General features: G+C 39.1%; 1 protein-coding gene and 1 pseudogene across 5 annotated transcripts; one reads left to right on the top strand and one right to left on the bottom strand.

The window, feature by feature from the left end:
- Positions 1 to 57,863: 57,863 nt before the first annotated feature.
- LOC100429052 (uncharacterized) lies at positions 57,864 to 65,920 on the bottom strand (annotated as a pseudogene).
- CCDC85A (coiled-coil domain containing 85A) lies at positions 65,798 to 262,432 on the top strand. 5 transcript variants are annotated; one of them, XM_028831645.2, is made up of 7 exons: positions 65,798 to 66,895; positions 74,431 to 75,394; positions 220,671 to 220,747; positions 248,506 to 248,640; positions 251,975 to 252,094; positions 256,042 to 256,140; positions 260,520 to 262,428. In XM_028831645.2, exons 1-7 carry the CDS (start codon positions 66,629 to 66,631, stop codon positions 260,607 to 260,609), a joined length of 1,752 nt encoding a protein of 583 aa, XP_028687478.1. In that variant the 5' UTR covers positions 65,798 to 66,628; the 3' UTR covers positions 260,610 to 262,428. The 5 variants fall into 5 exon arrangements, with proteins under 5 accessions (XP_028687478.1, XP_002808088.2, XP_028687482.1 ...); XM_002808042.4 differs by lacking the exon at positions 256,042 to 256,140 and having other exon boundaries at positions 260,520 to 262,432; XM_028831649.2 differs by lacking the exons at positions 248,506 to 248,640; positions 251,975 to 252,094; positions 256,042 to 256,140 and having other exon boundaries at positions 260,520 to 262,432.
- The last annotated feature ends 25,926 nt before the right edge of the window (positions 262,433 to 288,358 follow it).

Raw genomic sequence — 288,358 nt, 5'->3', positions numbered from 1 at the left:
TCCTGGAACATTGGAAATGCATGTCACTAGGGGAATTTTAAAGTATCAGACATAGAGGGGGCATTCCAGGGATAGACCTTCTGAGCTTTGTGGCCTGGATTTAAGCAGAGGCAGGAACCCTGCACCACCACATGAAAAGCCTTAATGCAAACACTCTCTGCTGTGCTGGATGTTGGGATCACTGATGGAATAGGGAGAAGATGGGAGATTAGGGAGTGTCCTAGGAGAATTTAGTAGCCTCCTTGATTCTGACTCAACAAAACTTACTATCATAAATAACCATCCTGGCTGGATACAGTGGCTCATACCTGTAATCCTAGCATTTTGGGAGCCTGAGGCAGGAGGATTGCTTGAGGCCAGGAGTTCAAGACCAGCCTGGGCTACATAGAAAGACCCAAATCTCTACAAAAAGTAAAATAAATAAATATATAAATAACCATCCTATATATGGAACTTCTGTATCTGACTCCAGGGGCACTTTCATTTCTTTTTTCTTGTTAGTGTAGTGAGGCAGGCTTGCACCTTTTTGGAAGGGGTTCTTCACATTTCCCCATACATCCAAATCCCCCTATCTCCTGGCCCTCCCCTCAGTGCCTCCTTAGAAGAGAGAGTGCTGCTTCCTCTGACCTTGTTGGATCGGGGGGTCTCCAAGCCAGGCTACTGGTGGGCTTACGGCTACATGTTAGGGGACCCTCGAGGCTGTGCCACACGAAGGTTTCTCCTGGGGATCATCTGTCCATGTACTTACAGGTAGAAAAACAGAAGGCAGCGCTAGGCTGTTGAAGAGAGGACAATCAATGATGGGCCTTCTGCAGTTCTGAGTTAAATAAATAAGTAAAATCACTCCCAAATAATATTCAGTTAAGATTCATGAGAAGCAAGGTAAATGGCCTATACAAATACCTAACTGAGGAGAGAAAGAAACCATGATAATGATTTTGCCAGCCCAAAGGGAAGTGGAAGCAGAGTTAGAAGGAAATGATTGACTTACAATTACACTGACTAGGGATCCTGGGGTTTGTGACTGCTGAAAATTACTCAAGTAGCCCTAGAGCAGCAATAAAACCCCCAAAGCCCAATGCTCCAAAGTGATTGGCTACATATAGTCAATTCTAGGTCACTCAGGAGGATGTGGGGCATGTGGAAGGGGCAGTGGGATGCTGGCCAGCTCAGGAGGTTCTGGGCAAAGCTGCAGGTAGGTGGAGCTGTTTCAAGGACACCACCCAGGACCGTGAAAAGCGGTGTGGAGAGACAGGAGATCAGTCAGAAAGAGAAGAATTTTCATGCACAAGTCATAGAGAAAATTTGAGTGCCCAATCCTCCCAGCTTCTGAGGGCTCCAGAATGGTGTAGCAGAGCCCAGCAGATAGGACAGATAAATAAATGACCCTCGGCTTAGACCTACAGTTCCTTCACCTCTGCATTCTGAATCTGGGAGAGACTTCCAGAATGAACTTAAGAAAATGCAGTTGTTTTCCTTGAATGACAACCTCAGAAGGCTGGGGCTGCACCTGCAGACAGACTGTAACAGACCCGCCAACTGGGGATGTATCCAACCTTCATGGGACCTGCTTTTATTTCTAGTTAGTTTTTACTAGTAGCACTGTTAGCAGTAAGGGCGGTAATCAATCAGAGATCAGAGTGGGGCAGGGAAGGTCAAGAGAGGCCCTCTATTGGTCGAAGGTAGAACAAGGCTGGTGTACATCTGAAGATAATCCTTAACTCCCATTAGCCCCAACAATTCCATCAAAATTTTTATCAGGTCCTAAACAAGGAGGTAAATTAATAAACCTGTTTTCTGTTTATTTTCCCAGTCCACATAGTAAGTAATTAATATACATGAAATAAATGCCTGAAAGCTATAAAGTGAGGCTTTACAGTTATGTTTTTCCAAGGGTCATGCATTGTATTTCCTCTGAAGTCAGCACACAATGGTAAAAGGGAGACTTACTGAACTAACTGCTTTGCAGGTGCTCCTGTGAATTCAGATTCTTCCCTCCATGGCATGACCAGTGAACATCCATTAAGTTATGTCAATCAGGCCAGAAAAGTACCCGTCTTCCTTTTCTTATAATAAGGGGGCCACATTATTTTAGCCTTCTAAGGTGAGCCTCTGGACTTCCAGACAGAGGCTGAGCAAAGCTTGTCATTTGACAACAGCTCCAGTACAAACAGTGAAATGATAACAAGAATTTGAAGGCGCAGTATGAGATGCACAAATGGCACCTGGAATTATAAAGGGCTTAAAAATTAAAACTAGTTCAGCATCTTCCCTTGCCTCTTCTCTTTCTCAGAGCACTATAGAAAGCAAAACCCCCACAGATGCCGCTCTGCCACACAGTGTTAGCAAGTAAAGTGCAGAGCAGGTCACAGTATTTCTAATTCAGATTAATGACCCCATTCAGCACTGTCTCCTTAGCAGGAAATTAGAAAGTGTAGGAAGGAGCAAATAGTGATTCATAATATGTGACTCTGAGTATTGGCAGTTGTGCTAGTTAAAAGCTAAGATATTGTTTTGATACAAAATAATTGAGTCTGACTTACTTATGGAATAAAGTGTTCCCCATACTAAGAGATTCTTTTCTATAAAGTTACATACCCATATGTTTGAAAGACAGGAGAACTGACCTTTGCCCATTTTGTTTGCTGAATCTCTGTTAGAAATAGTAATTTGGGGTAATAGGCTGGTAGGGTCTCGTATTTTTCTGGTACTTTGCTGTTGATTCTCTATCTTTTTTTTTTTTGGCCCCTCAACATCTCTCCCTGCCAGGGCTTAGTCCTGGTCTTCCATTCTCCACTCTGCACACTTATGTTTCAGGGAACTTATTTAATTTAGGGGCTTCATTTGCCTCCTGTTTGCCTCCAGCCATGACCTTTTCCCCATGTCTTGCCATCTCACACTCTCCAACACACACATGCACACACACACACACACACACACACACTCTTCAATTAGATTCATTTAGACTTATATATGAAACTCAACTCATTGTTGCTTCATGTATATTTCACTGCTTCTCTGAAAACCTGTTCACGGCCACGCATATCCATTCTTCTTTCCTTTGCCTTCCATATCTTTTTTTTTGTTGTTGCTGTTGTTTTAGATGGAGTCTCTCTCTGTTCCCAGGTTGGAGTGCAGTGGTGTGATCTCCGCTCACTGTAACCTCCACCTTCCAGGTTCAAATGATTCTCCTGCCCTACAGGCACAGGCCACTATGCCCGGCTAATTTTTTGTATTTTCGGTACAGATGGGGGTTTTGCTAGCTTGGCCAGGCTGGTCTCGAATTCCTGAACTCAGGTGATCTGCCTGCCTCTGCCTCCCAAAGTGCTGGGATCATAGGTGTGAGCCACCGCGCCCGGCCTGCCTTCCATATCTCATCTGTCACCAAGAGCTGCCCCTTCCTTTCTGGATTCAGCCATTCTTGTTCATTTCCTCACTCAATATATAAGCTTGGCTTAGTCTTTTGTTTAAGAGAGAGAAACAATTTCTTTGAATAAGAACCATGACAAGCCCAGTCTTTGGGCCTGTCCAATAAACTTTAACCTATGAGGATGCAGTCTTTGTTGTATGCTATAGGGATGTGTTCACTCACAGATCATACACCTAAACAGTGTTGATAGGAATTGAGAAAAGTTGGATGAGCTATAGAAATAAGAGCATCTGAGATGTTATTCCCAGCCCCAAATCTCAATTGGAATCTCCTGGGGAGTTTTTAAAAAATTCAGATTACAGCCAGGCGTGGTGGCTCACACCTGTAATCCCACCACTTTGGGAGGTTGAAGTGGGTGGATCACCTGAAGTCGAGTTTGAGACCAGCCTGGCCAACATGGTGAAACCCCATCTCTACTAAAAATACAAAAAACTAGCCTGGTGTGGTGGCGGATGCCTGTAATCCCAGCTACTCAGGAGGCTGAGGGAGGAGAATTGCTTGAACTCGCGAGGTGGAGGTTGCAGTGAGCTGAGATGGCGCCATTGCACTCCAGCCTGGGCAACAAGAGCGAAACTCTGTCTCAAAAGAAAAAAACAAATGTAGATTACTCTTAAATCTCAATCTCACCTCCCAGGAGGTGTCTTGCACACTCTCCTGCTACCAGTCTCCTTGCTTTTCGTGGAATGCAATGAGCACTTTTCCACCCCAGGGTCTTTGCACTCGCTAATTCCTCTTTGTACTTCCCTTCACCCAGATATCTGCATTGGCTTGCTCCATTACCCTGTTTAGATCTCTGCTCCTCAGAGAGGTAATCACACTATCTAAAACAGCATCCTTCCATCTGCTCACTTTTATTCCGTCTTTCTGTAGATCACTTGTTATATTACACATTTATAATTTTTTGGCCTATCGCCCCTCCTGAATAGTGAGTTATGTGAGGGCCGACGTTTTGTCCTGTTGGGTTACTGCTTTATTCTCAGAGCTAGAAAGATGCTTCCCACATAGTAGGCACTCAAGCAGTGTCTGTTGAATCAGTGAATGACAGATGGATCAGAGATGCTCAGTTAATCGGGGAAGTCTGGTTCCAAAACAGTGGTTCTTAAAGCCTGGCCCTTGGACCAGTAGCTTTAGCATTGCCAGAGACATTGTTGGACATGCACATTCTTGGGCTTCACCCCAGACCAGCTAAATCAGAAGCTGGGAGGCAGCTGTGTGTGCTTCAGCAAGCCTCCAGGTAACTCTGGTGCTTGCTAAAGCTTGAGAACCAATGCTCTAGATTGTTGTTTTGGTGCCATGTTATCTTTTCCACCTATTCCTATTTGTCAAGACCATACAGAATATCTTATGGCACTCATATTTGACATTCACAATGATCTTAGACTATCCTTTGATTGTTTCAGGGAGCTGGCTTGTCCTGTGGTCCTCAGGCATCCAGGGATAACTCAGAATACATTTGTTGGTTAGTTGATTTTGCTATATGCCTTAAATATTCCTTTTTTTTTTTTTTTCTTGGTTTAAGTACCATAAGGAGAAAGGTTATGCTCTTCCACTGACAGTTAGTACAAGTATATATTTTATTAGGATAGAGACGAGACATTGATTAAAAATACTTGTAGGTTGGTTAATTTTGACGGGTTGTTTTATTATGTGTTAAGAATGTAGTAAAGTAGTAAGAGCATGGGCAGAGGAGTCAGATTTGGGCTGGACCAGCTTTTAATTGGGCATAATACCTGCCTTAAAGGGTTGATAGCACTGGTGCTCAATAGGCACCCAAAGTAGATGTTAATAACAGTAATACATAGGCATTTTTAAAACATAAAAAACATTTATTGTGTTGGTGCATGCTTGAGTGTAGTTATTAAAGCAGAAAGATGACAGTGGAAAGTATATTTTAGGACAGTAGTTCTCACAAAGTAGTGTTCAGACTAGCAGGCTCAGCATCACCTGGAAATTGTTAGAAATGCAAATTCCCAGACTCCACTCAGATCTACTGAAACAGAATGTAACAGCGGATTTAGCAATCTATGGTTTAACAAACGCTCCAGGTGATTCGGATGCATGCTCAAGTTGGGGAAGCCCTGCTTTAAAATAATGTACTCACATTCTCCACACCACACACCCCTTGTATATGGTGTGCTTATTTTGGGAAACAATCTATTAACAGATGAGAGGACCGTGGTAGCCAACAACTAGATAATTCCTGCTGAGGGATAAGTCAATAGGGTCCAAGTCATTTGAATTTGGGAAACAGACTCAATTCCTGGTTTCTGTATAAACTCATTCAGTGGACTAGCTTTCTGACAAGTCTTTGAAAAATGAGGCCCCTGGTAACAGCCCTCTCCCTCAAATATTTCCCTGGCCTGCAGCAATTAAACAGCTGAGCAGGAAACTGGACCTGAAGTTCTGTTAACCCTTTGTCAGCTAAAGCACAGGAGTAATTTGTCTTGCTGGAGATATTTTATTTTCAACCTCTTTCTGTCCCACCACACTACAAAGGAAAACTGCCTCCTGAAACATCTCCTGGTGGAGCTGCGAGCTTCCCTGTCTGTGTGATTGAAAACAGCAAGGTCAGAGATCAACAGAGGTGAAAGGTCATTACAAACTAAATGCAGCTGCTGAATCTCCTTGTGCTTCTCCTTGGTGTCATGAAGACAAATAGCATTAAAAAAAATTCTCCCAATGAAGCAGCTCTCATTTTCTCCTTTCTCATCCCCCTCCAAACATTTCTTAATGAACTGCAAGTCCATCATCTATGAGCCTGATGGTTTTAAAGCTGAGCATTACCCAGCTAGAAACGATCAGAACTGAGTGGGTTAAGCCACTTTCTGATTGCTTTGGTCCTTGTGTTGGTAAGTTGGGGCTTTTGTCAGCCCAAGTCCTTATTGTTACTATCTATGAAAATATCAAATCCATGGTAAAGTCAAGCCAGTTCTTCAGTGCCAGGCAAGACTGAGTTGCTGAACAAACACTCCCTGTTTATTGATAATTTTGGTGTCTTTTCCTTTGTCTTTTCCATACATTCATTTTTTTCCTTATTGTCCACATGTGCTTTGTAGATTTTTGGTGCAAATGTTGAATTCTAGGCCAGCATCTCCCATCATCTATTCAGGGGTTTCTCAGGGAACTCAAGCTAATTTGAATGTGAGTTTACACAAAAAGCAGTTGGGTTTATATCTTATTTAATCCACATCTGTTAGAATCCAGTAACTCTTGCCTAGGCGCAGTGGCTCACGCCTGTAATCCTAGCACTTTGGAAGGCCCAGGTGGGCAGATCACTTAACGTCAGGAATTCGAGAACAGCCAGGCCAAAATGGAGAAACCCTGTCTCTACTAAAAATACAAAAATTAGCCAGGTGTGGTGGCATGTGCCTGTCATCCCAGCTACTCCGAGGCTGAGACAGGAGAATCGCTTGAACCCAGGGGGAGGTTGCAGTGAGCCGAGATTGTGCTACTGTACTTGAGCCTGGGCAACAGAGTAAAACTGTGTCTCAAAAAAAATCAAAGAACCTAGTAACTCTTTATTGAGGAAGAACAGTTTCTGTTTCTAAAGTGGACAAGTTTTGAATTTAGAAAATAGAATAGGCACCAACCAAAAGTGTCCAAGCAAATACTTCTTTAATAAGAATCCCCTGCATTCAAACCCAAACTAATTTTGATGAGGTCTGTGTGGTATTTAGCAAAATGCTTTGCTCACAGTAGATACTGAACACATTTTTTGATTCAATGTTACTTACAAATGTAAGTTTTAGCCACCAAAAGCATAAAAACTGGAATGACAATATAAGACATCTCATTTATAGTAAAATGAGAATTAATCAAATTTGAATTTGTACTTCGTTGGTTCAGACGACGGAAGAAAGTGATGCAGGGCAGGTGAGCCCCAAAATGGGCTTAGCCCATGAGGGTTCTTGGCATTTCCCAGGAAACAAATTCAAGGGCAAGCCAGAGGTAGAAGAAAATAGCTTTATTGAAGCAGCAGTGTTACAGCTCTAGCAGTGTGATAGCTCCATGACTGCTCCTGTAGAGCAGGCCTACCTAGCTGGCAGAGGGTAGCAGCTCAGGGCCATTCTACAGTCATATTTATACCTACTTTTAATTACATGCAGATTAAGGGGCAGTTTATGCACAGATTTCTAGGCAAAGTGTTGTAACTTCTGGGTCTCAGGTCATTGCCATGGAAAGGGGCAGGAACTCCCAGTTGGCATGGCAATGGTAACCTGACATGGCACACTGGTGGGCCTATCTTACAGAAAGTTGCTTCTGCCCCATGTATGTTTTAGCTAGTCCTCAATTTGGTCTGATGTCTGAGCCCCACCTCTGGAGTTGAATTTCCACCTCCTAGCTCAAAAGCATTGCATTCCTGGTTTCAAGTGAATAATCCTATGTAGAGCAGTCAAAATAGGTCCACTGCTCCCACATAGTAAATGTTTGATGGATATGACTTTCCTTTTCCTCTGCCCCTCAGGTAAATGGTGGTGTGGAGGAAAGGTTTCAGAATTATCTGAAAAAGATTTCAAATCCATTTGTGCACTGAGCTTTATATATAGACAGATTAAACACTGTCTCTTACAGGGAGTTTCTACTATGGGTTTCCCAAATAAAAGTATACTATTGTGGTAAGTAAAATACACATTTGTCTATAACCATTACAACATTCATTGTAGTTTTTTGCTATCTTATGTTTTCTCAACCACTGTCTGAGAAATTTTTTATCTTTTATTTTAGGTTCAGGGTTACATGTGCAGGTTTGTTACACAGGTAAACTCATGTCATTGGGGTTTGTTGTACAGATTATTTTGTCACCCAGTTACCAAGCCTAGTACTCAATACTTATTTTTTTTTATCCTCTCCCCGCTTTTACCCTCACCCTCAACTAGGCCCCCTTGTCTGCTGTTCTCTCTGTGTCTGTGAGTTCTCATCACTTAGCTCCCACTTATAAGTGAGAACATATGATATTTAATTTTCTGTTCCTTTGTTAGTTTGCCAAGGATAACAGTCTCCAGCTCCATTCACATTCCCACAAAAAACATGATTTTGTCTTTTTTATGGCTGCATAGTATTCCATGATGTATATGTACCACATTTTCTTTATCCAATCTGTCACTGATGGGCATTTAGGTTGATCCCATGCGTTTGTTATTGTGAATACTGCTGCAGTGAACATCATGGGCATGTGTCTTTATGGCAGAATGATTTATATTTCTTTGGGTATATACCCAGTAATGGGATTGTTGGGCCAAATTTTTTGAGTAGAAGAGGTTTCCTCCTATTGAAAAGCAGGAGGAATAGCTATTCTATAGCTTTGCCTAAGGCAGGGCTTCCCAGGTATAGTCTGAAACCCTGGTGTTTTCTTTTTAAAATGCAGATTACCCCACTCCATCTCTGACTCTTTGGATTAGAATCTCTTAGGTGGGGACCTAGTAATCTGCTTTTTAAAACACATTTTCTCATGTCAATTTTCTTGTGCATTGAAGTTTGAGAACTATTGGCTTAAGGGAATTAGAAAATACCTTCACACAATCAGGAGTACTCTCCAGATGGATGAAGCTTTGTTTTTTCAGGTTTTACTTGAAGATGGAATATCTCTTACCTTTTTAAATCTATACTGTCCAGAAACTTGCTAGAATATCTATCAATCATGCCAGATAGTCTAGTGACAGTTTTAAAGCATTGTAGTCCTGCTGGAACTCTAAAACCAAAGAGAAATGGTTTTGGATCACCTACAGATGTGGCTTAGTCATATAACTATTTGCCTTCACTTGTGTACACTGAAATACCATGCAAAATTAAATTACAGCGGGGGAGGGAAGCCTTACCGCAGATCTGAAATCATTAGCAACTCCTGGGAGCGTTCACCTGATTTGTGTATATTTACATATAATCTTCAGTAAAATTAGGAAACCCTTACCACCGTCTGTGTTGCTATAGCAAAGTGCAGGGGCAGCAAATATCTGTTTTATGTTTTGACACTCCTGACTCTAGCAGCTAGACGTTTCTAATCAATTCCAACAATCCTTCCCTTTGAGCCAGAATATTTATGTGTCAGAAGCCTGTGCTCTAGGCAGCTGTTACTGGATGGGATGACTGGAAGATGAAATATATTTGCTATGTTTGGGGTGGTAAAGAGGATGGGCTTTGCCGTCAGATGGCTTAGAAGGTTCAAATCCCAGTCTTACTCCTTATGAGTTATGGGATATAGAGCGAGAGTACCTTCTTGAGCTCATTACCAGATCCTTCCAAGCTGTACCAAGAAAAACAACTAGAATTTTTTTTGGAGTCTTTTATTGCCAGGAATCCTAAACAATTTACGTGCATTATTTTTGTCTTTCTCAACAATCTTATGAGGGGCCTTATGAGTTCTACAAGCAAGCAAGGAGGAATTTACCGCAAAGTGCATCCTTGCTGCAGCCCCTTCTCTGGGATTGTGGCTTTTATAGGCTACATTTATTGAGGGCTTCATGAATGCAAGAGATCATTTGAATCACTTTATGAGGAGTAACCCATTTAATCTTCACAAGAATTCTAAGAGGTAGGCGTTTTCCAGTTTATATATGAGGTGCCTGAAGCTCAAAAAAAGGTTAAGTAACTCATAAGGGGTGGAGTTAGACCAGTGCTGCTCAAAATGAGGTCCTGGGCCAGCAGCAGCAGCACCAGGAATTTAGGAAAAATGCAAATTTTCAGGCTCCTCTCCTGACCTTCTGAGTCAGAACTGTGGGTGGGGCCCAGAAATCCTGTGTTTTAACAAGCCCTCCAGGTGATTTTGAGGTACATTAAACTTTCAGAACCAGAAGCTTTCAGACAAAGGAGATTGGCAGGACAAAGAGAAGTACAAGGAGTGAGATTGTGACCTGAGGATGTTCGAAAACAGCTCATCCCTGGGAAGGACATATGAGTGAGTGCCTTTTTTAGGAACTTTCTGCTTCATTTCTGTATTTCCTTCCAGTATCTGTCCTGGAATTCTGTATGTACTCTTTCCTGTTAATGAGGAAAATTGGTTGATTTTTTTTTCCTTTACTTTGTGTTACACGTTCCAGTAGAATAAACAAGAAGCAACAACCGAATCTCCTTTCAAATCCACACTGTCCTTAATTTATATGGCAACGTGAGTTCCTGCATTTCACTTCATGCAGGTTCTTTGTCTTCTCCTAGTCCTTCAATTCAGTTCGGCACATTCTGACCATCTAGGAGGGTTTTGCACTCTATCTGCTGTATGAATTCGGAAGTGCCTTGTTAGAGGACTGTGGCATGTAATAAAAATCACAACAAAACGATGAATGTGGACAAAGCCCAGGTCTGAGGACTGCTTAGTCACTGCTTCATTGAATCCTGGTAACGATCTTATGCGGTAACTTATTATTGGCCCCAGTGCAAATGAGGATGCTTATCAAGCCCCACTAATGCTTACCAACCCTCCATTTTGAAAGTGACCTAATCTGCTGAGTGAGCTGCAGGGCCAGGATCCAACACCAGGTATGTCAGATGCCACTGCCGGCTGTCTTAGTAATGTGCTTTATGTGACAGAGGAAGAAGGAGTGACGGAAATCTGAGGCCACTGACATCACTAAGGAGGTGAAGGCAGAATCTGCTGCTTAGGGTTTTTGGAGAGAAACCGGAGGCTAGGAGTTAGAGCCTCGCCTTGGTTATTTCATCTTGATTTTCCTTCAGCTCTGGCACAAGATCAAGAACCCAGAAAGGCTCTTAAACTGTTCCATGGGACTGGATTCCGATGGACTGCTGTTGTTTCGCTTTCAGAAGGACAGAGACAAGATTTTCTTTTAAGATGCTACACTGTTCCAAGTGCTAAGGAGGAGACTTTTTAGTACTCATAGAGACAGGAGAGGAATTAGCAGCCCTGTGCTGACTTGAAAATCAGATTTTAAGTCCCAGTGTCCCTGTGGGGTGTTCTGGGGGCTGCCCACCTCATAACGCCGTGGTGAGGCTTGGGGATGACAGAGGAATCATCCCGAAAAACCGCTTGTGTTTTCCAAGGTGTAATTTGCCTTTCTCGGGGGAGGCGTAAAGAAGGAAAACATTTATTTATGATTCTAGAAACTGGGGGTTACCTGCAACTGCCGCCTTCCTGACATCTAACAGATTTGTTCTGCCTCTGCAAACATAAGCTAGTAACATATAAATACCCAGCCCAAACAAGTTACAAAAAAACAAGACAACACCCAGCCCAGCATTGACCTGTATCTTGGGAATATGCACAGACTTTCTCTAGTTTTGGCCATTGGGGCCCTCCATAGTTTGCGTTTCATTCTCCAGCTCCAGCTCCCTTTGCAGCAGCACCTTAGCTTCCTATGTTCACTGCAGACTTTTTTTTTTTTTTTTTTTTTTAAATACGGAGTGTTGGTCTGTCGCCCAGGCTGGAGCGCAGTGGCGCGATCGCGGCTCACTGCAAGCTCCGCCTCCCGGGTTCACGCCATTCTCCTGCCTCACGTCCGGCTAATTTTTTGTGTTGTTAGTAGAGACGGGGTGTCACCGTGTTAGCCAGGATGGTCTCAATCTCCTGACCTCGTGATCTGCCCGCCTCGGCCTCCCAAAGTACTGGGATTACATGCGTGAGCCACCGCGCCCGGCCCAGACTTCCCTTTTCTAACAATCAGTTTTGGACCCTTGTCTCCAGATCTTAGTTTTCCTGGGCATGCTTGTGAGATTTGCTTTGCGCCCACGCACCATCTGTAGTAGGGGATGTCCCTGCACTCTACCACTCTGACAGGGGAGTAACCCTTTCCAGAGGAGGAGGGAGTCAATTGCCTAGTGTGACAGAAATTTCCCAGCTCCTAAAATCTGAGTGGTGGATCTCAAACTCCAGAGTACCTAAGAATCACCTGGGGCCTTTGTTAAAATACAGATGATTGTCAGGTCCTGCTGGCCCCTAATCCTGATTCAGTAGGTCTAAGAGCCCAGGATTGAAAATTCTAACAAGCAGCTGGGGAGTCCATATGTTTCACTTTGAGAATTAGTGATTTGGTTGTGGTATGAGAGTGTTAGTGTCACATCCAGCCTTTGGACGGCAGGAGTCATGGGCAGGGGTGGGTGGGTGGTTACGTCAATGTCCAAACTCAGAGAGTCAGGCACAGGTGCGGGAACAGTCTCAGCGGGAACACATTCTTCTTCCTTTCTTCCATCCCTTTCCCTCCTCCTTCCCTTCCAAAAGAAATTTTTTAAAGGACCTCTTACAAGGAACTTTGCTATGCTGGTTGGAGGTGAGGGGGTCTGGAGAGTTCCAAGCTGATCCTCTTTTCCCCTTTATCCTTGACGAAGTTTCTAAGGCAGATCCATGGACACTGTTGAGTTTCTTCAGGAGTAGTTTGAAAATTAACTTGATCTGACTCCCATTTTACAGATGAAGAAACTGAGGCTCGGAGAAGGGACTGATGAGAAGCTGGCCAGAGGCGTACCTGGGCGATCACCCTGGCCTCCTCATTCTCAGGCCTTCGAGATTTTCCCAACTAGATTCTGTCAATAGCATGTTCAACACGAGGTCCATAGATGTTCTGGGGGAGAAAGGGGTGAGCTGTGTAACCAAGAAAGTTTGGGTATCACTAGATGAAGCCCAGGTAAGCAGGTTTCTTCACTGCAGGACTGCACAGACCTTGGAGATTCTAATGTGAACTCTAACTCTTCAGTAAAAGTCATGGAGGCAGAGGTTTCCAAACTCATTTAATAACAGACACTTTTCCCCACTTTTTAACATAATAGCATCCCAACAGACACTATTGTTGTAAGGAAAATCGTTTGAGGATTGTACACTCTGCTTCCCCGAAACAAGCCAAAGAGAGTTCATAGTCACCGAAGATGAGAATTCATAGGTTTTGAATTTATGTAGGCTTCTCTGGACTGGCCACCTCTGACACCCAGACACCCAGATGGCCACACCTAGGATCTAGATGGACTGACCAGTTCCCCAGAAGGAAGTTGCAGGCCAGAAACAATTGTGGGCCCACTGAGCAGGCTGGCAGAGTCGGTGTCAGCCCCACTCCACCTTGGATGCAGAGGTTCTGTTCTCATGGTTGCTGAGCTTCAGGGACACCACTGAGTGTGTCAGGGAGGCACAATCAGCTTGGTATTCAGTTGAAGACACTGAGGATTGCTCTTGTCAAGGATGGAACAAGGGAGGAGGCAGTTACTGTGGATCACTTACCCGCCACCTGCTATTGGAGCAGACACATTACAGGGAACTTGACAGAGCCAGGAGGTGCTGGGGCCTTTGTCAGGGTATAGTCTTGAGTTCAGAAGGCAAGCAGGATCTGAGTAGCTGGTCAACTTTGCCTTGTTTTCTGCTCATTTTTTAAACTGTGGCTGTGATTTGTGCACCTTCACAGCCCTTCCTTAGAAGTCTACTTAAAAGTGAGCATTGTAGGTTCTGCTTCTAGGTAAACCAGAGACTTGGTAGCAAGATGGGGATGGAAAAAAGGCAGGGGAAAAGTCAGAGTCTTGGAAAATAGGAAGGTTAGGTCAAACCAACAGTGGTTGGGTCCCTTTCTTACAGACCTGGTTCTGAGGCAGAACATGCAGCAAGTGTACCCAGGGTGGGCATGAGCTGAACTACCATGAAATGAAAGAGGGTGCTTCTTCTGGCTGGGGACAATGACTGCAGGGCAATGTGTCCTTGAAGGCACTGGCTAGGGGGAGGATGAACAGCCTCACGGTCCAGATTAACCTTTATGGTGGACAATGAGCCAGCCAAAGAGGCTCCCATGTCTTGCTGAATAACCATACATGGAAGAAAACTTGGTTTTGGGTTTGATTTTATTTTAATCATTAATTTGTTGTCTGATTAAAAAATAAGTGCATGTCCATTTATTTGTGAAAAGTACTAGAGTGTGTTGTTAGGAGCAAGGTATTTGGAGATTGAGTCTGAGCCCAGAGCTCATAAACTGTGTGACTTTGCACAAGTCATTTACTGTTTCCTCTTCTGTAAAATGGAGAAAAATAATCATAGCTACCCCCAAGTGGTTGTTCTGAGGATTTAATGAGAGAACTTATGTAATGTCCTTAGTGCCTGAATGTAGTAAGCACTTAGATTTTAGCTATTATTATCATAACCATTATAATCTCATCAACCTAGATGATCTATTAATGCTTTCATATATTCCCTTTTAAACTTTCAATTATGCATTTATATTTTAAAATAGGCAGTATCATATTAGGTATATGCAATTTTGTGTCCTACTTCTTTTCAATTAATACTGTATCCTATGTGTGGAGTTTCTAATGGAGCACAGGTAAGAGCATTGGTTTAGGAATAAGCAGACCTCAGTTAGAATTTAACTTTACCACTTACATACCCAGGTGTGTGGCTTTGGGAAAGGCTACTTAACCCTTCTGAGACTCAGTTTCTCAACTGAGTTGGTGTGATAATTGCTACTTACAAGGCTGCGAGGAGAATTAATAAGAAGGAAAGTTAAAGATCTAGGTCGAGACCTGGCAAGTTGTAAGTACTGAAAAATTGTTGGTTCCCTTGTCATAGGAAAAGTATAGTAATATTTCTGAGCTTCTAGAGTTAGAGTCTGTTGTATGTCTCTAATGACTGAAAAATCTTAACATTTCCGTGGATAGATCAGTGTCATGTTGGAGTGTTCATTTTATGCGTGACAGACAAGTATGTTAAATGTTCTCTTGTACTGTGCCCTAGCTCTTGGCCAGCTTGCAGCCGAATAAACTTACAGATCACTGGACTTTGAGTCATGAAGTTTCTTTAGGCTTTTTTTTTTTTTTTTTTTTTTCTTGGCTCACTGCAACCTCTGCCTCCTGGGTTCAAGTGATTCTCATGCCTCACCCTCCCGAGTAGCTGGGATTACCAGTGCATGCCACCATGCCCAGCTAGTTTTTGCATTTTTTAGTACAGATGAGGTTTCACCCTGTTGGCCAGGCTGGTCTCGAACTCCTGACCTCAGGTGATCCACCCGCCTCAGCCTCCCAAAGTGTAGGGATTACAGATATGAGCCACCATGCCCGGCCTTCTCTGAGCTTTTTCCTCACACATTTTCTGTGATTCCTGAGAGTAAGATCAAAGTACGTCAGTTAGAGACATGGTATGAACACAGCTACCCAGGGATTGGTGCTGGAACAATGCCCTACCCACCACCCAGTGGTGCTTCGACCTAAGGATTTATCAGGACTCTTCCTGCAAGGAGCTGGTAGTTATCTCCTGAACCACATAGCAGAGATGTCTAAATATTATTGTTAGTTCACAATTGCCTTAGTCAGTTAAGGCTGTTAAGTAACCAGAGACTGGTGGCTTATAAGCAACAGAAACTTATTTCTCACAGTTCTGGAGGCTGGGAATCCAGAATCAGGGTGCCAACACGGTCAGGTTGTAGTGAGGACCCTCTTCCAGGTTGCAGACAGCCATCTTCTCACTGCATCCTCAGGATGGAGTGCAGTGGCGCAATCTTGGTTCACTGCAAGCTCCGCCTCCTGGGTTCACACCATTCTTCTGCCTCAACCTCCCAAATAGCTGGGACTACAGGCACCCGCCACCATGCCCAGCTAAATTTTTGTATTTTTAGTAGAGACAGGGTTTCACCATGTTAGCCAGGATGGTCTCGATCTCTTGACCTCGTGATCCTCCTGCTTCGGCCTCCCAAAGTGCTGGGATTACAGGCGTGAAACATGGTGCCCAACCCTTTACATAGTTCTTTATGATGGGCACCATCGGCTTTCCACTGTGACTTTCATTGGCATTTCCTTCACTGCTAGTAAGGCTGAGCATACCTTCATTGCAATGGCAATTTTGACTACTTTTTTTGTGAATTGTCAATTCATAGCCTTTGCTCATTCTTCCATTGGGTTGTCTTTTTAAAGGTAATTTTGTTAGGACCACTTGTGTATTATAGATACTTTTTTTTTCTGTAGGGATTCATTTGACTCAAAAACTTATTTAAACATTAAAAAGAATAGTTGAGAACAAACACAGTATACAATGAACTATTTGGACTTTATACTGCTTATTAATTAAAACTTTAAGGACATGATTAATGTTATGGACTAAATGTTTGTGTCCCTCCAAAACTCTTATGTGGAAACTTAACTTTCAGGAGCCCCAGGGGTTTCAGGGATGTTACCCAAGGGGCCACCAAGTGAGACAGAGCTGAGCTCCCATGTCTGTGTCTGCCCCTCTATATTCATAACCTCCAGCTCTCAGCTGTCAATAGAACCACTCACTTTTATCCATTTTATGTATTGGAATTTAACATACAATTTATCTGAGGAAAGTCGTGGTGCTTAAAATCAAATTTGAATACCATTGCTTTAGGGAATGATGCCTTAGCAGGGATAATTCTGATATGAATATTACACACATTATATTTTGAGGGAGTTCAATAGCCATATGTAAGAAACATGATAAGAATGATCCTGATTCCTACTTTCTTGTTACTAATGCCAGAAATTTCTCAGACCTATTAATCTGGGCAGAGGCATTTTAATCTGTGTAGTGGGCTGTTATTATAACTATAGTTGTGTTTGTCCAGCATGCCCCTTCATCTTCCTTCTCCTAGTCATACAACCCCTATTTCAGCAAGGAGCCCATCCCATGTGTTTTAGGGTAGATATATGACCCAAGGCTAACTAATTAGAATACATAGTCCACCTGGCTATAGTAAAGGTTTCAGAGATGATACATGATTAAGTCAGGTCAACCAGAGCCTGCCCTGAGATTTTTATTGGAATTATTGGGAAAACGGATCCTCTTATTTCACTAGAACCACAAGCTGTAAGGATTACGTAAACCTAGAGCTGCTGGTGGTTCTCTTTGCCATCACATAAGGAGAGTGTACCTTAAAATGAAGCCGAGACCAGAAAGGCAGAGCTGAGAAATTCAGGGATTTCTGAAGACACCGTTAAGTCCCTGGTTCCAGCTATTCCTGGAGTTAGTTTGCACCTTCAACTTCTCATTTATGTAAATCCCTTTTGTGTTTGTGTTGAGTTTCTGTCTCTTATAGCTGAGAGCCACAGCCTGCTCTCTGCATGATTCTTGCTGGTGGATATCCTAATCCAGGTTATTGGGGAAAGAGAAAAAAATGAGGCCCTTCATGGGGAAGCAAACAATACTGAGAGGGGCTGCAGAATTGTGTAGGCAGTTGGAAGATACTGGACCCCCAGTGAGGGCCAGTCAGTTTAGAACATGAAAGAGAGGGGAGGTGAGATCAAAACGGCTATATTTCCCATGGTTCCCCTGAGATGTGAATACCTGTCCTTTGAATTCCTCACTCCTGGGGTTCTAAACCCTTGGGAGTATTTTGCCTTCATTTCCATGCATATCACTGAAGGCCCTTCTCACAGCGTGTTATCAGAAAACCTTGCACGAGTCAGTGTTCTGGACTGTGAGCAACAACTCATGCGGGGAGTGGAGAAGGGCAGGCCCACGAAATGGATTGGAGGGGCAGGAGGGTAAGCTGACAAGAGGGTGCTCTGTCGGTGTTACCTGAGGCAGGACTGATTGCAGGAGAGCAATGGAGCTTAGAGGAAACTGCAAATGCAAACACTGTGATGATATTCTTGGATCCATCGGAGACAACTTCCAGGGGAAGCAGAAGATCCAAGGAAGCAATGTCACAAAAAGGCAGATGTCTCTGCATTGTGATCCATGCCAGGGTCTCAGACCTTGCTAGTTGATTACATCATCCCTGTGATAAAGCAGTCAAGCAAATGTGTAGTCACCAGAATTCAGCATTTAAATGTTATTGCTATTTCTAAGGCTTACAGGTTGATGTAGATTCCATTCTGACTTGTGCACCCTGCATTTATTAAAACAATGGAGTCTGTCTGGTCTCCCCAACTCTGTCCTTCTATCCTTTTGTGTTTGTTTTATTTTTTCAAGAGGGCAATATTATGAACCCAGTTCACACACATCAGCTAGAAATTTTCCTTCACCTACTGCCATTTTGCAGTCTCAAGTGAAAGCGATGGTAATCAAGTTATGGGCTGGAAATGCGATTCCTCTGTGGGTAACCAGGATGTTCCTGAGTTGCTGCTTCAGAGAGGGGCCAGGCTGGGGCATACATCATCTGAACAGTGGGCCAGGTCTGGCAGCTGGTTCTTCACTGAAGCTATCACTTATTGCCATGGTTCCCAGTGGCAGCGTCAATAAGATCTCAGGGAAGGATAAATGGGAATGTAATAAATGTTGCAGCTGAAATAAATGCAAATGGAAAATCTGCGGGATCATCTGCCCAGGAGCAGCAGGTGAAAGCAAAGATAGAAACTCGATGCTTTCAATTAATAGACTGGCTAGTTGTCGGAGGGTAATTCCATTGTTAGAAACTGCCTGTTGTCACAATCCTGATACAGTAATGACTTCTTTTATTCCCTATAAAGCTGAAGATGTCAAACTAAAAATATCCATAGCATAAATCATGCCTTTTTCAGCTTTTGACAGCCACTGTCTCAAACTCAATTAGTCATTGTGCACAAGGAAAGCCGAGATCATCACAGATTCACACATGCTTAATGGATAAAGCATGACTGGGGAGAGATTTCCTCTGTTTAATTTCTGCTGTTCAGTGTTCACTGGTAGATCACATGGCTATTAAAATAAATAGGGCAGTAGAAGTTTCTTTTGGGCAGGGTTAAGCAGATGTTCTTTATTTAAAAAGATTGAATGCATTTTATCCTAGAGAGAGAAAATTTGGGAGGCACAGGAAATGAAAGAGGCTTCAGAGGGTATAAAGAGTGTTTAATTAGAAAGCTTGTCTCATCGCTTGGATGCAGACCCTTCCCATTGGGATACCTATCTCTGAACTTCAGAATATGAGCACCAGAACAAAACCAGACCTCTAGAGGACCAAAGGGCTGACTCAGATGCTTCTGGGGAAAATGCTGAGCAAGAGACAAGAATTGTTTTGACTGATACTGGAAGACTGGAATTGCCTGGACTTCTTTAGCAATTTCCTACACAGTGATGTCTCCACTACCTGTGTCTCTTGGAGTTCCAATGATCATCATTTAAAAAAATACCAAAAGATGGGGGTTTGTGTGTGGGGGGGGGCGGGGGGGGGCGGTTTCTTAATCGTGTACCGCTGGTTGGGTCTAGACTAGAGTTGTGAATACAATTCAAGTCTGGGAAGCAGTTTTAAAAAGCACTTTTTTTTTTTTTAAACAGCTCAAACTATTTACCTAAATCTTTCTAATTGCTTTGCTTGTCTGTGCTTGTCTGTGTTAGCATTGTCAACTTTTTTTTTTTTTTTTGAGATGGAATCTCATTCAGTCACCCAGGCTGGAGTGCAGTGGTGCGATTTCAGCTCCCTGCAACCTCCATCTCTCGGGTTCAAGCAATTCTTGTGCCTTAGCCTCCCAAGTAGCTGGGATCACAGACGTGCACCACCACGCCCAGCTAATTTTTGTATTTTTAGTAGAGACAGAGTTTCACCATGATATTTAGGCTGGTCTCGAATTTCTGACCTCAGGTGATCTGCCCACCTTGGCCTCCCAAAGTGCTGGGATTACAGGTGTGAGCTACCATGCCTGGCTTTTTTTTTTTTTTTTTCTTTTGAGACAGAGTTTTGTTCTTGTTGTCCAGGCTAGAATGCAGTGGTGTGATCCTGGCTCACTGCAACCTCTGCCTCTCAGGTTCAAGCTATTCTCCTGCCTCAGCCTCCTGAGTAGCTGGGATTACAGGTGCCTGCCACCGCGCCCAGCTATGTTTTTGTATTTTTTATGTTTTTAGTTTCATCATGTTATCCAGGCTGGTCTCGAACTCCTGACCTCAGGTGATCCACCTACCTTGGCCTCCCAAAGTGCAGGGATTGCAGGCATGATCCACCATGCCCAGCCTTGTTTTTAAATTTTAAAATTAAATTTAAAACTTTTAAAATTAAAAATTGTAAATTTTAAATTTGAAACCATGGGGACTATTTTTAAACATAGTCAAGGGCAATGTTGTATAGAAAGAGGTTCTTAGGATCACAGCGATCTTCCTCATAGGTTTATGAAAATGTTTTGAGGAGTCCAAATATCCTAGGAGGTGGTTAAGGCCAGGGATTACTCCTATTTTAGTCTGCAAAAACTGAGGCTCATGGGGCTGAACCCGTTAGTACCAACTTCTAGATCTCCTAAATCTCAGGCCCGCCAAGATTGCCCAGCTAGATACCTGGGGAGTAGATTAGGTGTGGGGTCAAGGCTAAGGCTGAATGCCTTCCTGTCATTAGCACTGGAAGTCTTACGACCTGGGAAACCCCTCAATCATAGGCAAACTGGGACAGTGGGTCACCCTATTGCAAGATCGCAGTTGGCCTATCTCAGATGTCACGTACATCTCTAGATCCTTTCTCTTCTGTAATCTTTTTTTTTTTTTTTTTTTTTTTTTTGAGATGGAGTCTTGCTCTGTCATCCAGGCTGGAGTGCAGTGGCACGATTTCAGCTCACTGCAAGCTCCGCCTCCCGGGTTCACGCCATTCTCCTGCCTCAGCCTCCTGAGTAGCTGGCACCACAGGTGCCCGCCACCGCGGCTGGCTAATTTTTTTTTAAAAATATTTTTAGTAGAGACAGTGTTTCTCCGTGGTCCTGATCTCCTGACCTTGTGATCCACCCGTCTCGGCCTCCCAAAGTGCTGGAATTGCAGGCCTGAGCCACCGCGCCCGGCCTCTCTTCTGTAATCTTGTGTTTGGAAGCTGGCTCTTACCCATGTGTTACCAGTTAAACTCCTAAAAGTTCAGATTTGAGATTTCTGAGTGAATTTGGGTTATATTTTTCTGACAGGTCTGACAATCCTCTTGGGTGCTTTATCTCTGGGGAAAAAAAAAAAACCTGCCTCAGCCACTGAAGTCACCCTGATGCCTCTCTATGGGCCCAACAGGCTCATTTGATTCACAAACTTGTGTAGATGAATCTGAGAGATGAATATCTGTTGTTCACTCTGGCTTGGAGCATATGAGATGCCATATGACAATCTTTTCTTCTAAAGAATGGGGATAATAATTATCAACTTCATAGAGTTGTTTTAAGTATTAAAAAAGGTAATATAAGAAAGGTGTTTAGAACAGGGACAAGCACATAGTAAATATTCAATAAATATTAGGAAAAAGAAAAACTTAAATAGTGCTATAGAAATATAGGCTGTTGACTGAATTGTCATTATCATTGTGTTTGGCAAATTCTCATGATAGAAGATTTTTCAGTCTGTGGAGAAAACATAAGTTAAAATTAAAGTCATTCAGAGTAAGTGAAGACTTCCCCAAGGAAACCCAACCTCAGAGTCAGATGGCATAGTTCCCCCACAATTAAAACATGCATTCTCATACGCTTGGGAAGCCACTAAGCTGTGCCTGTAAACCAGCCAAACTTCAGAGCTCCGGCTTTGTGTAGTGGCCTGTGGGTGAGGATTCTACCACCAGAGGGAGTTGAAGACCCAATTCAAACTGGATTAAGCAACTAGGAAATTAAATTTCTCGTGTAACTGGAAGTTTAGAAGATCATGCAACTGATCTTCAGAGTTAATTCAGCCCAGTGTCTTCAGAGTATAATCCCAAACTCATTGAAGTGCTCGACCATTCAAGATCTCAGCTGTGAGAAATGAGGCGATCAGAACCAGATGTTAATCCTTTCTCCCAGCAGAGATCAGGGAGCTAGGAAAGGTGGGGATAGGGGCTGTGGAGGCCTGTCTCTTATTTGGAGAAGCCAGGGTACCCAAACTCAGAAGTGTATGGAATCTAGCATCAGTGGGGAAGGAAGGTCACCATAGTAAGCAGGGCTTGAGGTAGATTTCAGGAGTGGGAGTATAAAGGTGATAGAACTCAACATGTGAGATGAGAGCAGTCAAGGACAAGTTATGAGATTTGAGATGGGGACTACTGTTTGGGCTGGGTGCTGCATATTTGTGCATTCCCTCAGTGGACTGTAGATGAAGGGTGTGCCGGTAATATTTAAAGAACAAGGGTGGATTCACCCGAGAAACAGTTCAGGGCAGGGCTTTCCTTGCAGTAGGGAAAAAGAACGCATTCAGGTAAAGATTGGAGGGTGATTCTTTCTTGCTCCAAGGATATCAGGTGGCTACTTCTTTCCCAGGAACGCTGCACGTGGGCTAAGGGCAGCAAGACCAGTCCTGGACCCTATATAGGTAGGACTGGAGTTCCTAACTCACTGCCAGGCTTGAAGCAGGGGCTAGTTCTTCATGAGAGACTGGCAAGATATTTGCTCACCTTCTTACTTTTCTGAGAAGGTAAATTCAAATTTGTTAGGGCTCATAATTCCCAATGCTAGAGTCCTTTCCCATTTCAGTTACTGGCTTCTTTGCTTACCAGTGTACCAGCATTAATTTACCTGTAACATGGGCCACGTTCTGCTCATCATGGCAAAGGAAGCCAGCAGAGACACAGCACGTGGACTGAAACAATGGTTATAAGTCACTGAGTTCTATTCTGTCCAAAATACTTAAAAGTAGACGGGCAAACTTCATTGAGTATAGAATGTTTGGAAATTGCCTTTCCAAGAAAGGAAAAAGTTTCTTGAATGTAAGGATTATCAAGGAAGTGGATGCTACGGGGGAGGAATTGTCAGAAAGAAGGCATCGAGACGGGTTTTGTCATGTAGGCCGGACAGTGATCCTGGGAGTCTTTTCCAGAAAATGGTTTTCTACATGTTTTTAAAAATAGCAATGTAAATGAATCAACTTGATCATCCATAAGCTCAAACCTTCATTATTTTGAAGGGTACCACTCAGGCTAACACATGGTAGTCTGACATGTTTGTATAAAAATATTCTAATTACTTTTTTATATATTATTTTAGAATCTAATTTAAATTTAAATTTTTAAACTTTGTATTAGACATGCACCAAAAATATGCATCTATTTTTCTAAAATTTAGAAAATTTTTTAAAATTTAAACTAATTTGGGAGTTATACCAGATTTTTCTAAATTTTAATTTAAATTTTAAATTAAAGGTTTAAATTTTTAAAAAATCGATGCATATTTTAGGTGCCCAATATACATTTTTGCTTATTTATCTGTTTTTGATAAACAAATATTCCCACATTCTCTTCAGTCTGCATTGATTTTCTGGGCTGGTTGCACTGAGTTTGTAGTCAGAAAGTAATTGAAAGTTGTAACGGGGTGCCATCTACTGGGGAAATAGAACAATAGATTAAAAAGCAGAATTGATAGGCGTTCCCACTGCAAAAAAGAATGTGATGAATATGATGTAAAAGAAAACATGAAAAACGATGGGAAGTTTACATTTTGCATAAGACTAGAAAAGTTTTATTTGAACTCAAATATACTTCTTTGATATACTACTTTGACATTAGCGCAGACACTAGATATCAAAAGAAACCCTCCGTTTATACTTAAAATCCTAAAACTTTTAAATGGCTGAGACCTTTGAGATCATCCAGTTCAACACCCTCATGTTACAGATGAGAAACGGGCTCAGAGAGGAGAAGGGGTTCATCAACTCTCTCCAGTTAGGTAATGTGGACATTTATGTTCTCTCCTCACCAAGATGGTCCTCACTCAGATGAAGTAACCATTTGGCAAAACATTATGATACAAAGGTCACCAAGAAATTATCCAGGGCCAAACACAACATGTCTCTGGCTGACTAGACAGACTGTTAGAAAGCCACATAATTAGTGTTGCTCCTTTGCATGGGAAGTGATGCTTATTCGTTTGTACTGTAAGTCCCCACAGATACCTTCACACCAATAGGATTTTCTCTGATTAGTTGCTATTTACCTGCTTATTTAGAAAGTAACCAGCAGAACTGCTGCTTTAGATCTAATTCTTTTTTGTTGTTGAGATGGAGCCTCCCTCTGTCGCCCAGGCTGGAGTGCAGTGGTGCGATCTCGGCTCACTGCAGCCTCCGCCTCCCAGGTTGAAGCGATTCTCCAGCCTCAGCCTCCTGAGTAGCTGGGACTACAGGTGTGTGCCACCACATCCAGTTAATTTTTTGTATTTTTTAGTAGAGACGGGGTTTCACTGTGTTAGCCAGGAAGGTCTCGATCTCCTGACCTCATGATCCACTCGCCTGGGCCTCCCAAAGTGATGGAATTACAGGCATGAGCCACCAGCCCTGGCCTAGGTCTAATTCTAACAAAGAGAAGGTGATGAGTGGGAAGAATATTATGAGAATTGACCATGGCATCCCAAGGCAGTAATATCCAGGGAAGAAAGTGGGACTGGTGAGGACTGGTGGGGCATAGACCTGGGTTCTAGCATTCAGAGCAAAGCGGGCACTTAGAGGGAAGAGTGTGCAGGAAGCATGGGGAGCTCTCAAAACCTCAGTGCTCTGACTCCACAATTGCAAATACACCCAATAAGGAGTGATATGGTTTGGATCTGTGTCCCTGCCAAACCTCAGGTTGAAATGTAATCCCAGTGTTGGAGGTGGGGCTTGGTGGGAGGAGTTTGAATCAGGGAGTCGTATCTCTCATGAATGACTTAGTGCCATCCCCTTGGTGATAAGTGAATTCAACTGAGATCTAGTTGTTTAGAAGTGTGAGCCTGGGTGACAGAGTGAGACTCTGTCTCAATAAATAATAAAATAAATAAAAAGTGTGTGGCACCTTCCACTGTCTCTCTTGCTCCTGCTCTCACCCTGTGATATGTTGGCTTCTCCTTTGCCTTCTACCATAAATGTGAGCTCCCCGAGGCCTCCCCAGCAGCCAAGCATCTGCCATGCTTCCTGTTCCGTCTGCAGAACTGTGAGCCAATGAAACCTCTTTTCTTTGTAAATTACCCAGTCTCCTGTGTTCCTTTATAGCAATGCAAGAATGGCCTAACACAAGGAGTAATTAGATGGGTGCTTAGGGAAGCCAGGGTGGCTACATAGGTTTCTCTCTGATGAACTCTGATTTCCAGTGAATACTTAGAAAAGAAACAGGAAGGAGTGCTTGGCCAGAGATAAGAGGAAGGCTTATGAGAACAGTATTATATAGCCTCTCATTTCCATGAGCTTGTAAGAAATGCTCAGGGCAACAAAACTCAGAAAATTATTTTTAGAGTAATCCTCACAAGAGGGGGTGGGGAACAGGCCTGCTTCCTTGGAGCGATTCTTGCTTGCTGACCGATAATATAAATGAGCTCCTCTACTTCTGTTCATCTTCATTTTTTGCAACAAAGAATGATTTTTGAATTGAAAGCATAGAACATATGTTGATAAACGCGAATGGAAGTTCAGACTGAAAAAAAGCCATGTCAACTAGTAACAGCTACACATTAGAATGCTTCCTACGTTCAATATTTTACCTATATTATCTCATTTAATCTATACAGCAACTTTACGGTTTTGGGCACTATCTTATTTAGATATTAGGAACCTTAGACAGAGAAAGGTGAAAGTATTTGTTTACGTTCCCTGTAATGAGGGGAAAGGAAGGCGGCACACAATTTATTCTCAGGCCATCTGATCTGGAGCTTGAGAGCCAAGCTGCTCAATTACTGGGTCTCCAGAGTTCCTATAGGAGGTTGGTCCTCCTGGTGCAGATACAGTACACCCCAGCCTGTGCGAGAACTTGCACTGTGAGCCATGGCAAGGGGCTGCAAATCCAGGAATGGGAAAATATGTTTCTCTTTTGAAAGTTTTCCTAAAAGAGAAAGCGAGAGCGAGCGAGCGAGAGAGCATAAAGCAAATTCTACACACTGCAAGTTAGTGAGCTTGGTGTAGATGTTGGGTGAAATCCTAAGATAATAGGGTAACAGTCCTAAGACTTAAAAGGTTATTGTATAATAAACACCTGGGAAAGGAAGCAACCAATCCAAGCACCAGTGAGGGTTCGTAACTATGCCATCATTTACTCATTCAGAAAATGCTGATGGCCTACTCTGTGCCTGCTGCTGTGGTGGGCATCCTGGGATAATAAACAGGGCCTCCCCTCAACGTAATCTCAACCAGTGGAGGGAAGACGAGGTGACTAATGATTGCAATGCTGTGGAAACATCAGATAGGTATGGGTTCGTTAGTAGAGATAATGTGCCCCAGGGAGGCACACAAACTAGACTAGCGAGAAAGGAAGCAGAGAAGGTATCCCAAGGGTTGGGCTCCTTTTCCTTTCATTAAAAAGGTTTTTTACTCCGTCTCTACTAAAAAAACACAAAAAACTAGCCGGGTGAGGTGGCGGGCGCCTGTAGTCCCAGCTACTCGGGAGGCTGAGGCAGGAGAATGGCGTAAACCCGGGAGGCGGAGCTTGCAGTGAGCTGAGATCTGGCCACTACACTCTAGCCTGGGCGACAGAGACAGACTCCGTCTCAAAAAAAAAAAAAAAAAAAAAAAAAAGTTTTTTTTAAAATTCACTTTGTTAAAATTTTAGGCTGAACTATATGAACCATATGCAATTGCCATTTTTTAGGCCACAAATGGGCAAATATTGGCAATTTTATATGATCCAATCTAATCCAAAGTTTTCAAAGTCCAACAACACAACAGCACTACAAACAGGTTTTAATATGAAACGGGCAGGACGTCCCTGCTTCGCATCTTCCCACCTCAGACTCCTCCCCGAAGGCTGCCACTCTCAACTCTTCTAGGTTGCTGTTTTAAGCTATTTCCTTGGCTACATATTGCCAAATAATATATGTTACTGTCATTTCTTGATTTTCCATTTTAACTCTCTAGTGAACTTCTGCTCTGAGGATGAGGATTTAATGCTTATGCTACCACTATCATAAATGCCTGCATTCTCTGCCCTATCTTACTTTACTACATTATAATTTCTAGTGAGATCACACTTCATATTTGCATCATTAATGTCAGAAGGGAACTCCTGATATTTTCTTCCTTGAGGTGGGGTTTCTGCTAAACATTTCTGTGATCTCTCTGCGCCTTTCCTGATTAATTCATTTGCTTCTCTCTAGGGAAGGAAGAGTGGCTTAATCTGGTCAGTGAATTTGGATCAGGCCTTTTTCATTCTGCCTCTGGAAGCTGTTTAACAGCAAGGGGAGAGTGTTCCTTGCTGCTCCATCTGGGCTGTGAAGGTCCAGCCTTGCCTTGGCTTGGGCAGGGAGTTTAGGGAGGAGTGGGAATCTGCTTAATTCTGAGATTCAAGACTCATTTGGTTCTCATACCTAAACTACATTAGCCAGATATGCCTTTTACTTTTTAATAGACAACAGAAATTTATTTCTCACAGGTCTAGAGGTTGGGAAGTCCAAAATCAAGGCGCTGGCAGATTTGGAGTTCTGGTGAGGGTCCACTTCCTAACAGACAGCCATCTTCTCACTCTAACCTCACATGGTGGAAGCTAGTGAAGCCTTTATCACTAGAGGGAAATAAGGGTGAGGTTTTGTCCTTCATCTAAATTTTCTGGTTTATACAAGCCAATTTGTTTAAAACTTGGGTGAGAAATAAGAAAGTGATTTACCAGGTTCCTTGGAAGGACCTGACAGTTATAATTACATACTTTTAAATTTACCCCTCTTTTCCTGTAGTGTTCTTTGTTTTTTTCTAGAGCTATGAACTGTTTCTGTTTATTTGAATAGCCCATCTGTAAACTCCTGAAGGCTGAAAACACCCCTCTATAAGGTCAAGTAATCTCTTGCACTCCCCAACGCCAATTCCCCCACCTGCCACCTTTGAGATGAACCTTTTGGAATCCTCCTACATTGCTTCCAATCAGTTCTGACCCTTCTCTGGGCCTGAAGCCTGGCTGTTACCCTCACCGTCATCCTGGGAATTTGGTTCACTTCTGTGTTTTGTCCCTGGCTTCTTGGATTACATGACTTCCTGTTTCTTGTCTATATTCTACCCTCACACTTGACTAATGATTTTGCTAAGTATAGAATTCTGTGTTCAACAGAATTTCCCTCAGAACCTTGAAGGAACTGTTTTCCAGAAGCCCCGTGAGTGTTATGAAATTTCACAATGATGGGCATTTTGCAGGACATCTGGTAGGTCCTTTCTATTTTAGAAACACATTCTTCTAAGTTCTGAGAAATTTTTTGCATAATTTCTTTTATAATAGTTTCCCTGCATGTTCTCTCATCTCATTTTCCACACCACCCCCTCCTTCCCTGGAACCCTTGCCATCCTGATGTTTGACCATTTGGGTCAATCCTCCAATTTTCTTGATCTTTTTGCTCTCTTATTTCCCACCTTTTTGTCATTTTGTTTTACTTTCTATGAGATTTCCAATACTTTACCTTTCGATGCATACCATTTGATTCAATTTCCTTGTTTTCAGTTGACCGTCTCACCTCTCCCTCATCTGTGCCTTTGGTCCCTGAATCCAGAGCCCAAGTCCTGAGCCCAGAGTCTGAGGCCTGGCTTCTGCAGAAAAGCAAAAACAAAAATGAACAAACAAAAAAACTACCTGTCCCTGGCTGAGGCAGTGGGGTGAGGGTGGAATGCATAATCTATCTCCATGGGTTTAGAAGGGGTATTTAACTCCATCTCATGTACACTTTCAACCCACACTTCTATTTTCAGCCTCACCCCACACCCTGGCCTTCAGAAGTAACTAATGCTCCTAATTTTGGAAACTTTCTGGAGCTTTTTGCAGTGCCATTAGGCCTCCCTCTTGTCATCCCCCACAGGCTTTAGCTCTCCCAGGTCTGTTAGGTGTTAGGTCACTGTGTTACTTACATATCTTCTTTCCAGCTTCCAAAATGGTGTTGACATTTTCCCTTTGCTGTATTTGTAGTCTCTTCTTCTCTATTACTTGTACATGTTGGATTATGCCTTTTAAAATTTTTAAATCACCATTTTATTGAGATTTTCAAGAGACATAAATGAATGGTTTAATTAATATTCCATATTTAAAGAGAATGATCTCTCTCTCACCTTCTCTCCGTCATTTTTAGTAAGAACTTTATTAAGATATAATTCATATATCATACAATTCACCCATTTACAATGTACAATTTGTTTTTTGTTTATTCACGTAGTTGTGCAATCATCATCACAAGTTTAGAAAATTTTTGTCAACTCCAAAAGAAACCTGATTCAATGGCTATCATTGCCCATTTCTCCCCACTTTCTCCAGCCCTAGGTAACCACCAATCTACGTTCTGTCTCTGTGGACTTGCCTAATCTAGGCATCTTATATAAATGGAATCATATAGTATGTATAATACGTGGTCCTTTATGGCTGGCTTTTCTCACTTAGCATAAAGTTTTTAAGGTTCATCAATGATGTATCATGTATCACTATTTCATTTCTTTCCTTTTTTTTAAGAGATAGGGCTTAGCTCTGTCACCTAGGCTGGAATGCTGTGGCACAATCATAGCTCACTGTAACTTTGAACTCCTCGGCCCAAGCAATCCTCCCACCTCACCCTTCCGAATATCTGGCATAGGACATCCGCTATTTTTTTTGATAGAGATAGGGTTTTGCAATATTGCCCAGGCTGGTCTCAAACTCCTGGCCTCAAGCAAGCCTCCTGCCTTGGCCTTTGAAAGTGCTGAGATTACAGGTATGAGCCACTGCACCGAGTCCCCCATTTCTTTGATTAATAAATAATATTCTACCATCTAGACATATTATTATTTATTCATCCATTGATAGATATTTGGGTTGCTTTTACTTTTAGGCTATTATGAATAATGTTGCTATAAACACTTGTGTACATGTGTGAGTGTAGACATATACTTTCACTTCTCATGAGTATGTACCTAGGACTGGAACTGCTGGGTAATTTTATATTTAATCTTTCAGGAACTGCCAGACTGTTTTCCAAAGTGAGATTTGATATTCCCAACAGCAGTGTGTGAGGATTCCAGATACTCCACATCTTTACCAACGCTTGTTATTGTCTGTCTTTTTGATATAGACATCCTAGTGGGTATGAAGTAATATCCTATTTGTGGTTTTCACTTGCATTTTCCTGGTTGATAATGATATTGAGCATCTTTTTACAAGCCTGTTGTTCATTTGTATGTCTTCTTTGGGAAAATATTCAAATTCTGTGCTCATTTTTGAATTGGGTTACTTATCTTTTTATTACAATTTGTAAATATTTTCTCCCATTCTGTGTGTTGTCTTTTCACTTTCATAATGGTATCCTCTGCAACACAAAAGATGTCCAGTTTATTTTTTTATTGCTTCTGCTTTTGGTCTCGTAGAATAATTTGGAAAGTGTTCTCTTCTATTCTTTGGAACAGTTGGTATTAATGCTTCAAATGTTTCATAGAATTCACCAGTGAAGACATCTGGTCTTGAGCTTTTCTTTGTGGGCAGTGTTAAAATGACTAAGTCCATCTCCTTATTTATTTATTGTAAAAGTCTATTTAGATTTTCTATTTCTTTTTGAGTTGATTTTAGTAGTTTGTGTCTTTCTAGGAATTTTTCCATTTCATCTTCCTCCATCTTCATGTTTGATTTTTCTTGGACAAGAGAAGAAAAATCACAGGTCAAGAAAATCTGGTGGTGTGTCTGGGTTTCAGACTGCTATATGAGATTGTGCAAGTTGGAGTGTATTTGAACTGTGTACCTGCACAGGTACACAACCTATGCAGATAAGCATGGTGGTCTTAAATAGAACTATTAAGTGTATTGATTTTGGAGCCAGACCATCTGGGTTTGAATCCTACCTCCCCACTACCTAGAGGTGTGTCCTTGGTTAAGTTACTTAATCTCCTTAAACTTCAATTTCCATCTATATAAGCCATAGTACCTTCTTCAGGGTTTTTCTTTTTCTTTTTGTTTTTGAGGATTAAATAACATAATACACATACAGTACCAAATTCAATAAATGTTACCTCTTATTAGGTATCCTTGTGGCCTTACTATAAACTTAATGAGGTTAGAAATGGGCTTTTTTCACCTTTAAAATTGTTGTATCTTTTGTACCTAACAAGTGTCCTGGTACTTAATAGGAGTCCAGAATTGTTTGTTTGATGTTTTCATGTCAAAAAACTAGATGTGAGGGCAAACAGCTTCTTCAGGATACTGGGTGATAATGAATGTTAAATGGAACAGTTAGAGGTGTACCGAAGCTACTTTGGCCCTTGTTGGGTTTAACAGAGTCATAAATGGCTTGAATAAAGCCATGCAGCCTATACCTATAAAATTCACACTTGACCTAAAACTAAGGAGGGAGAACAAAATGTAGGTATGTGTGTATTAGTGTCTTTATATTCCTTCCTATACTTGGGTCCTAATATAACAACTGCATAAGTAAGTAACAGAAATATGTGGATTAGCAGCAATATAAAAAAAATCCTAGGAGTTCTAACCAACAATAGACTCATTCTGAGTAAGTAGTTTAGAAGCAATTAAAATCTAAAGCTATGTTCATTATGTATAAAACAAAGGAGGGGACAGGCACACAAAACAGATGTGTGGTGGCTTCACTTGTTTTTAGCTTTTTTTTGGAATATGTCGCTCTAACTTTTTATAAACTGGATCTAGACCCTCAAATAACAGGCAGTAAACACTGAAACAGTCTCTTTTGTGTGAATAATGTTTTATTATTATGAGCTAAAAATGCTCTTAGTAGATAGGTTGGTTTATGCTAGGTACAGCGCCTCATGATGACTGACATAAAGATATACTCTCTGACCACTGAAAGGGAGTGAATGGCCTTCCTTATAAGCATGAGTATCAGTCAGGCTCCTCAGATTTCACACGTGGTTATCAATCCTGTTCCTCGCTCCATTTAGCTGAAACATAGAATATGAGTACCTTTCAGTACTCATTTGTACCCAGTTACTTTCTTTTTTTTTTTTTTTTTTTTTTTGAGACGGAGTCTCGCTCTGTCGCCCAGGCTGGAGTGCAGTGGCCGGATCTCAGCTCACTGCAAGCTCCGCCTCCCGGGTTCACGCCATTCTCCTGCCTCAGCCTCCCGAGTAGCTGGGACTACAGGCGCCCGCCACCTCGCCCGGCTAGTTTTTTGTAGTTTTAGTAGAGACGGGGTTTCACTGTGTTCACCAGGATGGTCTCGATCTCCTGACCTCGTGATCCACCCGTCTCGGCCTCCCAAAGTGCTGGGATTACAGGCTTGAGCCACCGCGCCCGGCCCCCAGTTACTTTCAAAACTGGAGTTGAGAAAAACAATATTAGCAAAAAACAACCAGAAGACTGTGTAATCCAAGCTTTTCCGACCCATGGTCCATGGGCCACATGTGGCCCAGTATAACTTTAAATGTAGCCCAACACAAATTCATAAACTTTCTTACAACATGAGCTTTTTTGTGATTTTTTGAAAGCTCATCAGTTATTGTTAGTGTTAGTGTATTTTATGTGTCGCCAAAGACAATTGTTCCAGTGTGGCCCAGGGAAGCCAAAAGATTGGACACCCCTGATAATCTATCCACCCACATTCTAAAATGCATCCCTAAATTAATCCTATTGTAGAATCAGACTTGGAATGCATCATAGGCTGGCCCACATAAAATTGTTTTTATTGGAATACTTGGACATGAGGGCATCAAATTGTATTGAAGACTGTTCTAAGAAGCATCCTTATAAAATATGTCTTTGGTTTTACACTATTCAAACTATTTTCACTAAAACACAGTTTCCTAGAATAATTGTTTGAATTAAGCTTGGAAGGAAAGATCTTCCTAAGCAAAAATGGTAGAGGATGTGGGATTGGGGTGGCACAAGAAAAGTTCAGAAGTGAAAAACCACAGTGTATATTTGCAAAATGATGGTTATCTCAGTTTACATGGAATGAGGCATACGATTAGGACTGGATAATAGGATAGAACCTGATTGTGGGGCCAAAGAATAAATATTATTTGGGAATGAATGGAAGATCACTCATTCATAAAAATATGTTTTGAGTGCTTACTATTTGACAGGTGCTGGATGTGGAGTGGCAAATAAGATGGACACACAAGCCTTGACCTCCTGGAGTGACTATGATCAAGATTATGATCAATGAGACAGACAGTAATCCAGGAAGCAAACAAATAAGTGTTTAATTAAAAAGAATAGGGTGCTAGAAAAGAACAGAGTGACAGCAGTCTTCTTGAGAAAGAATAGACTCATCTCTAAGGAGGTGACATTGAAATGGAGATCTGGAGGATGAGAGGTGGTGACCAGATGAAGGTGGGTAGGGAAGAACATTGCATGAAAAGAGAACAGTAGTTGTAAGGCCCTGGAAGGGGAAGGGTCTGATGCCTGAAGGAAACGAGAAAGACCAGTGAGGCTGGAGTATAGTGAGTTTGGAGGGACGCAGTGAGAGAAGTTGAAGCCATCCAACCACCTAAAGCCAGAGTATTGGGAATTTATTCTAAGTGCAGTGAGGAGCTTTTTACGCATTTTAAACAGGGTGTGCCTGTGTGTGACTGATAAGCTCCAATGATAATTCAGAATAGAGTTTTGAGTAGGGAATATTTTAAAAAGTAGACAGAACTAGAAAGAAGTTAAGGCTGGGCAGACTTATTGCAACAGTTTCAGACAGGTATTGGCAAACATTTTCCGTGAGGGGCCGGATAGCACATATTTTAGGCTTTGAGTGCCAAACAGTCTGGCTTAACCACTCAACTTTGCTGTTGTAGTGTGAAAGCAGCCATAAACAATACAGAAATGAATGAGTATGGTTGTGTTCCAGCAACATTTTATTTACCCAAAACAGGTGGTGGGTCATGTTTGGCTCTCAGGCCGTAGTTTGCTAGTCCCCATTCTGGGTATTAAAGACATGCCAGTGCACGTGCTTGTGAAAAAAGGTGAGGCCAAGAAAGACTTAGGGAGAAGAATTGCCAGGCTTTGGGACTACATGCAGGGCCTGAGAAAGAAGACATCAGGACAAGATTTGAAGTCTGGGTAACAGGGAGAACAGTGTATTTTTGAGAATTTTAAAGAAGTTAGGAAGAGAAGCTGGTTTCGGGGGCAAATAATGCATTTGCTTTTAGTGTCTACATAGTTTATACCAAATTTTCAGCTGAATTTGGCCAGTGTAGAAACATCCATAAGGCTGGCAGTTGGCAATAACATTCAAAGCTCATATAGGCTGTGAGAAATCTGGACCTGGGATCCCTCATCTCTATTCGAAGGCCAGGGGTGATTCATTTGATCTGCCCCAAAAGAGGACTCCAAGATGCCTGCTCCTTTCTCGTTTAATGAGCACCCTCCTAAGCTGCAGATTCAGCTAAGAAAGGCTCTTTTCTCCAAAACACTTTGAAAGTTTCATTCTCTGTGCAGAGATGCATTTGTGTTTGAGAAAATGTGGTAAACCCTTGCGGATGTCACAGAGAGGTCAGTAACGCCTCCAGCTCTCTGCTGTGAACAACCATCACCAGATACCACACGTGATTTGAATGCCTGTCTCCAGCAATAAAGACTGTCTCCTGGAGTGGATTTTTCGTTTTTGGGTCACTCTTAGTTTTAGCACATGTGTGTTTTAAAATATATTGCCATCCATCACACTGATACATTTTGCATTTTTTTATTATTCACATTCTAAAAAATTTACTAGTTTAATGAAAGATGAAAAGAATGCCTGAAAAATATCCTGAAACTAACATAGGGCAAGATGAAAATTGGAGCTTAGTTTTGCTTTGGATGGCAGCACAGTTCTTGCAGAAGAGTTCTGTGCTTTGGATGTTATGGGTAGGTTTGGTGAATTAGGGGCAATTGTCCTGTGGTCTTCACTGCAGCCTTGGGGTTATGTGTCTGGAGTTGAGTAGGAGAAAGACATGGTTTGGCTAACACCAGGCTTCCTGTGCCTCTTGGAATGGTAGTCTGGCATAGTGAGATCTAGCATGGGAATCCTTTTGGAAATCTCTTGCCCCCTTTTCTTCAAAAGTCTGTTCATGGTGCTCACTGTACCCTGTATTCCAATTCAGGTGGCCGACCACAGTGATTTCCCCTACTGGTGATATCGGAGCCAAGTTCTGTCTTTTCCTTCTTGCCCCTTCTTTTGGGGGAAATTGCTGTTCTCCCTCCAACCCTATTCATATGGTCTTAATGAGGACTATCGTCCTTTTACACATTTCTAGTTTCCTGGACACCGTGATGGCTTGGTCCAGAGATGGCCTATGAGCTCTTCCCTGTGAGTTTTTAAGTTCAGTTTGCGGTCGTGGTGCCATGTCCACATAGAATGAGGAACATCCCAGGGAGAACAGAATGAAGATGAGGCAGAGAGCACCCATAGGGGGCACAAGTCTCCATTTCCCCTAAAATCTTCGGTGCTGCCCTCCCTGTCCTGCTCGGGGTTTGGGTGACAAACTCTTTCTCTGATTTTATGGAGCTACCCCAGAATCTCGCCAACCAATCTTCCTTTTGCTTAAGCCAGTTTAGAGTTGGGGTTCTTTTATTTGCCATTTTATAAGGAGTGGAATAGGAATGGCAACAGAGGATCGTAACAGATTATTCTCCTTCTGAAATCACACCACAGAAACAGTGGCTGGTTCTGTTCGCTCTGTATGAGCATAGGAGCAGAAGCACCACCTTCATGCAGTTCCTCAGAGTTAGTCTCAAGACTTGCAGAATTTTCGACAGGGGCTGCCCCTGAGGGCATAGATAATCAGAACCCTTGAGGAGGCAGGTGTCATGATGAGAAATCACTTTTTGTAGCCCTACCAATAGACAGCCAAGGGGGAATAAATGGGAAAAATGATCTGATCTCCCCAGAAAGTGTCTTAGGTCTGGCTTTGTTCTGGGAAGGAGACTCTATTTAACTATCTTGGTTCTCCTTCAAATGGCCCCAGCCTGTTGGCCCATCTTTACTGTTCTCTACAGAGACAGGACTAATAAACCTTCCTTGGACATGACTTCTGTTTTCTTGCCTCTGTCTTCAACCTCAGTGTCCCTCCTCCCCACACTTTAACACCTTTTGAAATACTACATCTACTTCAAGGTTTATTGAAGATGCTGCTTCCTACCTGAAGCCTACCTTTATTGGCTCCGGCTAAAATTAACCTTTGCACCTGTCATTAAAATAGAGTTTTTATAATTCCCTTAGAATTTATGCACTACTTCTCCCAATGCTCACAGGTATATCATTTTATTTTCATGTTAGCTTATAAAACATCAGGTCAGAAGATTGGCCTATATAATTTCTAAACTCCCTTGCACTAACTCTGTAATTCTAACCCTAATATGAACTGTTTACAAACTTACAGTATAAATAAAGGCATATATTTTTATTTTTAAAATGACGGTCTTAGGACCTCTTATCCTTTATTGTCAGGAGTTTAGTATGTCCTTCTTTCTTGAGATCCTCTCTTCCTGAGCTGCCCCACAACTCCAGGGAGGCGCTGTCCAAAAGGACTTTCTGCCATGATGATAGGCACATGTGGCTAGTGAGCACTTAAAATGTGGTTAGTGGCTAGGAACTGGACTTTTAATTTTATTTAATTGAGACTTAAATAGTCACGTGTGCGTGTTTGGCTATGGCTACTATATTGGATAGCACAGCCCTAGGAGCTTCCACAGTCCAACAAAGACTTTGCTCCAACCTTTACCCCTTCCTGAGGCATCAGTGGGGTAAGTGACAACAATAGCTGATGCTTCCTATCACCAAAGGATGTTGCTGGTGGAAGTGCAGTGCTGGTCCCCTGCTGGGAAGGGAAGGTGATAGAATCCTGCTCTTCCTACTGCAACTCTTGGGGAGTATGATCCTACTCTCTTAGGTTAATCTTGGTCTTGCTGCTTATGCTTGGGCTCTGAGGCTGGAAGTCTTATCATTCATCTTTTCCCACACACAATTACCACCCCAGACTTCTGCAGCAACTCAGTGTCGGGGTCAGAACTGATTCTACTGTCCACCATCTCATGGGCCCAGAATCACTGCCTCCATTCTGTCTAGGTATCCATCAATAGGAGTCAGATGGGTTTTCCTTCCGAACCCCCCAAAACACGAAAGATCTGCCTTTGTTTGAATTCCTCCAGAAATAGACCCCTAGGCGAGAATTAAACTGTAAGTAGTTTATTTGGGAGGTGATCCCAGGAAACATCAGCATGGGAGTTGAGAAGTAAAATAGAAAAGTGAAGGAAACCAATAAAGGATAATGAGTCAAACGAGTTACTACTGCGCAGCTGAAGCTCAGCCCTCCTGGGGAACTCTAGGAGGGAGTATAGAACATGTTTTAGTATTACCCTGAGAGGCAAATAAGATAGGATCTATTTACCACATCCCAATCTCTCGTGGTCCGAGGGCTTCTCCTGATCTCCTGAAAGCGTTAAGTCTCTAGCACTTTCAGCTTGCACTGGGGGCAGTCAAGTATGCCTCACTGGCAGAGGAAAGCCAGTAGGCAGAGTTACAGGCATTTGCAGCAAGAAGTCACTGGAGTAGAGAGGTGAGCCAGGGAGTGATGATGCCTGTTCAAGGGTCCTGGACACTCATATATCCTTTTATAAAATCGGCTGCCTTGATTGGTTCTGGGATTCTCACACCTCCCCATTCTAGGGACAGCATCCTTGGAAGTTTCTTATGAGTAGAATCTCCTACAGTTATTAAATCTGGGATGGGCGTCCTTTATGGTTAGCGTATTCAACTCGGTTTGCCTGTTTAGTCATATATTGGCCATCCAATGTACCAAAGACATCAAACACAACTTGTATGTGATCTAAAAACACAATAAAATCAAATGGAAATCACCTCCTCCACAGGTCCTAACAGTAGCACCTTCTCTGTATAAAAAAAGGCAGCTTGGGATATAAAGACATCTTAAAATTTTAGATTTTAAATACATACATTTTCATAAACTCTTGCTTCCCCCAGTATCGGCAGAAATAAGCTGTATTATGTTGTTACAGATGAACAGAATATACGTGCACAGAGTGAGAAAACAGGTTTTTAAAGTAAAGGAAGTGAACAATGGAATCTGTTCTTAAATACAGGCAGGTGGATTTTAGCGATGTGGAAGTCTCTCTGTAGGTGAACTTGGTGTTCTTTCACGGTAAAAGCATTTGGCTTAGTTTGTATTTTAGAAAGATCTTTGGTGACAGTATCTCCTCTCCTTCTTGAAGCTTGAAATAGAAGGGATTTTTAGCCTTACATTTAATCACAAACTTAATTGGGTCTATATGCAAAGATTTACAATCATTCCAGATTATGCAGAGTATCAATAATAGAGTAGCTACCCGGCAATGTGTTGTTTCTCATTGAACATTCAGTGCATGATATGAAGATTTATCTTGTAAATATCACTGGGTATAGCCTTGTAAATTCAAAGATACGTTATCTAAAGTTCAGCTTTGAATATGGAGCAAATGAAGGAAGAATGAATTTTTAAATGAAAAGATCAAAAAGGATAATTAATATTTCATAATCTTAATTAACTTTTCCATGCACACTGATTTTGTATGTTATTTGGGGTGTAAGATGTGATTAGTGCTTTCATAACCAAATCAGATAATCTGGTCACAAAGTTGAACGTTAAAGGTAATGCGAACATCTTGTTTGGCTTGAGAAAAGAGCCATCAAGTTCCTCAATTAGCTCTGTGCTTATTCTGGGGAAGTTGCTACACAAGTGAATAAGATTGTAAGCATTTAGAATAAGAGGCAAGTTGTTAAGCATGCTGAGTTGGTTTCTACTGGTGAGAGATGTGTGAGTTGCTGGAATTTTGAGAAAGGAGAAACCCCACACTAGGGAACATGGGTTAAATCAAGTTGTCCAGTATACTTACAAACATGATAGGATTTAACAGATCTCTCAGAGCAGTAGAGTTGGCTAGTGCTTCCATGTTGGTAGACACCTGGCTCTTGAAGCCAGCTAGAGTTATGTCTGCATATCTACCTACTGGCCCTGGAGAGGTAAATGGTGCATATCAACCAGGGATAGATGAAATTGGCCAGGACCTTTGATCATGATTTACTTTCCCTTTGGCCTCATCTTTCCATCTTCAAGCCCTTGGCTCCAAGACTTTGACCAGGACCCTACTTCTGACTCTGGTTCTACTTCTGACCAACCCCTTCAGAACTAGCACACTTACTCCTGATAATCTAGGATGTCAACTCTTTCTCTTCTTTCACTTCCCTTGCTCCAGTGACTCCTCCTGCTCAGGCTGAGAATTCCCAACTTTTTTCTATTGACTTTGTTAATCTCCAGCTGGCTCAGTCTCTGACTTCCTTGAGGTTGAGGTGGCATTTTGGGGAGAAAAGGGAAGGAGAGATTCAGATAATTAACCCCTGGGAGGTGACTAGAACTTCAAGTTCTGCACTTGCTTCAGAGCATGCTGGGTTCATAAAGGCAAAATGAGAGCCAATGTAGGACCATGGAGAGGTGGTCAAGAGCAAGAGACCCAGTCCTAATTTATATGCAGAGATTGAATTTTGTATAACTTAGGACATGCTAGGTTTTGCTATAATAACACACAGCCCCCGAATCAGTGTTATAACAAAATGAAAGTTTACTTCTTATACATACAAAGTATCCAGTGTGGTATGGGGTGATAATCTGCTCCAGTGTCCCTCAGGGACCCATGCTAACCAAGGCTAGCATTTTAGGATTTGTATCATGTAGGTCATGTGCACTTAACACTCCACAACAGGAGAAATAAGATTGGAGAGTCCAGCATGGGCTTTTCATTGCCTCGGTGCAAAGGTGATACACTTCTGGCCACATTTTACTGGCTAGAACTAGTCAGATGATCCTGTAACTTTAAGGGGTTTAAATGTAGGAGAGGGAGTACAGTATTTGGGGAGAATTACTGCCCCTACCACAAGATCTGTGGGTAAGGATCCCACCCAAAGGAGAGGAACAGGGATGCTGACATACAGGCCAGGAGTTTGGGGAAGCAAGTCCAGAGGAACCCATCCAAAAGAGGGGTGGGGGAAGGAATCAGGAGAGCCTGGGCCTGGCACAAAGGAGCTCCAGGGAGCCCACAGCTAGCTGACTTCTCATTCCTAACCACTAGAATGGCCTGGAGCAGGGACTGACATGCAGAATCTGAAAGCCACCTTCAAGGATCATTGTTTCACATTATTATGAAGGGAGTTTAATAATAACAAATGCTTAAATGTATAGAGAATGCATTGAAAAACCATATGATTCATGCATAATGTTTTGAATTAGTCAGTCATCCCAGGAGGAAATGTGCCATGTTCTGGTTTCATCACCTTATTGGGAGAGTTACCTATACTTCTGAATCATATACTTTGTGTATAAAATGGAGCTAATCTTTGATAAATTGTGGCTACTGTTTTTTACATTAAGTAGTTATAGTCAGGACATCATGTATTCTTCTCTATAAACCTAGAAGATTATTATTATTACTAGCAACCCCACTTTACAAATGAGACCACCACTGACTTCCAGAGAGGACAGTGTTGCATAGCTAGTAAGAGGCTGAGCTGGGATTTAGACATAGGTCTCAGATGAATCCACTATCTCATATTTGATTGCTAGAGCTAAATAGAATATATAACATATCTGATACTTCCTAGGAGCTCAATAATGTTGATTCTTCTTCCTCTTCTTTTCCCTTTTTCTTTCTTCCTCTCCTCTCTGGAACTCCAGCCAAATAACTCATCACCTGTTGGGGATTCCTTCAGGGACTTGAGAAGTGATAGTAAACGACTCAGACAATGATTTCTCCAGGTGAGCATGGGAGTGAGAGCTGGTGATGGAGAGACTGGACATGTGCTCTTACCAGTCTTGCTTCTGGCTCTGTGCCCATGTGGAGGCTGGCAGAGGCAGGGGAAAGAGGGGACCAAAAAGAGTCACATGCCTACTTGCCTTCCCCAAAATACGAAGAAGAGGGCTAGCCTTCACCCGCTTTTTTCCCTTTTTGCAATATTTCTGTCTTTAGTGCTGTTGCAGGTGTTTATTAATATTTGGATAAAGTGAGTAACTTGGTCATACAAATGTTACTTTTTCTTAAACAGGGAAAGCTCTACCAATTTCCAGCTCTTCTAAAAAATGAAGTCATTTTCATCCCCATTCTTAAAAATATGTGGATTTTCACACAAAATAAGCTGTTTCATCGGCCAGATTCTGTGTTTCTCCTATTCTGGAAACAAGGTGTCATAGGGCAGTGGGGTTGAAGGTAAAGGGTATGGAAGGGAGGGTGTGATTGTTTATCTTGAAAACAAGACTGTGTGTGTATGTGTGTGCATGTGTTTTAATTTAGAGGAAAATAAGTGATATCTCTTTATGACACCCAGCATGGTTTGAGGATATTTATTTTATTTTATGTCATTCTATAAATAAACTGGATGACTGCCAAGGAAAAAATACTCTGAGACATGATTCCTAGTATCTACTCTAGTGAGCTACTCTGAAAACTCCGGTCTGCCACTTGGTGTGAGTTTCAGGTTCTTAAAGGGTAGTTTGAGTCTTCATGCATGGGAAGCTTATGACTTTGGCTTCTTCATCTATTTCTACTTAGAAAAAAAACTTTTGACAGAATCTCAGAATGATTTAGAATCTGTCTGTAATCAAATGCTAATAAATATATCCATTAACGAGATGTGCTGCTGATTTGCTTATTGCTTACCCTGTGATGTGTTATAGGCTATTTGCTTGGTAATTTTAATGATAATGATGATTCACTACCACTAGTCCATCAAGGTCAAATTATCTCTTAGCTAAAAGTTTAAGTTTACTCTCCTGACTTAACTGAGCAAGGCAGATGTAGCCCTAAGAGGTGCATATCTTGGGGTAGGAAACACACCAATTTGTTTCTTTTTAGACTTTTTGCCTCAAAGGTGGTTTTGGAGTCTCATGTTTTTTCTGTTGTAAAGTGTTGCCATTGGGGACAAGAACATTATAAATCAGAATGGTAAGACTTTGATTCAAGATGCTGAGTCACCAAAGGGAAGACAGTATGTCACATCCCTGGCTTCTCAAGGATTTAGAAAATCATTCTCCTCTATCTGCTTTGCATATAATGGGGCAGGTCAGCATACAGAGTATGCAACTCTTTGGTGAATATGCAATGATTGTCCCCATAGCTAATCTGATAGATCAACAGAAGATCGCAGTGGACCTTGTTATAAGAAAATAGAGGAAGTAGCCAGGCAAGGTGGCTGATACCTGTATCCCCAGCACTTTGGGAGGCCGAGGTGGGTAGATCACTTGAGGCCAGGAGTTTGAGACCAGCCTGGCCAACAAGGCGAAACCCCATCTCTACTAAAAATACAAAAATTAGCTGGTGTGGTGGCACATGCCTGTAATCCCAGCTATGCAGGAGGCTGAGGCAGGAGAATTGCTTGAATTTAGGAGGTGGAGGTTGCAGTGAGCCGAGATAGCACCACTGCATGCCTGGGTGACAGAACAAGATTCTGTCTCAAAAGTTAAAAAAAAAAAAAAAGAAAAAAAAAAGAAAAAGGAAAGAAAGAAATAGAGGAAGAATAATGGAACTCTGCAGGAATTGGTTCACCTACTGAATTTCCTTTTAGCTTTAAGGAAAAATCTTTCTCTCCTTCCTCCAAACACTTATGCTCCTATTGTCAAAACCATTCACTTGGCAGTGGCACTTGTCACACTCTGCTTGTATTGTGAGTAAAAGTTTTAGGCGTGAAAGTCTAATATCTCAACTAGATAAGAGAGTTCCTCAAGGCGAGAGGCCGGGCTTTCCACTTCTTTGTGTCCTTGAATCTTCTAGCTTTGAAGTCAATACATAGTGGTGCATAATATACCATTTATTATTATAAATTATGAATTATTGTTATGAATTATTATTCAAATCATTGCTACAGCTCATTATTCATACTTGATGAAAATTCAGTCAAAGTTAAAAGTATGTTGCTTTCTTTCTTATGTATCTGTGTAGAATCAAAACAAGTTTATGTTGACTCATGACCCAAAGTTCTTATGTAGGGAACTTTCTTTAAACAAGATTTATATTCGAAATTCAGTTTGTTAAATTGAGTGAGTATTTACTGAGTTTCTATCATGTGAAGTGTTATAGGGTATAAAAAAAGAAATAAGATAGTATACAAGCACTCAATAAGCTTTTAGTCTAATACAGGAATTGGGAATGGATTTCAACTTAAACATCTCTATCAATTGTTAGTAGCTGCTTAGAATGCTGATAAGAATTATTAGATTCAGTAGGAAAGAGCAGTATGATCAATTAGTAAACTCTACTATTTACTTAGGAGTGGAGAATGATATCATGAGTGCCACAGATTTGAAGAATAAATTCAAAGTCTAGATAGTAGAAGATTATTTTTAGTAGAATCCAATCAATTAATAACTTAATCAGATTTGTTTGGTACAAAGTAAGTAAGTACCAAACAAATATATAAATTACATGAAAAAAAAAATATATATATATGAAAAAAAACTATGCCCAGTCTGCCATAACAAAATACCATAGACTGGATGGCTTAAACAACAGAAATTTATTTTCTCATAATTCTGGAGGCTAGAAGTCCAAGATCAAGGTTCTAGCTGATTTGGCTTTTGGTGAGGGCTCTTTTTCTGGCTTGTTGACAGCTGCCTTCTTGCTATGTGTTTACATAAATGACCTCTTTTGCTTGTGCATGTGGAGAGCTAGTCAGTTCTCTGGTATCTTTTCTTATAAGGTCACTAATCCTATTGGATCAAAATCCCACCCCTGTGACCTCATTTAACCTTAATTCCTTAGAGGTCCTATCTCCAAATACAACCATGTTGGGAGTTAGGGCTTCAACATATGGATTTGGGGGGATATAAACATTCATTTCATAGCAATGTGTGATACAAAGGATAGCTTCATGTCTCCTATTTGAATAAGAGGATATCACAGAAGTTATAGATCCAGATAGGGTTATCATTTTTTAAAAAGCAAGACATCAGAATTAATCATTAATTTTAAAAATAATAGCTGCATTTAAAGACATCTAGTCTTACAGGTTGTTCATTGTAGATCAAGTAATCTACATAATGTGTTTTTAAAAATTAGATCTTATGGGCTTTAAAAGTCTTATCTGAAATTCCTTGTGGAACAAAGTTTCATCAAAGCCACTCCAAAAGGCCTACGTAAAAATAACCATTCTTACTGCACTCCATGCAAGTAATCAGGCCAAGTATAAGACTAAAGTTTATTCATAATTAGTTTTTACCAAAAATGAGGACTGGAGAAAACAATTTTGCTCCAAAGCTTATCATACATTTGTCGTTAAATCCTAGTCTCATTAATCATTTTTAAGCTTTTTGCCTATATTTTAGACTAACTCTGCTTATTCCTGTGAATCAAGTGGTAATCTTCTGCAGCTTGGGGGAAAAAAAAGAGGGCTGGACGGGTAATGTAAAAATGTGAATCGATTTGCTAGTTCTGGGCAATTATCTTGCAAATTATGCCATGTAATGAAAGTGAATAAGGTGCCCATAACCTGGAGGTTTCTTTGGGAAAACAAAACCAAGGAACTTCATAGCCCCCCAAGGGGGAATTCTATATGTTGGCAAGGAAAATTTTCGATGGAAATTACCTACCACACCACACTTGTGGGAACTGCTCTTCTCACTCTACTATTTGCAATAGAATTATACATGGTATCACCTTCTAACTGAAATATTGGACAGAGAGTTTCCATTGCTGTCATGTTTTGCCTAATTAGTATCCTTATAGTAGGGATAACAGTTACAAAAAGAAAGCATGAAAGTTTTACTGCCACTGAGTCTGCTAGGACTTTTTACTGGGTTTAGTGATGCAGTTTTAAATGAAACATGCTGCTTTTGGATTAACACCTCTAATAAAGTAGAGGAAAATCTACAGGTATTTAAAAATCAACTCAAAATTATTAACAGGCTCAGAGAAAATGCTGGCTTCAGCCCCAGGTGGCTACAATCCCTCTTTAATGAATTCTAGTCTTTATGGAATTGGTTTAACCCCTTTATTAAGCCCTCTCTTACTTATATGTCTTGTATTGATATTTGGACCCTATATACTCAATACTATATCTCAAATTATTTCTTCTTGCCTAGAAGCAATCAAACTCCAAATGGTGCTGTAAACTGAACCACACATCGACACGCCATTCTTCCCAGGACCCTTAGATCAACCCCAGGAGGAGCCCTAGCTGCTGTTCCCCATTTGAAGCCCCTTTTCAGCAGGAAGTAGCCAGAAAGAGTCGTCGCCCCAAACCCTCTGACAGCAGTTAGTGTGGTATCTCCACAGGGGGGACTGTTGTAGGAATTATTAAGAAATAATTTTAGGCAGATAGAGAGGAAAAGGGGTCCTTGGGAAGTTTTCTTTTTTTTTTTTTTTCAGACGGAGTCTTGCTCTGCCGCCCAGGCTGGAGTGCAGTGGCCGGATCTCAGCTCACTGCAAGCTCCGCCTCCCGGGTTTAGGCCATTCTCCTGCCTCAGCCTCCCGAGTAGCTGGGACTACAGGCACCCGTTACCTCGCCCAGCTAGTTTTTTTTTTTTGTATTTTTTAGTAGAGACGGGGTTTCACCGTGTTAGCCAGGATGATCTCGATCTCCTGACCTCGTGAGCCGCCCGTCTCAGCCTCCCAAAGTGCTGGGATTACAGGCTTGAGCCACCGCTCCCGGCCTAGTTTTCATTTTTTAAAGCATCTCCAGAAACGTTTTTTTGTGAAGCTCCAGCTCTTAGAGCCAGGCTGGCAACCTTTGATATGCAAATGCCAACCATTAGAAACTGGGTCTACCAAAACATGGAGAGTCCCTCCGCCTTCTTGCCCTTTCCCCACATGCTCCTGGCAACATGGCCCCCACCTATCCCCATGTGTGTAGAACATCATGGTGCCCTGTATTTGCATATTAAAAGGCTAGGGTGGGAGGGCCAGCTTTTTTGTAGGCTACATGAATGACATACCTAGTCAAACCAATCCCTTGAGGTCTATGGAAATCAGACATTGCCTTCTCCAGCCTCTGCATATATACCTGGCTGGTGTCCACCATACTTGGGGACCTCCTCTTTGGACTTTGGAGCACCCCCCCGCCCCCGCCCCCGTCTCTGTATGGGGAAGCCTCTTCTGCCTTCTCTCTTTAAATTTTAAAAGAAAATTTAAAAGTTTTCTTTCTTGCCTATTAAACTCTCCGCTCCTTAAAACTAACTAACTAACTAACTAACTAACTAACTAACTAACTAACTAACTAAAAATTAGACCAGGCTAGATGCTATGGCTCATGCTTATAATCCCAGCACTTTGGGAGGCTGAGACAAGTGGATCACTTGAGCTCAGGAGTTTGAGACCAGCCGCAATATGGGGAAAACGCGTCTCTACAAAAGATACAAAAATTAGCTGGGCATGGTAGTGTGTGCCTGTGGTCCCAGCTGCTTGGGAGGTTGAGTTGTGAGGATGGCTTGAGTCTGTGGGCAGAGGTTACAGTAACTCCAGATCACACCATTGCACTCCCGCCTGGGCGACAGAGCCAGACCCTGTTTAAAAAAAAAAAAAATTACATCAAGCCAGTAGTTCAAAATAATGAGTGTTAGATGCATATTCAAACAAAAAAAGTATACTCTTCTAAATATTAGTGACAACTTAAAATAATAATGATACATTAAAAAATACTATCTTCCAAGTGATGTTAACTGCAAACTTTTGGCCTTGGAATTGTTGTCTTATATGTACTGATGGAAGAATATGCTATATTTACTTACCAACAAGCCTCATTTTTGTGTTGATGTGTGTTTAACAGACTGAAAAATTTCACATTTGTTCTCATTGCTACATCCATTACAGTGGAATTTTAAAATGTGATTTCTTAAGATAACATTTGCTCTTGGTGAAATTTAAATCTGGAGCCAGGCTAGATTTTGTTTTTGGTGTTAGAGTTTTAAATTTTCCCCTAAGAAAATCTATTTATTAAAGTGATAAGATACTAGAGTTATTACTCCTAGAAAAATAGAAAATATATCAGTGCTTGCATTTCAAACTTATCCAGCTCTTGTTTATCTTGCCAGACCTCCAGGGATTTATATTTCAGAGTGAAAAAAATTAAATAACATTTATTTTTTATTATTAAAGTAAAAGCCAACCTGGGCTTTAACATAACTCTTAGCTTTAAATGGCTCATAATATCTTGTCATTTCTCTTTTATTCTGACATGACTGAACTGTAGAACACCCATATTGATAAAATGGAATCCCTTGATTTTAATAACAAACAATCTTTATAAGATGTTCAGTGAATTATTGGTTAAGGTCTAGAAAATTATAGAGAATATTTGTTAATCCTATTCCTACCTCAAAATGACTTTCTCTTTACTTTTTTACTGTAGGGATGATGCAGTGGCTAAAAGTGATACAGTGAAGTGTGACTGGGTAATGACTGAAATGTACACATGAAAAAGATTTGAGAATCCTGTAAATAGGGAAGCATATCATTTCAAGAATTTAGCATGGAGGCTGGTGTAGCAGCTCACGCCTACAATCCCAATGCTTTAGGAGCCTGATGTGGGAGAATTACTTGAGGTCAGGAGTTCATGACCAGCCTGGACAACATAGCAAGACGCCATTTCTAGTAAAAAGAAAAATTAGCCAGGTATGGTGGCATGCACCTCAGTACTTGCCAATCAGGATGCTGAACTGGGAAGATAGCTTGAGCCCAGGAGTTTGAAGTTCAGTGAGCTATGATTGTGCCACTGCACTCCAGCCTAGGTGACAGAGTGAGACCCTGTCTCTAAAAAATAAAGAAATTAAAAAAAAACTTTAGCATGGAAATAATTTTTTTCATGCCTTGGAGACATAATATAATAGATGGAATTATAATCTGAAATATTTACTGTTTTTATTATAATATTTTTCCAATTAAGTACATATCAACAATAGATCAGAACCACCTATATTCATTGCATATATTAACTTAGAGATAACTATTAACATTTTAGTGTATTTCTTTCCTGTCATCAAAATTAGGATTATATGGCATATTTTAGAATGCTATATTTGTGTAGTAATATATCATAAACATTTAATTTTACTTTTATGTATTAATGAAATAAAATTCTATCCTATAGATGTACCATACTTTAACAAATCTTTATTACATTTATGTTACTTGCAATTATATTGCAAATGTTATGAACATTTATGCTACTTGCAATTTTCTGTTATGTCAAGTAATATTGCCTCAAACCATTTGATATACGTGATTGTACATAAATTATTTTTCTTATGATAAATTCCTAAAAGTGGAAGTCCTGGGTTAAAGGCTATAATATTTTTGTGAATCTTAATAAACATTGTTTTTCAGAAAGATGTGCTATTTTATATTCCTATCAATTTGAAAGTGCTTCTTTCTTCATACCTTTGCTAACACAGAATGTTACAATTTTTTATGCTTGTCAATTTGATAGAAAAAAAATTATGTATTATTGTTGACTATTTACAGACTTAGCTTTGGGCTTAGATCAGAACACAGTATATAGAAGGATGTCTTCCCAACCTGTCTTATTAGTCTAAAGGTTAATTTTATTTTATTTTTGAGATGGAATCTCACTCTGTCACCCAGGATGGCGTGCAGTGGCACGATCTTGGCTCACTGCAACCTCTGCCTCCTGGGTTCAAGCGATTCTCCTGTCTCAGCCTCCCAAGTAGCTGGGATTACAGATGCCTGCCAAGATGCCTGGCTAATTTTTTTTTTTATTTGTATTTTTAGTAGAGATGGGGTCTCACCATGTTGGCCAGGCTGGTCTTGAACTCCTGACCTCAGATGATCCTCCTGCCTCGGCCTCCCAAAGTGTTGGGATTACAGGCGTGAACCACCACACCCGGTCTAAAGACTAATTTTAAACTGATGCCTTTCCATTAATCCATTCCAAATGTTTTTGGAGTGCTTCCTCAAAAAACCAAAAAATTTAGAATGTAAAATTGTGTATTTGCTAAGTTAGTAATATTCCTCAGTAGATACCACATTAGCACTATGGTCTATGCAAGGATTCTCTTGTATGTTATTATTTCCCCTTCTTTCATTCTGATTCCCACTCCTTTTCCCTTCTCTTCCCATAAGCAGCTATTTCAGCGTGTTTCACATATATATTTGAATATGCATGCTTCCTTGAACAATAGTGTTTTGTGTTTTTATCTTACATATGTCGTATTATTCACAAATCTTGTTTTATCTTAAATTTTCTACTACTAAACACTACATTTAAAAAAATTAAACTCTATTCACATTGTGAGCATGTTTAGATTTTTATTCCTAATTGCTGCAAAAAATTCTATAGTGTATGTCTGAGGTCCAAAGAAGAAGCAAAATATTTGTGCTCAGTTTTGGGAAGATTAATGATCATTTATATATTGTTGTTTCTTGAATAAAGGATATCATGATTAGTTATATGGTTACATATGTCTACCATGGATCTATAAGCTTCTGAGAGGGATGCAAGTACTTTTAGGGAAGCTTAATTGGTAGCACTCTCTTAGGACAGCAACACTCCTGGGAGAAATAAGATTATTCTGTCTATTGTTAACATTCATTCAGTGTGGAGTGTGCAGCATGCCATTGACTTTGGGTAGGGGACAATATTGGTGTCACACACTGTAGCATGCCTCTCTCACTCTGCCATGGGGTTCTGTAGCCAGAAACATAACACCAACTCTCATATCTTGTATCTTTGACATCATGCATAATGTCCTGTGCATAGAAAGATGCACTCAAATAATATTTGCTGAAGGAATGAATGAAATCATTCTAAGATTAATCTTAGAGCAGGGTATCCAATGTTTTGGCTTCCCTGGGTCACATTGGAAGAAGAATTGTCTTGGGCCATGCATAAAATACACTAATGATAGCTGCTGAGCTAAAAAAAAAAAAAAAAAAAAAGCAAAAAACTCAAAATGTTTTAGGAAAGTTTATAAAATTGTTTTGGGCCTACAAAGAACTTAAACAAATTTACGAGAAAAAAACAACCCCATCAAAAAGTGGGCAAAGGATATACGAACAGGCACTTCTCAGAAGAAGACATCTATGCAGCCAACAGACACATGAAAAAATGCTCATCATCACTGGTCTTCAGAGAAATGCAAATCAAAACCACAATAAGATACCATCTAGCGCCAGCAAGAATGGCAATCATTAAAAAGTCAGGAAACAACATATGCTGGAAAGGATGTGGAGAAATAGGAATGCTTTTACACTGTTGGTGGGAGTGTAAATTGGTTCAACCATTTTGTGGAAGACAGTGTGGCAGTTCCTCAAGGATCTAGAACTAGAATTACCATTTGACTCAGCAATCCCATTACTGAGTATATATTCAAAGGATTATAAATCATGCTACTATAAAGACACATGCACATGTATGTTTATTGCAGCAATATTCACAATAGCCAAGACTTGGAGCCAACCCAAATGTCCATCAATGATAGACTGGATAAAAAAATGTGGCACATATATACCATTGAATACTATGCAGCCATAAAAAAGGATGAGCTTATGTCCTTTGGAGGGACATGGATGTAGCTGGAAACCATCATTCTCAGCCAACTATCACAAGGACAGAAAACCAAACACCGCATGTTCTCACTCATAGGTGGGAATTGAACAATCAGTTCACTTGGACACAGGGCAGGCAACATCACACACCGGGGCCTGTCGGGGGGTGGGGAGCTGGGGGAGGGATAGAATTAGGAGAAATACCTAATGTAAATGATGAGTTGATGGGTGCAGCAAACCAACATGGCACGTGTATACCTATGTATCAAACCTGCATGTTCTGCACATATACCCTAGAACTTAAAGTTTAATAAAATAAATAAATACATAAATAAATGTAATCACAAAAAAATGGTTTTGGACCACATTCAAAGCCATCCTGGGCTGCGTGTGGCCCATGGGCCATGGGTTGGACAAGCATGTTTTAGAGCAGTAAGATAGGATGATAGAGATTCCAGTTACCCAAGAAGTGAAGGATTTCAGAAGAAACAGCTGTTCATGGTACACAATTCATTCATGTTTGCTTCTCCTTTCCTTCCTGAACACTTGGAATACTATACTTGCTAGCTCTTTTGCAATTATGTGAAACTGACTAGTTGAAGCCAATGAAATAGGCATGGAACTGACATGTGTCATTTTCATGTCCAGGCATTTAAGAGCTAGTGTGCCACCTCCAAGCTCTGTTTCCCCTTTCTCTGGCTAGGAGGTCACATGTTCCAGATTGTGCAGCTACAGGATGGCAGAACCTTAGACAGATTTCCACCCTGGGACTATTGGGAGGAACCACCCCTCTCCCTTTCTCTGCCAATCTGTATTGGGAAAAGGTTTGGAAGTACTGGCGAGGGTATTATATTTCAAGAAACGTGACCAAGAAAGCCTTTAGGGAGATGTTTGAGACCTTAAAAGCTGAAGGAAGTGATGAGGTAAGATACCTGGGGCAGGAGTATTCTAAGCAGAGGAAGCAGTAAGTACTGTCCCATCAGTAAGACCTGAGGAAGGACTAAGCTTGTTATGTCAAAAGAGACAAAGTCAATGTGTTTGAGGCAGAGTGAACAAGGGCAAAGGTAATAGAGATAAGGTCAGGCAGGTACTGGGGTATGGGAGAAGAGGTAGTGCAAAGCCTTTTAGGACATCATGTGAACTTTAGCTTTCATTCTGAGTGAGATGGAGGACATTGTTGAGTTTTGCATATTGGAATGATATGATCTCATTTATATTTTACCTATGCTGAGAACAGGCTGGCGGGTGGCAAAGAAGCAGGGTGTGTAGCTAGAAGGCTACAATAATCAGGAAAAAACTGTGGTGGCTTGCATAGGGTGATACCAGTAGAAAGGGTATGAAGCAATCAAAACCTGGATGTATTATGAAGGTAGAGACAATAGAATTACAGATGACATGATGAAGGGTATAAGAGAAAGAGTCAAGGGTGACTTCGTGGTGTTCGGTCCGTGCAACAGGGAGAATGTAGTTGATATTTGCTGAGATGGAAAGACAGCAGGGAGAACAAGTTTGGGAGACTATTTAGGAGCCTAGGTTTGGGTGGGTTAGGTTTGAGATACACACTGGACATGCAAATATGTTGATGAAGGGGGATTATGCTTAGGTTACCTTGGCAAGGAAACTGGATTGGTGAGAATAATGGGTAATGGCATGCCTTATTTGGATACTGAGGTCCAGGTTCTCTAATACTAAGGGTATTTGGGGGTCTTGTCCACAATTTCTGTTGGACAAGCTGGCCTGAAATTCGGTTTCCCAATCATTATGGTTAGGCTGAGTTTCTACAAGGCTAGCTGTTGATTTGGCAGGAAGAACATCTGCCTATGACAGCTATCCTATCCATTTGGCAGTCAAAAGGCCAGAATTCCACACTCTTTGTGTGAAAAATCACCTAACACTACTAATCTCAAAGCTTCTGCCTTCTTGGGTCTGTGATTCATTTCCAGGTTTTCAGATCTCAGGGATGAGCATTGAAAATATATATTTTAAGGCAAGGAAATTTATGCTTATTTTTCTAGCATAAAAAATTGCATTTCCACATCAGAGTCATGTTTGGTTTCTAAACCTGTTACCATAGCAGGAACTCTATTCCCCCAGACTTTCCTGGCTGCATTGTTTATATTTCTTGGCCAACAATATCTGAGCCTTTTTTTTTTTACCCACTTGGAACTGCTATTTATTCCAACCCTTCACTTTGTGAAACATTTGTACATTGTACATGTGAAACTTATATGGGAAATTTTATATGCCTCCCCTCCACCTCTCCTTTTTTTTTTTTTTGGAGAAATAATAAAAGTAGGTTTTGTTTGTTTGCTTTCTGATGCCAGACCTATACCACTCATGTCCAGGCACTGCACATTCCTCTCCTAATTGCTGAACTTGAGAGCACCCTGTCTGTGGCTGGTAAACAGTGATTCATTCTGTGTGCTACACTTCTGCACAAGTGTCATTTCTGGGATGCAGTGCACACTGAATGCTTTCTCAGTTGTTATTTCTGTTTATCTCCCTGTTCATTTACATCATTCCTTGCATTGTGGACTCATGTTAGTTTGTCTTTTCCCTGTTTTTCCTTTTTGATTGTATTTGTTCTCTTATTCCTCATTCAGGGGAAATTGAATGTGTTGCACAGACCCACTGGTCCAGGGAAATCTGTGCTGCTTCCACTGAAAGGAATGGTTCAGTATTATACCCCTTACCTATGTAAGTCCCTTAAATCAGATGCTTGTCTGAGGAGCCACAGGTAAAAATTTAAAAGGTAGCTGCATTCTAACAATTTGTAAAGTGAAATAACATTTGTTGGGAGTAGCTCTAGGTAGTATATGGAGGCCAAAACCATGATCAGTCCGGAATTTCTGATGGGACTGAAGGAGGATACAATGAATTGAATGAGCCACAAAGGCTGGGCTCTAAGGTACCTGATTCTAGAGAGGAGAGGAAGCCATTTTTTAAAGCAATGTAGATAGTAGGCAGGGCCACTGTTTGTGATTGCGTAGATTGAGCTCTACTCTAGGGTATCTAGCCTAGGGGCAGGTGGGGGCTGGAGTACAGCTGTGGCTCTCCATGCATCCTACTTATGATGGTTAATTTTATGTGTTAACTTGACTGGGTTACAGTAAATGCCCAGATACTTGGTTAAATATTATTCTGGGTGTGTCTGTGAAGGTGTTTCTGAATAAGATTAACATTTGAAGGTTGAGTAAAGCAGGTTGTCCTCCTTAAAATGGGTATGCCTCATCCAATCCATTGAAGACCTGACTAGAACAAAAAAAGGCAGAGGAAGGGAGAATTTGTGGTCTGAGTGTCCCCAAATTGGGACACTGGTCTTCTGCTTTTGTATTTGCACTGGAACTTACACCGTTGACTCTTCTGGTTCTCAGGTCTTAAGATTCTGACTAGAATTATACGCTTGACTTTCTTGATCTTCAGCTTGCTGACCGCAAATTTTGGGTCTTCTCAGCCTCTGTAATTGCATGAGTCAATTCCTTATAATACATCTCTCTCTCTGTTTCTCTGTCTGTCTGTCTCTCCCTCTCTCTCCATGTGTGTGTCCTATTGCTTGTGTTTCTCAGGAGAACCCAGACTAATACACTACTTGAGACACCACCTGAGGAAGGGGTGCTTTTTGCCAATTCACACAAAGCTTCCTTATGGACTACCTACGCCTGTAGTAGTAATTGGGGAGTTTGGTGTGCAGAGATGGGGAAGGGGGCCAATGACTACACCTTAAAATATTATGTCCCTCTTTACTTTCATGTAGTGTAGGGTTTGGCTGTGGTTTAAAGTTCTAGGTCTTAGCATGAGTCATGTAAAATGGGTGGTTCTTGGAACTCCAGAGTAATAGAAGCAATTAAGGGTTTTAGTCCCTCTGTTAGATTAGTAGTGAATCCTTGGAATACCTTTGCTGGTTGGAGAAAGACATAGCAAAATAGGGATGAGTGACATCCATAAAGAAATACTCACACATTGCATTTTGGTGTGGCAATTTGTACTTTTCAAAATGTGTTCCTTTTACTGTTTTGATACAAAGAGTTATGACTGACACTTATTTTCATTCTCGTTTTAAAGGTGTGAAAACAGAGCTGCAGAGGTGACACTTGGATGTCCCCCTGGCCAGGTGGTGACTAGAGGTCAGATCTCTTCTCTAGTTGAGTGGTTGTCCAGGTTCCTGGGCTCTTTCCACCCTGACCTACAGGCCTGACAGAGCCATCAAAACATGCGAGCCCTCTTTCTAAACATCTCACTTCTTGGAAAAAACAGAATGGTAAGCTCTGGAGCATACTTTCTTACAGAAGCAGCACTGGAGATCCTGGCTGGTATAGATTTTAATTTTTTTTTCCTGAGAAAATGGGCATGTAATTATATATTTTAACCATGTGTTTTACTCTCCCTGTCCAAGGTCTTTTCTAATTGCTGTAACGGCAAGAATCCACACATTAAAAATGTACACACACATATCTCTGGATAAACATAGGCACACTAATAACTATGAACACATATGGACCATTTTGTTCATCAGTTTTCTTAAAAAACACTCAAACTGCACAAACTCAGGGCACTGTGATATCAAACAGATTCCTGCAATAGAGGCTAAATGTGAGGTAACGTTTTCAGTAAATGACATATGGCCCCTTGCTAAGAATTATCATTGACATTCATCCACAACGGGTGGTGAAGGAGCAGCAGTGATATTACGAGGTGCTAGAGAATTCCTTTTGCCCTAGGGAGAAGATGAAAGTCAATGAACCAGAGAACCAATGATTTGTTTCTGTTTTGCTTTCAGCTGCTATCCAAATTGGTTTCACAATTTCTTGCACTTTTACATAACGCAGATTAAAGTAACACAGCCACACTTCCAACTCTGGAAATACCACCTCTGAGGAATGGTAAATTATACTTATGAGCATTAATAACAGGATCCTAAACCATCTTCTAAAGTTTTGTGATTCACCCACCATCTTAGGAAGGTTGGCTGAAGTTCTAGGCAAAGAATGTTTAAGAGAAAATGGCAGAAGCGGATCTCAGTCAACTCTTCAGGTTTATCTTTACTTGACCTGTCACTGCTTCCCAACTTTCCAGTTCTAGTTCACAGGGCTGCACTCTGTGAGAACCAGAAGTTTAATGAACACTCCCTTGCTCCGATGAGCTTATACTCTCCTTGAGGAGCTGAGATGCTTGCCAATGACAAGAGTGCTTTGTTTCCCCAGTCAAATTATCCTTGCATGTGATTGAGGTTTGGACAAGTTCATAGTAGAATTTCCCCCAAGCTAAGAAATTTCCTAAATTTTAAGGAATTTTTCTCTAGTTCACCAAGTCTCCATGGTACTGGCTTAGGTCAGCGCTTGCTAAACTCTGATGTGCTTACAAATCATCTGGAGATCTTGTCAAAAGGAAGATTCCATTCAGTAGTTCCAGGGTGGGGACAGACACTCTGAATTTATAACATGTCTTTAGTGAAGCTGATGCTGCCAGTCCACGGAACACAGGCTGCATAGTAAGGACCCAGAGTAAAGATCGCTTCTCAGGTACTCCATTTCTTTCCTGCTCTTTTATTTGATGCCACCTCCATGTGGCTAGGGTCCCTGCTCCCTACTGTTGCCATTTCTAGCTTCATTCTCCAACTATTGCTAAAACAGGTTTTAAAGTTGGTTTCCTCTCACTCAAGCCTGTGTCAAGTTCATTTAGCCAACCTTAGGTGGTCTAGCTTCTGAGAGAATGAGTTCTTTTGTAACCTTCTAGAGGATGTGTGTTGCTTTTAGGTTCTAAGGAACTTAGAATGAGTCTTCTAGAAAGCTGAAGTCCTTGGCTGCCCTGAATATTCCCCCCCAAAGATTGTGGTGGCCTTTGTCTCTCCTTCCTTGGGAATGTTTACTCACCGTGTATAGGAGATAACAGTAGCCCTAACATCTCATTCATAGATTCTGATGGGTAGACAAATGGCATAAATGCAAATAGGATTCATAGGATACTCCCAGGGACCCCAAAGACCCAGAAATTAATGTGTGAATTATTGTTGCTGCCATGACTCCCACTGCAAAGAGAACAAATAAAGATTGTGTGAGGGAGGCAGGTACAGGGGTCCCACATGTTCTACTGACTGCATCAGAAATAGCCTTCAGTTACACATTCCCAGGGTCTCACTCCTGACCAATGGAATCAGAGTTCCTGAGGGGAATTTGTACTGGGATAAAGCACAGCATGGCCAGGAGCTCAGTAGGTGCTGATTAGCAAATACTTAAAACCTGCAATCCATCTATTCAATAAGAGTTACTGGGGACCTAGTACAGGTCAGGCATAACACCAACACAGCTCTTCCCCTCATGCCTTCCACAGCTGAAAGTAGAATATGAACAAACAGAATAGAAAATAACTGCAAATCATAAGTGGCATGAAGGAAACAGACAAGGTGATGAACTCAAGATGAAGCAGGTACTGTAGATAAGTCGGTCAGTGATAGTATATCTGGGGCAATGCCCTTGTGACTGAGATGTGAAGGTGTAGGAATTATCCAGCAGCATAGTAGTGCTTAGGCACAGAGCATCGTACGTGAACATCCCCAAGTGGGAAAGAGCATGTTTTGGGAACTTCTGTAGATGCGACCAGAGAAACAGGAATCAAGTTATGACTCCCTTCTATGAAAATTATCCTCCAATCAGGACTTCTTTCCCGGGTGACAAAAACACAGGGACTCCTTTTCTGTCACTGTCAGAACCTGTTCTTATTCTTGGCTTGCTCCACTCTGAATGGCTAAAACTTGGATCTCACTGCATATGCCACTGTGGACCCCGTTTGCCACTCCTTGAAGGCTGCCATGGAGGTCAGGGTCCTGAGAGCCACCTATAGTCCTCAAAGCACTCCTGCCTTTTCTGATGAAGGTGATCATCAGGATGCCACTCAACGTTAGCTGCATCTGTCTGGCCTGAGCCTCAGATTCCTATTCCGCAAAATGGAATAATAATGTCTGTTCCATAGATGGTTCCAAAAGATGATGTGCCTCATCCATGATAGTTCTTGTCCAGTCACAATACGGCCATGGCCCCTTGGAAGGTTTCATTCTGAAAGGCAATGAATGTACCTCAACTTTTGGGTTATCATTTATAACTTCTGATTATATGGGGGGCATTTGAAGCAAATGCCCTAGGGGTGATACTGATTGTGTCAGGGCCTGAACTGTTTGAGAAATAGGCAAGAGCAGACTCCCTAATCAAACTCGCACATCCTCAAGGCAGCTGATTTCTGTGTTAGGAGAAAAGCAATCTTTTTGAGCAAATGTGTGAAGAGGCATTTTCACTTCTGAGGCTCTTCATTAAGTCTATTTCAGGAATCTTAGCAAAGGAACTGAAAAACTCCAGATCCTATGGGGGTGGGATTGCCCTGGGACAAGCAGAAGCTGGCCAGGTCTGCCAAGAGTTTGCCTTGCAAGCCAGACCTGTTAGGCAGCCCCTGCTTTTCAGCATTTTCTTCCCTTCGATATTCTTGGAGTTATGGCTTCTCAAAAACACAAGTGACCAGGCGACCAGGCAATGGCTGTGTGGGTTGTTTGTGATCTGCAGGTCTTCCATATGGAGGTCTCTTCAGGAAGCAGCCTTTCCTTTGTGCTTTCCCTGTGTGCACACAAGAATACGGGCACCCCAGAGACTGAGTTTCAGATCCATCTGAACAACCTTTACTGTGCTCCTATGGTAAACACTTTAGTTCCCAGGTGCATGCAGCAGAGAATTCATTCATGAATAAGACAGATCCCTGCCCTCTAAAAAGAAAATCAATAAGTATCCACCAGGTATAAAGTAAGAAAGACTGTGATAACTATACTAATACAGATAAAAACATAGTGCTTTGTTATAAATGGTGCTATATTAGTTTATTATTATGGTCACAAGCTTTGTGGCTTAAAACAACAGAAATTTATTCTCTCATATGTAGCCTAAAGTCTGAAATGAGTCTTATGAGGCAACAATCAGGGTGTCAGAAGGGCTAGGTTTTCTCTGGAGGCTCCAGGGAGAGTCCATTCCTTGACTCTTCCAGTATCTAGTGGCAGCTAGCATTCCCTGACTTGCAGCCACATCTCTCCAATCATAGACTCTGTGGTTCTTGGCTTCTCTTCTTCTTTGTGAAATCTCCTGCTTATAAAGAAATATGCAATTGCATTTTGGGCCCACCTGGATAAGGAAACATGCAATTGCATTTTGAGCGTATCTGGATAAGCTAAGGGAATCTTACCATTTTAAGATACTTAAAGTAATCACACCTACTAAGTCCTTTTTTGCTATACATGATAACAACCACAGGTTCTAAGGATGAGTTGGTGGTGGATACCTTTTGGATGGAGGGCATTATTCAGTCCACTACAGGTGCCACCCTCATTTTGCCACTCACCCCCCAAATAGTCTCCAGCTGTGCTGGCCAATATGGCAGCCACTAGTCACATGTAGCTACTGAGCACTTGAAAGGTGTCTGGTCTGAATTGAGATGTGTTGTAAGTGCAAGCTACACACTCCATTTTGAAGTGTTAATAAAAAAGTATAAATTTCTCGATAATGTGTATGTTGATTACATGTTGAAATAACATTTTAGATATGTTAGGTTAAATAAAATATATTATTAAAATTAGTATCACTTTTTTTTTACTTTTTAAATGCAACTACTAGACAATCTAAAATTACATGCGTGGCTTGCATTTGTGACTTGTATTATATTTCTACAGGGTGGTGTTCTATACTATCCACAACAGTAATTCTCAAATTGCTGCAATTAGAATCACATGGAGAGTTTTGAAATACCTAGTGTCCAGACTGTACCCCAGACAAACTAAATCTAGTGAGGGGTCTCTGAAACTCCCCAGGTAATTCCAATATGCAGCCAAGATTGACAGTTCATACAGTAGAGACCTGGAGGAAGGTTAATAGTAGTGATAGCATTACTGGTCCAGGGATTATTACACAGGGATATGCCAATTTTCTTTACAAACAACAAAAGATAGAGGCTCCTAAAGTACCCTCTGCTTTAGGCTTTTCTCTCATGCTTCAACCTACCCACAGAGTGTAGCTGTGATTCTAGGGTTGGGGAGGGGGCAGAACAGCTGTTTCCATGAGGCAAAAGACACCTGACATCTTAACAATCTGAGAGGCAGGCTGGCTGGACCTCTCTTCTTTGGGTACTCCTGGTGGTTAGATAAACCTTTCCCTGGCCATTTCTGCCATAGTACCTGGGGGAACAAAATAGGATAAAGGGCAGCAAGCTCCTAAATGTTCAGTTTGTAGGGCTGGATAAGGCAAAGCACTTTGGGAGTAGGTCACAGTGTAAGCATCTTTGGGGGCATCCATCAATAACATCACCACTGGAGGTTTCTGTTTTTTTGGGGGCATTCTCAGCTACTTACTAGTTCCACACAATGGCTGTGTTCTCTGGATCTCAACTCAGAATTAGGTAACAAAGCTAAAATCGAATGTACTTCTATTGAGTTTTGAGGTATTGCCTGGGAAATTGGTTCTTGATGGAGCAAGATAGGGCGTTTCAGTGGCTGGCTGTGTTATTTGATGCAACACAGAAAAATGAGATAAACCTCAGCCTTGTTCGTATATATGATTACTTATGTCTGGCATCAACAGCAAATAAACTCATTGCCTGAAGTGCATTTTTGCAGAGAAGCTAACTTGTTAAAGCATCATATTATCCTACACTTAAACAATTTTGAAATATTAAAAAAAATTCTGAACTACATATCACTCTTCTAACTTCCAAAATAGCATATACTAAACAGTAATTATATTTTCAAAAGGAAGAGGTCTTTTGTGTGTGTTTGGATGGTGACCCAACCTAAACAAGGATATTTTAAAAAACCGGAATGAAGGCCCTTGGAAAACTTGTTCTCTTCTCCCTTCTTTCTTTCCTCCTTCCCTCCTGTATTTATTGAATATTAACTCTGTGTTAGGAAATAGACTTTGTCTCCAGGGAGCTTAGGAGCTAAAAGAGGAAAAAGACATGGTCTTAGTCCATTTGTTCTGCTAAAGGTAAATACCTTAGACTGGATACTTTATAAATATTAGAAATGTATGTCTCATATTTCTGGGGGCTGGGAAGTCCAAGATCAAGAGTCCAGCAGATTCAGTGTCTGGCGAAGGCTCACTCTCTGCTTCACAGATGGCGCCTCTTACTGTGTCCTCACATGGTGGAAAGGCAAAAGGGGCAAAAAGGGACAAATGCTGTGTCCCCATCTGGTAGAAGAGAAGGGTGGGCAAAAAGGGACAAACTTGCTCTCTCAAGTCCTTTTATAAGGGCACTAATCCCATCCATGAGGTCAGAGCCCTCATAGCCTAATCACCTTCCCAAGGCCCCCTCTTAATGCCATCCCCTTAAGGTTTAAGTTTCAACATAGGAATCTTGGAGGGACACATGTTCAAGCCAAAGCAGACACCAAAGTAAACGAGAGACAGAAAACATTATAGCGTCTATAATTGAAGACGAGACTCTTCTCCCCCTCCCCCTCTCCCTTCCTCTCTTTTCTGCCTTATTAAAAATGCCAGCAGTAACTTGCAAAGATACACACACATAGGGTTAAAAAGAAGAAATTGTGAGGGAGAAATTTGAAAGTGAGAAAATGATGGAAGTCAGGTTAGTTGACAAATTACATTCATTAAATTTTCTCTAAATTACTGAAGGTGGGCCACAAATTTAGATCTAACTTCCTAGAAGCCAGCGCAAAGAGGAATACATAACCAACTGCAAAACTCAGTGTCCATAGGATTAAAACTATGGACCACGGGTGTTAGGTGCAGTCTTTATAAGGCATTATGGGGTGTCATAAGCAATGTCCTCAGTAACATCCCTAATGGCACCAAGGAGTTCTGTAGAGCATGACAAAAATCTGTACGGTTTGGAGAAAGCAGAAAACAGATAATATTAAATCCTGGCTGGAGCTAAACCCTTTGTTGGGATTGGACTGGATTAGTCTGAGCCTCTGCTTATATTTTCCTACAATTCAGCATTCTATTTTAGGTACTGCACTAGAGGTATGCACTGGAGGTTATGGGAGTGGAGAGGGACACTCACCTTTGCCTCTGCCAGGGAAATGTGGGCTGATGCCAGCAATCTGGAGTAGATGATGCCTTTTGAAGGATCTGGTCAGAAGTTATTCAGAAGGAAAAGGCAAGGAAGGCACTCTATGCATGAGAAAAGAGCATCAGTGTGGCACAGAGGTACACTGAATGCTGACAGGGAGCTACAGGCAGTTTGGAACTGAAAAAGTATGAAATATGAGGCAAAGTATGGTAGAAGGTGGAGCTGAAAAAGTAGGTAAGCGTCAGACTGTGTCCATCTTATATGCTCTGCTAAGAAATGTAGCTTCACTCCAGAGAAAGGTACTGAGATGCCCCAAAGGGATTTAGGCAAGGGATTGTATATGCTAACTATTGCATTAATAATGCTGCACAATAAATCTCCCCAGAAGTAAGCAGCTTAAACAATAGTCTTGTTTTCTCACATGCAGATCTGTGAGTCTGTGAGCATGGCTCTGCTTCACGCCGCAGGTCTTCAGGTTGGCTGGTGTGGCTGAGTGTATGGCTCAGACTGAAGGAACGGCAGCTACCCAAGGTTAGCTCTTCTCCTGGTGAAGTGTGGAAAGTACAGACGGGTGAGTGGGCAGACAGATGCCTTTTGAGACCTCTTCAGAGAAGGGGTACATCATCAGGTGCACACACATGTGTTAGTACAGCAAGTCATATGCTTGCAATACGATTCCCAATCCCAGTGAGGAGGGGAGAAAAACTGTTCTCTGTAGCGAAGGACTACAAGCCACATGGTGGAGGGGGATGTTAATTATTATTATTATTATTTTTTTTTTGACACGGAGTCTCGCTATGTCACCCAGGCTGGAGTGCAGTGGCACGATCTAGGCTCACTGCAAGCTCTGCCTCCCGGGTTCACGCCATTCTTCCATCTCAGCCTCCCGAGTAGCTGGGACTATAGGTGCCTGACACCACACCCGGCTATTTTTTTTGTATTTTTTAGTAGAGATGGGTTTCACCATGTTATCCAGGATGGTCTAGATCTCCTAACCTCGTGATCCGCCTGCCTTGGCCTCCCAAAATGCTGGGATTACAGGCATGAGCCACCACACCCAGCCGATGTTAATTCATTTTATAGGGAGGTTGTGAAAAATTATCAGCAATAATTCAATCTATCTTGGGGTAAAGCAGCTAGACTTGACTTTTTATGACTAGAGATGATTCACTTCGGAAGTTGTGTGGAAAGCAGATCTGAGAGAGGTGATGCTGTAGTCAGAGGGACCAGTAAGGGGGTTTAGGTGAGACTTAGTGAGAACCTAGGCTGGGCAACAGTGAGCTGGGATGAAATAGAGTTGACTCAAAAAAATCATATGACATAAAACCATCAGGACTAAAGACTTAGGGTCATTTATGGCTGGTTTTCAGAAACCTCCATTTAACTTACTCGGAGTTCAGATTGCATAAGAAACTGCTAAGGTTTGCATAAGAAACTGTTAGTTGCCTACCTAATATCCATTTTATTTTTTTCTTATTAAAACAACCCAGATTTTACTTGTGACATTAATATACCCAACTTTAACAAATGTCCTAGCTTCCCTTGTAGCTGGGAGGTGATCATATGGTAAGCTCTGCCTATTAGAACATAAACAAAATTAACTGGGTCAATTACCAGGAAAACTTTTTTTTTTTTTTTTTTTTTCCCCTGAGACGGGGTCTCACTCTGTTGTCCAGACTGGAGCGCAGTGGCACGATCTATTGGCCGGCTGCTCTCAAACTCCTGACCTCAAATGATCCACTCACCTCGGTCGCCCAAAGTGCTGGGATTACAGGCATGAGCCACCACCCCCGGCCACCAGGAAAACTTTTTAAAGGGGCATGTACTCCTTTGCAGTTGTTATTACCTTCTTCCTGCCTTACATGTAGCTGGATGGCTAGAATTCCAACAGCCATGTTATGGACATGAGGCAATCATGCCAAAGGGGACTGAGCAGAGAGAAGGAACCTAAGATTTTTACCACCTCATGAAGACACCATACCAGCCCTCAGCTGCCTCTCTTTAGAATACCACGTAGGTGAAAAAAAATAAGTGATTTTTTTAAAGTGACTGTTTTTTGAGTTTCTGTTTCTAGCAGTCAAGTGAAGCTCCTGACACCATATATGACCTTAGCAACATGAAGCAACATTATTCATTCATGCAGAAAATTACTATTCTGAATCAATGACCAAAATTAGAAACATCAAAACCTTAAGATGATGTAGCTCAACCGTAAGCCACTGCTAGTGTATATAATTTGCAGAGAGTTTTTTTTTTTTTTTCTTTCCTTCTTCCTTGTCCTCCCAACACAAGTCTAATTTCTCCTCTCAGCCATCTATCTCTCATGTCCATTAGGTGCTAACTGATCAGAGGGAGTTAGGAGAGAAGGGGCTGGCTGTTTGATTTTAGAATAGGGCTCTTGAAGAACCCGTGATAGAGGAATACACAGAAGTCCTGGTTCCTATTTCTAGACAAGAGGCTGCCCAGTGTAGTATGTAATATCAGTAATAATAAGGTTGCATTTCTGTAGGGTTGCTCGATCAAGCACTTCACGTATATCATATCATTAGCTGCCCTAGGGCCAGTAAGGTCGGATGATTTGTTCAAGGACAAGAACTAACATGTAACAGAGATAGGACTTATCTTTTTCTGACCTTCACTTTCCTTTTCTGTGACAAAATCGGTCTTAGGAACTGTGTTGAGCAGAGCCTTCTGTGGGCATGAGAGCCGCTTGGAGGTGTCAAAGAAAAATTGTATCCAATATAGTTAGACAGACAAGGGGGATTTATTCAAGACTACTGCAATAGGGAAGAGAGAGAGGGAGGCAGAGTCAACTCCACCGAAACAGGAGGGGAGCTAGTAGAAGAGTAGTGGAGGAGATTAGGGTGGGAAGTTGGTCAGTGTAATGAGGCCATTTGTGTTTCCTAGTTGGAACTTATTAGTTAGGCTCCTGCTTTCCACAAACACTGGGAGATAGGGACCCTCTTTTCCCTCATGATTATATTTCAAAGGGATGCCTCACAGATCCCTGAGAAAGATCCCCAGGCTGTGAAACCCAGCAAGAGGCTAAGAGATTTACATATCACAGGGTCAGAGGAAACATTCATCAATGGAAGTTTGCTGAAGTAAATGCTCTGAGAAAAGGAAGGTCAGGGGCCTACACTTAGGAAGAAACCTGTCTAAAGCTTAGTCAAGCTGAGGGGAATGTTAAGGGCCTTCTTGGTCACAGTAAGCAGTACCACCTCTCCTTGCCTCTCCTGGGAGCCAGGTCTCAGTGTCCCCAATAGAGGACACACACTGACCGGCGGGTGAAGGGACTGATTTCGATTCTCATCCTACCAGATAGAGATTATTCTCTCTGCACCCGGGTTAACTGAAACCCGGTGGGGTAGATCCCTGCCATTTTCTGGCCCTGTCCCCCGCTGGAAATAACATGCCAGTCAAGGGCATCCACCTCTTTAGGCAAAAGCATGTTTTCAGCCCAGAGAGGATTCCACCCAACTTTACAAGAGGATAGCCCAAAGATAGAAGCCAGGGACTCAGACTTCCTCCTTCCAGAAATAACCATCATAAAAAAGCCGACCCAGTAAACGCCTGGCAGCCTGCGGCATAGAAGAAAATGGAAATCTCCTTGGCTGGCATTTCAGCTTGCCTGAGGGGGCTTGCTTTGCTCCGAGGGGAGGTGACTGTGCTGACCTTAAAATCCAGGTTTCAGGAAGCAGGAGATGAAGGTATTTTATTTTCGCCTAAAGGCTTTGATATTTTTCAAATAAAATTTTAAAAGATCCAGTACCTTCTCCTGAAGCTTCTTCATAGAGTAGTGAGTTTTTAGAAAAGACAAAGGGCTAGGGGGTGGGGCGAGGGTGGGAGGTGAGGATGGGTAGTCCCTAAAGAGCAGTGCCCTGAAGCCTCTTTTTCCCCTTTTCAGACCATTTGGATTTTCTCAAGCTACCCCTTCCCCCAACCCTCGTTTTTGCCATTTGCTGCTTCTCCCATTCTCCAAAGTGCAAACAACTGGTTATCCCTCAGGTCCTGCTACCCTATCTTTCCTGATGCCCTATCCCTCCAAATACCAAGCACCTCGCATTTGGGTCAGCAGCTGTTTCCCCCGCCTGGTGACAAGCTCGGTCACCAGGACAGAGGACAGAGGAGGGAGCTTCTTCCGCCACACGGTGGCGCGCGCGAGCCTCCCAAAGCCCGGGCGGCCACAGCTCCGCACTTTCTCCCCATTCCAGCCCCACCCGCACCCGGGAGCAGAAGGAGCCGCGCCTCCAGCCCTCCCGGGCTGGACAGCGGGGAGCGCACCTCGGGGGCCCGGACAGCGGTCGAGTGGCAGCTGCGTCCAGCCCATGCGGGAGCTGCTGCGGGTTACGGGTGGCCCCAGCTCCAGGCTCCTCCTCCAGCCGGTCCCCCACCCTCCACCCCTTCTCGACTCAGCTCTGCAAATCGAAGGCTTCCCGGAGCAGCCTAGGAGCGGCCGCGGGCGCAGCGAAGGCGACAGGAGGAGCGCAGCAGCCTTTGGGCAGCCACCGCAGCGTCGCTAGAGTAGCCGGGGAGGCGCCGCGGAGCCGGGCGCGCCCTCCACGCTAGGAGAGGGGAGAAGCCGGGGGCTGCGGCTGGGCAAGGGGGAGGAAAGTGCGTGTGCGTGCGCGCCTGTGTGCAAGGCAGAGAGTGCGGGGGGCGACAGTCTCGGCTTAGGGCGGAGGAGAGGGCAGGGGAACGGGGGTGCAGCTCCCCCGCCGTCCCCGAGGTTTTCCCGCGGCTGCCCCGGGCTTCCCAGCGCCCCTCACCATGGACTTGCTCGGAGTTGGGACGGGCCTCAGTAGCAGCGAGCGGCTGGCTGCCGGGCCCTGGGGGAGCGCGGGCGCGCGCGCGGGGATGGCGAGGTAGGATGGCCACCCAGCGCGACCCCCGCCGCCCCAACCCAGCGGCCCCTGGGCGGTGCCGCTGACTCGCCGGAGCGCACAGGGGTGTGGGCGGAGGCGGCCCCGCCGCGCCCGCGCCTTCGGGAGTCGCCTCGCCTCTTCCACCCACTTGCACCTGCCACCGCGCGGATACCATGTCGAAGGCGGCCGGAGGCGCGGCGGCGGCGGCGGCGGCGGAAAGTTGTTCCCCAGCCGCGGCCGGCTCGACCACAGCCGCGCCCGTGGAGGACCTGTCCAAAGTGTCAGACGAGGAGCTGCTGCAGTGGAGCAAGGAGGAGCTGATCCGCAGCCTGCGGCGCGCCGAGGCGGAGAAGGTGAGCGCGATGCTGGACCACAGCAACCTCATCCGCGAGGTGAACCGCCGCCTGCAGCTGCACCTCGGCGAGATCCGCGGCCTCAAGGTGAGCGCGGGCCAGGTGGGGAGGCGCGGCGCGGCTGGGAGCGGGGTGCCCCGGGGAGGCGGGGCCAGGCAAACTTTCCCTCCCTCCCTCAACAGGTGATCCTTCCCTTCTCCCGGTCGGCACCCCCTGCCCCCAGTCCCTGTGAAACTTTTCCAAACTTTGGAGGCGTCTGCTCCCCTCTTCTCCCCAACACGGGGCGCGCCAGTGTCTGGCTGTTCGCGGTGCACTGCGGCGGGAGGCGCGGACGCGGAGGACACTGGAAAGCAGGCAGGGAGGTGAAGGGCACACCGACCTTTGATTTCTTAGGGAGGTTGGAAAATCAGTGCTTGGGGAGCCGGGTTTCAGTCAGTCAGGGGGAAAGGCCAGGGAGGGGGTGAGTCCAGGAGATCTTCGCCTTGGAGGGTCGGGGATGCGGCTGCTCTGGGCCAGCAGCTCTTGGGCGGGCAGAGGGCGAGGAAAGGGCGCCACTGCCAGGGAGAGCGGCTGGCGGGGTGCCCGGGAGAAGCAGCGGGCGCCACCCTCAGAGCTGTCTTGTGTCACCGGGTACATAGGAGTTCAAGCTCTGCCTTCACGCTTCTACCGACTCCTGTGCTTTCCCTCTCCCAGAGTTTGGAAGGCGTCGCCTGGAGTTGCCTTACTCCCCTTCCCATTTAACCCTAGGTTGACTGGGGGAAAGGGGAGGAGCAAAGAGACTCAGTGTGGAAGGAGCAGGGTTTTGACAGGGTACCCCAGGTGTTGGTCAGTGACCTTTCTTTTTGAGCCAGCCCCCCTGCCACCCTCTTCTAGGAAAAGAGGGGAAACGGCCCCCGTCCCCCCAAGCTCACTAACTTTCTTTTCTCCTTGGAGAGGGCCAGGTCTGGAGCAGTGTGCCTGCCCAGCTGCAGTACACGGGTGGCCGGGAACCGCCCTGCTGGGGAGCACCGCAAACTTCCTCTCCTTCCAGCTAGCGCTGGTGCCTCCTGGTATTCCTTCCTCTCATTGTTCTGCTTTGTTTATAGGAAGCCAGACACAAACGAGATCAGTGCAGGGACTTCAGGGAGCAAATTCCCGAAGGCACAGGCTGTTCTTTTCCCCTTTCCACTCCCATCCCCACATGTCAGGCAGTAGATGCTGTTCCTGAATTGCCTCAGTGCTCCAGCTCTGGGTTCCGGGGCAAGGAAGAGTGGGAAGGGTAGAATGCCCAAGGCTCACCTACGTGGTGGGCCCAGTTCAGGTGGAGATGGCCTTCTCCTGAGGCCGGAACTCATTGTCATATAGTCCCTAGAGTGGGTGCAGGTAGGAATATTCCTCCAGTCAGAAAAATCCCAAGGCTTGCTCTCTCTTTTGGTTTAATTCATTACTAACAGAGTATTTATTAAGTGCCAGGCTCTTTGGGGAATAGAGGCAGGCTAATGTAGTAGGAAGATGATCTCAGAGGTGAGTGAATTCTAGAAACCTCATTTGCCAGGAGGGTGAGCTTGGGTAATTACTTTCTCAGATCCTCATTTTATTCACCAATACAATGCAATGATAACTATTTCTGAGGGTGTTATGACAAGTTATGATTATGTGGGGGAAGGTTTAATACTTGACTATAAAATGGTAGTTACTGTCATCAGGAAAGGACTTACAAATCTATGGCTGTGTGTCTCCAAGATTTTGGTTTCTTAGGCAGAGCTGGACAAGGGGACATTAGTTTGTCACCCTCTAATTTGAGCTTCTTCCATGGTCTGAACCATCGTGTGATTTAGAAGAGTCGGAAGAGTTACTATTAAATGTTTTAATAGTATGGAGCACCAAAATAATAGCTCAGAAACACTTGAAATTTCCTTTAGTTTGTGTGGATTGACTGTGTGTGAGGGTCTATGTGTGGGTAGGGGAGGGGGGTGGTAGAGTGGGTTGGTAGAGTGCCTGGGCTTCATTCCAGTAGCTTCATGTAGAGAAGTGGCTATTAGGTCAGCTAAGGGCACTTACACCCAAGTAGGAAAGTCTCCTCGTGATCTAGATTCATGACCTGGCATTAAAAGACTTTCCAGTCTACTTCCTTATCAAGTTCAGAAATGATGGGGGCAGGTTGCTTTCTGATGCAGCCTCTACTCTTCTCATGTCATCCCTGTGCTGCTGCAAGGAGCAGACTCCCAGGCTTCTGACTCAGCCCTGAATGTGCTGTGGTTTTACTCTTCGGAGAGGCCAGCCTTCTCCCTTCCCTGTTTTATTTTGGCTTAGAGCTTCCTTGGACACCATAGTAATCCATAAATGTGGTTGACTGAATAAATGATAGGTACGTTTATTTATTTTGGCCTAACTGGAAGAAAAGAAGAACTGTTTTTTGTTGTTGTTGTTGTTGTTGTTGTTATGGAGGGGGGTGCATCTGAGGGCTTGGTACTCTCTGAGAACTACATATGTGGGGGAATTAAGACCGTGATACTTTTTCTTATTTATGCCTCTTTTTATGAGCTGACTTTGAAATTGCATCTACATATTTGTAAGGCTACTAGGTGTTATTGTAGCTGTGGACACAGGAGATGACAGCATCAGTTCTTTACTTCTCAGGGGCCTGTGGCTGGGTCCTAGCACTGATTGACTTGTTTGTGTTTAAATATTTGGGAGGCAGGGCAGTGTAGGGGCCCCGAGAAGTGGAAAGATAAAGGATTTGGATTCTGACAATTTGGGCAGCTTTGGCAAACTGTTAAACTCTCTGTCCCTTGGTTTCCTCATCTGCTCGTGGAGATTTTAATTCCACATGAGGTTTTATGAGGATGAAATATACCCTAGATGAAGAAACCCCAGTGAGGTTAGATAGTTTTCTCAAGGTCAGACAGACATAAAGTGTTCAAAATCGGCCTGCATTCCTTTTCTTTTGGCTAGTTGACATTCTTTGCTTAGGATGTATGGTCCTGGAAGGGGTGGAGAAGGGAGATTCTAGTTAGGGTTATGTTGTAAGGAACTGGATTCCTGAGAACCATGTCTTCCGACTGCTGAGCATATACCAACACTTCAGGCTGCTCTGACCCAGTATCCCGGTTGGGGGCCAATTTGGGGATGAATCTCTGTAGATTTGTTTTCTGCATTGCATTAATTTCCCTCATTGGTTCCTAACCCAACCACCCACCTGCCCACCACCTTGCTCTGCAATGAAGCAAAATAACAAATTAAAACAATTATTTAACTGTAGATACAGTACTTGATAGTCTTCAGGCATAAGATTGAAATATTGGTTGGTGTGCTATGAAGTGGACTTAAAGTTTTTAAAGTCCACTTAGACACTTGGATAATATCTGGTGGCCTATGGCAATGTTAAAAGGACACCTAGTGTTCTGCAAAAGAAAGCCCAAGTCTTAATGAGGCAGGTTTGAAGAAGCTGGATCACAAGGTTATTATCAAGCTGGCTGCTTAGCTGTTCATCAGAAGGCAAAGGAAATAGCTCAGAACTGAATAGTAAATAATATTCTCAAGAAAACTAATAATAGAAAGAAGGAACTGTGATATAGAAAAGGAAGTGGGCCGGTACCCGCTCCTATCTCCTCCATCTGGAGTGCTGAGAAGTGTATGTTTCACTCCTTTTGGAAAAGGCATTAGCTCCGTGAAGCCCTGCGTAGCACCAGTCCTGTTTACTTTCCAGCTCTAGAGAAATCAGAAATAGCTGTAGGATAGTCAAAGGGAATTATTTTCATATGAAAATTTATTTAGATGAAAGAGAACATGACTTGAACTTTCTATCAAATACCAGGATTAAACTAAATGTTGAATAATTTTTGGAGCTTAGAAAGATTAATTTTGTGTATTATTGTTTTCTCCAAATATCCACAGCTTCTGATTTCCTCGAAAGCATCAATATCAAGGGATAGTTTATTCTCTTAGTACTGTAGACTCTGACAGTAGCTAGTGCTTGCTGAAAAGAATAGGAAATTCTTCTCAATAGCTATAGCTGTAGCCTGTTTTGGCCAGAGGCCTGGGGCTTTATATGGCTGATCAGTCCATAAACACATATTGAGTGTCCACTGTATGCAAAACACCATGCCAGATATGTTGCATATTCAAAGACTTTTGGAATAGACCCTGCCCTCCAGAAGCTAAGATGTCCACATTAGAAAGGAGAAAAAAATGGGTGCCCAGTGATTGTTCTAGCTAGAGTGTGATACAGGCCTTAAACAGTGAGTGGGAAAGTTACTTCATTCATTCATCCGTGGGTACTGTTCTGTGCCAGGGGAAACTTCGCGGAGGAATCTCTCCTTTTAGGTTCATATGGGGTAGAAGATGACATTTTCTAGTTGGAATGCACAGACATAATCGTAGTTCATAATTAGCTGACAGCTAAAGGTGGAAGGGCAGGGGAAAGCCTTTCAGGCCTGGCTGAGGGGTGTATTCATTTTTCCTGGCAAAGGAAAGGTGATGGAGATTGATAAACAGGAGAGGCAAAACATGCAGGGGTACTTTTGGTGTTTTTTCTTGTTTTTTTTGTTTTTGTTCTTGTTTTTGAGACAAGGTCTCACTCTGTTGCCCAGGCTGTAGTGTATCGTGATCTTGGCTCACTGCAACCTCCTCCTCCCAGGTTCAAGTGATTCTCCTGCCTCAGGTTCCTGGGTACCTGGGATTACAGGCACATGCCACCATGCCTAGCTAATTTTTGTATTTTTGGTAGAGACAGGTTTCACCACGTTGGCCAGATTGGTCTTGAACTCCTGACCTCAAGTGATCCACCCGCCTCGGCCTCCCAAAGTGTTGGAATTACAGATATGAGCCATTGCGCCCAGCTGGTGTTGTTTTTTGTTTGTTTGTTTTAAATTTCAACTTTTATTTTAGATTTGGGGAGTACATGTGCGTGTTTGTTACCTGAGTACACTGTGTGATGCTGAGGTTTGGGTATGATTCATCCCATCACCCAGGTACTGAGCATAGTATCCAATAGTTTTTAGACCTTTACCTCCCTTCCTACCCCCCAGTCGCCCCCAGTTTCTGTTGTTGCCATCTTTAGCAGGGAGTATTTTTGAAGGTCAGTCTGATTGCGGAGTGCTTGTGTCGGAGTGGGTGAGGGGAAGGAGTGGATGGGGCAAACGAAGGCAGGGAGGCTGCCTGGGAGGCTATTGGCAAAGGTCAGGCCTGAAATCAGAAAGTGGCAATGAGAAGCAAAAAGGAAAGGTGGGAATTAGAAACAAAGAAACAGAATTGTTGGTGATGCCAAGAGTTAGAACTGGAGTTAGAAACTAAGCTGCATAAGCTTCTTCCTAAGACCCACAAATTCACTCCCATGACTGTCAGGAAGTGGAGGATGTGGTTGACAGGTGTTTTCTAATTTGTTTTTTAGTCTATGTTAGGGGCATTTGTTGAGTCTATGTTGAGTCTAAGTGAATGCAGTCCCCTTTCTGAGTACCTCTAGTTCTGGATTGGTTCGCAAGACCAAAGATTTCCAGGCTTTTTGAAGCAGTGAAATCTTAGGTAGCAGCCCTGTATCTGCCCCTGTTTCATCCTTACCAAACTACAGTGCTTCAAGGAACTGCTGGCCCCATGACTGTATGCATAAATGGAAAATAGGTGGCAACTCCACTAGTCATTTTAAAAATTCCTTGGCTTCAGGTATCTACACTGGGAGTGCTGTGTTCTTGATACACCGAAGTAAATAGATGAGGTCTCAGTTCTTGTGATTCTAGAGAAGATGTAGTCTATAATGAATGATCACACTCACACATTTGTGCTTACAAGTTGTAGTAAGTCGAGGGATGATGGTAGACCATAGATTGGGGGTGGACCTTCTATAGAACGGTATCTATGGGGAAGTGACTTATAAAATGAGACCTGATGGTTTTCTAGAAGGCTGGGGAGAACATTCCAAGTGAAAGAGGGGAAGGCCTTGCCCTTTGAGGACCTGAAACACACCCTCAGTGCATGATGAGGAGGGGTGTTCCCACCCTCTCCACTGCTACCACACATCCAAACCACCATCATCTCCCTCTACCTGGACCAGCCCAGGAGCCTCCTTGTTGATCTTGCAGCTTCCACTTTATCCTGACCCTCCCTTCTTTCCTCCCCTACCCCAGCCAGTCTGTTTTCCACACAACTATGGAGGCTCTTTACAAAAGGAATCATGTAATGTTACTCCTCTATCCTTAGCTACCTAACAACCCAAAGCCTTTACCGTCACTGACCATGGCCTGCATATTCTAGGCTCTGATGCCTCTCAGACCCCCTTTCCCATGTCTGTTGACTTGCTCTCTGTTCTTTAGGCATGGTGACCTCCCTGTACTTGAGCTCTTGCTCTCATGCTGGTCTCAGGGCTTTTATACTTACCCTCTCCCTGCCTGGGATCATCTTCACGCAAATGTTGGCTCCTTCATTCCACCCAGGTCTCTGCTCAAATGTTTCCCTTCTCTGTAGAGGTATCTTCTCTTGAAAAAGAGTGTTCTTTAACCTGCTTCAATTTTCTTTCCAGAACTTTTCACTGCATGACGTTATGTTCTATACGTGTTTTTTTGCCAGTCTTTCCCACCACAATAAAAGCTGTACGATATCAAGGTCTTTGCTGTGTCCACTGATATATCCCTACCACCTGGACTGGTACCCGGTACAGTAATAAATGCTTACTGAATATTTGTGAATAAAGAAATGAATCATCATTCACGCGGGGGAAGTAGGCTGAGTCAATGCATCTGGGGCCTTGTGTGACTTTGACTTAAAGGATTTTGCATTGTATCCTAAGGGCCATGAGATTAAAAGATTTCAAACATGGGAATGACAAGATGAGCTAAATTTTGGAGGTAGAGCTCCAAAGCCTTATTTGGTTTTGAAATGGAAGGTTGAAGGAGAAGGAGATGCCAAGGATGACCCCAGATTCATATAAAGAACAGTGGAACAGAAAGAGGTGGCATTTGCTGAGAGGTGCAGTTTGGGGTCTCTTAATTTAAGACTCAGGTTGCTTGAGATAAATGAGAGATGCCAGGGAGATGTTCAGGTAGGTGTGGCAAGTAGGGGTTGGATGTGCAGGGCTGAAATGCCACTAGAGGGCAATTGTGCCTTTCCCTACCAGGGGAATTGGGGCTGCATATTCCATGTCAGGGCTGAAGATCTAAGCAGTGCTTGCTGTTTACTCTGTTGAAAGGTCTGTTGTCTCAAGGCTTTTAAGCATTTCATAGGTCACAAGCAGTTATTTTTCCTTCTTGAGGGTGGGGCCGGGGAGCCTTGTTTTTCTTCTAGTGACTGATTTCTTGTTAATGAGCTGGTTGCTCCCTAACTACTGACTGGGTGACCTTGGACAAGTGAAGCTTTGTGAGGTCCGGTTTCCTCTTCTGTATAAGAGCCATAATAATTATTATCCCCTAAATGTGTGGGTAAAAATTAGATGACATAATGCAAGTAAAGTATTGTGCAGGGATAGAACTGATACTTAAGTTAGTTTCATTTTTATGGACAGCTACAAATCTTCAGTTTCCTCCTACTCCCTTACCTCCTCCGCTAACCTCACAGATAATTCAGCAGTTGCAGGCTCTCCCTTTCCAGGAAGTCTGAGCCTGCTGACACCTCAGATGCGTGCTTCCCTTGAATGGTTGTGTCTGTCTTTTCAGGATATCAACCAGAAACTCCAGGAGGACAACCAGGAACTGAGGGACCTCTGCTGTTTCCTGGATGATGACCGGCAGAAAGGCAAGAGGGTGTCCCGGGAGTGGCAGAGACTGGGTCGCTACACTGCCGGGGTGATGCACAAGGAAGTGGCCTTATACCTGCAGAAGCTGAAGGAGCTGGAGGTGAAGCAGGAGGAAGTGGTGAAGGAGAACATGGAGCTCAAGGAGCTCTGTGTGCTTCTAGATGAGGAGAAGGGTGCAGGCTGCGCGGGCAGCCGCTGCTCCATCGACAGCCAGGCCAGCCTGTGCCAACTCACAGCCTCCACCACACCCTACGTGCGGGATGTGGGTGACGGCAGCAGCACCTCCAGCACTGGCAGCACTGACAGCCCGGACCACCACAAGCACCACGCGAGCAGTGGCAGCCCGGAGCACCTGCAGAAGCCCCGGAGCGAGGGCAGCCCAGAGCACTCCAAGCACAGGAGCGCCAGCCCCGAGCATCCACAGAAACCCAGGGCCTGTGGGACCCCAGATCACCCCAAAGCACTCAAAGGACCTAGCCCGGAGCACCACAAACCCTTGTGCAAGGGCAGCCCCGAACAGCAAAGGCACCCGCATCCAGGGAGCAGCCCCGAAACACTGCCTAAGCACGTGCTGAGTGGGAGCCCGGAACACTTCCAGAAGCACCGGTCAGGGAGCAGCCCTGAACACGCCAGGCACAGTGGAGGGAGCCCAGAGCATCTTCAGAAACACGCCCTCGGGGGGAGCCTAGAGCATCTTCCCAGAGCCAGGGGCACCAGCCCGGAGCACCTCAAACAACATTATGGAGGGAGCCCTGATCACAAACACGGAGGAGGCGGTGGAGGAGGTGGAGGCAGTGGCGGAGGCAGCAGGGAGGGCACCCTCAGACGGCAGGCGCAGGAGGACGGGTCACCCCATCACCGGAATGTCTACAGTGGCATGAACGGTGGGTCAGTACGTGCTGGGGTGCTGCTTGGGCTGGGGAACTCAGTAGACAGTTATGAATGATGATGGGCTTTCCAGCCATGTAAGAAAGTGCAGGTGCTAGGTAGGGAGTGGGTTTGGAGAAGGAGCAAATGTGGGACCCAAAATCATGATGTGGGGTTCTTCCCCTCCATCTGTTTTTATTCTATACAGTTATCAGTCAGTGTGAAGAAGGTTGGGGATGAGGGGTTATGGGAGGGAGAGGAACGGTAATTCCTTAGGACCCTGAGTTGTCAAGGGGAAATCTGTGGGTATTGGAGATGAAAAATAGAACCATTTTAAGAGTCTTTCATCTTAAACCTGAGCATTCTCTTAGTGGTGTGCTGTTTCCTGCTAGAGCTTGTCTGTGGAATGGTTGCCAAAAGGATTTTGTATCCAGTTAATAGGTTATGTACAAGAAGAAATGAATATTTCTATGAAAAACCAATAACATTAAAAAAGAAGTATGATGTTCCTAAACAGGCTTGATGCTGGTTTGCCCAAATGGCTACAAATATGCCTGACTTTACCTTGAGGATTTTTCCCATTGTATTGGGGGCCTGAATCTGTGACACTTCTTTGCATCTAAAATGCATCAGCTGATTCCCTTTCTACTCACTCAAAATCCACCAACACTGTCATCAAACTCCCTTATACATATTCCAAATAATATGCTCTCTTACATTGCAAGAGACATCTTTTCTGATTGTTTGAAAGTATCTTTTTAAAATGTACAGATGTGTTTGGACACTCTTGGTTTCTAAAGCCTAACGTCCGCCACATTTGCTGAGGCAGTGTTAAACCTGAGCTTTTAAACCTTTTCGAAGAGTTTTAATTTTCTGCGTCTTGGATCTGAAACCACTTTGAACTTAAGAGAGAAAAATCATTTCTTAAAGAATAAAAAACAAAAACCACTCCACAATCCTTTTATGTTACCTGTGGTTGAGTTGGAGCTAAAACAATTGATTTTATAAACTGTGGGGTTTTGTTTTCATTGAAAATATCTGAGGGTTTTTGCTTTGTTTGAAAGGTGCTCGGGAGTCTTCAGCCAACTCCAAGCAGTAGTGGAGGAGGCTGCCAGTTTTAGCAGTGACAAGAAGGGGTACTTTTCAATATTGTATTTGGGGATTTACCTGTTGGATTCCTATTTTATCTTAATCCTTTTTTCATAGTGCTGAAAATTGACTCCTGAAACTTGACTTCAAATGCATGCAATATTCTTTTAAGCACAGGTGGAAATAAAAAGGTTGGGAAAGATGGGCGGTTACTGCTTTCTCTGTTGTTGGGAGGTGGAGGCCCAGAGAAGCCAATTCACCTGTTGTGTTGAGGCTTCCTGGCTGGTGCCTTTCCAAGGTTGAACCTTCACTCACTCTTTCCAAGAGCTGTGGAGATGCTGCCCCCATCCCTACCCCATTGTTGTAGGCAGTCTTGGCTGCCCAATTCTGTACAAGAGATGGAAGTCATTTAAAAAGAAGGTTTGGTTGTGTTACTATCATGAGATTGGTCATTGGCCATGAAGCTTGTCTTTGGAGGGGGCATAATGGAGTAATGGGAAGGTAAAGTTAATGATTTTTCCATTTCTTGATTACTTCTTAATGAGCTTGAGAAGTAAGTATATGCACCATTATAAGGAAACTTTGTCTCTTAAACTAGAAAGAAAATATTAGGGACAAGTGGATCACTTAAAAAACAATTTCTCTTTACAAAAGGGCTTCTTTATATAAAGAACTCTAGTTTAATCACCATATAATTTGACTTCTAAGAAAAGTTTTTACATGCAGCTTTTAAACAATGCCTTGCATTGTAAGTAAGGTGTATCTCCTGGTAAAGATGACATTACATCGTAGCTTATTGCCTGGATACAGATAAACTTAGTGGGGCAGGTAAATGTTTCTTAAAATTTAACAATTTAATTTAGTTAAAACTGATGTAATAGAATGATACTGAAGTTCAAATCTTATGTCTACTTCGAGTTTTCTCATTCTTAAGTGACCAATCTTGTGCTGACAGTTGATATCCTCAGAGTATATTTGCAGTGCATTTGCATTGTATTTTAATTTCAGTAATTAATTGGAAAATGAAGTGGCACAATGAGATGTTTATGGATCATCAGCCTATAAACATGGGCATTGGTAAACTTGTATTTATCCTGCCATTACAAATTAATTTTTGATATGGATGGTAAGACATGCTTTTTCACATTTTTAAATCCTCACACAATTTGTTTGAATCATTGGTGTATAAATAGATAGGAAGCAGTATCAAGGTTAATTCAGAATTGCAGATTTGCTGACTCATTTCCAGAGTCATTCTGTTTGGGGTTAGTGTGAAATATGAGTGTTTTGGATGAGCACTTGCATGTTTTTAGATGAACAAAAAGCACGTGAAAACAAATGGGAAGTGTGTGTGCATTATGGCAGACTGAAACAGAAATGAAATATACATTGGCAGGGTGTTGTCCTACCTGTAAAGATATGCATTCCTTCCCAAAACACACACATATGCACACTGAGAGAACATCAGTGAAAAAGATGACTGTTTTCGTTGACTATGCCTTGAGCATTTATAAATCTTCTTGTGGTTATAATTACAAACTCGGTGGATAAAAGAGTTGAACTCATTTAAGAGTTTCTTTTGGGAATGCAAAGATAAATTTTAGGTATTTTTCCTCTCTTAAAAGCATCTTAAGTCTCTGTAATAATTTCTTAATTAGTAGGTGTTTAGAAAACAAAAAAAGCAAAAACAAAAGAAATATTTAAACCTCCAAACTAAACAAAATTCTCAAAAATGCATTTAATTCTTTAGAAGTTATTGTTCAATGATTTCTTTCTAGTTTGTGTAGAGTTCCATTTTCAAATAGGAAGTAGATTCAACACGTATCACATCTAGGCATTAAGGCATTTGTCTATTCATTCATGTTGCTTGCTTATTTCATATTTGTAAATTAAGTAATCGAGTAATCACTGCTATTTATAAGTGTTCATAAACTGACCGCCTCAACTATTGAGAATGGGGGTTTCACTTACTTAATACCATTGACACCCAAGGTTGAATGGAATTTTCTTAGGTGAAAGTGTTTCCTTCCACAACGAAATGAAGTAGTTTTGCTTCCAGATACTAGCTGGCAGGACTTTGCTTTTTAACAGGTAACTATTTAGCTCGGGTCATGGATGTCTTGGATGATTTAGGCTCTTCTAGCAATAGCTGTGTTTGTTATTGGCCTTCAAGACAAAGAAGATTGTGATGATCAGAGATCCTTACAAGTAGTTCACCCACTGGACATAATGAATGCAGAAGAGAAAAATAGTAAAAATAGTTTGATATTAATTCTAGAAGCACATATTGCTGGTGACCGGCAAATGAGAAGGAATAAATAGACAAAGAAATGGTACTCTTCATTATCTTCTTTCTTCTTCATCTTCTAAAAAAAAAAAAAGGAATTGTTTATTCATCCTGGTGGGTCTGATTGCCTTTGCCTTGTCAGAGCAAGTTTCAGTGAGAGTAACATTATGCCCTCCTTAAACATCACTCCAGCCAGTGAGAGCAAGCATGAGGAAGTCATTCACCTGCATTAAACTAGGTCCATTTAGAGCTACTTTGGTCTTGCTGAATGGAGTGTCAGGGTTGTAAGTCTTCCTCCTGAAAGCTTCCTATTGATTCTTTTCTTGTTTTGTGAGGGTATCTCTCGAGATGGAAAGAGCAGGCTGCTTCTCCCAACAATTCTTCTAGTTCAGGGTTTCTTTACAGTTACACTGTTATTATTTTGGGCCAGATAATTCTTTGTTGTGAGATGCTGCCTTATGCATTTCAGGAGGTTCAGCAGCATCCTTGGGCTTTACTTCTGAGCATTCCCCTAGTTGTGATAATAAAAAATGTCTCTAGACTCTGCCAAATGTTCCACAGTTGGGGGGCGTGGTAGGCAAGATTGCCCCTGGTTGAAAACCATTGCTTTAGAGCAGTGGTTTTCAATCTAGCTGCAGATTAAAATCACTGTGATAGCTTTGAAAAAATACTGGGGGCTGAGCCCTGCACTGCACTCTGAGATGCAAATTGAGTTGGTCTGGCACTGGACTTGGGCACTTTGCAAAAAGAGCTCCTCAGGTGATTCTAATGAGTGGACCAGTTGGAAACCATTGTCCTCAATGAGTGATTTTGCTTAAGATGGGTTGGTGTGAGTGAAGGTTTCAAATACTCAGGCTTCCTGGGAAGAAGAAAACTTCTCCTTTTCCTTTGCTTAACTCCAGGACTGAGAAGGACTGATGCTGTTACTATAAAACTTCTTTCCATTCTAGACTAAAGTTATCTAATAGCATACTATTTTGGGATATGAGTTGAAAATTTGTGTTTTTGATGGGTGGAGTTGTTAGGCTAATTTGAGGGAAACTCTGGCATATGAGTAGGCTCATGACTGCTTTATTTTTTAAAGCTTTCACATCCAGATAGAAAAAGAAGCACATGAGTTTCTAACCTATTTACGGTAGAGGTCGGTGACACCTGTAGATCATGCACTGCCTGCAATGCTAATGGGTATTTCCCACAAGAGAATATTGCGTTTCAAATCTCCCAATTTATAGGTTTCACCCTGAGTTTTAAGACTGCTCCTTATCCTCCATTGAGGTTATTAATGAGTAAACAAAAAATGTTGATAACACAAAGTGGCCTTGTCTACGAGGGGTCAGATAACCTGTGTGTGGAAGACCCCAGCAGTATTTCTCTGAAGCGGGATTGTCATTGAATTAAGTAGTGTGTACTATAGCATGAATAATTACTCTCATAAATCTTTTATTTTGCCTAAGAAAAAAGTCAGAACATCACTTGTGAATGAATTTGGACGATAGAAATTGAATGTCTCCTGGGAGAAAAATTTTAGCAGTTACAATTATGGAATACTAGAACTGGTTTTAATTGAGGTCCTCTGTGTGTATTTTCTATTGTGTGAACTGACAGATGGTTAAAGAAATAAATAATGGTTTTTGTTCTTCAAGCTTCAATACTGTAATTTGGTAACCTTATGTACAGTTTGATAAGACATCGACTTAAGTTTTTGATAAAGTTGATTTATTGTACCATACTTGTATATGCAAAGCATATTACATTTATCATAAGGATACATTTTGACTTAATACCATAGAAAGCTTAATATTGAAAATGTAGTTTGTTAAGAAAATTGCAATATATATCCGAGGAAGACTATTGGAAAACCTAGATGGCTTAGAAAGGTATTTCCTAGTACAATGTAAGGTTTTCAACTCCACTGACAATGATGTAATGCTATAAACGTAATTTAAATCTGGAGGGTCATTTTCATCTTTTTCCTACGGAGATTGCCTGTCTATCAACATTGTGTATGTATGTATATTCACATGTTTATATACATTTCAGTAACTTTAATATTGCGTCTGCACAATGCCAAACATTCAGTTGGCTTCTATTTGGTCAAACTAATGTTCAAGTGCCTTTGGCATCCTGTCACATAAGCTAGTTGCTGCCATAAAGTAAACCAAGAATTTCTTTCAACTGATTATAATCCTGTCCTTTAGACTCAGTTGAAACCAATGAAATGTTTATATCTTCTGGCATCAACTTTTCAAAAGATACTGTAGAAAAAAATATGACCTTTGAATTAGTGATGCATTTATCATTTCAACTGAAATTGGTTAGAACGAAGGATGGGGAAGTGAAAAGCTATGGTGAGTTATTCCATTTCATCGGGTCACAGCTTTTCACAAGTGTCAAATGAATCAGACACGTGAATACAAATGCATAAGTACATGAATAAATGAATGCAATACAAATACAAAACATGTAAGGCTATACAGTTAAGTCATAGTAATGACAGATTATTCTGGAGGCATAGATATAGGGATCTTAGTCGATCTCCACTGGTCAGAACTAAGAGTATAAAGTCAAAGTTTGCCAAAGCTTTAAGAAAATAATAAGTATAATGTTTTACTTGTGTAGCAACTTTGAGTCAGTGTATCTGTGAGTGGAGTAAGTTTTCCAGGCTGAAATTTATCACCTTAGGCTCTACGACTTACTTTTGATGGTTAGAGATAGAACTGTGGATTCCTTCATTTAATGGCCCTGTGTGAGTATTTTTTTAAAAAAACTCCTAAAAATAGATTTCCAGTCACTTCTAGTACTGCCATGATGTCAGCTGCACTCCTTGCTGACCTCAGCAGGCCTGACTGTAGCTCCTTTTCTCGTTGTTTCTAAATTCTTTTCTGCTGTTTCCGATGGCTGGTCATAGCTTGGGAATGCAGATAACTGCTCTGCTTAGAAATGTGTTTAAAATAAGGATAAATAACCATGAGGTGTCCTTCTAAGAGTAAACTACATGAGCTTCAGCGCATAGTCCATGTGCCGTAAGTATTTTAGCTTTACAAAGTTCACTTTTTTTTTTTTTTTTTTTTTTTTGAGACGGAGTCTCGCTCTGTGGCCAGGCTGGAGTGCAGTGGTGTGATCTCGGCTCACTGCAACCTCCGACTCCCTGGTTCAAGTGATTCTCCTGCCTCAGCCTCCTGAGTAGCTAGGATTACAGGCATGTGCCACCACGCCAGGCTAATTTTTGTATTTTTAGTAGAGACGGAGTTTCTACGGATATCTGTTTCTACACTTATCTGTTAAACTACAGATAAGTGAGGCACTATGTTTCTATAATATTATCAACTCAAATATTTGCTTCTTGGATACTTTGGTATAACCAAGTTGCCCTTGATAGTACTTTAATACATAATATTAATGGTGAGCATTGAGCATATTTGGAAAAAATATTTATTTTGAATTTGATTTTGGGACATATTAAGAATAGTTACCTGTTCTGAAATGGGCTGATTTTCAAGAGAGCTAGGAAGTTTGAGATTCAATATCAAGAGTAGACCATGGGACACTTGAGGATACAGACAGAAAATCTCAGCTCTAATTTATAAGTCTGTAATCTGCAAAAGAGTGAGGTTCAAGTTACTGCTGCTCCTGACATAAATTGCTTTCTCTTTAGAGTGCTGTTCAAGTGTTTCCAGTAGAAAGAACCTCTGCTCTTTCTTAGACAGAGGAGCCTTTAGCAGCAGAGAGGCAGAAGAGGTGTTTTTGAAAAGGGAAAATGGCAGAGGAGTAGCAGGTTACATTGTCATCCTTATGAAGGCAATACTGGTTTGTTGTTCCAAAGATAAAAGGCAATAACTGGGTTATTCACAGATGGCTGTTCATTTAGCATTTTTACATAATACAAATTATGTGTATTATGGAATTTTTATCTCAAATCATTATGGAAGAATACAAGAAGTCTTGGGACTTTGTCCTGGCTCTTGATCAAAATTAGGCACATATTCAATTGCCAGATAAGTTAAACTTCAGGAATTATATCTAATAGTTTTATTTTTTATTTAAAAATTTTTCAGAACCTTAGTTATTTAGGCCTTCTATAGGCTTTTCTATGAGACAGGAGATATCTAAGGGAAAAAGAGTGGATTTGGTAGTTGCTCAAAAACTATATTTCAATTATTTCATCTCTCTCCACACACACACACACACACACACACACGGACGCACACACAGCATTTAGTGTTCTTGTATGTATATTTAAGAATGTTAAATGCATTACATTTAAAGATATTGAATGGCTTTTTTAATACCTCATTCACCTTCATTTTCAGCCATATGAAGGAAAGTAAATCCTTTAAAAATTTTAAAACCTGGCAAACAAAATATTTATAGCACCAGTATTGCCTGCTGGTATGGTTGAGGGATAGAACATTTAGATTAACTTTGGAAGGCCAGGCATTTGAAAGTGGTTTCTGATACTCACTGGGTGAGTTGGCTTTTCTAGTGAAATCTAGTCAAATATAGTCATCATTGGATTAAACTCAGAATTTTGCCTTCTGGTCTTGATTATAAAGAAAAGTGAAAAGTCTTCTCTTCTTTCTTCTAATTATTGAGGGACTTTTTGACTTTTAGGGAAACCCCTGATCTAGACTGTATATAGCTATAACTTCCTAAGTGTCTATAATTGCTAGTTCTTAAAAAATGTTAAAAAGCGTGAATTGCTTTTTGGGGGCATGGTGTGTGTTTTCTTATCAGTAGAAAAGAAACCCAATTGGTAGTGAATATGTACATGTGTATATATATGCATATATTAATATATATAGTTATTAATTCAGTTAAATGAGAATAGATGTATATATTAATGCTAAAGAATAGGAAGAAATGAGGGCAATATAGCTGTATTTAGTTTAGAACATCATGGAATCATAGAACTTAAAGCCATAAAGTATACTCTATGTTAGAGCTGTGATGTACTCAACCCACTCATGTTCTGAATGAAATGGGTGACTTCCAAAGAAGGTTAGTGAATTGTCCAAGGCCAGATATCAGTTAGTAGTGGACTAGAAAGAATCAAGCTGACTCCCAGGGTACGGAGTCAATTGTCTAAAGAAGACGTTTATTCTTCTACACATAGAGGCCACTTGAGGTAGAGGTAATGTTAATGATAGAGACCCTAAATGGAATAAGGAACCAGTTTTTCTCAATTCTTATTGGAAATCCCAGAAAATTAGACACATGCAGTGATGAGAGTGTGAGATAAATGAGTATCACTAGCCTCTGGCTTAGAAAGTATCAGAGAAGACCTGATGATCTATTAGGTGAGCTCAGATCTATTGCCTGGAAACCTCTGATTAAGCCAGATGGGACACACAGTTCACAGCTGGATGGACAACTACCAAAATGCATTTTTAATAGAAGGAGTATTCCTATTCCTAACCTGGGAGTTCAACAACCTTAGTATCCTTTTTCCTCCCACACAGACCCTCCTCACCCCAAGGCCATATTCCTTCCAGATAAACATTCTTGAGAAGATGGTCTGACCTTAGTCTGGTCGTTACATAGCCACTTGCATTCACAGCCAAAGTGCTGTGTCTGGGGAAGTATTGGTTTCTGGAATGCAAGAAACAGAAGGGAAAGAGACCAGGAGCAAAGGGATGGGCCAGATGGCAACACCAAATGCTCTCAAGGAGTTGCGTTTTTTAATAACTCAGCTTACTGCAAACAAAACTAATTAAGCCAGTTATTCTGATTTATGCTACTATAGGCAGAAGCAAAGTACACTTACATTCCTCTTTTGATGGTATTTAAAAGGTCAAAATACCTGAGTTGCAGATTTTTGTTCATAGCAGTCTGGTCTGTTGAACCACTCTTGAGAATTCAAATTAACCAAGCTCATTAATTCAGCATCTCCTCTGTTTCCCTAGACAGCAAGTGCCAATTCACCCATCCACCCAAACAGAATAATAAGACCCTGAAAAGCAAGTCATTAGTCATATCTGTGGATGATGGATTAGATGTGATTTAACAGGAAAGTGAGGTAAGACTCAACTTATAGTAAGGAAGAGAGAGTGAAAGTAACAGACAAAGGCAATTGTGAGACATCAGTTTTTGAGGGGGATGCTGTGAAGAATTTAAAGGAATCTGTTTGGCTGTGCATGTTGTTAATGGTCTTATGTTGATTGGCAGGGCAGTCCTCTTCACTGTTATAAAAGCTGACCAGAATTTCTCTGGTTATGGAGTCATTGGAGAAAGTGGCTGAATTTAGCAGCTTATTTTACATATGAGGACACTTATGAAGAGAGTACATTTATAATTATGATCAATTTGAGGTCTAGGAATAAACATTATCCAGGTGGTTTGCCATGAATAGCTCCCCCAGTATAGTGACTTTCATGAGAAACAGTTTGGAATCAAGCTTTTCAAAATCTGTGGAAGAACAGGCTTGAAAATTGTGGTTTTTTTTTTTTTTTTTTTTTTCTGTATCTCTTTAGCACCTAAATGGAGATTGAGTTCAAGTTTTCAGTCCCTTATTCTAAAACTATGTGCCATGTGGTTTTCATCTTTAATTTCTTTGGCTTTTTTCCCATTGCAGTCTCAAAATTGCCCACTTTGGAGCTTATTGGCCTAGCACATAAATCTGTCTTTAGTGGAACCATTTTTGGCAGAGTCTGTACAGCCAGGTATATAAAACGCATTCATTTGAAAAAGGGAGCTAAGCTGGTTTGATTATTTCTATTCGCAAAGCATATGTAGTTATTTTTACATTTCGAGTATCCCTGTGGACTTTCACCCATATGTTAAGGTAATATATGGTTACCTTAAATTGACATATGGCATCTAAGCTTTATTTACAGTTTTACAGCAATGAAAAACAATTTTATAAACCTCCTTTAGATACATTCTATTTTAATTATGAATAAAAATGACATTTATTGAAAATGTGTTTAAAACACTTTAAAATAATTGACTTAAATTCCCATGGGGTTTAAAAAGAATAGTGTGATACACCAACTTCCTAAAGGGCTTGATGATGGCATGCCTACCCAGCTGGAGTTTTAGATTCAGAACTGGCTTTGCCACTTTTTTGCTGTGTAGCCTTTAGTACACCATCAACCTCTGTGGGCAAAATAATTTATCCATCAAGCAAGGGGCTTAGCATAGAGATTTTTCTGAGTCAGTAGTACCAGAATTTAGATTTCACAGGTAAATAAAACCTGAGAATAAACCTGGAATTGCTAGCTTTTTACTTCATTAGGTGTAGATGGTAAAAATAATCATCTGCTAACATCCTAATTTCATGGAAGAAGATCCTTCAAACACTTACAGTGAAAAATTACATACATTTACTAAAGGGCAATCTTTTTCTCCAAAGAAATAGTGATAACATTGTATTCTTTTTTTTTTTTTTTTTTTTGAGACGGAGTCTCGCTCTGTCGCCCAGGCTGGAGTGCAGTGGCCAGATCTCAGCTCACTGCAAGCTCCGCCTCCCGGGTTTACGCCATTCTCCTGCCTCAGCCTCCCGGGTAGCTGGGACTACAGGCTCCCGCCGCCTCGCCCGGCTAGTTTTTTGTATTTTTTAGTAGAGACGGGGTTTCACCGTGTTAGCCAGGATGGTCTCGATCTCCTGACCTCGTGATCCTTACATGACTATTCATTGTTTTGGAATAATAACGACATATAATGAAGTGTTCCGATTCAACACTGCAACGAAGTCCATTTATAGTGCTGAACACGTTTTAAGACCTTATTTTTTAAATCCCATCCATTATAGAAAGTCTGATTTCACACAGGTTTGTATGTTAATAAACATGGAAGCCACAGTGTTAACTCAGTTTTATTTAGGCAGGTTCTGGGTGAGGAAGCCGGAAACCACAGTCCATGCTGCTTCCAGCTTCTTGCCCTTCCTCTTACAAGGAAAGTAAGAAAGGGGATTAATCTACCTGTATGTCTAGTTGGCTTGGACTGGCGACTTTTCTCCCTACCTGCTACTCACCTGACTTCCTCCAGGAGTTGTGCACCTGGGCCTGGACTTCTGACATGGAGCAATGAGGATATGTTTGTTCTGACAGGAATTCTGTGTGTAGGTGAGAAGTTCACCATGCATGGCATGACATAAAGAACCATCGTTCTACATTCTCTCTGCACTCCTGTGCCTGGTCAGAAACCTGTCAGGATTGCAGCAATTCATCTAGCAATATCAGAATAAACTGCATCCTCTTTGAAGCACCACAGTGATGAGTCTGAACACTTCTCAGCAAACAGGGAGCTAAAGAGGCTATAGTAGAGGTGACTTGGGATTTGTAATTGGTATACTTCCAAAATCTGTGGATAGTAGCTTTCTTTTGCTTGGTCAGGTCTCAGATGGCAGACTACAAATGGACTGGCCATATGCATGACATGTGCATTCTACGTGTAGTCCCTTACATAGTTCTCCACGTTGCTTAGTAGGATAGTGCTCTGGAAAATCAGAAGGATTTCCCTTTCTACTCCATTGTAGACCTGATTTTCTCAGGCCTCTTTGCTGTCTTTGTACTACATGGGAGAGTGTGGCTTATCAACTAAAGTTTGGAAGAGAGTAATCTAATGGTGAAACAGTGGCACCAGGCTCTTCGTGTGTTTTAGTTATGTCCCATTTAAATGGGTTTTGATGATTTTTTCCTGGAACCTTTAGGCAAAAGACCAGACATTTTCTCCTTTCTTAGGCACTTTACTTGTATTACTTTACAGCTGACATTTGAACTAGTTTGGAGTAAGGCTCTTCAGTGAAATGGGGAGGGTAGCATTAACTGAAGGGAAGGGCAAAATCTATGGCAATTTCATTATAAATCATTGCCTTGACTAATTAGGCAGCCATGCATGCTAAATAATGTCAGGGATAATAGAGATTTATTACAACAAATTAAAGGCTAATCAGAGTGTGTCCTGAGATAAACAACGTAGTAAAAGAAACGTAAGTGGCAATAAGGGGAAGCATGAGCTGATAAGACTCATGGATGTGAGTAGTAGTAGGAAACCAAATTCTGCTCATATTTCATTTGCTTTGTGTAAATCTCTGTACTGTTCCATGTGTAGATGAGCGATTGAGAATAAACACATACTCATTTATTCAACAAATATTTATTGTGTATTCCATGGGGGTACAGCGTGGTAGTAGGTATTATGTGAGGTGTTTCACGGTCAGACACATCCATGGAAGGAGGTAAGTAACAATAAAGATGTGTGGTTAAGCAAGAAAATGGACAGAATTAGCAATTGGTGCTGTGAGCCTGGAAGATCGGTCACTGGCTGCTATTGTCAGGGATGGCTTCTCCAAGGTTGGTTGTGGGGTTGATTGTTAAGGAATGGTTGAATTTAGATAGGCTGGCAGGAGCGGTGAGGAAGTCTGGGAGAGAAAGTATAGAGGTGGAAGTGAGAAAATTGTGTTAAAGGAATAGTGAGGAGTTGAGTAGGTCTGTGCTTAGGTCTTTGTTAGGTGGTGGCAGGTAATTTTGGAAAGTAAGTCAAGGCCAGATCACTTAGGGCATGAAATACAATCCAAGAATGTTTTCTAATAGCAACATTAGTTTCTCACGCAGATAGGAATATAAAATGTTTGTCATTCTTTGAACCTTGTGATTAAGTGGACAAGGAAGGCTAGTTCCTTAGCGTTAAAAAAATCTTGTTGGGATTTTAAATTGAACTCCAAGTTGAATAGTTTGTTTTTAAAATTTCTTTTCAATGTCTTGGTTCATTTTGTGTTGCAATTACAGAATACCACAGACTGGGTAATTAATAATGAACAGACATTTATTTGGCTTATGATTCTGGAGGCTGGTAAGTCCATGAGCATGACATCTAGCCAGTGCCTCTGTGCCACATCATCCCATGATGGGAGGCAAGAGGGCAAGAGGGCACAAGAGAGCAAGCAAGCAAGAGGGAGCCAAACTTGTTTTTATAACAGGCCCACTATCTTGATAACTAACCCACCTCTATGATCACAATATTAATCCATTCATGAAGGCAGAGCCCTCATGACCTAATCATCTCTTATTAGGCCCCATCTCCCAACACTGCTACATTGAGGATTACGTTTCTAACACGTAAACTTTGGGGAACACACTCAAACCATAGCATTAAGCGTTCCTGAACAAAGAGGTTTTACAATGATCAGTGCTTGAGGGCTTTATATACCCAGATTTGTACCATGATTTAATCGCTTTTTACTTATTTTATTTTTCTAGTAAAGGTTATGCTGAATTACTGGAGAATTTGTACAACGAAGGAGTCATCAGTTAAGAAAATCTATCTTCTGACTAATATCTTCTGAGTCAAAATGAAGATGTAATTTTTTTGGGGGGAAAATAGTACCTAGTTGCCTGGGAGGCAGAAATATTCTAAATATTCTGCTAAGTGAAAATCAATAAACTAATTCTGTTTAAACAATAAAGGTAGAAAAATAATCTTGCAACCTTGTGGACCCTTTGGCTAGTCTGGTATAGTAAAATTAATTTAACTTTTACATTTCATTTACTTTGATGTTTTTCCACTTTAGTATTTTGACCTCATTTTAGCTTGTTGTGTTCTATCTTAAATCTCAGATTGTTTCCAGACTGTGCTCCTTTGAGCCCTAGAAGGTCTGTGGAGCCTCCTTGGGGCTGTTGGGAGTGCATAGGGAAGAGTAGGCAGACTCTGCCACCCCACTGATCCCTTGCACAGCTCCAGCTTCAACTGGAGCAAACTCTACGTTTGGGTGGTTTGTTTGTTCCCATTTCTGCTTAAGCTCTTAATTGAACAAAGCTGACTTTACAAAACTGACTTGAAAACCTCTGGTGTTACCCACGGTGACACCAAAAGAAGCAAACATTTTGGACACATCATGCAGATTTCTAGTCCAGTAAATGGACGGTCCCACATAACATCCATAAATGGATGGTCCCACATATTTTTTGATTCTCCTTGTCACCTGATTTCAGCTGCAATGATAGGTGTGTTGTGAAAAACATACAATCAAGTTAATTTACAGGCATAGGGCTTTTGTTTTTCAGAGACAGATATATAAATTGGTATATCTTTGAAAATTTTCACCTTCAGTTTCTCCTCCTTCATGTCCACCATCTGTTCATTATTTCATTATGCCTTCTGGGGCTGTAAAGGAAACAAAATATAAATTATTTAAAGGAAACCAAGGTTTTGCAATTTTCTTTTTTTTTTTGAGACGGAGTCTTGCTCTGTCACCCAGGCTGGAGTGCAGTGGCCGGATCTCAGCTCACTGCAAGCTCCGCCTCCCGGGTCTACGCCATTCTCCTGCCTCAGCCTCCCGAGTAGCTGGGACTACAGGCGCCCGCCACCTCGCCCGGCTAGTTTTTTTGTATTTTTTAGTAGAGACGGGGTTTCACCGTGTTAGCCGGGATCGTCTCTCGATCTCCTGGCCTCGTGATCCGCCCGTCTCGGCCTCCCAAAGTGCTGGGATTACAGGCTTGAGCCACCGCGCCCGGCCTGCAATTTTCAACCTATAGCTGCTGAGGTGCTGATAATATTGAATGCTCACTATAAGAAACAATAAACTTCTACTAAGAAACATAATATTTATATTTGAATCCACCAACTCAGCCTTTTCCTTTTTGAATCTCCATTATTCACTCTGGAACCCTTTGGACATAATTCATGTTTTATTGGCTTAATTAGAAAAAGGTGATTTTTATTGTGACATCAGTAGATTGCCATTCAGAAACGGTGAGTTCAAGTTTAGGTTTCTTAGTCGCATGTCTGCTTTCAATTCTGAGTTCTTATAAGAATATGTTATATTCTTTCTTAAGGACTGGTTTTTATAGTATTCAAGATACCAAATTTCATTAGCCCAGAAGAAACTAAACTAAATTTCTAATTTTATCTATACAATGAAGTTTTGTGTTAGCACAGTCTCTCCCTATCACCCCAGTGCACACACACATCCAGATATACACATCAACTGACATTGACTTTGGTAACTCACTGAAGATATAGTTCCACTGCAGTAGAGTATTTTGAAGTAGTGGTATAGGTTACAACATATGATCCTTTATTCTCTGTAGTCACATCTCCTGGAATCCTGTGTTGATGTAAATGAAGAAGTGCCTGGTTTGGTGAGCAGGATCTTGAGATAATTGATTGGGCACATGGTGAACCACTTGCCTGCCATAGGGTCGAAGAATGTCTTAAACCCAGCTTGACTCAGAGAGAGAAGCTTTCACAGTGACTTTATAAGCTTCAGAATAATTTTTTTTCAAGCTTTCCCTTCCTTTTCCTCCTCTAGGCTCACCCAACACATGTGATAAAGGGCAGGCACAGCAAAAGGAACATTATTAGAAGAGCTGGCAGCCTGGGATTTGTCTCAGGATGTTTCATCTCATTGTCTTGTAAATTCTTAGCATATCATGGTCTTTAGCATTCATTTATAAATACCGTATAAAACAAAATTTCCTTGGCACCCCATATCAGACCTCAAAAACTCTTCATTTGTAATTCAGCTAAGGGGAAGCAGACAGTCTTCATCTTTCTCAAGGATATCTCTGTGCATACCAGGGTCTGGTCTAACTCAAGCAGCCCAAAAGGAAAGCAAAGAATCTTTTTGGTCATGGTGTCAAATCTGGCCATTCTGAGCCACCCTGCTCTGAAGGCGTGGTGATATCTTTGAATTTGCTGCTTGAGTACATATCCAAGTCTTTTTAATATTCAATCTTGATATGGTAATTTATATCATAGTCACTAGTACAGATGGCTGTGGTACAGTGATTTCACAGAAAGTAAATAGAATGCTAATTTGTTGAATACAACCTATTTGAAAGTAAACACTCCTTCCTCAGTCTCATGTGACTTCTTTTCTGTGATCCTTATAAAGAAAATTAAAACAAACAGACAAACAAATAGAACCGTAGTCACTTACAAGAAGATTAATTTAGGCCTCGGTGATATTTGGGGAAAATTGCAGACATGCAAATAGAAGTCTCTTCCTTTTTTTCCCCCCTTTTCTTTTAGCACTAAATGTTGACTTGTATGCAAAACCTTCTACTGAATTGTTCACAGAGAATGACCTTTTTTGTTGGTTGTTTAATACTTTTGGGCACAGGCTTTAATGAACTAGTTGTACAGATAGGTCTGCATTGGTAGTAGGAACTTCTGAGAATTTGTAGTTTCTGTTTTACAGAGTTAAACATTTACATTAGTTTAAGACTGAAGGAGACCTAAGTTAGGTCGTGATTTTGACTTTATGGAGATGCCAAAATACAGTGTAAGGGAAGGTAAGATCAATCATTTGTTGAGATGGTTATTTCTTCATTCATTTATTTATATATTTATATTTTGTTGAGTTATTGTTATGTATGTGGTTCACTTTTTATTCAACAGTGGAATTCGTGCTTTATAGGTCATAGATTCCAGGCATGCCATTTAAGCTTATATTTATGACTTCCAAACTTAACTGGCCCTTAATGTCTGTTGCCATCATCATGACTTTAAGGTGTTAGCAAATGGACCTTAAAACCCATTAAAGATACAGAACTAGAGCAAATCCTGGAATGTTTTTGGAAATATCTCACTCCTCACTAGAGCTGATTCTTGCCTAACATTATCTAAAGGAAAACAACAACAAAAGCCTGTGTGGTGCAGAGTAGTAATGGCAAGGTGGTCTGAACCACTGACTGTATGCTCGTTGGAAGTAGCTGTCTGTGAAGGCACATATCTGCCTCCAGATAATCTACATACTACATGAGGAGTTGCAACTGTGGTCCAAGGGCCAAACGCCATCACAGTCAGGTTTTATTTGTCCCAAATGATGTTTGGACAATTGGAAAATTCATAGACAAATCTAAGTATCTGTTTTCTCTTAGTAAACTGGAAGGTCGCCTAACACTGGCCGTGCATCGGTACCTGGCAACAGTCAGTGGAAACAGCACAGTGGCTGCCTCTTTAGTGGGAGGTGTTCTGGTTTTCTGTTGCTATGTAACAAACCATCTCAACACTTAGTGTAATGAAACATCAGCCTTTCATTATGTTTATAGATTCTGTGGCTCAGGAATTTGGACAAGGCATAGTAGGTATGGTTTGTTTCTATTCCACAATGTCTCGGGCTTCTGCTGAGGAGACTTACATTCTGGGGTCTGGGACCATCCGGAGATAACTTTATTCATGTATCATATACCTGAGCTGGGATGACTTGTAGTTCCTTGAGCATCCCCCGAATTTTGATGCAGATTCCAGAATTTCCGTGTATTCTTTTAATGTGTCTTCTGCAACATGGCACCTCAAGATAGTTAGGGCTCCTTCAATGTGGTTCTGTGATCCAAGGGCAAGTGCTCTAGCAGAACAAGGTAAAAGCCACCTGACATTTTGTGACCTAGTCTCAGAAGTCATACTGTGCTACCGTCTTGTACTGTATTGGTTGAAGTAGTCCCACCAAGATGCAAGCAGAGTGGTCATAGATACTTCTTCTTGATGAGCTAAGTGACAAGGAGTTGCAACTGTGTTTTAAAACCACTGATGTGGGGGACAAGCATGCTTTCATTTGCTGTAGTCTTCACCACTCCCTATTACATTGCATCCATGCTTCTTTACCAACTTCTGTTATCTGACCGTTGTCAAGAGCATTTGAGTTAGAGATAACTGTTCTTCCTTGGTTCTTCCAAATTTAGATAAACTCTAAATTCTAGTTAGGGTTTGTTTTTGTCAGTGTTCATGAGGAAGATAAATCTGAATGTTCCCTTTGGGGAAAAGAGTGGGAGGCAGCATGGACTTACAGTGCAAACTTCCTGTAGGAAGCTGAATATGATTTTTGGCTGAAGAAGGTAAATCCACTGAAGTATGAGTCATGCTCATTTTGGTCATGTCTTGTATTTGCACTTGCAGAAATATATTCTCCTATTTATATTATTATTTTCTTATTTATTGTTCTTGGTTATGCACATTTCTTCCTGCATTTCTTTATTCTGGGGAGTATGGGTCAAGCCATTTGCTTGACTATTATTTTTAAAACATCCTGTGGGTGTTATCACTATCATTGTAACTAATGGAATCTTATTTAGTAGTGCTACACTACTAGGGATGTTAGAAATAAAGCAATCAGAGGTTTTTTTTTAATTAAGGAAAAATAACTAAAACTAAAAATATTCCTTTTCCTTTTTACCAAACTCTGTTCTTTGAGAGAAGGCATCACAATTTTCCTGGTTGGAATACTGCGTGTTATCCCAGACTCTTCCTTATCCATCATCCTAGAATGTCAACAAATTTGGGCAACTTATTCTCCAAAATATTGCTTCTGTGTGTCCCCTATCCCCTGTTACTCAGACGTACACAGTCAGCCTAGATCACATAATTTTTCACTTGGAACTTCCAGTGTTGGGGCACCTACCTTGATGTTCTCCTCATCTCTAATATCTACCCCATTCCAAACTGTTCTCTATTTTAGAGCAACCTTCCTAAAACCTCCCAGTTCATGCTGTTTCTCTGGTAACAAGCCAGCAGTGCTATCTTTGTACCTCTGCATAAAACTCAATGTCTTTTGTACATGACACAGGAGGGCCTACAATATCTGGACTCAGCTCAGTTCATAGACCTTATATCCAAATTGCTCCCATATCCTCTAACACATTCACACCCCAAGTTGCTCTGCTCATACCTGGCTGCTTGCTTCTGAGTACTTGCCAGGTACGCTTGGCCAAATTCTGCACTAGAAGCCTCTGCTGGTATTCTGTCATTTTCATTGTGTGGTAAAGGCCTCATCTTTTGAGTTTTTGCGGATTCCATAGCATTTATCCCAGTATAATAGTTTGTTTACTGTGTGTCTTCCCAATTCTAATTCAGATTTTTTTTGAGAGTAGAAGCCATCTTTTGTCTATGTATCACAATGCTTGGCTTGGCATAAGTAGGGCTCTTGGTAAATGTTTATGGAATAGCTGACTGACTGAAGCCCACGAACCCATTCCAAAATTACTGTTGCTGAATGGCAGTGTTCAGAGTATATATAATGGGAGAGAGGACCCTTTGGCTTCATAGTTGACAGGGAGAATGCATCACTTCTCATGCTTTCCACACTGAAAGAGAAATAAATATATATTTGGGAGGAAAGCTATCAAACGGCTTTATCTAAAATTTTTGTATCTTGATTATATATTTGTGTGTATTTCGAAAGTGGAAAGTCTTAAATACAATCCTCATTGGTAAATGTCAAGAATAACCTTCCTTTGTGTGTACCTGCACTGGTGACACATTTCTTAGTGCCCTCAGTGTGCAGGCAGAATTTTCACAAAACTTCTTTCAGAAGTCACCTGGTATAGTGAGAGGGACATGAGCTTTGGAGGCACACACACTCTGTACAGATCTTGTTTCCAGTTTCTTCCTAAGCTTCATGTCATTGGGGACACCTTATGTCACTTCTCAAAGCCTCACCTTATTTATAAAGTGTGGGTAGCAGTTAATAGTGGCTGTTGATAAATGTTAGGTCCCTTACTTCCTCCAAAGAGGAAATAATCATCTGCCTAATTTATATTTGTTTGACAATTAGCCATCTCTTTTTTCTCTCAGCTCCCTATTTTTTCATTGAAATCTCAGCAACTTAGAAGTGAATAAACCTCATATGCAAGGTAATTATTATTAACTATGTATAAAGGAGATATAACATCCCAGAATCAAAGAAATGAGAAGTGAAGAGCTCTCAACTTACTATAGTCTTGGTTAGGGCTTCATACTTCTATGTCAGCTCTGACAGCTTTCAAATGATCACCTTGGTCACTATTATTTATGAAAGAAGAAATATGCACTTAAGCTGTCAGTGTGTCCAGAATTTCACAGTTTCAAGCTCACTTAGTCCTTCGACCCCTTTTGCCTGCTATTAGGGTATTAGGTCGATACCTCAAGTTAATCTGTGTTATCTCACACCTTATAAATACAGGTTCAGAATGACTTGGGTGGCAAGGTGGTACTGCAGCTATTGTGATCCACAATCTTGTTTGATGAAGAGTTTAGATTTGTGTGTAGCTTGGAGCAGGTTCTTTACCAAGTCAAAGATAAAATTACCTATGTTTCAAACAAAAAGAGTTGTTCTAAGAGGTTGTTCTGCATTTTTCTAGAAAGCTGGGAGAAAAGGGGAGATAAATGACTTTTGCTTGAATCCCCAGGCTCTAGGATCTAGGCCAAACAGAGATTGAACTGCCTCTTAAAATTTTTATTATTGTGCACTTTAGGAACCCCTCGAACAGAGACTAATATGCTTTTAATGACTGGATATTAAAGAATATTTATTTCAAGTATAAAAATTTGCTGTTTAAGTGATTTTCTTTTCTCCCTGCCTCAACTCAGGCATAGAAGGAGCAAAGTCTAATAACTGAAAATAGAACAACCAAAACTACCCCCCTGTCATAAATATGACATGATTATAGATGGCACAGCTTTGGTAGGATAACCCTGTATAGTGAATTGTAATTTGGGGAAGGAAGGTATGCAGTCAGCAGCAGGATATGGCAGGTGAGTAGAGGGCCAAGATATGGCAGCAGACGTGTTCAGTGAGGCTGGAGAGACACTGGGGACCAGGTTTGGCTGATAGTAGGTGGTGACCTTGAACACTCTACTGAGACAAGACTGCCTGGATAAGTACAGCCTTCTAAGGAAAAAGTTGACATTAGTATATATAATATGTTAAGAGTATGAGATCTGGGGCCAGACCAGGTTTGAATCCTAGCTTATCCACTTGCTACTATATGACATTGGACAAATTATATAACCTCTTGGGGCCTCAGTGCTCTCATTTGTAAGAAGAGGATGCTAATAATTCCTACCTCAGGGGTATTAAGTGAGTATGAAGAGAGTCAATAGTCAATGTATGTAAAGCATTTAGATTGATATCCGTGCACAGTAAGTGCTGCATAAAAAATGTCTACTTTGAATTATTAGGATTTTCCATTGATTACCCCACCACTTGGACACTGTAGATGAAGATCAGTGGTCACATATTTGAAAGACTTTGCCAGGATGCTAATAATCTAGTGATTGATTTTGCAGTGTACGTTTAGGTATCTCATTAATTTCTTGAGTTAATTTTTATAAAAGATATAAGGTCAGTATCTACAATAATTGTGGGGTTTTTTTGGATGGGGGAGGAGTACAGATGGACATACAGTTATCCCATTACCATTTGTTGAAAGGACTTTATTGAATTGACTTTACTTCTTTGTTAAAGATCAATTGACTGTATTTATGTGGGTCTGTTTCTGAGCTCTGTATCCTATTTCATTGACATATGTGTTTGTTCTTTCACCAATTCCACACTGTCTTGATTACTGTAGTTTGAAGTAATTATAGAAATTGGGTTGTGTGATTTCTCCAAATTTGTTCTTCGGTATTGTGTTGGCTATTCTGGATCTTTCATCTGCCCACTTAAACTTTAGAATCAGTTTGTTGATATCTGTAAAACAGTTTGCTGGGATTTTGGTTGGAATTCCATTGAACCTACAGATCAAGTTGGGAAGAATTGATATCTTAACTGTATTGAGTCTTCCAATCCATGAACATAGAATGTCTCATCTCTCAGTTTATTTAGGTCATCTTTGATTTCTTTCATCAGAGTTTTGTAGTTTAGCACATATAGACCAATTTTATTGGGTTTATACCTAAGTATTTTATATCTTATTTGGTGCTATCATAAATGATTTTTTTTTTTACATTTCAAATTCCAATTGTTTGTTGCTGGTATATAGAAAGGCAATAGACTTTTGTATGTTAACCTTGTATCCTCTGACCTATTATACTCACTCACTAGTTTCAGTTCCAAAAGGTTTTCTTCTTCTTGTTGTTGGCTTATTTTTTGTCAGTTCTTTGAAATTTTCTACATAGGTAATCACATCATCTGGCAGTAAAGATAGTGTTATTTCTTGCTTTCCAGTTTTATACTATTTATTTGCTTTTTTGGTCTTCTTGTACTAGTAAGACTTTCAATATGGTGTTGAATAGGAATGGTAGGAGAGGACATTCTTGTCTTGTTCTGAATCTTAGGGGGAAGGCATCCAGTTTTTCACTGCTAAATGTGATGTTAACTGTAGATTTTTAAAAAAAACAAGTTGAGGAAGTTCCCTTCTATTTCTAGTTTGCTGATAGTTTTTTTTTTTTAAATCAAACTGGATGTTGGATTTTGTTAAATGCTTTTTCTATGTCTATTGATATCATGGTTTTTCTTCTTTAGACTGTATTATCTTTGAACTTCATCACTTTTTAAAATAAACCAATCTTGTGTTTGAAGGTTCATTAATCTTGCGCAGATAGTTGTGCTTTGTATATTTTTGTATTGCTTTATAGCATGGGTTGGTAAATTATGGTGAGTAGGCCAGGTCTAGCCTGTTGCCTGTTTTTACATGACTTGTAAGCTGATAATGGTTTTTACATTTTTAAGTGGTTGGAAAAGATCTAAAGAAAAATAATATTTTGTGACGTGAAAATTATGACATTTAAACTTCATTGTCCATAAATAAAGTGTAGCTGGAACACAGCCATGTGCATTGATTTATTTATTCCCTGTTGCTACATTTGCACTGCAGTGGCTGAGTTGAATATCTGCAACAGAGATCATAGACTTTCAAAGCCTAAAATATTTATTTACTGTCTGGCTCTTTATGGAAAAAATTTGCTGACCTCTGCTATATAGTATCCCATTGGATGAATAATCCACAAAATGTGTAGTTTTGGCAATTGTGATAAAAGCTATCATGAAGATTTTCCCATATGCATACTTGTGCATCTAAGCATGTATACCCTGAAGTGGCATTGCAGGGTCATAGCAATGTGTCTGTCTTCAGCTTTAATAGATAATGCCACATGTTCCAGAGTGGATATTCCAAATTACATTCTCACTAGCTGTGACTGAAACTCCTTATTGTTCTATGTGCTCACCAACAACGACTGTCGTACAACTTAAAATTTTTTGCCAATATGATGAGTGTAATCTAGTATTTCATTTAGGTTTTCATTTGTTCCTTCCTGATCACCAATGAAACCTATTACATATTTGAATGTTTATCCACATTAATTCTTTTTCTTCTTCTAAAATACCAATTATGTATGTTTGTTGTCTTTTTTTCTTAACCTCCCATTTTGATGACTGTATCCTGTCTACCTTGTTTTTGATTTTGAGTTTAGTTGTATGCATTTCATTTATTTCTCCTTCTAATATGTTTTTTATTTCAGTAATATTTTCATTTTTCTATTTTTTTATCTGAACTTTGCCACATTATTTTTATCTTTTTTTTTTTGAAACTTATTTCTCCTTTTATGAGCTTTTCTAGCTAAAATACGACATAGGTCGTGGAGAACTATTTACCTGAAATATTTTCCTGTTGCATTGTGTTTTTCTTTTTGCTATGTTCTTCATCTTTTGCTCATGGGGCCAAGGGAATGTGAACTCAGGCAATCTGAAGTTTCAGTTTTGGCTTTAGTTCAAGGCAACCAAATAGTTGCATTTTGTTTGCCCTGTGGGTTTGTGTTGCCTTAGCATTTAGCCTTTAACAGGTGATGTCATGCACAGCAAAGTTGCCAATGTCAAAGGCTGACTTTGTAATCTCATGGTCTTGCTGATTTTCCTCTGTCAGACTCGCCTCTCAAAGGTTAGGTTAGAGGTAATACAAATAAGAATGTAAAAAAAGGTTTAAGTTTTAGCTATCTCTCCCATGATATTCTGTGACTTTTTCTGTGTCTTTTTATTGCCACCAGAGATAGTCCCTGTGATTATCACCTAGTCCTCTTGTCCCCAGACATACACTTCTTGGTCTCCCTTATCATTGGATGGGCCACCTCCCTGGAGGCCTAATCTGTGTTGAGCTTTTAGGTACATCTATTTCCCCTGATGTCGGAGCAGGAGTATGTAGTAACAGCACCTTCCATTGTTTAGGTGTGCTTCACAGTTTGCATTTTGTAGTTGTCACTGTGTAAGTTTCTTCTATCTTTAATTTTTTGGTTTATTTTTTATTGGTTTTGAAGGAGGGGAATTTGCGTAGCCATTTTTAACAGGAAGTCATGACATACTTGTTTGGTGCTTTAAAATGAATGTTGTGTTAGGAAGACAAAGTAAGTAGATAATTAATTCATTTCACTTTTTTATCCATATATATTGATGTCATGTAAAAAGAGCCAGCATTGGTAAGGTGCGATTTTTTTCTAAAGGCATAAATTTCTGGAATGAAAGGAAAATTCTTTTTCTATATGCAATAAAAGCAAAGTGCCCAAAATACTGGTTTTCTTTCAAAAAGCTTGATGTAGTATGTCTTCATTATGTAGGAATTAAAGCATATGATGTAGTTGTTATATTAATTGTACATGAAAATCATGACAAACATTCGAATATACATCTCTGAATGTGATTTGCCAGCCTTTTTGTTAGTCATAATTCTCTCTTTCTTAATTAGGTTTGCCTGATTATTGGTTTCTTAAAATATGTGCATATTTTAATGATCATAGGGAAGTCAGTTTATGGAAAAGCATCATTAAATTTGTTTTACAGACTCTGAGTTGCTCCTGCTGAGGTTTGGCGACATATGGTACCTTGTCTGAGACAACATCTTGTGTGAAAAATCATGCTCAGAAACCAAAACAAAAACAACAGGAAATAGGAATAAACTACAGCAACATAAAATTTCCCTCAGTGAAAATGCTCTTAAGTAATTTCAGCAAATCTATCATACCTTGTGACTGCAGATAAATAGTGCTAAATATCCTCTTTTTACTTATGAGAAAGAAGAGTTTAAAACAAACTGGGAACTGTAGAACTATATATGTAAAAGAAAGAATAGTTACGTAGTTCTCTAATTTTTAAAAATAAAAACCTTTTAATTATGCCAGTAGTAATAGGTGTACGTTGTAGCAAATTAGAAAAAACACATAAAATTCAAGAAGATGAATACACCGTCTTCCAACCACGCAGACATAACCATTGTTAGTAGCCTGTTGTACATTTTTCATATTCATTTCTATATACGCATGTTTTATAAACCAACATAAAATGATATCCTACATGCTGTTTTGTAGTCCACTTTTAAGTTAATAATCACTAATTTTATAATAAATTTACATCTTACTTATTACTGGTCCATATTTAAAATTTAACATTAGTCCCCCAACTATCCTTTAGAGCTTGTTTGACCAGTCAGGATTCTATCCCAGACTACCCTATCATCATCTAGTGGTGATTTCCCTGAAATTTCTTTCAGCTGGTACAATTCCTACATTTTTCCCTGTGGCACCAACGTATTGAAGAGGCTGGGCAAGGAGAGACTGGGCAAAATTTACAGATTTTTGACATTAAATTTTCCTAAGGTAGTATTTAACCTTTTGAGCAATTAAAGACACTTCTTGAAAGGTTTAGACATAAAATATATTACTGAAATGAGAAAATAATTTTATGCATCTATAAAGATATGCTAATTATTCATTACTTACATGTTTAGTCTGTGAGATGTCTTCCAAACTGTGAAGCTCTGAATTCTCCAAGCTCTTCCTCTATTTTTTATTGAATGAACTGAAATGATCATGGGTATTAGAGATTGGTTGTTGAATTTTATATATACTATTTTTTTGTCTTCACACCGACATGCATCTGTGCATGCACACACACGTTTTCTTTTCCTGGGCCCCTTAAGCCCACTACCAAAAGTAGTAGTATAGAATGCCTGCAGTGTGCTATGTGTTGCGTTAGATGCCATACGAGATGCAAAGATGAATAATACAGTATTTTCCTTCAGGAACCCCTGCAGTATAATTGTGGAGAAACAATCTACCAGAAATATGAAGAAATAAATGCCAACTTAGAGGACACTCTCAGAACAATAAACAAGACAGCATTAAAAATAGTCCATGATCTTGCATTTTAAAGTCAGTTGTATTGAGTTACCGTTGACATATAATGAAAATTGCAACCATTTTAAGTGTCTAGGCTCATTTTGAACCCCTGTTCTGCTGTAATGGCAAACTGCTTGTAAAGTTTCCTACAAATCCCATCTTTCCTTTGCCTTCCAACTATTCAATATATTATGTGCTTGCCAATTTCCTCTGTTTGGAATGCCCTCCTTCCCACTTGCTTTGCAAATTTCACCCCTGGATGCTTACTCTCCCCCATGCTTTTAGAGATCCATGTGTATTATACCTTTTACCAAAGAAAGTGAGTGTACAATGTTCTTCCACTTCACTTGAATAATATCTTAACTTCACTTTGTCCCCTATTACCAAACATTTTCATTTTTTTTTCTATTTCATCCATTTTATAATATAGTTTTCCATTGACCATTATATATCAGGCTTACTGCCAGACCTTGGAGCAGATAAAACTTAGACCTTGTCCTTGCTTTCACGAGGCTAAAATATAGTAGAAATGACAGAGTCAGAAACAGTGACAGTACAGTGTGGTAAATATAATAGAGATAAGTGCAGTGATCTGTGGGAACAAGGAGTAGGAGGTGACCAACCATATGGGGAAGAGGGAGAGCTTCACTAAGGTGACAACTTGAGTTAAATCTAGAGACAAATGTGATTGGCCAGGTAGAGAAGACAAGATCATTGGTGTAGAGGGAACAGTATGCATGTATGGTGGTCAGAAGTCAAGCTATATTTAGGGACTTCTGAGAAGTTAGTGTTCTTGGAACATCCTTTCGTGCATATGAGTATATTTGTCAGTACAGGCACAAATATTCCCTTCCATAATCTCTTTTGATTTTGCCTTCTACTTAATCTTAAACTCCTTCACTCCAGTGTACTATTATCTTCTTTCCTTAAAAGGCTGTTAAATCAGGTATACTACACATGCTGAATAGATAATTTAGGATTTTTTGAATGAAATCATGCTTATGTTATATAAGGACAAAATACTAAACTATTAACATCAGAGAACAAGATGTGATTATTTATAGAAATTCAGTAAGCTGTCATTAAACTTTTGAAAACAGTTTACCTTTATAATAACGATTCTGAAGAAAGACAATTGTACTTTCAAAGAATGAGGGCAGAAAACCACAGACAGGGAGTGGTTCTTTGTTCTCCAGAAACTTTATCACTCAGTATTCCTTAAATTGCAGACAGTTTAGCAGGTCAGACATTTCTGAGAAAGGAAGCTTTGTACTTCATTATTTCTTCTCAGTAGTGAAATGACATTCCGGCAGATCAGACATCAGAAATGTCAGTGTGCTTAATGATAGGACAAAGCCACAAATGCATTGTCTAAAAGCTAAGTAAGGTCGGCTTAACCTACAAAATACTGATAAAAGTTAATCTCCATTGATATCCTCTTTGATACATTCTCTTTTGTTTCCTCATTACCAAAAATAGCACATAATAAAATGGTCCATAAATCTAGAGGAAAAAATATGCAGGTGGTCAAGGATGTAGGGTCTCTTGATTGGCTCTTAAATGGTCTCTCCACTCTCATGAAAGCCTCCAGCCCTGCTCCCTGTCAGTACCACATTTGACCCACTGGATTGGACAACATCCTGTTTTTGAAATAAATTCTGATTTTGTAAAAATGTCTGTGTTGAAGGTCCTAATTTTCTTGGCATTTTATGTGGTTATTTGCTTTTCTGACTTCGTTTCCTAGTATACCAGTCGCAAACACTAGCTTATGAATAAGAGATTAGCCATGTAGAAATGTCTTAAGTGGGTTTGGGTTCATAGATGGCTACTCAAGAATAGAATCAGCCTGTGTACAAGGCTTCTCTTGGAATTTAAAATCATCAACTGCCAAGCATTTTGGTCCTATCATGAAATTTTATACCATATATACACTTACTATGTAGTAGATGTGCACTTAACCAGCTTCTATTTAACCTACTTAACAGATTAACTGATACTTTCTGTTTTTTTCTGTAAAGCATACTGTCTGATTCTTGTAGAACTCATAATACTTGCAGCTAGAAGGAGATACTCTCTATTACGTTTGCACACTTGTCTCCTGAGTTGAATTTTGCTTACTAAGAGTTAACTGTGTATATTCCCAAACCTATTTATATCAATTGCAGTTATTATTGTAATTTTGTAATATAATGAAATAATATATAGCTGATGAACTATAATTGTAACACACGAGTTACTTTTATATGAAAAGTAAATCAAATACTAAGGAAATATTCAGTAAAGGTAATTCATTTCATAATTGCTATCAAATTAGAGATATGAAAGAAAATGGTAAAGTTTATGAAAACAGAATCATAAAAATCTAGAATGAATTTGTTAGGTTATAAATTTCTCCCCCCACATTTAAATTTTTAAGTGTTTTTAATTTCTTACTACATGTGTTACCTTGTTTTCTGCTGCTGTAATAGAATACAACAAAAATTTATTTCTTATACTTCTGGAGGCTAGGAAGTCCAAGAGCATGGCACTGGTATCTGGCAAGGGTCATTCCATGGTAGAAGGGTGGAAAGTGGAAGCAAGTGCACAAGACAGAGGAAACTGGGCCAAACTGCCCCCTTTTATAATTAACCCACTGTCATGATAATATTCTTAATCCATTCATGAGGACAGTGCCCTCAAAAATCTAACTATTTCTTTAAAGCCCCATCTCTTTACACTGTTGCTTTGGGGGTTAAGTTCCCAACACATGAACTGTGGGGGACATATTCTAACCGTATCACTATGCTTTAAAGAATAAAGCAAAACTAGAAAATCTAGGTGATGCATTTTGCATTGGTTTATGTGAGTATTACAGTGTAGACACTGAGAAAAAGTCTTTGCTTATATATATCATTTTAAAAATGATTCCCAATTTAAAATTTTTCAATTGACATTGTACATATTTAAGGCACATAGCATAATATTTTGATATACATAAAAATGACTTCCAACTTTAAAAATTAATGGAATAACTCATTATGCTATATCTTAGACAAAAGACTTAGAACACATCTGAAATACAAAAGCTTCCTATTTTTATGTGCCAGTCATGCAAAGAGGAATATTCCCTGTTAGACCTACTGGGGCTGGAATTTGTCACTTTTATAGAAGAATGAATTTCTGGACCTAGTCAGGGAAGGAGATGTACAGGCCCTCCAGCTATTAGGGAACCCATCATGGGTAATTGAGCCATGGAGAATTAATGTCTTCATAAATCTGTTTTCTTGGCATAGAATATTCAGGGGCATATCAGACACATTTTCCCACCCGTTGATAGCAAATATATTCCAAGTCTCCAATATGAGATGTGACTGGGAAGTGAAGAGACAGATGTAACCAATATACCAGAATTTATATATCCAAATGAATTTTCTTTCTCAAAATAATGACAGTAGGAGGTTCAGTAATTATTCCAAAGATGCTATCTCTACTCAAAATCATTTTGGAACTCATTTGAAATTGCTTTCAAAGACAATTTGCATGCTTCCTGGGAATGCCAGCTGAATTGCTTCAGATACATTCCTGATTTTAAACCAATGATAGTTTTACCTATTTTGATTTACCATGTTGATTCCAGATAATTACCTACCTACACATAAGTGCCAAGGTTTTCCATTGGTAGGATATGAAAAAGCATGTATTTAAGACCTTAAAGACAGTGGTCCACAAAGGGAATTTCAGAAAAGCCTTGTGCAATGGTGGCATCACTGAAATAAATATAAACTATTTAATGAGGTGAATGCTTCGAAGAAAAGAGTGTTCATTTGGATGTATAAATTTTTATTTGTTCAAAAGTTGAATCAGTCATATTTTTCTAGAGAGAGGGGTCAGCAAACATTTTCTGTAAAGGGCTAGATAATGTTTTAGACTTTCTGTACTGTGTATGTCTCTGTCACAACTGTTTAACTCTGCACACAACAGCAGATATAGACAGTACATAAATGAATGTGTGTGACCTGCTCCAGTAAAACTTTATATACAAACACAGCCACCAGGTTGAATTTGGCCTCTATGGTCCATTGTTCGTCAACTATTGCTCTACAAAATGGAGTCCTGAAAAACAAATGATCCTCAATAATTCTATCTCACTTTCATCCACTAAAAATATAGATTCAAATCGTTGCTTTCATGTTTGATACAATAATCACCATTTTACAGGACAGTTACTTGTGTCAAAGAAAAGAAACATTTCCTGACCAAACTAAAATGTAATTACAACCTGATATGCTTAGCCTGTAGCCTAAGGCATAATAAGTCTAAAGGAGAATTTACTTCTGTATTTAATCGGCTAAAAGTGCTCACTACCTCTGTATTATTGTGACCATCAATGTTGTTGCCCCAAAGCCTGGCCATACAAATACCTGGAATGGCTACATTGGAGATTTGAAAAGATATGAGGAATCAGGTCTTTCCATTTCTCTAAATAATGCTCTATGATCTACTTCAACTGTCTGATGGCACCTTTAGGCTGCTGACTGGCTTTCTCTACTTCCCTCTTTCCTTCTCCTTTTCTTTTTCTTTGCTTAATATCTTTGTTAAGATATAATTCACATATCATAAAATCTACCCATTTAAAGTGTACAGTCCAATGGCTTTAGTATATATTCAAAGTTGTACAACTATCACCACAAGTGACTTTAGAACATTTTTATCTCCCCAAAATATTATTTGCATTTAACGCCATGCCCATTAGTAGTTATTTCCCATCTTCCCTCACAATCTTTCTTTCTGTATCAATTTTTTTTTATTATGGACATTTCATATAAGTGGGAGAAGATGCTATATGGTCTTTCGTGACTGTCTTCACTCATTTAATATGTTGTTTTCAAGGTTTATCCGTCTATAGCATATATCAGTACCTCATTTCTTTTCACTGGGCACTAATATATTGTATGCATATACTGCATTTGAAAAAATCCATTCATTGATTGATGAACATTTAGGTTGCTTTCACTTTTGGCTGTTATAAATATTGCTATTGCAGATATGAACATTTATATACAAATGTTTTCATATTTCTTAGATAAATACCTAGGAGTGGAATGTCAACATTTGGCAGCCACATGATCTTTGTTTAACATTTTGAGAAACTGCCAGTTGTTTTCCAAAGTGGCTGTACCATTTTACATTCCCATCAGCAGTGTATGAGGGTCCCACTTTCTCCACACCCTCACCAATAGTTGCTATTGTTTGCCTTTTTATTGTAACCTTCATAGTGGATATGAAGTGGTATCTCATTGTAGTTTTGATTTGTATTTCCTTGATTAATGATGTTGAGCATCCTTTCATGTGTTATTGATTGTATATTCTTTGGAGAAATGTCTATTCAAGTCTTTTCCCATTTTTAATTGGTTTATCTTTTTATTATTGAGTTGTAAATGTTCTTTATGTATGTTTTAGATATAAGTCCCTTATCAGATATGTGATGTGCAAATAGTTGTTTCTCCTTCTGTAGGTTGTCTTTTCATTTTCTTACAAGCATAAAAGCTTTTAATTTTGATGAAGTCTATTTTTTTCTTTTATTGCCTTGCTTTTAAAGTCATAGCTAAGAAACCATTGCTTCACCTAAGTTTATGAAGATACAAGCCTATTATTTCTTCTAAGATATTTATAGTTTTTAGTTATTATAGTTGTGTCTACAATCCATTTTTGTTAATTTTTTTTTTCATGAAGTGCAAATTCATTTGTTTGTGTGTGGATATCCAGTTGTTCTGGCACCATTTGTTGAAAATACTATTTACTCCTGATTGAATGCTGAGGCAGGTGGATCACGAGGTCAGGAGTTCGAGATCAGCCTGGCCAATATGGTGAAACCCCATCTGTACTAAAAGTATAAAAAAAACTAGCTGAGCGTGGTGGTGCGTGCCTGTAATCCCAGCTACTTGGGAGGCTGAGGCAGGAGAATCACTTGAACCCAGGAGGCGGAGCTTGCAGTGAGCCGAGACTGCACCACTGCATTCCATCCTGTGCAATAGAGGGAGACTCCGTCTCAAAAAAAAATTATTAACCGTAAATGTAGGAGTTTATTTCCGACTCTTTATTCCTTTGCACTGACCTATATGCCTCTCCTTATGCCAGTACCAGAGTGTCTTTATTACTGTACCTGTGTAGTAAGTTTGGAAATCAGGAAATATAAGTCTTTTAACTGTTTCCCCCACACCAAGGTTATTTTGGTTATTCTGGGTCTTTTGAATTTCCATATGTATTTTAGTGTAGGCTTGTCATTGTGTGCAAAAATGGCAGTTGGGATTTTGAAAGGGATTGCATTGAATCTATAGATGAATTTGAAGAGTATTGCCATCCTAACAATATTAAATCTTCTGACTTGTTAACATGGGATGTCCATCTTGATACTTGCTTCCTCCTCTGCATTATTTTCTCTCCTTGATCCTGCTCTTGTCTCAAGGCTGCATAGAGTAAATCTCATGCTTTTTGTATGTAAAAATCCTTCTCTTATATAAAGATGCTTATCATATTTCCAGCTAACTCTTCTCTTCTGGTTAAACAATGAGGAGAATTGATATATTTTCCAGACATTTCATTTTCCTGCTCAATACATTGGAATATATGGAGAGGAACTCAGTGCCGCTCTTAAAATGTGTCGCATAGAACTGAACACAGTTCTCCAAGTGTGATATCACTGCAAGCTACAATGGGATTATCACCTCTTGCATTCAGGGCATGTGTAATGAACTGTAGTTAAAACTCTAAGCTTTGGAGTCAAATGGACTTGAGTTAAAATTCCAAGCCAGCCATTTACTTGCTCTGTGAGAAATTTACTTGACGTGCCTTAATTTCCTCATCCATAAAATAAATGTAATAAACCTTGGCGTGTCTCTGAGTAATAGATGTTATGAGGGCAAGGACTGTATTTGTTTTTCTTTGCTTACCATTGGGTACCCAGTTCTTAGTACAGTGCCTGGATCATTGTAGATACTCATTGAATATATTTTGAATGGATGAGCGGGTGGATACCTGTCCCGATAACTAAGACTGAAAGCACTTACCACAATGTCCAGCACTTAGTAAGCATTTAGTCATTTTCTAAAAGGCTTTTTAGCAACTATGTCATACTTTTTTTCCCTATTAAACCTCCTTTCAACTAAAACTGCATGATTTTTTGCAAGTGAATCTTTTAAATTGTATTTTCCCAATTATTGCATTTTAGCTTCATTACATTTAGTGTTGTTAACCTTGGTATTATGAATTTCATCTCTTCCTTGTGTTTTGTTACATCTTTATCTTTATGTCTCCCAAATGTAGTAATGGCAACCATTCCCCAGCCCTCCCACTCTTTCCATCCACTTCATAGGATTAAGGAATTTAATGGGCATGCTAGTCACACCTTTAAAATATCTCTCTTATATTTCTGCCACAGTTTGGAAATCTGAGTTCCTAGCACAAGTAGAAGGCTCTTAGGATGGACTAGATCTGCAACTTTGGAATTTTGTAACTGAGTATTGATGGCTTTTTCTTTGTTCTAGAAATACTGAGAGGGGATTATTCCTGAGTAATTTCAATAGGCAAATTTTAACACCTTTTATTCTGAGAAAGGGGTAAAAGCTAGTGAAAACAATTCAATAACTAACAATAATTTTAGCTAATGTGGAAAGAGTGACATTGTTTTGTTTTTGTCTTTAGTAACTTGAGTAGCTGCATAGAATCCTCCTTTATTGTTAGTCAGGCTTCTGAAATTCAAGAACCAATGGCTTGTTGTTTCTCGTGTAAAAACCCACTGATTTGATATGAGTTCTATTTCTTCACATTGTTTTTTGTTCCATTTATTTATTTTTAAAAGTGTCATTCTGTAATCAAGATATCCTGTTTCTATATGTTTTCTATACAACTGAGAATGTTAATCAAGGTCTCAGATCGTATTGTAGCTGAAGTGTGTTGCTTGGCAACAGAGGGAAGGATACATGTTTTCAGATTTTAAAAATAATTCAAGGTTTTATGCTTTTTTATTAAATGATTTTATTAGTTGTGGAAAAATAGCCTGGAGGGGAAGAGAAATGGACCATGGCAGCAATATCTTTCTTATGTTTGTCTTTTAAGAAATGTTCTAAGCAGGAATTGGTTTTTGTCCTTTCGGGCTACGTAGATAGCATGTCTGGATCTCAGGTTTATGCTCCGAAGACTTGTCCAGTCTACCTGTGTGTGTGGAGGAATATTCTTTTACTTTTCACTGTTCTCTTCTGAAATATTATAGCCCACAAACCCTCTTTCTCCAGGAAGCCTTCCTGGAATTATTCATAGCCATTGTTCGACACATGGAACCATCCCCGTGTGTGTGTGTGTGTGTGTGTGTGTGTGTGTGTGTGTATTTTAATAGCTGTGTGTTTATGGTGGTTACCTGTTGGTCCAGTCTTCTTTCCTGTCAGAGTTCACAGCCTCTGAGGCCAGTTTCACAAGGCCCTGTGAGTTTGTTAATGGTCTGATTGCCCTTGTCCAGTGACGCTCACCTAGATTTTAAGAGTTGTGAAAGGTTCTGTAATTTGGACACCAGTGCTCTCTGTATAGTACTTACTGCTCTGTTGTGAGCCTATACTGACTTATAAGACAGATCAGTCCTATTTCACAATCGCAGAAATGACTTGAGTTGTTGAAAGATTGAAATGCTTTTTCCAAGGACATAGCACAGAGTAGAGCTGAAGACTAATGTTTCCTCATTGGGCATCAGAGAATAACTCTTAACAGAACTTCCTTTGTGAAGTCAGCCAGTCCAGCATTATTTTCTGGCTGTGTCACATACAAGCTCTGTGATATGGGCAAGTCTCTTAACTTCACTGTGCCCTAATTTCCTTATCTGTAAATTGAAGATAATAATAGTACCCATCTTATAAGGTTGTTCTCAGGATTAAATGAGATAATACTAGTTGGCACAGAGTAAGAGTACGATAAATATTTGCTTTTATTATTGCTGGTATTAGCATTTTCATGCAATAAAAGTCTACACATTGTCTTTCTTCCTCCACTTCCTCCCGTTTATTTTTTATTTTATTTTGTTTTTTTTTTGAGACGGAGTCTTACTCTGTCGCCCAGGCTGGAGTGCAGTGGCACGATCTCTGCTCACTGCAAGCTCCGCCTCCTGGGTTCATGCCATTCTTCTGCCTCAGCCTCCCAAGTAGCTGGGACTACAGGTGCCCGCCACCACGCCTGGCTAATTTTTTTGTATTTTTAGTAGAGATGAGGTTTCACCATGTTAGCCAGGATGGTCTCGATCTCCTGACCTAGTGATCCGCCCACCTCAGCCTCCCAAAGTGCTGGGATTGCAGGCATGAGCCACCATGCCTGGCCCTTTCTCCCCTTTATTTCCACTATACCTGACCATATTAAATTTCAAAGTCAAGTTGAGATATATTTTTATCTACCTTCTAAAATTCCATTAATTGGACAATAATACGTTTAAATAACAAGACTTCTCATTAAGGTTTTCCAAATATACAGTTGCAATACAGGAACTGGATACCTGTGATTGCAAGATCTTCTGAAGATCCTTTGAACTTCTGCCTGCTTTTGAATCTCTTTTATGAAAAACCAAGCCACCAACAGGATTTTTTTACCATAGTCTGTGATTGCTGTGACATGGGTGCTTTTCCCAGCAGAGTTTAGGATCTAGTCTCTTTGGCAATTTTGTTTTCCTTGGATGGGTATATCCAAAGTTTCATTTGTCATTTTATTTCCAGTGTGTTTCCCCCTTACCTTATTAGCTTATGAGGAGCTTAATTGTATGTGATTAAGACACAGACTTATGTCTGTAAATTTGTACTATTTACTGTGCATTTTGTTTTTTCCTTTGATTGGCTGAGTTTTTTGGACATGTGTAATGTTTTCTTTGGTTTTTATAAAGGACTTTAAAGAAGTATTTTTAAGGCAAGATGAGTAACATTGTTGCTTGTAATTCTGGAAAAAAGCTGTGGGTCAGTGATTGCCCACCATTTTAGACTTTAGTTCTTCAAGGTTTTGTAAGACTGGTACTGGTAGCAAGCCTGAGCTACAGGGAAGAAGAGAGAAAAAGATGACTGAAAAGGAAAGGAGAGAAAGAGAGAAAAAGGAAAGGCATACTTGGTGGTTATCATGGACGTCTGGTTTCTATTTTTTTTTTTTTATTTTTGGTCTATTTGTCTTTAAAGGTAATAGAACCATACTGAAGTATAGTCAGAGCAGCCGGATCTATATCTAGATATATTTTTCTGAATGAAACGTGAAAATGATCAATTTTTCAAAACAATATGGAGTACAAATTAGTCACAAAGAGCCTACACTGTGTTTTGTCTGAGGCAAAGATGAATCAGCTCCAACAAATGGGTTTTCACCAGGGAATTAATATGACTTTCATCTTGAACTAATTTTGCTTTAGCATAAGCAGGATATAGATGAATTTTGCCTGTGACATTTCACTGGGAAAATTTGTTTCTTTATGCAGTTGTCAGAGAATCTTAGTGAGGCTGATACAAATATTAATGATGTCAGTAAAATCATGCTTGAGTAAGTATTGCTGGGACAATTTTGGGCAGGGGGCAATTCATTGTCAGAATCAGCAGTGAAAGGTATTTGGCAACATCAAGCCCAGCATATTCAGTAGTCTTTGTATCTCATGTTTTACTTGCATTTTCTGTGTTTTGAATGTTTTCTTGAAGCTGGATGAAACTTGCACACTTACTTACACTAATGGAACTAAACCCTTCTTTGCTTATGATATTGGTAACTGATGACTGATAATTTAGGAACATAGACTTACTCTAGGGACAGATGCCTTGGGCAGATGATGTAATTCCTGAACACAGGCAGTAAAAGTACAAGCAGTTATTTTTTTGTGTTCCCTACTCTCTTAATTAGTCATTGAAAACATCATAAAAGAGATAATGACTCATTCCCTTTTATAGTCAATCCCAGGAGTTCATATTTATTTTCCTGCTATTAGAAATACTGCTGCTAAACTGCAGAGCACAGGTTATTTTCCAGTGGTTTGAAGCTCTATGTTGGAAATGTGGTTTTAAAAATGTAAATTGAACGCTCTTCCTCACATCTGCCCATGGCTGACCCTCCTTGTCATTGAGGTCTCAGCTCACATGTTACCTCCTCCGAGAGTCCTCTCGTGATCATCCATTTAAAAAAATGTGTGTTCTGACCTTTGTTTGATTATTATTTTCAAAACAACAAAATGTCTCATTTGAAAATTTATTTCATTTTTTTTTTACGTTTACTTGTTTATCGTCTGAGCCCCCGTGAGTACAGGTACGGTGTGTGTCATTTGGCTCTTGACCTTTGCTCTGGCACTGGCCCTCTGGAAGGGTCTAGTAGGTGAATGCTGGAGGAAATTAGAAGAACGAATTATTTCGGGTTCAGAGTCTACTTTTGTCTTATTCTTTTGCTACTGAGGGTCTGCTTGGGTGCTTAAATGAGCTGCAAAGTATGATCCACATAAGCTCTGCTTGTATGTTTCTCACATCTTAGTATTGCTTTAAAAAATGCAGTACACTTGGCCTACATAGTCTGGAATATTTCCCTTATACTAAAAGGCATAAGATTCAGGAGCAAGCTGAAGGCATAAAAAATTAGTTACTTGAATTCTACTTTGTCTTTATGAAATTTTGACTCTCTAGGATCTGATGATAAGATATTCTAGTAGCTCATTCAACTAGCATGACACCAGAGTCTCTCATGGAAGAATTTGAAGAATAAAATCATCTTAATTGCTTTCATGGTAAAACACCTTATGCTAATCATAGTGTCCCTAGCCTGAGATGGAAAGAAAAACAAGTTGGTAGCAGGATAAGGTACTGCAGCCTTTTATAGAGAGTCTCTCAGGAGCCTGGCTCTTGTACTACCTCCGCAGTCTAGTAGTGTCCCTTATAGAAATCAGTGAAACAGCTGGAGTCAGGCAGACTCAACTCACCATAATTAAGTCTATGGGTTCTGAATCCAGGTAATTCCGTTTTGTGGAAAAGAGACACATTCTTAAAAGGAAATAACTACATAGGCAATATAGGAGGCTTTATAAAATATTAGAATTGTCTATAGACTCATGACTCTTGGCTTCAATCTAAGAATGAGTCAGTTGGGTAAAAGAACTTAGCCTGGACAGTATTTTTTTTTTTTTTTTTTACTGTAGACCGAGGTTTTTTAATGGGGTGCCTAAAACCTTAGGGAGTTCATGGCTTTAGAGGGGTCTCTCTATAATGTAATCAGCTCTAATATTTGATGCTGCATGTGTTAGTGTACATTATTTTTCCAGGAAAAAGACCCTGAGCTTCATCAGGGATGTTTGTAGTTACTGTTTTCACTTCTCACTACCTGTTCTTGTCTCATCCTACTCCAGTAGCTCTTCAGTTCCCCCTACTTTACTGAGATAGCTCCATGGTGATCCAGAGGGTACAACTCTCCTATTCAACCACCCACAGCATTGGACAGGGATGGCTGTTCTCTCCTTGTAACGCTTTGTCTCTTGGTGTTCATAATGTCACACTTCCTTTGCCTACTTTGGTGGTTTTTTGTCTTGGACTTGGTATTACTCCTCTGCTTGACTTCTCAATGTTGGAAGGTCCCAGGGCTATCTTATGTGCATCTTTCTTTTCTTCCTGCATTTTACATAATTTCATCTGGTCCCATGGCTTTAAATTCTAACTTAATACAGATGACTTCCAAATCTGTACCTGTAGCCATGACTTTTCCATAAGACTTTGAATGAACACCTGATACCTATTCAGCATCACTACTGGGATATCTAATTGGCATCTGAAATGTAACATGCCCAGAACCAGACTCTGAATTTCTTCCCCTTAGCTACTTTCCCCCTGAGACTGCTGATGTTAGAAAATGGTACCACTCAATTGTTCAAGCCAAATATCTCCTAGTTGCCTTTGATTCCTTGCATTTTGTTATGGTTTGGTTCTGTGTCCCCACACAAATCTCACTTTGAATTGTAATAATTCCCATGTATCAAGGTCAGGACCAGATGGAGATAACTGAATCATGGAGGCGGTTTCCTCCATGCTGTTCTTGTGATAATGAGCCTCATGAGATCTGATGCTTTTATAAGCCTCTGGCATTTCCCCTGCTGGCGTTCATTCTGTCTCCTGCCACCCTGTGAAGAGGTGTCTTCCACCATGATTGAAAGTTTCCTGAGGCCTCTAGCCACATGGAACTGTGAGTCAATTAAACCTCTTGTTATAAATTACCCAGTCTCCACTATTTTTTCATAGCAGCATGAGAATGATCTAATACACATCCCCTCACCACTCCACATCCAGGTCATTCCCATATTTCTCCATCTTTATTATAACTACCCTACTCCAAGGCATCACCATTGTTCTTGCCTGCACAATTTCATTTAGTTTCTAGTCTCCCAACTGCCCCTCTTTTGTCTCTGTATAACAAATCACATTGGATCACTCACTACCTTGATTAAAACTTAATGGGGTGACATAATAATACCATAATTTCCTTACCTTCCCCTAGAGGGTTCTGCCTTGCCTGCAGTGCTCCAGCCTACATTGTCCCATTTCTTTTTCCCAAACCCACTGAGCCTTCCCCCATAAGGCCTGTCTTCATTAGGCAGTGTTTCTGCCTGGGAACCTCTTTGTTCACCTCTGCAATTCTGTCTCTTACTGTCATTCCGATCTAAGCTTAACTCTCACTTCTTCAGAAAGCACCAGCCCGTCCAGCTCCTGGTAGACCTGGGCTACTGACTGGTTGGTGCATATTGACAGTACTTTCCCAGATAGGCAAGGAAATTGAGACTGACAGGGTTAAGTCAAATTATATAACAGGGGACTGAGGGGCCAGGACTGGAACACTGTCTTTCTTACTCTAGAGCTTGTTCCATAATGATGAGACTACATACCTTCCTTGTCTCATCCTTTGAAGAATAGCAGAGGGAATACATGCTAAACATTTGTGTTGAAGAATCATGGCATGTTCAAATTAGACAGTAAATATTAGGCTGGCTTTGCAGGGCTAAAAGGTCTCCGTTGTAACTACCCAACTCCATTATTATAGTGAAAATAAATGGTAGTCAATATATAAATGAATGGGTATGACTGTATTCCAATAAAATTTATGTACAATGAAATTGGAGTTTTATATATTTTACATCATAAAATATTTTGTAAAATTTCACCATTCTTAGCCTGTGGGCTGTACAAAAACAAGCAACAGGTTGGATTTAGCCCACGGGCTGTTGTTTGGTGACTCCCGCTGTAAAAGATTTTATAGTAATACTCACATGTTATATTAGTAAATCTGAGAATGGCCTCCATAACCAACCCCTGAATTGCAGCTTCTGAAGGCTCCTTGAGGGAAAGGCCTTGTATTTCTCTTCCCTTTCTTTCACTGATGCTTACTTAAATCGATCCCATTTTGTTGAGTCCTATTTTGCAGTCTGAGTCGATAAAAGATGTTCCCTAATTTCTGTCAAAAAGGGGGGAAAGTTGGTTGATGCATAATCAAATTGGAAATGTAAGTGCTGGGTTGTTTCTCAAGCATAATTTTCAAATTTCTTGAAGGATAAAATTTGTCTAAAAGCTCAGTCATGAGGAAACCTGTAAAGTACTCTCTACACTAAAAGGCTAGCTAGACCATCTTTTATTTCTTGGTATTATTCCTCAGTATTTAAAATAGAGGGTATCTGTCCATGTAGTTAACATCCAGTGCTGTATCACTGCTTTCATTAGGGAGTGAAACCATGAGCTCATAGTCCTTTACTTTCTTCTCCTCATGATCTCTGGCTGCTTCTCTTTTGACAGGCATCTTAATCATGCGATGTATCATGGCTGCAGTGCTAACTTTGTTTTTGTCTTTTCATTGGGCTTCTGGAGGGCAAGGTCTCTTTGGAGGGCAGGATCTGCTCAGCAGCTCTTAGCATGGTACCTTGTCCGGAGCAGAACCTGAGTGAATAGCCCTTGAACTGGCTTCTCTCAAGCTTGCCTAGCTTTTCATTTCTCAGCAGCTGCTCTTGTCACTTCCAAATGTCTTGGCTGCAATTATCTTTATAATTAAAAAAATTAAACCACCACATATTTTCATTGTCTCTTGTATTTCATTCTTATTCCCATATCGATTCATCTTGCAACTCCTCAGTCTTTTTCTCCAATGTACCTGTTTCACCTCAGTCACTCATTATTATTTTTTTTTTTTTTCGTCTCTGGCTTTCATTTCCCTTTCAAATGTGCATGTTCTCCAGAGCCCCCTTAGATGTTTCCTAAAGTTATTCAGAATCGATTTAGTTGTTCTTACTCCTTGATTATGTATTCATCTTCCTTTACCTGAGTGTTTACACATTCTTTTCTTGTCCTGCCTGTTTGCTGATTTTAGGGAAGACACTATGTTTTAATTATTTGTTGAATAATAATTACCACATTATGAAAGGTTGAATAGTTTTTATCATCTCTTCTGATAGAGATAGCTTCTTAGTAGATGTTCCATATACCTATAAGCCTGAGTACAAATGAGTTCATCTCGGGTTGTGAAAAACAGTTTACTAAAATCAGAAACGAATCAAAACAGATGTAAGGTTTTAGGGTCATTAATTTCCATTAAATTTCCTTGGAGACCTATGTAAAAGCTAAAAATACCATCAGTGAATTATATGAAATGCCTTCATATGAAGTGACGTGCAATGTGGTAAGAGAAAACTATGAAGCTAAATACTTATTCCTAATCTGCAAGCTTGTCTAAATGAAAAAGTGGATAATCTCATTAGCTGGAATTGTTAACCAAGTACGCACAGGTAGTTTTCCCCCATCCAAGTACTAAGCAGGCCTGACTCTGCTTAGCTTCCAAGATCAGATGAGATCCGGTGCGTTCAGAGTGGTATGACTGTAGACAGCATAGGTAGTTTTCTGTACACTCAAACTGTACAGTACCTGGTACCTAGTGGGCACTCTAGTAGCATACTATGACTGGTATGAGGAAGGCAGTAGGAAGGTGCTCCCTGTGTTTGAGCAGAGAAGCAACACAATCATGGCCCCTGGAAAAGGTTAGGGAATGTGCCTGACAGATCAGAATGTTGAGAGGCTGGAGACAGCTGGGAGAATGGGACAGATGACAAGGCATGATCTGTGCCTGACTTCTATAATCCTTTTCTGACTTGGCCTTCTTCATAAGGTGGAATTCAGGTACAGCTAATAATGAAAGAGGAGATGAGAGGATTTGCTGCACAGGGAAGTGGAAGAGCAACTAATGAAGGCTAGAGGAGGCGTGAGACCTCACACTTCTTGACCTTTTATGAGAATCCATTTTTATTTTTTATTAACTCTCCACCCACATATTTCACATTTCCTTTAAAAATTTAAAAGTGTCCTGCAGAGTATCAAGGGGTGATAACTCAGGACAGACAAGATTAAATAAACTTTAGACTTACCTAGTGGAGCCATGACGAGAATCCAGATCTGTGTGAGTCCTTTTTTCTTTGTAAATGGATGCTTCATCATTTTGGCCTCACATTTGCACAAATTTGTCAGGTCTCTTATGTCCACATTATCCTTATTTCTGTTCTTATCCCTGAATACTCAAATAATGCTGAGTTACCAAAAAGGTATTAGATTGTCTTTCAGGGAAGTAACAAGGTAGGGCCCCTCCCCTGTAAGAATGATGATTCTGTTGTTTTCTTTTCTATCTTGTCCAGCTTTTCTATGAATTTCTTTTTTACGTGGCTCATCAAAATGTATTTCAGTTGGTTAACTAATTTGTGCAAAATGCTGATTTGATGCAAAAGGGCATTTCTTAATGATGCTTATTTCGGCATTTTTCTTATGCTGGGATTCTCTCTGAGGATAGACTCAGAATCTGATGGCTTCACCAAGACGGCTAACTGCAAAGCTTGCTCAGTGTAAAGAGTCACTCACTCAGATATAGCTCATGCACTTCCACCAAAGTCAGATATCCTCTTTAGATTACTGGCATGTCTTAGAGAGCACAGGTAATCTACTAGTAGTTCACCAAGATTATCCTTAATTACAGTTGTAATTACATAACAGGCAGGCCCAGCTCATTTGGTTGGGGAAGTTGGGTACAGGAGGCAGAAAGCAGTTGTCAACATCTGTCTTGATGTTGCTTTCATGTAATGTCGTGGAGATTCAGAAGATTTATACATGAATTCAGAAGAAAAAAATTGTTAACAATCTTGCTAGGTAATAACAATAATTGCCAGTGTATGGCAAGCCCTTTGTTAAGCAGCTTACATTAATGTCTTATTTAAACCCCATAACAACCAATTAAAGGAAGTACTTTATCGTCTCTATTTTAAAGTCAAGGTAACTGAATTTGAGAGGTTAAGAAATTTGGTCTAAGTCCACTGAGCAGTGTGCAGTAGAGCTAGGATTCAAACTCAGATTTCACCATCTTTTTGCTGGAGCTCTTAACTGTGATGCCGTGCTAACCCTAACCATTACATATTTTTTAAGAGAGAGAGAACAAAGTTTGCTATGATTGGATGCTGAATATAGTGTAATTTCTTTTGTCAATGAAGAGAAGGATATTTATGGGATGCCTATTACGAATGGTCTAATAGGGATTGGTGGCTTGGTGTAGTGCCATGTGCTGTGTTATGCATGAAATGTTTCACTTCTTGTTGCATCCTCATGGTAACTTTGAAAGGTAGCTACTATCTCCACATTACAGCGTTGAAAGCTCAGGATTGAAGCTTTCCTGGTGACTTTCCCAAATTCACACACAGTTAGTTCATGAAAACTCTGGACTTGAACCCCTGGGCTGCCTGACTGTATTATTCATCTCTGCTTTTTCCACTATGCATACTGCCACAGGGTAGCAGGATAATATAACAGTGTGCAGTGGCTCACACCTGTAATCCCAGCACTTTGGGAGGCCGAGGTGGGCGGATCACCTGAGGTTAGGAGCTCGAGACCAGCCTGGCCAACATGGTGAAACCCCGTCTCTACTAAAAATACAAAAACTTAGCTGTGTGTGGTGGTGGGCGCCTGTAATCCGAGCTACTCAGGAGACTGAGGCAGGAGAATCACTTGAACTCGGCTGGTGGTGGTTGCAGTGATCCGAGATTGCACCACTGCACTCCAGCCTGGGTGACAGAGTAACACTCTGTCTCCAAAAAAAAAAAAAAAAAAAAGCGGTACTCAGAGTTCATTTTTTTAGATTAGAAAACAAACAATACAACCTATTAAAAATGTTTAGTATCTACGACTTATTCCTGGCACAGCCTGTGTAGCCCATATTTTCGTTTGTTGGACATTGTACAGATCAAACATTTAGAATATAAAAAAGATCTTGAAAGTTATTTGGAAGCTTTGTCTTATGAGGATACTAGGTTAATTGGAGTGACTAAATTGTAAAATTTAAATTTGTTCACATAGTCACTGAGATTCTTTCTTGTCAAGGAATTGATCATTTTTCTACTGTAAGACCACTATATGAGATTAAAAAACTCATACTAATTTTGAAACATGGGCCCAGTCTACATAAAACCAATCTTATTTATTTATTTATTTTTACAGAGCATTGAGCCATTTGATAGGTGTCATGTATAACCTTAGTTCTATGGGTCTGTGATGGACTTTGCTGAAGATTATGTAACTCCTTTATATCTCTTTAAAATTGTATGCTATCCTTATAAGATGGAGCATCATACTGATATACTCACTACTTATCCAAGAGTATAAAGGATTGTTATAATTAAGAATTTCTTTGGCAGCTGAAAATAAAGGCAAATAAGCTTGAAAAGAGAAGACAGGTTTCCTCTCCCAAGTGCACTGAAATTTAAAATGTTGAAGAGAGAGGAGTATGCTTTTTGAGGTTCCCTAAGCAGACATTTCACTGTCATTTTAATCAGCCAGATGTGAAGGTCGTTATATGACTGCAGAGTTTGCGTAGTCAGCTTGTTTGGGTCAGAAAAAGAGATAATTAAATGTCCTCATGCTCAAGGTACATGTCATACTATTGTTTGTTTAAAAGCGGTGGGCAGGAGAGAGACACCTCTTGATGATGAAGCCCCAAGGAGAGATGACATAAAGTGGCATGCTTATGAAACCTGGCAGACTAAAGCCTTCTGTTTGCTAACAAATTACTCTCTGTAGGGTTAATCTGGCCTGTTCCTATTCCCTCTTTAAAATAACATTGTAGCAAACTACATGTTGCTGGGAGGTAGCCAAGTGCATCCCAGTTTGAATCACTTAGGTTAAGATCCGAAACCTTGTAAAACAGCTCTGTCCTACACGGAGGCATATTATTTACTTGGGAAATGAATTGGCAGTATTCACTTTTATGATGAAGATTCATTGAACAGTGTTTCTGGGGGTGAGGTTTGCTTTGCTAAGGGGGTTCATCAACAGTTACTGAGTTTGATTTTTCAGACCAAAGTAAAGATTATTTCTGGGAATTGGAGTTTGAAAAAGGCATGTTCTGGCCTCATTCAATGAGGATATTTTCCAGATCCAAATGGACTTGTGCAATATTATGTGGGCCTTTTGTGCCTGCAAATCCTACTTAGCATACTTAGCATGATGTTTTTAAGGTTCATTGATGCTGCTGTCAATATTTTATTTTTAGGTCTAAATAATAGGCCAATGCATGGATAATATACCATTCATCAATTGATGAAAATTTTAGTTCTTTCCATTTTTTTTCTTTTGCTGTTATGAGGAAGGCCACTATAAACATTGTGTACAAGTGTTTGTGTGAACTTTTGTTTTAAATTCTCTTGGGAGTGGAATTGCTGCATCAAGCAGTGACTCTATATTTAACTTTTTGAAGAACTGACAAACTTATCCAAATTGGATGCACCATTTTACATTCCTACCAACAATATATGAAGGTTTCAATTTCTCCTTATTCTTGTTTGGAGAAATGTCTATTCAAATCTTTTGGCCATTTTTAATTTTTTTTGTGTGGGAGATATATATATATATACACACACACACATGGCTAATGGGATATTTTGATACAGACATACAATATGTAATAATCACATGATCACATCAGGGTAAATGGAGTACCCATCACTTCAAGCATTTATCCTTTGTGTTACAAACAATCCAATTACACTCTTTTAGGTTTTTAAAAACTATACAGTTAAATTATTATTGACTGTAACTGCCCTGTTGTGCTATCAAATACTAGATCTTAGTCATTCTATCTATTTTCTTGTGCCCATTAACCATCCCCAGTTTTCCCCCAACATCCCCCTTTACCTTTCTGGGCTTCTGATACCCCTTGTTTTATTCTCTATCTCCATGATTTCAATTGTTTTAATTTTTAGCTCCCACAAATAAATGAGAATGTGCAGTTTGTCTTTCTGTGCCTGGCTTATTTCACTTAGCATAGTGACCTCCAGTTCCATCCATGTTCTTGGAAATGACAAGATCTCATTCTTTTTGATGGCTGAATAGTACTCCATGGTATATACCACATTTTCTTCTTCCATTTATCTGTTGGTGGACACTTAGGTTGTTTCAAAATCTTGGCTAGTGTGAACAGTACTGCATTAAACATGGGAGTGCAGATATCTCTTTGATATACTGATTTCCTTTCTTTTGGGTATATGCCTAGCACCAGAATTGCTGGATCATAAGGTAGCTCTATTTTTCGTTATTTTGAGGAACCTCCAAACTGTTCTCCATAGTGTTTGAACTAATTTACATTCCCACCAATAGTATACAAAGGTTCCCTTTTCTCCACATCCTTGCCAGCCTTTGTTATTGCCTGTCTTTTGGATAAAAGCCATTTTAACTAGAGTGAGATGATACCTCATTGTAGTTTTGATTTGCATTTCTCTGATGATCAGTGGTGTTGAGCACCTTTTCATATGCCTATTTTCCAATTGTATGTCTTCTTTTGTGAAATGTCTATTCAGATCTTTTGTCAGTTTTTTAATTGGATTATTACATTTTCCCCATAGAGTTGTTTGAGCTCCTTATATATTCTTGTTATTAATCCCTTGTTCAGATAGTGTATTAGGCCATTCTCACATTGCTATAAATACCTGAGACTGGGTAATTTATAGAGAAGAAGGGTTTAATTGGCTAATGGTTCTGCAGGCTTTACAGGAAGCATTGTGCTGGCATCTGCTTGGTATCCTCAGAGGCCTCAGGAAGCTTACAATCATGGCAGAAGGCAAAGGGGGAGTAGGCACATCACATGGTGAGAATGGAGCAAGAAAGAGAGAGAGTCGTGGGAGGAGATGCTCCACACTTTTAAACAACCAGATCTCATGTGAACTCAGAGTGAGATTTCACTTTTCACTAAGGGAATGGCCTAAGCAATTCATGAGGGATCTACCCCATGAGCCAAATACCTCCCACCAAGTCCCCACCTCCAACACTGGTAATTACAATTCAACATAAAATTTGGGTGGGGACAAATATCCAAACTATATCAGATAGGGAGTTTGCAAATATTTTCTCCCATTCTACAGATTGTCTCTTCATTTTGTTGATTGTTTCATTCACCGTGCAGAAGCTTTTTAACTTGAGGTGATCTGATTTGTCCATTTTTGCTTTGGGTACCTGTGCTTATGGGGTATTTGTCAAGAAATCTTTGCCAGTCCAGTGTCCCGGAGAATTCCTTCAATGTTTTCTGTTAGTAATTTTATAGTCTGAAGTGTTAGACTTAAGTCTTTAATTCATTTTGATTTGGTTTTTGAAAATGGTGGAAGATTGGGGTCTAGTTTTATTCTTCTGCAAATGGATATCCAGGTTTCCCAGCACAATTTATTGAGAAGACTGTCCCTTCTATGTTATTTGATTTTTTTTTCTCTTGATACTTTTAGGATCTTTTCTTTATATGTGATCTTTGGGCATTTAGTTGTTAAATGCCTTGAAGTAATCTTCTTTGGGTTAAATCTACTTGGTGTTCTATAACCTTCTTGTACTTGAATATTAATATTTTTGTCTATGTTTCAGAAGTTCTCTGTTATTATCCTTTTGAATAAACTTTCTACCCCTGTTTCTTTCTGTACCTCCTCTTTAAAGCCAATAACTCTTACGTTTGCCCTTTTGAAGCTATTTTCCAAATGTTGTAGGAGTGCTTCATTTTTTTCTCTTTTTTTCTTTTATCTCTTTCGTGTATTTTCAAATAGCCTGTCTTCCAGCTTGCTAGTTCTTTCCACTCCTTGATCAATTCTGCTATCAGAGACTCTGATGCATTCTTCAGTATGTCAGTTGCATTTTTCAATTCCAGAGTTTCTGCTTCTTTTTATTTATTTCAATTTCTTTGTTAAATTTATCTGATAGAATTTTGAATTACCTCTCTGTGTTATCTTGAATTTTTTTGAGTTTTCTGAACACAGCTATTTTGAATTCTGTGTCTAAAAGGTCATATATTTTTATCTCTCCAGGATTGGCCCCTGGTTCCTTATTTAGTTTGTTCATTTAAGTCATGTTTTCCTGCAGGATCTTGATGTTTGTAGATGTTCGTCGATGTCTGGGCATTGAAGAGATAGATATTTACTGTAGTCTTCACAGTCTGGACTTGTTCATACCTATCCTTCTTAGGAAAGTTTTCCAGGTATTTGAAGGGACTTTGGTATTGTGATTTTGGTCACTGCAGCTGTGTCTGCATTAGGGGGCACCCCAAGCCCAGTGACACCATAGTTCTTGCAGATTCATAGAGGTATTGCCTTGGTGGTCTTGGATAAGTTCTAGAATAATTCTCTGGATTACCAGGCAGAGAGCTTTTTCTCCTCTGTTACTTTGTCTCCAACAAGTAGAGTTTCCCTCTCTTTCTTTCTTTACTAAAGCCAGCACAGCACTGGGTCTTGCCTAAGGCCCACTATAACCACTACCTGTCTACTGCCTATGCTCACTCAGGACATTAGGGCTCTACAATCAGAAGGTGGTAAATCCAGCCACTCTTGTGTCTTTCCTTTTAGGGCAGAAAATTCCCTTGGGCTCCAGGCAGGTCCAGAGATGTCCAGGAGCCAGGGCCTAGAGTTGGAAACCATAGAAATCTACCTGGTGCTCTATTCTGCAGCTAAGCTGGCCCTGAAACCACAAGACAAAGTTTTTCCCACCCTTCTCTCCCCTTGCGCCAGCAGAGGAATCTCTCCCCATGCCTACCACCACTGCAGGCCCATGGGAAGTACTGCCGGCTACCACTGACAATTCACTTGAGGTCCAAGTGCTTTTCAGTCAACTTGTGCTGAATGCTTCTAGGCCTGGGACTCTCCCTTCAGGGACTTAGGCTCCCTTCTGACCCAGCGTAGGTACAGAAATGCCATCTAAAACCCAAAGCCTGGAACTGGGGATCCTAAGAGACCTGCTGGGTTCTCTCCCCTACTGTGGATAAGCTGGTACCTAGGCTGCAAGACACAGTCTCCTCTGTTTTTCCCTTTCCTTTCTCAAGTAGAAGGAGGCTCTCTGCAGTCTGAATATGCTGTGAGTACGCTGGGTCACATCTGAAGCCAGCACATCTGAGTCTCACCCAAGGCCCACAGTATGTATTACTTGGTTACTGCTGCTAATTATTCAGGGTCCAAGGGCTTCTTTAGTCAGCAAGTGATGAATCCTGCCAGGATTGAGTCTTTCCTTTCAAGCAGTGGGTTCCCTTCTGGCCAAGGGTGTGTCTAGAAATGTTATCTGAAAGCTAGGGCCTGGAATGGGGGCCTCACGACTCTGCCTGATTCCCTGTTCTACTGTGGCTGAGCTGGTATCCAACTTTCAGAACAAAGTCCTGTTTACTCTTCCTTCTCCTCTCCTCAAGCAGAAGGAAGCAGTCTCTTTTGGAGCTGCAAGCTGTGCTGCCTGTGCTTGTAGAGGGGTGACAGAAGCACTCCCTTAGCCACCCTGACTAGTGTCTCACTAGGTCATGTGCCCCACAAGTCCACTGGCTGTGAGCCCAGCACGGCACTAGGACATGCCTAGGAGTTGCAGTCCTTGTGGTTGGGACAGCCTTTCAAGTTTATTTAGAATCCCACAGCACTTTAGCCTGCAGTGGTTAGGCTTGCTGAAACTCAAGTTCCAACAGCTGGGATGGGTGATTCCCTTCTTTCCAGAGCTGGTCTAAATGCTCCCTCTATGAGCACCAGCTGAGTTCTGCCCACTGTTGGCAGCACTGAATTCCAAAATCCCACAGTTGCCCACTATCCCTCCCACAAGCACACAGATTCCCTCCTCATGCCACGTGGCCTCTGCCAGGGGATGAGGAGGGGGTCGCCTCAGCAATTCAAGACTCTCTTTCCTATCTTCTTCAGTGCCTCTTTCAGTGATATTAAGTTAAAACCAGCTACTGTGATTGCTTACCTGATTTTTGGTTCTTATGACGTTGCTTTTTTGCAGATAGTTGTCACATTTGGTGTTCTGCAAGGGGGACCACTGGTGGAGGCTTCTATTTGGTCATTGGCTCTGCCTTTCTCTTCCTGCCCATTTTAAAATTGGGTTGTGCTATGGTTTGAATACGTCCTTCCCAAAATTCAGGTGTTGCCAATGTGATGGTATTAGGAGGTGGGGTCTCTAAGAGGTGAGTAAGCCATGAGGCTCTTCAGGCTCTTATAAAGAGACTTTATATAGCATTTGGGCAGCTTGCCCTTCTGGCATGTGTGGATGTATCATCTGGTATCACCAGACCAAATGCCATCTCCTTGATCTTGAACTTCCCGGTTTCCAGAACTGGGAGAAATAAATTTTCATTCTTTATAAATTACCCAATCTTAGGTATTCTGTTACAGCAGCTGAAAACATACTAAGACAAGTTATTTGGCTCACTGCAACCTCTACCTCCCTGGTTCAAGTGATTCTCCTGCCTCAGCCTCCCAAGTAGCTGGGATTACAGGCATGCGCCACCACACCTGGCTAATTTTTTGTATTTAGTAGAGACAGGGTTTCATCATGTTGGTCAGGCTGGTCTTGAACTCCTGACCTCAGGTGATCCACCTGCCTCAGCCTCCCAAAGTGCTGGGATTACAGGAGTGAGCCACCAGGCCTGGCCCAAGTTATTTGTCTCTATTGTTTGAGTTATAGACGTTCTTTTTTTTTTTTTTTTTTCTCTTTTTTTTTTTTTTTTTAATTATTTACTTTAAATTCTGGGATACATGTGCTGAACGTGCAGGTTCATTACATAAGTATACATGTGCCATGGTGGTTTGCTGCACCTGTCAACCCATCATCTAGGTTTTAAACCCTACTTGCATTAGGTATTCGTTCTAATGCTTTCCCTCCCCTTTCACCCCCCCACCCCCTCCCTGTGTCCATGTGTTCTCATTGTTGAACTCCCACTTATGAGTGAGAACATGCAGTGTTTGGTTTTCTGTTCCTGTGTTGGTTTGCTGAGGATGATGGTTTCCAGCTTCATCCATGTCCCTGCAAAGGACATGAACTCATTCTTCTTTAAGGCTGTATAGTATTCCATGGTATATATGTGCCACATTTTCTTTATCCAGTCTATCATTGATGGGCATTTCGGTTGGTTTCAAATCTTTGCTATTGTAAATAGTGCTGCAATAAACATATGTGTACATATGTCTTTATAGTAGAATATTATATCATTATAATATTATTAAATTAAATTATTTTCTACTTTAGAAGAACTCCTTGATAGACAATGGACCTCAACATTTATGCAACACTTTATGTTATATTAATATCTTTCATGCTTGAGAGAATCAAGAGCAATAATGACTGTGTTGGCCTAAATTTTGGGAAAGCATTTTTTTTTTTTTTTTGAGACAGAGTCTCACTCTGTCACCCAGGCTGGAGTGCAGTGGCGCGATCTCCACTCACTGCAAGCTCCACCTCCCAGGTTCACGCCATTCTCCTGACGTTCTTAATATAATCTATATACAAGCTGCTTATCAAATATGACTTGCAAATACTTTTTATCATTCTGTGAGTTGTCATTACATTCTTGATAATGTCCTTTGAAGCATAAAAACATTTTTTGGTGAAATCTAATTTTTATTTGCTTATGCTATTTGGTGTCATATCTAAAAAAAAAAAACCCGCATAATCCAAAGTCATGAACATTTATGCCTATGTTTTCTTCTAAAAGTTTTATAGTTTTACCTGTTACTTTTAAGATCTTTGGTCCATTTTGAGTTAGCTTTTGTATATGGTATGAGTTCCAACTTGATTTTTATTTTGTGGATATCCAGTTGTTCTGGCACCATTTGTTGAAAAGACTGTCCTTTCTCCATTGAATTGCCTTGACACTGTTGTTGAAAATCATATGACCATAAATGAGAGGTTTTATTTCCGACTCTCAATTATATTTCGTTGATCTATGTTTATAATTAGCTTAGGTTTGAACATCTTATTTTCCAATGCACAGACTTCTTTTATTGATCTTTAAAAAAAAAAAAAAAAGAAGCTAAAATTTCACTTGTTGGATAGGTTTCTGCCCTGTTCTGTTTTCAGAGGTTGATGCTTTCAGGACTTTTTACTTTTGACTTCATGGTTTGAAAATATATTTATTTTGAGAAAGGACAGTTCATTCCAATCATCCTTATGATCCAAGTATGTGTGAAGTTCTTGAGGGAGTTGTGATTATTATAATTTTCAACATTTTTCTATGAAAATTCATAAGATTTTCACTCAATGATATTTTTATTATGAAGATTCAGATGTGCTGCACTCTAAATCATATCCTCTCAAAATGTGGTTATGCTATAGTGCAGGTTCTGCCCAGGAACCAAGACTGTTCTGGATATGTGTAAAGAGAGCGATTGCCCCACGTTAGTGGGGTAATTTGAAGGTGACCAGAACACAGCGGTCACTGGGACTCTCTTGATATTGGGTTACAATGAAAATATGTTGCTTGAGAAGAGTAACAGTAACCAACTCATATCCAGTGACAGTGAATAAACAGAAATTTAAAATTTCTTTTAATACCTAGATTGCAGACATGTGTCTTTTTTTTATTCCTGGGGGAAAGAAGAAACACACTTGAAAGATATATTCCCCTTCTGCAATTTTTCCCCTGTATACATCATGCAACTGGTACTTTTCATAGGAGGTTCTTCTGCAATCTTAAAGTAGCTGGAGCATTTTCCTCCTTTAGCTCATTGAGACCATTTAGGCTTTTAATGCAATAGGAGCTCACAAAGCAAAATGGGGTCCTTGAAGCCACCTTGTTTAAAGTTGAAGTGTTTCGTTTGAGTGTTTCCAAACGGTGTCTTATTTTGATGGCAGCTGATAAAAGTGGCTGCTTTGTGCTTTGATAAAAAGGTGAAATGGAGAAGACTAGGCCGTGAAAAAACATAAACCTATAAAAAGATATCATAGGGGATGTGAGGGACACAGAAGAGAGATGATGTATTTTTCCTTCTAATACAATTTTATAAAATACAGCCTTGTTTAATTCTCTTCTATAGATCACAGGACAAAGAAGAGGATACATTGATTCAAATAAACAAGTGGAAAATTTGAGGATATTGGAATTGGGGCCAATCTTTTGCTGGTACTCTAAGCTATTTAGAGAGGCCCAAGCCATTCAGAGAGAAAAGATAGAGTGCTATCAAAATGCTGCAGTGTGCTCCGAGGAGCAGGGAGACTTGTCAGGAGTACCCATGCTTTACCTGCTCTGCTCAGAGTCACAGAACTTTATCTTTCTCTCTCACTGGATCATTTCAGAAAGTGACAGGGGATATAAGTGATAATACCCAGATGGCTATTTCTAGATGTCTCAATTTCTGGAAGTTAGGATATGTCATTGTGATAAATGCTTCTGCTCTCTGAATATTCCATAGAAACATTGGCCCTAGAGGAAGAATATTCTGCCAGCCATCAGGAAGGATGATAGATTTAGGATGAAAGGTGTATTCTGGGGTTGGCTGGCCCTGGAACGGTCTCCCTTGCTTGGGTCTCCAGCCTTGCTTACTTCCGTTATGGGGAAGCCCTAGCATCGTAACCAGGTGCCAAATGGAGCGGTGTGCTCAGATGCTCCTTGTACCCATATGGCCTGCCCTCACAGAGACAGGGAAGCAGACAGGCCCTTGGTGTCTGCCCACCTCCCTTCCTGTGCTGTCTTCTCTGCCTTGTGGCCAGCCTATCTCCAGAGGCCTCAGTTTCCACTCAAAGTCCCTGGCATCCTAGGGCTCTCACTGTGGCAATTGACTCAGTCCTGCCTGGGGTGTTTCTGTTTTAACACATGGCTTCTGACAAGGCAGAGGCTCAACACAAATGTAGCAATTTCAGGCTATAGTGGAAGTCAAAAGTGAGGAGTTAGGGCATGGTAATTGTAAATAACAGTAGAGACAATGGTAAGTTCATTTTTATCAAGCACTTTACATGGCAGGGCTGGGCTGAGCTGAATGCCACCGACATGGTTTCGTTGTCAGGACACTGGTCTGAACTGGGTTTCATTAGGATCCTCATGGTGAGGAAGCCTGAAGAGGGAAGGTCACTGGCCAAGGTCACATGGATATTGATTAGAAAAATCATGTCAGATAGTCTGATGCCAAAATCCATACCTTTAGCCACCATAGTTGTCCTAAAGATCATATCAGGGAAGTGCCTGTTTTGGCAAGAACAAATGGGAGTCTAGAAAAGGTTAGGGCGGGGCTGTGACCTTCAGTCAAGGAATGAGTGCAGCCCAAGATGACACTGGCGGGAGGAAGTCCAGGAATAAATACCAGGACCTTACTCTCTTCCTTCTGTCTATTATCCTGCAGATGCTCGCCAGTGACTGAGCCCAGTGGGAAGCTAGAGGTCTGGACAATCCATTGCTGTAACTCATATAGATCAGAGCTGCTGGAAAAAGGGGAGGAAGTGGCTGTCACTATAGGAGCAGGGCCGGCAGACATGAGCTCTGCCTTAGGCAGAGGGATGCACCAATGCCAGACCACAGACTGAGTTTAGGAAAGAGGAGGAAACCCCTGTTATTTTCTTTCTTTGCTCCCATCTCTTGCCAGGGATACTTATTGGCCATGCCCAGTGAGATGCTAGAAGGCAGGGAAGCTGGTTTTATGCAGCCTCCTGGGGTACAGAGCAGGAGGGTAGAGTGAATCTGAAGAAGCCCATGAAAGCAATCTGATACAGGCCCATATGTGAATCTGTCCCTGAAGAACAGCCTCATAAGACACACTGTGGAGGCTTTGAGGTCACTGGGTCATTGGTCAGCAGCTTTATTTAGATCAGCTGCCTTTGCTTATACAGCATCTTTCATTGACACAGAAACTTGACCTTGTTACATATCAGTTTTCTCTGAGCCTTCAAGAAGTAGCTTTTATCAATTTTCTTTGCCTTCTAAGTAAAAGCCAGCAAATTTGCAGAGGGGCTGGTCTCCCCGCATCTGGTTATCTGTATATTTTGCAAATTCTTGACCTTGAGTGGTCCTGGCATGTAGTTATTCCTTTGTATCTACACCTGGGCCCTGGGGCATTTGTGTCCTTCAGATGCCCCTTCCTCTGATAAACTTTCTGAAGGTTCAGCATTTTCTGTGTCTCGTTAAAATTTAATTTGCTGTAACATTGCCAGGCCCTGCCATAGCTATATTTAAATGGCTTCGTTGCCTTATTCTTTGTATTGCCTCTGCTTTTGAGGATCTTGAAACTGTAAATGCCTTCAGTTGTGCCAGCAGCCATGAAGGACAGGCAGGGGCTTTGTAGATGATATCTGTGTACTTGTAGGTTTTGCTTCTCTAAAACATGTGAGCAAGGACTGTGAGGTTATTGTGAGAGTGAAGGGCAGGGGAAGGGCATTTGGGGACAGCAAGAAGCATTTGGAAGCAAATGTTAATTCATTTAAGAGTTTGTTGCCTGTTTAATTTTTGGTAAGCCCACTTAAAATATAGTAAGATTTTAAGCTGGAGTGCTTTTCCAAGCATGAGCAATAAAAATGTGCCCTGGACCCTATTCTGTAATTGGCACAGAGACTGTAGTGGATTTTTACCATTTTTCTCATGTACCCAAGCCTGTGTCTTTGCAACCTTTGGAAAATATTTTTAGTTTGAAGTTAGAAAACAAAGTAAACTGTCTGCTTGAACGCCGTTGAAAAAGATATTGTACTAGCCTTTCAAGGATAAGAGGATACAAACCAGGTCGGGGAAAGAAGTTAGGAAATGCTTAGTGACATCTGTATGGTAGTCAGTTTACCTAGGGTAGAAGCTGAGTGAGAGAGAGAGTCGGGAGAACAGGAGGAGACAAGGGCAGGACATTCTGGGTTTCCTGAGAAGTGGTGGTTGGCAATTTCTCTCCTGAGTTTCCAGAAGTGGATATATTATAGGAAGAGTTGCAATGTGATTCAAATTGCTAATGTGTGCTTCTTGAAAAAATATCAAAACACTCCACCAAATTGAGGTATTTGGTTAATAAACAATCAAGTCTCTGTTCATTGAGTTATCATTTGTCATTGCTAGAGTTGATCTATTGAACTAGAGCAAGTAGAGGAATATTAGAAGTACATTTGAAAGACTTTAGATACAGTGGTCTCTTACTGTAAATGTCATCTTTTTTTTTATTTCTGTCATATTCCCAATACTGCTATCTGACCTCTCTTCTCTGCTATTTTGTCTTTTATTCGAGTCCCTTTCTATTTACTCCCTTTCTTTCCATTTTAGTTTAGTTCTGTCTTGTGTGTGTGTGTGCGTGTTTTCCGTTCATTTTATATGTTTCTGGGCTGACACTTTATTACCTAATGTTGTCTGTGCTTATGTTTCATGAGTTCTTTCATCCCCCAGGGGTATCTCCTGGGACCTATAAACAATACTGCAATAATGTGTTGGTAAACTTTGGGTAAACAAGGGGCATGGGTCACTTTAGACCTTTCTTAAGGCAGCCCTGTCTGAGAGCTCTCCTTTCTCCTGTAGGTAGCAAATCCTTTGTGAGCCCAAGTTTGCCCAGTGCCTGGTATATATTGGGTGCTTAGTGAATATTTGCTGAACACATGGATGTATTATCTGAAAATATCGGACCTGTGTGAGTGGAAAATAAGGGTTGCTCTTTGGGAAAATGTTGATGGGTTTCATGTGAGTTTTCCTCTGGGAATAGTGGCCTTACCACTTTGGTTGCTGTTTAGTCTTGACACTTTCTTCTACAAATGCTTATTTTCTATGGGTTCTGCTGTTTCTTTTTCCTTTTCTATTAATAAATATAGTTTGTATCACGTTGCACCCTCCTCTTTGGCTTAACCTCCCTTGGTCTGTGTTGCTGGTTGCAGGGTCCGTTTGCTCCTTCCTTCATTGCTGTCTCAGTGGCAGCTCCTTTCTTCGTCTTTACCTATGCTACTTCTTCTTGCTGTTCCTGTTCTTATTATTGGGACTCCTTGCCTGCTGTCCCTTCTTTGGTCATTTTATTGATTTTTTTTTTTCCTTTCTTGAGCATCATAGGGCTTGTTCTTTCTAGGTTAAGGAGCAGGAGCCTCTGCTGCACTACTCCAGGATGGGCACTGGAGGTGAAAGGAACCCCGAACAAGTGGACTGCCCATAGCAGGGGAGAAGGTGGCCGTAATTTCTTTTGTTGGATAGTCTGTGCTATTCAGTTTGACCTAGTCTTTTATTTCTCTGTGGGCTTCATGCCCTCATGGTTTCTCTGGCTGTTCATCAACTATTTTTTTTTAAATTTTTTTTTTGAGATGGACTCACACTGTCCCCCGGGGTTGGAGTGCAATGGCTCAATCTCAGCTCACTGCATCCTCTGCCTCCCGGGTTCAAGCAATTCTGCTGCCTCAGCCTCCTGAGTAGCTGGGACTGCAGGTGCCCACCACTATGCCCAGCTAATTTTTTGTATTTTTAGTAGAGACAGGGTTTCTCTGTGTTGGCCAGGCTGGTCTCAAAGTGCCTGACCTCGTGATACACTTGCCTTGGCCTCTCAAAGTGCTGGGATTACAGGCGTGAGCCACTGCTCCCGGGCTCATCAACTATTTTTTAAGTACTTAACTAGGCCAGGTATTACAGGGTCAATGGCAAGGGAACTCATCCTGCTTCTGTGGAGCTTACGCTCTCCACTCTGTGGAGTGTCAGACGTTAATCAAATGATGTAAAATTGCAGCTGTGAAAATACATAGTATGTAAAAGGAGAATTGCACTGTGATCAGGCTATGCTGGGTATTTTTATTTTTTAGTTTATTATACTTTGAGTTCTGGGATACACGTGCAGAACGTGCAGGTTTGTTACATAGGTATACATGTGGCACGGTGGTTTGCTGCACCCATCAACCCATCATCTACATTAAGTATTTCTCCTAATATTATCCCTCCCCTGGCCCCCCACCCCCCGACAGGCCCCAGTGTGTGATGTTCCCCTCCCTGTGTCCATGTGTTCTCATTGCTCAACTCCCACCTATGAGTGAGAACATGTGGTGTTTAGTTTTCTCTTCTTGTGTTAGTTTGCTGAGAATGATGGTTTCTATCTTCATCCATGTCCCTGGAAAGGACATGAACTCATCCCTTGGTATTTTAAAAAGCCTGTTATACTACTAGGGAGGCTGAGGCAGGAGAATCACTTGAACTGGGGAGGCGGAGGCTGCAGTAAGCCAAGATCGTGCCACTGCACTGCAGTCTGGGTGGCAAAGCAAGACTCCATCTCAAAAAAAGTAAATAAATAAATAAATAACAGAAAAGGTAAAATATACAGACAGAAGAAGACTGTTCTTATTATAGGTGTATAGCTCAACAAACTTGCACAAACTCAACACTCCTGTGTAGCTTTCACTTACATTAAGAAACAGAATTTTACCAGCACCCAGAAGCCCCCTCTTGTTTTCTTCAAGTCCCTACCCCCATCAAGGATAAACTGTGATTGAAACTTCTAACACCATAAGCTGCTTTAGAGATTTTTATCTAGAACAAGAGACTAGAAAAGTCTTCTTGAGGAAAGTATTGCCTGAACTGAGAGCTGAAGAATGAGTAGGACAGGAGCTAGGGCAAAGATTGAGGGAAGTTTCCAGGCAAGAGATCCCATGGGAGGAGGGAGCAGGAAGAATGTAAAGAACAAGAAGACCAGAGTGGGTTGGAAAGAGAAGGTTCCTAGTACAGTATGTCGTAGGGTTTCCTGAGCTATAGTACAGGTTTCATCTCATCCTAAAAGCAGTTGAGTTGGGGAGGGGAGAATTAAATTTGAATTTGAAAGAGATCACTCAGAGACGGGGTAGAGAATGGATTACATAGGGGTTAGGGTGAATCGGAGAAGAATAGTTAAAAAAGCTATTGCAGTATTCTAAACTGGAGAAGAGGTGGCTTAGTCAAGGCTGATGGTAGCAATGCATAGAAGAGAGTGAATTTGAGAGATGTTTTGGAGCAAAGATTGATAGGACTTGTTGATGAATTAGCCATAGAGACCAATAGGAAGAAGTGTCAAGGATGATTTCTAAGTTTCTGCTTGGAAACATGCAAGAATGGTGATGCCAGTTGCTGAGATTGTTTGCTAGCTTAAATAAAATGTTTCCTCAGAATGTAGATTTGGGACAAAGGACAGGTGTGATTGGTTTTGTGCCCATCTGAGCGAACATTGGCTTTGATGGCTATGAGTGATGATTGGCACATTTGGGTATTAAATAAAAGTGCCATATTTACTTATGTATCCCCTTGCTTATTCCCCTGAGCTCTACTCTTAAGGAAGATACATGTGCATGCACACACATGCACACATATACATATATATTCACATACATATATGTTTCAATGCGTGGTTTATGTGTATTTTCCCTCTCAGCAGGCAGGGTTAGCTGGGGTAATTGTTCAGGTATTTGATGAAATGAGAAAGGCTGTTAAATTTGATGAATGTGAAAGAATTAATACCTAGCTCCTGTTCATAGTTCGTAAAGTCCTCTTAACATTCGTGGAGGGTTCCCAGCAGTTTCTTTGGTGATGCTGTGTAGGTGTTATTGATGCTGTCTCCTTGTTCTTGGGGTAGTGGTGGTAGCAGTGGTACCAAGGATAAAAATGTGGACCCCATCCTGAAACAAATAGAGATAAGACATTTATTCCTATATCTGTCGTGTATGATAGTATCATATTGATGAATTAATTCATGTGAAAAACCAAGTATTTCACCAAGCACTGTGTTAGACATTGCAGAAACAAAAAACAAGCAACATTGTCTCAGTTTACAAGCATTTATTCACTTCTTACTTTCTGCTGTTCTAGACTGGGTTTTAATGGTGAACTAAAACAAGCATGGTGTCCCTGATCTCATGGAGCCCATGGCTAGAAGAGGAGATGGACATTAATCAAAGAACCAACAAATAAATAACACTGATGTGTACTATAAGGGAAAAATATATGGTGTCATGAGAGCGTATAAGTAGGGGACTGGATCTAGCCAGGGATATCAGCAGAGGCTTCCAGGGACTTAGCATCACAAAGGTTTGCTTCTTCCTCTCACTACATGAATGATGTAGCTTGGTGAGGAGGTTCTGTTCTTTATAGGTATTCTGGGACACCGCTGATGAAGGCTTCCCTCTCTCAGCATTGCTGTTGGTGTGACACAGGAGAAGACATGGACTTACCACACCTTGCTCTTCTCTGTTCCCAGCTAGAAGTGACCCACATTACTTCTGCCCGTGGTCCATTGGCCATACTGACCACATGGCCCCACTTCATGGCAAGGAACTGGGTGGTGTAGTTTTCTGTAAGAGGTTATAATAGCATTTACTGAAGTGGTGCTTATGGCTATGTGTCAGAAATAAAGCATATCAATGACGTTGCAAATAATGTCCCAGAATGATTTGTTGGCTGCTAAAATGTGGGTGGTGAAGAAGGAGAGGGAGTCAAAAAGTGGGAGGTAGCCTTTATCTCCCAGGTGAATGGTAGAATTAAGGAACCATTCACAAGGTTAAGGAAGGGATAGAGGCTTTTGGTAGACAGGGTGGTAAGTAAAAGATGGTAAGAGCTGTACCTTTGGGAACACAAAGATATAGCTGGCACCAGGAGAAAAAAGAGTCATCAGAGGAGACAGAAGAGGAGCAAAGGATAGTGATTGGGAGTTTTGACAGCCAGGATACGGGGCCTTTCAGAAGGAAGGAGGGCCCAGCTGTGTCAAATGCCCTACACATTAAAGAAGATGGAGAATAAGACCAAGTCATTGGGTTGGGAATCGAGGAGGTCATTGATGATCTTCTAGGAAGGAGAAAGAAATGATAGAATCATGTGAGACTCTTAAAGTTATGGGTTGGAGTTTTTGTTTTTTGTTGTTGTTGTTGTTTTGTTTTATGAGGGATAGTGGAGAGTAAATCCTGAATGTGATGATAGGTACAGAATGAAAGAGAGAATAAACACAGGAAAATAAGATTTAGAAGAGACAAGAATGGAAGAAATACAGGGTTAACATTGGTAAGAAGAAGTCACATTTCCTTCTTAGAGGTAAGAGCAATAAATGGGAGGAGAGTTTGGAAAAAGAAATATTTGAGATAATGAATGGGTTGATAGGAGAGATGAACGGATGTACATTTCATATGTAGAATTCAAGATCCTTAGAGGTTAACTGCTCATAATCCTGAAATATGCAATAAATTGCGTGGCAAGACTGCAAATTCAAGTTAGCTCAAAAAAAGCTCAGAATTCAGATATGCTTTGATTACAGGTCAAAATGCAGAGGACCCTATGAAATGGCTATTGTTGGAAAATTAAAAACAATAGTAAATGTTGCATTTTCTGTAATTGTGCATTGGTTATTGTATTATTTCTATGGGAATATAGAATGAACCTCCTGGTTGGAATTGACTACACATCTTTTTTAAGCAGAGTCAAGGCACCTTTTAGGATGGCGTATGAGAATTAATTAATGGGAATATATTTCAGATGTCAGAAACCTGCTTATTATTACTATTTATTAAGTGGGCACAATGTGTCCTTGGTGGCCTATTGATCAGTGTTATCAGTTTAAAACCTGTCAGTCTAGCTGTGAATTACCTAAAGAAAATTCAATTATAAAGTAGCTCACTAAAATAGCTCATGCGTAAGGAGGGAATGAATTGTACCGATCAGAATTAATTTGCAACTCAGATATTTTTTTAGGGGATTAGGTCTTCTTTGTTCGCTGTAAAAATTCAAAGTAGGGCAGGCCCTTTTTATCCTCATTTAGGAGCCCTGCAGTTGACTTAGGTATTGTTTTACTGGATTTGACTTCCTTGCCCAGGCAGATAAATATAACCTTCCTGGCCTAATGTCTAAGTGGCATGAATGACTGCCACTTACATTTGGTAAATTCCCTGTGACTTCAGAAGTTGTGAAAAGACTGAACAGCCCTGCAGACTCATCTGAGAAGATTAAAAAATAAATCAGGTACCAGTTGTAAAGTGTTGCTGAATGAGGGCCATTTATTTTTCATTTTGTGCTTGAAGGTTTTAAAAATAACTGGTAGTAATTTCAAACAGATGCAAATTGTCAAACATGTTTGAGAGGGAAAGGGAAAGAGCTTGTTTATAGGGGGAAGATTCAACTGAAGTCCATATAGTACTGCCTTTCTGATACCATGAATGTCAATAAGCTCACTGTCCATGACTCAGTATATGATAGACCTCAGTTTGCTTTTATTCAGTTTGTAAAACATTTAGTGAATACCTTCTGTGTGCGAGATGCTATGGTGTGAACATTCTGAAAGCACAAACTTAAGTACGTTTCGGTCCTTGACATAAAGTATCTTAGAGTACTACATATGTATGTGTGGTGGCAAGGCATTAGTAAATTATAATGCAGTCCAGAATGTGATGGCTGTCACAGTGGTGCCCAATGCACTGTAGGAGTTCAAAGAATGGAGACAATATTTTCAATTAAAGGATTAGGAAAACTTTCATGAAGAAGATGGTATTTGAAGTGAAACCTAAATTAAGAGGTGAACCCATGTTATGGTGGGATAGTGAAAGAGGAAAATGAACAGGTAGGGGCAAGCATGCAATGAGGGGCCAAAAACAATGGAGGAAAACATGAGAGGTGGGAGAAGTTAGGGTTGTGGAGTCGTGCAGTCTAGCAAGTCAAGCAGTCAAGCAAGTCTAGTGGGGAGGAAGTTACATGTAAAACATTTGGGAGGAAGGTAGGTTTGGGCATATTGTGGAGGTCTTAGGTGATTGTGTAAGGAATTTTGACACTTTTGAGTGGAGGAGTGATGGTTTTTAAATGTTTAAAAAACATTTAAAAGAAACTCAATCAGGTGTTTATTCAGGTATCTACAAGGCAGATTAGAGAACAGATACTGAAGGCAGGGAGGTGAGTTAGGAAGCTATTGTGATGTCATACGTGAGAAACCATGAGGATCTGAACAAGGAGAGTCCCTCTCTGAACCCGATGTGGAGAGAAGATATAAAAGATGTTGTAGATGCCAAATCTTTGGATATTAGCAACTGATGGAGGGGAAGAGAAAGATAATGAAGATGGTGATAAGATGTTGACGTCATTTTCACCAACAGAAATAAAAAGTCAGCAGTAAGGGCTGTTCTTTAATCAGCTATAATAATGGGTTTGGATTTATACTTTTTAAAATCATAGCCATGTTAGGATTTATCAGAGATGTTCTCCTTTGAGATGTTGACTTGGTAGCTGTACATGATATTGAAGGAGTGAATTGGCTTCTGAGAAGGGAGTTGAGGATGTAGGGGATGAAGAACAGAGTCCCACAGCAAACCTGCAGGTAAGAGATGGGGGAGGCCATGGAAGCATGGCTGTGGTAGATGAAGAAGAATAAAACTGGTGCTGTGGTACAGAAACCAATGGAACAAAGAATTTGAAAAAGGAGGGTATTGGAAAGAACAAAGAATGAGAAAATGTCTGTTGATTTATTAATTAAAATCTCACTTAAAGTTAGGGTGTAAGAAGTTACGGGGTGAGAGGATGGTGTAAAGGGAAGACAGTGTATTTTTCCATGTCAGCAGATAGGCCACACTCTCCCTGCCACACCTCGCCACCCCTTGTCAGACTCCATTTTCCAACATGGCCTGAACTTGGCCTGAGTCTTTCTCCACAGAGAGTTATGGAGAGAATTGGCCTGCGATGAGACTGTTTGGCATGCGAGTTTACACTCTCTCATGCAGAATTTTGATAGAATGGGATGATAGTTTGAAAAGCAAAGCAGAATCTAGGACGGGAGAGACTGGAATATATCTGTGGCAGGGATGAAGTTAGCAGACAAAATTTAAATTGAATTATGAGAGAAAGTAGTTACCTGATAAAGTTAGGTCTTTGAAAATGCAAGAAGGAAAGAGATCAGGTCTGTGTTTGTCTTGATGAGGAGGGGGGCCATTTCTTTTTGAGAAATGAGAAAGAAGCTGAAGTACAGAGATTTTGAAGTGGAATGGAAGGAAATATGGAGGACTTCCAGTTGGATTTCTTCAATCTTCTCTGTAAAATATGGAATGAAGTCCTCTGCTGAGAGTGAGTAGGTGGGTAAGATGTGGAGCTAAGGCTTTTGAGAAAGTTTAGGATAATTGCTGAAGGTCGGGTGACTTAGGGCCAACACTAACTGAATAAAATAATGATTGGGCCACCTTGAAGGCCCAGGTGAGGTTGGATGTCAAATGGTTATAATGACCTAGGTTATGACTTTTTCCTGCAATGATTGTCAACTGAGGGGCTGTGCTGTGCTGACCAGTTGGGGTTATCATGTACTAAAGATGGAAAGAGCAAGGAACTTGACAGAAACAGGAAGCCTAGAATGGTGACGAGTACATTTTTGACATTGTTTTTGGATAAGGCTTGTTTTTTTTATGGACAGGATCATATGCACTGATTGCCTCACCATCCATACTCCTAGAGGCTGGCCTATTGGAATTATGTCCTTCAGATGGTAAAGAGCAGAAGAGACATGAGAGAAAGCTGTGACCAAGAAGCCAGTGGGCCCTGGCTTTCCCAGCACCATATCCCAGCCTTTTGCTCCAGTGCCTCCTTTGTTGGGCTCAGGCCTCTCCAATCCCTGGCCATACTGAGTAGGACAAGGAATGTGCCCACTGGGAGCTTCCAGTCCATGGTGGGTGGAGCTAGAATTAGTTCTGCTTCTGTACTCCTGTGTCTGGTCCTTGGATGCCCATGAAGTTGTAGCTTTCACCTGATCCTCTTGGCATTTTCAGAAGGCACGTGCTTCAACTTCAGCTTAATGTTTCTCTTTGAGTCTGGGACCATTTGAAACTCTGCCTGAGTGGCTGGAGCTGTGTCACCTTCCTAGATCTTCCCAGAGCCTGTTCTCTAAGGACTAGAAATTTCTCCATTAGCCAAAGTTCTGCCCTTAATGGACTTAAAACTAGGAATCTTCTTTGCCTTTCTTGCCAAATTGGGCCTGTTCAATACTGATGATGACACATGTCAGGCTTGATTTCTCCTTGCCTTTCTGGACACTGAATGCTAAACTTCTCATTACTCATCTTAAGGGCCAGTTTGATAACTGGATCATCTTCCCCAAACTCAAGTGGGGCCTTTTCCTTATGAATCTATGTTGCGGGGACTTCCGTGGCCGTCCTGCTAAAGTGTTGTCATATCTGAATAGGGGGATTTACTCAAGGTACTCAAGGTAGTGAGTTTAGCACCCAAACTAGCTTTTAAGACAATAAAAGAGAAGTAGGATCTGAGGGGAACCAGATGGTCAAAGAGCAGGGAAGATTGATGTGGACCAGAGAAATACCAATGTGAAAATTAGTGTGCATCTTGGAGGCTGCACAGGTAGTGTGGGACCACAATAATACGGGAAGATGGACTAAAAAACCAGAAAAACTCATGCCATCCCTGAAACACCATTGGTCTCCTGCTGGTGTAGTGATTTTGTTGAGCTTGGCTTTCCCAGGGATCTCAGCTAGAATTGGGGTAAAGGTGGGAGTAAAAAGAATCTGACAGAGAACCACAAGAATCTTTCCTTTGATCAGTGTTGTTTTCAAGAAGAGGTTTGCCAGTGTCCATAATATAAGTCACGCTTGAAATAAAACTTTAGTGGAACAAATTTATTCAAATCTGGGTTTACACAAACATGATAAATTTGTCCAATCTTTTTTTAGCTGCTCTAATGTCATGGTAGCTTTTTTGCCTGCAGGAGTAGCAATGTGATTTGGCTCCACAGTTCAGCCTGTTGAGCAGGGCAGGGCTGTATTAGTAGTCACATTACATTCATGACCTTCACTAGGCATTGCTGCCAGGAAGCATCATTTGAGGGTGATGTTGCCTGGAGTTGGCATAAACCTCACTGGCTGTGGAATGTATATGTGTATGGTACATACATGTTCAGACAACCTTGTTCAGGTTATTACTTTAGTAAAGAAAAAGGTCATTTAGACATATAAAAGAGTGTCCTCTTTTAGAATAATGATTCTATTTGCTGGCTAACTATCTTATTTAGCCAGAATTGTCTCTATTGCCTCAGGGAGTTTAACCTTTGATTATTAGATCTCCTATTTCTGATAAATCTTGCCTTCACAGAAAATAACAATTTTCAAAGTACACATTGGCATTACAAAAGCATCTCGTGCAAATTTAGTGGGTTCTTTTAAAGAAAGAAATGAAAACTATCTGATTTAGTAATGAAGTTGACATACTACTGAACAGGCATCAGGACCCCTGGGTTTGCATCCTAGATCACTTTTCCCCAGGTGATCTTGGGAAATTTACAAAGCCTCTTGGAGATGCGGCTTTCTCATCTCTTAAATGGGGATAATGAAACCTCCTTCACTGGGGAGAATGTGAAAGAAACTGTGGTAGCACTTTGAAAATCATGATGCCATTCTTATAGAGAGACTCTATACCTTATAGAGAGAAGCAGCGCTATAAAATAGGTAGTTTATAAGCCCAGGTGTTCTCTCTCTTTTCCCTTTATTGGTGCCGTGTGTACGTCACCAATGCATTTGAATGTATTTTACATCCAAAGTGACTCTGGCACAGGCCTGCTGCCATTTTGAACACTCAAACATCAGTTAAGCAAATTCATATGCTAAGACTGATCTCGTTTAAGCTAGTCTGAAATTCAGCATACGTTGCACCCTGGTAGTATCACTTTTGTTATATTCCCACAATGTGTGCTTCATCTTACTTAGTTCCATTTACCTGACATTTACTGAGTGAACATCCAATATATGCAAAATTTGGTGTTGGATGGTGTCGAGGATGCAAACATATGCATGTCATGGTCCCTGTCCTCAGGGACTTACCATCTGATGAAATGAGAATAAGCTAGCAGTATATTTGCTGTTCGGAAAGAGGAAACAATGCTAGTGACTTGAAGATACATCACCTGAATGCTGAGGAGGGTGGGGCACCGTGGGCACAGCGAGAACTGACCTGGAGGCTGGTTGGAGGGTGCAAATTGTATTGTAGGTGAAGTGAGATGTTAGAGCACTCTTCACACACCCTTTCATGATATCCTTCACTCATGCACTTTAGCTCTCAATTGCCCCAAGGCCCAGCCTAAGCTGGGTTCTGGCCCTTCTACCTCAACCAACTTCTTGGGATCCAGTGTCCAGGTCGGCTGCAGTGAAAGAGCTAATGAAATGAATGATTCATTCATTCATTCATGCAATAAGTAGCGAACATCTGCCATAGGATGTGTTATAGGACTTTGGGGTATTTTCAGTTAAGAAAATACTCTAATTTCAGTCCAATTTCAGGTGGTGAGATTTTTAGGATTGTTGAGGAAATTTGAGAGGTCAGTGGGAAGATTCAGTCTCCTGTGGCTGCACAATTATCCCTCCTAAAGGTTAAGCTGATTTTTTCTACTTAAGCCTTAATTGAGGTATGGATAATGGAGGGGTAATTATTCAGAATTTATTATTGGTTTCAAATTTTCTCATTGTTATTTTAGTATGAATAGGAGTACATAAGATGTTCTTGGAATTTACTGCAAACAGAATAATAAGGTTCACTCATAAAGACTCAGTTTTTCCGTGACTAATTGCCAGAAATGTTTCTTTTTCTCAGTCTAATACAAATGGACTTCTGCCCAGATTTCCTTGGCTCCTAAGGGTTTTCTCATGAGAAGGCCTGGATTGTGAGAGTAGGTGCTTCTGGATAAGTTGGTGTGACTCAAGTGTCCCCAGGTAATCAAGAGATGTCTTCACCTCACTAGGAGATGCTCATGACCAATGGTAGCCATCAATAAACCATTCACACATTGCTAGGTTTCATTAAATTCTCTGTGGTATCTCATAGCAAGTGGTAATCGTATTTGTTAGATACTACAGCAGGGTCAGATCTCATGCTCAAAGTCAGTTTAAGGCAGAATATTCCTATCTCTTGCATCTTAAGATTCTGCTTTCCGATAGAGCCATCACAGGCAAGTTCTTTGGAATAGAGAATGTTCATATGATGCCAGCACAACAGTTCACATATAGAAAGTACAAGTATTTAGCCACATATATGTAACCAGGGCATTTGGTTTGCCCACTTCTCTTCCCACTGCATTACTCCATTAGTTTGGCAATGTATGACTACAGCTTCAATTCCATTGCTTCAGAAATAAGAGGTGCCCAGAGAACATTTTTTTTTTTTCAAGACCACTTAAAGCATTCATTAACAAAGAGACCAGCGGGGACTAAATGAATCCTTAGTTCAGAAAAGCACTAGAAATACTGCAAGCAGCACAAAGCAAGTGAAAATACTTAATTAGAGTGTGTAAAACTTGACCTTTCTTGGGCACTGTGACATCTTGTAGAAATACAGTATAATCCTGAAGACAGAGTTCCTGAAGACAGCCCAGCACCCTTAGGATTGCTGTATCCCTGATGCATAAGGGGAGATGATGCCATGGAATTCTTTGTCTTGCACTGCCTATACACATTCAAAGAGAGCTTCTAGATAGTGTTCATAGTAATAAAACTTGATCAAGAAATCCATTCTTCTTTAAAACTTGAATGAATGTTTGGAGACACCTAGAATAATTTACTTTTTGCCTTTCGCTCCCTTTGGGAAGACATTCTATGTAATTGAATTGAAACAGAGCCTCAAACTTCCAGAGTGAGTTTCTATTCCACGCCCCCTCTCTGCCGGTCTGCTCAGAGCCCTGGCCAGGATATTTCCAAGAATGGTCTCCTAAGTTTGCACTCTAGCTGTATATTGGGCTGGTCTTGTGGATGTGCAAGCTGGGTGTGAGGGGGTGTTTGTGAGTGTGTGTTCTTGAGAGTATGTGTCTGTGTATATAAGAATATGTGCTAGACTGAAAGATGAGTGGGATGATGTAGACACTTGAGCAGCCTTCTTCCTATAGTAGAGAGCATGGCTCTTAGGAACTGCAAGTTGATTCATTCTCTTTTTACAGTGGGGCAAATAGGATAATTTATGCAGGATTCCTTCCCAGACTTCTTTGCTAATTTCCTTTTATCTCCTCCAACTTACACACTATAACACTGGGTTACCTGGGGTTTTAGTCCTTGGCCTTCTTCCTTGTTCTATCTGCATTCATTCCGGTCAGGGGTGTCCAATCTTTTGGCTTCCCTGGGCCACATTGGAAGAAGAAGAATTGTCTTGGGCCACATTTAAAATACACTAACACTAATGATAGCTGATGAGCTAAATAACAAAATCACAAAAAAATTTCACAATGTCTTAAGGAAGTTTACAAATTTGTGTTGAGTCACAGGCAAAGCTGTCCTGGGCTGCATGTGGTCCACAGACTGTGGGTTAAACAGGCTTGCCTTAGGTGATTTCATCCAGTCTCATGCCATGCATCTAATCTTTATATCATCTCTATGCTATCAACTCTCAAATTTTATCTCCAGCCTGAACTTTCCTTCAGAACTCCAGATTCTTATATCTAACTGCCTATTTGATATTTCTCCTTGAATATCCAGTATGTTTTCACACCTAACATGTCTGAAACCAAGCTTCTAATATCCCCATCTTCCCCAAACCTGCTCCCCTGGCTGCCTGCCCTGTCTTAACTAGATGGCAACACCATCTTTCCTATTTCTTAGACCGGGATCCTAGGAGTCACCTTTGACTCTTACATCTTGTCTATTTCATACCCAAACCATCAGCAAATCCTTTCAGCTCTATTTTCAAAACATATCCAGAATCCATTCACTTGTTCTACTTACACTACCAACACCCTAGTCTAAGCCACCATCATTTCTCTCCTGCATTATTACAGTAGCCTTTGAACTGGTCCCCATGTTTCACCCTAGCTTTCTACTATTTAGTCTGCATACAACAACCAGAGTCATCCTGCCATTGTGTCACTCTTCTATTTACAGCCCTTCCAATTGTCCTCACCTTCTTACAGTCTAAATCCAGAATTTCTTGTAGGACTTAAAAGACAGGCCCTCTGTGATCAGGCCCCTGCCTTCTTTCTGCCTCACCTCCCAGAATGCTCCACCTGACTCATTCCTCTCCAGGCCATCTTTGCATTTCTCTTCTTTAGTCACACGAAGTAGGTCCTTGCATGTGCTTTTCCTTCTGCCTTTTGCCTGTAGGTACTTGCATGATTCAAGCCTTTATGTAATTCAGGTCTCTGGCAAAATGTCACACTTTCAAGGTGACCCTACCTGGACTTGCCTATATAAAATAACATGGTAACAACACCCCCCACCCCTCCAGGTTACTTCTGCCCCTTACCTTCCTTTATTTTTCTCCACAGCACTTGCCACTATGTGACTTTATGACTTGTGGTGCTAGACTTTGCTCATGGATGCTCCTGGCATTCCCAAGTCTCAGACAAGGAATAGGAAGAGGGAAAGGGAAAAATGAAAAGGCATTGAAAGGGGAAGGACAAGCCAGAGAAAGGAAGAAAAGCTATCTTTCAGATTGCACCTTGGCCAGATGTGTCAAAGTTGCCTATAGTTGAACAAAGTAACTAGAGTAATCTCTTCTGTGGAGAGTTCTACCTGTGTTCTTAACACAGCTACCTGTTAAGATTAACTGTGCTAATATTTAAAATATATAAGGAACTGAATCTACTTCATAACAAGAAAACAAATAACCCTGGCTTAAAAAGGGCAAAGGACCTGAGTAGATATTTCTCAAAAGAAGATATACAGATGGCCAACAGATATATGAAAAAATGCTAATTATCTGTTACCATCAGAGAAATGCAAATTAAAACCACAGTGAGATATCACCTCATACCTGTTATAGGGGCTATTATCGAAAAGATGAAAAATGAAAGTGTTGGTGAGGATGTGGAGAAAAGGAACCCTTGCACACGGTTGATGGTATTGTAAATTAGTACAGACATTATGGAAAACAGTGTGGAGGTGCCTCAAAAAACCAAAAATAGAATTACCCTTTGATCCAGCAGTCTCACTACTAGGTATGTATCCAAAGAAAATTAAACCAGTATTTTGAAGAGATATCTGCACTCCCATATTTATCACAGCACTATTCATACTAGCCAAAATATGGAATCAATCTAAATGTCCAACAGTAGATGAATTAATTTTAAAAATGTAGAATATATACAAAATGACATACTATTCAGTCTTTAAGAGGTAGGAAATTCTGTCATTTGCACTTCATGAATGAGGACATTATGCTGAGTGAAATAAGCCAGACACTGAAAGACAAATATTGCATGATGTCACTTACATGTGAAAAAGTAGATATCATAGACAGAGAGAGTAGAATGGTGGTTACCAAAGGCTAGGGGTGTGAGAGTTGCAGGATATGGGTGGGGAAAGGGGAAATGTCCGTCGAAGGGTACAAAATTTTGCTTACGATAAATAGGTTATAGTGCTCTATTATGTAGCATGGTGACTATGATTGATAATCATGTATTGTATATTTCTTTTTCTTTTTTTTTTTTTTTTTTTTTTGAGACGGAGTCTCCCTCTATCACCCTGGCTGGAGTGCAGTGGCGCGATCTCGGCTCACTGCAAGCTCTGCCTCCTGGGTTTACGCCATTCTCCTGCCTCAGCCTCCCGAGTAGCTGGGACTACAGGCGCCCGCCACCTCGCCCGGCTAGTTTTTTGTATTTTTTAGTAGAGACGGGGTTTCACCGTGTTAGCCAGGATGGTCTCAATCTCCTGACCTCGTGATCGGCCCGTCTCGGCCACCCAAAGTGCTGGGATTACAATACACCGCGCCCGGCGTATTGTATATTTCAAACTAGCTGAAAGAATCTGGTGTGCTGGTGTGCCCCTATAGTCCCAACTACTCAGAAGGCTGAGATGGGAGGATTGCTTTTAGCCCAGGGGTTTGAATCCAGCCTGGGTGACATAGCAAGACCCTGTTTCTAATAAAAGCAAACCAAATAGCTAAAACAATGGATTCTGAGGACAAAGAAACGATAAGTATCGGAGGTGACTGGTATGTTATTAGCCTGATTCGATTATTCCACAATGTATACATGTATCAAAATATCACATTGTTCCCAATAAATATATACAATTATTTGTCAATTAAAAATAACGCCCTACCCCCATAATCTTCTTCCTCCAAAAAAGATCCACTGTGATTTATGTGAAATGAATTGAAGAAAACCTTGGGTTTTGCAGATTTATATTTTATGGTTTTGATTTTCACTGAGAGTGTTACATGGGATGTCAGCTTCCAGGTTACTGTTATTTGAGTTTCTCTGTCCCTTTGCCTCCCTGTGGCGTCTATTGTTGCCTACTTATAGACCTGACCCTTAGTTATGTCCTCTTTATTGAAAAGGAATATTAGCAAGTTGTTCAAATGAAAATCTTTAAAATACATTAGCAGTGAATTAAGGCTGAAACTATTAACGTTCACGTGGGTGATGTAGTTTGCTTTGGAGAAAAAGTGAGTAGCTGCCAGACCCATTCCCTACTGAGAGCAAGATATTTGTGGTTTTTCTATTTGTGAGTGTCCATGTGCTTAGGCAAATGAAGACAGCTTTATCCTTTTTTTTTTTTAATATACAATATAGGGATAGTGTAGTATGTAATTATGGACAATGAAATATGTTCTTTGGCTTGGTTTGTGATATTTCCAACTGAGAAGTAGATGCTGTTCTAAAATGGAACAATTTTCGCTGGCCCTAAAAATAGCAATTAACTCCTCCTCTTCCACCCCCCTAGACCCCACTCTCTTGCCAGTTCTCCAGTTCTCACCATCCCTAGCCAAGGCTGCAGAATAGATTTCAAGCCAGCTCCCTGGGCAGATCTCTTTAACAACCAGTACTGCTATTTCTGATCCTTTTTTTTTTTTTTTTTTTTTTTTTATCCAACACGACTAGGATCTATGAAAAGATTGATTAAATATGTTGGGAATAATAGTGTTTCAAGTGCTCATTGCCTTTTTACATATGACGCACACCTAAATCATTTTAACTATGTTTTTATCCATGTTTTTAAAAACTCTTATTTAAAAAGATATTTGGTATATTCAACATAGTACACAGGCCCTTGAGTTCATTCTGACTGGGACCAAATGGGATGACTGTGGAGCGCCGATGTAGCTCGAGCATGCTGGCATCCACAGTGAGCCCTGGAGGCTTTTGAGAAGGTTTACTGAGTGCACATGGCCCTCATTCAGCATGAAACTGGCTATGTTTTAAACAGTTAACCACAGAGGAGTGCCACATAGACCCATATTTCATTGGGAACACTGGAGAGTGGAATTCAATGTAATTCAAGGCTATTTTGAACTTCTGCCTAGAATTACACTTACAATAAAAACTAACTAGCCAAAATCTAACTATCAGGATTTAGAGACATCTGAAATTTCTCCTTGAACCCAATTCAGAGAAACGGGTGAAATGGGCAGTGGTGTTAGACCTCGTTATGTTTGGTGTGAAGTTTGGTAGGCTCAGAAAAGCTATGTCAATAGCTTTTTTTCCTGAAAAGCTATTGCAAGGACAAATCTCATAGACTTTCTATGTTCATATTCTTTTGGATGATGGTTAAGTGATGCCCCTGAAGCTTTATACATAAATGAAAGAAAATCTTAGAAAAAATTATGCTTTTACTACTTCTCAGGTTAATGTATTCCATATTTTTGGAAGATTTACATGAGCTGTTCAGTTAACACTAAGTAAGGTCAAGTTTCTAAGTTTTTATGCCTTTCACATATATATCAGGAATAAGAATCAATTATCGGCCGGGCGCGGTGGCTCAAGCCTGTAATCCCAGCACTTTGGGAGGCCGAGATGGGCGGATCACTAGGTCAGGAGATCGAGACCATCCTGGCTAACACGGTGAAACCCCGTCTCTACTAAAAAATACAAAAAACTAGCCGGGCGAGGTGGCGGGCGCCTGTAGTCCCAGCTACTCAGGAGGCTGAGACAGGAGAATGGCCCGAACCCGGGAGGCGGAGCTTGCAGTGAGCTGAGATCTGGCCACTGCGCTCCAGCCTGGGCGACAGAGCGAGACTCCGTCTCAAAAAAAAAAAAAAAAAGAATCAATTATCTTATGGAGCATTGAAGACAAGAATCTATAAGGATCTACAGAGGCAGATTCAGATTTCATGGGGCTTGAAACAAAATTTTGAAGGACGTCTTAAAGTAAAAAATGACAAGCTGGTCGCGGTGGCTTACACCTGTAATACCAGTACTTGGGGGGGCCAAGGTGGGCTGAGGTCAGGAGATCGAGGCCATCCTGGCTAACACAGTGAAACCCTGTCTCTACTAAAAATACAAAAAATTAGCCAGGAGTGGTGGTGGGTGCCTGTTGTCCCAGCTACTTGGGAGGCTGAGGCAGGAGAATCGCTTGAACCTGGGAGGTGGAGGTTGCAGTGGGCTGAAATTGCGTCACCGCACTCCAGCCTGGGTGACAGAGTGAGAATCCGTCTCAAAAAAAAAAAAAAAAAAAAAAAAAAAAAAAAAGAAAAGAAAAGAAAAAAGAAAAAAATGACAAAGTTACAAGTAAATCAGAAAAGAAATCACAACAAATTACAGATTTTCAAGAAAATTTTGATAATGTGACATCATTATCACAAAATATCTAGGAAGATTGTATAATGTTTTAAATAACCTCTGTTGTCCTTTTTTAAAAAAACATTTTTGGCTCCATACTCTTTGATCATTTCATACAAGAACAATTTTTCTAATATCTTCTATAGAGAGAATAGGAAGATAATACAGTCTTCCCTTCGACAATATTGATTGAGCTTTTTTTTTTGTTATTGTTAGTTTAGAAAATTTTAGCTTTTATTCATAATGCCATGTGCATTTTTTAGGATTGCTGTCAAATTTGGAAAATTATCAAGTTTCTTTCACTGTAAGTATCTTTCTGTAACATTTGGAACACTTTTCCATAGATTAGTTTTTGGCTCTGAACACTTATTTCAGGCCTTGTTTTCTCCTTTCTTACCTCATCCCTTCTTGGTGCTGAATAACATAGGCCACATTTATTTCACAATCTTTGGCCCGGCATCTTTGGGCCACAACACAAGGGGAATTGGGACAGTAAATGGTAGGAGCATCCTCCACCAGGACCCAGAGCAATAACTTACCTTACGTAGGGCACATAAACATATCCCAGTCATTCCCAATTAAATGTACTCCCAGCTCTGCTGGCTCCCAAAATGCCTATGCACACTACCATACTCCTTGGCAAGGGTGTGTGTGTGTGTGTGTGTGTGTGTGTGTGTGGTGTGTGTTTATGTGTGTGTATGTGAAGGAAGAAAAGTTGGAGTGGAAGGAAGCAATCTTAATGGTTGTGGTAATAGATTTCATTTTCTCAGGATTTAGAAAAACATAAGTCTGTGTGAAAATATTGCTAGGGCTCCTCCTATGTTCTTGGAAGAGGCCCTTACAAGTGCGGGTCCCAAGGCTTAAGCTTCATTATCTTTACAGTAAATTTGTCTTTGCTAACATGTATTGAGGATTCATCAAATTCTCCAGAGAAAGGGTGTGGCACTTTCCCTCACCAGCAACTCCATCTCTCAGGCTCACATTCACATGTCATAAGTTAAGCATAAGCTTTTAAATCCTCTGTTTTCAATTGGTGCTGTCTCAATTCTCCCATTAGCACCATCATCCCCCTCACTACAAAAGCCTTTCATTTTTTTTTTAAGTGAGCATATGCAAATATTAGGCTGACTCTGGACATAAGGAAGAGTTAACATCCATTTCCTCTCATAATATTTCAGATGGTCCATTTCAATAAACAGCACTATTGTATTTTCTATCCACATTAGCTTTGCTGGTGAGTTTTATTTTATACTCAACACAGAGCATGCATAGCTGTCAGTTGTTCTGCTATTACAAGTCCTGTCTGCTAAATGCTTTCTCACAGTAGTGGCATTGCCAGGCTGAGTGAGTGTCAGATTCATTTTGTGTAGAAATAGCCTGTCAAGTACACTCTACCTGTTTTCATTTCATTGGAGAAATTATTAAGATCTTGGTGGGTGAACGTATATATGTGTTTATGTCAGTCTGGACTGTTGATTTGCACCTTTCCTTTAGACTAATGAGTGGTGGACTCCAGAGAGTTTTGATGATTTATCTTAGCAAATGGGAACTGGCAAAATTTCAGGAATTATGGAAAAATTAGCATTAATTTTAAAAATATTGTTTATATAATTTCACACTTCGCTAGCAAAGAAAAATACCTAAAAAGAAAAAAAAAATTACTAGATAACTTTGAAAGCTAATTTTTTTAATGAAGAGTCCTGAATAGTCAGTCATGTAGAATGTTGCCACTAGCCAGATTTTCAAAGAAAATGTGATAATAAAATGCCAAAGAAAAGCTTTGAGTTAAATAGTATCTTCACATTTTCATTTAAACACCCAGGATGAAAAGTAATAGATACTTTGTGGGTATGTGCTATATTATGTAAATTACTGTGTACCCCTGAGCGTAGCTGCTTTTTCTATTTAAGTCAAGAACTGTTAAACTTAGAGGAGTCATTTTTGTAGTTATTTTTACAATTTCAAATTAATTTAAAGAAACTCTCTTTTTAATTTTTTTTTCTATGTTTAAGGTCCATTGGATATTGCAATGGCTCTCAAAGTTTGGCTTTGTGTGTGCAGTTGAAGGCTGACTGATTTAGAAGCATCCAGAAGTCAGCAATAAAGACAAAGGTGTTTAATGTAGGAACTCAAGGCAGACAGGGTCCATGTGATGCTTTGTAGGCAGTTTATGCAGTCCACCATGGGAAAGCCACTAAATTTATTACTAGTTCAAGTCAGCTTTGATGGGAGGGACTAATACATAATCAAGTACCTTTTCTGTTTCATGCACTGTGTTAATTACTAGTTGCTGTATTATTTCTTCACATCCTAACAACTTTTGAATTAGGATTTATATTATCTCTATTTTCTACATCAGGGAAATAGACTCAAAGAAATGCAGTGGCTTGCCCAGTGTCCCACAGCTTGTAAGTGGCAGAACTGTAATTGAACCCAGATCTGTCTGGCTACAGCATGTAATGTGTTACTAGTACACTATGTCACTTCTCCTGTAGGATTTACTAAACAGAAGTTATGAGGCAGTGGTCAAATGTGGGTCAGTTATGTGGGGCTATAGAGTTTGGTCTTCCATAGGGATCAGAACAACCTGAGTAATGAATTGCCAGTGAACAGAGCACACGGGCAGAGTTGGTATATAGCATGTGTGTTTAGAGGAGTAAGGAATTGGATCCAGAAAGCTAAACTATAGTGAAGAGGGGCAAACAGCTATAGATTAGCTGGACTCAGAGTCCAGCAAGCAAGAGAACTAATTGGAGGTGGGGGGCATTGTGTATGAACCAGAGCTGCTCCTTGTCTGTGTTATGCAAGCTGCTTGCTTTGGGTTCATAGGCCCTACACAGCAGGTGTCAGAGGTATACGGGTGAGTTTTAGGACAGAGATGCTGGGGTTGCCTCATAAACTGACAGGCTAATGTATTAGGTCAGTTTGGCTTTTTTCTTTCCTGTCAAGCTCCTCCTGATCCATCATTATATCCCAAAGGTTTGGCCCAATTAGGAGGTCTCTGTTGCTGAACAACTGACCATGCCTGATGGGAGGTGAGGCACAGACAAGGGCATCATTTCCTTTGTTTCTGAGCAGAAGAGAAGCACCAGATCAGGAAGCTCAGTCAAGTACTGGCTGCTTAGAGTCAGCTCAGAGGCAGAAATAGATCAGAACTTGGCTAGTCCTATCAGTAGCTTTCCGTCGCTGTCTTTAGCAAATGATGGCATTGGTGAGGTAACGGATAGAGGCTAGAGTCCTGTACCATTTGCATGTGTGAGCTTCCTTCCAGTCTTTTAATTTCTGCCTAAAGATGGAACACCCTGGTTGGAAGCTAAAGGAGGTGGGTAGTGAGGAGTGTTCGTTTCCAAATATGTTTGCTCAGCTCTGTGAGACTAAGAAGATGGTCTTGGTCCTTTTGCTTGAAAGGACATAGTGTAATGTCACAAATTTACTTCTTGTTTTTAACTCCTTTGCCTCTCCACTTAAATACTAGCAGACTAAAGTTATGTGTTAATAATAAGTATTAATCCCTAAGGCTAAAGAATATGGGATAGGTGGTATCAGTGAGTAGTAGGTGTTAATAAAGTTTAACAAGGTAAAAAGCAGAAAGAGGAGTGGTAACAAACTTCACAAAACAGAGGACAGTATTACCTACCATCCTGCAGAGGGGGATATAAACCAGAAGCAAGTAGATTAATATTTTAGAACTCCTAACGGTCTTATAAGTAGTGTGTTTTACAGAAACAGCAGGCAGGTCTGAACACTCCCCAAATGCATTTATTCAGAAGGGTCATAGGAACAGGGAGTTTTGGGATCCTTGGCCCTCCTCTACCTAACATGGTCATGTGATATTCTCCCCATCACCTCCCGTTCTTTTCTCATAGAATAACTGAAGTTTGTTCTTTGGAGAAATTAACTGGGAAGCTCCACACCCAGGGACATCATATATAGCAGAGAGTAAAAGTAAATTACAGAGCTGAAAACCAGAAGATTCAGTAAGTCTACATAGAAGGTTCACCACAGGCAGGAGAGCAGAATACTAGAACCTTGAGAAAAAAATGATTCTTGGATAAAAAGTTTTCCAAATCCTTACATCTCAGAGTCTCTCAATAAAAGGGCTTTTTCTGACTGACTGCTTTTCAGTGAAGTCTCCAGGGCAACATGCTCAGCCTATATATTCCAACCTTTAAAGGAGAATTTCAGTGCCTCAACTCGTAAATGTGAATATGCAGGCCGATATTACAAGGTATTTGAAGAAAGCTTTCAACATGAAAGACAGACTAACATGACAAATTGGAAAAAGGAAAAGAGAGAGGAAGTGAAGACAAGAATATGTTAAGATAACCATACTGAGTTACTTAGATTTAGGATGATGTTACATTTATGAACTAAGAACAGGATGTTACAATAAAAGAGTTATTAAGTAACAATTAAGAGGTCTTATAAATAAAACAGTATATAGCCAAAAAAAATTCAAAGGAAAGTTTAGAAGACAGCACTCTTAGAAAGTAAACTAAAAGCAAACATGTAGAAAATATGGTATAAAAGATAAGAAAACTGGGAGATCAATCTGTGAGGTTCAGATCTAATATGAATTCTTGAAAGAGGCCGCAAGGATGGGGGACAGGAAATTAACATAGAAATCGTATTTTAAAATTCTCAAAACTGAAAGACGTGTTTCTAAAGGGTGTGCTGAGCACCTCATTATATGGGAGGGGAAAGCCTAGCTCAAGGAAAACCATTGCTGTATTCCAATGATGGGAAAAAAGAAAGACATAAACAGAAAAAATTGGAGTTAGACTTTATAATAATAACACTGAATTCTAGAAAACAAAGGGACAATGCCTTTAAAACTGAGGAGGAATTGTTTTCAGCTTAATATTTCACACCCATGAAAATGATCAATCAAGTATGAGATTAACTATATTTTCAGAAATAAAAATGTTTTAAAATGTACGTTTCTTATAACCTTCTTGGAAGGTTACTGGAGGATGTAACCCAACAAAATGAATGAGTGAACCAAGAAAAAAGGAGAACCTGGGTTCTGGAAAAAAAAATATATGTATATAACGCTAGAGAAAGGAAAAGGGAAGTCCCAGGATGACAGCTGTATAGCAGAACTGGGGTTGGGAGTAGGAGGACATGGGGTAACTGTGAGGAGGGAGTCTAGAAAAAAAATGGAATTTATGGAACATCTGATGTTTGTTCCTTATGAAGAAAAATCATTTGTTAGGCATAAGGCATATCTGATGGCAAAGATTAAAGAAAAATGAATTATGGACTATGCTAGTGAGAAGACTGGGCAATTATTATCTCTATGGAAGCACTAAGATGATATATAAACACTAAACATGATCATAGTAGACAATACTAAACGTTTTAATTTAATTGCATCTGGAGGATGGGAGAGGTATTCAATCAGTTGATAAGTATAAAATAGCTATGCTGTACTAGTGAACTCTAAAACTACCCAGCCCTTGTAGATCATTCGTGAAATATCTGTGTATTGTTTTCTTTTCTCCTGCCCCTACCATTGGTCCCAGTCATTGTCTATCCCATGTTTCTTTTATACTGTTCTGCTTAACCTGTGTATTAGGGTTCTACAGAGAAGTAGAACCAATAGTATCTGTGTGTATATATGTGTGTATGTAAGTGTATATATTATATATATAGTGAGAGAGTTTGATTTTAAGAAATGATTGTGGGGGATGACAAGTTTGAAATTTTTAGGGCTGGCTGGCAGGCCATAAATTTAAGCAACAGTTAATGTTTTGAGTTCAAAATCCACAGAGCAGGACAACAGGCTGGAGGCTCAGGTAGGATTTCTATGTTGCAGTCTTGAGGGATAATTGCTTCCTTTTCAGGAAACCTCAGTCTTTGCTCTTAGTGCTTTTGACCAATTGGATAAGGCCCACCCACATTATGGAGGGTAATCTGCTTCACTTAAAATCTATGAATTGTCAGTGTTAATTACATTCACAGTACCTTCACAGCAGCATCTAGAGTAGTGTTTCACCAAATGACCGGGCACCGTGGTCTAGCCGAGTTGACACATGAAGTTAGCCATTATAATCTATTAAGCGTAACCTATGTCTTAGTCTGCTCTGGCTGCCATAACAAAATACCATAGACCGTGGGGGTTAAATAACGAGAATTTATTCCTCACAATTCCAGATTCTGGAAGTCCAAGATCAAGGCTGCCAGCAAGGTCAGTGTCTGGTGAGGGTTCTCTCTGTGGATTACAGATGGTATCTTCTTGCTATGTCCTCACATGGCCTTCTGGCCTTCTTGGTGTGTGTGGGTTAAGAGAGAGAAAGCAAGCTCTCTGGTGTCTGTTCTTATAAGGACACTAATTTCATCATGAAGGCATCATCCTCACGACCTCATCCAAATCTGATTGCCTCCCAAAGACCCCATCTCTAAATACCACCATATTGGGAGCTAGGGTTTCAACCCATGAATTTTTGTTGTTTTTAGTGAGAGTTGGTGGGGAATTATTGAGTTCACAGCAACCTGCTTAAACCTGCCATGAATCTGTTATATTAATATAAGCCCTCAGTCTTTATATTAGGCCTGCTGGCCTTGAATGAATGCATCCCCAGTTACATGGTGACATGAATACAGCAACCTGTATTTGTAGTCCTTTGTAGAGTGCCTTTCTTGGTAAATGGAGTACAGTAGCTCAGTATAGCTAGAAGTTAAAGTTAGAATTGTTTCACTGTGAAATAGATCATCACTGCTAGAGGTGCCATTTAAAGAGAATCAGTTACACCGGCTATTTAATATCATATAGACCTTATACCAACTATTTACCATCATATAGACCAAACACTCATTTTATTAAATAAATTTTCACTTTTTAGCTGTTTGTCCACATCCTGTATTTACATCACATGGCAAAGAGTGAAAAATGGAAATTAGGACAGAGCTTTCTACTATTGACCAATACTGAGCCTGAATACAGGGGCCCATGTAATGTTCCAGTTTTAATCTGGCTTTAGAGTGCTGACTGCTTGATATAATATTTTGTAGCCATATGCATCCCGTATACTCTTGGTATTATTTATCTTCATCATGGCCTTTACACCTAGATTGATCTGTAATAAGTTAGAATTTGTTCTGTTATTTTTACCCACAAGCAAAAGCCAAATCCTTTCTCACTCTGAGAATAAGGAGGCAAAAGTTCATCATGAATCTTCTGAGTAAATCTGCCCTTTTGTTTTGGTATTTTTGTAGGTCCATTTTTACTAATTAGGAGAAAAGACTGAGTCAGAGCATGAAGATGCTATGGGCTAGCCTCATGATGTTTCCTTACCCTCTATAAGTATCCTGTTTAAATTTGGCTCAAGAAAGAAGGATTTCACAGTTAATCGATTTACTCAGATTGATAGCTTTGAGAGAATTTTACATCATATGAAATAGATTTAGGGCATCTCTCCTCCTTATATTCCTATTAGGTAAATTTAGAAACTCATTAATTTTTTTCTTACTGGAACTTCTGAGTATAAATATAAAATTATTCCCAGGAATATGGCAATTCTAGGATTGGTTAACAAGGTTATGGACCTAGAAACATGTTTTTGAGTGCTTTTTATTTTGCTTACTGGCTCCTGGTACACCACTTTCTGAAGATGACTGGCTAAAGTGGCCCAGGGTGGTTTTTATGCTTTGGTGAGTGATTTGGTTTGACTGTATCCCCACCCAAATCTCATCTTAAATTGTAACTCCCACAATTCCCACGTGTCGTGGGAGGAACTGGTGAGAGGTGATTGAATTATGGGGGCAAGTCTTTCCTGTGCTGATCTCGTGGTAGTGAATGAGTCTCACGAGATCTGATGGTTTCGTGAGGGGAAACCCATTTAGCTTGGCTCTCATTCTCTCTCGGCTCACAATCTCCATGATTGTGAGGCCTCCCCAGCCACATGGAACTGTAAGTCCAATAAACCTCATTCTTTTGTAAATTGCCCAGTTTTGGATATGTCTTTATCAGCAGCATGAAAATGGACTAATACAGTAAGCATTTTTTTTAACTTATTTTAAGTTTGGGGTACACGTGCAGGTTTGTTACTTAGGTAAACTTGTGTCATGAGATTTGTTGTATTTCAACTTGAAGGTTGATGTACATCTGGATTGCAAATGCAAACCAGGGAGTGATGGCTTAGGCAGGCATCACCTGTTCCAGCAGTGAACTTTGTTTTCAGCGTCTAGCCAGTGCTAAGGACACTAGGGTCTTAGAATTACTACACAGCTTGAGGAGCAGAGAACATAGTCTCCTAATTGTCCAAGATCAGGCCAGTTCTAAACTGCTTTGAGTTGCTAGGACTGTCTGAGGCCACACTTTTTGATTATTCTTTTTTCCTTTGATGACTTTTTTCATTCTTTCACAATAACTCAGCAGCTTAAATGAAGAAGCTGGATCCTGGGTACCAAGTTGGCAATTCTTTGGGAAAATTTCCCCTTGTCTTCCTTCATGGGAAGCTTCTATCTGTGCCTTTTATGTCTGTTTTCTAATAATTAGGAAGTAAAAAAGGAGGTAAAATGTAAGAATCATCTTGCATTGCCTATCATTTTGCGGGCATGATGAAGCCATTTAGAACAGATCATTGGTTGTTTTTCTCCTGAAAATTCTTTGGGAACAGAAAACCCAAAATGTCCTTCATTTTCTTCTCTTCTTCTTTAAATTAAGCTCCTTTCCATAGAGATCCTGCATGGACACATAATCATAGAATTTTAGAGCTGAAAAGAAACCTTTAGAGATTCATTTTTCTTTCCATTTGACATTGGAGACATGGAAGCATTAAAAAAATCACACGACTTGTTTAAAGTTATAGGTCAGTGCCCCAGCTTTGACTTGCTATGTGATGATGGCTTCAGACATTACATTTCAGAATTTTCTGAAACCCTCGATAGACTTCATATCTTCATTGGTAAATTCATTTATTCCTTCCTCTAAGATTTCCTAAGCACCCTCTCTATAAGGCACTCTGCCCAGCATAGGGAATGCTAACATGAGTAAGATGAGACTCTAGCCCTTAAGTGCAGAGTCTCCTAAGGACCTGCCCCTTAATGTTTTCTTCTTGGAAAATGCCATAATGTAGTGAGAGTAGCACTTACCTCCCCTAGGTTCTAAAAGGTGGTGACCCTTGTGCTGAGTTTGGGAAGATAAACTGGAGTAATTCAAAGACATTAGGAAGGGACATATTGGACCAACAGAGCAGCATGCATGGAAAGCAACAGAGGCCACGGGGTCCAGACAGCTTGGCATGGATGGGATTAGGTGAGCACGTGTGAACATGGGGGAGATGAGGCTGGGGAGGCCATACCTTCAAGGACCTTGCCATTGGATATGCTGGCCTAGAGCTCAGTACATTAGTACTGGCTAGAGATGCAAGTAGGTGACTGTCGGTATAGAAGTGGCATTACAACCTGTGTGTCTTTAGTGTCTTTCCCCCATGCCAGAGTGTCTAGATCCTCTATATTGGTTTGGGTATTTTCTTCACTCTCCTTCCCTTTTTAAGGAATAAAATCAAGAAAATCCTTTCCTCATAAATGAATTGGACTTTTTTTTTTTTCTTTTAAGTCTGAATGGGTCTGGGTACGTAACATAAAATGGTTTTATATATTCTTCATTATATCCTTCAACTGTGCTATGTTGAGTTGCTTTGTGATGTGTTTTAATGATATCTCAGGTATATCCCAGAGCTTCCTGATCACTTTTAGATGCATAACAAAGTCTAATTCTGTCTTGTCCAGCTGAATACTTCAATCTGATATCTGGCTCAAGGATCATCTTATCATTTTGTCCTTCTCAACTCAGTCTGAGGGATTAGGCATGGGAGTAGCCTGGTCTGTTTTTATTTTTTATTATCATTATTTTTTTTGGAAATGGAGTCTCTCTCTGTTGCCCAGGCTGGAGTGCAGTGACACAATCTCGGCTCACTGCAACCTCTGCCTCCTGGGTTCAAGCAATTCTCCTGCCTTAGCCTCCCGAGTAGTTGGGATTACAGGAGTCCACCACCACACCCAGCTAATTTCTGGTTTTTAGTAGAGACAGGTTTCACCACGTTGGCCAGGCTGGTCACAGACTCCTGACTTCAAGTGATCAGCGCATCTCGGCTTTCCAAAGTGCTGGGATTACAGGCATGAGCCACTGCACCTGGCCCTGGTCTGCTTTCTTATTTTTCTCATTTCTTCTAGGTTACTTTCTCTTTTAGTGTGTGTGTTAGGGCTCAGCAGGAGGCACGAGGGGGAAGGAACAAACCATCTCCTTCTTAAATGATGAAACTGCTGCCAAGGATCAACATTCTTGGGGTGGCCCAAGGCCAGCTGTGATTTGCCGGAGGACCTTTGGAGTCTCTGTGCTCCATAGTCCCCTCTCTTCTGGTCTGCGTTTGTACCCTTGTTAGCATGAAGCTTAATGGACTGTGAACTAGAAAGTTGACCTTCCAGAAGACTCAGTTTAGGTGTGTGGCTAGTATTATCTTCTCAAGGTCTTTGGGAATTTGCATTGCATTTCCAAAGCCCTGGACAGGCTTTTTAAAAAAAGTTTTATGGAGTTATAATTCACGTATCATACAGTTCACCCACTTAAAAATATATAATCCAATGGTTTTCAGTTTGTTCACAGAGTTGTACAACCACCACACAATTTTAAAACATATTCATAACTCCCCAAAGAACCTCCATAACCATTAATAGTCATTCCTTGTTTCTCCCCCTCCCACCACCTATCTCTTCCCTTCACCCCCGGCTCCAGGCAATCACTTCTCTACTTTATGTCTCTATACACTTGCCTATTCTGCAATTTAAAAAATATTTCTTCTATTTTAACTGTAATTATATATCCTTTGATCAACATCTTCTCCTTTCTCTCCTCTAACCACCAAAGCTTCTGGTAACCATCATTGTATTGTGTTCTTCTATGAGATCAACTTTTCTAGACTCCACATATGAGTGAGATTATGTAGTAGTTATTTTTCTGTGCCTGGGTTATTTCACTTACTATATTGTCCTCTAGATTCATTCCTGTTGCTGCAAATACAGAATGAAATCTTTTTAATGACTGAGTAATATTCCATTGGGTATATATACCTGTTTTCTTTATTCATTCACTGATAGAAATGTAGGTTAATTTCATATCTTGGATATTATGAAAAGTGCTGTAATAAACAGGTGAGTGCAGACTTCTCTTTGATACACTGATTTTAAGAAAATTGGTGCTGTAACTACAGGTTATTTCCCATGAAGCAAAATTGCTTAATCCTTAAAGCTAAAACCTGAAAGAATAAGAAATTCAAAAGGAATATGCCATTTTAAAATTTCTTGTGAACTACATACTATCCTCATCCCCATACCCCTAAACACAAGGCATGCATTCACTTAACGTATTGTGTCTCTCTCTCTTAGAACCTTTTCACTCCCTCTAGCACTTTTGAGTTCCATAGAATTTGATGGTTCATGCACTTGTGCTGGCCTAGCATCTAGAGTTGGCTCTCTGTGGGCCAGCTGGGCAAAGGCCCTTCCTTCTTTACTTCAAGGTTATGCAGCTCAGCTAGAGTCATTACACTTTCTGGACCTTGGCTTTAAGAGCAATTTAGATCTTATTTAAAGACGTCTCAAGTTCAGTGTACTTGTGTTTGAAAATGCGTCATAGCTTTGGGTGAGCCATTTCTTAGTCAACGAGAGTGTGATGCTTAAACACCCAAGTATTAATAGTTTGCCAACAGCGATAAAAGTTAGGATCCAGCTACTGAGAGAATCCCTTGTTGTTTAGTGTTAGAGAGATAGTGTTAGAGAACAATGAGGTGGAGGTGGGAGGCAATGATGTTAGCACATACATCTAACAGAAAAGTTATTTCTGGCCCATTCTCTCTCTCTCTCCATCACAAACTTTTGGTGAGGAAGTAGTAGTACATGTTAATAAAGTTATATTATGGACTAGTTTCACTCATAAACTTCAGATTATCCTTTGACATTAGAAATTAATATTCATAGGATGTTGGAGCCACCAGAAATCCTAGATTCTTACTTTTTTAGGTGAAATTTTAAACAAAGTGAAATACATATATTGTGAGTATACAATTTGATGAGTTTTGGCCAACAGTATGTCCATGTAACCAATACTTAAGGATTTAGAACATTTCCATCACCCCCAAAAGTAACCTTTTACCCTCTTACAGTGAATCTTTAAACCATTTAGGTGACCACTATTCTTATTTATATCATATACATTAGTCTTACCTGTTCTTGAGCTTAAAATAAACAGAATCATACAATATTTACTTGTGTATCTGGATTCTTTCACTGAACATAATGGTTTTGAGATTAAGCCATGTTGTTCCATGTATTATCTGTTCATGCTTTTTTTAAAATATTTTTTTCTCTTCCAATGTATAAATATAACAATTTGTTTATATATGGTTTTGTTGATGGGACTTGGGCTGTTTCTAGTTTTTGGCTATTCTGAATAAAGTCACGTACATCCAAGTCTTTTGTGGATATTATATTTTCATTTCTTCTGGATGAGTACCTAGGAATCGAATTGCAAGTCAGAGGGTAGGTGTGTGCTGAACTTTATAAAAAACTGCCAGATAATTTCTGAAAGCGGTTATATCATCTTACACTCCCATCATAAGTGTTTGAAAATTTGAATTGTTCTGCATCCTCATACACATTTGGTATTGTGAGGCCTTTTTATTTTAGCCATTCTAGTGGGTATGTAACAGTGTCCTTTAGGTTTTGTTTGCATTTCCCTGATGAATAATGAAGTTGAGCACTTTATATTGTGCATATCAGCCATTTGTGATCTTTTAGTGAAGTGTCTGTTCAGGTATTTTGCCTTTTTTGATTTAGCTGTTTATATTTTTCATTGAGTTTTTAGAATTCTTTATATATTCTGTAATCAAGGATTTTTTCAAAGATATATACATATTTGTCAAATATGTATAAATAATAGTGAATAAGAATGTTTTCTCTCAATCTGTAGCTTGACCTGTCATTTTCTTAGTAGTGTTTAGATGAAGAAGAATTCTTAATTTTGATGAAGTTCAGTATATCCATTTAAAAATTTTGTGGTCTGTACTTGTTATATTCCAAGAAATCTTTGCATACTCTAAGACTGCAAATGTTATTCCCTATGTGTTTAACTAGAACTTTTATTATTTTAGATTTGATCTTTAGGTCTGTGATCCATTTTGCTATTATTGTTAGTTCTTAACATGTGAGGAAAGTTTTGAGAGTTTTTTCTTTTTTTGTGTGGATATCGAGGTACAATTTGTTGAAAAAACTGTTCTTTCCCCCCATTGAACTACCTTGGCAACTTTGTCAAAGATCAATTAACCATATACGTGTGGTTCCTTTTTTAGATTTTATTGTTATGTTTTTCTGTCCTTACATTAATACCACACTGTCTTGATAACTGTTGTTTTACAGTAAGTCCTGAAATCAAATAGTGTGGGTCCTCTACATTTTGTTGTTGTTTAAGTTTATTTCAACAATTTGGGGTCACATATATTTTAAAATAATTGTATCAGTTTCTACAAAGAAAGGCTAATGTTTTGATTTGGATTGTGTTGTATCTGTGTATATTAATAACATGAAATCTTCTCATTGACTTTTCATTTATTTATTTATTTATTTTGAGATGGAGTCTCGCTCCTGTTGCCCAGGCTGGAGTGCAATGGCGCGATCTCGGCTCACTGCAACCTCCGCCTCCCAGGCTTAGGCGATTCTCCTGCCTCAGCCTCCTGAGTAGCTGGGATTACAGGCACGAGCCACCATGCCTGGCTAATTTTTGTATTTTTAGTAGAGACGGGGTTTCACCATGTTGGCGGGGCTGATCTCGAACTCCTGACATCATGTGATCCTCTTGCCTCAGCCTCCCAGAGTGCTGGGATTGCAGGTGTGAGCCACCATGCCCAGCCATACTTTTCATTTGTTTAGGCTACTTTAATTTCTCTTAGCAGTGTTTTGTACTTTGTGGAATAGTAGCACTGCACATCTTTTGTTAAATTCATTCCAAATGACTTAAGTTTTATAGTATTGTTAATGGTACTAAAATGTTTTCTTTTTTTCTTCTAGTATATAGAAATGCACAGTTGATTTATATATATTGACCTTGTATCCTATGACAATATTAAATTCTCTTATTCTAGTAGATACTTAGTAAAATATTTAGGATTTTTACGTAAACAATCATGTATCTGCAAATAAAGACAGTTTTACTTCTTACTTTCCAATATGTATAGTTTATTTTATTGTCTTGATGTACATACTCAGAACTCAAGTACTATACTGAGTAGAAGTACTCTACTCATCTTCTGATCTTAGAGGAAGTGCATTCAATATTTCACAATGTTACCTGTCATTTTTTGTAGATATTCTTCATAATGTCATTCCCTTCCATTCCAGTTTCTTGAGAGATTTTCTTAAAAATCATGAATGGGTGTTAATTTTGTCAATTTTTTTTGTGACTGTGCTGATAATATGGGTTTTCTTTTTTATTTTGCTAAAGTGTATTACACTGATTCACTTTGACTATTCAAACAAACTTATTTTTTGAATAAATTCCACTTGGTCATGAAATTTTCTTTTTTAACATTTGCTGGTTTTGGATTTGCTATTATTTTTATCAGATTTGCTTTTTGATTCTTTTGGTCTATTTTTATGACGAATTCTGATATGTAATTTTTAAACATAAAATTGTTCTTTGGTTGGTTTTTGGCATTAAAGTTATGCTGATTCTTCTTGAATCGATGTTGATAACTTGTACTTTTCAAGGAAATTATTTTATCTACATTATTAAAATTACTGGTATGAGTTAAGATATCTATAGGATCTGTAATGACATATCTTTCCTTTCTGACATTTCCAATTTGTATTATTTTCTCCTTATTTTGATCCATGTTGATAGGGGTTTGTCAATTTCACTCATCTTTCAAATGGACAAACTTTAGCTTTGTTACTTTTGTCTATAGTTTGTGTGTTTTCTACTTAAGTTGATTTGTATTACCTATATCATTTTCTTCTATTTACTCTGGGTCTAATTTTCTTGTCTTTTTCCATAGCTCATTAAAAAGGGAACTTAAATCACTGATTTTAAACCTTTTATCTCTTCTAAGTATTTAAAGCTCTACATTTCCTTCTAAGCACTGTTTTATCTACATAAGTTTTGAAGTGTTGTATTTTTATCATACATTACTTTCTATTTCCCCGTGATTTTTTTCTTTGAAAAATAGGTTATTTACAAGTGTGTTGTTTAATTTTTAAATACTTGGGCATTTCTACATATCCTTATTGATTTCTAGTTTATTTCTGTTGTTTTCACATATTATAATCTATACTATTTCAACATTTTGAAATTTATTATGTCTTTTATTGCTCTTTCTTGATTGATACTCCGTTTGCACTTGACAGAATCAGAATTCTGCATTTCTGAATATAGTGATTTCTAAATGTTCTTCAAGTCATATTGATTGATAATGTTCAAATTTTCTTCTTTTTTTTGAGATGGAGTTTTGCTCTTGTTGCCCAGGTTGGAGTGCAATGATATGATCTTGGCTCACTGCCACCTCAGCCTCCCAGATTCAAGCGATTCTCCTGCCTCAGCCTCCTGAGTAGCTGGGATTACAGGTGTGCATCACCATGCCTGGCTAATTTTTCTATTTTTAGTAGACATGGGGTTTCACCATGTTGGCCAGGCTGGTCTTGAACTCCTGACCTTAAGTGATCCACCCGCCTTGGCCTCCCAAAGTGCTGGGATTACAGGCATGAGCCACCATGCCCAGCCCAAATCTTCTAAATCCTTACTAATGTTTGGTTTGCTCTTGTGTCTGTTACTGGGAAGTGTATTGGAATGTTCAACTGTGACTGTAGGTTTGTCTCTTTCTGCCTTTAGTTCTATCAACTTCTTTTATTTTGAGGTTCTGTTCTTATGCACATAAGTATTTATAACTGATAAGTATTTACAACTTGTCTTCCAAAAACATTGACCTTTTAATCATTATGAATTGTCTTTCATTATCTACAGTAATAATCCTTGTCTTAAGACTATTTTTTGTTGTTGACATAACCACACCAGCTTTCTTATGCAGATTATTTGCATGGTATATATTCTTCATCCTTTTACTTTGACCCCATATATATGGCTTTACATTTTATATTAGTCTCTTTTAGACAGCAAAATGTTGGATTTTGCTTTTTTATCCAGTCTGGCAGTGTCTGCTTTTTGAATATAGTTTGAGTACATTTCTTTTCTTTTTTTTTGATAGAGTCTCACTCTGTCACCCAGGCTGGAGTGCAGTGGCGCAATCTCATCTCACTGCAACCTCCGCCTCCCAGGTTCAAGCAATTCCCCTGCCTCAGCCTCCCAAGTAGCTGGGATTACAGGTGCATGCCACCACGCCTGGCTAATTTTTTTGTATTTTTCATAGAGACGTGGTTTCGCCATGTTGGCCAGACTGGTCTTGAACTCCCGACCTTAAGTGATCCACCTGCCTTGGCCTCCCAAAGTGCTGGGATTACAGGCATGAGCCACCACACCTGGCCGAGTATACTTCTATTTAATGTTCTTAAGGGTATGGTTGAGTTGAGATGCAACTTTTAAAACTTTGTTTTCTATTTGTTCCATCTTATTTTTCTTTTTTTTTTTTTCTCTTTTCTTTGGTTCATTTTAATTCAATCTAATACTTAGGTTAATCTAATGTTAATTTAATATTTATAACTTTAACAGTTTATATTTTTAAAACCATTGCTCCTAGAATTACAGAATGTATACCGAATTTATCACAGTCTTAGAATTTATATTGTACACTTCATCTTTAAGAATTTTTTATATATAATTACATTTTACTCCCTTGTCTTTTGTGTTATGTCATATATTTTACTTCTATATTCATTATAAACCCTATAGTATACTATTGTTTTGCCTTTAAATAGTTTCTTTTAATGAAGTTAAGAGGAAAAGGTTGCTTTCTGTATTTATCCACATATTTAGTATTTCCAGTGTTCTTCTTTGCTTCCTTTGAGTGTTCAGCTGGTATCATTTGCCTTTAGCCTGAAGAAATTTCTTTTTGTAGTACAGGTCTGTTGGATATAAATCTTCTTAGGTTTTGTTATTTCTGCAAATTTTTTTTCAACCTCTGATTTGAAGGATATATTTACTGGGTATAGAATTTTGGTTGACAGTCCCCCCACCCAACCCCTAACAATATAAAGATGTTTTATTGTTGTTTGGGTCCATTATTTCTGATGAGAAGCCAGCTGTAATTTGAATCATTATTTCTCTGTAGTTAATGTATGTGTCTTTCTCAGGCTGCTTTTATGATTTTTTCTGTATCTTTGATATTTAGCAGTTTGACATTATGTGCCTAGTTGTAATTTTTTTTTTTTGTATTTCTGTATTTATGGTTCACTGAGCTTTTTTGGATCTATAAGTAGATGTTTTTCATCATATTGGAAAATATTCAGCTATTATTTCTTCAAATATTTTTCTATTCCATTCTCTCTTTTCTTTTTCTGTCAGCTAACAATTGCACATATTAGACCACTTAGTATTATTGAAACTCTCTTCACTGAGGCTATTTTAAAAAATATTTTTAAAATGCTTTTATCTATGTTCTTCAAATTGGATAATTTCTATTGATTTGTCTTCCAGCTCATTGAACCTCTATGCTATAGTCTTCAATCTGCTACTAAGACTACTTGGTAAATTTTTCGTATTACTTTTTACTACTAGAATTGGCTTTCTTTTATATGTTTTGTATCTCTGCTGAGATTTCTCCATATGTTCATTCATATGTCCATATTTTCCTTTAAGCCCTTGAACATATTTATAATAACTATGTTAAAATCCCATCTACTCATTTTTACATCTGGGCATCTCTTGGTCTCTGTATTGGCTGCTTATTTTTCTTTATTATGAGTCACATATTTCTACTTTGTGTATGATTTGTTAATTTTTTATTGTAAATTGAACATCAAGGATAATTCCTTGTAGGGAATCTGGGGTACGTTGTGTTCTTTGAAAGGAAATTGAATTTTCTTCTGGAAAACAGTTAGATTACTGGTGGGTTTTCTTGATCCTGTTGGACTTGGTTTTATTCCCCCTTAGGTTGGCCCTATTTTAGGTTTTATCCTTAGTCCTACAGACATGACCTTTACTTTAGGGAGTGGTGTTTCTCCAAGGGGTGCCCTTTCTGTGGTTTTAACTGAGTGCTGAGGCATTTGACATCTCTCCACTCTGACTGAACCAGGGCTCCAATGTCTCTCAGCATAGTTATGACATCTGGTATCTTTGTTCATCTCCCAGCCTTACAGTAGTTACTTTCTGCTAGGACTGAGAGAGTTTCACTCTTCACTTTTGTAATCCAGACTTTTGTCAAGGACTCATGGGAGACCTTCAAGCTAACTTCTAAGTGCCCTGTTTCCTCCTGTGGAATTGTCTCATTTCCAGTACTCTGCCCTACACCTTCTGGTTGCTTCAGTGGCTGAGAGCTTCAATTTGCATCTCCTCAGCTCAGGGACATAGTTCTCTATTTGGGCTTCACTTTCCTGTGCCACAGTCTGGAAAGTATCCTCAGGCAGAAAACTAGGGCAAACATGGGTTCATCTTGACAGTTTCTCTTCTCTCAACAATTACTGTCTTCCAGTGCCTATTGTGGCATGTCTGAAAACAGGCCAGTATTCTACCAACTTTCTAGTCGTTTATGGCAGGAGGACAGAAAGACCCAGTTCTGATAACTCTGTCATGATCTGAAGTTGAAGTCACATTCTTTGTGGAATGCATATTAGAGTTGTGTGGTTGATTCTCTGTCATTCCACATTCTTCTTCTATCAGATCTACAGCAAACTCAGCCTTTCAGAGCCAGTGTTTACAGGGCTCTTCTTTTTTGGCTCTAAGCCAATTCTTTCTCCTTTATTTTCTCACTTTACCCTTTTCAAATTCTTCCTCTTTTCACAGTTTGCCTGATTTTAAGAAATGGGACATTGTAGCACCCAGCATACAACATTCTGTGCATATAAATGTGAACCACTTTTGGGAGTGTGAAATTTTCCCCCTATTTAGAGCAGGACCGTAGGCCTTTTAAATTCCTTTCCTATTGTCTTTGAGTTTTTTGTCTTCCACAGAGAGCTGCCATACGGTGTTTTAGATCATAGCAGAGGCCCTCTGGGGAAGCTTTGGGGTCTCTTTCCAGCCAGTCCTTCTCAGAGGCTCCTTTACAGAGCCTGGCATCAGCTTCACCCCGAACCCATTTCTTGGGATGATTGACAGTTTACTCACCACAGCTGAGTAGGAGCACTAATGCCATGGTGATTATTCATTATAGAGGGATGGAGTAGACAGAGGTCTTCAGATTTGTATGATGAATAGTTTTCTACCTGGTCACAATCCCAGCATTTTTATTTGTGGCAAATTCGTCATGATTCACAAAGCTTTATCTTCACTTCCCACCACTCCTTACTTAAAATTTCCTTTTGTTCTTTTTTTTTTTTTTCCTTTTAGCATCAAGATAATCAGACACTTGTGTATTTCCCAAAGCAGAAAACCGTGAATGAATTACAATGGAAATCACTGTCAGTTTTTAAGCTCTTCTTATAAATACAAACTAGTTTAATGTTTTTGATTGACACTTCATAAATAATGAAGTTATTATGAAGTAACTTAAAATTAGTTATCTCTGCCTGCATATTTTAGCCTCGAAGAGTATGTCTAATTAGGTACTTTTGATGTGCGAGACATAATTATGTTTACCTGTAATTCGGCATGAAAATGACATTTCCAGAACCAAGTTTAGTGGTGTATTTTCCAACACACCAATAGACAACTGCATTTCATGTCCTGGGGCCCTCTTGCTCCTTCCCCCGCCCCCAATCATCATTAAAATTAAATAAATGTTTTTTTAAAAACAAATCTGATTGTGCCTAAATTATACATCCTAAGACCAGAGCACCAAAATTAACACCATTTTCCTAGTCAGTGAACCTTGAAAATGTGTAATTCAGTGTTCAGTGTCTACATTAATGGTTCAAATGACTTGTGTTGGAGGGAGAAATCACATCTGCTCTCTGCAGTGGAGAAGTGATAATTATTTCTAAAGGTCTGTGTACAGAGAGCCTTATGACCCTTTAGTTGCTGATAGTTTCACTAACGTGGCAGTAAGAGTTTCAGTAATGTAAGCAGAGGTGGCCTAAGTAGCACTAGGATGAGATAGGGACCTGGAGTGCTGACCCAGGTTCCAGGGTACAGGCAGAACTGCCCAAGTTGTAGTTAGCATGCCAAATGAAAGTATTCAGGCTCGTAAGTCAGTAGGCAACACAGGACCCAGGATTTCTTATTATCAGCTGACTTCGGATGCAGATTACCACTCTTTTCTCTCTCTCTTCTTTGAGTATGGATTTTTTAATGTATTTATTTATTCTACCTAGGTTTATTAGTTATTGTTTACTATTCAATATGACAGACATGGGGATATCAGCCTGGCAAATAAGTTGTCAAGAAAATAGATCATCCAACATAGTGTAAGTATTTTGATAGGATTGTATGAGGACTAGGGGATGCAGTTACCCTAGGTTGGGTTGAAGAAGAGCTCATGAAAGACATCCGAGCCAAGTCTTGAAGATGAGTAGGGTTTAGTTGGGCAAAGGGGTTGACGTGGGTGGTAGAAGGACATTATAACCAAAGGGAGCAGCATGAGAGAGGGTGGCACATTTTGGAGTCTATGTAGTTTAGTATGCTTGGAGCACAGGGTGCAACAGTGGTAGACGTGGCATGGGAGATTGTGAGAGGTGGGGCGGAGAGATAGGCATGGACCAGATCTTGAAAAGATCTCAGTTGTCATCCCCACCATCTTCTTTCCACTATTCGTCTGCTTTCCATCTACTTTTTACAGAGTATGTAAATCTTTGTTGTCTGAATTGTCATGAATTTTCAATTAATGAAGCTTAATTTAATGGTTTTATTATTTTTGAAGGGGGTGTAGGTAAAGCCCACCAGGACATTCTAGTCTTATAAGAACATGCTGGCAGTGAAGTATGATATCTTTGTCAGATGCTTTCTATTTTAATACTTAATATTTTATATTTCAGCTGCAGATCAAATTGAAGAACTTGTCTCTGGTACTAGGCTATGGGTCAAACCTTATCCCAGAAGGGTCGAGATGGTGATTGTCCTGGTTCAAGCCAGACCCTCATTTCCTGTTATTGTCCAGTTCTGAGTCATTCTACAGTCTGCTTCTCTGCTCTGCCCTATTCTGGCCACATCCTTCTATAATTCTCTTCTCTTATTCTTGCATCAGTGCTGACATTTCAATTGTAGTGAGTCCTCAATCTCTATGTCTGTAATCACTCAAAGATCAGTCTTAGATTTAAGCCATTATAGTTAATTATTAACTATATAATCCATGTAAATGATAGAGGTGTAACTTTTTTGCTCATGCTTACATGGAATCTCTGTTTTTTCAGTCTGCTTTTTTTTTCTGGTTTTGGTGGGAGGGACCCTATGAATATCTGTCATTTATAGTTGTGGGGTGGGAAAGAGAACAGATTTTTTTTTTTTTTGCCATTTCCTGTGTTTATAGGAGATTAAATATGCCTGATTCTGTGCCTCTCTACTATGACAAATGAATTATATTTGTGTCCCTATTTGTGTCCACGGTGAAATGTTGCTGTTTCACTGTTTCAGACTTAGCTGTTTGTTGAATCCATAGTTAGTAACATCACTAATGGTGATCATTTAACTATTTAGAAGACAGGCAGAAGAAGCAAATAGTGTAGATAGTTCTGAAATTATGTAATCAACCCCTGGTCTATAGATAATTGATTTTTAATTATCATTGTTAGTGTTTCAAATTATATCACCAGCTTCTTTACTGTGAACCAAAAGGACGTCTCTCAAGAAAACTACATTTGACATTTTCCTCTATACATTTATCTAGAAAATTGTTTCCAAAGTCTATTTTGAGGTATACTAGTTTGTAGGGATGTTAATTGGCATTATTAGAAAAATTGACTCTTGTCACAAGCATGGAAAATCTTGGGTTAAAACAAAGTCAGGTTTCCTTACTGGAATTCTTTTGGTGTCTTTAATATGCTAAAACACACTGTGGATTTCCAAGTCAAAACAAGAAAAAGAAAAAATGTGTAGTATTTTGCAGATTCGTTTGACCATGTAACTCTTTTGGGGGGATTATTCGAAGAACTTATATTGTGGGTTATATGGCAATTGCTATTAGCACAATTGATGATGAATTGTGAAACTTTGGTTTTCATAAAATGTAAATGTATTCCTTTCTCATTTAGAGGCAAATATTGAGGAGTACACATAGAATAATGAGAGAACTAAGAAAACCTTAACGTCTTAATCTTTGAGTAGAGGCTCAGTGACAAAAAGATGCATAGATGGATCTAACCATATTGTGGGTTCTCGTTTATTCATCTGTTAGTCAATCAGCAAATACTGATGGAGACCTCCACTAGGAGACAGGCACTGTGCTGGGCACTGGGGTGAACAAGACAGCGTTAGAGTGAGATAAAGGCATAAAGGACTGAATATATCATTAGTTAGTGAAAACAGCTGATGGTAAGTGCTGTAAAGTAAGTGACAGTGGCTTCAGAGAAAATAGCAATGTGGGAGCTACTATGGCTAGGGCAATCAGAAAAGGCCTCCCTGAGTAGATGATGTTTAAGCTGAAGATTTAAAGGATAGAAAGATACTGTTCACTTGAAACTTTGGGAGAAGATAAGAGAGATCAGTAAGTACAAAGACCCTGAAGTGGGAAAGAATGTTTGGTGGGCTGTCAAAGCCTGATGTGTTAGGAGCTTTGTAGACAAAGGGACACATAGCATGAAATGAAGTTGGAAATGTAGATAGAACATGTAAGGCCCTGCAGGCTGAGTTAAATGTTTGGTTTTTACTCAAAGAAAAATGGGAAGGCTTTTTTTTTTTTAGAGTTTTAAGGAGAGGGAGGACATAACCTGATTGACATGTGAGAAAGCTCATGCTGACTCCTGAAGGGAGAATTGTAGCCAGGAAGAATGGAAGTAGAGAGCCCAGTGGGAGGCTGGTGCAGGCCCAGGTGAGAGATGGCAAAGGATAGCTTGCACTACAGTGTTATTTAAAGAGACAGATGGAGGGAATTAGGCATATTTGAGACATATGTCTCAGTAAAACAAATGCCTGAGTTAAAAACATTTATTATTGCAGCACAGGCACATTTTGAGTTGCAGCATAATTTTCAACTTAACAAAGGATACACATTTTCTCCTATTTCCTATTGGTCCAGACCTTTCAGTTTTGGTCTTGACAGGGACCTGTAGACCCCTCTGCCTTCCACAGCCCCCTCTCAGTCTCCGGAAAAGAGGAGAATGATGTGATTATTTAGTTAGATTTAAGTAGGATGAGGGAAAAGAGATTAGTTTTGCCTACTTTTAGTGTTGTAGGCCACTCATACCTGCCTTTCACATAGGCGATAAATAAATAAATAAATAAATAAGTAACTCTATATGATTAATTCTGGCTTACAATGGGACATGAGAGCCCTGGATATATCATTGGTGCATACATCTTCTCAGGGGCCATGAAGGTACTGTGGCTGTCATAGGGAAGGATTTTTGTTCCTGGCTGAGTGTCTTTCTATTCCACCACGGCCCATCAATGACATATATGATATTGCTTATAAAAAGAAGCTGAACCTAGGATAGTGTGCAAACCCATATTGGCATCACTTTCCCTTGATTTTAAAATAGAGCAGATAATCTTCTAAACCCAATATGATAGCCAAGTTGGGAGAAATCAAGGGGGCTTAGAACACCATTCCAGCTTTTCCATGTCATGGCACACATAGAAATGAGAGCAGGTGTACAGTGCAGGGCAATGAGTGGACCAGGCTACCCCCAGCTGGAGAAGACCAGAGTCAGGGCTCATGCCCCCTGGTTACTGGCTGGCAGCTTTGATAGAAGGGGAGTCAACATCTGTGGCATATATTAGGTCCCATTAGCTGCCTACCAGATGTACTTGTTACAACATTCTAGGCTGGAGGATTCCATGTGGAGAAAGCCAAAATTATACCAGACATAGACCTTTAAAATCAGTTTTCCACTGGCTAGCCATATGCAGAAAATTGAAACTGGACGCCTTCTTTACACTGTATACAAAAATTAACTCAAGATGGATTAAAGACTTAAATGTAAAATTCAAAACTATAAAAACCCTAGAGGAAAATCTAGGCAGTACCATTCAGGACATAGACACAGGCAAAGATTTTATAGCAAAAACATCAAAAGCAATTGTAACAAAAGCAAAAATTGACAAATGGGATCTAATTAAAGAGCTTCTGCACAGCAAAAGAAACTATCATCAGAATGAACAGACAGCTTACAGAATGGGAGAAACATCTGACAAAGGTCTAATATTCACAATCGACAAGGAATTTAAACAAATTTACAAGAAAAAACAACTCCATCAAAAAGTGGGCAAAGGACATGAACAGACACTTCTCAAAAGAAGACATATATGCAGCTAACAAACACATGAAAAAAGCTCAGCCTGGCGCAGTGGCTCAAGCCTGTAATCTCAGCACTTTGGGAGGCCAAGGCGGGCGGATCACGAGGTCAGGAGATCGAGACCATCCTGGCTAACATGGTGAAACCCCATCTCTACTATAAAAAAATACAAAACAATTAGCCAGGCATGGTGGCGGGTGCCTGTAGCCCCAGCTACTCAGGAGGCTGAGACAGGAGAATGGTGTAAACCCGGGAGGCGGAGCTTGCAGTGAGCTGAGATCCGGCCACTGCACTCCAGCCTGGGCAACAGAGTGAGACTCCGTCTCAAAAAAAAAAAAAAAAAAAAAAAAAGAAAAAAAGAAAAAAGCTCAACATCACTGATCATTAGAGAAATTCAAATCAAAACCACAGTGAGATACCATCTCACGCCAGTTGGAATGGCGATTGTTAAAAAGTAAAAAAACTGCAGATGCTGGCGAGGCTGTGGAGAAATAGGAATGCTTTTACATTGTTGGTGAGAATGTAAATTAGTTCAACCATTGTGGAAGAGAATGTGGCAATTCCTTAAAGATTTGGAACCAGAAATACCATTTGACCCAGCAATCCCATTACTGGGTATACACCCAAAGGAATAGAAATCATTCTACTATAAAGATACATGCACACTTATGTTTATTGCAGCACTGTTTACAATAGCAAAGACGGGATCAACCCAAATGCCCATCAGTGATAGACTGGGTAAAGAAAATGTGGTACAGATACACCATGGAATACCATGCAACCATAAAATGGAACAAAATCATATCCGTTGCAGGGACATGGATGGAGCTGGAAGCCATTATCCTCAGCAAACCAATGCAGGAACAGAAAACCAAACACCACATGTTCTCACTTGTAAGTGGGAGCTGAACAATGAGAACACATGGACACAAGGAGGGGAGCAATACACACAGGGGTCTGTGGTGGGGGTGGCAGTGGAGGGAGAGCATCAAGATAAGTAGCTAATGCATGCTGGGCTTAATACCTAGGTGATGGGTTGATAGATGTGGCAAACCACCATGGCACACGTTTACCTATGTAACAAACATGCACGTCCTGCACGTCCTGCACATGTATACCGTAACTTAAATAAAATTTTTAAAAAATCAGATTTCCAAGTCATGGCATTTTTATTCATTCTGTAGGACTGTTTAAGGCCAGTGTTATACACTCAGTGATCTTCTTGGTCTAGGAGTGGCTTCTTGGAATTAGTTTATTTCCTTGTCCATCTCAAGCATATAACTCTATTCAGAGTTGACAATTTGATTCATATCTTTTATCAGTCATTTCCTCTATGGTTATGTAGGGACTGACTGACAATGACAGATAAAACAGTTTGTCTAAACAGCATCAGAACTTGGAGATTTATGTTTGAAAAAGTGATAATGTTTCTGGGTTGCTGGATTGTAGAGGAGAACTTCTGGAAAATATAACATTTAAAACTCTTAGGTCGCTATAAGTCTTGGTGCTTTGAAGAGGACTTTAGGTGCAAAGTAGTACATGGTATCTACTAAGGCCAGTAGCTCTACTAGCTAGCTCCCTGAAATGCCCAGGATGGGTTGGTGGTGTTAGCAAGTAGTAATAATTATGACAGTGATTTTGGCAATTCTGAGGACTAAATACGTGATAGCCTGAATTCAAGTAATTGAATCATCTGCATTATCTGGTGTAAATTCAAAACATTGTGTTTATGGCATCCAGATTGCTGAAGAAGTGTGTCAGATTTTAGTTGCTATGTATTTCTGTGCTTAGATTTTCATTGAATGGACCAGTTGTTTTGGATTTTTTTTTTATTTTAATGAATCAGACACCTCCCTAAATACCCCCTCTCCACCCCCCAATAAATCTTGTCTCAGAGCTTCAAAGAAAGAGGTCAATTTAACCAGTATGTTTATTGGACCTTTAAGTATTTATTTTTTGCTCACAGTTTTTAAGATCAATGTTTTTGAATTTTATAGCAGGGTTTTCATTCTTTTATATAGTGGGACTTAAGGTTTCCATTGACTAAGCCATGATCTTTCATGGTGAGTTGACTTCTTCACAAATGGACAGATTTTGCCTATGGCATAAATGTAACTGATTAATAATATGCTGATAGCTTTACAGTGTTGTGATGCAGCAAATCAGCTTCCACATGGCTAGTGGAAAGAAGGTTGACCTCTTTGTGAAAGGATGCCACTGGAGTTCACCATCAGGGCCCTCAGAGGGCTGACAGTAGGTGTGGGGTATGCGTGGCAAGTGCTTGGCTCCTACAAAAAGAAATGGCCCCTCTTTCTAGAAGTGTGAGTTTCTGCCACTCACTATTGTTCGGGATCATTTCTCTGCAAATTAAGAAGGTGGTATCTGTTTAGTGACTTCTTGAGTATTAGCATCATTATCTTGTGTCAGGAAATTCCTTGGAGGATAGACTGAAAAGGAAGTGCCTGGAGGAATCTCCCTCCCTCCCCTATCATATCGGCTTCCGGCTTCCAGCAAAGGCCAGGTGAGAAGGTGAGTTGCAGAGCCACCAGTGTCACTGCCCAGGTGATGTGTGCCTGAGAACTTCTGTGTCAGGATTCTGCAAATCTAGCTGACAGGTTTTTCTACGACTTTCTAATTAAGTCTGTAAGTGTTGACATCTTTCTTACATATATGAAAAGGAGAAAGGAGGCAGGCAGCCCTGAAAATGAAGAAAGAAGTCGGTTTTAAAAATGTGAAATCTACAGGCAGCAATTTTCCTTTCCTCTATGTGAAAATGACATCAAGAACTTTAGCACACTGGCAGGATCTCATGGGTATAGCTTTCATTGCCTCTTTTTATTCTTTTCCTCAATATTTCCCTCTTATAGAAGCTTCTAAATATGTGTCTGATGGCCTGGGTGCCCTTTTTTGCTATTGCAACAGCACCTGTGGTAAAGGTGTATCCCAAAGAGTCATTAATAGTTCAGAAGGGTTTCTTTTTGCCCTACTGTGCCAGGATGTTATGAAATAAGTTAAAAACTATTTATAACATACCTACTGAGAAGTTCCTGGAATGTTTTCTTCTTTCCCTTTTCCATAAACAGCAAGTGAAAATGAGAAGAGGACCTTTTGAAGCATACATTAGCCTGCAGAAGGAGAAGGCAGCTGAACGGTCACCAAGCACCCTATTATTTCTTACTTTTATGGAGGTGATCCCTAATCAGTGTGTTTTTCCTTTCGAGAGTAATTTTGGAAAAGGAATTTTGGTGGCTTTTGATATTTGATGCACCTTAAGCAGGCATTATTCAGAAGGGCTTTTATCAGGATTCTGGCTGGTTTTACAAAAGAATCATAGGACAGAGCACCTGGGTTGTACATCTGGGGCGTGAGGGAAGGAACAGTTTACTTTGAAAGGGAATTTTCCAGTTTCCTTGGGAAGAAGTGAACTGCTATAATAGTGGAAAGAAGAAAGAGTTAGCAATTTAAACAATTTACATAGCAAATTAATAGCATAATTATCTATTTGCTTATTTAAAATGGGCCAGAAATGCCTACTTTTTTCATGAAAGATTATTTCATTCCATGTACTAAAATAGAATAACGCCATATAGAAAAGCAGTAAAAATGAAATAAGACTTTTGAAAACATATTAATATATGAAATATTTATTATACAGGCTCAGTAGTGTTTGCATTTAATCATTTTTATTGTATACCAGGGGTTAGTCATTTCATTCTGAATTCTGAAAAATGAACCTGAGATGTTTTGCAAGCACTGCTTTTTTCTGGAGTGTGATCTCAGTGGGATTTACTAAGGAAATACTTATTCGTTGAGAGGTGGGGGCATGTGTCTGTAAGTGCATTACAAATGCTTCCCACAGTGGCACTAAAATGATCAGAGGAAATGAGAGGGAAGGCAAGAGCAAGGTTGCTTCTGTGAAATGGATTCTTACTGGTATGCTAAGAGGACTGTGGATGAGTTGGGGAAACTTACTCAGAACAGCAGGGAGGCATTTCCTCTCTTCTAGCTCTGTGCTTTGAAAACCACATCTTTCTCGTAGGCTCCTTGGATACTAGTCTTTGTACGAGCCTATTTTTTTATTGTGTGACCTTTGTGTGAAACAACTATGTATTTTTTTTCTGTTTCCAGAGCGTGTTTATATGATTGTCCAAGGATTAAGGCTAAGAGTTGGCACATTTGTGATGTAGCTATTCAGTAGGCGAGAGTTAACTGACTGAATGATGCTGTATTTCAAGTGGAATCACAGTGCAGGGCCATGGAAAGTGGCCCCTCATTGGTAGATTTTCTGTGTTATATTGCGAGTTCTGAGGGCCAGGGGAAAGCCTTTTCCTCAGTAAGGTCAGTGAAGTTTAACAACAAAGGGCAGTGGACAAAGTATTTGGTCAGCAAATCCAGGTGAGTGTCAGAGCTTCCCGTGTGAGGTGATGTCGGGGACTTGGATATTGGTGTGGAACTGGGTATAGGACTTAATTCTTTTTCAGGCCATTTGGCCAAAGTGGGTGGCATTTGGCAGATGGTTAGCTGCAGCTTGGCACCAACCACTGGCAGTGTGTGGGGGTGTAAACAGGGTTGTGAAATGGTAGTATCTTCTAACCTGTTCCATGTTTGAGACACGATGATCTGCCATCAACAACATATTCATCTCTGGAAATGGTTACAGCTGTGATTCCTGGCAGTGCCGTCCTGCACAGACTGCAGAAGAGATTTATAAGGTCATGCCCCAGGCATCAGAACCATCTTGCATAGCCAACGAACCTCCTGGGTTGATGTTATGTTGAAAAATGATTCCATTTTAGTGTATGTACTGGCTGAATGGCAGTTTGTGCCAAGGAGGTTTTTTCAGGTCATTTGAAGCTGATAGAGTAGCACTGGTTGAGAAATGGCAGCAGGAGAGGGAATGCAGAAGACCGAAATGATGCCCACTACTCTGAGTTTGATAGAAGGTAATTACAGAAGTGAGGGTTCCGGTGCATGAATAAATGCTAGACAGACCCCTGCATTGCCTAGGAAGCAACATGGAATTTCATGTTGGAAAGGAATTTAAATGAAGGAGAGCTCTCATTTCAATCAAGTTATAGGCTGCATTATGGAAAATAAGTGATCTTGATCCACCATTCGTTAAAGAAACATTTTAACACTTTCAATGAGTATTTAGGTCCTAAATTCTATTTCAGGGCTTAGCTAAATTTGAGTCAAGAAATTCTTAAGAAACACCTTTCTGAGGTGTATGGTATCATGCATTTCCTGAGGATTTGATGAATTTAGGAAATCTTTTAAGGTTACTATCCCTTTTCTAGTTTCTAATTTTTTAAAATTTTATTTTATTTATTTATTTATCTATCTATCTATCTATTTATTTATTTATTTTTATTATACTTTAAGTTCTAGGGTACATGTGCACAATGTGCAGGTTTGTTGTATATGTATACATGTGCCCTGTTGGCGTGCTGCACCCATCAACTCGTCGTTTACATCAAGTATAACTCCCAATGCCATCCCTCCCCCCTTCCCCCTCCCCACAATAGAGCCAGGTGTGTGATGTTCCCCTGAAAACTTTTTCTAGGATAACTGGAATCTAGGAGATCACTTAAAATGGTTTGTAATGACATCACTAATCTAGAGATCAGATAATAGATGGGAATTAGGAGAGGCAGTGATAGGAGGTTTGAAATTTGGGCCATTAACCAAATAGGACATATTTAACCATGCATACCACTTCTGTTTACTTTTGTGGCCTTTGAAATGCTGTGATTTTATTAGCTAGCCAAGTTTCAAGAGTCTGGAGGGGAGAGGCCTGGGAGGGGGCTGAGACACATAGTGGGCAAGAACAGCTGGAGAGAGGCTAAGGACAGGATCAAAGGTACAGTTTCTTCTTCAGCCCTGTCATTCTCATTACCATTTGGGGCACACAGGGTAGCAAATCTAGTCACCTTGTAGCAAATGCAGGGTTTAGGCATGCATCAGCGTGGAAGGCCTGAATAAAGCTTTCCCCCTGTGGTTCTCATGCATTATTTATTTCTGATACCTCCGCTCTTACTCCGCTTACAGCTGCACTCAGTCTGGAAGAGTAAAGGCTACACAGGAAATCCTCAGCTCCAGACCCAGTGCACTTAGAGAATATTGCCTGCCAATTTGGTAACTGTGATAACTGCAGCAATATTCTTGGGTAGCTTGTTTTCAGGACATCTTTAATGAGAGAAGAGGATTTGAGGAGGCTATTAGCCTTGGCTGTATTAAGTTTAGAGTGCTGTCAGTGATCTACTGCATGGATGCCCCCTGCTGATTTCTTCCTTGATTAGTCTTTTCTAATGTTCTTGCCTGGATGCATCTGTGCTGCAATAGGAGAATTAAAATTCATAATCTCTGCTTGGGATCCCGAGGCTGTACTCTGTTCTGGAGCCCAGACGTCTTTTGTTTCCTAGCTTTGCCACTGAAAACAGATTTCCTGGCACGTTGGCTGATGGTTGGATGAGCAGCATTGAACATGAGAAAGAAAATGCTAGGAATGGAGGATGGTCAGTTACAGTCTGTCTGACTCAGAAAAGGACATTCCAGCTGCTGCAATTACATTAGAAAGGGCTATCATCAGTGAATACACATAGTGAATCAAGAAAATCAAGAAACCGGGTAAAGTAAGGGACAGGTCATTTTAAGCAAAAAGACAATTAAATAAAATCCCCGAAGTAATATTACCTGTGATTCCCTGCTGCTGTCCTCAGGAAATCAGCTGGTGCTTACCTTCCCCTCCATCCATTTCTTTTTACAACCCTATGAAAAAGTCGACATGGGGCTGAAGAGTGAGTTTTTACCAAGTAAAACTGTAAGAAGTGAGCAGCTGTGCAAGTAACATGAGCTTTGCCATGTGTAGCAGGCCCTGTTCTAGAAAAAGGAGAGAGAATTGTGGGAGGTGAGCAAGAGGCATCTGGGTGACAAAACAGTGTATACTAGCGGTGGCCTGAGAGGCAGCCAGCATTCAGAAACAGAGAGTACACCTCGGTCTAGGCAAACTAGGCCCTTCCAAAGCGACTGAGATTCCCAAACCTAGAGGAGCTAGCCTGTTAGGTTATCAATGCACAGCCTCAGACACTGGGGGAGTAAGATAGGGACACAGCCTTCCTATGAGGAAGGAATGGATACAGTTGGACTTTAGTATCTAGACCATAAGATGATCCTTCAGGGTAAATACCATGTATCATGCAAAGTAGGTCTAAATTAATATTTGTTGAATAAGTGAATGAATATGGAAAAAATGTTTCTTGATGCTAAGAGTAGATTCAGATATAGACCATTAGCAAGGGCAATTTAATGCTGATTTGTTGGTAAGTTGACTTAGATATGTTGGTGAGTTGACAATCCTCTCTCCCCTTTTCTTCCCCAATAAGGGCAATCTTAGTCATCTAGGGTTGATGCTGAACCTGGTTTGTGTAGAAGCAGCTTACTCTAGAATCTGATCCAGTGACACTACTTAGATGCAAGAGAAACACAGGAGCAGAAAACACAGGGATGCCATTATATGCTCAGGCATGCCGCTGCCTGACTTTCCAGAAGGGAATACCTTGGAGTTTGTGAACTCAATGAATTTATACTCTTCCTTTATTTTTCCCCAGAGGACTTAAGGAAGCTATTCAAAGTATATACAACATAACCCCACATGATAAAAACAGGTAGCAGTCTTGGGCATGACAGCCAGTATGAGAGACTGGCCCACTTTTATAATCTCCCACGTGGAAGCAGTGCTTTTACTGAGCATGATTGCCTTTGTGATGTTTGCCTTGCAACGTCAATGAATCTTGCTTTACAAATCTGGTTTGAGTCACATTTAATCATATTTATTTTTCCTACAAACACAAACTCCAAAGTTTAGTCTTAAGTATCATCTAAGTAATCTGGATTTTGAAACTCTGGTTCTATTTTGTAAGCAGTGATGAATGGAAAGAGTGATATTACACTTCCTTTTTGCAGTCTTCCCAAGCTGGTATCCCAGAACTTAAAGTGTAATAAAAAAAAAAATCATAAATAGGCCGGGCATAGTGGCTCATGCCTATAATCCCAGCCCTTTGGGAGGCCGAGGCAGGTGGATCACTCGAGGTCAGGAATTCGAGACCAGCCTGGCCAAGAAGGTGAAATCCCATCTCTACTAAAAATATAAAAATTAGCCGGGCGTGGTGGTGGGCGCCTGTAATCCCAGCTAATCAGGAGGCTGAGGCAGGAGAATTGCTGAACCTGGGAGGTGGAGGTTGCAGTGAGCTGAGATCATGCCATTGCACTCCAGCCTGGATGACGGAGCGAGACTCTATCTTCAAATAAATAAATAAATAAGACCATAAATAGATCTGCCTCATTAAAGTGAAAGAGTTGTTTCACGTAGGGTAGTAGAAAGAGATATTTGTATGGGTGAGATGAAGCAAGCTGTAATGAGGAGCTTCTGAGAAAAATTTACTGGAGTTGAGCTCAAGGGGAAAGCCACTGAAGGTAACATGTAATATTTGGCCCACATGAATTCTTTTTCTGTCACCTGTCAAAGGCAGAAATGGGCATGATTTCTAGAATTTTGGAACAGAAAAATGAACCCACATGATTATAGGAGGAAAACTATTTGGGAAAAATGTATTTGGTTTTATACTATTTGTTTAGCACAAAGGGATATGGATAGAAATTAGTCTGTCCAGACACCATCTTTACAATACAAAGTAATCTTTCTTTATCTTAGTCTCATGTTGTGATTTCCACATAAAGCTCATTTTTACAGATATCTAAGTCAGAGTCACTGTGTGTGTTACATTTATTTGTGTATGTTATGTAAGGTCTTTTTCAGCTTTCTTTTATTTCCTTCTCTGTAGCCAGTCTAGTGTAAGAATTGAGAATGGGTCCTTAGTAAATCACAGTTTCTTTTTCCTCTTATTTGATGTTCATCCTAACCCTGTGAGACAAATCAACAGGCTTAGTTAGGGCATTTTAGCTGTGAAAACCAAGTGGGGGTGGCGGAGAAGTTAAGTTCCGTGGTGTGCTCAGTGTCGTGCCTCGCTCCGTGAAGCAGGTCGAGCGAGGTTTCTGGATCCCCAAGCCAGTGCTTCTCTTTACATGCCATGGTTTCTTTGAATGAACTTGCTGGTTTCCCCAACCTCATCCTCACCCCTGAAAGATCTTTTACAAACCCATCTTGCTGCATTGGAATTCTTCATTGACTTGCTTGTCTATCCCCTGTACTTGATTTGGAGTGCACTTTTTGAGGCCTGGGGTTATGTCTCTTTCCTCTGTATCTCCCCAGTCATGACATGTAGTAAATAGTTATGATGTAGTGTTAAATGAAAGAGTGTGTATAATTTTGTGGTTAAAGCTAAAAATAGTCAAAAAGACATAATACTGGACTACGAGAACCCAGGGGGCATCAGTCGTTAGTTTTCTCTCTCTTATACTCTGAATTCCTGGCACAATACAGCACAGAGTAAGTGCTTAATCAGTATTTACTGCATGAAGAAATGGAGGAAGATGAGCAAGGACTGTCACAGGTAGAAATGAACTTGTTGAACCCGGAACCTGGTAGAATAAGTAGGCATTTCCTAAAGGGCACCAAGCAGGAAAGGGATTCTAAGAATAGTAATTGCTATGAGCAGAAGACTTGGGAGAATGAATGAGGAATTGGTCCTTATGAGGACGAAATCATTATTTTTTTTTCTGTCTGAATGGTTGCTATGTTTATAGTGCAGATGAGAAACTACCAGATACTTTTTTTTTTAATTGAGAGTAGAAAATTACCATATCCTTAAAGGTTTTGAAATGTCCTTGGTGAATGCAAGGATCAAGTTTTTGACAAGTATAAGGGGTCATTTAAACTGTTATGTTCTGGTATCATTAATGGGCAAGCAAGATATTGGTTGACGTGAGTGTCTTCTAATGGAGATTGGTTAGGAGCTAACGGTCTGCACAGACTTTTGGGGAACTGACACTAAAAGCTGAGGAAGTTCATCATCTCAGGTAAAGCCAGAAGGATCTGTGAAAGAGATAAGAATTGGAACAAAATGATGGAAGAGTGGATGTTGGATCTCTATGTCCTAGTGATTTTCATCAAATGAAAGTAGTTACATAAATCATTTCAGTTTGGTGGCAATTGTGATTGTTCCTTGCATATCTATGAATGAAGCTGTTGTTAAGTGCATTCTTATTAGGAAATATGGCATGTTAACTAAAATCCAAAGCCATTTCCTGACTAATGCCACTTACAATAAAGTTGACCTTTGACTCTGTACTTTTAATTGGATATAGCACCTGTTATTTGGGCTTTCTTGATTTATGGAGAATTCATAGAACTGACATTTCAAACAAATGTTTCTGAAATGCCCTCATACTGAACAATGGCACTGAAAATGTATTCTGAGTAGAATTTTAAATCTGAGGAATATGATATGCATAAAAATTTGACTTTTGTGCAGTGGCATCAAAAATTTTCTCTAGGACTGGTGCATTTATGTGAGAGTTCACCAGACCAAGTAGACTTAATTATGAGGTGAAAGAACACTAAGTGATTTTATTTGCAACTGTGCTGGTGGTGGAATAGGAAATTCAAATTGTGAGAACTGTGGGACGGGATCACCCACAGTAACATTGTGATGAAAGTAAAACTGAGAAATAATGAAATAGTAAATGTACAAAAAATAGGGTTCACCTATTGCTCACTCTCCAAACTTTTATCCATGGGGTAATCTGTGAGATAGATTCTCAAATATTTTAAAGAAAATATCTGACCTCAATATACTCCTTTTAATATGCTTCAATAAAACTGTATGGGATAAGGCTGGGTGCGGCGGCTCACGCCTGTAATCCCAGCACTTTGGGAGGCCAGGGCGGGCGGATCACCTGAGGTCAGGAGTTCGAGACCAGCCTGGCCAACATGGCGAAACCCCATCTCTACTAAAAATAACTAAAACAAACAAACAAACAAACAAACAAGCAAACAAATGAAAAGCCAGGCGTGGTGGTGTCCACTTATAGTCCCAGCTACTCAAGAGGCTAAGAGAAGAGAATGAGAAGAGAATCGCTTGAACCCAGGAGGCAGAGGTTGCAGTGAGCCTAGATTGCACCACTGCACTCCAGCCTGGGCGATAGAGCAAGACTCTGTCTCCAAAAAAAAAAAAAAAAAAGGTATAGGATATTATCCTCAGGATCATTAGGAAAATAAAAAAAGCATAATGGTGGTCATGATTATATTTAGGACATTATACTATTGATACATGATCATTTTAAGGAATGGAGATGAATACATATGTTTACTAGTAATGGCTAGTGTTTACTGAACAGTTAGTTTAGCAAACACAGTATAAACTTATTTGATCTTCCAACAAGCATGTGAGGTAAGTATTATTTATTATCCCCATTTTACTGATCAGTACAATGAAGCACAGAGAGGTTAAGTAACCTGCCCCACGTCAAATAGCTAGTAAGTGGTAAAGTGGAGATTTGAACCTGGGCAGTCTTTGGTTCCTATGCTGTTAAACGCTGTAACCCCTCTGTGTTTATAGAGTTGGAAGTTGGAAGAGTACTCTGTAGTATGCAACATCTACTGCTAGAGTTATTCAGAAGGCAAGGGCACAGTCCATAGATATTAATGTTTTCAAAAGATTCTATAATTTGTGTATTTGCCTCACAGGCAGCAGGATTAGGTTTCAACAATGACATAAGTTTCATTACAGTCAGAATCCAGCAAATTGTATCTCAGCATTCACTGATTAAAGTCATGGTCTTGGTTTAATTGATTGGCTGGTTTATATGCTTAAAATTCAATATTGATATTTACAAGTGGGCACATTGACTTTGATTAATTGCTGAATTTATTTCAGTACAGAGTACTTCTGATTGTGTAATCAGCATTGCTGATTTAATAATGAAGTCCTCCTGCTTCCCAGATAATGACATTAGGTACCCAAAATGACAATGTGAAGATTGACACATTTCTTTTTAATTGGACTATAAATTCTCTCCAAGAAGTGATTCTCTTGTCTCTTACTCTCTTCCTTCTTTCATTGCCTTAACAAACATCATATTAAGTCTTGCTAAGTGCCAGGACTGTGCTAAGTGTAACGGCTACAGTGATCAATATAACAGGAAGGCTGTGCCTGTCTCTCCTTTTACTGTAAGTTTTGCGAAACTTCCAATGTATGAGATCCTTTTTTTTTTGAGACGGAGTCTCACTGTTGTTTCCTAGGCTGGAGTGCAGTGGTGCAATCTCAGCTCAGTACAACCTCTGCCTCCTGGCTTCAAGCGATTCTCCTGCCTCAGCCTCCCAAGTAGCTGAGATTACAAGTGCCTGCCACCACACCCAGCTAATTCTTGTATTTTTAAGGGACTGGGTTTCATCAGGTTGGCCAGGCTGGTCTTGAACTCCTGACCTCAGGTGGTCCACCTGCATCGGCCTCCCAAAGTGCTGGGATTACAGGTGTGAGCCACCGTGCCTGACCCAGATCTTTTTAAACAACAATTATTTCTGAGTTAGCTTGAAAATGCTTTATAGAAATATTCAAATTTTAACTCACATTATATAACCACTTATACAACCATACATCCAAATGTCAGAAAAAAATGTGGGGTTTCTCAATTAATGACATTTGGATATATGGTTGTATAAGCGGTTATGTCATATGAGTATAAATTATAAATGCTTTATTACTGTATGTTTATTGCATACAGTAGCCTCATGCAATTAATGACCCATACTATTTGTAACTGGAGATCTTCTAGGTATACTAAAATTTCAAGTAATTTTTCCATCACTTGGCTAGGTAATAGCTGTTTGTTGTAGCCCTACTATGTGCCAGGCCTAAGCTAGGTGTTGAGTTACAGCAGTGAGAAAGAGGCAGTGCCTTATCCTCTCAGACAAGACAATCTAGTAGGAGACTGCCAGACTTGATGAGGTTATTGTCTGATATGAGTTAATTTTTTTTTCCTAGCTGTTGCCATGTTAGGAAGACTTTTTTTTCTAGTTCAGGAAATTTTAGCCTATTTTGGAATGATTGATTGAAAATTTAGAATAGTGGTTTTGCTTCTTCCAAAATGTATGTGGCCCTCTACTAATTTTAGATAGAGATAAGATTAAGCATCTTATAAAAATTCAAGAACTACAGCCCAAATCAGAACAATCTAGGGGATTATCTTTGTAATTTAGTTCCTATGCTTTGAATAGATACAAGCCTTTATAAAGAAATTGTTTCTTATAAATAAACTGTTTTCAAACTCATTTGTCATTTTATTGCACAATACAGTCTTATCAGTTAGAGGGATTATCTACTTTTAAGTATGCAAAGCAAGAAAAAAAGATAAAGTTTGTCATGATGAAATATATTAATTCTAGAGTGCAGAAATTATCATATATGCTTTTTTTAAAAAAACTGTGTTCAAGTCCCAGTGCAATCAGGTCGTTGTAGTCAAGCTCCTTGCTGTCTCCCTTCATTGACAGGAGTAACGCTAGTGCCTAACCCAGTGATAGGAGGTAGGGTAGAAATTTAATGAACTAATAAGTTTGTGTTGAGTAAATGGTCCTTTTTTGCATATTGAGTGACACTGACACATGAAAACTGGGTTTGCTCTTCTTTATGGATGTAATAATTAGTATATCATTGATTGAATGTTTATTTCATGGCAGTTATTTAATTTGGTTATTTCTTATTCTTGTAGTAACTATAGAAGGTATTCTTATCTTTATTTTACAGGTGAGGAAACTGAGGCTCAGGGAGATTAAAGACTGCCCAAAGTAATGTACCTGAAAATTGACAGCACCAGGATTAAAACACATGTCCCCATGGCTTTAAAATTCGTGTCTTTTTCTCATGCTATGTCTTTTTACTTAGTGAGGCAAGATGGTGGGTATGGACAAGTGGATATAACTCATAGATAGGACTGAATGCTTTGAGCAGTGTCTTTTGCCATTTAAAGTGCGCTAGGCTGTGCATGAGAATGCAGAAAAGAGAAGCCTTTCTGAACACAGCTATGATGACATATTTTCAACAGTAAACACTTAAGTGTCTTTAGAAAGTGTGTTTTACATGTGTCACTCTAATTCTGAAGTTTATTTACCCCAGTATCATCCTATTTTTACTCTCATAGCATGAGTCGACCTTTAAGGAGAATATCTGGAGACTTGGTGGTTTGACAGTACCAAACCATTTCAGGCAACTCTTGACACTTCCTCAAACTAGTTGTGAGAAGTCAGTATAGTTCACCATTTTCAGACACTTTGTCAAGCAAGACATTTCATATTTATCAAAATGTTCCTGTTCTGAAACCCAATCTTTGAGCTGTCTGTACCACTATAGAGAGAACTCCTCCCTTCCTCCCACTCAAACTATCTTGGACTAAAATGGAAGACAGTGTTGGGGGAGCTTTCATCAACAGATTTATCCAAGAGGTCTGGACCCATTCAGTGTGTGTTTGAGGGAGTGGGTTTTTATTTAGGAAGCTGCTGAACTTAGAAGATCTACTTAATGTTGGAGGTGGCCAGATGAACTTTCTTTTGGATTCATAAAAGCTGAAGTTCAAAATCTGGTTCTATTGCCTTCTAGGTAGTCAGACATGGAAAACAACAACAACAACCACCACCACAAAAACACAGTTTCTATGAGCTTTGGTTTTCCTCAACTGAAAAATAGGACCTAATAATACCACCTTGAATGTTTGTTGGAAGGTTCTGTTTCTGCTTGATACTGACATTCCCTGAAATTTAAGAGGAAACTTCATTCCGAATGGCATTTTTTTATGAGGAGGAAGAAAGAGAACTCATGTTTATTGAAAGTCCACTGGCCCGACTCCTTTGGCAGATCTGCTGCATACACTCAATCATTGATCTCTGCACTGTAGTGGAGACAATGTGATTGGCTTTGGAGTCACGTAGACTTAGGATTGAATCCTGGCCTTGTAAATTCCAGGCTGTTGGATGAAGAGAAGAGTAGGTGGTGACGGTTGTAGCTTTTGTCAAGAGTGAGCTGGGAAAAGTGAGGGGCAGCTCTTCTAGAAGCCAGAACTCTCTTTCAGAGGAAAGAGAGTTTCCTCTTCCTCTGAAAGAGAGTTCTGTGGGTTTCTCAGTTTCCAAAATTCTCCAACTGGGACTTGGGATTGTGCTTTCTATAGAAATAATAGGAAAATACCATTATTAATATGATAGTTCTGCTGTACTGAGAGTAAAATATGATGTTTGTTGGTCATATGGGAACATGGGCATTATTTCTATGTAAAAGAATTAAACTTTTTGCTGGGTGCAGTGGCTCACGCCTGTAATCCCAGCACTTTGGGAAGCCGAGGTGGGCGGATCACGAGGTCAGGAGACCGAGAGCATCCTGGCTAACACGGTGAAACCGCATCTCTACTAAAAGGACAAAAAATTAGCCGGGCATGGTGGCAGGTGCCTGTAGTCTCAGCTCCTCAGGAGGCTGAGGCAGGAGAATGGCTGAACCCGGGAGTCAGAGCTTGCAGTGAGCCAAGATTGCGCCACTGCCCTCCAGCCCAGGTGACAGAGTGAGACTCCATCTAAAATAAATAAATAAATAAATAAAAAATAAACTTTTTATAAGAAGGGTAGCAATGTATAGAGTAAAATTTCAGAGTTGTATTTCTTGTTCAAAGAGAAAATAATCAATTTATGATACGAGACCTTTCTGTGATGGTTCAAATTAGATTTCTTGACATCAGACCTAGCTCTTAAATCTAATAGGCAGCTACACAGATCATAGCAGTTTTGCAAATGTGTTTTATGGACTTCAGCTTGAAGCACATTAAACGACACTGCCAGCTTAATTATAATAAAAGCTTCACAGACCCTAGTTGGCATTACAGACTATGTTTCTAAAATACTTTATGGTATAGTGATAGTTTATTTAATGTCACAATGTAAGATATTGCCCAGAAAATAATGGTGATCCTAAGTGAGATGTGACAAGATTGTGTATAGTGTTTGGTGAACAATGAAAGCGATTTTAAAAATGAAGTTTGGGGCAGTTGGATGAACTAGGACAGATTAGTAAACTGGGGAACAGGAATCTCCTTGGTAATGGTTCATCTTTGGACAGTCACACTTAGAAAACAGTTTTAGGAAGGGTTTTGAACAAACTAAAGAAGTTACTGTGTATCCCAATGTAAAAGGTTGTCATTGACTTTGACCATTGTGCTGAGGACCTAAAAGGATGCGTGCTGAAGATTTGAATTCTTTTGAGAATGCTCTGGGGTTTTGGCAGTGGGGTTTGAGGCTGGCTGCGTTACAGCATGGTTGGCTGAATGTCAGCTTCATGTGCAGAATTTTTATGGCTGCATCTTAAGTGATTATAATATAATGTGCACTTTGCCCAAGAGAGAAAAATACTATTTTTCCTTATCCTTCAGTTCTTTGCCCTTTATATATTTGCACAAGGTCCTGGAGGAGTCACACTATTCACACCATCACCTTTTACCTGTTTGTTTCATTTGAGATGTGAGGAACCAAAGACCGAAATAAATTACTTCTCCAGGTCTCATCCAACTTGTGACAGGGGTAGAGCCGTTTTCAGTCTCCATTTTTAACCACTGTGTAACCTACACTTAGACTTTACAGTGAGACAGGGACATACCTTGGGTAAAATGTCATGACTGTGTTTACTGATGCACCTGATTGTTGAGTGGATGCTGGCTTATTTTGGTAAGGGAGAAGTCTAGGTAGGAGAGCTGTCTCCTAATACAGGACATAGTTTCTGACTGACTGAGGACCAGCTTAGGATACTGAGGAGGTTAGCTCATATTCTTGCAGGAATTTAATTTTCTTGTACTCAGTCCTGTCAATTGCAGCTACTAGAAGCAACGAGAAATCCCCAGTGTTTATCTTGGATGTGAAAGACATCTCAAAATAATTCTTTTAGACAAAACGGCTTTCCTTTATTCCAACTTATAACATGGCCTAAGCAAGTTTGGACCACAGTGATGATTACGTATTAGGAACCAAGTCAGTCCAGACCAGACCAGTCAAGCAAACAACAACAAACAATTTGATCTACTTCAGCATTTGAGAATGCCCATTTAAGGATGTGCCCCAAAGATGACAAAAGAAAAATGGAATTTCTGTTATCAGAGCTGTTCCCCTGACATCTAACTATATAAGGTCTACAGCACTGTGTATTGTTAAGAAGAAAAGCACCCAGAATTCTTCCAGGATGCTAGATGGAAGCAAGGTTATATGGACAACTGCATGTGCTTTTCAGGAAGAGAGGATTAGTTCCATCTATTTTCCATTTCGGTTTGGTAGGTGTGAATTGACAGAAACCAGGAAGACTGCTAAAGTCCTTTTTTTCCCAGAGCTTGAGCCATTTGTCTCTCTTGAATTCAGATCATCAAGGAACTGTTGGTCCTTGCGGTGCTGGTGACTTTTGGGGAGAAAACATATAACGTGACTTTTGACATTCACATTTCCCCTAAGTTCAACGACAGTGTCCTTAGACCTTTCCATAGATATATTATTCCTACATGCTGGTGTTCTGACTTATGACATAATCTAGAAATCGTGATTTTGATTCTTATTTTTGTTCCGGTTTTAAAAATTCTTTAGAATTCTTGGTTCCCTGGTGATAAGGCTGAGAGAGAGGGAAATACACACACTTTCATGTCTCAAATTCTATAGTCAATTATTTGGAGCAGACTTCCTCTTCCACCGCTTCCTATTTCCCTCCTGCCCTCTTTAACACTGCATCATTCATAACATTCCTCAGGTCTCAATGCCTTAACCTGTTAAGACAGTTTCCGTCAATGCTCAAACGTAGGATTTTGGCTTTTGCTGGCTTTTAGCTATTCTGGTGAGAGTTGTTTTGAGACTGCTTTTAAAAGCTTAAGCTAATGATCTGTTAATCATTGTTTTTAATGACTTTACAATGAAGAGAAAGTAACTAAAATTTAGTGAGAATCTAACTGCATGTTCAGGCATTGTGCTAAGAGCTTTTCTATGAGTTTATCTTTATAATAATTCCCCCAAATGTAGCAATATAATTTACTTTTTGCAGATGTAAAACCTGCTCTAAAGGCTGTGTAACTTGCTCATGGTCTCACCATTGGTGCAGGGATTCAGGGTTTCATAGTGCTCTATTTCTGCTCCTCAAAGGGTTGTCCGTGGAAAAGCAGCCGCAGGAGTTACATCCCAGCACAGACCTCCTGAACCAGCATTACAGTTTAACAAGATCTACAGGTGATTTGAGTGCATATTAAAGTTTGAGAAGCCCAGCTGTACTTGGAAGTTCAGATAAACTGGAGGCTGCAGTAGATAAGGAGGATCAGGGGCACTTGCTTCCGAGTGGCCCTGTTTGGCTGTGATATTGGACATCTGCTTTTCTATCTTTGAATGAAGCAAAGGATAGGAAAAAATGATTAAGAGAAGCATTGAGTAATTGGTAACTTTGCAGACTAAGTTTTGAGGTGTAGGAACGTGACTGTCACTACAAACACGATGTTTGTAGATAGATGTTTGTTACAGCAAAGCACCGTGAGGGCAGCTGTCAGTTTATGGAATGATTTACAGTGCCTGTTTGCACTCTAAATTTATCAGGAGAAAATGTGACCTAAATTAGAATTTCTTGGACTGTGTTTGAACACCTGGATACAGTGCTAAAAATGCAAGAAATCATTAATAATTAAATATTTAATGTTTATTATAGTGACTCCAGAAGTTTAGGTTTGAATGTATAATGTAATAAAGTTGTATTTTGTGATGTAGTTACAATTTATGATGCATTAGGGCCCTTTGTATAATCAGTATACCATGCATGATGCCCGTAATACAGGTTTTGAAGAATAACTTTACTATTTTACAGGATTATAAAGATTTATGATGATTTTATTTTTGCTTTTATGACATTGTAGATCATACCTGTGACAGCTATAATACCAAACCCTTGGTCAGAAACAAACACCCAATTACAGTACAGTCCCATTAAGAAAACATGATTTGGTTTTTGAATATCTACTTTATAAAATGATTTTTAAGGATTTTAACTTGGCAAAAAGGAAATACTTTCTGTGTAGCACTTTCGTTTTAACATTCATTTATTTGATAGTTATTCAGCACCTATTATGCACTAAGTAAATTGATCTCTAATTTTGAAAATCTGACTATTTACAAGTCTTAAAACTGATTTGATATAATATTTCTAGTTTTATATATGAAGGATAAACTTGTTAGTCTATCATCCCGACATACAAAAGCAGGATAACTAAGTTTGTAGAGAGCGCTTTATGCTTCTAAAATGCTTCTATAGATTCTGTCTTATTTAATTCTCACATTTGTTGGCTCTTAACATGCTCATTTTATGGAAGGATAGATGATACATTAGATGAACTTGTTGCCATTTGCATCCTGAAAGTCTTTTATTTTGTTTATAGATGGGGAATTGTATTGTCCTGAACATTCATGGCTATGGCTCTTTGTACAATCCAGTTGGCAACTAATCATGTTCTTTTTTGTTGTCACTCTGTCTTCTATTTTTATCTTAATAGCCTTTAAGTAAAATTTTCTTTTTATACATTTCAGTTTTGTTTTCCCAACTAGCCTGCATATCTCATGTGTGCTATATTTCTTTAAAATTATAAAGCAATATTAACTATTTTTTAATTGTATTTTTATCTTTGTTTTCTTTTTTTTCTTTTTTTCTTTTTTATTATTATTATACTTTAAGTTCTAGGGTACATGTGCATAACGTGCAGGTTTGTTACATATGTATACTTGTGCCATGTTGCTGTGCTGTACCCATCAACTCGTCAGCACCCATCAACTCGTCATTTACTAACTATTTTTTTAATATTCCTTGTTGTGAGCCTGGCACATTGTAAGCCTTCAGTAAATGTAATTGAATCTGAAGTGGGAATAAGGAGAACTGATACCTTGATTTGCATCCTACCTTCATTTGTTTCATTCTCTGGGCGGTATTTTTGTTTTTAGGCCAGTCAAGCCTGGGGCTTCCCTCTCGTTTTCCAGGCCCTTGCTTTAAGCCATGTCATTGCACAGCAGACCATGGTGCAACAAAGAGGATTTGGAGTCCTGTATACTCAGTTTTGCCAAACGTTCACTGCTCTAATAAATAATCTATTGGCTAAGCTAACTTTGGGGAATTGCCTGTGGACTTTACTTCTATTTGCCAGCCCCATCTGGTTGCCATGGATACTTGCTGTGGCAGAAGGTTGTCCTATAGGCACGGAACATGATGTTGCCTGTGGCAACAAATAGCTCAGTGGGCAGTAGAAGGAACAGGGGTGGGACAGGAATGCCAGCTACTCACAGGGAGGGCAGGGACTTTGGTTGGACCCAGCAGAAGCTATAAGAGGCATTCTAGTCAGATATTCAGGGCTGGGCCTGGCCTGTTCAGGGAGCATGTGATACCAGGAGATAGTGTTGTTGCAAGCAGGTAATTAGCATTGAGGAGGTCCATTAAGGGCAACAGGTGAAGTTTTGGCTGGTGATCAGTCATGTTGTCATGGGGATTCTGGAAGCACGTAATCTGCAGAGATCAGGTGAGTTAGGAGTTGAGATTGGATCTAGTATGAAGCAGAATAGACCAGGGACAGGAATCAAGGGCAGTCTTGAATGAGCTCGGGCACATAGCCATAGTGGGAGAGTGGAAGCAGAGCCTCAGGATTGTCAGGAGAGAAGTCAGGGCTAAGGCATAGCTGTCCAGCAGAATTGAACCTGTGGTCAGAGCTGGGGTCAGATGTGTGATGGTACAGAACAGATAGTACTGGCCTAGAGTAGAAAATTTTGACTTCTGATCCCTGCTCTTCCACATACTAAGCCTGCTATCTTTTGGAATTTTTTTTTTCTTTTTGCTTCTCTAGGCCTCAGTTTCCTCATCTGTAGAATGAGAAGGGTGGGTTGATGTGTATTTTGCAAACTATGACCTGTGTAGAGTTTTCCTTTCCAAAAAACATTTTGTGTTAAAATAGTTTTGGAAGTGCTGCGTAGTATATGTTACCCCAACATCACTAAGATTTGTAATGCTCATTATTATCTTAAAATAGCCAGTGATGCTCTGTGATTTTATTTAGTCTAGCAATTATGAAACTGATTGACCATGGAATATTTCTTCCCCTGGTTGATTTGGTGAGGGATTCTGGAATTGGAAGGGATATAACTTGGAAAAGGCTGGACTCACTGATTTCTCAGATGCCTGCCATTTGAGCATACCCATGCATTTCTGAGGCTGTTGATACACTAATGGCCTGTCCAGTTGGGTGGCCACAGATGGTTCCTTCCCTTCCCACAACTTTAACTTGGTATTTCCTTCTCCCTTTCCTCTTGAGAGTTATAGTATAGACCCTACTGCTGTTTGGAGTTTCCTGTCTCCCAGCACTGGAGCACTGGTCCCTGGTTCCCAGATCATCACTTAGAGGAAAGGGTGTGGATAGTGACTGTAATTGTTCCTCCTTCCCTTCCCAGAGCCTGGTGTTGGTCTTAAAGTCAGCCTCCCCATATCTGCTTGTATTCCCTTACTAGAAGAACTTCTCTTTCTGCCATCTCCCTTTGCTTCATCTGTCATAGGCTTCTGGAAAACTAACCTCCACATAGAGCATTATTTTTGCCACTGGGAATGTGTTTTCCTCTTTCAAAACAACTCATTTACAAATAAACTTTTGGAATTCTGCCCATCTCATTCCACCTCCCATGAGGTTGACTGAGGTAATTCCTTACATACAATCTGTTTAAACATTTTTGTTATCAAGAGTAGGAAGAAATACTAATTGTTTTAGCAGACTGCATTTTGCATAAATAACTAAAGAACAGCTCACTTTTTCTCCCCCCTCCAGCAGTCTTTTGGGAATGGGAAGATTTTATAAAATAAACTTGGTGCAAATAAAAGTGACTTTTTAAGTGGTTGAATCAAGTTATGGTAATAACTTTGAGACTAAAAATATTTACTCACATAGAAAATACTTCTGCAGTTTATACCATGAGAGTAATATTGTGCCAGATACTGTGGGATATCAACCAAACGACCCTCAAGGAATGCATGTAACTGAGTAGGTAAGACCACCATATGGAATCAATTAGAATGGGATTCGGTGCTAATCTGTATGATATTCCATTGAGTGAAGGGAAAGTATGGTATGAATTCAGAGATGGGACTGACCTTTACAGGCTGATTTAGTCAGTGAGGGCTCTGCCAAAATAAAAGGCTATAAGGGCCAGCTCTTGAAAGATTGGTGGGATTTGTAGATTTTGCAAAGGGGTAGTGTTTAGATGATGAATGCACACAAGCAAATCAAACCTTCTCAAATAAAATATATTTGAGACTCTGCTGTATGTCAGGCAGTGTATTTCATATTATGGATAACAGTGAGAATTCCCTCTTTGAGGCAGGCAGTAGGTGTGTAGGACCTGTGAGAATGAATGTGTGTAACTAGAGTGTAACTGAGAGAACAACCAATCCCAACTTCCCTCCTTAGTTTGAAGTCAGAATTTTCCCAGCTTGGTGAAATTCAGTAGGCCAGCTAGACTAGGGGTCAGCTTGGTGTTGGGACACCAGGATTCAGACAGAATGTTGGCAAGGAACATAATGTCAAGGTTGTCCCTTAGACATATTTGTCAAAATAACTTAAATAGAGATTTGGGTTAGTTAACAGCTGAGATTATACATTTCAAATACAATGTTGGCAGTTTTCATTTGGAATCATCCTAAGAACTGCCCCAGCATCAAATTTGGTTTGGACAGCTTTTAACCATTAATCTCTGGCAGGACATTGTTTTATATAATTGGTTTATATTATATATATATATATATATATATATATATATATGTTGGTTTATATAATTCTCCTATAAGCTATTTTTGCATATTAGTGGAAAACTGATTTACATATTTTTTGGATTTTTTTTCTCTTGTATATTTAGGCAAAACCTCAGAATGTTCTGTTTTATACTGGGTCTGAGGACCCACTCAAAGGAACTTTGGTCCTATTGAGTGCATACGAAGATCAGTCCAGTGACTTACCTGAATTTTATTTTTAACTTTGTTATTTACATAATTGACAAGTTATTTTTGAAGCTCAGTGGTCAATTCTTTGGAAGCTGTTGAAGTGGTTTACTGGTGTAGATATGATCTTAGTACTTGAAAAAACTCACTTCACTTAGCTAGATCCCATCTGCCCTGTCGGTTGAATAGAGACAATGACTACTGTAAGGATAAAGCAAAAAGTTTTGAGAAATTATTTAGTAAGGGGATGTTCTGTGAAGTATACTCTTAAGGATTTTTATTTTTGTACAGACACATAGTTGACTGCCCATAAATGTTTGCCGAATAAATGTGTGGTTGAAGATTCCCACTTCTATTTCAGGCAGTTATTCACAAAATGGCAAAATGTCACTTTTTTATGGTAAGCAGGTGTCATTGACATTTATTAAATTGAAAGTATTAACAATAGTTGCCACAGATATTTTAAAAATGTCTTTCTTTTTGTATGTCTTATTGCACATGGCTAGAAAAACATCCCTAAACCAGAGTTACGATTTTTCTTCTATTTTCTGTTAAAGTGGACTTTCTATTCAGAGGGCAAATTTTAGCTCCAAATATTGGGAAATTAACTAAGGTTATCTCATGTTATAAGAGATGTACCTGTAAATGGAAGATGGCAAAGTGGAAGCCTTATCTTATCGTTAAAAGCCTGTATTTCTCATAGCCAAGTCAATTCAGCTAAGACTTGAAGGCACCAATTATTTTAGATTTTTCTTTCAAGCGGCAAACTTTCATGAAAATATGTAGTTACTCTGATTTCCTTGCTATCCATTTAAGCAATTTATCTGTAAATATATTTTCACAAAATCAATTCCATGTTATTTGGAGGTTTTACTTTCTATATTAAGGAACACACCTACCCTTGTATGGAGTGATCCAAAAATCTACACTGGCATTGCCAGTATAGCATTTCTCCGAGATCTTCTCTCCAAATGAAACATTATGCCATTTTTCATAAATATTAATGTATGAGCTAAGGCTGTCTCTCCTGTCTTGCAAAGCTAAGTGGAAAATTAAATACTTAACCAGGCAACTCAGTTCATCTGTCCCCAGACTCTTCTTTTTCCTCATTAAGAGGAAATTTTACCTGAAATATTAGAATTGTATTCATAATCAGAAATTAGTTTTTCAGGAGGGACTGGAAAGGGATGTTTATTTCAAAGCTCCCCTGCAGATTATTTTGATCGATGCCCTTGAACAATTCTTTGGAGATTAAACTTTTAGAAGTCTCCATTTTAGTTTGGAAAAAGGAATGAAAATGATTTTTTAAACTCTTAAGTTGTTTACAAATCTGCTTGCCTGTAGCTATGTAATCTTTTCAGTTCCCATTTTCTCTATTCACACCACCTCCATTCTCAAGTAGGAGACTTTATGTATGAAGTTGGGGGATTACCTATTATCGCTTCACTCTCTCCTTGACTCACCAGATTACCACAAAGTTTCCAAAATCCAGTCCATCTTCTTTATTCTTGCAGTAAAGGCTGATGTCTGCTATGCATTTCATCTACTCAAACGCCTTCTTTTAGCATTTTTGTATAGTCAGTCCAAGATGTTAAAGCCAATATGTCTTATCTGTGCCTATCAATACATCACTTCCTACAGAGACTTAATAGAATTTTAGAGCGAGAAGGAATCACATGACCCTGATCACTCAGCTGATTTGAGACAGATAAAAGACTTAATGCTTAATACTCTTCTTTCTCATTGTGTTCTCTATTTAAAAAATACTTTGCTGTCCTTCCATCGATGGCCTGTCACACTCTGTGTCACCTTTCCCTGCTTGTTTCATAGTCTAGACCCTAATGAGGAAGGCTGTTTTTCAGTTCCTCCATCGTGCTAAGCTCATCCACACTGCAGGGCCTGTGCATGAGCTGTCCTTTCAGTCTAGAATGCTCATCCTCTAACCACAACTGGCTTTCATTCATTAGTTAACAACTTAAATTGTCATTTCTCAGAGATGCCCACTCTGACCATCGGATCATTCCTTCAGTGCACTTAACACATTTAAAAATATTTTTGTTTATTTTCTTGTTTCTCATCTATTACTATCTATTTATTTATTCTCCATTATATTTCAGCATCTGGAACATTCAAATATTTATTGCATAAATATACTGTTTATTGATAACCTTTTTTGGCCCAATTTAAATGTTTATTAACAACTAGAGTGTAGTTAGTCAGTTTACTAACACTAATTGAACAATTTTTGTGTGCACAGTCATTTATTCAATGGTACTCCAAAGCATAAGACATTCACTTCCCTTTGAATCTTTGTATTCATTTGTATTTATCTGGTTTTCACTCCTATTTCAAATTCCCAATGCTTATGTTTAGTGCTCCATGTAGTAGTGAGCACACCCAGTGAAAACTGCTCTTTCTTGCTGGTGTTAAGTATATATGGCTGAGTGATACAGTAGCCCATGAAAACCAAGGACAGGAAGCTAGTCTGAAGAGTATGTGGGCTGCAATGGGTAGACGATTGTGCACCAATGATGAGCATAGTCCTAGATCTGCCGTCATGGTGCTGGAGCAGGAGCAGAGTAAAGCGAGTAACCAACTCCACTGGAGAGGGCCGGAAATGGGGAGGGGGAGGCGTGGGTGGTGATATCAAAACTGTAGTTAGCACTAGAATGGAAGCAGGTAATAATAAATCGCTAGAAGGAGCTACATGCCAGGCACTGTCTTTGGTGATTTACACATAGCAACTCAATCTGTACAACAACCTTATGGGGTAGGTACTATTATTAACCCATTTTTCAAATGGGAAAACTGAGACACAGGAGTTTAATAATGTGCCCAAATCCACAGAGTAGGTACTGGAGCCAGGATTCAAACCCAGACAGTCTAGCTCTCACATCCATGCTTCTAACTGCTAGTCCACACCAAGTTCCAGATGATGTTTTCAGGGAGCTGGTTCTTAAAGTAGCATAAAGGGAATATGGGCAAAGACAGGGTAACTCTTAAGCACCAGAACAAATTTCAAAAAGAACTCATTAACTCCTGGTAAATGCTGTTTGGCAGTAAATAAATATTTCACACTCTTTTTAGATGCTGATAAAAGTAAAATATAATATATGGAACAGACAATAGAATAAACAAACAATGGTTATAGCTGACACCACAATGATGCTGAATGTATAAGGAATTGATACCTCGTAAATCTGCATTTCATTCATGTACCAGCCATCATCTCAAGAGAGACCTCTGAGTTGTAACAGTTTCAGCACTTGAAGTCAAGTAAAAGACCCAAGCTTCACAGACCAGGACCCTGTGTAATGTCTTGGAAGTTGACTGGGGAATTCACTGGGCACCACACACAAAGTGACTAGGCAGTCAGCTTAGAACTCAGGTGCAGAGGTATTGAATAGCAAGACAGAATTTCGCTTCTGAAGGTGTAGGAAATGGGAGGGGTGAATCTCACCACTGCGAGAGTGTATGGGTTAGGGCTCCAGGGAGATTTTGTGTTCAAGATAGATAACTTTGGTGCTACTATATCATCTGCTTGCTATTTAGGTTGGAGTGAACAGAAGAGAATGACAGAAAGTTTCTGACCCTGTGGGTCTGAGAAAGTTCCAAATGCTTCCCTTTTTGATGCTCCTTCCTGGGGAAGAACCTTCTCTAAGCTTATGTCGATTATTTGGCTGAGCTTCTGAATCCTCCCTACAAATTTAACAAATACACAATCATGTTGGTTGTCACAAAGCGAGTATTTTTCTAAACCTCTATGCAAAAGACTGATTGACTCTTACTAGAATAGGATTGAGGAGCTGTAGCTTCAGACTTATTATGTGTACCCCTTCCAAGCGATTCATTTTTCTCCATAGGTATTAGGAACTAAATTCTTAGCTTGATAGCAATGATAGGATATGAGAAGTTGGCGTCTCTTGATGATAAATTGACTTCTCAGTCACCCCCGCATAGAGAGCAAATAGAATACATTTCAAATGAATTGTTATTTAGACTAAGAAGATTGATCTCTCTATAGATCAGTTCATTAAAATGGTCATTTATGGAAAGATATATACGTTTATAAATGTAGGAGGTGTCCATCGTTTTTCATGGATTTGAATTTACAGGGGCCATGGGTCTATTGCTTTATTCCATCTTAATGTTCTTGGGTACTTCTTAAGGACAAACTGCAAATTAAAAACAATTCATCTTGTCCTATTCCTGTATATAACATGATGATTTAAGAAGCCTTTCTCAGTAAATCTGCTAAGCCAGGAGCCTCAAACGGAGGCCCCAGTTGGGTCATTGGTGCTAATGACAGAAAGCTGAGCTGCCAACAGAGGGGAGAAGGGTGTATTTATAGACAGTTCTGTTAGCAGACCCTCCATTTCTTGCATTGTTTAAAATCTTGCATGACTTTGTCCTCTCTCAAGGGGGAAATAGATTCATAATTCTTTTTATACAGTGGTGATGCTCCCTATAGCTGTGTACTCCCTGAGTAGCCAGGATAGAATAATGTTAGCTATTAATTAAAGAAATACAAGCAGGAGATACTCCTCTGGCCAGCCTCCCTCCACCTAGCATGCCCTGAGATATCTTACTAGATAAGAATTGGAAGTTTCCCAAATGTATTAAAACATCATTTAATTATTATTATTTTTAATTAGAATGTCTCACTCAAACCATGTGGGACCAGGTAGACTTTTTAAACATAATTTTAATGTGTTCTAAAGGGGAATGTTTTTGTTGTTATTTGCACTTCTATGTTATTCACAATTGTATTTATTCCATGAAGTCAACTGCTTGTATTTTCTTTTAGCTCTCCTAGTCTTGAATTTTACAGAGATATTTTTAACTCTTTAAATACTCAAAGGTAGTATTTTTATGTCCAAGAGGCATGCACCTTAGTTTAGTGACTCTTTGGGGTAAAATATTAGTGTCAGACTTGGGCTTACAAACATGAATAAATCACAGTTCCCTCCCCATGGTACATGGATTTAATAGTCTGTTCTATTCATTTCTTCACTTTTTATTTATATTTCTCTTTTTCATTCATAATTTAAAGTTTCCCATAAACAGTTGAAATGACCATGCACTGAAAAGGGATAACTAACATGAAAACTTAAAGATTTTCTATTTTATCTGCATTGAAAGTTAAAGAAGCACTCTTGTATTTTGTGAGGGTGAATAAAAATTATTGATTTAAGAATGTGATTTTATAATACAGCACACAATATTTCTGTGCTATATAAAATCAATCTGAAAATTAGTGTAAGCAGAACCAAATTTAACAGATTAATTGTATGGCCAGCATGAATTTAAAATATCCTTTTGGTCATTATATGTATAATTATAGGCTGTATGGAGATGTAGTTAGCCTAAGAAACCATCATTTGTAGATAATAGTTACTTTAGGTGTAGAAGTTTATTGTATTTACCCCATTTCTCAGGTAGCATAAATATTGATATATATTCTCAGAGTCCGTAAGATTTTGTGGACAAGAATGGATTACTTTAAAAATAGCATATTGAGATATTTGATTTATGGGGAATAAGCAACTTCTGTTCTAATGTCTGTGATGACTTCTGTTAGGTGATATACATCAAATTATCTTTTGTTATCCACCAAAAATAATGTTAACAGTATTGATAGCCATGACTTTAAATTGAACAAAGTGAACATTTCCTTGGGTTCCTCAAGTTGTCCAGAAGAGAGAAAATGCAGGAGAGATTCAGGAAAATAGTTCATTTGAAAACTAAAATTAGACATTTACAAGCCAGAAGAAACTGTGCTTTGCCTGTGTCTGTCATTTTTTTCTATCTACCTCTGAGAGTTGGGTTGTAAGAACTTTGTGAAATTTTTTGCAGACTGCATTGTGAGTGGCATCTGTATTTATTAAGCCCACTAATGACTTAGCAGATTCAAGCACTTTGCTTTGGTTGGCTTGGTTGTTGACTGAAACTTGCCATCTTCACTTCAGCTGACTCTTGTTTATTTGAAGGCACCACTGAATTGATTAAGGACCTGATGCAGTTATTGTGTCTTAGGCAAAATATGGTTTTCATTCCTTCAACAAATGCATTAACTGAGGGATAGTGTTGCATTCAAGTATAATGATAAGGAAGAGGGTTTAAATCAAGCAGACTTGGTGCCGCTCAAATTCTTCGAAACTTGCTTAATTTGGCCTTTACTTTGTCTCTCTGCAGCGTCTATGTTCTCCAGCAGTGAGGACTATTTATAATGCTGCAGAAGTGGGCTTTGCTGGGCACACCTCAGGTTAAGTTCCAGAATTGCAGCCTACTATCTTTGTGACTTTGAGGAATTAACATCTTTAAGCTGTCAGTCTTTTATCTGTAAGATAGGGATAATAATATTTGCCTCTTAGTTTTGCAGTGAAGATTAAATATATGTAAAAAATGCGTGTGCTTTTAGGCAAAGTGCTTGATACATAATAAATCAAATAAATGTCATTAGCATTATTTTGTGTCATCTGATTTGCTTGCTTAACCAAATTGACTAGTCTGTTGTTGCCTAGTAACTATTTAGTGGAGACAAAATGATGGAATCCTTGTGAAACTTGAAGGGCCCAAATGAACTTCAAGGTCAGCAGGAATTTTCCTGACCAGAACTTTTCCTCCCTACCACACTATTGTGAAGTGTTTCTAAAATTAAAAGGCATAAAGAACTGTGTGAACACATTTAGGTTGCCCTGTGTTGGCTGGATTTAAGAGGACTCTTGAGATTTGTTTCTTATTTCAATTTTACTACCAAAAGTTAAAAAAAAAATTGATACATTGTTTAGTTAGAATAGTTTTATCAAATAAAAAGCTTAGAGTATGTCGTTCTTCCATAACTTTTTGACTGTTTTTGCAAGCATTCAATAATTTGTTGTTACTGGCATCAAGTAATATTCCTTTATAATAGGATTAAGATGAAGGCTTTTTTTTTTTTTTCCCCCTTAATCAGGTAATTTTTTCAGTGCAAAGAGTTTTTAAGCATACAGAGTTTAGGACAGAAATCTGTATGGAAGTACTTTTAAGAAGAGTGTTTTGAAATGTAAACAAGCCTCAGCTAAGGATATTTAACTACCATAGTCAGAACTGGTATGCATCTGTCACATGGGTGTGCTTTATTCTTTTTCTCAGAACATTGTAACATTGTCTTAAATATTTTCTGCTTCCCCAAAGCCTTATATTATACATGGCAGCTATTCCATAAATGTTTGTGTAATGAAGAAATGAAAGAATTGTAACATAATATACATACGCCTTTAGAAAGACTATCTTAGCTGCCTTTAGCAGTTAAACCAGTAATAAGGCTTATTGTAAAATGCATGGCAGTTGTAACCCAGGAATTGTGGGTGTTAAAGAGCCTGAAAGATCATCTACCTCAGTATTCATGAATGATTATTGAAAATTAAAACCCAATGATGCTTATATGCCTGGACATTCACAGAGTTTGAATTAAAAGGGAACACTTCCAACCCAGAGCTGTTTGAACTGGTAAAATCCCTTCCTGTGGTGGGTATGCATTTGGCCTTTGGTCCCTTCAAATGCCCTAATAAAATAACTTCTTCTTTCCTTGTGTATATGTTCAGTTATTTAGAATTACTCCTAAAGATTTGTCATATTTGCCTTTTATGCTAAATCAGTATGGTTGTTACATTTAAAAAATTTTTAAGCTGTGACAAATGATATCCCAGCATACAGTGTCTTAGTAGTATAATTATTCTAATTTTAGTGGACATAACATTCAGCATGGTATAGTTCACCCAGTTAGTATGCCCCAGTTCCTTAACATAGAGATCTATAGGAATACATGGAATAAAATGTCTGTATGCTTGGAAAGAGTTTTGTCTCTCCTTGATATAAATCAGGGAAGGCAAGGACCAAGTACTGAGAAATATTCTGTAATTACTGGGGATGAGTAGAGTAAGTCCCCCCCCCCCAAAAAAAAAGAGTTTTAAGCATTGCTCAGCTCTCACTTTGACTGCTTAGACTAATATTTACCAAATGCCTACTCTGTGCTAGTCCTCGCTTTAAGAACTTTTCATTATTAATTCACTTAATTTTTGCAACAATCTAATAAGGAAGATACTGTAATTATCCCCTTTATCCGATGAGGAAACTGAGGTTAAAACATTGGCTAAAAGTTACAAACTGGAAGAATTAGAGCTGTCATCTGAATCCAGGAAGTCTAATAGAACCCATACTCTTCACTGTGCATAATTCACTCTTTCCAAATTTCCCTTGAAGAGCAAGGGGTCCCAGATGAAGAAGAATGAGAAAAGCATGCTGAAAGGAAGCAGCAGGAGATAAGCAAGACAAGGAGAGGGTTGGATTTAGGAACAGAACAGAGGTAAGATTGAAGGATAGAGAGAACTCACTGAAATGCACCCAAGTGGAAGTGTCTATTGAAGTGTCTATTGTGTCTGTGTCTATTGAAGGAGGCTAGATACTTGCTCAGCTTTCTAAGGTTCGAGGCTGGGGAGAAGGGGATAAAGTTAATTGGGGAAGGGTTTCTGCTTTGTAGCTCTGCCTCTTGCACCTGACTTCTGTCGTCAGACCCTTGTTCATCCCCGTACTTTCTTTCAACAGCTCTTTGCTGTGGACTTCACAATTAAAACAAGACTGCAGGTCTCTTCTCTGAACTCCAGACACACCTAGGTAACTGTGTACTCTGCATCTTCCCTTCCTTGTCTGGTGGAGATGTTAAGCCTAACATGAACAAAATAGAACTTTGGGTTTCAAACCCCAATTGTGCTTCTTCTCCAAGCCATTGCATGATTGTTATTCATGCCAAAAATATAGCAATGATCTTTGAATCCTTATTTTCCCTTAATACGTCACATCTACCCTCTGCGTATGTTTTGTTGGCTCTACCTCCTGGAGACATATTGAATCTGGCTGCTTTCTGCGACACTGCCCTGGCTCATGCACAACCCACAGTCATCTCTCGGTCCAGTCCCACAGCAGCTCCCTCAGTGGTCACCCACTCTCCACTCCTGTTTCTTTTCTCTCTGGGTGCCATAGGACAGCCAGAATGATCATTTTAAAATACAAATCAGATTATGTGCCCACAGTACACCACACCCCCCCTTCCTCAGTGTGTTCCTGCAAACAGTATACAATCCAAGCTCCTTAATGTTAGTTTACTGATGCCCTGGGACTTGTCTCCGTTCAAGGAGACAACTGCATCCTCCCTGTCTTCTCCTTTCACCCCTCATTTCCTTCACTTCACTTTGACCACTTCAGTCTTCTGTCCCTTCTCTGAATCTCCCAGGCTCATTGCCATCTTGGGGACTTCTCAAGTTCTATTCTTGCTGCTTGGAAAGCTCATTCCCAAATGTCTATATTTAGGTCTCAACTTGGATACCCCAGATCCTCTCTGATGATGTAGATCTAAGCTAAAGTGGTGGTGGGGCATACAGGGCAGTGGTGTGCTTATTTATGTATCTGTTTTCCCTACTAGAATGTTCCTGGAGGAGAGGAGTCCTGTTTGCTTATTTTTCAATGGAGTATCCCTAGCATGTAGTTAGTACTTAATAAATATGTTAACAGAGTAATTACGAAGTATTTGTTGATAAATATATGAAAAATGCCAACATACAAAAAAGTTTAAAATATGTGATTTCTAATTTCGTTTATCTAAACGAACTGGATTTATTTGAAATAATCACTTTGTGTACAGATAGATAATGCTAAGTAAAATGTGAAAACTTCGCTTTTCTTATATAAAGGAACATTCCTCAGTTGTCACGTTGTATATGAGTTTGTTTTGACATCTGTTGTTTCATAGCCAGTACAGAGTATATGCTGGCTAAATTCAATGAATTTGTTTATGAATTTCCAATTGATCAAGTTCAAATTAATGATGCTTTGCTGTATAATTTGACAAAAATTATTTTTGTTTTTCTGAAAAGTGTAACTAAAAAGCCAACCATACATAGGCTTTTAAAAGCATCTAAATATGCATAAAAGGCACACTAATTATCCTAAGAGAAAATAACATTTTTATAGGTTTACTGTCCTTGGAAAATTTGTTTTCTACAGATTTCCTGTTTTTTACCAATTTCCTTTTTTGTGCATTCATTGACAATACTGACTGGATGCACTTACACGAGGGCCACATACATTAAAGAAAATTGTTACATTTATTAAAATGGCATCCGCTTTTATCCTCTGGCATTAGGAAAGGCAGTTATTTTCTCTGGGAAATGACAATAACAGCAGCAACATTACAGTGGAAAGTAAGACACGTTTTGACTCTGAATAGCTGTTATGATGGTGTTCATGCTAAATAGCTCCTGAGAGATTGAAATATTTTCCATGTAATCCCCAGTTCTGTAGCCCAATGTATTGCCACTTACCTGGCACCTCCTTTGTGGGGTTGATGCTTTCAAAGGGAAGAGTAAAAGTGAAGGCAATTTTAGGGCATACAAAAGTTCCTCTGAGCCAGGCTTCTGTTTAGATTGCTTGTTATTGTGTGTTTTATAGGTGGAAATTTAATTCCATCTTGAGTCGCTACTTGATACTGTCCTGGGAACACAAAACTTTCAGTAGTATCTGGGAACAGAATGATGAGGGCCTTCCTCCCTCCCTCCCTCTTTCCTTTCTTCCATTATTCAACTTGTTCTAGCACGTAGCATTGTGCTAGTCATAGGGCAGTTTGGAAACGAACTATAAGGCAAAGTTTGACCACATAGAGCCCCATATATAGGGAGAAATGGAAGCTGAAACCACCAGGTACCAATTGCCAAGGACCAAGTAAACAGGAGAATAACAGTACATATGTGACAAAATGCCATTTGCCCCATTTTAAAAAACTCTTTCCTTTAGGAACGCTTGTGTACTGTTCGTGGGAATGTAAATTAGTACAGCTTTTATGGAAAGTTGTATAGAAATTTCCCAGAGAACTAAAAATAGAACTATCATTTGATCTGGTACTCCCTCTACTTGGTATCTACCCAAAGGAAAAGAGATCATCATATCAAAAAGGTACCTGCCCTTGTATATTTATAGGAGCACATTTCACAATAGCATAGATATGGAATCAACCTAAGTGTCTATCAGTGGATGATTGAATAAAGGAAATGTGGTATATGTATAGACACAATAGAATACTGTTCAGCCTTAAAAAAAAGAATGAAATCATGTCTTTTGCAGCAACATGGATGGAACTAGAGGCCATCATCTTGGTGAAATAACTCAGAAACAGAAAGGGAAATACTACATGTTCCCACTTAGAAGTGGGAGCTAAGTAATGTGTACATATGGACAGAGTGTGGAATAATAATAGACACTGGATACTGAGGAGGATAGGAGGGTGGGAGAGGGGATGAGTGATAAGAAGTTACTTAATGGGAATACCTAATGCATGCGGGGCTTAAAACCTATATGACAGGTTAATAGGTGCAGCAAACCACCATGGCACCTGTATACTTATATAACCTCCACGTTCTGCACATGTATCCCAGAACTTAAAATAAAATAAAATTAAAAACAAATTACTTAATGGGTACAATGTACATTATTTGGTGATGTTTACACTAAAAGCTCAGAATTCAGCACTCTGCAATATACCCATGTAACAAAACTGCACTTGTACCTTTTAAATTCATACAAAAAAAAAAAAAACTCAAAAAACTCTTTGCTTTGGGAAGATTGGGGGGTTGAACACATGTGTGGTGATTATCTTCTGGTACAATAGACCCTAATAATTTTTTTCTGGTTTCTAAATTGATTTATGTACAAACTGTCAGTTTTAGATGTTCATTTGTTTACTCTTTTATAGAAGATACTAAATGAAACCAAAATCACTGCTGTTTCAGAAAACACAGCACTTGCATGGCAGTAAAAGAACAGCACTCATGATTTTTTCATCAAACCCTTCTTGGAAAATGATTCAGTATTTTCAGCCTTCGTTATAATTATACAGGACAGCACATAGCTTTGCTTTTCCCTTCCTTTGAAAATTTTAGATTTTTCTCTTCACAAAAAGATGCCCTTTTGATATGGACTGCTGTCCCCTGCCCACCCCTCCACCCCTCTGACCTCAGGCTGCTCTCTGGCAAGGTAGAGCCCCTCAGTCAGTGTCTGACACCTGCCCCGTGCATTGCTCACAGCTGTGCCTGCTCCTGCTCCCTCAGTACACCTCCAGCGGGGTGGGATGGGAGGTGGGGTGGGGTGGAATGTTCAGGTGAAGTTTAACTTCCTTCCAGTGCGCATTTGAAACTAAAAGAGAACCTTATTAAGCAGATTTCTAGCTGAGGGGCATTTAGATTGTATTCCAAGACTTTAGTGGTAGAAATAGTCTATATTGTGTAGACCCCTCCATACCTAATTCTGTGTCTCCCTCTCTTCTCGCCACCCCTTCATAGTCCTTTCAGGCTGATATAACAGAATACCTTAGGTTGGGTAATTTATAAACAACAGAAATTTATTGCTCACAGTTTTGAAGGTTGGAAAGTCCAAGACAAAGGCACCCACAGATTTGGTGTCTGGTGGAAGCCCATTAATCATAGATAGCGCCTGCCATGAAGGGGAAAGGGCTCCTTCAAGCCTCTTTTATAAAGGTATTAATCCCATTCTCTCATGACTTAGTCATCTCTTAAGGGCTCCATCTCTTAATACCCTCACCTTGGGGGTTAGGTTTCAACATATGTATTTTGGAAGGACACAACACTCAGGCCATACATAGCACTCCCCGACAGGTGCTCTGTCTCCCTTTTTCTGTCTCTCACTGTCTGTCTCTGTCTCTCTGTCTCTCTCTCCCCCTCTTTCACTGCCCCCGTTTTCCCCCTCTCTCCCTCCTTTGCCTTTTTGAGCCTGGTGAACACTTAAGATTTTTATTGAAATTACCCACAAATGGTTGGATCTGACATCATTTGAGAACCTGTCAAAGTTTCCATCCGAAGTTTAATGTTCCATCGAGTGATTTTCAAATGGCATTACAGAATTGGTATGAGGCCCCATTTAAATACAGATCCTGTTTTGCCTGAAATAATGGAAAAGTATAGGTCTATACTATGAAATAATTTCCTTTAGGGGACCTTCTACATCACTGGTTGATACCTTCAATAGAATTTTATTGTGCCAGACACTATTCTAGGTACTCAACTATTTCACTTAATGTGATAGACAAAGATCCCTGTCTTGTGGAGTTTACATTTTGGTAGGGAGAAGCAGACCTTATATAATACACATAACATATGAACAAGCTAATGTATGTGGTAGAAGGTGGTGTAGTATGTTGATGAAAATAAAGTTAGTACGGTGACACAGCAGGATAAAGCAGATCAGGAGCGTGGGTTGGAGGTGTGGCAGGTGGCAGGATCAAATGAGAGGACTGGGCGAGTCTCAATGAGAAGTTGTGTTTTGGATGAAGACTTACAAGAGGTGAGGAAGTTAGCCAAACAGCTGACTGGGGGCAGAGCATTCCAGGAAGAGGGTACAACTAAGGCAAAATTCCTGAGGCAAGAAGACGCCTGTGGTGTTCAGGAACAGAAAGGAGGCCCTGTGGCTGGTGCAGAGTGAATGAGGGCATGAAGTCAGAGAGAAAACAGGTAGTCAGATCACATAGGACCCTGATGGACTTTTTAAGAACTTTGGCTTTAATTTGGAGCAAAATAGTGAGGCTACTGCAGGGGTTGGAATATAGAATGATGCTATCAGACTTAGCATTTTAGAAAGAAAACCCTGGCTGCCATGGGTTTGGAATAGACTGTGAGTGAAAATAGCCCTGGGGGAGGAGGCGGCAAGAATAGAAGCAGGTCCTTTGTAAGAAACTATTGTGAGGTTGGATTCTCAAGATATTTTGGAGGTAGGGTCAAAAAAAATTTCCCAATGGAGGGAAAGTGGGGTGTGAGAGAGAGGAACCACGCATAATGCTAAATTTTTGTTAAAAGGAAAGCATAATAACTTGAAGAGTCTAAAACTAGGTCTAAGTATAAACAGCCAAAAAGAGCACAAGGCTTTAAAAATTTAAGCAGTGGAGGAAGGTGACAAGACAAACAGATTCCTGTCTCCAGCTGCTGTCACTTCCCTCTCCATGACTAGATTCCAGAATATGGGTCTTCCCAGCCAGTGCTTCTGAGCACCGCCTTTCCTTCTGCCTAAAACCCTCTTCTCCAAGATCTTTGCATAGTTGGCTTTTTCACATGCAGATCTTAGTTCTCTGAGAGCTCTTCCCTGACCCTGCTTCCTGAAGTAGCTGTCTTCCCCAGATCTCTCTATCCTAGTACTCTGTGTTTGTTTTGTTGGCTTTGTTGTACAAATCACCTTCATAGAATATCTTATTTGGTTTTTACTGCCTGTCTTCCCCACTGGAATGTGGGCTGCATAAACACCCAGATCTTATCATTCCTGATTGCTACTGTATCCCCAGGACCTAGAACAATATCTGGCACATAGCAGATAATTACTATTGGGTGAGGAAGTGTTTTAATATTAAAGTAAATTACCAAATATTCATTAAACTCCTGCAGGGAACACAACTAGTCAGTGTTTGAGGGTTAGTGAAATATTGTCATGTAGCATTTTTGGGCAAAACTTGAAAACAATACTGTAAGAAATAGGTAGAGAAATCACAAGACATTCAATATGTGATTCACTGACAGATGAGTTGAGGAAAAGGAAAATTGAAAGAGACTTGCAGAGTGGGAGAATTTGATATTGTAGAATTATTGGTCTTCAGAATTAAAGGGATCAGCCTAACAATATACATAGGTAGAGAGCTTTGCAAAATCTCATTGAGCTTTCTCTGAATACCTCCAACAACATGAACACATTATGGTGCAAAGCAGTATATTCCAATCTTTGGCATTTCTAATTATTGCAAAGCTATTTTTCATTCCATGAAAGGAAAAATAGGGAGTATTTGACTAGGCAGAGAAGAATAAGGAAAGTACTGCTGGCTAGGGGAATGTGTGGGCAGAGACACAGAGCTAAGAGAGCTCTGGGCCAAAGACAAACTGAAAGGGTTTCTGCATGGGAGGAGAGGGAGAGGAACTAACTGTCATCTCTTTTGGGTGGGCAGAGAGAAAAAGGTCTGAGAAGAGTAGAATATGCTTCATAAATAGTGGACTAGAGCAAGATCTGATATCAATTTTAGATTATTTAGGGCAATTAAAGCCCCATTAAAAATTCTATTTCTGTTAATAAAGCAGTATGAATTAAATATCCAGGCAAATCTGAAAGTGCTGGTTCTAACAATTTTTTTTTTTAAATAAGAAAAGCATCAAATTTCAGTGAGAAATATAATCACTTATACTTGTGGAGTTAATAAGGATTCTAAGTAGGAGGCTGACCTTTGCTTTCCTGAAGAAGAAAAACACTTGTTTCAGAACAGTAATAATTTTTAAAATACACAGTTCTGAAGTAATTTCCTTAGGGATATGAAAAAACCCTGTAGATAGTGGGATTCATATGGAATGAGTACAAGTCATATCTTTAGAGCTTGGGGTTTATTGAAAAGTTTGAATTGGAAAGCATGTGGCTATTGGCCTCTTTTGCTGAGAGAGACTATCTTAGTCCACTTTTTGCTACTATAACAGAATACCACAGACTTGGTGATTTATAGTGAACAGAAATTTATTAGCTCACAGTTCTAGAGGCTGGGGAATCCAAGATCAAGGGGTTGGCATTCAGTAAGGGCCTTCTTGCCACATCATGTCATGGCTGAAGGTAAGACAGCAAGAGGGGGCCAAACTCATTTTTTTTTTTTTTTTTTTTTGAGAAGGAGTCTTGCCCTGTCGCTCAGGCTGGAGAGTGCAGTGGCACAATCTGGGCCCACTGCAACCTCTGTCTTCCAGGATCAATCAATTCTCCAGCCTCAGCTTCCCGAGTAGCTGGGATTTCAGGTGCTTGCCACCATGCCAGGCTAATTTTTGTATTTTTAGTAGAGATGGGATTTCACCATGTTGGCCAGGCTGGCCTCGAACTGCTGACCTCGTGATCCACCTGCCTCAGCCTCCCAAAGTGCTGGGATTACAGGCGTAAGCCACCGCACCTGGCCCAAACTCATCTTTTTATAAGAGCACCAATCCCGCCCGTGCGGGTGGTGCCCTCGTGGCCTAGTCACCTCTTAAAGGTCCCACCTCTTAATACTGTTACAATGACAATTAAATTTCAACATGATTTTTGAAAGGGATAAACAATCAAGCCAACACAGAGACTAATTCTTTGAGAGCCACATAAAAGCTAACATCTGTAAACTCATGGCCACTATAGTCTTCCAGATAATTTTCCTCGTATACACTATTTATTTATTTATTTATTTATTTATTTATCTCAGATGGAGTTTCACTCTTGTCCCCCCAGGCTGAAGTGCAATGGCACTGTCTCAGCTCACTGCAACCTCCACCTCCCAGGTTCAGGCAGTTCTCCTGCCTCAGCCTCTTGAGTAGCTGGCAGTACAGGCATGCACTACCACGCCTGGCTAATTTTTGTATGTTTAGTAGATACGGGGTTTCACCATATTGTCCAGGCTGATCTGGAACTCCTGACCTCAGGTGATCTGCCTCCCTTGGCCTCCCAAAGTGCTGGGACTACAGGTGCAAGCCACTGTGCCCAGCCTTCTATACACTCTTACAAATGCTGTAGTTTGTGTTAGAATGGACCATTACCAGATTTTATTTTCTGCCCTGAAAATTTGGAGATATGACAGCACTTCATCTAATCAAAACCATTCAGAAGTGTGACAAACCTTAGACAGCTGCAGATACCAATAATAAACCTTTTGTATACAATCATCAGTGTGATTTGTGGGTGATTTCAAGGATAGATGTTCTGTGGGGAAACACTGCTTTAGAAACAAAAGGGAAGTTAAGAGGGTTTAGCATTTTTATCAGAGTGTTTTCAAACTAACAGAAAAAATGAACAGAGCTCCTTTATACAATTGAATGCATTTCAGGTTAGCTGAAGTGAAATCAAGTCAAGAATATTGTCCAAGGAAATATCAAGTTACCATAAAGGTAAATCTATCAAGAATATCTAAAGTTAGAGAGAAAAAAAAGAACTTAGTATTTATCTATGTATGTTACTTCATGATTAGTAGATCCAATATGAGAATTAATATGGTGCTCAAGTAATGAAACACAATTGTTTGAATATATTTGACTAGTCCCCATTGTTAGCAACCAAATTCACCACACTCTGAGCTTTAGTTCTCTCATTTGCAAAACAAGTCAGAGGATTGTGGCACAAGTTGAATTAGAAAATGTCTAAGGTACATTCTACCGCTAAAAGTTGAATTTAGAAGATGCGGAATTTAGTGGAATTCTTTTGCATGTTTCTTAATTTGTTTTTCTTGCAAGAGATGCTGTAAACTTTTACACGTAGGTTCAAAGAATCATTTCTGCTTTGAAAAGGGGCCTGAGATTCACCCGAAGAACATCTTGAGGATTTCATTGGATTTTCACATCAATATTGTTTGCTTCACTTTACTTTTCTAATGTCTAGATGCCCCTAGGTTTCCCAGGGTGGAAAGAGAAATAAAATAACTTTTGGGAGGTTTAAAGCAAATTTCCACTGGATTATCGTGATTTGATGTTAGCTTTTCCAGATAGGTGACTGTGGGAAATAACCTGGCCTCTCCTCCTGCACCCGCATGTCCCTTTCTTTTCTGTCACGTGATTCCTTTCTTTCTGTGTTTACAATAGGATCATTTTTGGCTTCTGGCCCAGGTTCATCTGTGGCTCCACTCATATCTCTCTGACCTATCAAAATTCTATTGATGCATTTTAAGCTTGAATTTCTCCTTCATAAGAACTACTGCTAATGCTGACTTTTCTTTGCTCCCCTTTTACAGGATTTAGCACTAAATTTCAAATTACCTTATTGTTTTTTCCCCTCTTATTTCCCCCCAACTGCTTATAAGTTTCTTGAATATAGGCTCCTTTTTTTTTTTTTTTTCTTTTTTTATTTGAGACAGAGTGTGGCACCGTCACCCAAGCTGGAGTGCAGTGGCACGATCTCGGCTCACTGCAACCTCCGCCTCCCAGGTTCAAGCGATTCTCCTGCCTCAGCCTCCGGAGTAGCTGGGATTACAGGCATCCGCCACCATGCCTGGCTAATTTTTGTATTTTTAGTAGAGACAGGGTTTCACCATGTTGGCCAGGATGATCTCAATCTCTTGACTTCGTGATCCGCCTGCCTCAGCCTCCTGAAGTGCTGGGATTACAAGCTTGAACCACCCAGCCGGCTCCTTTTTTAATGCATTATATATTTATGTACTTTGTACCTGAGAATTTGGCTATTTTTGGTTCTCTTTTGGAGCCTCATTCTCAGAGTCCTAAAAGTCAAAAATGGCATTCTGAAATCTCAGTTTTGTGAAGCCGTCAGCCAGTGGTATAAAATGTAATGGTCAATTTAAATTATAGTACATTCAAATGCAGCTTTCTATGAATGACTTTATGATAAAATGAATGCCAGTTTTAGTCAGACACTTCCCTTAGGTACAGCTATCCATCATGTTCCCTGAGTGTACCAGGAGATCAGCTTATTTTATAGTTGACACCCTTGAAAAAGGATAAAAAAGGGAAAAAGCAGCATGGGGAAGGGGGTTGTAGCGGATGTGGTCAGTGTGTTCCAGTACCCAAAAGGCTTCTTTCTTCTCTTCCTCACACCATGAGAAGATTCTATCAATTTTTCCTAATAATTAGCTATGACTGAGATGTGGATTTGGATGTGACCTTTTTTAAAAAAGTGTTGAGTTTCTCATACTTTATTTTATTCTATTTTATTTAAAATATAGCTTACATTTAAAAAATTTAATGATTGGTTATGCACTACTAGTCAGGCTCAGCTGATCTATGGTAAGTGACAAACCTCGAAATCCCAAGGGTTGAACTAAACAAATATTTCTTCTTTTTTTCTCATGTCACAGTTGGGAGATTGGATTTTTTATTTAATGGCTTTTCCTATAGGGACTTGGTGACCCAATGCTGATTTCACAGTATATTCCGGAAAAATATTTTTCTACTCCACTCCCATTAAAGGATGGCGTAATCAATTTCTTTCTGAATAAAACAAAACAGCCTGAGTACTCTTATTTATACATGTAGATCAGATGTTCTTCCTGTGTTTTACCCCCAGGAAGAGTGTATTTTTGTTTGAGTATCCATTAATTATTAAGTAATAATTGCAACAGGGGCTAAGAGCCTGGAACAATTAACAGGACCTTCTGGAACATCTGTAATCTAATAGGGAATGTGTGTTCTGAGAAACTTATTAAGATTTGCAATAACTGGCTTTATCTTCATCCTAACCCTAGAATAGTGCCTGACACAAATCAGTGACAATAAATATTTGTTGAATGAATGAACTCAAAATATTTTTGCCTTTGCCTTCACTGTAAAGCTATTTTTTTTCATTATTTCATCTATTTAAAAATATGCTCTGTCTCTTCTTGTCCCAGCCCATATTTGCAGTGAATGCTTTAGAAAAAAGATGTGGACATGATCTATTGTAATGGAACGTTAAAAATGGGAGTTAGAGAATATTTTCCAAACTCAGAAATTTACCCCTTTTTTCCTGAACTGACATAATAGTTTCATAATGTAAGTAGAGACTTGGTGAAAACATCAGATACATAAACTGCAAAGATTTTGAAAAGAGAAATAGATAAAGAGACTGAAGACAGTCACTAAATTAAAACAAATTCCGTTCAATAGCATTTTAAAAATATCACCTGAATCAATCTCTGTAGTCTTTTCAGCTGTTTTAAGTATCACAACCTTATAGATAGTGCAGCATAGGGGCAATAAAGATAAGGTGTAAATTGTGAACAAAAAAGAATATAAGTTTATTTTTGTGTGGTTTAAATAGAATATTGCTGATCAACTTTTCATTTGGATGGCCTTATCAAGTGGTTGTTTTTCCAGAGGAAAGAGCAGGGCTTGCAAAACAGGGTAAATCAGGCAATCTACATTCACATTTTGATGATCTGCGAATCACTTATTCATTTGCAAGAGTAAAGCAGACTCATGAAATCAATAACGTTGGTATTCATTTATGCTGCATACTTTTTTCCCTCTTTGGAAGAGTCCAGAAAGCAGAGTTTTAACATTTTATTAAGCTAAAAAAATGAGAGGATATCTTTAGCAAATGTCTTCAATTTTCTTTACCTATGTTTCTATTTTCTTATATGAGAAATGCTCAAAGCTAATCCTCTCCAATGGTGTGAGGTCTGTGGGTCACCATGTTAATGTCAGTGATGGGGGCTTTCTGCATACTATTTTGGAAAACAGGCCTGCTCTAAGTTAGTCAGAGATGAGCTTAATTGTTGTATTTGTGAATTAAGGACTGATGCTTATGTATTTTAGAAAATTAAAAAAATAAAAGGAAAATCAAATGTTAGCTCATTGCTTTAGAGGTCACAAAAGTGGAATTGGGTTCATATAAACTATTTCCACATAAAAATAATTGTGTTTCCATGAAGAATTTCAGATCAGGGCATCAATATCCATCCTGTGGATCCTTAGGGGCTCCAAACGCTTAGGTGCACTACTGTATTGCCTCTTGCCCTTTTTGTGTGTCTGAGGCTGAAGAACGTGAACACTGAGGAGGTTCTTCTGCTTCAATATTAACTGTGGAAGTATTACCAGCAGTGAAACCGTGTAAGTCTTCAGCAGTCCCAGTTCTTGCCTCCTCAGAAGTAATTTGACTGAGGGGCATAAAGCAGAAGGAGAAGCTGAGGCAAGTTTTAGAGCAGTAGTGAAAGTTTATTAAAAAGCTTTAGAATGGCGGGACATGGTGGCTCATGCCTGCAATCTCAGCACTTTGGGAGGCCAAGGCGGGTGGATCACCTGAGGTTGGGAGTTCGAGACCAGCCTGACCAACATGGAGAAACCCCATCTCTACTAAAAATATGAAATTAGCTGGGCGTGGTGGCACATGCCTGTAATCCCAGCTGCTAGGCAGGCTGAGGCAGGAGAATCGCTTGAACTTGGGAGGCGGAGGTTGCGTGAGCCAAGATCACGCCATTGCATTCCAGCCTGGGCAACAAGAGTGAAACCCCATTTCAAAAAACAAAACAAAAAAAGCTTTAGAGCAGCAATGAAAGGAAGTAAAGTACACTTGGAAGAGGGTCAGGTAGGTGACTTGAGAGATCTAGTGCACTGTTTGACCTTTTGACTTGGGTTTTTTACATTGGTGTGCTTTGGGGTTTCATATCCCTTCTACCCTGATTCTTCCCTTGAGGTGGACTGTCCACATGTGCAGTGGCCTGCTAGCACTTGGGAGGGGAGCATGTACAGTGTGTTTACTGAAGATGTATGCATGCTCACTTGAGGCATTCTTCCCTTAGCCGTCTCACATTCCCAGAGGAAGGTCATATACCAGTTTAACTGCTATTTTTCCTCTTAGTACACATGCTTGAGACCACTTGCCCAACCCCAGAGATCTTACTGGGAAACCGCTGATCACCAGTGCCAGGTTTTTTCTATCTATTGGGAGACTGCCTTTCCCTGGTATTGGCTGCAGCTAATTATTATTTTAGAGAGACAGTTAACAACCACCTGACCATCCCGTGATGGTTGCCTGACATTCTTGGTGGGTGGGCTTGTGGGGAGCCCTCTCCTGCCTTGCTCACGTTTGACTAGCTACCTAATGTAACACAAGTGTGCTCTGAAGAAAGTCTATTGCTGTGTACCTTTCACTGCACCTGAAATATGTTTGTTCTTGTGTGATGAATGAATTGCTACTATGTGAAGACCTTGATTATTTTCACTTTAATGAAGAAGAGCTACTATCAGATTGTTCCCAGAAATAAAAATTCACTTTTCTTAACCTGTGACCCCTTTTCCTGACATAAAGCCGTAAACTTTAGAGTTTCAGTATGGAACAGAAACTAAGCATGATAATGATTCTGAGCTTTCAGCGCATGCCTGAGCTCGTGAAGGAATGAAAACAATAATCAATTTCAGGTCTGCTCCTGCTTTACCTAAAGATGTGTGAAAAACTTGGGTCTCTGTCACAGCCAAAATCAGTCAAAATTCATTCTAACTCTAAATAGCTCTTTCATGTTTTTTTCTGTCAATATCTGTAGGTTTGTGAAAAGAACTAATATTTTTCTTAAGGCTTGAAATTTTTATTGGGGGAAATAAAGAGAACTGGATGTTTGAAAAATTTTGTTTTATTTTCTGTTTTGTTTTGTTTTTTTAATGGAGTTTTGTAGTTTATTTTGGTTATAGTTAACATTACAAAATAGTCTTGTATATGTGGAACAACTCACTGACGACTCAAAATGTACAAAATCAGAAGAAAAGAGTATAATTGTCTTCAAGATGCCTATTATTCCGAGGCTGGTTGGTATGCAAAAAGCCTGCAATCTCACTACCTATAAATTTCTCTTATATATATATATTTAATTGACCTCAATACACTTTATTTCAGAACAGGAAATACTAAACATTTAAGAAAGATTTATGAGAAATGATTTGACTTCAGAAAAATATTTGTTCCATCTTAAGAGGATCCAACTTCCTCTGAAATGTCTTCCTCTGAAATATCCTCCTCTGAAATGTCTCAATTCTTAGTGATTAAAAATAGCTAAAAGGGCTTAGAGCATTGGAGAGACTGGATTTCGGTATTAGATCCAGGTTTGAATTCTGGTTTTGCCCTGTTCTGAGTGTGTGTGATTTTACTAATTAATAATGATGTTGGACTGCTTTTCTTAGGTTTATTTGTCTAATGTGTTACCACTTCTGAGAAATATTTTCCATACCTTTACTTGTCTTTTCTTATTGGTTTGTAAGAGTTCTGTATAGAATCTTAATACTAATCATCTGTCAATTGTGTGTACTACCACCTGTTAACATGCCAGTTTGTATCTTATCTAATATTTCTTAACGTTGTAAAATTGTTCAAAACTGTTTTTCGTTTCAGTGGCTTCTGTTTTTATTTTTCTGGGAGATTTTTTTTTCCTATTTTAAATAATAGACTTAAGTAGTCACTATCTGGTTTGAATAAATCAAGCCAGAAATATCCTGACAGTGCACCAAACAAGACCTGTGTGTATAATGTGAGTTCTTTCTTTTTGATTTTAGAATCAACCTTGTCCTATGTTAGGCAGCTGGAGGCAAGAGTAAGACAGCTGGAGGAAGAAAATCGCATGCTGCCCCAGGTGGGTGACTTCCAGAAGCTCATAGCTAGTCAGTGCCATTTGAGTTGCAGCATTTTATTTGAAATTTAAAAGCTCAATGATGTTTTCTCTTTTAAATCATAGAAATCATTTTGTAAATAGCCATTCATCAATGTAGAGTGTGATTACGTTCCATGATGGCCATCATCTTATCCAGATTTCTAAGTGTTACACTAAAGGATGCAGATGTCTGAAATGAGAATGTGGAGTAATTTTGAAAGGAAGAACAAAGGAGAAAGATAAAATAATGAGAAGCAGAAAATAAAGACATGTGGATAGTGTTACTCGTATACATCATGCATGTAGTTGGTGGATACAGGATTCTTATTTAAATAGAAAATTTGCTAATTTCTGAACTAGGCAAAGCAGTAGGTAGTTGGAAGGTTTCACATTATACTTAAATTAGTACATTCTAAAATTCTTTGTGGTATAATTGAACTCTTTCAGTGCAACAAAGTCATGGCAGTAAATGACAGTTTTTCTTTGGGACTTCATTTCTTTCCCCTTACTAAAGTGGCACTTTTTCCAGGATGTTTAATGTCTTCCTATATGTTTCACTTATAAAATTCTTTCCATGGGCTGTTAACTTGATGAGACTGATGCTCGCCTTTTGAGGAGGTGGTTTTCAGAAAATGTTTTGTTGAGGAGTTGAACAAATCTACTGATTCTAGGTTGGTTTCCTTTCCAAGCATGTGAACAATAATATATATTAATGTTTTATAACAAGAAGTTTTCTAAGAAATTAGTCACTAGGGTTCTTTCTACATTCTGGTGATTATTTCTGTTTCATAAATGACTAAGGGAAAATTAAACCTCAAACAACTAGTAATCAGTAGTTTAAATAAAATGTCAAAGATTAACCAATCTTCAGGTTGGTATTTCAGGAGAAGAAATTTGAACATTAATGCAAAGACCCTTTAGAAAGACATTTTAGGTCTTTTAAATCTTGTTTTGTTTTTGAAGTACTTTTGCTCATTAGTGATGATTTGGGCTATCAAAAGAATCCTTTTTTCTTTCTTCCATTGGCTAACAGTCTTCCCGGAAATCATGAGATTAAGTGAAATAAACCTACACTAGTTGTCCCCCCTTTTCAAGGGGAATACATTCCAAGACCCCAAGTGGATGCCTGAAACCATGGATAGTACCACAACCTACAGTACTATGTTTTCTCCTATGCATAAATATATATGATAAAGTTTAATTCATAAATTACACACAGTAAGAGATTAACAACACTAATAACAAAGTTATTATTAGTAAAGTACTATAAAATAAAATAAGGGTTACTTGAACGCAAGCACTGAGATGCTGTGACCATTGGTCTGATCATCGAGATGGCCATTAAATGATTAACAGGCAGGAAGTGTAGACGGTATAGATTCATCCCAGGTGGGATGGAGCAGGACAGCATGAGATTTCATCACACTACTCAAAACGGCCCACAATTTAAAACTTCCTTATTTCTGGAATTTTCCATTTAATATTTTTGGGCCCTGGTTGACTACGAGTAATAGAAACTGAGGCTAAGGGTGGAATTCTGTACTTCTCTCTCTTCTCAAACTGTATGTGTGTTAAAATTCATGATGACAGAAGAGATTGTTTGTACCATGAAATAAAATACTACTGGTGGGTTTGTTTTCTCTTTGCTCTTCATTATTTTCCTTTAAAAATTTTTTTGTGTTCCTTTTTGCCTTTTATGTTAAATTCACAGTATGACTGTGCTAAGGCCCTTGACTGAAAACATCTAACTTCTTACTTGTTACAAAGAAACCTACAAAATGTAGTTAGTTTATTAAACATGTTTGTGCCATCTCTCAGGCAACTGGCAATGTAAAAGAAATAGAAAAAAAAAATCCAAATGATTTTTCCCTCTGAAAAGGAATTGAGGCTGATATCAAAAAGGAAAAGCATGTATGCCATCTTATATATATAAAAAAAAAGAGGCACAACAAATGTGAAAATGATAACAACGTTGATTTTTAAAAATATGTAAAAGTGAGTGTTAGAAGTCTTGAAGGAAAATCAGAAGAGTCCTTAACTATACTTGATATGTGGATGTATATTTGAATACATAGTACTTGCATAGTTAAGACTAAGCTAGATTAAAGAACTACTCAATTTAAAGTGTTCAGTTATATCCTTTTAAATACACTACTATTTTGCTACCAAAGAAGGTTTTTGGTTCATTTTGTTTTGTTTCTTTTTTTTTCTCTCTACGAAGTGGCTAAGAAAGATCATGTTTTATAGATTCTAAGATGTTATTGATGTGGGATGCACCATCATGATATGTAGCATTACAAAAGAAAAATGATATCAGTTATACCATGCCAGATTCTTGCTGATTCCAGTGATGTTACAAATGGGAAAACAATGTTTTAGTTTTAAACAGCTGTTTACTTGTCAAAGTAATTTAATGCAAAGAGAACCCATTGTTTGAAATATGCTATTGGACATATGCAAAGAATGCAGTAGATCTGTCAATTCAAAAACAGTACTTCTGTTAAATTTCTATATCCAGAGAGTGTTGCCGTCAGTTACTACTAAGATATAATAGAGGTACCAGTTGAAACTACTATAAATACAAACTAACATGAATACAGACAGTGGGTAAGACCCTAGGATGGAACACAATAAATGGATCTCAGAACAGTGAGCATCATGTAAAGAGAATTCTCATGAGAGACTGAGACTTCAGCTGGATTACACAAAGGCATTTACCTGTACAATTTACTCTTACGTGTTATTGATACTATTATAAATAATGTATCATGAGATTTCCCTGCAGAAACTATTTCTAACTATGATGGTAGCTGATTTGCAAGGTTAATTCAGTGAGAAAAGCTGACATCCTAGCCCAAGTTAATCTCAATATTTGAATACTTGATTTTCAATTGTAAGAGCTTGTTCGCTATGTCTTGATCAGAAGGTATTTCTTTTCACTCCCAAGTTTATTAAAGCATGTCCATTTGTCTTTGAATAAACAGAAGTAAGAATGTAGTTGGCAGTGGGAATCCCAAGTATGTAAAATACCTTTGCGTCTGTAGCCAGGATTTTTGCTTTTAGTTTAGAGTTTAGACTAATTACATAAAGCATTGTCCTGGAGGAAGAAATCTTCCTCAATACTCCTTTTATTCTTTATATAAAATTGTGTATAATGAACAGAAAGTCACAACTTTGCCCTAGCAATATAAATATTTAAAAACGAACATGATGAGTATAATAAATGCTTGTGGATTTCTCTCTGGTTAGATGCAAAGACCTCAATTTTTTCGTTTGTAAATGAAGGGGTTCTTCTCAGCTCTTACATTTTGTGGGCTCAGGTGTAAATAAAGGCTTGGGCCCATGTTTTATACATATGCAAAATTTTCAAGTCCCAGAATGAAGGGCTCTTTATTGAAGAACAGATAAAGGTAGTGAAGATTAAGTTAGTTTTATCCAGTGGTGAAGAGGAGCCCACAGGAAGTGCTGATGGAGCCTCTGTACAGCCACCATGGCAGGTCATCCCCAGTGAAGGTAGAGCTCCTTGATCTGCCACGGTGTGTACTGTGTCCTGCAAGAATCACTGAGCAGTATTTTAAATCCATTTTGTGAATACAACATTTCGAAGGTATCCTAAGGTAAGAACCAGTCTTATAATTTTTAGAAAATGCTGCATTATGTGCTAGGTATTCCTATTGAGAAGAAAATGCCTCTTCAAAGTTAGTACAAATGGTAGTTAAAGGTCACCTGAACATTAGGATATTCTTCCGCGCACATGAACAAATGGGAACATTTTTTAAAGACTGCAATTAAATCTTTTCAAAGAATTGCATATAATCTCTTACAGTACACATAATACACATAATGCTAAACTGCTCACATTGGCTGTCAGTTCCACTGCATGCATATGTGAGGTGATGTGAACTTCAAACAAAAATCGTGCTTAAATAAATTTATTTAAATAAATGTAGCTGCTGTCTATGAGATTTCATTAACTTTTGAATCCAGTGAGATGGAGTCACTCTGAATAACGTAAGTAGGCGTTTGTAAATAATGACATAGTAGGGTGGAAAGTAGTTTTAAGGAGTTTTATATCAAAATAAAAAGGAACACACCTAATCTTCTCTACATACTTACAAATAAATACAGGTTTTCTCTATACAAAGAATCATCAATTTCCAGAGCTGTATAGAACTTTGTATGTGTCACATACATAGGACAACCCCCTTTTTCAGTCAAGGTGTATTGGGTTCACAGAGGTTAGGAGCGTCCTCCTGTCAGGCAGCTAATGAAGGCCAGGCATAAGATGTAGGCCTATTCAGTGTTCTTTCTAGCATGTGCACAGTGGCTCCCTTAATCCGTTAATACCATTAATGTGAGTCAGTGTAATTAAGCTACTAAACCTATTTTTATCTTATTGACACATTCATTTTTTCCAACATTTATCTTAAAAACTAACATTGGATCTGCTTAGCCATCTGAGATTTGTTAGACGTGTATTGTATTCCTGCTTTAAAATGAATGTTCAGCTTTTCTTAACGTCATGGTATACAACATAAATGAAACAAAAAGTGTATTTTACAGGGTCTTCTCCCTGACACATTTCCAAAGTACTTGAGAATCATAAAGATGGATTACATACACACAAATACCCACCCACCCCTGCATGGAAAATGTATGCCTAACAGAATGTGGTAAGAGAGGACCTTTTGGTTCAGAGTGAACCAAAAGGGTGGGTAGGGGGAACTGAGAGTTACAGTCATGGTTTTAAAACTGAAATTTTAAAATTGAAATTTGATTTTTAGCCCAAATTCAAAAACCTTGCTTAGCTCTTTCTACTCAGTTCATTATCCTTTTCTTGATGGTCACAAAGATTTTTTAATCCAGACGTAGTCGATATGTTTATATGCTGCATCTGCAATGAGGCCCATTCAACTAGAAAATATCTTTAAATGGATGATATAGAATACCTGCCTGATGATTTTATTATAAATAAATAGTGCTACCCTTTAGGACATCAGTTACTATTCCGATGTAATGCTGAGGTAAAATTATTATTATTAAACTATTCTCACCTATTTTATGCTGACTTGGGATTTTGCATCATAAGGAGACTTGACTAGAGACATGAACAAGCAGTTTGCTGTAGCTCCTAAGTCAATTAAAGACATTTTTTAAAAGTCCTCCTGGGAAATTTGTTCTTTTTGATCAAATGATCTGGCGCCAACATCTGCTTGGAAAGCAGTATATGTTCTTTGTGCCCAGAGACCCTCCCAAGAACAAACCATCCACCTCTTGAAGTCAACATTTGCAAACCAGTTTCTGAATCTGTAAAGGCACCCGGAACTGCCTGCTGTCATATACCTAAACATGGACTGTGGATCTGCAAACCTGTTTGAAAGGCATGGTAACTCAGATCACCCCTGAGTGAGCCCCTTCCAGCAAGTGTTTCTATTTCCGTAGTGCTAGCACACACAGAAGAGCCTAATTTTAGGAATGGAAATGGAAAGTCTCCCTCTCAAGTAATTTAGTTACAATGTGGCCTTGCAATACAGTCTTTCAGTGCCTTGGCAAGGGGCAAGGTGGTTGCCAGATCAGTCTCTGAACAAAGGAAAAGAACTTGTCACTGTTGCCAGAAGTGCTGAGAAGGGTACCTAAGAGCTAAAGAAATCAAGCTCTCACTTCCATGGCAACACAGCGCAGGTCCAGCATCTCATCTCTGAAGTCCTCCCTCACCTCACCTCGGTGTTTATGCAGAATTACTAGCATGCGGGCAGAGAAGAGAGGCTTCTCTCAGACACATTATTCCCCTCCTGTGTTTCCTTGTTTGCTGTGGAGATAGATATGTATTGTTTTGCCTCTTTATCCTTTTCACATTTTGTGACTTTGCTTTGCCTTTTGTTTGTTTTAGTCTCATAGGGCCATAGATGTATGCCTCTTTTAGGGCTGGAATTGCTCTGAAAAATAAAAATCTACAACTGTTGTATAAAAACTGTCACAGAGTAAGGCTTTCCAGGATCCTTAAAGCAAGTGATGGTATTCCTTAACTGTTATTTGCATAGAAATTACCATTCTGGCACTCCTGAGGAGACATTTGGGCAGAATTATACTTTTTTTCTTATGAAGAGTGACCCTAATTATGTTGCACAACCTGTGTAGAATCTGGATGCTACTGATAGGAAAAATCAGTTAAATCCATTAAGGATTGGTTGCTGCTGGAGTCATACTTGGGAAAAAATGGACTCTACCAAATGAATAGTCTTATGGAACAATGTTTTCTCTAAATTGACATAATTTATATAATTAAAGGAAAAAGGCTTTTATGTGTAGTTCAATAGAGCTTTCAGGGGACAGATGGGAGCAGCACAAGTGGTGTGGGTGTGTTGGGATAAAAGAGATAATTAGATATGAAAAGTAAATTTATGGAGAAAAAAATTATGCTAGAAAACCTAAATAAATGGAGACTGGATTAAGGGAAAACCTAAAATTTGTCAGAGAAAACGTCAGAGAGAGTATAATTCACAGGAAAAATGTCTAAGGCAACATGGAGGCTCTCAAAGTGAGGGGGTTCATAATATTCTTCAGAGATTTCCTCATATTTGAGGGTTCTTGTTTGAGAACCTCTGATACATGATGATAAATCTTCATTCTAATGGGAGAATATAAGTGAAAGGAAAATTAAAACAAAATATGGCCATGCTGCTGATTAAACTTATTAGAATTATTTAAAAGGTACTAAACTATTTAGGACTGTGTTATCAATAATTCATATTTAATAGTGTGGTCTTTTTATATCTACACTGGTATATTAATAATTCTATCACTAAGGTACATTCAAAACATATTTTTTGATTTGTAATAGCCATAAAGATGTAGCATTATTGTTACCTGTCCTTGGCAGAATTTTTCACAAAAAATTATGGGATCCTATCAGTCTTAGGTTTGGCTATATAGTAATATCAACTAGAAATGTAGGTACTTATGAGAAGCAATACTAAGGAATATTTGGGGGAAAAAAATTGAAAGGGAATTATAAGAGAAGCTAATGTTGCCATGAACTTATAGAAATGCTTTTCTGTTCTTTTGCTTTAAAAATAAAACCAAAAATAAAAAGTTGAAAGTTAAAGATGAAACAGTCTTCTCTTCTCTTCTCTTTTTTCTTTTTTTTTTTTTTTTTTGAGACAGTCTGTCTGTCACCCAGGCTGGAGTGCAGTGGTGCTATCTTGGCTCCCTGCAGCCTCCGCCTCCTGGGTTTTAAGTGATTCTCCTGCCTCAGCCTCCCGGGTGCAGTGGCTCACGCCTGTAATCCCAGCACTTTGGGAGACCGAGGTGGGTGGATCACTTGAGGTCAGGAGTTCAAGACTAGCCTGCCCAACATGGTGAAACCCCGTCTCTACTAAAAATACAAAAATTAGCTGGATGTGGTGGCGGGCGCCTGTAATCCAGTCTTCTGTTTTCTAATGAAGTAAGGTAACAGGCTCATAGAAAGTGGAAAACATTGTATAGTGTTAGGTTCTGGAATGTAGTTAATTAAATTAAATGTAAATACCACTGCAATGTGTATATCAAAAAAGTAGTAAATTATGACATCTTGGCCTCTAGGAAGCTTTTAAAGATGCTGTGATTCCCAGTAGAGCAGTCTTACTTTGATCTCCATTTCCTGCTGGAGGTCACTACATCTCTGACTCATGGAAAGGAAGCATCTAAACTAAGCTGCCCTCCTCTTCTGTGGTTCAGAGACCTTTCCTACGATGAGATTTAGGCACTTTTCATTTAAAAGTTTTCTACTTTTCATTTTTTGTTTTCTTTCCTGTAGCCTGAGCAAAGTGAACATGCTTACAAATATAACACATTAATAATTAAAGTTGGTGCCTTCTATATCCTTTACATATAAAGCAAATAAAAATGTAATATAGGCAATATCTATGTTGCCTAAATATAAACATAATGTAGATCACAAATGTCATATAAATAAAGATCTATATTCTTTGACAATATAAGACAGTTTAAGTGAATAAATTTGTAAGTGATTTGAGACTTTCTTTTTCTTTTTTTGAGACAGGGACTCGCTCTACAGGCTGGAGTGCAGTGGCGCAATCTTGGCTCATTGCAGTCTCCGCCTCCCTGTTTCAAGTGATACTCCTACCTCAGCCTTCTGAGTAGCTGGGATTATAGGCACGCGCCACCACGCCCAGCTAATTTTTGTATTTTCAGTAGAGATGGGGTCCAACCATGTTGGCCAGGCTGGTCTCAAACTCCTGGCCTGGAATGATCCGCCTGCCTCGGCCTTGCAAAGTGCTGGGATTACAGGTGTGAGCCGCTGCGCCTGGCAAGACTTTTCTTAAATTACATTTGAAAAGCTGTCATTGTATGAAAAATAAGCAAAACATCACTGAGCCGTGTTTAGGAAGCTGAGACAAAGTCAGCAGTGACTTTGGACTCTGCCAGTAATTCAAAGAGGCACTGTGAATTGCTAGAAACAACACTGAATAGGGGTTACAAGAACTAGTTCTTTGCCTGGCTCTGTCTTTAATCAGCTGTTAGACCGGGAGGACACCCCTACCCTCTCTAAGTCTTATACAGCTTGTCTATAAAAGAAAATTGTCACAGGTGATATGGAAGGACCTACTCAGCTTTGCAAATTTATGACTCTTTATCCAGAGAAAGTTTGTGTTTCTGTATAATGAATATACAAAACAGGTGTGTTCTTTTTATTTTGATACTTGGATTCCTTAAAACCTCAACTTTACACTATATTGGGTCTTTAATTTACAGATGTCTACTTACATCATAGGAGTTACTCTACCTCCCTGGATTCTAAAGTTAATAAAATTTCATCAGATAGCTATTAAATCTATTTAAATAACATACAGTCATGGGCATGTATATTTAAGGCTCAGACCATATCAGATACACAGATAATGTGCTCATTCGCTAGTCTAATCAGTGTTGGCTTTATGTGTATTTGGAGCGATAATATGCAGTCCCCTTAATGTTTCTTACTATTCTTTATATAAAATCATATATAATGAACATAAGAGTTCTAGTTTTCCCTAACAATATACATATTTAAAAATAAGTGTGATAAAAGCTTGTGGATTTCTCTCTGGTTAGATCCAAAGAGCTAACTTTCCTTCATTTGTAAGTATGGTTCCTTTCAACCCTGAACATTCTGAGACCCGGTGTAAATAAAGACTTGGGCTCATGCCTTATACGTTTGCAAACTACCAAGTCTCAGAATAAAGGCTGTTTATTCAAGAACAGATAGAGAGAAGCAGTGAAGATTGAATTGGTTGTATCTAGTTGGTGAAGAGGAACCCACAGGAAGTGCTGATGGAATGGTGATACAGCCGCCATGGCAGGTCATCACCCAGTGAATGCAGAGCTCTTTGTACTGCTATGTTCTCTGTGATACCCAATGAAGATCACTAAGCTGTCCTTTAAATCCAATGCAACCTTTTAAAGAGAGCCCAAGACTAGGAACAGTCGTATTATTTGGGGGAGATGCAGTGTTGTTCTTAGGCATTATTTGAGAAGAAATAATTCTTAGGCATTATTTGAGAAGAAAATGCCTTGTGAAGGGTGGTATATACAGCCCAGCCACGATTGTAAACATAGCGTTACTCGGTAGACTGTGTTTCCTCAGGCCATACTGGCCCAGGTAAAGATCACCTGAACTTAGGATATTCTCACCTGAGTTCATGAACTAATGTGAAAAATTTAAAAATATCACACACATATTTTAAAGGGACCACATATTATCTCATGTTGCATATAATAAACGAAGACATGACATTTCTCATATTGCGTACAATAAAAGGAGGCATGACATTTCACAGAGGGAATTTAAAAAATTATGATGAAAGAGCATGCTAACATATGAAATGCTAAAAAATTAACTTTTATCTAAGTGTAATTTATACCCGACAATAGGTATTCTTTATTTTTAAATGTAGCATACTTTTCAGGAATTCAGTTCTGAGACCGGCCAAAATAAATTGTTATGACAAAGAGATGACAAAGACTTGAGGTATCACACATTACTTTTTTCAGTGTAGCTATGCTGGGGAGAGTAATGAAAGAGAAGCTGCATATAAATCAAAGTCATCTGTGCTTGTGATACACATAAAGAATAATATACAGAGGAAGAAAATGGTTTTTTTCAAAGGATACCTGATTTACTGGATTCATTCTGTAGACTAAAGCATCTGAAATAGCCACCAAGAAGTGGATGAGGCCTTTCTTTAGATTTTCTGGTTGACATAATGAAAGAATTGTAGGAGGCACACAGTGACACAGTAATGAGTGTAGCTTTTACCATTTAGAAGAAGCTCTTGTACATGATCTTTTAGGTTGAGGGCCTCCGAGCCTGTCTAACCTGGTAGCATGTTAACACATGACACTAATTAAAGCATGTTGGAGAAGCAGGATGAAGAAAGAGCATATTAAATAAATTATAGGCTTTCGTTTAATTGTTTCACTACTTAAGGGCCTTCAATGGCTTGGTAAGTAATTCTTACTAGAAGATGATTTAGGGTTTATTTTAGAATTAAAAATTCTACAAAGTATTCTAACATCAATAATCAACGGAGTCTTTTGAAAAACAGCCCAGCCACAATTGGAAACAGCATTACTGAGTAGATTGTGTTTCCTCAGGCCACGCCAGCCCAAATTGGGGTCACAGAGATGATCACAGTGTTCTCCATGGGCCCAACCCCTTTGAGTCTGCTTTTGGGATCTGTTCCCCCATCAGGTATATAAGTCTTCACCTACTGTTTTAAGTCTAGTCCTGTGGGTTTCCACACTTCACCCTTCCTCAGCCTGGCTGTTGACTGGCTACTGACTGGCTGCCACAGTCTGGCCATTCCCCACAGCTCCTAGGATTGGAGCTCCCAAGTTTTCCAATATTCTCTGGGCTGAGAAAATTCCCCCACCCTTACCTGGGTTCTACCCTATTCCAGGCTCCCAACCTTACCCAGGGTCTAGTGTTAAGCCCAGGAAATGGAGGTGGGAAGGAATACTTACTATTGGTCAAGACACAGTCTATTCAGAATTTTTTTTCCCCTTTGAAAGCACTCTATTCTCCTCAATTCACATGTGTCTACCTAGTCTATTTCTTACCTTTGGGAGAACTCTTTGTCCTCAAACTTCATAGTATCTCACAAAAATTTACTCACCTCAGGTATTTGTGTTTTCAGAAATGCTTAACTGAGACCCAAAATAATGAAACCCTCTTTCAGAATTTTTTTTTCTCTTTACGATTTTTGTAACTTATATAATATAGGTTAGTGGTATAGAAGCAACCTTTGAATTATTATTATTAAAAAAGAGAAAAATAAAATAAGACAGCTCACGTCTTCACTTAAAGCCCTTGGATTACATTTTTTTGTTAGTTTTATTAATTTAACTGTTGTTCTTAGCAATTATATTAGGAAAAAGATTGAATTGAGAAATGTACAGATTACAGAAGACGTGTCAATCTGACTCAAATGCAGCATAGCAAGTAAAGGAATTGGGTATTGTCTTTTCATGACCTAAAATGCCTCTCACTTGCTACAGAACAACTTGCAAGGCAGGAGTTCTAATGTTTGACAGATAACAAATAACCAATAAACCCAGGACCAGATGGGAGCCATTCTGGACTTATATAAAAGCTGGCTCTAAGAAGGGAGGCTTTTTAATAGCCAAGCTCTATCAATTGTTTGTGACACCCAAGGCAGGTGTGTCTTAATGTCAAACGGGGATAATTCTTTTAATTTAAGCATTTTCATATATGATGAAATTTAGTGTCTATAACTACAGAAATGTCACAAGAGGAAAAGATAAAATGCACACTCAGAAATAAATCTAACCAGTACATTCGGTCACAACTAAATTGTGTGGGAATGATTGGTCGTTATGCTTTTGGGTGCCTAGCAAGTACTGAGTGCCAAAAGTTAACAGAAGCTACCATTAAAATTTGGATGAAATATTTCTGACAAGGAGTTTTAAACAAAGGGGACTTTATCAACTTTGTAGTTTGCAATGTTTTGTTTGGAACAAGCCCCATTCACTTTCTACTCATGTTTCTACCACTCTCCCATTTTAATACATGATTCTTTAACCAGTGAAACTCGCATGCTTTTGTTAGTAAGTTCTCTAAATGGTCAGATAGTTGGTGATGGCAGCCTAGGTTCTTTGCCAATGGAAAAGAGCTTTGGATTTGGGAGGCCGAGCCAGGTGGATCACCTGAGATCAGGGGTTCATGACCAGCCTAGCCAACACGGTGAAACCCCATCTGTACTAAAAATACAAAAATTAGCCAGGCATGGTGGCAGACACCTGTAATCCCAGCTAATTGGGAGGCTAAAGCAGGAGAATCGCTTGAAACTGGTATGCGGAGGTTGCAGTGAGCTGAGTTTGTGCCACAGCATTCTAGCTTGGGCAACAGAACAAGACTCCATCTCAAGGGAAAAATAGAAAAGAAAAGGACTTTGGAGAGGTCATTTTAAGATTGAGCCCTAGGCCAGGCGCAGTGGCTCACGCCTGTAATCCCAGCACTTTGGGAGGCCGAGGAAGGTGGATCACGAGGTCAGGAGATCAAGACCATCCTGGCTAACATGGTGAAACCCCATCTCTACTGAAAAAAAACAAAACAAAATAAAAAAAATAGGCCAGGCGTGGTGGCGGGCACCTGTAGTCCCAGCTATTCGGGAGGCTGAGGCAGGAGAATGGTGTGAACCTGGGAGGCGGAGCTTGCAATGAGCCAAGATTGTACGACTACACTCAAACCTGGGCAACAGAGTGAGACTCCATCTCAAAAAAAAAAAAAAAAAAAAAAAAAGATTGAGCCCTAAATAGCCACTTGTGAAGAAGGTGTCTCATGCAGTCTTCTGGGCATTGATTCATTGATTTTATTGGAGAGGATTCTCTTGGTTGGGAAACCAGTCATACTGAGCTGTTGTCACTTGAAGAAGAGATCAAGATAGGGACAGCTGCCCTCAAATGTTCACTTAAATATCCACCATGCTCAGGATCTTAATATTGACAAAATTCATCAGAATCAGTCATGAGAGTGTGATAAGACATCTTTCAATTCTAGACAGAAGTATTTTGGGGTAGTTTCTCATGGCTACAGGTGATGCCATAATTTATTGGTAATAATAGGTCTTTAAAGCATTTGAAAATATTCAATGGTTTTATCACATTGATTTTAAATACTTTTATTGCCTTATTAAACTATGCTTTTTATTTTAGATATATCTTTTGTGTTAATGTTTTAACGTTTTTTGAAGGCATGAGTCCTACTGGGTTTTCAATGTGTGTTCAGTATCTTAAGTCTGTAGGGCCCAAGGAGAGGCATTGTAGGTCATGGAAGGGATAGTGTCCATTTCTGGGTTTTTTTTTTTGGTTTTTTTTTCTGCTATGCTCTTTTCTCTTAAATGATGAGGTTGTAGCCTGAAATGGACCTTTTTTTCTGTGAGAAACAGAGCTTATGCCAGAGCAGGATGGATATTTATAAGCATCTATAACCCTTACAGTTGGATCTGACTCAGGTTACAGACAGGGCACAGTACAATATGGAGACCAGTGTGTCATCAGTTGCAACCTGGTGCTTTGTTTCTGTTTCAAGCACTAACCACATCCTGAGTATCAGCTAGGGTCCTGGATACTGGCCCAGCGTTGAGTCCATCTTGATGATGATTCCCATTCTGACCCCCCATGGTTATTCTATTTTATAGGTGAGAGAATGTCACCTATTAATGGGCAGAGGCAAGGTTTGTGTCCAGATTTTCTGTTACCTCTGGTCTAGTATTTCTATTTTGCTCAGACTTGTCACGTGACACTTGTGTATCTCTTGAAGCAAGATAGCTGTGAAAATAACACTACCACCACTACCTCCACTACCATCAGCCAAAACAAACCTCTGCTGTAGTATTGGGGTCTGAATACTACAGATCCCAGGAAACCTGGGCCAAGAAACCTGATTTAGTTTTTAGTCCATCTGTTTTGATGTTTACCACGAGAGTTCATTTCTCTACTAATGTTTTATCCAGTTGGGAAGGTCTTATCCTTTTAGAACTCTTAAGAAATTTCTAGCTTCCAATAAACAGTTACTCAGCAAAGGACATTTGTCTATCACTTATTTTCCTGTTCATTTAAGCACCTTGCCTCCTTCTCCAGCAATGTCCCAGACTATTCCAATCTGTAGTGGCTTCTTTATTATCTATACCAGGGTTGGCAAACTTTTTTGGCAAAGAGCTAGGTAGTAAATATTTTCAAATTTATGGACCATATGGTCTGCTTCAGTTACTCACATCCTGCCATTGTAGTGTGAGAAGAGCAGGAAACAGCCACAGAGAACATGTAAATGAACAGGTGTGGCTGTATTAGGACAAAACTTTATATACAAAATAGACAGTGGCCTGGATTTAACTCTGGCAGTAGTTTGCTGATCCCTGTTTGATACTAAAATAATTTATTCATCCATGTCTCTGGGTTATCTCTTATATGACTTTTTTTCTTTCTTTCTTTTTTTTTTTTTTTTTTTTGAGATGGAGTTTCACTCTTGTTACCCAGGCTGGAGTGGTGCAATGGCGCGATCTTGGCTCACTGCAACCTCCATCTCCCAGGTTCAAGCGATTCTTCTGCGTCAGTCTCCCAAGTAGCTGGGATTACAGGCATCTGCTACCATGCCCGACTAATTTTTTGTATTTTTTGTATTTTTTTTTTTTTTTTAGTAGAGTTGGGGTTTCATTGTGTTGGCCAGGCTGGTCTTGAACTCCTGACCTCAGGTGATCCACCCGCCTCGGCCTCCCAAAGTGCTGGGATTACAGGCGTGAGTATGTTTTCTTTTGTACATAAAGACTTTATACAAATGCTCTTCCTAGTATTTGCTACTTATTTTTGCATTAGTTCAAATTCTTTGTCCTGTCATCCCAAAACCTGCTCTGAGTTATGAGTACTGGGATTTGAAGTGTGCTGTGATTTAACCAGCGTTGGTTGAGCAAGAGGCAAGGTATTTTTTTCTAATTAATCTCTTAGCTTTAGGCTGGAACTTTTTGGAGACCAGGATGCTTGCATTTGACTTGAAAAGGGAAGATCCTGCCACATAGAAGGGACAATTTTTGTGATATCATCGAATAGGAAATTTGTACTTTTCTGAAACGTATGTCTATGGTGATTGTAGGTACCCTTTAGTGAGTGATTGATTATATTACTTTTGTGTCCTGGCGATCTCTTCCCTGTCTTTGAGAGATTGGTAAGAAACTAACATGGCGCAGGCTTATCTTTGAAATAGATACCACATAGGCAGCAGCTTGGAAAGAACATGAATTTCTATATACACCTTCACAGACAAGTGAAACGCTAAATCTATGGTTTTCGATGGATGAAGAAAACCATTTCTGGCTAAGGAGGAGTCAGAAGTCAATCTCCCTTTTCTCTTAAGTGAAGGCACTTCATGAAAAAAGGAGAAACTTGCAGAAAAAAGTAGGAAGTAAGTGAATTCTGCATTTTTCAGTTTCTTCATATTAATATTCTCCCTTCACATGATCTTTGTCATATATGTGGGTTTTAGTCATTATGTATGTGTTCTTGGAAAGGAAAGGTGAAGGTGTTTTGGTTGGCTGTTTCTGCAGCATCTGTTCATTGGGAATCTGCAAGGTGCTTTCGAAAGGACAGAGGAGAACAAAGGCTAGTTCACATCTTCAGCATGTTTTCTGTGGGTCAGGACAAGACTTAGAGGAAAGTGAGAAGAATCCTCAGTTACTTGTCCTTTTCACCAGGACCGATTGACATCGGAAGAGCCAAATGGTGGAAGAGAGCTTAAAAAGATTAGCCAGTTTGATGTTCACATTGTATGCTATAAATACATGTAATTACTATTGGTCAATTAAATATAAAATACACTTTTTTAAAAAAAGATTAACCAAATACATTCACAATGCTTGGTCAGTGACTGATGTCAACCTAACAATTTTCAAGCCTCTCTGTAGCACTTAATGTTTTCAGAATGCTTTGCAATCAGACTTATTAGTCTCCCTTCACAGCTACCACGTGAAGCTAATTGATAGGCCTCTCCATTTTAGCATTGAGGACAAGTGACTTGCTGAGGGTCAGGCAATGAGTGGTTTATGGAGCTCATTAGTCTCTGGGTTATTTCTCTCTTGAGTTAGCAAAAATGCTTTTCATTTTTTTTTTTTTTTTTTTTTAAAGACATCTCTAACCAGCCTTGGGGAACTTACTACTGGTTAACCAGATTGTTTTTCAGGATAATACTATTGCAAAAATTCTAGTTTTTAAGTTTCTTTTAAAATTTTGCTTTTCTTAACACTTTACAGTGTCACTCGTCAGAACTTTTCTGTTAACTTTTCAGAAAGTTTTGGCTGTATGTGTTAAGGGTTACCTTTACCTGGGTAATGCCCTCAAAATTTTTGCCATTTTCTTCCTATCACCCAGAGACTTTAGAAAAAAATAGACTGTGTTAAGCAAGAAGCCTTAGTTTGTGACAATAGTTGTGGTCAAAGTTTGTATGGAGAGATGAGATGAAACCATTTTTTATTCCAGTTACTTCTGCTCTCTATTATCCCCAGAATCTCTTATAGGCTAAACAGAAGCAGTGACCTCACTATTTGGAATGAGAAAGGTTAACATTTATTGTTGGTTTGGTGCAGGAATATTTATTCAGTGGTAGATAATTAGTGGGCTTCCACTGCTTTTCTTAGCACAAGCAAAACATCCCTTAAAAATAGGGAGTAGAATTTCTGTAGGTCATGGAAGGCTGATGGCTTGCATTGGCCGTTCGTTGAATCTTTCACCCCTTGAGTCTTTTGTGAGCATCTCTTATGTACAGATGCTGTTTGAGAATACAGTCTTGAATAAGACAGGTAAGGCCTCTGTCTCGTGCAGCTTATGTTTTAGTAGTTAGATTATTATCTTTAAAACCATAAATATATAATACATTACCCAGAAGAGGTAATCACTATGAAGAAAACAAAAGCAGGGCATAGAATAAGAGAGTGACTAGAGTAGGAGAATATTTAGGAAAGGCCTTTCATCTGAGGAGACTTGAATAAAGGAAGTATGGCATGGAAAATAATATTTCTGGAAGTGGGAACAGCAAGGATAGAAGCCTTAGTTAGGAATCAGCTAGACACAAGTTCAGAAACAGGGACAAGGCCAACGTGGCTGGAACAGAGTGGGTAAAATGGAGAATAAAAGGAGATGAAGTTGGAGAAACAGAAAGACCCTGTGTGCCCTGTTGACCAAGCTCAAGCGTGTGGATTTGGATATGAGTTGACGGAAGGCTAAATTGGAGGATTTGGGCAGGGATGTGATATCATCAATTCACGTTTTTGAAGGATCACTCTCCATGTTGGGTAAAGACTAGACTAAAGAAGGTAGAGACAGGGAGAGGGGTCATTGGTACACTCATTAGGGAGCTAGCTTGGTAGTCTAAGAGAGCTGACAGTGGCTTGAACTCAGTGGTGAGGAGGGGTTAGACTCACAGGGTGTTTTTAAGTAGAGCTAAGAGTGCTTAATGACAGATGGGATGTGGACTGTAAAGGAAAGGGACTGCATGTGGCTTCACAGGTTGGGTACTGACAGCCCCAGAAGGAGCAATTCACTGAGACTATGCAGTGAATGGCAACCCAGGGATGATACGAGTGTCAACCCTGGGAAGAATTGAGGATGACTCCTTGCATTTTGATCTCAGCAATCATATGATTGGTGGTGCTGTTTACTGAGATAGGCAAGACTGGGAGGAACAGGTTAGGAGGTGCAGGGGAATCAAGTTCTATTTTGGACATAGTCAATTTGCGGTGTTTTACATCAACAAGGAGATGTCACATAGAGTTGGATGTGTACATCTCAAACTCAGGTGAGCTATCAGAGCTGGAGATAAAAAACTGGGAAGAACGAAACATATATATATATAAACTATGGGACTGAATTCCCATTCTTGTCAATGAATGTTGAGGAAAAAAAGAGAAGAGGTTTGTGGACTGTATCCTGGACACCCCAAGATTTAAAGAGAGGAGCCAAATGTGGACTGCAAAGAGAGACCCAATTAGCTTTTTTTTTTTTTTCTTTTCTTTTCTTTTCTTTTTAAGATGAAGTCTCACTCTGCCACCCAGGCTGGAGTGCAGTGGTGTGATCTCAGCTCACTGCAACCTCCGCAACCCAGGTTCAAGTGATTCTCCTTCCTCAGCCTCCCAAGTAGCTGGGATTACAGGCCTGTGCCACCACACCCGGCTAATTTGTGTATTTTTTTTAGTGGAGACTAGGTTTTGCCATGTTGTCCAGGCTGGTCTCGAACTCCTGACTTCAGGTGATCTGTCCCCTGGGCCTCCCAAAGTGCTTACTTTGGGATTACAGGTGTGAGCCACTGCTCCCAGTCCCATTTAGATTTTTTAGTCTCCCAGGGGTGCAGATGATTTAGGAACTTACTTCAATGGACTGACTCTGCAAAGATGTTTTATATTTTGTTTTAACTCTGTGTGCCTTAGACTTATCCTTTTGAATATGATTCAGTTAAATGAGTGTATATATAGTTTGAATAAAAAAATCTTGTTTTCCATCGTAATTTTTTTTTTGTAAGAAGGTAGGGCACAGATAAACATATATTTAAAATATCTTTATTTTCTTCCTTCCTAGTAAGAACTGGTTTGTGACAATAAGAGCTCATGCTTCCATGATGCTTCCTTTTGTGCTTTGATGATGGTCTCACTGATGGTGGATTTCATTTTTTCCTGCCAGAGATTTTACTACTACTAAGTATGCAGAGGCCACGCTGCCCAGATTCATTTTGGCTACTCTCGTTTTTGTAAACATTTAAGCATAAGATCATTGCTAATGCTCCATGATAGATCTTTCAGCAGGTGGCATGGGTGGACCTACAGCCTAATGGGTAGCTGTGCTTGTTTGTATTATTGTATGTATCCTAGAGAGGTAGCTGTCCTTGTAAGAAACTGACTCTTCTTGCTTCTCTATTAGCATCTTTCTTGTCTTGACCTTCCTATTTTGCATGGGAGCTTCACATACTAGAAGATTCATCGAAGAACTTAAGACCCTTCTTTTTGCCAAAGCTAGGGCAGCAAACACTAACTCACAGTGGAATATTTCTTAGTCAACCCAGCAAAGATTTATTTTAAGTCACTGTTTAGTTCCTGGGGCTCTAGCTCAGTGCATGTGTTCCACTGGGCCCTGATAGCATGCTGAGGTGTTTAACACAATTATTAATTGGCTCTGGTCTGCAAGTCAGATGCAATGTTAATTAGCATTACTTCTTTGCCATTGCATCCATACTGGCAATTCAGTTCCATGCCCTTACACTCTCTGTCCTACTTGTGCTTTCCTTTTCTCCCTTTTAAAAAATAAGCCCTACACCTGAAAGTATTCAGATATGTGCTCAACAGCAATACCATCACCTTTTACTCTTTAATACCAGCCTGATTGAAAAGGAATTTAGAAGTATCAGTCTTTTTCTGTAGGAATTTCAGTGTTTCTCACTGGGAGTTCTATAGTTAATAAAAGTCAAGTATTAAGCACATAGACTCATTGCCTAGAAGCAGTTGCCTATGTTTCCTAGGTATTGTTTAACAGCCTCTTTTTTCTTTTTTTCAACCAGGCCTTCATTGTTATTCTTTGTCTGCTGTCACTCTGGCTGCAGAGACACTAGGTGTTTGCTGTCTTAGCCCTTTCAAAAGATATTAATTCTTTTCTTCCTGGGGTTTGCCCTTTGTAATTTTTGTAAAAAGGCATCCTGCTAACCTTCTGTAATTACTTTTATTTCATTTTATTTTTTCTGGGAACTATATTTCTGTATCTGTAAGTTTCACCTGGAGGAACAGGTATTTCAAAATTACTTTCTTTTCCTTCCAATAACATTTTATTGTTTGCAGAGATATTTTCATTAGTGATGCAGTGAGCACTGGATGAAGTTAAAATCATTTAAAATTTAAATGTTTTGCAAACTCTCTTATTTCACATGTCAGAAGAAAACCTTTTGGAGGGTATTTGTGACAAAGAATGCTTCAGGGCTTTGCATTATTAATCACCTCTTTGATCTTGATTTTAAAAATCTGATGAAGGAGCTGGGTCTATTACTTCCCCCAGTATTTTCTATCCTGGTTAATAGCATGACCGTTTAGTACCTAACCAGAAAGCTGATAGTCATCCTGGATAACTCCTTCAACCTCGCTGCCTACATTCAAATAGACATTAAAGCTCATAGGGTCTTGCCCTCTAATCCATCAATATTGTCCTTTTAATTTCTTCTGCTATTTTGCAGTGTAGGCAATAAGTAATATTTTTTCCCTTCAAATTCTTTGTTGATCTCCTAGTTGGAATTTCCTCTCAGCTAGTCTGGCCCCTCCCAAATCATTCTCCACACTACTACCAGATCAATCTGTCCACCACCAATCAGTTCCTGTTACATCTGTGGCTCCACATAGAATAACTTTCAGATCCTTCTTACGGCATGGGAGATTTCCCATGCAACTCCTGCATGTCATGCCATACTCAGCTCTTGCTACTCTGGGCCTCACATCCTGTGCTCACATCCTTCAACTGCAGGCAGATAGAACTAGTTTTCTTTTCCTGAACATGTCAGAAACCTAAGACTTTAGGTTCTCTGAATTGAAGCTGCTTACCACATCCACTGTGACTCCACAGACATCATTCTCAGCCATTATTTGGCATAATAAATGAGGGGTGTGTGAATTAATATTACTTTCATTTGTTTTTTAGGATAGATACCCACATTTTATGTAATGGTTGCAGCCACAGTTATGCACCTAGAGTGGAGAAGGTCAAATGAGCACAGAGCTGATGTTAATCTGGTGTGTAGTAGTTCATCTGTATCAGTTATTAATATTTACATGTTTCTAATCCAATTCCTTTGAAGGCTGCTGAGCCATTCCAACCAACCTGACCCTCCCTAGGATCATATGGATCTCTCTGCAACCCAGGAGCTAAAGAATGAGTGCATAGACTAGAAGGAGACTTCTGGGACCCAAAGAAAGAAAAATCACTCTGGGGTATAAATTACTGAAAACATTACCAGGCCCACAGTTAGTATCTTTAAAAAAACTTTGTTTACATTGATAGATAAAATTATGTCTTTACTGTGTACAACATGGTGTTTTAAAGTATATACACATTGTGGAATGACTTAATACAGCTAATTAATGTATACATCACTTCACATAGTTATTTTTGGGTGAGAACACTTTACATCCACTTTCTTAGCATTTTTCAAGAATGCAATATATTATTAACTATAGTCACCATGCTGTACAGTAGATCACTTGAAATTATTCCTCCTGTCTAACTGAAATGTTGTATCCTTTGATATTTCCTTCTCCTCCCAATCCTCCCAACTCCTGGTAACCACCTTTCTCTAAGTAGAAATCAACTTTTGTTAGATTTCGTATATGAGTACAATCATGCAATATTTATCTTTCTGTGCCTGACTTATTTCATTTAGCATAATGTCCTCCAGGTTCATCCATGTTGTGACAAGTGACAGGATTTCCTTCGTTTTTTAGGCTGAATAGTATTCTGTCATATATAGATAGCACATTTTCTTTATTCATCCATTCACAGACACTTAGGTTGTTTCCGTATCTTGGCTGTTATGACTAATGCTGCACTTAACATGGGAGTGCAGAGCTCTCTTTGACACACTGATTTTGTTTAATGTTAATGTATACCCAGTAGTGGGATTGTTGAATCATATGGTAGTCCTACTTGTAATTTTTTGAAAAACTGTTTTCGTACTGTTTTCCATAATAGCTATACTTATTTACATTCCCACCAGCAGTGTGCAAGGGTTCCCCTCTCTACATATTCTTGCCAAGATATCTTTTGTCTTTTTGATAATAGTTATTTTAAAAGGCATGTGATGATACCTCATTGTGGTTTTAATTTGCATTTTTTTCTTGATTAGAGAATTTTCTGAATTTTTGCATATATCCCTTTGCTATTTTTATGTCTTCTTTTAAAGAAATGTCTATTCAGGTCCTTTGATCATTTTTCAATTGGGTTGTTTCCTTGCTATTGAGATGTTTGAGTTATTTCTATATTTTGGATGTTCACCTAGCATTTTAGGAGCTCAGATTAGCCAATTTTAGTAATCTTTTAATGGACAGCACTTAAGGTAGTCCTAACGTGGTAGGAGCTTAATGATTGAGAGCTGTTATGTCAAAAACACGCCCTTAAGAAGTCCTCTGCCCGCCGAGGAGTCTGTACATAGGCTACAATCCTTCACCACATGTGATGGAGAGAGTAGTTGCCTCCCCGGTCCAGATTTCTCCTTCTTATTTCTTTTATCTTTTACAATTTAATCTCCCTTTTATCTTTTTATCTATTTAATCTTTTGCGATTATCTTATAATGCTCTCATTGGCACTGAGATGTTTCATGTGTCAAGGCCCCCACTTCTATTTGCTGGCAGTTTTATTCTTTCCTAATGTGACTGCTTCAAGTTAAGTGCAGAATCTTTGCCCAGCAAATTGTTAAGGAAGCTTTATGATCTTCTATAACTTCCACAGAGCCCCTTCTGCCGATTGTATTCTCTATGTGGGATTGGTGTCACGATTTTCTAGGTACTGTAGCATACTATATGTCTCTATCTCAAGAACTCTTTTCTTTGGACCACTGCCCTGTGGCTGCCCACAGCGTATCCTCTTTCTGCTAGTGTTGTTACAGTAGGATGATATGGGTATTTTCAATTCTGTTTCTTTTGTTAGAGTAATTTCTTATTTGGGGGTGGAAACGTGGCCACCTTTATACTTAGACCACTTGAGCACTGAAGCTTAAGGAGTTTCCTTCTAAATCCTTTCAAGCTCCAAATCCTGTGGGCAACATGTCCTCATATGCAAAATCTGCTATAGAGCTGTCACCAGAAATTTTGCTTTGCAGTTTCCCAACATAGTTCTCTTTCTCTAAATCAGGGTTTCTCAACCTCAGCTATAGTGACATTTTGGGCTAGACAATCCTTTCTTTGTGAGGGGACTGTCCTGTGCATTTTAAGATATTTAGCAACATCCTTGGCCTCTACCCACTAAATGCCAGTAGAAACTGCATAGTTTTGACAAGTAAAAATGTCTGCAGGCATTTTTGCCAAATGTTTTCTCTTGGGGGCCAAATCACCCCCGCCCCTGTTGAGAACTGACACTCTCAATAATAAACATGTGGACATAAATTGACAAGTTATAAAATATGTTGACAAGCAAAGCAAAAACATTCATGATAAGGACAGCAAATGCTGATAGAGCACTTATGTGGGCCAGACACTGTTTTAAGAGCTCTTTCCATGTAAGTTTCCAAACCCATAGAGTGACTGTACCATTTTACCATTATTATTTACACTTTATAGATGAGGAAACTAAGGCATGGAAAGGTCATATAGCTTGTCCAAAGTCATGCAGCTCGTGTCAGATCAAGAATTTAAACTCAGGCACTGCGACCCTGGAGTCTATGATTTGAACTCACTGTGTTTCTCTTTCAACAACAATTTGTTGGAATAGGTATCTATATGCCATTGCATGCAATATCACCTCTGATAGTTACTAAGTTAATGTTTATTAAGTGAATAAATGAATGACTATACATCCAGGGAATTACTTATTATTTTAAATCAGCATTGAATAGATTCTTTAGTTAATTTAAATGAAAAATGCACTTTTCTTTGGACATAACCAACTAAATATTATCATTAGAGTAAGGCAAGAGGATCTTAGCATTTCTAAGCCTATGCACAAGAATCTCTTGGAAAGGGTTTGCTAAGGTGACTTTTAAGTCTCTTCTAATCAGAGCTTCTATTTATGTGCTAGAACAGTTTTACAATATGTCAGAATGAAGATTGGCCAAACTGAACAAAATATTATTTCCCTGATTAGATTGAGCAAAGCATCTGCCTTGCCCTGTAATAACTGAAAACTGAATTTATCCTCCCCCTTAAACTAGGCATACACACTGATGAGGTATTAAGCATTGTATGATAGTTTAACCAAGTTCAGGAGTTATAAAAAATTAAGCATCTTTAAGTAACAGGAAACCACTTTAGCTGATCAATCTTCAGGCTTCCATAGTTGGCCTTCTATAGTGAATGAGAGGGCTGGGCTCTCAAATTTGTTATAAGTGCATTACATCTGATTTATATCAAAGTGAGAAACTATTTTATGTAACACTACAATATTACTCTATTGAATGTGATTTTTAGTCAATTGGAAATATTTATATAGTGCATATATATTTTTATGTATACACATACATATGTACATATATGTATATGTATATGTTCAATAAGAAACCCAGTATATTTGTTTTCTATTTTTCTGGCATGCAAACAAAACTTTTTCTTAAGAAGCATTTTCATTAAATTAAAAAATTTCCTTGACTTCATTACTAGTGAAAACAATTTAAAGGATTTCTCTAGGAGCTTTATTTTTTAGGTGATTTTCCCTATTGCAGAGATCACACATCAAATTCTGAGTGATCATCATTTTGTGATTCATGTATTTTAGATAACATATAATATTGGATATTTCTTAGTGTTTTTTATTATTTCTATGAGGAACAGTAACACTTAATTCATGCAAATTTGAGAAAAGAAACATGACTGTAAAAAAATTAAATGGTCTTTTTTTTTTGCAAAATTGGTTTTTGTTTCCTTCATTTCCATATATAACTCATTGTGAGCAATAAGGGAAAGATAAGCTATAGTGCCTTAGAGAACCTTGTGCATCTTTAAATAAATAGATGAGAACTATTTGTTATTAGAATGGTCATAGTTTGAAGAGAAAATGTTGCAGATGTTGTTGTTGAAAACTTCATGTTGATTTCATGTTTAAGTACAGAGAATTTTATACCCTGTTGAAGTTTGAAGAACTAACCAGAATCTGACCCTGAAAGTCCTGAGGACTAAAGGTTCTGACTCATACTAAACCCATGCAAATGCCCATATGTGAATTCATTTGCCCATCTTTATGCCTTTCAAAGTCAGTAAGGTAAAAGTCTTCAAGTCAGGCTGACTTCTTCTTCTTCTTAGCTTAAAACATAGGTCACTTTATACTTTCTTTATTACTGAGGTTTCCAACAAACAGTTCTTGGGGACTTTTTCTATTCATCGTTCAAGAGGAACATTTATGTGTGTCTGAAGTTTGCTGAGATGCCTGGTGAGTCAGAAGTACAGTTTGGATTTCCCTCTTTTTCTTCCTTTCAGTACTTGATTTTCACTTTTCCCTCCTCCTCACAAATTTTCATTTTCTGAAAAACCCTACACTATTACCTCTATAGAAGTTTCCAGAGTTTTCAAGGAATAAAAACTATTGACTATAGTACAGTTATAGTGAAACTTAAAGAGACTCAGTGATTCATAATTCTTCATATTCTTTTATGATTTCTATGAGTACTTACCACAGAGTAAGTAATCTATAATTTACTTCCCACACAATGTGAGTGTTAAGGTCACTCAGGAATTCTTTTTCACAAACTTGGAAGTTTAGAAAACTACAGAAAACAAAACTAAGCAAAACAGAATTCTTCAGAAAATAGGAAGTGACAGTCTTAACACTGTTTGGAATTGTTCTTCCAATTAGTGACCGGAATCTGAGTTCCACCATTTTTGAGCCCCAAAGTTGCCAGAAACAAGTTTAATGACTGAATTACTGAAGGCTTCTTATGTTTTATGAATCCGTCCTCAGAAAACACCATGTTTGGCAATTGTAGGCCTGGCGAAACACTAAGCCTTCATTAGTCTATAAATACCATTTTGATGTAGTTATTAAGTCAAAGATGATGGCTGGCCCAGAACACATTTTTCTGTATACCTACATAAAAAAAACTATATGCCGACCTGGGAAGAAAGTTAATTAATCCTGGTTCTAAAAGAGTACTTTTTCCTTTAAAATGGTTATATCGTCAGTTTATTCTTCCACAAAGATCTGGACCCTGTTTATTGTCCCCGTTATGAAATTAATAATACTATAAAATACATATTTAATGTGTTTTAAAGGAACATTTTACAATACTTAAAGTATAGCTATTGTTTTATGTAGTATCTACTTTCTGAAAGTTGGAATAGATCGTGAATTCTTGACATAGCAGCTAAATGGTGCTCTTGCCAGCTGGCTTCCAAGCGGTCATAGATCCTACCTTAGATTTCATGGGTATGATGATAAACTTTGTTACAATGGAGAGGCATTGGGATTTAGCCTTGCTATACATTAAGAAAGAATGAAAGTAGAATTCCTATATGTTTTACTCAGTTGTTAAATCCAAAAAAGGATAAGATCTGAGAGGTGCATGTTACAGAAATAATCAAATTCAGATACTAGATCTCCTTACTTGTAAAAATAACTATAAAATTTGCATTACTCATTAATGATCATCTGAGAAATAGAACTATGCAGATTGGGGTGGGAGGTGAGTATTAAGCTGTGAACCATATTATAAATTTTTGGAGATAATTCTTTTGATGATGGAAACAAATAAGACGCTACACATGGAATAATTATCAAAAGACCAATGTTCAAATTAATGTTGCTATGATGAAATTAACATTATGACCCAAGTGCAGATATATAATTGCCTCTGTTATATGTGAGAAATAGAGTATGTGTGACTTATTTGATAGGTAACTGGTGCCAATTTAATAGGTTCAGAAAAGAGTTTTGTGAGTACCAACTACTGGTCATTATTTCTTCTCTTTCTTACTTCACTTAAGACCATTGTGCCTTTTCTTTCTTCAACCTCCAAAAGTTAGAGAAGAGTGAAAATTGGACCAATACTATTCAGATATAGAGCACTAACTTCAAAAAAAATGAATTGATGAGAACTAAAATTTTATGTCCTTATTTTCAGTCTTCTAAAGTCAACCTCAACATTTAGGCACAATAATTTAAATTATTAAAATTAAAATCCACAAAATGGTGCCAAAATTATTAAAATTATTTTCTTATTTCATGGGACATAATATTCTTAGTTATAGGTCTTAGTGAAAGTTGGCAGGAGAGGAAATCATGTTCCAATAAGTTCATTTTGTTTCTGATCATTTAATAGGATTATATAGTTTGGTGATGGAAAAAGCTAAAATTAAGGACCTTTTTCTTTTCATTTCAATTATGTGATGGCTCTAGTTCTAATAAATACAAAAAAATTTTAGTTAACTTATTAATAGAAAGTTTGATAATTATGTAGATTTTCTATGTAAAATACTTATTTTAATGCAGTGATGACCTCTTAGCTGATTATATACTCTTCAATATGCAGAAATTTTGTTAAAAATTTGGTGCAGTTTCAATTTTCTGAGTATTATTGAATATGTATACCCAAATTGCACTTCTTAACAAAAGGGCATAGTGCTGCCAATTGTATTTCAAATAACTTTTGTTAAGTTCTGAAGTTATGTAGTTTATTTCTATAAAATATCCAGGTAAGACATAGTATTATTTTATGCTGCTAAAACCCATAAAATAAAGTTGTTTAAGTACCTTCAAGTTTTTTCTGTAATTTTGACTTTATCATCTACTTTTTGATAGAATTGATAATGTAGTTATATGTTTACCAGAAACTTAAATCAGGATTAGGTCTAATATATAGGACTTTAGATTGTTTTTATTTTGATTTTTTCCCTAGCTACAGGTGCATGTTACAGCTTGCCATTGTGGTCATTGTGGTTCATCTCATTAAGCTTCATGTTCTATCTGCTTTCTTGAGACTTGGGAAACAGTATTTTTCTGAGTGATTGTACCATATTGTTCCAAATATAAGGCCAGCCAGAATAGAAGGCAACCTCCAACTAGAAACAGCTCAAATATGGAGAAAGGCTGGGGGCCCAGAGCCCGGCGGGTCTTGCAGTGGTGGCAAGGGTGCCGAGGAATAGGACGATGCCTGCCCACTCTCCCGGTGAGTGAAGATGAGTCAGCTGGATGCATTTGCTTGTGCATAACCAGATGACTTCTGTTGCTAGAGAAAAAGTTATACTGGGGGGTAGAAAACAAGTTCATACACATGAAAGAAAGTTGTATGTCTAAGTCTGGGGAGGGAGGATGGGAGTAGAATTTTTCACCTCCTAAACAATTTTCTTGTTTTTTCCCCCCACATATGGGGGTGAAAGTGGAGCAACCCCATGCAGGAGAGAAGAACAAAGGTACCCTGGACATTTCATGATAAAAGGAGTTTAGGTCAGTGGTCCTGAAAATCATATGCCTCTAGACAAGCTCAGAAAAGTACTCCTTTGCCCTTTAAAATTGTCTACTGACAGAGGTGATGCATGCACTGTGTGTTCATATGTAGCTTGAAAACAAGCCACTCAATCTGGAAATCACATTGCCAGTTTTAGTAAGATTTTTCTCTTTTTAAATTCCCTCTTTGGCTCAGTAGCATATATTTTTAAATAGTTCAGTGAAATTATATTAGTCAACTGAGAGTATATGTAAATTGAACCCTCATAATTCTCCCAATATTGGTCTGATTCCACTAAGTGCATAGAAAACTAACATTTTATAGTACTAAATGAGATACAATAGAATGAGGTGCTTCATTCTGTTATTGCAATCTAGAACATTATTTAACATCTGTTGGAACTAAACTTCACCAGGCATTTGGTTACCTTTATGGCTTCACAAAAACAAAATAAAATATAAGCCTTGATCTTTCTGGTTGATTTGTAGTCCATGGCTCCCAAAGCTAGTTTGAAGTATAACTTTCATCCCTAAATGATGAATTCCGCCCCCCCCATACTCTAGGCAAGATACTATTGTAGCCCCCGCCCTTTTTTTTAAGGAAACTACTTTCATTTAAAAAAATGTGTGATTTTGAATAGATATGGCTACAACAGGACTTTGTTTACATTTAAACAATGGAAAATGGCTCAGATGATTTGGTTTAAGGATGTTGTTTACATTGATTTTTAGAAGTTCTATTAAACCCAAATGCCCTGAACGATAGAGGCCCATGCATGGTATTATTGATATGCTTATCTTTTTACCAGGTCTGGAAAGAGAACCTTTGAAGCAGAAAGGCTGGGCAGAAAAGGATTTGAAAGTAAAAACAGGAAGGAGGTAGCTCAGAGTGGGAAGGTTTATTGGCTTCTAAATTAGAGGAAATATGACTTTTAAGTCAGAGGAAATATGGCACTGCAGTGGTGGGTCCTAAACAAGAGGTTTGAAGTGAAATCTGTGTAACCTGAGAAATCTTTGGGAATTGTTCATAAGAGTGGTACCAGGAGGAAAAGAGAAGAGTATAGGACCAGCATTACTCAGGAAAGAGGAGCTTCCTTTTATAACTCCTGAGTTTTGGAACCATTTGATTCCAAAGAATCCAAAGTACAGAGGAAGAAGATGTCCAAAATGTAAGGGTGGGTGAAGGGCGTGTCCCTTAACCATCTTTAAACTTCAGATAATTTCCCTTCCATTAGATGTATTAGGCATTATTGTGTGTGGTTTGATCTGGGTTGCAAATATAGGAAAATAAATTTTATAATTTCTTTTCCCACAGGGGATTGGGGCTGTTCTAATTGACAATCCTGTTTCATCACCTGCTGTACATTTTAGTTTTAGTAGCAATGGAGGACAGAAGCAGAAGAAACCACCTAAGTGCCATATCCTACTGCTTCCTCTCCTTGTTGACTAGTGAGGCTGGGGGCAGGATCTGACTGGATTGTAGAACTCTTTGAGCAGGGAAAAGAATGTGGCCTCAGTAGGCTAGTGAGCTGGCAGGGGGAGTCTTTGAGGACATAGGAGAAATGACAGCAAGAAAGAAAGGGAGAAAGTCTTCCAAATTGCAAAAATAATAATCTGCAATAATAATAACATTAAGTTAATAATAATAAGCTTTCCCTATAAAGCATGGTTTACATGTAATCCATACCTATAATTGCTGGGTGCAGATTTCTCCTCTTATTTCTAAAATGTACATCATAAAAATTCTCTTGGCTGAGCATAATTGCTCACGCCTGTAATCCTAGCACTTTGGGAGTCTGAGGCAGGAGGATCACTTGAGGTCAGGAGTTCAAGACCAACCTGGGCAACATAGTGAGACCCTGTCTCTGTGAAAAAGATAAAATGTCACTAGGCATAATGGCACATGCCTGTAGTCCCAGATACTCAGGAGGCTGAGGTAGGAGGATTGCTTAAGTCCAGGAGTTGAAGGCTGCAGTGAACAATGATCGTTCCACTGCACTCCAGCCTGGGTGATGGAGAGATTCTGCAAATTAATGTTCCAAACTACCATTGTCTCTCTCTTTATGAATTCTCATGATACACCTTCAGTGACTCCTCTTCAGGGTATTAGATTGATAGAATCATCTTGAGTGGAGCAATTACTTATCAATTAGTCATGAAAAATTCTGTAAATAGGTTGATAGGCAGAAATTAAAATCTCAGATTCCCTAATAGTATAATGATCTATCTATGTAAAAATAGATTTGGAAAATTCCCATGTGACTGCTTTTTCTAGAAGAGTAGATAACTGATACTCTCTTTTTTTTTTTTTTTTTTTTTGCTGATCCCTTAGTCTTCCCCCAAGCACCCTTTAGAAAAAGTACAGATCCTTAGGGGAAATTTCCAGTTCTTGTACAGAAGAATGTGGCCTGCACATGTCAAATTAATCATGTACAGGTTCTAGTTTCTCACCAATTAAGTTGAAGAACCACTAAACTAAAAATATGTAATTTATATCTATTATGTTTTTCATCTTTAAAAAAGACCAGAAAAGGACAATTTTCAGTTTTTGAAGAAAATGTTGAATTTGGATAAATCTTTTTTGAAAATGCTTTATTATAGGTCTTTCCCTCAAAAAAAGGTTTTGTGAGAGACACAGTTTCTCCAACACAAGAATGTGATGTGTCTGCATATTCTGAGACATATGGAATATGGCATTTGGCTTGCTGAGTGAGCATGTTTAACTCAGCTATGGAGTAACTCATGAATTTCCTACTCTTGAGTATCTTTGAGTTTCAAAAATCATTCTTGAAATATGTTTAAGGGCCATTCCTTGGGGGTGGGGCATTTCAGAGATGGCATCTGGCAATGTATTGAGGTGGCTCTTCATTATGTTTTCTTGCTGGTCAATCAGCAAGTGTGTTCCAATGAACAGACTGATAGCATTGTAGAATAGGTTAGGAAAAAGTAACAAAATGGCTAATTCTCATTTAGTAGTGAAATTGAATACTGAATGACATTTTTGTAGTTATAAACGACTTTTGTTTTAATAACAAAGTTGTTGATTTTCTACTAAGGGTTCTTTTAGGTTGTCATCAGGGGCTGATGGGAGTAACAGTTCACCCAACTCTGCAGCTAGCTTCAGTGGACATGCCACACCTTCCCAGCAGCCTGAACCTGTGGTACATTCTCTTAAGGTAACCAATCGTGTGCAACCATTTATCCAGAGCTTCAGTTGTGTTGTGGCTTGTTCGCTGTAGTCTAGTAGTCCTCACAGTCTTGCTTGAACCATAGATATTTTATTTTTTGACTCCTTATGGTGTAACTTTTTAAATCTTAATTTTTGAAGTATGATTTTAATTGTTCTAAACTGACAATGAGTTTGAGTACTTATGGTTGAATCTCTAGTTTTATCATTTTGTTTTGAGTAATGTGATTCATATCTATCGGCATCGAAGTTGAAGTCTGTGCATGTATATCCATATTTGTAAAAAACTGTGATAGGTATTTTATGTGCAATGTTTGTAGCATGGATGTCTTCAAATATAGGGAGTTAATAGTTGGTCAGAATATGGAAGGATACCACATTATTCTTTCTTGATGCAATTGAAGTACATTATACAACTTAAATAAAGTAATGAAATAAATAAAAACTTAGTCTTTCCTCTTCTAAGTAGAAATTAGATTCTCAAACTCCAGTTAATGCCCCATTATAGAATAATAGAAAATAGATATATGGTCTTATTCAGAAAGCTACTTTACTTTTGTGTCTTTCTTCACGTTTTGCAGTGATTTCACAAAAATTTGCCTAAAATTTGTCATCTATTTTCTTTACCAATAATGAGCTTTCCAATAAGTAAAATTAATGAAAAATCAGGACCATAAGTACAACAATAGTCAATATAATAATATAAACAATATAATAATATAAACAATAAACAATATAAATATTTACCTATCTCAGAAGAAACTAACGCAGGCAATAAAAATCATCTTAAAATTGAGACGGTTTCTTGAAATTTTATCAGTTTCAGAATATGAAACACTGTCTAACAAATCTATCTATAATTTCTAACATGTAGCTTTGATCAAACGTTTCTGACCCATAAAACAGGTAGAGTGCTTCCATTCTGCTTTTACCACATGAGTTTCACAGCTCTTCTTAAAACTGTTTCAATTTCAAAATGATTTATCATCAGCCTGAAGATGCACTCCTCTTTTGGAGTGAGCCGCACTTTCTGTGGCTTGCACAAAACAAATACATAGATGAGAACTTCAGAATGTTTATTTCATTTTGAGATGATTAAGTTTTAGCAGAAGATTTTGCTCCCTCAGGATATTTTGCTTTAGCTTATACAAAATGAATTTGCTTTTCCTAAACATATACTAATGATTGATGAGGGAAGGTAGGGCAACCATGCTAGTGGCCATTGACAATGCACTTGGCATTTTCTGTCTTTGTTGGGATAATTCACAAAGTGAGCAACTGAGAGGAATTCCTGGGAAGGCACAGCCAGTGTGAGGGGGCACTGCTTTGCCTCTGGTGGCTATTGGTTTATGGACTGTTGAGTAGTCTTGTTCTCTGTGGCAGCACTTGGATGAACTTTAGCATGAATCAGGCACTAGCTATCTGAAAAGCCTTTTAGAAGTAGAAAATGGACCAGAGATTGGCTTCTATCTTGTAGTGTTATAGCATCTGCACACACTCCAACAGCAGCAGCTTCTCCTCCTATTCAAACTGTTTGAAAGCCATTTCAGCCTGTTGCCTTATTAAATGGCAATTGTTATTTGAATCAGAGCAGCATAGTGAGTCACACTGAAATCTTTTCCAGATTTCTCAATGCAGCTGTTAGTGTGGCCTAAAAGGAAGGGGAGGGCAAGGAAGAGCTCCTCAGTTTTCTCTGAATTTAGTTCTAATTTATACAATTTTATCTCTGGGAGGCTGAGGTGGGTGGATCATGAGGTCAGGAGTTCGAGACCAGCCTGGCCAACATAGTGAAACCCCGTCTCTACTAAAAATACAAAAAATTAGCCAGGTGTGGTGGTGGGCGCCTGTAATCCCAGCTACTTGGGAGGCTGAGGCAGGAGAATTCCTTGAATCTGGGAGGTAGAGGTTGCAGTGAGCCAAGATTGTGCCACTGCACTCCAGCCTGAGTGACAGTGTGAGACTCCTTCTCAAACAAACAAAATATATACATATATATAAAGAGATATATATATATTTATGTATATATTTTGAGAGAGATATATTTATATATTTGATATATATTTACATATATATTTTGATATATGTATTTATATATATTTTGATATATGTATATTTATCTCCCTCTCTTGAGATATATATATATCTCAACCAAATGTCGTTGGTTGGCAGATAAGTGATACTGAGCAACTAAAACATCTTTATTAGAAAACTGGGGCCCTTGAATATCAAATGTGTTTGCTTCCATGAGTTAACTGTGTTAGGACACAGAAATATATACAAACATCATTTTTGGGAAATGCATCTTAAAAAGATTTCAATATAAGAAAAAGAAATTGTGGCCACTTGACATGTTTTGTTTTTGAGAGCCAACTATCTAGAGCTGATTTATTTCATGAGATTTGTCTATTCTGAAAAGAATAATTAGTACAGTGGCTCAGTTTCTCACTTTCTGACAGATTTTATAGAAAATGCTAGGCTTTATAAAATCTATGGTCATGGTTTGTGGGGAAATGTAAATCACTGTAAGAAATTAGTACATTTGTAATAACACTATATTTTTCTTGTTTTAAAATTTATGATAACTATTCATTGGAACTTTACTTCATTTAGTAAAAATTAACTGATTTGAAGTACACTTCTCTAAGGTGCATTACAAATCAAATTTGTAGGTAAATGAGCTTGCTCAAGGAGCTCTTTATGTTTTCTATGAATATTCACCGAGAACAGTCAGTGATTTTCTCTAAATATGTAAAGAAGGTAAATTAACTGTAATCTGAGATATCAGGGCTCAGAAGTGGCATTTTTATAATAATAATGGCTAGAAGTTTCAAATTAATGAGAGTAGTTTGTGATTAGATTAATTATTAGAGGATTGAACTCTATTTCGATTCAGATAGTGTCTATGAACTTGACCTGAAGGTCCCACTTCATGCTTAAGTCATTTAGTTTGGCTCACTTGGTGTAAATTCTCAGGTAGCATCTTTAGATTTGACCATCAGCATTGACCATGATGACAGTAGAATCAAGTAGCTTAGCAGTGTTGCAGTTGGTGTGGATTCTGTGGGAAATTCTAGGAAGAGCATTAGTTTTTTGTATTACTTCAGCACTTTGATTTATAAACTGATATAGATAAAAACAACACAGAAAGCCAAAGTTGTTTTCTCCTTTTATAGTATAAAAAGTACCCACAAGAAAACTTTAGATATTTTTAAAGGAATATTATTTTCAACCTATTTAGGACTAATTTAGAGAAGTGGAAACATAGGGCTCTAAAATTGTTTAAAAGGCATTTTATTCCAAGACATTTTGCTTTCATGAAAAATATTTAAAGTGTTGTTCAAATATTTTCACTATAAGGAGCCAGTACTTCTCTTTGATACTATCAAAGAGCCACCTCCACATGCCTTTTCTCAGGCACTGGGAACATGTCCAGGCAAGAACTGCGAGGTCAGTAGTTCTTATGTGCATATTCCTGGGTTTTGACCAGTTTCACCTGTCGCTATCATCTTTTTTAGTCATCTTTTATGCAGGCCATGTCTACATATCATTTGGACCATTTGGCACATAGTTAATTATATTGGTCATCATTACAGTGGAGCAAGAGTTATTGACTATATCCAAATGGTTGACACAGTGAAGTTATCTTAATGACCAAAGTAAATGCATATGCTTATTTTAGACATTAATGAATTCCATTGATTATTAGTGATGCAGTGGATAGCTTTTAATGGCCATTTGAAAATCAAATAGAATAATTTCAAATAGATTTCAGAACAATCAGCTACTTAAAAAATATGTTGCCATATACTAATCCACTCTGATATGTAGACATGGAGAAAACTAAAGGTTTTACAAAGTGGAGCTCCTTGATGGTTTTATCATAACTAACAAGCTTTTTTCCATGTGAAATTTGCTTTTCTTTTTCAACAAATCCAGGTCTTGGATGTTCAGGAAACTATAGATCGTCAACAGGGTAAAGAGTATGAACATGACCTTAGTGAGACAGAAAAAGCTATAGTCAGAGAAATGTGCAATGTAAGTTTAATGTGCTTTATTGTGTATTCTGTGTTGAAAGCCACATCGTAGCTTAGCTATTGTTTTATGAGTATTTTTAAAATGCTAACCAAATGCCTTTACATTTTTATATGAAAATAAAACAAATTTCCCTTGGTTTTATATTCAGTATATTTTATTGTAGTTTTATTAACACAATCATGTTACAAAATATTCAATTAAGAGATGATCAGCCAATTCTGTATTCCAGAAGACTCTACAAACATTTCTAAATACTAAATTTACTGTCTAAAATATGTTTCTAATTTTGATAAAAATAAATGGGTTTCTATTTTATACTTCTAAGAAGTTTGTTAAAGATCAGTGTTTAAAAACCTATGATAAAGAAAATACAGCCACCTTTAGATTTACTTGTAACTATTCTTGGAAAAAATTGCCACCTTACTAGGTAATTTTGCTTAGTTCTTCATGTATCATATATGTGTGTTTCATGTCATGCAAAGTATTATCTTTAGCTTTCAGTTGTTGACTCAAACTCAGAATATAGTAAGGTAAGAAAAACAGATAAGAACCTAAAAGATAGTTAGGTGAGGCACAGTGGCTGTCACCTATAATCCCAGCACTTTGGGAAGCTGAAGAGGGAAAAATGCTTTAGCCCAGGAGTTTGAGGCTGCAATGAGCTATGGTCATACCACTCCACTCCAGCCTGGGCAATAGAATGAGACCCTGTCTCAGAAAAGAAAAAAGAGGATAGACAAATAGAAATCTATCTATGAAGTCAGAGACCACAGGAAAAAAAAAAGATGTTATTTTCATGATGCATATTCAATGCAATCATTAATATGGCTTGGATTTTACTATTAATCCCTGACTAAATTTTAATTTTTTGAGTAATATACATGGGATGTATCATTTAATCAATAATATAATTTGTGAAGTTTTAAATAGCTAAATGGAATATTGTAGAGGAAGCAAGAAATCATGGTTAAGCACTGATCATGTTAAACACTGATTTTAATTGGCTTTACATTATACTTTTATCCTCATATTCTTTTCTCTATCCTATCAGGATGTGAAATTGCTTAGAAATACCCTTCAGCTTTAAATCTATTAGGACCAGATTTTCTCAGACACTTACTCATCTACCTCCTCGAGATGTTTCTGGAATCCAGTAAATGTTACATAAGTTCCCTGGGCATTTTTTATGTGCTAGAATGAGATTTGTAGTCTCTTGCTTGCCTGTGTTGTGGCCGATTTTTCTCTTCCAACTCTTCCTACATTATTTGTTTTTCTTTCCTGCATATCTATTGTCTGTTTTCAAAAGGTCACTAGTTCTAGATGTCATCTTTCCTAAATGCACCACCATTCACCTTCTGTAGGTTTTCAACCTGTGCTTAAGATTTTCAGTTTGAATATTTCCCGCAGATAAATTTTAAAAAGCAAGCCACATACCTAGGAATGCCTGTTACTTCTCATCTATTGACTGTGGAATGAGAGAGAAAGTTCAGACAATAGGTTCAAAACTGTTGAACTAGAAGGGGCCATAGAGGTCATTCTCCAGTGTTTGTCCAAAGAATAGTATATGGACCGCCTTCATAATTCAGATCTCTGAGTTTAACATCAGACCTCAGGCGATTCAGATATGAACCCCTGGGTAAGAACCCAAACACTCTAATTCTGTATTTGAAGAAACTAAGATCCAGAAATTAAGTTACTTGCTCAAACTATTTTCTAATGAATAGTGAAGTCAGGAGTACACCAAGATTTCCTTTGAGGACCTTTCCTGAGGAACGAAAAGTGAAAAGCACGTATCTTACAGAGGGGGCCATCTCCATGGTGCTTAATGCCAGAATTTCTGCAAAAAATTCCAGGATTGTTTCTTTCCCTTTCCTTTCCTTCCTTTCAGTTTCTGGACATTAGAAAATTCGTATCTTAGTCTCAATAGAGACCCATTACTGGATTGGATTTTGATTAGTTTTATGTTGATCTTTTTGTTTGCCTGCATTTTCAAAAATGAATTGAAAGGCACCATACAGTATTATTTTTATTTTTTACTATGTAAGATACTTTCAGAAAGCCAAAAGCTTGCCCTCCTTGTTTACCTTTAAAAGTTCTCTAGGAGTGTGCTTTCTGTCTACTTTTGTCTTCGATCCCCAGAATTTGAGGAAAAAATGCAAACAAACCCAAATCTGATTCTTAAGCAATTTTATATATTTGGAAACAATCAAAAAATTTTATTGTCACCATTATTAATTATATGATCAAAAACACATAGTAAATGCCACAGAATAAAGAAAAATGCAGCTTGTAAAGCAGTTGCATGGATAAATTGTGAAACTAGTGAAAATTATGAAGGCTTGGTTTCTAGTAGAGAAATTATATGCCTTTATAATAATGTCACAGAAAAATAAAGCTTTCTCATAATATGAGATGGGTTATAAGACTCAGATAGAACTTGATAGAAGTTTTGCTGTTGTTTCTAGTATTGCTCCTAGAGATAAGATGTTGTTGACATCTACACAGCAAAAAGATTATTATTCATATTACCTTATGTGGGTTAGTATGTAGTTAGCTATTCTCTTCCCAAACTGTGCTACAGAAATTAATATACTGCCCCCTAAGAAATAGTAAATCTGTCTTTTTGTAGTAGTTGTTTTATTTTAGGTTTGTCTGTCTGGCTCTTGTAAATTCCCTGAGGACAATTGAAATACTTGATTGGTCATCTCAGTCACAGTCTCAAACACACACCTGTTATGCCTTTTTTAGTTAATAAGTCACTACTCCCGTGTCAACCTTAGTATTGTTGGTTTATTTCAAAGTTCTGCCTTCTTTAAGAGTTTCCTTTCACCACATAGTTATATCTGGGGTAAGCTCATTGCATTCTACATTTCAGTATTTGAAGAGGAGTTGCACTTTTGAGTTGTAATCATCTGGTGCTGGTGTCTGTTATCCTTGTAAGGTCCTTAAGTCTACCCTCTGCTTCTAAACCACACATTCAAAGCATTCTGGATAGATGTAATTATATTTAAGGGCTAGAAAAGGAAAGTCCATAGCATCCTTTGGCTCCTTGATTCAGTGTTTGTCTCGTGTCAATTTATTAAGAAATGAGACTTTCCTAACCCTATGTGTTATCCACATAGCTTGAGCCATCCATTGCTATGTATTAATAATTCCTTTCCAGATATTTAAGAACCCTAACTTCAGCTCCTTTTGAGTACAACAAGATATTTATCCCATGTATTGGTATATGCTGAAATATTGAGATTAATAGTTTCTTTGGCTTGGAAATGAAGGTAAACAGAACCCTATATTGTGTATTACTGTTAATGATATTGGGTTTCCCTGTAGTATCCACTTCTATTTAAAAGCAAAAACAAAACCAAACAAAAGGAACAGTTGTGAATAATTAATGAACAAACTAGTTTTATGTTAATGTTAGAGTATTGTAAAGTTTTGTGCAATCAATCAATCTGACCATAATCCCTTGCGTGAAATAGTCTGGGAGGGTATGGCTGTTACTGTGCATGTGCACATACATGCATGTGCATGTGTGTGTATTCCAATCAATGTTAGTGTATTGATACATTATTGGCAAATTCAGTAGTTTTACATTTATGCTTACATTATTCTTGGTCTCGCCTTCTGTTTCTCTGTGTGGCCCAGCTTCTAACATATTGTAATTGTATCTCTTTCAGTGATTTTGAATTTATTCTTATCATCTTCCTACATTTGGATGCTTTCTGTTTTGGAAATCCGAGAGATCATATTGCTTGGTAGCTAAGATTTGTGACAACTGATGACCCCACTCTGTAGAAAAAGCCAGAGAAATTTACTAGTGGCCCTAAGACTACCACCTCAGGACTTAAATAGCTCAATAACAAAAGCGCCTTCATTTTCCTCAGCTCATTAAATACTGATATCCTTTGTTATGGGTGTATAATATAGGAACCAGGATGATCTTGCTAAGGTGTTCTTAATTCTGGCTACACATTAGAATTACTTTTAGGGCTTTTTTAAAAAGCGCAGTCGTCCATGCCTCGCTTCTGCCAGTGAAATCAGAATCTTCGAGGATGGGGATTACTGTTTAAGGAGCTCCTCAAGTGCTTAGTGTGCAGTCAGAGTTGGGGACCACTTATGTAACTAAAGTAAGTTAATATATCATTTTAAAATTCTGACCCTGGTTACTAACAAGGTTTAGTAGTCCCAACTACTAAGTAGTTCTTTTGTTTTAAGAAGCTTGTCATCACATTTTATTTTGTATTTGAACTCATTCATGTGGATATTTTGTCTCTTGTCTTTACTTCATCTTTGCTCCTCTCTTAATTTACCCTTAAGAAACGCAAATCTCCTTGTGGAAGAGGAAAAGTAAGATACTCACTTCATCTTCTTTTTTTTTGAAGGTTGTGTGGAGGAAACTTGGAGATGCTGCAGGTTCGTGTCCTGGAATTAGGCAACATTTGTCAGGAAACCAGTACAAAGGACCAATGTGAGATGCGCTCTTTTTCAAACAGGAGACCACCACTGCCAGAAAGAGATAGAGGACAAGAAGAAGAAAAAGGAAACAGTGGGTTTCCACAAACCTGGACTCATGGAATAACATGGAGTGATTGTACATTGCACATATCTCCCCTCTAAAACCTGTAGTACAACTTCTCCCCTCAAGCTGATATTCTGTGTATCTCACCTCAATGTCCACAACAGTCAATCTCAAACAAGATAGCTTTGAAAATCTCAAAAAGAGTAGCTTTGAAAATCACCATTTTGGTACCAGTGTTTTCATTAGAACTAAGTGTTTTTATCCCCAGATATAATATCGTAATTGGGAAATCTGCATAGTTTTAAGAGTCCAGTGGAGCCTCAGTGTTCTGAATAGAGTTGACTCCTTGCACATAATGGTGGGAGTTTTCTACCATGTCATATTGAAGATATGAAGAGGTATTTTCCAGCTTCCCAAGTTTGAGAGTTGGGCATCTACCTCTTATAATTCAGTCAACCAACAAACTACTAATTCCGGATTCATAATTAATTTGGATGCAAGATAAGATTAAGTTTTTGGAGTTTGGTGTTGACTTCTGAGGTGCTAAAAAATACCACGTAAATTCTCCCTACCAGCTAGAAGGGTAGCAAGACTTTGTAGAGTGCTTATCAGAGAGTACCATTGACTTCAATTGATCAATATAAATATATCTTTTTCTTTTCATCTTAATGAGTTTCTCATAAAGACACATCTTGGGGCATACAAGCCTTCATATTCATTCAGTGGATCCATTGATGTTCATATTAACAATTTCAACTAAAAACTAGCAAACATAATTTTTCTAAGTGTTTCGAGCTGTGAGATGTCAATTTCTATAATTTAGTTTCTAGACATGCTGTATATTTAATAAACTTTATGTAAACTTTAAAATATTGCACTGCATTTATGAAAAAAGCTTTCTTTGCCTACTGCAGCAATCTAACATTTTATGAAACTGACGCATGTCCTTCATTATTGAGGCTAAAAGCTCTTGTTCAGATTGCCTGAGGTTTGAAAAAGAGGTGTGCTAGCTTTGCTTAGTTTATTTCTTATTTTTGGTATACATATACATATATATAATATTAGAATGTGTGTACTGGAAATGCTATGATAGGTATTTTGTGTTTATCCAAATGCAATGATAGTTTCTTGTATGAATGTGCAAGAGGCCTGTGACTGAATGCTACGTTTTTATGGTAGTTTAAGATTATAAAAGTAGAAATGCAACAATTCCCAGTTTTGGGATAGGTTCTACATTTCTGAGATTTGATTCATAGCAGATATTCTCTGTTGTTGTTTTAGATGGGCTCATTACACAATGAGTTAATTGTCACTAGTAGGAGACTGTGAAGGAATTTTGTTATACTTTCAAAAATGTTAACTGTGATGAAAAATCATCCCTCTATTTTCAGAAAATATTTATGTATTAATTTACTATAGAATTATCTCTCTAATTATCATAATTGGGTTACAATTTAAGCTTCCCTTTAAAAATGTTATATTTTAAAATGTTATTACTCTATAAAAGAAAATTGCTTGCTATATTTACACCGTCTTTCCTAGGAAAGCTTTCATCCTTAAATTGTTGTATTCCTATACTCTGAAGACATTTAAAATAAGCTTTTGTGCCTGCAGCAGAGCCTGCAGAAGCTAATACAAGGGACACTGGTCTTTTGACAAAATAAAGTTGTGTAAATTTTGATACTGTATTAAAACTATTTTTTTAAAGTTCTGCATAAAATTGAGTATTAAGTATATGTGTTCATCTTAGCAATGGTAATAAATTATTTAATCTCACAGTGTTTTTGTCTTTTTCAAAATGTCTTTCCTAAATTAAGTCCATTTGTAATAGTCATTACATGTCCTAATGCTCCTGTATGATGGTAGTAATAATAGTAATACAGATGATTCATTATCTTAAACATAAACCAAAGGCATGTTTTAAAATATGCTCATAATGAGGGATTAAATATTCAGATATTCCTCAACTTGCACCATTCTCCATTATAATGGAGTTAAAGCTTTCAAATGATATTTAAAAATATTTAAAAATGTTTCTGTTATAAAATCCTCTTAGTCTGTTAATTTATATAGATTAAAATTAAACTTCATTATTATCTACTTATTTTTAAAACATTAGTCATCAGGAGGAAATATTTTGGAGGGGAAGTACCAAATAAATGGAAAACTTGGCCTCTTTAAGAAACTTATACATTATTGGGAAAGGCATAATAGATACATGTGACTAAGAGATCAATAGGAAAACACACACAAGTGTGCTCAGAGAACACACATACTTCTTGGATGTCACTAGTTAGATTGTGGAATAAGGCTTTCTACACTTAGTATTAGCCTCAACTTTAAATGACAGATAAGATGGACAACTAAGTGCCTGAATCTTGCTATTACCTAATACCTTTATCAATCAAAATGAGTGGCACCATTCTCTTATGTGACCAGGTTATTAGTTTATGATCTTATCTTCTCTGGGACAAAGGTTAATGTATCTATCTTGGCAGAATATTTTTACCAGCCTTGAAGCTGCTAGACTGACAATCCGAATCTGAGCTTTTAAATGCATGCCTTTCAAGTTTCAAACTCGTGCTTAAGGCACTGTAGGGAATTCAGATCATCTTATGTAATATCCAGTAAAATAACGACAGTCTAATTGGGATGATTGTTCCTTAGGTCAACGAATATTTAATGAATGCCTATCACTGCCATGTGAGTAAACACAGCTTTGGTTCCTGACTCATAGGGCGGACTACTCTCAAGAAATACATGTAAGAGTAGTATCTGGGATGCTAGCTGGAGCTTTTTGATCCTTGAGATCGAGATAGGATTGCCTCAAACATCCAGTTTCTTGATCTGAGTAAGCAATATCCAAATGATTTCCACTAATTTCCAGAGTTCACACTCTGTAGTAAGCTTCTTGTTGCCTCATACCACCTCTATAACAGGGGCAACCTGATTTCCCCAGTAGAAACCTTGGTTGGAATCTATTCCTGGAAAGGATCTGCCTACCTCAAGCTGGCTTATCAAGGTAGATGCCCAACAAAGCTCAAGGCACCGCTATGAGGAATTCATATGCTAATATACATTTTTAATTCTTTTCCTTCTAAAGACTAAAAATTATCAACCCTGTTACACAATTACAGACAGTATAGTAGGTTGAACCATAGGAAATTGCCAATATTTGACCACTTTTGGATTATTAAAACAGTAATTTCATACGGTTCAACCTCTCAAGGTGAAGAGTTTTTTTGGCGGGAATTATAGAGTGAATACAGTAGAAGTTATAGAAGAGCCATCACATTAGGCTGAAGCTATCTTAAAGTATGCTGTACTAAGTGCAGCATTCAATAAAGAACATTTGACTTCAGAGAGGCAGAATTTGGGCCAGCAAGTTCAGCATTTGACTTTATAATTAGCTTTGTGAGTTTGAGCAATTTAACTTCACTGAGACTATTTCCTCACATGCTGTATGGAGCTAACATCTATATTGCTGAGTTGTTGTAAGGTTTTTATCGCTGCCTTTATTTTAAAATTCAATGGTCTTGATAGACCATTGAGCCTATGTCAAAGACATAGGATCCCAGACCCCATGGTCTGTTGCAATTTGTACTATTAGACTGGAAGAGAAAAATCACATAAGTGCTGAAGGTCTGTCACTACCAGATAAAGTAATTCTAGCTGTGCAGTTAAATACTGTGAAGTTCTGTCCTTTTTACATCATCCAGGCTACCATAGGCTCTTTTCTGGCTAATCACAGATGATGATTGTGTGAATGGAGGGGAAATAAAGGACATTGGTCTGATACTCACATATGAACAGTAGGTTTTACAACAAAATCTCTACAACTATTTGATTCTGTATTTGTTTTTCATCTCACCGAGTAAACAAGAAAAAAACTTTCATTTCAAAACGGCAGGATGAGTACCTGCTGCAGCTTCCTTTTCTTGCCTCAAACCTTAAAAATGATTTAAACAGTATTTTGATAAATAAATGCATAACCCCACTAGACCATAAGAAATAATGTGCTCCATGGGCCAGCAGTTATGATGAATTTTGGAAAGAAGGGAGACAAACTATCTGAATGAAGAATGAATCGATAATTTAAAGTACATGACGAAGGGTATTGTTGAAAAAGGAAGATGGCTACAAGGGTGCTCCAAACAAGGAGGAATTGGATACATGCATTGTGTGGTATCCTGGGGTAACTGACAATAGCTAGGCATTTTGATTCCTGCATTTAACTGCTCTCTCCTTGATTCAGGAAGAGAGCAATAAAAATAGATTCATTTTGCTAGAATTAAGCAGAAGATTTTTAAAAGTCTGACAATGAAGGGCTATAGAGTCTGCATTTGTAAGTTTCCACAGTGCTTTCTCTCACTCCCTACCTTTGCTCTTCATCGTTCTCTCCTTTTATTTCCTAGTTGTTTTTTAATTGACCTATTTTGTTTATTTATTTCATTTCAATAGCTTTTGGGGAACAAGTGGTGTTCGGTTACATGACTAAGTTCTATAGGTGTGATTTCTAAGATTTTGGTGCACCTATCACCCGAGCAGTGTACACTGTACCCAATGTGTAATCTTTTATCCCTCATCCCCTTCTCCCACTTTCCCCCCAAATCCCCAAAGTCCATTATATCATTCTTATGTCTTTGGGTTCCTCATAGCTTAGCACCCACTTATGTATGAGAACACAGAATGTTTGGTTTTCCATTCCTGAATTACTTCACCTAGAATTATGGTCTCCAACTCCATCCAGGTTGCTGCAAATGCCATTATTTCATTCATATTTATGGCTAAGTAGTATTCCATGGTATGTGCATGTATACATGGGTCATTGGGTATACATGGTGTATACATGGGTCATTGGGTCATTATCATGGAAAGAGGCAGTGACTCTCAGGTGTTGCCACGGCAATGATAAGTTTACATGGCAGACTGGTGGGCATGTCCAATTGGAAAGCTGCTTCTGCCCTCCCCTCTTTGCGTATACATACACACCATGGAGTACTACTTAGCCATAAAAAGGAATGAAATAATGGCATTTGCAGCAACCTGGATGGAGTTGGAGACCATAATTCTAAGTGAAGTAACTCAGGATATATATATATACACACACACGTATATACATGTGTGTGTGTATATATGTATGTGTGTGTATATATGTATATGTGTATATATGTGTATATGTGTGTGTGTGTATATATGTATATATATATATAAAATGGCATTTTCAAAAAAATATTTTTGAAAAAGCTGTGATATCAATACATTCAGTAGTTAAAAATGACTGTCATTCCACAGGAGAATTAAGGAAATACTAAGCCATCCGCAATAAAATACTAAGCCATCCGCAATAAAAACAGAACAAAAATAAAACAACTCTGCTTTTCCCCCCCTTTTTTTTCATTTGCTGTTGTGAATAAACTTTTCATCTAAAGTTTGGAATAAATATGTCATACACATGTATGTGTGCGTGTGTGTGTATATGTGTGTGTACATACATATATATGTGTGTGTGTGTATATATATATACATACACACTTTTTTTAAGAATTTGCATTTATAGTTAAACAGATTTAGTAACTGAGTTAAAAATATCCAAATAATATATTTCTATAGTGGATAAAGTGAAACATAGTCCTCGTTCTTTTCTAAGATGGCATAACAACCTCTAAAATTTTAGCATGAGGCTTTTATAAAGATACCTCTACACACAATGTACATTGACTTTTTCCTCACCAAGATCCTCTTCAACTTATAACAGGGGGCCCAAATTATTTTATTTGAAGCAAATTTCCTTTTGCTCCCAAAGGGAAGATAGTACAAGTGGAGCCAAGGTATCATGATTAACGCACATGTCTTAATTGGCATTTATATTGGATGAAGTGTATTCAGCTCACAGAGGAAGAAGAAGACTTGAGGAAAGATTTTAAAAACAAAGAATTCAAATTGGCTCAGTTTGGTAGTTGGAATTCTAGGCATGCTATCATAGAAAACTGACTCTGATTTTTTTGCATTTGTTCATCTCTTCTGTATTCTTTGCCTTAAAATTACTCTGAAACTCTACTTGTAGCAATTTGGTGTCATTAAGTGACTGAGAGCACTCACCAGTCAGTTCCTTCTTCAATGAAGAGCTCCCAGTGTGTGGATTAATGTACACGTTTTCTTTCCTATATTTTCCTCTCTAATGACCTGAACAATTCGTTAAGGCCCCGCTTAGCAGACGTGAACAGCAACTGTGGTGATTTTGGGCTCACATCATGTGTTGTGCCCTGCTGATGTTGTTCAAGTAATCAGATATTCTGAACATCATACAATTCACTGTAACTTTCAGGATGGAACCCACGGAGAAGAATGCCCAGGATAACTTTGGTAATGGGTGCAATTAGTACCAACTTTGCTTTTGTTTTGAGTCTCTCTTGTCTTTTAAAAAGAATAATCAGACTAGAAAATATAGAACAAACCAATAACAGTTACAGAAAGGTGCCCCGAGGGGTTGAAAAATCACAGGTGGATTCCTAAGAACTTCTATTTTTAGTAGTGGTGTTTGCTTATCTATCCTAAGGCAATGTACTAAATCCACTTACAAGCAGTAAAGCATTTTTATGTATAAAAGTCTTTTTATGTAAAAAGAAACAAATAATGTTTCTTTTTAAAACATCACAAACATGCCAATTCACTAATTAATTGTGATACTCTTGGTTTGTTTTCATTCATATATCATACAACATGTGTTTGAATCTATGTGCCACAAAGTAGTTTAGACACTAGGGTTGACAAAAGCACCCAGTCCCTCTGCTTATGTACTTTACACACTAGCAGGGAAGATAGGCTTTGAACAAATAATTGCCCATGAGTTGAGTAATATGAAGTAGAAATATAAGGTGTTGTGGAGGTTTATAACAAAATATTTTAGGTTGGGTGTCCCAGTACCAGACTCTCCTCTTGTGCAAGGAAAGTGCTCTCCAGAGAAACCAGAAAGGAAATGGGGGAAGTAGGAAAGGGAAGGGAAGAATCTAAGCAAGAGAAAAATTTTTGAAGGATACCTTCAGCCTGGAGGATAGCTCTACCTGATAGTATAAGGAAACTATGGAGTGTAAATTGCACCTCAGAGTTTGTCCTGAGCAAGTAAGATGGGCTTCATTCTACCATGCTATCTCTTAAGTGTAAAGGACCAAATGAAGAGAAAGGGTGTAGGCATGTGGTTGTGAGAATGTACGGTCCAGACACTTTTGCCTTTCTGCACAAGTGACTCGGTAACCTGAGGGCAGTAGGGCAAAGAAGAGCTGCAGGTGTAGCCCATCAGTGGCAAAATGTATAGAAACTGGGATTAGGGAAAACAGAAATGATAAAGTGGTCTGAGGGGATCTGTGCATAACAGGAGCATTTTCCATTAGTGTCCCTCCTCTTGCGTTGCTCTGATAGTTTGCATCTCATATTAAGTTTACTCTACCCTGCCACAGCTTAATTCATCGTAATTTCTTGGAAAATTTTACAAGCATTACTGGGATGAGCTACAACTCTTGTTGCTGCTGTTGATCCCAAGGCCATAACTGATTTTTATAATCCTTCTCCTCTCACCTGTATTAAATGTTTTAGCTTTCTCATTTTTAGCTAGCACTTCTGTTGGTTCAGGTGGCTTGGTTGGTGGGGCAACCTAGACTTTCACTCATGACAATCATCGTGTGGTCATCATGTCCTTATCAGACTCTGGTTGCTATAATTGCCCAGTCACAGTTCAAACTAGGTGTAGGAGTACCAAGATCCTATTGGTGGAATTTTTAAAATATTAACAGGTATTGAATTTTGCCAAACGTTTGCGTCTACTTTGTTGATCATCTGATTTTTCTCTTTTATTTGGTTATTGTGGTGAGTCGTATTTATTAATTTTTATATGTTGAGTCAACCCTGCTGTCTCAGATTGAGCTCTCCAGCAGCCAATGCTGACATGGATTTGGGGATGAAAATTTTTTTTAGTGACCAACACCCATGTAAGGAAGAGAAAATAAGCTATATCTTACTGAGGAATTGCTCATTTACTCTTATGAAATGTGTCTAGATTTATAACATTTTTTGCCCTGAATTCTACTAAATTTGATATAAATTTTAGCCACACCAGCTTTCTAAATCTTGTTGGTTTGCACAGTGTCTTTTTTAATCTTTGTACTCTCAAATTACTTTTGTGCTTCTATTTAAAGTGCATCACCTATAAATAGCATATATTTGGGCCTGCTTCTTAAAAATCTAGTATAACAATCTCTACTTTTCCTGAGAAATATTTTCTTTAGAATTACCAATTTCTTTAGTTTTTAAAATTAATGAACTAATTTTTAGAGTAGTTTTAGGCTCAGAGAAAATTTGAGCAGAAAATACAGAGTTTCAATACCTCTATTTCCACATGTGTACAACCTCTCACTAACGACATCCCACATCAGAGAAGTACAATGGTTACAATCAATGAATGATTAGTACATTACCACTCAAAGTCCACAGTTTACATTAGGGTTCATTCTGAGTGTTGTATATTCTATAGGCTTTGACAAATGTATAATGACATGTATTCACCATTATAGAATCATACAGAGTAGTTTCACTGCCCTCAATGTCCTCTGTGCTCTGCCTATTCATCCTTCCCTTCCAAACAACACCTGGACACTACTGATCTTTTTACTATTTTCATAATTTTGCCTTTTTCAAAGTGTCAGATAGTTGGAATCATGTGACATATAGCTTTGTCAGATTGGCTTCTTTCACTTAGTAATATGCATTTAAGTTCTCTCCATTTTTTTTTTATGGCTTGATAGCTCATTTCTTTTTAGTACTGAATAAAATTCAATTGTTTGGATGCATCACAATTTTTCCATTCACCAACAGAAAGACACATTGATTGCTTCCAAGTTTTGGCAGTTATGAATAAAAGCTGCTATAAAAATCTATGTGCAGGTTTTTGTGTAGACACAAATCTTCAATTCATTTGAATAAATACAAAGGAGTGGAATTGCTGGATTGTATGGGAAGAGTATGTTTAGTTTTGTAAGAAACTGCCACACTGCCTTTCAAAGTGGCTGTACCATTATGCATTCCCACTAATAATGAATGAGAGTTCCTGTTGCTCCACATCCTCTATAACATTTGGTGTTATCAGTGTTTGGATTTTGACCATTCTCATAGGTGTATAGTGGAATCTCATTGTTGTTTTAATTTTCAATCCCCTAGTGATTTACAATGTGAACGTATTTTCATATACTTACTTGCCATCTGTATATCTTCTTTGATGAGGTGTCTTTTGCCCATTTTTAAATTGTATTGCTGCTTTTCTTATTGTTAAGTTTTGAGGGTTTTTTGTTTTTTGTTTTGGTATATTTTGATAACAGTCCCTCTTCAGATGTAGCTTTTGAAAATATCTTCTATCAGTCTGTGGCTTGTTTTCTTATTCTCATGACACTGTCTTTGTGTTTTTAATTTTAATTAAACTTATCAACAATTTCTTTAATAAATCATGACTTTGATGTTGTATCTAGAAGGTCATTGACAATCCCCATGGCCATTTAGGTTTTCTCTATTGTAATCTTCTAGGAGTTGTAGAGTTTTGAACTTTACATTTAGATTTATAACTTGTTTTGAGTTAATTTTTGTAAAAGTGGTAAGTTACATGTCTAGATTCTTTTTTTTTTTTGCATGTGAATGTCCAGTGCCCCATTACCATTTGTCAAAAAGTCTCTTTGGTCCATTGAATTGTCTTTGATCCTTTGTCTAAGATTATTTGACTATATTTACATGGGTCTGTTTCTTGACTCTCTATTCTATTCCATTGATCTCTTTATTCTTATGCCAATACCACATTGTCTTGATTACTATAGCATTATAGTAAGTCTTCAAGTTGACTACTGCTGGTCCTCTCACTTTGTTCTTCTTCTTCAATATTGTGTTTATTAGTCTAGGCCTTTTGCCTCTCCACAGGAGCTTTAGAATCAGTTTGTCAATATTTCACAAAATAACTTGCTGGATTTTGATTGGAATCAAGTTAGGAAGAACTGATTTGGTAACAATATTGAGTGTTCCTATCTATGAACATAGGATTGCTTTTTACTTATTTAGTTCTTTGTGTTTGTAGTTTCTCTTATGTAGACTTACACATATCTTGTTGGATTTATGCCTAAGTAGTTTATTGCCTGGGATGCTAATGTCAGTAGTATTGTGTTTTAAATTTCAAATCCCACTTCTTCATTGATAGCATATAGGAAAGCAATCAATTCTTGCATATTAACTGTGTACCCTTCAAGCTGTAATTGCTTATTTGCTGTGGAAGTTTTTTGTTTGTTTCTTTTGGATTTTCTACAAAAACAATTATGTCATCTGTGAACAGAGACAGTCTTACTTATTTCTTATCAACTCATATATATTTTATTTCCTGTTCTTAACTTGTTGTATTATGTAGAACTCTGAGTATGACGTTAAAAGAAATGGTGAGAGGAGACAAATTTGCTTTGTACCCAGTCTTAGTGGGAAAGTTTCTAGTTCCTCACCTTTAAGTACTATGTAGCTGCAGGTTTTTTGTAGATGCTCTTCATCAAGTTGAGGAAATTCTCCTCTATGTCCAGCTTGCTGAGAGTTGTTATCATTAATGAGTGGTGAATTTTGTCAAATACTTTTTCTACATCTAGTGATATAATCATGTGTTTTTTCTTCTATAGCCTGTTAATGTGCTGGATTACATTATTTAACTTTCAAATGTTGAACCAGACTTTCATACCTGAAATAAATACTATTTGGTCATGGTGCATAGTTTTTTTAATACATAATTGGGCTTCGTTTGCTATTTTTTTTTTTTGATGATTTTTGTACCTACATTTAAGAGAAGTATTTGTTTGTACGTTACTTTTCTTGTATTGCCTTTGTCTGGTTTTGGTATTAGGATAATGCCATCCTAATAGAATGAGTTGGGAAGTATTCCCTCTGCTTATATCTTCTAGAAGAGCAATATGGTTAGGCTTTGTACCCCCACCTAAATCTCATCTTGAATTGTAATCCCTATAATCCCAATAAGCCCCACGTGTCAAGGGAGAGATCAGGTGTAGGTAATTGAATCATGAGGACGGTTCCCCTGCATGCGCTTCTCATAACAGTGAATGAGTTCTTATGAGATCTGATGGTTTTATAAGAGGCTCTTCCCCCTTCACTCAGCATTTCTCCTTCCTGGCACTTTGTGAAGAAGGTGCCTTGCCTCTCCTTCCTCTTCCATGACGACTGTAAGTTTCCTAAATCCTCCCCAGCATACTAAACTGTGAATCAATTAAACCTCTTTTCTTTATAAATTACCCAGTCTTGGGAAGTTCTTTATAGCACTGTGAGAATGTACTAATACAAAGAGATTTTAGAGAATTAGCATAATTTATTACTTAAATGTTTGATAGAATTAACCAGTGAACCAATCTGGATTTTGTGCTTTCTGTTTTAAAAAATTATTAATTATTGATTCAATTTTTAAAATAGATACAGGCATATTCAGATGATCTTTCTCTTCCTGTGTGAGTTTTGTCAGATTGTGTCTTTCAAGGAATTGGTTCATTTTATCTAGATCAAGAAATTTGTGGGCATGGAGTTGTTCATAATATTCCTTTTTATTATCCTTTTAACATCCATAGGATCTGTAGTGACGCCCCTTATTTCATTTCTGATACTAGTAATTTGTGTCCTCTCTCTTTTTTTCTTGGTTAACCTGACTAGAGGATTATCAATTTTATTGGCCTTTTCAAAGGACCAGCTCTTGCTTTTATTGATTTTTCTCTATTGATTTTCTGTTTTTAATTTCACTGATTTCTGCTCAAATGTTTATTATTTCTTTTATTCTGCTTAGTTTGGATTTAACTTGCTCTTCTTTTTCTAATTTTCTAAGTAGAAAACTTAGATAATTTACTTTAGATCTTTCTTCTTTTTTTTAGTATCTACATTCAAGGCTATAAGTTCTCCTCTAATCACTGCTTTTGATGTATCTCACAAATCTTGATAAATTCTATTTTCTTTCCCATTTTGTTCAAAATATTTTAAAATTTTTCTTTGTATTTCTTCTTTGACTTATGTTATTTAGAGGTTTGTTGTTTAAGCTGAAAGTATTTGTGGGGGGTGGGGCAGTTTCCAGCTATCTTTCTGTTACTGATTTTTTGTTTAATTCCACTGTTGTCTGGGAGCAGGTCATTGTATGAGTTTTTTCTTTTACATTTGTTAAGACATGTTTTATGACCCAGAATGTGGTCTATCTTGGTGAATGTTCCATGTGAGCTTGAGAAGAATATGTAATCTGCTATTGTTAGTTGAAGTAGTCTATAGATGTCAACTATATCCGGTTTATTGATGGTGTTGTTGAATTCAAATGTGTCTTTACTGATTTTCTGCCTGAGTTTCTTTTGATTAGTGTTAGCATGATATATTTTTCCATCCATTTACTTTAATCTATATTGTGTTTGTAATTAAAGTGTATTTCTTGTGGTCTTGTTTCTTTGATCACTCTGACAATCTCTGTCTTTTAATGGGTGTATTTAGACCATTAGCATTTAAAGTGATGACTGATATAGTTGCATTAATATATACCATATTTGTTACTGTTTTCTATTTGTTATTCTTGTTCTTTGTTCCTAATGTCTTCTATACTTTTTCTGCCTTTTGTGATTTTAATTTAGACTTTTATGTGACTCCATTTTCTCTTCTTTTTCATAATATAAATTATACCTCATTACCTTTTTAGTGGTTGATTTAGAGTTTGCTATATACTTTTACAATGAATCCAAGTCTACTTATATTTTAATTTATTTTAAATTTTAAATATTTGTGGATTCTCAGTAGGTGTATACATTTATGGCGTGTGTAACAAGTTTTGATACAGGCACGCAATGCTTAATAATCACATCATAGAAGATAGGGTATCCATCCCCTCAAGCATTTATCCTTTGTGTTACAAACAATCCAATTATACTCTTTTTTAGCTATTTTAAAATGTACAGTTAAATTATTATTGACTATACTCACCCTGTTATGCTTTCATTTATTCATACTATTTTTTTGTACCTATTAACCATACCCACCCACCTTCACCCCCCTACTACCCTTCCCAGCCTCTGGTAATCATCCTTTCAAATCCACTTTTAAATAATAGTGTACCGCTTAGTGGGTAGTGGAAGTGCCTTATGATAACAAAATATTTCTAATTTTTCCTTTCTGTCCCTTGTATCATGTGTTTCACTTATACACAATCATACATAAGTCTCTGTGAATGCACATATAACCATACATAATTGAACACATTGTTGCTATTATTTTGAACAAAATATTATTGTTAGATCAATTAAGAATAGGAAAAACAAATTTTTATGTGACCTTCATTTATTTATTCTCTGATAGTCTTCCTTTCTTTATGTAGATCTGAGTTTCTGATGTACCTCATTTTCCTTGTCTCTGAAGAACTTCTAACATTTCTTGCAAGGCAGTTCTACTGACGGCAAATTCTCTTCAGTTTTGATTTTTTAAGTCTTAACTTCTTCTTTGCCTTTGATGGATAATTTCACAGAGTACAGATTTTTAAGTTGATTATTTTTTTTCTCTCAGCACTTTAAATATTTAACTCTACTCTCTTCTTGCTTGCATGATTTCTTAGGAGAAGTTAGATGTAGTTCTTATCTTGGCTCTTCTATAGGTGAGGTGGCTTTTCCTGTTTTCCTTCAATATTTTTTTCTTTATCTTAAGTTTGAATATGATACGTGTAGATGTAGTTTTTGTTTTAGGGTATACATATTTTTTCTTTTGACATTTATCTTGACTGATGTTCTCTGAGTTATCTGGCTATGTGGTTTGATGTATGAAAATAATTATGGGAAATTCTTCAGTTATGATTGCTTCAAACATTGCTCTATTCTTTTCCCTTTTTCTTTTCCTTTTGCTGTTTATACTGTGGGTATATTATACCTTTTATAGTTATCCCCAGTTCTTGGGTATTCTGCTCTGTTTTTTTCCCAGTGCTTTTTTTCACTTTGTTTTTCAGTTAGGTTTCTATTGCCATCTTCCCAAGCTTACAGCTTCTTTCCTCCTCTATTTAGTCTAGTAATGAGCCCACAGAAGGCGGTCTTCATTTTTGTTACAGAGTTTTTAATGTATAAAATTTCTTTTTAATTATTTTTTAGAATTCCCATTTCTTTGCTTACATTATCCATGTGTTCTTGCATATTGTCTACTTTTTTCTATTAAAGCCCTTGGCATATTAATCACAGTTGAAAAAAATTCCTGGTCTGATAATTTCAATATTCCTGCTATATCTAACTCTGGTTCTGATGCATGTTAAGTCTCTTCAAGATGTTTTCTTTTTTTCTTTTTTTTTTTTTTTTGCCTTTTAGTATGCTTTGTAATTTTTTGTTGAAAGAGAGACATAATGTACTGGGTAACAGATCTTTAGTAAGGTAGTGGTAGGGTACTGGGAGAGGGGAAACATTCTACAGTCCTATGATTAGGTCTCAGTATTTTGGTGAGCCTGAACCCCTGGGCTGTGGCAGTGTTTCTCAGTACCCCAGGTTCCCTGGCTTTGGTGTAACAGAATGAATAGATGGGGCTGGAATTGGCTATTTCTTTTCCCTCACAAGGAAGGCTAGAACTGGCTGGAGTTCATATTTTCCTTCCTCTAGGTAGGCTAGGCTCTGACAAAACTTCTTCATGTTAAGCTCTGGTAAAATACTTTCTCCTAAGTGTAGCCCTCATGTAGAACAGAATGCTCTGGCATATTTCAAAATAGTTTCTCTCCCCTTCCCCATCCCAGAGAGAGGAAGAAACTTTTGTCCAACATTCACTGGGAGGACCCTGTAGAGCTTCTGGAGGTAAAACTCATAAAAATGTACCACTTGCCTCATGACTGGATCCCCTAGAGTTTTTAATTATCTGATTTTTTCACACTGAGCCTCCCAATTTGTCAAATACCGTTTAGGTTTTCCTACCTCAGTACTGATTCCCATGGAAGTTCGTGGGTTCTCCCCAGTAGGTTGTGATGTTCTGTATTTTCTTATCTGTATTTCCAATTCTGGGGGAAGCAGTTTGCCCTGTGACCTCAATTCTCTGATGGAAATAAGAGTTGATTTTTCAGTTTGCCTAGGTTTTTTACTTGTTAAAACAGAGTAGCAACTTCTAAGCTGCTTATATGCTGAACCAGAAACCAGAAATCCAATCTACACTTTTTAATTAGAGTTCTTGAGTCACATAAATCTACTTTTTGGCTACGTGTTTTCCAAATGTTAACATTTCTATCCTTCTGGTTGCTTTGGGCAAAACCCTTGGAGCCATCTTTGACTCTCTTTTCTCTCTTTCCTATATGTAATCCATCAGCAAATCTTGTGGCAGTACTTTTATAATATGTCCAGAATCCCATCACCTCCTATTTTCTGTTCATTGTGGGGAAAAGAAAGAGTGATCAGACTGTTACTGTGTCTATATAGAAAGAAGTAGACATAAGAGACTCCATTTTGTTCTGTATTTGAGATGCTGTTAATCTGTGACCCTACCCCCAACCTTGTCCTTGCAAGAGACATGTGCTGTGGTGACTCAAGGTTTAAAGGGTTTTGGGCTGTGCAGGGTGTGGTTTGTTAAACAAGTGCCTGAAGGCAGTATGCTTGTGAAAAGTCATCACCATTCTCTTAATCTCAAGTACCCAGGGACACGTTCACTGCCAAAGGTCGCAGGGACCTCTGCCTAGGAAAGCTAGGTATTGTCCAAGGTTTCTCCCCATGTGATAGTCTGAAATATGGCCTCGTGGGAAGGGAAAGACCTGATCGTCCCCCAGCCTGACACCCGTGAAGGGTCTGTGCTGAGGAGGATTGGTGTAAGAGGAAAGAAGCCTCTTGGCAGTTGAGATAGAGAAAAGCATCTGTCTCCTGCCTGTCCCTGGGCAATGGAACATCTCGGTGTAAATCCGATTGTATGTTCTGTTTACTGAGAAAGGAGAAAACTGCCTTAGGGCGAAAGGTGGGACTTGCTAGTGCAATGCTGCTCTTTATGCACTAAAAAGGTTTATGGAGATGTTTACATATGCATATCAAGGCACAGCACTTTTCCTTAAACTTATGTCACAGAGATCGTTATTCATATGTCTTACTGCTGACCTTCTCCCTAGGATGATCCTATTATCCTGCCACTTCCCTTTTTCTAAGATGGTAAAGATAATGATCAATAAATACGAGGGAACTCAGAGACCGGTGCCGGCACGGGTCCTCTGTAAGCTGAGTGCGGGTCCCCTGGGCCCACTTTTTCTTCTCTATACTTTGTCTCTGTGTCTCATTTCTTTTCTCAAGTCTCTTGTTCCACCTAATGAGAAACGCCCACAGGTGTGGAGGGGCAGGCCACCCCTTCATCTATTTTTTAAAGCTATGTTACCATGTTCTCTCATCTGGATAACTTCATTCTTATCTGGTCTTCCTTCTTCTATCCTTGCCCTCACTTCCTAAGGTCCAGTCCCAACAGAGTAGCTACAGTGATCTAGTTATAACCTAAGTTAGATTGTATCAGTCCTTATTTCAAAACCTTCCAACGGTTTTTCCATCCTACTTAAAGAATATTCCAATTTCCAGATAGAGGCTTATAAGTCTTCCTATCTTCTGACATTTTCTCCTACTACTCTCCCCCTGGCTTGTTCCATTCCAGACACACTGACCTTCTAGTTATTCCTTGAGCTCACCTGATGTACTTACACCTTATGTCATATGACTAGCTGGTTGTCCTTCTGTCTGGGAATACACTTTTCCCAGATATCTACATAGATAACCTCCTTAACTCCTTTAAGTCTTTCCTCAAATATCATCTCAGTGAGGCCTGCCCTTACTGCCCTATATAAGATTGCAACCCCACTCCTACTATATCCTCTCTTGCTTTGCTCTTTTTTTCTTTTTCCATAGCACTAGTCACCTTCTTATATTTTAACATACCATTTATTTGTTATATATTAGGTTGTATGTCTCTCACTTATTCAAATATAAGCTCATGAGGGTGGTGACCTCTTTGGATTTTTTTTTTCATTCCGGGTATGGTCTACATATAGATAACTGTATGCATAGTCCAGCGTAAATGACAAATACAGAATTTTAAACATTAAAATGACATTAATAGCATGCCAGATATTTCTCTGAAGACCAGCATGAAGAGCTGTATAGATACAGACATAGACATAAATTTCACTTTTTGTACATGGGAATACATGTATAAAATTACAGGAAATACATACAATATAATTGTAAAATGTGAATAGGTGCAAAATATCAGAGTAAGAAATAACTATCCCTCTCATCAGTCTCTAATATGGAGTCTTTGCTACATTCAGTTTATTTTTTTCCTATGTTTATTCATAATAAGTAGCATACCATGCTCCCTCTTACCCACAAACCTTCCTTGTGTGTTTTGAATATTGTCATGATTCCTATGTAAAACTCACCCATGTTTGGACCCAGATTAAGTGTCATCTTTTTCCTGAAGCTGTATTTGACCTCTTAATTTGTTCAGTGAAATGTCCTGGGTGCCTCAAACGGTGCCTGGAATGTAGTAGATGCCCAACAGATATTTCTGGATGATTAAATTGGTTATTATGGTCTTCTTTAATCTCAACTATAAAATAACAGTTCAGGTTATTTAGTGTAGCAGATGGAGTATAATATGTCTTTAAAAAGCCAATGGGTTTGGAAACAAATAAAACCTTTCCAGTATCCAAAAGCAAAAAAAAAACCTCAAAAAAACTAAACTGATAAACAACAAAAACCAAAACCTAGAATATCAATAAGCAACAGCAACAATAGACAACAAAATCCCACCCTAGCGCTGTCAAAGTGTGTTTTATTATCATAACTGATGGTTTTACACAGTAAACTCTTCAACAAAAGATTATTTCCATGACAACATAATCAATTTCTACCGTATGATATGAGTTCATATAAACAGCATCAAAAACACCACCAAACCACAGAAAAACAGAAACAAGAAAACATTGTAACATACAAATAATTAATATACAATGACTACAAGTTAAAAAGTAGCACATATGAAGCTCTACGTTTAAAATTAAGCCATTTGTAGCAAACTAGGTAGAAATCTCTAGTACTTTAAGAAAAGACTATAGTCTAATTTTTTTGCAATCAGTATTTGAAATTAAATACTTGTAGCATACTGACACTTTATATGCACGTATTAACTTAATATGTCAGTTCTGATTTCTTACTGAAAGATTTCAATCCCAAGTGAAAGATCAATGGCATTCAGCAGGGATTCTCTTTTAATTACCATTTCTTTCCCAGTCTGAAGGGACTCTTCTGACTGAAAAAGCAACTAACATTTTATTTTGACAGTTATTTGAATTACAGTAAATAATAGGAGATAGGAGGCTCTTACATGACACATTTATGGTTTTGGTAAACAATCTGTTGAGAAATCATTTTGTAGAGCTTTAACAGAATTCAATGGGCCCACTAGAAAAGGGAGAGTAAAAAGGGTCCTAATAGAATACATAAAAGTAATTTCATTTTTAAAGTTGAGCCTTTGTTCCTAGATCACACTGGAGACTCTGCTCTTTATGTTCCAGTCTTCTCACTTCATTTTTCACTGCCAAGGAAAGCTTTCTTCACTTTCCAATCCCTCCCTCAAGTTTCTTAAAAATAATAAGCAATAATAATAATTCTCTCTTCCCCACCCCCACCCCCACTAAGTATGTGTGTGTATGCATGTGTCCATGTTTTTGAGCCACTATTTTTGTCAAGTCTCTGGTCTCTCTCCTCATTTAGGACCAACTCCAAAATTTTTCTTGGAAGTCCCGCCCAGGTCATATTAATTACTCCCTGATGATATCTATACATTTCTGAGAGGCCTCACTACCATTTCTCAAGCCTATCGCCCAATGTGCCAAAGCTGTATGGGGTTTTAGAACTAAATTGGATAGGATTTGGTGCTCCCTTTTGTATGTTTGTGGTTTTGTCTGTTACACAAAAGCAGCCTGTGTTGCATTCCAATTCCACATAAGTGTGTAATCTTTCCAGTACTCGCCCCTCTTCAGCTTCCACGACCATAGGATTAGAGTGGATGGTTGGGACAACAGGCAAAGGTGAGTACATGACCCTGCACTATGATTAAGATTTTGTTAATATTGCAAGGTTGCTGTGACTGGTTCTTTCTTCCCTTAGAAATGAAGTTCTTGACCTGAGTCTAAGAGCTCTGACTGGGTCTAAATGGGCTGCAGTAGATATATGAGCCTTGTGAATTTGGACAAATATTTTGTGGCTATGTGAATTTAAGGGTTTAAAAAAATCCCCCAATAATCAAAGCAAATTAACTTTAAGTCACCTCATGAAAATATATGTTACTATGCCCATCCTGCCAGTTTTGCACATATGCTGGGAAATATCTAAATTCTGCAAATTTTGGTTCAAATTGGGACAGTTCTCCACTTCTATCCCCATCTCTAACACTACATTAGTACAAGGTACTTGGTTACAGCAGGAGGTGATGTCTGGTAATTGCTAGGTATACTAATTTGGAGCTAGGCAGAGCTGAACTGGACTGCTAACTCCATCACTTTCTAACTAAACAGCCTTCAGCAAACCTAAGCTATCAATAGCCTTCGGCAAATCTAAGCCTAAGTTATCAAAGGGATGTAAGTATATGTGTCTCATAGGGTGATTGTGAGGAATGTGAAAAATGCATGAAAAAGCACTTGCTTGTAATGCATGGTGATATGGTTTAGCTGTGTCCCCACCTGAATCTTATCTTGGAAATTGTGGGAGTTACAATTCATGTGTCTTGGGAGGAACCCACTGGCAGGTAATTGAATTATGGAGGCAGGTCTTTCCAGTTCTATTTTCGAGAGAGTGAATAAGTCTCATGAGATCTGATGGCTTTAAAAATAGGAGTTTCCTTGCACAAGCTCTCTCTCTTTGCCTGCTGCCATCCATGTAAGATGTGACTTGCTTCTCCCTGCCTTTTGCCATGATTGTGAGGCTTCCCCAGCCATATAGAAGTGTAAGTCCATTAAACCTCTTTCTTTTGTAAATTGCCCAGTCTCAGATACGTCTTTATCATCAGTGTGAAAATTGACTAGAACACATGGTGCACTTCATACTACAGGATAAAAAGAAGTATACTTAAAAGTACATTGATAGACAGATTAACTAACTAAATCAACCTTTATGTCTCTTCCCAACCTTTCACATTTCCTCAAAAGTACTCAAAAGGCAGAGAGAAAATAATAGGTAAAAATTGGATTGAGATTGATAATGTCCACTGTATCTGCAAAGCTTTCCAGTCTTCCTCCATAAAGTGAAAAAGAAGCACTCTGAGAGCTGAGCAGTAGATATTTAGAAATATGTGTTCATGCTTTATCTATCTTTAACAAACTCAGGTTCCCCTGGCTTGGGCTCCTCTTTTATTTTACCAGTTTGTATATAGAAAATACTATTAATAATAAATTATAAACACATTTAGGGTAAATGTAGAATTTTATTACTTTAAATGATTAAAATATATTTATATTCGTTGCAAAGTATGATAAAACATTGTCTTATGGTTTGAACAACATTTACTGAGTTCTGATACTGTGAGAGGCACATGTGAGTATGACATATTATTAAGTATTACTAAGTGTTAAAATATTTCTAGAAAAAAAGTGAATAAGACCATTTGGTAGTTAATAATCATTGCCTTTTAAAGACGTGCTCTTTAAATGCTCCCACTACTGGGGAGCCCAGTGTCTCTGTATTTAAGAGAACTGGAAGAAGATGAAGTATTCTAGCTGGATGGTCCTGGATTTAATACTCAATTTGATGGGCAGCTCTTTGGGCCAAGCACAAATGTCCTGTATTGATGCCAGTGGCGATGTCTCAGTCTGGCCACATAATTCTACTGTCCTCTGTTTTGAGAAACTTTGATTGTAGATAGTCACCTCAGAGTAAAATGACAAGTCTTGTGATTAAGGAAGAAAATTAGTTTTCAATTTGAACTAAATGGGAGAGTTTCTTCCACCTGGCTGATTCTACCAGAATGCTATGTGTAACTGCATCCTCTATTATTGGCTACCTTGTTATCCTCAATTGCTTTCTTAGCCTACACTACACTTTCATTTTTTCCAGATCTTCACAGATATTTCTGTGGATGTCTCCACATAAGGGCTCAATCCTAGGTCCAGTTCCTGATGGAGGGAGGGAATACATTAGTTTTACCTCACTGGGTCTCAGCATTAACCATTTGATTCATGCAGCTTTGAAGCAAATCAGATTCAGGGTTTCATAACACAGGGGTGTGCATTTATACCCATTACCCAGGCCCAAACTTTTGTTTCGATTTCTCACCACTACCATATTTCTCTCAAGAGCTGGAAGCTATAACCGATGATCAGATTCTAGTTTAACAGTTTGTCTAAAATAGGTTTTCCTTTGTAATCTCTTTTGGTGCCATGTTGTAGAAATCTTGATCATGTTGAGTTAGATTTGAACTAGGGATATAAACTAGATAGAACTTTAGATTTTGTTTATTCAGGATGCTGGATAATAAGAATTTTCCAGTCTTTTTCTATTTTAGTAAATTTACCTTTAATATATGGGTTGATTCTATTTGAAGAGACTCACTAAGGATTTGGATTAGGTAATGTATTATGGTCTATGTATAATGGTACATGTTTCACTTCCATACCTAGATGGACACATTTTATACAGATGGTATGTGTAGGCAGCTCCTCTGTCTTTCCCTATTCTCCAGCTTCTTTCTACCTGTGACACAAATATATGACATCAAATTGTCAGGATCGTTTGCATTCCTGATTAGATAGGCCTAGTACTATGAGGCTATAAAATCACAGATGGCACATTGATGCCTTGAAAAATCAGTTTTAGAATGAAAATAAATGGATGTCTTTTATATGGAGAAATTGCCTTCTTTTCAAAGAGCAAGCCCTGGTGTTCTTCATGAATTTTTGCTTTTTTGGTTAAACAGTACGAAAAGAAGGGGTAAGACCTTTCCATGTTGTTCAGAGAGTTCCATTAGTACTTCCATTGCTAGCAGAAATTGAAAGCCTGAATGTCTAACAGGCACAATAAAAAGCATAAACATGGAAAATGACTGCAGGAGTTTCAGAGGGTCACTCTCCGGGAAGCCACAGATTGAGGGAAGCGCAGCAGAACAGGGCAGAAGCTAAGCCTCAGTGTCTGCCATTTACCTCTTCAATGGTCCTCTTCATGACAGATAAGGTATCAGTGAACTGAGGGGGCTCTAGGGAGTCAGAGTACAGACATGTCCATGCTCTGCTGGTTCTTACATCCAGCATGAAAAGGTGAGAAGAATCAGGACTCTGTCTAGACCTTACAGACTGGCTTGCGATATATCTAGGAATTTCCTAGTAGAATGTCATGGTCCTCAGCATGAGTTCAGAATCAGAACTGAGAAAGCAACAACAACAAAAAACCACACACACACGTATTTTTGGGGGGGTGTGTGTGTGTGTTGGTTGTGAAGTTACTGATTTAATTCAGATTATTCTGGGAACTCACCAGAGAAGGAAAGGCCGTTATCTGAGATCAGTGGTTCTTAAACATTCATGTGCAGAAGAATCAGTTGAGTAGTTCGTTAAAATGGGCCTCTTATCCAGAAATTTGGATTTGGCTCATGGCACACAAACATGTACTTCGAATAAGCACCCTGGGTAATTCTGATCTGAGTGTCTAGAACCACAGTTTTGGAAAGTCTGACAAAGTGGAACCTGAATCCTTATGGCTTCAGTGGCCTCATTTATCATGGTTTAGGCAGCCATTCTGGAAAACAGACTCTGGTTTGTTTGTTTGTTGTGGATGCAGATTATGGAGAACATAGATCTGAGACTATCCCAAGAAGGCCACGTACCTGCAAACTGTTTCCTGACTCTCAGCATGAGCACATGAGTGTGGCTCAGTTGGTAATGTCATGGGCACAGGTTGGAGGAATGCTATTCTACCATGTTGTTTATTTTCTGCTGCTGTTGAATCTTCCTGAGGGGGTAGACATGGAAAAGTGGCTCAGACTAGAATTCCAGAGACTTAGTGTCAGTTTCTTCAAATATGTGTGAAGTTGAATCACAGTTTCCTCTTATGTAAAGTTAGAGGGCTTATGTGGATAATTCTAAGATTTGTTTAAAATCTTGCATTGTGTGCGAGTGTGTTTATCTTATTTTTATGAATTTTCTGGTACCTAAAAGAGTAAGGGTACTCATATTCCTGTGTTATTGCCGTGTCACGGTTGTCATTGTCATCATTTCCTTCTCCAAAGAAGAAATTCTATAGTGTATGTGAAGTCAAGGAAGTGACCTCACAGCTGCTAGGGCAACAGTACACTTACTTGTTTTAGATTTAGCAGGTCTCCATGATCTATTTGGAGACTTTCCATTTTCTTTCTCTGTTCTTATTAGGTATATATATTTTTCTCTACTCTGAAGTTGGTTACTGTAATCCTATCTATTCAGAAGGTAGCATATAGGAAACAGTATAATGTAATTGTTAAACATGACTCTTTGGGCCTACAGACAAGATACAAATTTCTGCTTCTAAAACTTACTGGCCATTTAATCTCGGGAAAATTGCTTAATTTCCCTAAGTTAAATTACATTATCTATGAAATGGGTAGAATAACAGTAATTATTTAGTAGAGTTGTTAAAAGATTGCATAAGAGAATGCTTTTTAAGAATTTAATTTAATGCAAATTTAAATTTAATGCATTAAACTTAAGTTTAATGAAATTCAAGAACTAAATAAATAGCAGTTTTTCTATATATGCTAGAGGTATTTAATTCTGTCTGTACAATAGAACCACTGGGAAAATTTTAAATAAATTCCAGTGCCTGTGCTCCACCTGAGGCTAATTAAATCAGCATTTCTGAGGATGAAGCAGGACATATGTATATTTTGAAAGCCCTCCGGGTGATTCTGTGTGGCAGAGGTTGAGAGCATCTGGTATTTGCCAAGTGTAATATATGTATCAGAAAGAGATGATTCTTTTGGCCTCTCATGTATGTATTAAAGACATAGTCAATGCAGCTGATATAGATGTCCACACAGACATAGGAGTGATGCCTTTAGTAATCATGACAGTATTAGTCCTTAACTAGTTGGTGGCTGGTGCCCCAGTGGCCAAGGCCATCATGGGATAACAAGAAAACAAAACATATGTTGGTTCTATTTTAACCTGGAGAGTCCAACATAGCATTCCGAATTTTGTGATATCTGGTTTTGACATAATTTTCTACAATCCTTCTGATCCAATTTCTGTTAAAAAAACAAAACACTACAAAAAGTAATCCACTGAAGCTGTGAAAGATGTACAAGGAAGGTGACATTTTCCTGAGGATGAGGGAAGCTAAGTTTGGCCCTTTTTGGCGGTTTGTGATGTGTTTTCTTTGGTTGTTAGTCCCCTGATCCACTCTGAACACAGAATAGGCTCAGAGATGTTGATCAGATTCCGAGGGACTTTCCCTTGAGTGAGGGCCCTGAGAGGCCACTTTGACAGGCCTGGCCTTGGGGGAAGCTCTGTTTCCAGATTCTGGCCTCCATTGGTGTAATGTTAACTGATTCTTAAATTGGTGTTGTCTGAATTGATAAGGCAAGTGCCAGGCTTCCTTAGAAGCTTTCCAAGTATATGTTGTATTTTGCTAGGGCTCACCTCAGAGAGGATGTATTCCTAAGCTTTTGACATGAATTCAAATACAGTAAGACCTTCCTGAATGATGGAGATACATTTTGAGAATGCATTGTTAGATGATTTTATTGTTGTGCAAACATCATAGAATGTGCTTACACAAACCTATATGGTACCTACTACATACCTAGGCTATATAGTATGGATTATAGCTCCTAGGCTGCAAATCTGTACAGCATATTACTGTACTAAATACTGTAGGCAATTATAACACAGTGGTAAGTATTTGTGTTTCTCAACACAGAAAAGATATAGTGAAAATGTAAAAAAAAAAAAATGGTACATCTGTATAAAGCACCTACGTTGATGTAGCCTGTCAGACTGGAAATTGCTCTGGATGAGTCAGGGAGTGAATGGTGTGTGAATGTGAAGGCCTAGAACATTAAACTATGGTAGACTTTATAAACACCATACACTTAGGTAACACTACATTTATAAAAACAGTTTTCTTTTTTCAGTGACATTAATGTTAGCTTACTGTTACTTTTTAATTTTATAAACATTCTTTTAAACCTTTTTGACTCTTCTATAATAATACAGCTTAAAACACAAACACATTGTACAGCTGTACAAAAATATTTTCTTTCTTTATATCCTTATTCAATAAGCTTTTTCTATGTAAAGTTTTTTAACTTTTTAAATTTTTTTGTTGAAAAACTAAGACACAGACATTCAGGTGATCTTAGGCCTACACGGGGTCAGGATCATCAATGTCACAATTTTCCACCTCCACATCTTGTCCCAGCGGAAAAGCTTCAGGAGCAGGAACACCCTATGATAACAGCCTATAATAATGCCTTCTTCTGGAAAACTTCCTGAAGGATCTGCCTGAGGCTGTTTTATAGCTAACTTTATTCTTATTATTTTAGTAAGAAGGAGTACACTCTAAAATAACAATAAAAAGTATGGCCTAGTTAATATATAAACCAGTCATATAGTCATTTGTTATCACTACCATTACATGCTATACATATATATGCTATACTTGTATATGACTGGCAGTGCAGTAGATCTGTTTACACCAGCATTACCACAGTGAATAATGCATTGTGCTACAATGTTAGGGCAGCTACAATGTCACTAGACAACAGGAATTTTTCAGCTCCATTGTAATCTTATGACACCACTGTCCTACGTGTGGTCAGTCATTGACTGAAATATCCTTATGTGGCACATGACTGTAAATAAAATCTCATCTTTTGTTAGAGTGAGCTGAGTCAGTACACACTCAGTGAGGCAAGGCAACTGCCTACATATTTCACCCTGATACACTCTATCTTTATCCTTTTAGTTTTTCACCCAAGGAGGCTCCAAATATTTCTGTCACAGGCTCCCAATTTGTGCATTTCATCCTTAATAGGGAGGCAGAGGGGTTGAAGGATACAGTTAAAGTTGGAGCAGAAGGAAATAGGTAGCTATAAATCCAAAGAGAGCAGAGGGGAGTGCTGGACAGTGGGTAAGTAGTGAGAAGATAATAAATGCCTAGAGGGAGCAGGGTGGAGAAAGTAGTGCAAAGCCCTAAAGTAACCTCACCGTCCAGAAGACCTCTGTGGCTTTTACCGTCCCAGCAGCCCTTCCCCTCTTCTGGCATCCAGAATCAGAGGCAGTAGTGGACCTGTCTTCACTCTTGACTCCTGATGCTGTGATGGGTCCACAGGTACAGTTGTAATGCAAGTAGGACTTATCAGAGTCCTTTCTTGGGGCTGATATAAATAATGAAAATTCACAATAGCAAAGATACGTAATCATTGTATTGTAAGTATTCATTGATACATGAATAAAGGAAATGGGGTATATATGTTATATATGCACAATGGAATACTATTCAGCCATATAAAAGAAGGAAATCATGCCTTTTGCAGCAACATGGATGTAATCTGAGGCCATTATCTTAAGTGAAACAACTCACATAGACAGACAAATACTGCATGTTCTTATTTAGAAGTGGGAGTGAAATAATGTGTACGTATGGACATAGAGTATGGAATAATAGACACTGGAGACTCAGAAGGGTGAGGGGCTGAGAGGGGGGATGAATGACAAGAAATTATTTAATGGGTACAATGCATGCTATTTGGGTGAGGCACCAACTTAACCATTACACAATATAAACATATAACAAAATTACACTTGTGCCCCACAAATTAAAAAAAAAAATTAAATTTAAAATAAGATGCTGGTGATGACTGACTATCACTACAAAGAAAGAGTGTACCTGCTAATGAAACAAACAGGAAGGTAAGAGGACAGAGAGTAAAGGAGAGACCTGATGATTCTGCTATGCTTGAACCAGTCCACCCTTAGTCATTGGTTTTCCCAGTGATGTAAGCTATTCAGTCCCTTTTCCTCCCAAGCTAGGTGAGTAGGATTTCTGTCAAAGAAAGTTCCAATACAACCCATTTCATAATTTTGGTAAGAATTTGCCTCCCACAGACAGCAACAGTAGATTTTTTTTTCCCTCTGAGTTATTTTGAATAGGCTGCCTCTCCTAACAGGAAAGTTCTTGAATGGTACTGTTCATCAGGAATGACTCCCTTTGCAGACATTTTTCTCTGGTCTTTTCTTTACATATATCCTTCCCCTGTTAGGTTAAAAGCTCCTACTTGCATTTCAGATTTTGGCCCAGAACATCTTAAGTCAGGGCCTGACAGAGGCTTGCTCCTGCCCAATTTCATTCTTTCCAGCTGAGGCAGCTGCCTCAGTTAAGTGCTGCCTGGTAAATAGAGCATGTATAAAAGGTGAAGGAAGGAGGAATCAGGACTGAAGCAACCAGAACATCTGATGATCAGAAGCCCGCCCTGACCTGTCCTACTTCCTCTTCACAGCAACTCAGTGTTGACATTTTTGGATCCAGAAACTAAATAATCCATCAGGGGCATTTCTCTGAGAGTAGAAAGGGGTTTTTATAAAGAGACATACCCTAGATTATGGTGGCTAAATAGAGCTAATTGGATGCTGTTGAAGAAGAGTACTAAAAACAAGCTTTCAAGGAATTT

The sequence above is a fragment of the Macaca mulatta genome, chromosome 13 (genome assembly GCF_049350105.2).
Source record: "Macaca mulatta isolate MMU2019108-1 chromosome 13, T2T-MMU8v2.0, whole genome shotgun sequence".
NCBI lineage: Eukaryota > Metazoa > Chordata > Mammalia > Primates > Cercopithecidae > Macaca > Macaca mulatta.
Note: the sequence above shows the minus strand (reverse complement) of the source record. Positions and strands in the feature narration are given on the sequence as shown.

What these genes read in the sequence shown, in the direction of transcription:
- CCDC85A (XM_028831645.2), top strand. Translation starts at nt 66,629, where the DNA reads ATGTCGAAGGCGGCCGGAGGCGCGGCGGCGGCGGCGGCGGCGGAAAGT. An exon ending in GCGAGATCCGCGGCCTCAAG is followed by an intron (nt 66,896 to 74,430) that starts GTGAGCGCGGGC and finishes CTGTCTTTTCAG; the next exon opens with GATATCAACCAGAAACTCCA. An exon ending in TGTCTACAGTGGCATGAACG is followed by an intron (nt 75,395 to 220,670) that starts GTGGGTCAGTAC and finishes TTTTGATTTTAG; the next exon opens with AATCAACCTTGTCCTATGTT.